The following is a 257,832-nucleotide window of genomic DNA, read 5'->3' as shown; positions in this document are numbered from 1 at the left end:
ATGGACACAAACAGTCAGTATCCTGCTGGATGTCTCTACTGTTGTATACTTTGATAGTTCACTCCTTGAAACTAGAAACTAGATATTACAGTGATTGTTTCTTCTTTGGAAGAGGGGATTAAAAACCACATTGGAAATCTGATAAAAGCTATCTACCTACACACAAATTTTGCGTATGATTTCAAGGACTGATTAATCCTTTGAAGCCCATGAATAGGCCTCAAAGGAATCCATGGATCCCAAACTAAGACTCTCCTCAGCAGGGCACGGTGGCTCACACCTATAATCCCAGCATTTTGGGAGGCCGAGGCAAGCAGATCACTTGAGCTCAAGAGTTCAAGACTAGCCTGGGCAATGTGGCGAAACCCTGTCTCTAAAAAAATACAAAAATTAGCCAGGCGTGGTGGTAGGTGCCTGTAGTCCCAGTTACTCAGGACGTTGAGTTGGAAGAATCTCTTGAGCAGGGGAGACAGAGGTTGCAGTGAGCTGAGATCTCAACACTGCACTCCAACCTGGGCAATAGAGTGAGACCCTGTTTCAAAACAGAAAAAAGGGCCAGGCGTGGTGGCTCATGCCTGTAATCCGAGTACTTTGGGAGGCTGAGGCGGGTGGATCACAAGGTCAAGAAATTGAGACCATCCTGGCGAACAGGGTGAAGCCCCGTCTCTAATAAAAATACAAAAATTAGCTGGGCTTGGTGCTGTGTGCCTATAATCACAGCTACTTGGGAGGCTAAGGCAGGAGAATCATTTGAACCTGGGAGGCGGAGGTTGCAGTGAGCCGAGATCGTGCCATGCACTCCAGCCTGGTGACACAACTAGACTACGTCTCAAAAAAAAAAAAATTAGCTGGGTGGGGTGTGGTGGCACATGCCTGTAAAAACAGCTACTCAAGAGGCTAAGGCAGAAATTGCTTGAACCTGGGAGGCAGAGGCTACAGTGAGCCGAGATCGTGCCGCTTCACTCCAGCCTGGGGGACGCAGCAAGACTCCATCTGAAAATGAATACATAAATAAAGCCCTCACTTTTCCATTAGTTGGTGAGAAAAGGAAAAATAGGCCAGGCGCGGTGGCTGATGCCTGTAATCCCAACACTTTGGGAGGCTGAGGCGGACGGATCACCAGGTCAGGAGTTCAAGACCAGCTTGGCCAATATGGTGAAACCTCGTCTCTACTAAAAATACAAAAATTAGCCAGGCGTGGTGGTGCGTGCCTATAGTCCCAACTACTTGGGAGGGTGAGCCAGGAGAATTGCTTGAACCTAGGAGGTGGAGGTTGCAGTGAGCCCGGATATCACCACTACACTCCAGCCTGGGCTACAGAGTGAGACTCTATCTCAAAAAATAAAATAAAATAAAATAAAACAATGTGTAGCCAATCAATAACTTATTTTATTTTAATGTAAATTATTATTGGTAAACAACTTAGGAACTACCTCTTCTTTTTTCCTTTAAAAACCCACTTGTAGAGGCTGGGTACAGTGGCTCACGCCTGTAATCCCAGCACTTTGGAAGGCCGAGGTGGGCAGATCATGCGGTCAGGAGTTTGAGACCAGCTTGACCAACATGGTGAAATCCCGTCTTTACTAAAAATACAAAAATTAGCCAAGTGTGGTGGCATGCACTTGTAATCCCAGCTACTTGGGAGGCTGAGGCAGGAGAATTGCTGGTACCTGGGAGGCGGAGGTTGCAGCGAGCTGAGATTACACCACTGCACTTCAGCCGCCTGGGCAACAGAGCGAGACTCTGTCTCATAAATAAATAAATAAATAAAACAAAAACAACCCATTTGCAGGCTGTGCGTTGTGGCTCATGCCTTTACTCCCAGCACTTTGGGAGGCAGAGGTGGGTGGATCACTTGAGGTCAGGAGTTCAAGACCAGCCTGGCCAGCATGGTGAAACTCCATCTGTACTAAAAAAAAAAATACAAAAAATTGCCGGGCATCGTGGCACGCACGTTTAGTCCCAGCTACTGGGGAGGCTGAGGCAAGAGAATTGCTTGAACCTGGGAGGCAGATGTTGCAGTGACCTGAGCTGAGATCAAGCCACTGCACTCCAGCCTGGGCAAAAAAGCAAGACTCTGTCTCTAAAAAATAAAATACAATAAAAAGTTTAAAAAGCACTGACTTAAGAATTGCACAGGGAGGCCAATTTGAGCTGGCCTCCTGTCTCTTTGTTGGCCGACTCACAATAAAGCTTTTTTTTTTTTCTTCTCAAAAACCTAGTGCCGTAGGATTTGACTTCTGTACCACCAGGCAGTGAGCTCCTTTTGCTTGGTAACAGTCACTGGTATCTTTAACTCTTGGGGGGCATGATTTCATAAATATCCATGAGCCCATTCAATCCAGAATATATTTAAGAACCCTCAAAACTGAATAATAAGAAAAAGAAAACCCCAATAGAAAAATGGACAAAAAGATTTGAGTCAAGGCCAGGAATAGTGGCTCATGCATGTAATCCCAGCACTTTGTGAGGCCAAGGCGGGTGGATCACTTGAGCCAGGAGGTTGAGACCAGCCTGGCCAACGTAGTGAAACCCATCTCTACTAAAAATACAAAAATTAGCTGGGTGTGGTGGCGTGGACCTGTAATCCCAGCTACTCAGGAGGCTGAGGTGGGAGGATTGCTTGAACCCAGGAGGCGGAGGCTGCAGTGAGCTGAGATCACACCACTGCAATCCAGCTGGGGCAACAGAGCCAGACCTTGTCTCAAAAAAAATTTTTTTGACTCAAAATTTCACCAAAAGGCCAGGCACGGTGGCTCATGCCTGTAATCTCCACACTTCAGGAGGTTCACTTGAGCCCGGGAGTTGGAGACCAGCCTGGGCAACATAGAGACCCCTTCTCTAGAAAAAAAATATATATTTTTTATATTTTTATATTTTATATTTTTATATTATAAAAATATATATTTATATATATTCTCTACAAAAAATATATATAAATATATATATTCTCTACAAAAAATATATATAAATATATATATTCTCTACAAAAAAATAAAAAATATATAATAGATTGTAATATATTATATATGATATATAATATGATATATAATATATATGATATATAATATATATTATGTATTATATAATTATACATGATACATTATATTACATATAGTATATATACATATAATATATATGATACATTATATAATATATCATATCATATGATATATTATATGATATATTATATATCATATAATATATCATATTATATGATATATTATATATCATATCATATGATATATTATATATCATATAATATGATATATTATATATCTTGGGCACATCTCTTGAGGCACTCACCTCATGGCGCTTTGGCCCCTGCTCCTCAAGTTCCCACTGATCTTCCCTGTCTCTTCCTGGGCACGCTACTCCTCCTGTCACCGCATCTCCTCCGCTGGGTCCACCCACTTCTTGGCCCACGTGGCAACTTTCAGAGCCCTCAAGTACAAGTCGCTGCACCTGCACATTGAAGCCACGCTCAGGTGTTTCTTGAACCCACCTGGGGCGGAGGCAGCACGTGCTCAGATCCTGCCAGCGGCCGGCCAAAGCAGCCTGTAACCACCGGACCCCAGTTAGCGGGGCACAGCTGCAGCTTCAAAAAGCCCCACAGGGTGGGGCACAGGGGCTCACGTCTGTAATCCCAGCACTTTGTGAAGCCAAGGCAGGTGGATTACCTGAGGTCAGGAGTTCGAGACCAGCCTGGCCAACATGATGAAACCCGGTCTCTACTAACAAAAGTTAGTTGGGCGTGGTGGCTCACGCCTATAATCCCAGCACTTTGGGAGGCTGAGGCAGGTGGATCACCTGAGGTCAGGAGTTCAAGACCAGCCTGACCAACATGGTGAAATGCCATCTCTACTAAAAATACAAAAATTAGCCAGGCTTGGTGGCAGGCACCTGTAATCCTAGCTACTCTGGAGGCTGAGGCAGGAGAATGGCTTGAACCTGGGAGGCAGAGGTTGCAGAGAGCAGAGATTGCACCATTGCGCTCCAGCCTGGGCAACAAGAGCGAACATTCATCTCAATAATAATAATAATAATAATAATAATAAATTAGTTGGGCATGGTGGCACGTGCCTGTAATCCCAGATACTTATGAGGCTGAGGCAGGAGAATCACTTGAACCCAGGAAGCGGAGGTTGAGCCCAGAGTGCCACTGCACTCCAGCCTGGCAACAGAGTGACTCCGTCTCAAAAAAATAAATAAATAAATAAATAAAAATAAAATGGAACAAATAAAATAAGTAAATAAATAAATGCATGCCAGACAGATCAAACAGGAGCTGGCTGAGGAGTATGAGACCCCCAGAGGCCAGCGCTCCCAGCTTGCAGCCCTCGCCCCCTCCTAAATTGGTAGTGATGCCCAACCATACCAGTCAGTAGGCCACGTGGGCAGGTATGAGTGGGTGGTCCTGGAAGGGACGTTACAAAGGGTCGACAGAGAGTAGAAGAGGAGGGGCCTTCCAGATTGTCACCAATCTGGAAGCTGCTAAGAGCCTGTGTGTCACCGACAGAGAAAGAGCAGACCCTGTGCAGGCTACAAAGTCCTTGAGTTGTAGGAAAGCCTAGGTATCAACAGCCTTCAGGCCTGGAGCAGGAAGGCTTTGGTGTGCAAGATAAGGCAGGGTGAGGGGCCCTGGCATTATGACATTTTGAAGAAGTTTTTTCCAGAGGAAATTAAAACAACCAGGCATCTGTTTATAAATCCCTTTCACTGAAACAGCATTAGCAGTTAAAAAACACCACGTAGGGCCGGGCACGGTGGCTCACACCTGTAATCCCAGCACTTTCGGAGGCTGAGGTGGGCGGATCACGAGGTCAGGAGATCGAGACCATCCTGGCTAACATGGTGAAACCCCGTCTCTACTAAAAACACAAAAATTAGCTGGGCGTGGTAGTGGGTGCCTGTAGTCCCAGCTACTCAGGAGGCTGAGGCAGGAAAATGGCATGAACCCGGGAGGCGGAGCTTGCAGTGAGCCGAGATCATGCCACTGCACTCCAACCTGGGCGACAGAGCGAGACTCCTTCCCAAAAAAAAAAAAAGAAAAGAAAAAGAAACACCACATAGGCCAGCAGTTGTGGCTTATGCCTGTAATCCCAGCACTTTGGGAGGCCAAGGCAGGTGGATCACTGGGGGCCAGGAGTTCAAGACCATCTGGGCAACATGGAGAAACTTAATCTCTACAAAAAATAGAAATAAAAAAATTAGCCAGTTGCTCCTGCATGTGCCTGTCATCCCAGCTCCAGGCACGTAGGCTGAGGTGGGAGGATTGCTTGAGCCCAGGGGTTCACGGTTGCAGTGAGCCATGATCACACCACTGCTCTCCAGCCTGGGTGACAGAGCAAGACCCTGTCTCAATAAAAAATAAGATAAAAAACACCACATAGGCTGGGCATGGTGGCTCACGCCTGTAATCCCAGCACTTTGGAGGCTGAGGTGGGTGGATCACCTGAGGTCGGGAGTTCAAGACCAGCCTGATCAACATGGAGAAACCCTGTCTCTACTAAAAATACAAAGTTAGCCAGGTGTGGTGGCACATGCCTGTAATCCTAGCTACTTGGGAGGCTGAGGCAGCAGAATCGCTTGAACCCAGGAGGCGGAGATTGCAGTGGGCCAAGATCGCGCCATTGCACTCCAGCCTGGGCAACAAGAGCGAAACCATCTCCAAAAAAAAAAAAAAAAAAAGCAACAACAAAAACCACCACATAAACAGAAGGCCCCTCTTGTGCCACTCTCTGTCGCCCCTTCATAACCCCCTTCCAGGCTCACCCTCCCGTACCCACTCACCTGGCTGACTGACTGGCATGGCTGGAAAGGACTACCACCTTAGGAGGAGGTGGGGGCTGCAGGCTGGGGGCACTGGACTCTTAGTGGTCTCATACTCCTCAGCAAGCTCCTGTTTGATCTGTCTGGTGCTTAGGGGTAACCCTGAGGCAGGGGCCACAGGTGGTGGTGGCAGAGATGACACCTGAGGGCTCACAAGTGGCAGGTCCCACAGTGGGCAAGACTGGTTTGACACGCTGGGGTCCCCTTCAGATGGAGAGAGGCACCCTGGCTTGTATCTGTGTGGCCTGTCTTCTAGTCCCTGGGGATGCAGCTTTCTCTCCCTATGGTGTGGGCCCAGGCGAGTAGGCTGTTTTGTAGTCTGCTGGTGAGGAAGCCACAATAGCAATGGCAGCGGAAAGGGCAGCCAAGGAGGTGGTGCCCGTAGGCACCAGCGGGAAGAGGTAGGGGCCCTGGGAGGTGTGTGAAAGTGGGTAGGACCCTTGAAAGGAGGAAAAAAAAAAGAAGAAGAGACCGTGGGAGGTAGAGGGCAATTGGGGCCTGCTTGGGTGTAGGACATCTGGCTGTGAGATGGGGCCAGGTATGCTGGCCCTGATGGGTAGAGCCAAAGAGACCCCAGGGAGGAACACATGGCATAAGAGTGTGCATTGGCCGGGCGCTGTGGCTCACACCTGCAATCCCAGCACTTTGGGAGGCCGAGGCGGGTGGATCACCTGAGGTCAGGAGTTCATGACCAGCCTGGCCAACATGGTGAAACCCTGTCTTTTCTAAAAATACAAAAATTAGCCACTTGTGGTGGTCAGCGCCTGTAATTCCAGGAACTTGGGAGGCTGAGGCAGAAGAATCACTTGAACCTAGGAGGCGGAGGTTGCAGTGAGCCAAGATAGTACCACTACTGCACTCCAACCTGGGTGACAAAAGTGAAACTCCGTCTCAAAAAAAAAAAAAAAAAAAAGAGTGTGCATGGTATGGGGCTATGTGGCTACAGCTCTCCAGGTGATGGGGAAATGCTCCAGGTGGAGGGGGCCTGGAGCTTCCACAATGTTGCTGCTGGTGGTGATGGTGATGTGTTGGGGGTGATGTGGGCAGTGGATTGGCCTCCAGGAGAAGGAGGAAGCCTAAGAGGCCGCCATAGGAGGTTGTGGGGGACCCTGGCTCCACACAGCCTGGGCTGGAAGAGAAGATTGAGTATACTTGGGGGGCTGATTGGGGACAGAGAGGCTTGTTGCAAGAGGGAAGGAGTGGGGATACCTGGGCAATGCCTGGGAAGCAGGGTACTGGGAGGCAGAGGAGGAAGAGGAAGAACTGGAAGAGGAGGCTGCCGCAGAGCTGCTACTAGAGCATGAGTAAAGAAACCTCAGTGGGGCAGAAGAAGAGGAAGCAGGGAGCAGGGGCAGAGGGTGGGCTGAGGGAGCCAAAGTCAAGTCGTTCTCTGGGCCAGGAGGAAACCCTCCCATTCCCTGCCCCATGGCACAGGGAGAGGACAGATGCTCTCTCCCTGTGCCACAGGGCAGGGGCCCCGGGCCTGGAGGAGAAGCTAATGTGCTGGGGTTTTTGTTTGTTTTGCTTTCTGTGAGACAGATTCTAGATTTGTATCTCAGGCTGGAGTGCGGTGGCACTATCTTGGCTCACTGCAGCCTCTGCCTCCTGAGTTCAAGTGATTCTCCTGCCTCAGCCTCCTGAGTAGCTGGGGCTACGAATGCGCACCACCACGCCTGGCTATTTTTATATTTTTAGTAGAGACGGGGTTTCACCATGTTGGCCAGGCTGGTCTCGAACTGCTGACCTCAAGTGATCCTCCTGTGTTGTCCTCCCAAAGTGCTGGGACTACACTCGTGAGCCACCATGCCCAGCTGCTGATGCATTGTTGAGGGGGCTTGGGCAGATGGGGGAGGCAGGTTTGGTGCCACATGGGGGAAGGTGGTTGGTGGTGAAGCAGAGGATAGGTTCCCATCACCCATTGGAGTGTTAGACATCTTTGTAGGGGGAGCACCACCAACCCGAGCTTGATACTGAAATGGGGGTAGTGCATGCGGGGTGCTGCTTATTCCTACCAGGGGCCCCAGTGGATGAGGCAGCCCCTAACCCCTTGGGACCCACTGGGGGTCCAGAAACAACTCCCCCACCAGCCACCTCACCAGAGTAGAGCTGTGAGTGAGGGTGAGGGACCCCAGGAAGGGTCAAGGCTGGTCTTGAACTTTTGGGCTCAAGCGATCCTCCCGCTTCGGCCTCCCAAAGTGTTAGGATTACAGGCATGAGCCACCGTACCCGGCCAGTAATTTTACTTTTGATAAACCCCAAACAGGAAACAATTCAAATGGCTATCAAAAGATGAATGAATAAATTGTGATATATTCATAAATGGAATTCTCCTCCACAATAAAAGGGAGTGAATGGAGGATCTATGCAACAACATGTATGAATCTCAAAATAATTCTGCTAAGTATAAAAAAAAAAACAAATAGCCGGGTGTGGTGGCTCACACCTGTAATTCTAGCACTTTGGGAGGCCCAGGCAGGCCGATCACTTGAGGTCAGGAGTTCCAGACCAGCCTGGCCAGTATGGTGAAACCCCATCTCTAATAAAAATACAAAAATCAGCTGGGCATGGTGGCTCTCGCCTGTAGTCCCAGCTACTCGGGAGGCTGGGGCAGGAGAATCCCTTGAACCCAGGAGGTGGAGGTTGCAGTGAGCCAAGACTGCACCATTGTACTCCAGCCTGGGCATCACAGCGAGACTCTGTCTCAAAAAAAAAAAAAAAAATGCAAAACACTGAGAGGTTATTTTGGATGGGTTGTGAAACTGAAAGGGGTGAATGGGATGACTCTAAATAATGGTTCAGGACCCATCCCCTCCGTGTTAGGCTGTTCTTGTGTTGCTATAAAGAAATACTTGGCCAGGCATGGTGGCTCACGCCTGTCATCCCAGCACTTTGAGAGGCTGAGGCAGGCTGATCACCTGAGGTCAGGAGTTCGACACCAGCCTGGCTAACATGGCGAAACCCCGTCTCTACTAAAAATACAAAAATTAGCCGGGCATGGTGGCGCACATGTGTAGTCCCAGCTACCTGAGAGGCTGAGGCAGGAGAATGGCTTGAACCAGGGAGGTGGAGGTTGCAGTGAGCCGAGATCATGCCACTCACTCCAGCCTAGGTGACTGAGCAAGACTTCATCTCAAAAAAATAAAAAACAAAAATAAACAAATAAATACTTGAGGCTGGGTAATTTCTAAAGAAAAGATATTTAATTTGTTTACGGTTCTGGACAGTACAAGAAGCGTGGTGCTGGCATATCCTTCTGGTGAGGCCCTCAGCAAGCTTACAATTGTAGTGGAGGGCGAAGGGGGAGCAGGTGTGTCACATGGCAAAAGCCAGAGCAAGAGAAAGCTAGTGGGGAGGTGCCACATACTTTTAAATAACTGGATCTCCCATGAACTGAGGGAGAACTAACTTATCACCAAGAGGATGGTGTCAAACTATTAATGAGTTTAATATGATAGAATCACCCCTATGATAGAATCACCTCCCACACTAGGCTCTACCTTCAACACTGGAGATTACATTTCAACATGAGATTTAGAGGGAAAAAATATCCAAACCCTATCACCCTTCATTTTTGCATCTAACGTCTGGAAGCTGTGGCTTCCTCCACCTTATCTCAGCTCCCCCCAAAATTTTCTGAACTCTTACCCGTTTGCTGTAACTTCCTTGATCATAAATACAAGAGTCCAATCCAATACAACCGAAACCTCTTCTGAATTTTTTTTTTTTTTTTTTTCAGATGGAGTCTCACTTTGTCACCCAGGCTGGAGTGAAGTGGCATGATCTCGGCTCACTGCAACCTCCACCTCCCGGGTTCAAGCAATTCAACTCCTCAGCTTCCCGTGTAGCTCGGATTACAGGCACGCACCAGCACACCCAACTAATTTTTGTATTTTTAGTAGAGATGAGATTTCGCCATGTTGGCCAGGCTGGTTTTGAACTCCTGACAGGTGATCTACCTGCCTCAGCCTCCCCAAGTGGTGGGATTACAGGCGTGAGCCACCACGCCCGGCCTTTTTTTTTTTTTTTTTTTTTTTTGAGACAGGGTCTCATTCCATTGCCCAGGCTGTAGTGAAGTGGCATGATCTTAGTTCACTGCAACCTCTGCCTCCCAGGTTCAAGCCATTCTCCAGCTTCAGCCTCCCTAGTAGCTGGGACTATGGGCATGTTCCACCATGCCTAATTTTTTTTTTTTTTTGGTAGAGACGGGATTTCACCATGTTGCCCAGTCTGGTCTCGAACTCCTGAGCTCAAAGTGATCGCTAGCCTGGGCCTCCCAAAGGGCTGGGATTGCAGGTGTGAGCCATCTCACCCAGCCTTCCGCATTCTATTGTTTTATCTTTTTGTATTGTGCATTAGATCTACAGAGTACTCTGCAGGCAGTTAAGTTATAAAATGGTGAGGAAATAGCTCCAATCTCCATATCTCTTTCTTTGGCATGACTGAAGTCAGAGTTGGGGTGGGGTTAGACTGGACTCATCCCCATCAATTTCAGCATATTTTCATCCAATGTACAGGCAGCTGCCCCTACCTTTTGAAACCCTCTTCCTTGCCAATGCCAAAATGAAACAAAACAAAACAATACCCACTTGAGACAGACTTTAAGGTGGCCCCATGACCCCTGCCTCCGGGTATTCAGCCCCGTATAATCCCCTAATCCCCTTCCCTTGAGTGTGGGCAGGGTCTGTGACTTGCTTTTAACCAATAGACAATGATAAAAATAATGGGATGTCATTCCTATGATTACATTTTTATAAGACTGTCTTGTTAGCTGCCTGACACTAGAGCCTGCCTCTCTCTCTGTGTGGGTCTCTGTCTTTCTTCCTGGCTTCGAGGAAGCAATCTACTGTGAATCCTACAGCTGAAAGCAAATGAATTCTACCAAGCCGAGGGAGCCTGAAATTGGATCCTTCCCTGCTAGAGCCTCTGAGGAGAACCCAGACCTGGCTGACACCTGGATTGCAGCCTGTGACTCTGAAGCAGAGAACCCAATTCTGCCTCTCTCTTCCATTTTGAAGGGCAGTCTTGCAGTCTCTGCATTTTAGTCTCTCTTCTTCTTCTTCTTCTTTTCTTTTTGTGACAGGCAAGAGTGCAGTGGCACAATTTTGGCTCACTGCAACCTCGGCTTCCCAGGTTCCAGCGATTCTCCCGCCTCAGCCTCCCTAGTAGCTGGGATTACAGGTGTGCACCGCCACGCCTGGCTACTTCTTGCATTTTTAGTAGAGGTTTTGCCATGTTGGCCAGGCTGGTTTCGAACTCCTGACCTCAAGCGATCTGCCTGCCTAAGCCTCTCAAAGTGCTGGTTTTACAAGCATAAGCCACCACGCCTGGCCAAGAAATTTCCTGAAATTTCTTATTCACTAACATGGGTCATAATTAGCCCTTCCCATTCTCAATTATGTTTTGCTGTATTAACCTTTTTATTCTTTTACTTTCCTTTTAGTGTTCTCTGAAAAGGGAGAAAAAAATAACACACGCTCAGTCCAGCATCCTGAAGAGAATGTATATTCTTCCTCTACCTCCATCTTGCAAGACTAGCAGAAAATTTGATTTCAGTCAGTTTTGGGTCCTCTTTAATTCTCATAGTTACATCAGCTTCTAGGAGATTTTAGAGGTGGCCAGGGGCATCTCATCTTTGGGTCATAGAAGCCATTGGCAGGTTTATTTATTTAATTATTTATTTTTGAGACAGTCTCGCTCTGCTGCCCAGGCAGGAGTGCAGTGGTACGATATTGGCTCACTGCAACCTTCACCTCCTGGGTTCAAGCCATTCTTGTGCCTCAGCCTCCTGAATAGCTGGGATTACAGGTGTGTGCCACCACACTTGGCTAACTTTTTTTTTTTTTTTTTTGAGATGGAGTCTCGCTCAGTAGCCCAGGCTGGGGTGCAGTGGCTTGATCTTGGCTCACTGTAACCTCCACCTCCTGGGTTCAAGCAATTCCCCTGCCTCAGCCTCCCAAATAGCTGGGACTACAGGCATGCACCACAACACCTGACTAATTTTTGTATTTTTAGTAGAGGTGGGGTTTCACCATGTTGGCCAGGCTGGTCTCGAACTCCTGACCTCAAGTGGTTCACCCACCTCAGCCTCTCAAAGTGCTAGAATTACAGGCATGAGCTACTGTGCCCAGCCCCTGGCTAACTTTTGTATTTTTAGTAGAGACAGGGTTTTACCATGTCACCATGTTGGCCAGGCTAGTCTTGAACTCTTTTTTTGTCTGTTTTTTCATTAATTAATTAATTAATTAATTTATTTATTTATCATTATTATTATTTTTTGGTCTCAAACTCCTGACCTCAGGTGATCTACCTGCCTCGGCCTCCCAAAATGCTGGGATTACAAGTGTGAGCCAGCAGATCCAACCTTTTTTTTTTTTTTTTTTTTTTTTTCTGGAGCCAGTGTCTTGCCCTGTTGCCCAGGCTGGAATGCAGTGTTGTAATTTTGGCTCACTGCAACCTCAACCTCCTGGGCTCAAGCAATCTTCCCACCTCAGCCTCCCGAGTAGCTGGGACTACAGGCACTTGCCATCACGCTTGGCTAATTTTTAAATTTTTTTTGTAGAGACAAGGTCTCACTATATTGCCCAGGGTGGTCTCCATCTCCTGACCTCAAGCAATCTTCCCGCTTTGGCCTTCAAGTAGCTGGGACCACAGGTATGCATCATTATGCCTGGCTTTTATTTATTTATTTAGAGACAAGGTCTCACTATGTTGCCCAGTCTGGTCTTGAACTCCTGGGCTCAAGCTATCCTTCCCTCTTTGGCATCCCAAAGTGCTGGAATTACCAGCATGGGAGCCATCTTGCCTAGCCAAAGCTGTTTCAAAAAAAAGAAAACCTGGGCACAGTGGCTCACGCCTGTAATCCCAGCACTTTCAGAGGCTGAGGCGGGTGGATCACCTGAGGTCAGGAGTTCGAGACCAGCCTGATCAACATGGAGAAACCCTGTCTCTACTAAAAATACAAAAAATTAGCTGGGCATGGTGGCACATGCCTGTAATCCCAGCTACTCAGGAGTCTGAGGCAGGAGAATTGCTTGAACCCGGGAGGCGGTGGTTGTGGTGAGCTGAGATCGGGCCATTGCAATCCAGCCTGGGCAACAAGAGCGAAACTCCATTTCAAAAAAGAAAAGAAAAAAATACTCCTATACGTGGCATGCCAGGATCAGTGCTGAGGCCCCTTCTTTTCTTTCTTACACAATATCTCTAGGTAACCTATCCAATCCTGGGCTTAAGTGATCACCAATGATCCACAAATCTAACTTCAGCCTTGCTTGAATCTCCCCTGAATCTAGCCTGTGCATGCAGTGACATTTCCTCCTGGATGCTTGATAGGAAGCTCTAATTTCCCCCTAATACCTACCCCTTCCCTGTCTTCCTAAGTCTGATTTATGATTTATCACCATCTACTCAGTTTCTTATAAAAAATCTAAAGACCATCCTTGACTCCTCTTTCCATTAACTCTACATCCTATCCACCAGTAATTCATATAAACTCCACTTTCTAAATAATCCCCAATTCAACTACTTCATACCATGTTCTCTGCTACCATCATCTCTCATTGGACACTCAAACACCCTCCTAATTGGTTTCCTTACCTCCTCTTCTGACTCTCTGTAGTCCATCATCCACTCAGATGCCAGGATGATCTTTTATAAAGGTAATTCAGATCTAGTTACTCCCCTTCTTTTTTCTTTTCTTTTCTCTCTTCTTTCTTTTTTTTTTTTTTTTGACAGAGTCTTGCTCTGTCACCCAGGCTGGAGTACAATGGCGCAATCTTAGCTCACTGCAATTTCCGCCTACTGGGTTCAAGCAATTCTCCTGCCTCAGCCTCCCGAGTAGCTGGGATTACAAGCACACGCCACCACACCTGGCTAATTTTTTGTATTTTTAGTAGAGACAGGGTTTCACCATGTTAGCCAGGCTGGTCTCGAACTCCTGACCTCATGATCCGCCTGCCTCAGCCTCCCAAAGTGCTGGAATTACAGGTGTGAGCCACTGCGCCTGGCTCCCCTTCTTCTTTCTTTTTTTCTTTTTTGAGATGGAGTTTCACTCTTATTGCCCAGGCTGGAGTGCAATGGCGCAATCTTCCCTCACTGCAACCTCTGCCTCCTGGGTTCAAGTGATTCTCCTGCCTCAGCCTCCCAAGTTTGTGGGATTACAGGCATGTGCTACCATGGCCAGCTAATTTTGTATTTTTAGTAGGGATGAAGTTTCACTATGTTGGTCATGCTGGTCTCGAACTCATGACCTCAGGTGTCGAACTCATGACCTCAGGTGGTCCACCCACCTTGGCCTCCCAAAGTGCTGGGATTACAGGCGTGAGCCACGGCACCTGGCCTTACTCATTTTCTTAAAACCATCCATCGGCTTCAAGTTGCAGTTAGTTTTAAAACCTAAAGTCTGGCTGGACGCAGTGGCTCATGCCTGTAATCCCAGCACTTCGGGAGGCCGAGGGAGGTGGATCACCTGGGGTCAGGAGTTTGAGACCAGCCTAGCCAATATAGTGAAACCCCGTCTCTACTAAAAATATAAAAAGTAGCCGGGTGTGGTGGCAGGTGCCTGTAATCCCAGCTACTTGGGAGGCTGAGGCAGGAGAATCGCTTGAACCCGGGAGGCAGAGGTTGCAGTGAGCCGAGATCGCGCCACTGCACTTCAGCCTGGGGCACAAGAGCGAGACTTCATCTCAAAAAACAAACAAACAAAAAAAAAACCAACCTGAAGTCCTTTCTACGATTTACAAATTCCTACACAATCTAATAACTATGTTGCTTTGTACATATTGGCACCATTCTTTCCCACCTTATGACCTTTGTTGGCTATTCCTTTGGTTTCAATTGTTCTTTACTAGGATTGTGGTACAGCTACTTTCTTATCATTCAGAGCTCAGCTTAAATGCTACTCCCTCAGAGGTCTTCCACGGATACCCAATGTAAGTAGCCACTCTTGAAATTATCTGCTTAGCATTTATTGTTGGTTTTCTCATTTACTGGTGCCTTTATTTTTTAAATTTCAATATTTGAATAGATGACATGTTCACATGCTTCCAAAGAATGAAAAGTAATAAATAGGTATACAGTGAGAAGTCTCTCTTGCTCCTCCCACCTCCTAGTCCTCTGTCTCCCAGGTCCTACCCCTAGATATTTTGTGCAAATATTTTTTTTTTTTTTTTTTGAGACGGAATCTTCCTCTGTCTCCCAGGCTAGAGTGCAGTGGCACATTCTCGGCTCACTGCAACCTCTGCTTCCCGGGTTCAAGCAATTCTCCTCCCTCAGCCTCCTGAGTAGCTGGGATTACAGGTGTTAGCCATCACGCCTGGCTAATTTTTGTATTTTTAGTAGAGACAGGGTTTCACCATATTGGTCAGGCTGGTCTTGAACTCCTGACCTCGTGATCTGCCCACCTTGGCCTCCCAAAGTGCTGGGATTACAGGCGTGAGCCACCATGCCTGGCTTTTTCCTTCCTTCCTTCCTTCTCTCTCTTTTTTTTTTTGTTTGTTTTGGTTTTTTTTTTTGAGACAGTGTCTTGGTCTGTTTCTCAGGCTGGAGTGCAGTGGTGCAATCTTGGCTCACTGCAACCTCTGCCTCCCGGGTTCAAGCAATTCTGCTGCCTCAGCCTCCCAAGTAGCTGGGACTACAGGCACGCACCACCACGCCCGGCTTTTTTTTGTATTTTTAGTAGAGATGGGGTTTCACCATGTTGGCCAGGCTGGTCTCAAACTCCTGACCTGGTGATTTGCCCACCTTGGCCTCCCAAAGTGCTGGGATTACAGGCGTGAGCCACCGCGCCCGGCTCTCTTACTCATTTTCTATCTGGGTGAAGGGGATTGGTTTGTTTCTTTTCGTTACATTGTTATTTATTATAGACATTTTGATTTGGAGAGGTCTTCAGCAAGAAATTACAACTTTAAGTTAGAGATACAGCAAATTTAATGAGTGGCTAGGGAAACATGTCAGACATATTATGAATACAGGCATGAATGTGAGAACTTGTAGGATATCTTTTTTTTTTTTTTTTTTTGAGACAGAGTCTCGCTCCGTTGCCCAGGCTGGAGTACAGTGGCGCCATCTTGGCTCACTGCAACCTCCACCTCCTGGGTTCAAGGGATTCTCCTGCCTCAGTCTCCTGAGTAGCTGGGACTACAGGCATGCGCCACCACACTTGGCTAATTATTGTATCTTTAGTAGAGATGGGGTTTCGCCATGTTGGCCATGGTGGTCTTGAACTCCTGACTTCAAGGGATTCACCTGACAGGGACATGCAGGAGCAACTGGCTATTTTTTTAATGTCTATTTTTTGTGGAGATGAGGTTTCTTCATGTTGCCTAGGTTGGTCTTGAACTCCTGGCCTCCAGCGATCTTTCTGCCTCAGCCTCCCAAAATGCTGGGATTACAGGCTTGAGCCACTGCACCCGGCTGGATGTCTTTAGTTAAGAATGAATAGATAGGGTTAAGCGAAGTAAACGCTATTAAGGAATGACGGGAGATAAGACGGGAAGCAGATTATAGAGAGCTTTGACAGTGAAGCTAAGGTGTTTGTCCTATAAAGGATTTTTGAACAGAGGTATTCAACATAAAAAGCAGTAATATTAATCTGGCAGTTGTGTGCAAGATGGGCTGAAAGAACAGATCCAGTAAGTCAGGAAACATTAATTGTCCATATATGCTATGACATTCCAAGCCAGCTGGGAATTACTGGTGTGATCTTTGGTTTGTTGCAGCAGTCACTAGCTAAATAATATATTCCTATTGGAGCCATGATGTGACACAGGAAACTGCATCAAATTCTTCCAACTTCCTCATTAAATTGATACTCATAGGTGACTTTCAGTCTCAATAAATTGAGAACTTCTCCCAATATTAATGACATTCTCACGGTGCTGGATCCTCTCTTGCCTTCCTCTGAACTATCAGAATTTATATTCAGATTTTTTCTTAATCGTTATAATACTGTCTTAAATTGTATATATTTTATCTTTAGTGCTAACTCATTTATACAATGCTACAATTTTATTTTAATTTATTTTAATTATTTTATTTGTTTTATTTTAATTTATTTATTTATTTTACTTTTTTTTTTTTAAGCAGAGTCTTGCTTTGTCGCCCACGCTGCAGTGCAGTGGCGCCATCTTGGCTCACTGCACGCTTTGCCTCCCGGGTTCACGCCATTCTCCTGCCTCAGCCTCCCAAGTAGCTGGGACTACAAGCGCCCACCACCACGCCCAGCTAATTTTTTGTATTTTTAGTAGAGACGGGGTTTCACCGTGTTAGACAGGATGGTCCCGATCTCCTGACCTCATGATCCGCCCGCCTCGGCCTCCCAAAGTGCTGGGGTTACAAGCGTGAGCCACCGCGCCCAGCCCATTATCAGCCTTTTCATAGAAGACTTCAGTGAGGGTGTTTCCGGGGGGAAAAGTGAGATATTCTTTACAGCAGCGTTTAGGAAAAAAAGAGATTTGTGGTCTTTGGGCCAGCTAGCTAAAAGAAACTGGCTTGGAACTGCCCAGATAGTACAGTTAGAAAGCGTATGGATAAAAATTCCTGGAAGCAAGTCTTTTTTATTGACGGAATAAACACAACATTGATGGTAGTAGGATGGAGTTGGTGGCAATGTCCTGTCACTGCAATTATGACATTCAAATCAGACCTACATAACTGTGGCTGCTTTTGATTCTTTCAACTTTGAATTTTGATTATCTGTACAGAGGGGCTTCTAAATGAAAACGAATTCACTTGCACCACCCCTACTCACCTATTTACTGTTTCTGGAGAATAACAAATTTTTTAAAAGGTGGTAAGGCTAAAAGACAAAAAAAAGATTAACTAAAATAAGCTATGAGGTCCAATCAAGAATGGCTTAACATTATTCATTTTCTTCTTTGAACATCTTACTTAAGTGTTTTACTAGGGCTACTAGCTCAGGGTTCCCACCACGTGCATCAATCTGTTTATAGGCTTTAGCTTCAAGCTCTTTAAGGGTATTACGAGTGTATTCAAAAGAACCTACATCCTCAAGATAATGTACACAGTATTTTTTTATATCTATGTTTTCTGTTCTCTGGCGCAAGATATTCTGCACCTGGGTGCTTTCAGGCCTCGACCAAATAGCATGAATAGTAGGAAATGAGAACTTTCCCTCTGTCAGATCTTCACAAAAACTTTTGTTTTCACTATATTCTTTGGAGTGTAGATTAGCATAATCATCCCTAATTTGGAAAAAGAGCCCAAGTGTATTAAGTAGCGGTTTTAAATCTTCTTTGTAATCAGAGAACAACTGCATGAGACCTACTGCTAATCCAAACAGTCCACCTGTTTTCTGCAGCACCATAGCTTTATATTCTTCTTCAGTGGGACAAGTGTAATTATCCCTCCAGTAAATATCTAGGCCTTGTCCCTGATGGAGTTCCAAAAGCTGGCGGGTAAAAAGCTTCACTGCATCTGGGTGATCAAGGGTTAAGACTTTCTCTAAGCCAAGGAAATACACGTAATTGGCAGAATTGATGACAGATGGGATTCCATAGATGCTGTGGGCCACTGGAAAGCCACGTCGGAGTTTTGAGTTGTCTTCAATATCATCGATGAGTAAACTGGCATTATGCAACATTTCTGTCACTTCAATAATCATCTAATAAAAAAGAATTGAAAATTTCACTTATTTGAACTATTCAAAACTTACTCAGTTTAATTAACAGATTATGAAAGTCTCAGGTGTGTTAATTTTCACAACTAATAAATATTTAGCAACCTCAATATAAAATAATATCTTGCATGAGGACTAAATTCAATCAAGAACTAGGAATATTTTTATGTGACAGCTATTAATTTCCTGGGGATTAATGAAATTAGAGTTGCCTAATACCTGTAGCTTGTCCTCTGGAACTTTCAGCCAATGATTAAATGCCTGTGAAAGTTTGGTTCTCACTTGTTTACCTGCAATTTAAAAATAAAATGTGACAATGTGATAAGTGTTTTAATTATGAGTATTTTAACTACAAAAAACACATTCAGAAACTTCCTTTAAATTGATCAGACTTGCTAAATCCAGCCTCATCAATCCATTACCTACTGCAGAGCTTGCCTTGCACTGCTCAATAACTCATTCTCAACCACTCCGAAATCTGGATCATAAAGTGCACAACCTTCTAAAATTAGGGCAGGCACGGGAGACTCTAAAGCACTTCAGTTGCCTACTAGTCCACTCTTTTCATCTGAACTTGAATAAACAATTTTAAAGTAGGATGGGCTTTTAGGACTTAGGACCTAATTTATTTCTTTTCTTGAAAAGGAAGCTAGTTTATTTATTAATTATTTGAGACAGAGTTTTGCTCTGTTGCCCAGGCTGGAGCGCAGTGGCGTGATCTCGGCTCACTACAAACTCCACCTCCTGGGTTCACATGATTCTCGTGCCTCAGCCTCCTGAGTATCTGGGACTACAGGCACACACCATGCCTGGCTAATTTTTGTATATTTTGTAGAAAGGGGGTTTTAATATGTTGCCCAGGCTGGCCTTGAATTCCTGAGCCCAAGCGATACACCCGCATCGGCCTCCCAAAGTGTTTGGATTACAGGCATGAGCCACTGCGCCAGGCCAAGAAGCTAGTTTAGTGTCAGTTAATTGGCACTACCTATTTTACATAACTATAGGTACTGTTAATAAAATACATTTTACTATTACGTCATAAAAATACCTCTTGAAATTATCTATTTCTCCTTTGAATTAAGGTTTTAGAGATGGGGAAGCTCTGCTTCTTTCCTTTCAAAAATGAGATCATTATGCACTGAAGTATTCCCTTTTAATATCCTGAGTTTAGTCAAAAGCTAATCTCATTATTTTGACTAGGGACATCCATTTTTCAGTATCTTCTTTTTTTCTTTCTTGCTTTTTTTTTTGAGACAGGGTCTCACTCTGTCACCCAGGTTGGAGTGCAGTGGTGTGTTCACAGCTCACTGCAGCCTCCACCTCTTGGGCTCAAGTGATCCTTCCACCTCAGCCTCCCGAGTAGCTGGCACTATAGGTGCAAGCGACCACGCCCGGTTAATTTTTGTTTTTGTAGAGACAGTGTCTTCCCATGTTGCCCAAGCTGGTCTCAAACTCCTGGGCTCAAGCAATCCGGCCGCTACAGCCTCCCAAATTGCTGAAATTACAGACGTTGAGTCACCTCGCCCAACAGTATCATCTTTTTCTTACACGGAAAGCTCAAGATAGGTCTTTTTGTTTTTTGTTTTTGAGACGGAGTCTCATTCTGTTGCCCAGGCTGGATTGCAGCAGCGTGATCTCGGCTCACTTGCAACCTCCGCCTCCCAAGATCAAGCTATTCTCCTGCCTCAGCCTCCTGAGTAGCTGGGATTACACGCATGTGCCACCATGCCTGGCTAATTTAAGATAGGTCTTTGGATAGAAGTTACCACTAGAAGTCATTGTAGTCATATACAAAGGAATGATAGATAAAAACCATGGCCAGTTCACTTAGTAAAAATGTTCTATAAGTTTTCTGCTAAATGAATGCATGGTAATAACATCCTAATTTTAGATAAGGTTTCAGGAAAATGGTTACATAAAAAGTTAAAACTAAAATACTGTTTTTTTTTTTTTGGAGATGGAATTTCGCTCTTGTCACCCAGGCTAGAGGGCAATGGCGTGATCTCGGCTCACTGCAACCTCCGCCCCCTGGGTTCAAGCGATACTCCTGCCTCAGCCTACCAAGTAGCTGGGATTACAGGTGCCTGCCACCACACCTGGCTAATTTTTGTATTTTTTAGTAGAGACAGGGTTTCACTATGTTGGCCAGGCTGGTGTCAAACTCCTGACCTCAGGTAATTCACCCGTGTTGGCCTCCCAAAATGCTGGGATTATGGGTTTTTTTGTTTGTTTGTTTGTGGAGATGAAGTCTTGCTCTGTCACCTAGGCTGGAAAGCAATGGCACGATCTCGGCTCGGCTCACCACAACCTTCGCCTCCTGGGTTCAAGGGATTCTCCTGTCTCAGCCTCCCGAGTAGCTGGGATTACAGGTGTGCGCCACTACGCCTAGCTAATTTTTTGTATTTTTTTTCTGAGATCGAGTTTTGCTCTTGTTGCCCAGGCTGGGGTACAGTGTCACGATCTTGGCTCACTGCAACCTCCACCTCCTAGGTTCAAGCGATTCTCCTGCCTCAGCCTCCTGAGTAGCTGGGATTACAGTCGTGTGCCACTAAATCCAGCTAATTTTTTGTATTTTTAGTAGAGACAGGGTTTCATCATGTTGGCCAGACTGGTCTTGAATTCCTGACCTCAGGTGATCCACCCACCTCAGCCTCCCAAAGTGTAGGAATTACATGGGTGAGCTACCGCGCCCGGCCAATTTTTTGTATTTTTAATAGAGACAGGGTTTCCCCATGTTGGCCAGGCTGGTCTCGAACTCCTGACCTCAAGTTGTCCACATGCTTCGGCCTCTCGAAGTGCTGGGATTACAGGTGTGACCCACCACGCCCGGCCTATTATTATTATTTTTGAGACAGGGTCTCGCTCTGTCACCCAGGCTGGAGTGCAGTGGCACAATCACGGCTTACTGCAGCCTTGACCTCCTAGGCTCAAGTCCCCTGAGTAGCTGGGACTACAAGAACAAGCCACCATGCCTGGCTAATTTTATTTTTATTTATTTATTTTTTGTAGAGGCAGGGTTTCGCCCTGTTGCCCAGGCTGGTCTCAAACCCCTGGGCTCAAAAGCAATCTGTCCCACTTGGCCTCCCAAAGTGCTGGGATAATAAGTCAGCTACTGCACCTGGCCTATATCACTTAAACACATTTTTTTGAAGATGAAAAACAGAGTCTCAATGTGAAATTTCATTTTTCATTTTACTTTCGAATGTTATATAGAAAACAGTACAATATATGGCTTATTTTTGAGGTACTACAGTTTTAGTATTTTTTTCCCCTCTGATGACATGCTAGTGTTTAGCCTGATGCTTTTAAGTTCCCCCCCTTTTTTTTTTTGTGAGACGGGGTCTCCCTTAATCACCCAGGCTGGGGTGCAGTGGTGTGATCTTGACTTACTGCAGCCTCGACCTCCCAGGCTCCGGTAATCATCCCACCTCAGTCCCCCAGGTAAGCTGGGACTACAAGGGCGTATCATCAGATGCCTGGCTAATTTTTTGTTATTTTTAGTAGAGACAGGGTTTTGCCATGTTGCCCAGGCTGGTCTTGAACTCCTGGGCTTAAGCCATCTGCCCACTTCGGTCTCCCAAAGTGCTGGGAGTACAGATGTGAGCCACCGCGCCTGGCTAAGTTCCAAAATAATTTCTAATACTGAGGCTAATCACACAGATCTCTCAAAATTAAAAGATTACTGCTTCCTCTTTAAGATCTAAACATTACTGTCTCTCTTTTTGGAGCCCTTCTTCCTCCACTGCCAGCTTCATCTCTCCCTAATCCCACCCTTCACCTCATCTAGGGCCCCACACTAAGGCAAATAAACAAACATAAACATAAGATGACAGCAAGTATGAGAAATTTAAAAATAAAAATAATTTTCTTTACTAATTTCAGAAAATCCTTTTTTTTTTTTTTTTGAGACAGTGTCTCACTCTGTTGCCCAGGCTGGAGTGCAGTGGCGTGATCTCGGCTCACTGCAACCTCTGCCTCCTAGGCTCCTGTGACTCCCGTGCCTCAGCTGGGACTACAGGCATGCGCTACCATACTTGGCTAATATTTGTATTTTTAGTAGATACAGGGTTTCACCATGTTGGCCAGGTTGACTTCAGAAAATCCTGATAGCATTATTATTATTTATTAGCAAGAGTAATATTACAACAGTATAAATGACCTGGCACACCTCTAAGTTACTTTAGTAACTCTGAAGCTCTCTGTAAAAAAATAAGTGTGTTATGTGCATAGTGCAATGTCATATTTCTTTAGTAGTATCTTTTGAGGTTGTATTCCATCATGGATCAAGAACGTACTTGAATAAAAAGGTGAGGTACCTAATGATAATTTTAAATATGTTATCTAATGTCTTAAAGCATTATTTCCAAGTAATGAGAATTAAAAAAAAAGAAGTCATAGAAGGTGGTCACAGCATAAGTAAGCATTATGGTTAAAATGTAACTGTAGGCAGTCCTTGCTTTGTAAGTAGCAGAGTAAGAGACATTCAAGCGATGCTTGTTAGACTTTTGTCAGCACTGATAACTGGCTTGCTATTAACGCCAGCCCAGTTCCAGCTAGTGTTTGTGAGCATGTTCTAAAGGATGTCTGGCAGTAAGAGTTGGGTAGAGTGAAAGTGAAACTGTGCCATGTTTCTCACTGGGAGATACTGAAATAAGTTACTAACTGCTGGATAAATGTCACTGAAAAGCAGTCTCTTGGCTTTTTCTTAAACAGTGGGCAACCTTCCCTTTGAATTCTCCATTTCTGTCATTCCCTCATTCTTCTCATGCATTGACATTAGCAGGCGAGTCTCTATTAGGGTCGGCCAAAATAAAAATGACACTAATTATGGTTTCCAAGGTGTAGCACAGGAGCAAGCATTCTTTTGGCTTTTATCCTTCCCAGGCTCATGAAGAACAGAAATACACATATTACCACAGAGAAGTGCTCATAAAGAAAGGTGTGTACTTTAGCACGGAAATTTAAGTGTCTATTGAGACTGAATTGAGAGCATCATTAGAGTTTAGTCACAGTATGGCTAAACAGGTTTTTATGCTTGTCAAATAATTTACCAACTTTTATATTATTTCTTCTTTTTTAAAAAATGTTTAAAACAGAGAGGGGGACTTGTTATGTTGCCCAAGGTGGTCTCAAACTTTTGGTCTCAAGCAATCCTGCCTTGGCTTCCCAAAGTGCTAGGAATACAGGTGTGGGCCACCACACCTGGCATATATTATGTCTATGAGAAAGAATATTCTAATACAAATGATTTTTTATTACAATAACCCGTTTATTATATTCATGAGTTTTTGCTTATTATCATTTCCAGACAAGTTCTTCTTTTTTTTTTTTTGAGTCGGAGTCTCATTCTGTTGCCAGGCTGGAGTGCAGTGATGCAATCTCAGCTCACTGCAACCTCTGCCTCCCAGGTTCAGGTGATTCTCCTGCCTCAGCCTCCCGAGTAGCTGGGACTACAGGCATGCACCACCATGCCCAGCTAATTTTTGTGTTTTTAGTAGAGACGGGGTTTTACCATGTTGGCCAGGCTGGTCTCAACCTCTTGACCTCATGATCCGCCCGCCTTGGCCTCAAAAAGTGCTGGGATTACAGGTGTGAGCCACCACGCCCAGCCTCCAGACAAGTTTTTAAAGAAGCAAAATAAAACAAAAACACACACGTACACGTGAGGTAGGAAGCCATGTCCAGGTGGCATACCCTTATACAGGAATAAAGTGGGCTATGTTTCCAAATACTGTGATTTTAGATACATTATTATTTGGCTCTCAAAGGAACTAGTAGTATATGAAATGCAGTGTATGTGTGAGATACTGGAAAATACAGACATAGAAGGTAAACTTGAACATGGATGGTAAATAAAGTGTTCTACTGTTAAACAAATCTGCGTAACTTCCCCTAATATCTAAACAGTGGGGAATCTGAATGTGTAATATCCGTAAAGAATACAACCTCCAATGAGATACCAAAATGTTTTAAGTATTTTTATTTTTCAAGATATGTTAAATAATTGGATATGTTTTAAAGGGTGCCTTCAAAAATTACGTTTCTTTTTAAGAGACGGGGTCTTACTATGTTGCCCAAGCTGGAGTGTAGTGGCTATTCACAGGTGTGATCATTGTGCACTACAGCCTTAAACTCCTGGGCTCAAGCCATCCTCCTGCCTCAGCCTCCCAAGTAGGTGGGACAACAGGTATGTATCACTGCACCTGGCAAAAATTACCTTTTAATAAAGAAAAAATTATAATGTTCTATTTATCATTTTTCTCATATGCATCACCTTAAATAGAAAATCTCAACGACTAGCAAGTCTAACCTTTTCTATTTGCTAACATTTGAACGACCACTACTGCATGAAAATGACCCTATATGGACTGTAAGTGAAGTATTACCTGGTAACTGAAGTAAGTATTTATAGGGTTCTAGAAGAATTCTTTGGACTGTTTCTTGAGTCTTCTCCATTGGATTTAAACTTCAAAGCTAATCTGTCAAAAAGGAGAAACATAAAGATCACATGAAACTAATCATCTTTCAGTGTCAAACTGCAAAGGAATTTGTATTTCAGGGTGTTTGTGAAAAGACACCTAGTCTGGTTTAAAAAGAAGATTCTGTTGCTGGGCACGGTAGTTCACGCCTGTAATCCCAGCACTTTGGGAGGCTGAGGTGGGCGGATGGCTTAAGCCCAGGAGTTCGAGACCAGCCTGGGCAACATGGCAAAACCTTGTCTCTACTAAAAATACGAAAAATTAGCTGAGGTGGGTAGATCACGAGGTCAGGAGTTTGAGACCAGCCTTCACACCATCTCTACTAAAACTACAAAAATTAGCCGAGCATGGTGGTGTGTGCCTGTAGTTCTGGCTACCTGGGAGGCTGAGGCAGGAGAATTGCTTGAACCCGGGAGGCAGAGGTTGCAGTGAGCTCAGATCACACCACTGCACTCCAGCCTGGGCGAAAGAGTGAGACTCCAGTCTCAAAAAAACAAAGAAAGATTCTACATCTATGAAGCCTTGAAAACATGTTAAGTGAAAGAAGCCAATCTCAAGAGACTACATATTGTATGATTCCATTTATACGAAATGTTCAGAATAAGCCAATCTACAGAGACAGAAAGTAGATTAGTGGTTAGGAACAGGGACTAATTGCTAATGAGTACAGGGTTTCTTTTCGCAGGGATCAAAATGTTATAAAATTAAATTGTGATGGTTGCACAGCCCTGTGAAAACATTAAAAACTGCTGAAATGTACACTTTAAACGGGTGGTATGTAAATTATATCTCAATTAGAAAATTCTTCATTCAAGTGATTATATTGGTCAAAGTGTTGTCTTGGTTTTTAAGTTGTTTTCTTAGTCACATAACTTATATTAAGCTTTTCCTATTTTAATCAACCACAAAAGGCTTAATTTGTTGACGGCAAATGTCAAAACAAATCCAAAGAATTGGAAAGATACCTCTGTATTTAACTGATTACACTAATTAGTAAACATATCCTTTTTTAAATGAGCACTAAGATGAGTATGTTTTATGTATTTAAAATTTAAAGGGATTCTCCTCGTCCCCCTAGTAGTTTCTCTACAATCAATCCATTTCAGAGATTTCTGATTTAAGATACGCATTAACTCAAATGCATATATTTATTAAACATATTCCCCTTTATACTGAAATCTGTCTTATTTCAGTATTTCCTAGAATAACACTCATGGTCTTCCTAGGGTCTCCCTGTACTGTTGAATCTCTACTTTATTTCTTTGTATCTGTTTCTATTATTACTTGTCCTCATATTAGGAATCTAACTGCTCTAGCATCTTTGGCACATTTTGGGAAGTTTATTACTTTTATCCTCTTTCTTTTGCTTCTTGGGACTATGATTTAGTCTTTAGAATCCTGAGCCCACTTCTAACCAACTTTTCTATAACAAAAAGGCTAAATGTAATATGGCATCTAATGGCAGTTTGTGGTTAGGGCTGTTCAATGAGTTGCACATCATTGGATTTTGGAATTGGAAACCACTTTAGAAAGTTATCTCAGTATGCCAGAAGATAAAGCACAAGAATATATTTGCTTGAGTGAGGGCCACTTTCTTTTGAATGAAGAAAATGAAGTTGAGTTCATGTACTTTGTGTTATTCTGATTGCTCAAAGGTCCTTTTGTTTTTTTTTTGAGATGGAGTTTTGCTCTTGTTGCCCAGGCTGGAGTGCAGTGGCGCGATCTTGGCTCACTGCAACCTCCACCTCCCGGGTTCAAGTGATTCTCCTGCCTCAGCCTCCCGAATAGCAGGGATTACAGGTTCTTGCCACCACGCCCAACTAATTTTTTGAATTTTTAGTAGAGATGGGGTTTCACTATGTTGGCCAGGCTGGTCTCAAAACTCCTGACCTCAGGCGATCCACCTGCCTCAGCCTCCCAAAGTGTCGGAATTGCAGGTGTTAGCTACTGTGCCCGGCCTGATCCTTTTTTTCTAAGTCTGGGTCAGAGACTTAGAAATCTTCAATTTAAATATGCATCTTGTATGATTCTGATACAGCTGCTTGAGAATGTTAGGGGAACTGGAAATAGGTTGCTTACATGGTATTACACCACATCATAACTAAGGGGGTGTGGGCTACTGTTATTTATTATAACAGTGAGGATGTGTTCCTTTTTTTTCTTTTTTTTTTTTTTGAGACGGAGTCTCACTCTGTCACCCAGGCTGGAGTGCAGTGGCGCGATCTTGGCTCACTGCAACCTCTGCCTCCTGGGCTCAAGCAATTCTCCTGACTCAGCCTTCTGAGTAGCTGGGACTACAGGTGCCCACCACCACGCCCAGCTAATTTTTGTATTTTAGTAGAGACGGGGTTTCACCAGTGTTCCTCGATTTCTAAATCAGCCCTAGTAACTTCATAATGTTAAGTAATAAAAGTCATCTTTTATAGCCCAGTCACCTGACACTATGATCTCGTCATTGATACTCTCAGGGGTAAGGCAATTCTAGTACTGTAACTTCTTGCTGGCATTAAATTTAAAAATGTAAAATATACTTAGGAGCAGAATCTGACTTTTGTGGATTTATATTATAAATTAATCCACCAAAGACAAGACTTTTGCACATATCTCAGTAAATAAACACACTGATTCATATACATGCAGCCAAGCAAATCCAAAGATCCTGAGTAAATACCAACAACGTGCCACAAAAGTAAAATTTCCAAAATCTTGAACTATGTGTTTATTACAGCACTATTCACAATAGTAAAGATATGGAATCAACCTAAGTGTCCATCAGCAGATGACTGAATAAAGAAAATGTGGAATATATACAACGAATGATTACTCAGCCATTAAAACAAAATGAAATCATGTCATTTGCAGCAAAATGGATGGATAGCCCTTACCTTAAGTGTAACAAGTCAGACATAAAAGACAAATAGTACATCTTCTCAATTATAAATGGGAGCTAGATAATGTGTATACATGGACATGGAGTGTGGAATGATAGACAATGGAGATTCCAAAGGGTGAGAAGGTGGGAAGGAGGTGGATGATGAAAGATTACTTAATGGGTACAACGTGATTATATGGGTGATGGACACCCTAAAAGTCCTGACTTCACTACAATGCAATCTATGCATGTGATAAAACTACACTTGCACCCCATAAATTTATACAAGAATAAACAAATAAAAAACCCTCCAAACCAAAATCTAATTATTAGTGCTAGCATTCCACTTTTCCAGCACAATTACGAGTGTAGAAGTGCTGAGACTACCCAATTTGGTGACAATCAGGTATTTAATGTTCCTGTTTTGTAGCAGTCAATGAATACAAGGGTAAAATGGTTTGAACCACATTGTCTCTGTCATGCAGTTGTTTTTCTGCTGTGAAATGAGACGTGTAATATGGCAACAGGAGAAAAGAATAAAACTTCTACATATGTATGCACTGTTAGGCAGTTGGTAGGCACATGATAATGGGTGGCTGAAATAATAACACACACATATAACCATCAACTGTGCAAGTGCTTTGATGCTTCCCCATACTGTAAACCATCTCATGGGTCACAGAAACCTTTTGAGAATATGATGAAAGCTATGAATCTTCTAAAAAAAAAAAAAAAAAAGCCCGGTGTATGTGTTAATAAGTTGCAACACAAATGTATACACTGCCACAAAGACTTACAACATACAAATTCTCAGAGATCATATAGTCCCTGAATGTTTACACGTACCTCAGATTAAGATCCCCAGCTATGGAATATCTTTACCCTTTAATGCCAAGCAGACAAATATTCATGTTTGTGTTATAACAAGCTAAGACATAAATTCCACTAGCTTAACTAATTTTATTGAAGGCAGATTACAAATGAAAATTAAAGCACAAAACTAGTGTATAGTTCAGGTTACTCTTCAGGATTGAAAGGCATATTTTTTTGTAGTCTGTTCTTATCTATATGAAACAATCATAAAAAAGATCAGCACTCCACCAAAAGAAATCATTTTAACAACACGAATTCAAAGAGAAACATCCCATATGGAAAATTTCTACATCCATCTTGACTAACAATTAATACCAAAGACGTCGCAAGGAAAAAAAAGCTCATAAAGAATCAAGTAAGCGAAATAATCAACATACCTATTAGGCAAAAACCTATTTAGGTAACCTATTACGCAAATACCTATTTAGGTAACCTATTACCTATACTATTTGATCTCTGACACGTTACCTTATTATCAGGGATTGAAGTAAGAAAAGAAGATGCAAAACAGGAAGAATAATGGCTTAGCTAAAAGATTATTAGTGAACATCATTAAAAGTAGAATTAAAAAAGCATCTCATCTACTTCTCTATTTAAATGTTAGTACCTATCTTTTCTCAACTACAGGTTGGGAGCAAGAATCACGTTTGTATATTTTCTCACAGCCTCCAAAACACATTTGACCGAACTTAAAAATCAATGAGATGCACTTTCAGAATTCCCTTTTGTGTCAGGACCTGTAACAGGTGTACCCTGTTGCATAGAAATCAGAGCTAATCTTTGTTTCAATTCGTAGAGCTTTGTGGTTGATGTTATTTTTCAACTTAAAACACTAATTATGCTTTAAAAAAATATTTCCTTTGCTCACTTAGAGATGTTTAAGGATACTCAATTAACAAGTCAATTTCCTGTCCCAGAGGATATTTACATACAAGCATTTTCAGTGGTGTGAAAACATAAGAACTTCAATTTTTCTAGGTATCGACAACCAACTTGCCTTGTGTCTTTTTTTTGAAACAGAGTCTCACTCTGTCGCCCAGGCTGGAGTGCAGTGGCGTGATCTCGTCTCACTGCAAACTCCGCCTCCCGGGTTCACGCCATTCTCCTGCCTCAGCCTCCCGAGTAGCTGGGACTACAGGCGCCCGCCACCTTGCCCGGCTATTTTTTTTGTATTTTTAGTAGAGACGGGCTTTCACCGTGTTAGCCAGGATGGTCTCGATCTCCTGACCTCGTGATCCGCCCGCCTCGGCCTCCCAAAGTGCTGGGATTACAAGCGTGAGCCACCACGCCCAGCCGCCTTGTGTCTTCTTAAGAGTCTAAAGGATTCTACACACCGTGGCATATACTCTCACCCTCACCCGCCTTTGTTTTTCTTTTAAATCAAAGGATTTCCCAATTTATCACAGCTGGAAATTTCAGCTATCACGTACTAAGGTTAAATGTAAAGAGGCGTTAGTGTGTGTTACATGAACTCTACTAGTTTCCTTTTAGAGTGAAAAAACTACAGAATACCTCAGTGAGAGTCTGAAACTTCTCACTTTCAAAACTAAAAAGCTGCCAGAAATTTGTTCAAAGAGTGAATCCATAATCATTAATACAAACGCTCCATTCTTTTCACCATGTGAACTACTACGGCAATAGCCTCCTCGTCGGGTTCCCTGCATTTGCCTCTTTAACTCTTCTTTTTTTCGCTTCCTCTACTCTTCAGCCAGGGATGACATTCCAATCGGAGCCATCTCTCCCTTCTGATTGAGATTCCTTGGAAGATATCCCATTGCTATTAGGACAAAACCAAAACTCCTTTACAAAGCCTAAAAGGTTCGATACTCCCCCTCATCCCATCTCTCCAGGCTCAGTTCTTCATATTGGAAAAGCTCCCTTCCGCCACAGGGCTTTCCGACAAGTTAGTCTTTTTGTTTGGAATGTCCTTTCCTTTTCTCTTTCCTTAGTTAACTCCTGCTAGCCCTTCAGCTCTCAGCTCGATCCTCACTTGCTCAGAAACCCTTCCTTTCCCTCCCTAAAGAAGCCAAATTCCCTCACATTCTCCTATCACCGTGGAACTCTCCTCTGGGGCACTGCCACTGCGGTAATTTCACATTGTTTTGTTCAGCATCTGTCCGTCTCACCAGGCGCAGGTCTACGAAGGCAGAGGCCACCCCAGTGGTCGGCGCTCAACACCCATGAAGAAATGAAAGCGCCTTCTAACGCGTTAGACGATGAAACCAGGGCACACAACCTTGTGTCTAAGAAGTGAACATCCCATGCAAACGACTTTTCAAAGGAAAGGGCCTGGTTTGAGAATGGCCAAACAGAGACATACAAATGTGAAGCGCATACTGAATCCTTCCATTCATACTCCGGGAGAAAGACGATGGATCTGAAAGAAGCCGCCTGATATATACAGGGAATTTCAATCACTTCGAGGCCAATTTCCCACAGCGGCTGGGCAGAGAACTGCAAACGTCTACAGTGCTAGCACAGAGTCCGGAGGGGAAGAAACGGTGAGGTTTCTGCTTCCTCCTCGCTCAGATGCGCCCTTCCGCCCCACTTGGCCAACCCTTCCTCTCCCTCCTCGCTTAAAGCTAGGGGATGGAAAATTCATACACAATCCGGTTCAGCATCCGGGTCCTCACTCTCCTTTCTTTCTTTCCTCTGCCCCGCCTCCCAACCTCCCCCGCCCTTCTTCCCATCCGGGTTCCCCCCAGCCGCCGCCACTGCCGCTCACAGTTCAACGATGATATCACGACTTTCACGCCGCCGGTCCGGGAGTAACTGTACCCCGCATCAACTTCCTATTTTATAGTGTGGACTTAGGCTCTTCCCGATGCCTACATGAATCCCTCCCACTATTTCACCACAGAACTCTCCGCCCTCCTCAGCCGCCAGCGACACCGCATTAGTTGGTGCAAGAAAATGCGCCATCCCGGTCACACTGCGCAGGCGTCGTTGCCGCCTCCCTACTGCTTTGTTGCCCCGCCCCTTTCACCTCCCCCCCGCCCCCGCCCCGGTCCACGCAGGCGCAGGGCATTGCGGGCCTTGCAGTTCTCGCGGACGAGGATTTGCGCGTTGGCCCCAGAGGCTGGACTTTATTTCCCAGAAAGCCTTGAGGCGTAACTTTCTGTTTCCATAGAACTGGTGGGAAAATGGCGTCGTTGTTTGTATCCAGGGACCAATAGGAACAGTGTATAGGCGGGTTCTAAAGAACTTTAACCAATCCAAGGTCGTCTAAGAGGCCATCCGGGAAAGAGGTAGGGGAGGGGGAAAAAATCTAGGGGAGGGGAGAAAGGGGGGGGAACCTAGAGTCGGTGGGGGGGAAGCGATGTTTGCCCGTCAGTCGAGTCCGGAGTGAGGAGCTCGGTCGCCGAAGCGGAGGGAGACTCTTGAGCTTCATCTTGCCGCCGCCACGGCCACCGCCTGGACCTTTGCCCGGAGGGAGCTGCAGAGGGTCCATCGCCGCCGTCCTCTGGAGGGCAGCGCGATTGGGGGCCCGGACCTCCAGTCCGGGGGGATTTTTCGTCGTCCCCCTCCCCCCAACCAGGGAGCCCGAGCGGCCGCCAAACAAAGGTACCAGTCGCCGCCGCGGGAGGAGGAGGAGCCGGAGCCTCTGCCTCAGCAGCCGCTGGACCCGCCGCCCTTCTTCCCCATCTCTCCCCCGGGCCTGCTGGTTTTGGGGGGGAGAAGGAGAGAGGGGACTCTGGACGTGCCAGGGTCAGATCTCGCCTCCGAGGAAGGTAGGGATATTTTCTGGGGCTTTCGTGGTCTCCTAAGGGGGTTCTTTTGGGAGTCGCTGGGCCCGGCCAAGGAGCAGAGGAAGATCGCGGTGGTGGTCCCTGCGGCGCCCGAATTCGGGGCCTCGGCCTCCCGGGAACCTCCACCCCCCGCAGCCGCTGTGTCCGAGCCGCCCCCTGGCTGGGCGGCCGCACACTCAGCGGTTTAGCGGCCGCGGTCGGGGGCCCGGGCAGGGTGGGGGCCGTTCCGCCTCCGGGGCCCTCGGCCCTCACGTTGTCTCCGCGGCGGGGCCAGATGTTGATCTCGCTCCCACTTGTCGGGTCTGAGCCCGGAACGGGACGTGGGCAGGGGCTCTGTGGCGGGCCGGTCCTGCCCGCGGCCCACAGGCCTTCCTGGCCCCTCGGTGGCCCCCGGCCGGCCTCTCGCTCGGACGCGGCGCGTGGGGGCGCGGACTCGCTCGGCCGGGCGCCGAGGCCCGAGGGGAGAGCGGCCGGCCCCGCGCCGGACGCCGGGCTTGTGAGTTTCTTCTCTGACAGAAATGGCGTCATTGTCGTAGACGGGAAACTCCGTCGGGTCTCGACAATGGGGACGGGAAGCTGCCGAGCTGTGTAGGTGGTTGGGTTTGCGGGGATGGCGGGGCCGGAGGGAGCCCCGAGTCGGCGTGTGATGGTTCGGGGGCTGGCGCCTGGTGCGGCTCTTTCTTCGGGGTTCGGGCGTCGCTCGCTTCTTTCCCTCCGCCTCCGCCAGTGCAGAGGGGTTCCTGTGGTGTTGACTGGGTGTCTTTTGTTTCCCCTCCAGGTGCAGCTGAACCTGGTGTTTTAGAGGATACCTTGGTCCCAGAGTCATCATGAAGGTAAGATTGCCTGCGGAAAACGAATCTCTGGGGTTATCGAATTCAGGATGTAGGAGGTTTGGACGAGGTCGTCGTGTGGGGCTTCCGAGTTTTGCAGAGGAAGGTGTGTTTGGTGAGTTGGTGACCGAGCCCTTCCCCAGAGAGACCGGGGTCAGCTGGCGGGCTTTGCTGTGGAGTTGGAGGCAGTTATAGGATATCTCAACTGAAGATGATTCTCCCATATTGAACATCTCTTTTTGTAGGGAATGAGAGGAATAACGGCATGAATTAAAGTGTTTTAAAAGGTAAAATAAAAAGCAGGTCAGGTAATCTGACCCTAGAAACTGAACTGTATTGTGGTTCTATCAGTTACACTGATGAAAGAGAATCTTATTTATTGTGTGAACAGTACTGTAAAATTTTAGTAGAAAACTCTTTGACTCGTCACAAAAATAATTTAATTGAAAGATTTAAAAAGAATTTTTGTGATTTTTTACACAATTCAGAGATACCAGATGTTTCTTGTATTTCCAGGGACTTGGGGTTATATGGTTTATTTTTCTTTATTGATCTGGTTGGTCTGTAAATAAGTCAGAGGCTCTGTTGCATTATGATGTGTGGAAAACTGATGGCCAGGTTCCTCTTAGATGTCACTATGTTAACTGAGTGGAGAATAGGGTCAAAAAATTTGCTTAATTGTTGGAAGAAATGATAACGATAAAAATACAGGCATTTTTGTTACTTGAGAGAATATGTATATGAATGCTCTTTTTTTTTTTTTTTTTAAACACATGCTAGAATAAAACCTTAGATTTTTGAAAAGTCTGGATTCAACTGGTGGAACTTAGACACTAGCTTGTATTTTTTCATCCATTACAAATTCAGAAGTGCTTGAAAAGGGTAGAGTGTTCACAAGTGTAGAAATGCAACAGATAGCATGTTAGAATATCAACGTTGTCTACTTTTGACAGTTCCTTTGAACTATTTAAAAAAATATTTCACTTGTCCTCAGAATCAAGACTGCTTTGACAATTCTGCATCCAAATTAAAATTTGTAATACTTGTGTTTGTAGAAGGTAAAAGCTGTGGCTACTTAAATCTTGGTCTACTATACAGAGTAATTAAGTGTAGTCTAATTTTTTTAAGGTTTTCTCTTTGAGTTTGGGATGCTGTGAACTACCTGAAACAGTTTATTCCTATCTCATTTCATGAAGCATAGACATGTTTCAGGAGTGAATCCCTTTTGTTAGTCACAAATCCTAGCTATAACTCTCATGACCTGTGTAAAACAGTGGTGAAAGTGCATTTATTAGGTAACTCGTATATGTACCTTGACGTTGGGTGAGAATTTCTTAAGAAAAATTTTGGTTTGAGTAAGAAATAATAAGTTCAGAAGCCGAATAAATAAAAGGTTTAGTTTGGAGTAAATGTAATCTGTCACAGTTCCCAGTGTTGTAGTGCTTGTCACTTCTTAGGTGCTCTATAAATGTTTGGTTAAAAGAAATGTAGTTAAGTTGAAAGTCTGAGATTAAAATGTTTTTTTTCTTCCTTTCGTTTCCTTTTTTTTTTAAGTAGTCTGTTTAAAAAAATGAAAATATGTTGGAAACTTTAGCCTTAAAAGTTTCTTGGTAATACTAGCCAAATGCAAATTTTTTGGTATCTTTTTAGAAATACTAATTTTAAGTGCTCAGCATTACATTCTACTGCATTTTTAAAAAAGGTACTTTTAACGTTAAAAGGAAAAAGTTACTAAAATAAATTTCTAACTTCATACAAGAACTTCCTGTTATTATAAGTATAGCAGATCTCAGAGAATCTGCTAGTAATTATTAGTACTAAAAACTTAGCTTATTTCTTACAACTTTATTTCTTATGTGATGAAAGATGAGAAGCTTCTTGTAATTTGTATTTTGCTTTAGCAAAAATTGCAATTCAGAATCTATTTAATGTTGAGTGTATTAGGCCTAAATTTTGTTTCTTTTTCTGTGTGTTCCCAATTTCTTTCTTTCTTTTTTATTTTTCTTTTTGATATAGAGTCTCACTATTTCACCCTGGCTGGCACGATCTGTAACTGCTGCCTCCTGGGCTCAAATAATCCTCCCACCTCAGCCTCCTGAGTAGCTGGGACTACAGGCACACCTGGCTAATTTTTGTAGTTTTTGTAGAGATGAGGTTTTGCCATGTTGCCCAGGCTGGTCTCGAACTTCTGGGCTCAAGTGATTCTCCCGCCTCAGCCTCCCAAAGTGCTGGGATTACAGGCGAGAGTCACCGTGCCTGGTGTAATTTCTGTATTACGATGATCATTGAGCTACAGAAGGTTTTATGCCATTTATTGGATCTTACCAAACATATTTGTACTCGGGAGCAAGCTTTTAAGTTTGAATTGTCTGTTGTATTAACGACAACAAATCTTTAAATTTTATTAAGTGACAGTTTATTGAGGTGATTGAAAGTTAGATTATGTAGTAATACTTTTTAGGTGTTGTTTTAAAGTTTAAGTGTTGTATGTTTTAGCAGTTTTCCCATGTACTACCTTTAAGAATTTATGTAAATAAATACATTCCCATTACTGACTAATATATGCTATGTTACTTTTTTCACAGTATGTTTTTGAGGAATATGATTCGTAATACATAAGGAATTTGTGCTGTAACATAGATCGTGATGTTGGTGTTATGTTGAATTTATTTTTCATGCTCTTGATAGACTTTTAAAAATCAGTGGTACCGGCTGGGCATGCTGGCTCACGCCTGTAATCACAGCACTTTGGGAGTCCGAGGTAGGAGGATTACCTAAGGTCAGGAGTTTGAGACCAGCCTGGCCAGCGTGGTAAAACCCTGTCTCTTCTAAAAATACAAAATTAGCTGGGCATGGTGGCACACACCTGTAATCCCAGCTATTCGGAAGGCTGAGGCAGGAGAACTGCTTGAACCCAGGAGGTGGAGGTTGCAGTGAGCTGAGGTTGCGCCACTGAACTCCAGCCTCTGCGAAAAAAGTGAAACTCACTCTCTCAAAAAAAAATAAAATAAAATAAAATAAAAATCAGCAGTACCACATTATAAGGAGGTGGTAGATTATTAAAGTTTGTAAATAATTCCAAGACTTACTTTTATTATGTCAGGTTGATTTTTACTTTTTTTTTTTAAGATGGAGTTTTGCTCTTGTTGCCCAGGCTGGAGTGCAGTGGTGCGATCTCGGCTCACTGCAACCTCCGCCTCCCAGGTTCAAGCAATTCTCCTGCCTCAGCCTCCCGAGTAACTGGCATTACAGGCATGCGCCATCATGCCGGGCTAATTTTGTGCTTTTAGTAGAGACGAGGTTTCTCCATATCGGTCAGGCTGGTCTCGAACTCCTGACCTCAGGTGATCTGCCCGCCTCGGCCTCCCAAAGTGCTGGGATTACAGGCATGAGCCACTGCGCCCGGCCGATTTTTACTTTTTTTTAACTCAAACTTTTTTTTCCTGTATCTATATTGTACATGTTATTAACGTCTTTTATTATGTAGCAGTAAATTTTCAATTAAAATGGGCTGGTTGGGCTGGATATACCAGAATCTTTAGAGGATGAATGATTTAGATGATTATACTTTGGCGGGCATGGTGGCTCATGCTTGTAATCCCAGTACTTTGGGAGGCTGAGGTGGGTGGATTACTTGACGTTGGGAGTTCAAGACCAGCCTGGCCAAAGTGGTGAAAACCCCGTCTCTACTAAAAGTATAAAAAAATTAGCTGGGCATAGTGGCGCATGCCTGTATTCCCAGCTACTTAGGAGACTGAGGTAGGAGGATCGCTTGAACCTAGGAGGTGGAGGTTGCAGTGAGTCAAGATGGCACCACTGCACTCCAGCTTGGGTGACAGGGAGACCCCATTTCAGGAAAAAAAAAAAAAAGATGGTTATATTTAGAATCCATGTAGATTGAATTTTCCAGATGTACTTTTCTTTCTTCAACAATGATTGGCTTAGGCCACATGAAAAAATAATGGATTGATTACAGATTCCCTTTTTTAATGCCCTGTGTGTGTGTACATGTTCTCTCTCTCTCTCCCCCTACTTCTGCCTTTGTTTCTCTCCCTATCCACTCTGTCACTTCCTTCCCCCCCCTTCTTTTCCTTCCCTCTATTGTTTTTTCCTTCCCCCTCTTCCTTCTGTCTCACCCCTTTCATAAGTCATTCATTTAACAACAACCCGTTTCATATATCAGGTAATATAGAATGAAGGTGGGTGAGGCATCTGACCTGCTTTCAGGGAGCCCACAGTGTAGCAGAAGATGCAGATAAATAAAGCAAAACTCTATTTATATCTATCTATTTATGAGTATTCCAACATAAAATAATTGTAGGAAATGCTATGAGAGGACAGAAGAGGACAGCTAAATCAGAGAGCTATGGAAAGTTTTCTGGTGGAGTTGACATCTAAGCTGAGTGTGAAGGCTTTTGCTAGGCAAAGAAGGGAAGAAAAGTTTTTCAGATAGAGGATAATGTACTGGAAAATGAACAAAACAAGGTGAAGTATCTGGAAACTGTAAGTAATTTGGTGTGACTGAATTAAAGCATGATATGTTTGGATAGGAATAGAAGGGCAGTGGTGGGAGATGAAGCTGAGTGAGGGAGTCGAAAATTTTCTTGGCCAGGCATGGTGGCTCACACCTGTAATCCCAGCACTTTGGGAGGTTGAGGCAGGTGGATCACCTGAGTTCTATACCAGCCTGGCCAACATGGTGAAACGCTGTTTCTACTAAAAATACAAAATTAGCAGGGCATGGTGGCGTGAGCCTGTAATGCCAGCTATTAGGGAGGCTGAGGCAGAAGAATAGCTTGAACACGGGAGGTGGAGGTTACAGTGAGCCGAGATCATGCCATTGCACTCCAGCCTGGGTGACAAGAGCAATACTCTGTCTTAAAAAAAAAAAATTTTTTTTCTTGAAAACTACATAGAACCATTGAAAGTTGTTGAGAATTGCTTGAACCCAGGAGCTGGAGGTTGCGGTGAGCTGAGATCAGGCCACTGCAAAAACAAGGGGAGAGCTGAATGTAAGGATGGAAATTCCAGGTAAGAAGTCCAAGTGGAAAATGAATAAGGGCCTGAACTAATGCATTGGAAGTGGAGCAGAGAGGATAGATCTGAGCCTTTTTGAAGTAGAATTCAGGGCCGGGCACAGTGGCTCACACCTGTAATCCCAGCACTTTGGGAGGCCGAGGTGGGTGGATCACGAGGTCAGGAGATCGAGACCATCCTGGCTAACACGGTGAAACCCCGTCTCTACTAAAAAAATACAAAAAATAGAAATTAGCCAGGCTTGGTAGCGGGTGCCTGTAGGACGCTGAGGCAGGAGAATGGCGTGAACCTGGGAGGCGGAGCTTGCAGTGAGCTGAGATCACGCCACTGCACTCCAGCCTGGGCGACAGAGCAAAAATCTGTCTTAAAAGAAGTAGAATTCAGGACCTAGTAACTCATCCTGGGGTAGGAAGAAGATGGAGGTTTTTTTCTTAGGAAATTAGATAGATGTTACTGTCATTTGAAGCATGCTGTCATTGGACGTGCTAGTTAAGATGTAAGAGTAAGTAGGTAGGATGAAGTCAGAGGCTTGGTTAATCTGGTGTGAATGTTAACCTCATACCTATGATATTTGAAGGGATTTAAGATCCATAACATGGCAAATTTTGTGCTATAAATTTGTGGTCCTTTAGATGAATAGGTAATCTTGTAAAATACTAACATGTTTTCTGTCCAAATTGCTAAATCTTTGTTTATTGTAATTAAAAAAAAAACTAGGTGAGTACCTATGTCACTGAAGAATGTTTTTGCCAAGTCAGCCAGTGAATTCAGTCATTGAACACATTGTGTACTTTCCTTGTACCAGACATTGTTCTGGGTTTTGAGGATGCAGCAGTGAATAGAACAAGAGTTCTTACCCTCATGGAGTTTACTTTCTACTATGGTGGACACACATTAAGAAAAATAACAGTGGTAAGTGCTTTGAAGAGAAATGATACCGAATCAGAATAAGAGGTTAGAGTGACAGAGGGTGGGTTACTTTAGATTAGGTGATAATGGAGGGCCTTTTCGAGATGACATTTAAGTGTTCTGTGAAACAAGTGATAGAGTGAGCCATTCAGGTTTCTGGGGGAGGAGCATTCCCTGCAGAAAACAAGTGCAAATACCCTGAGATGGAGTGTGCTTGGCATGTTTGAGTGTGATATATTTAAGGAACATTAAGGCCATTAAGGGCTGGAGTGGTAGGAGAGGAGGTCAGAGAGGGTCACAAAGGGCCAGTACAATTGTAGGGCCTTATAGGACATGGTAAGGACTTGAGTAAAATCTGAATGTGTTAGGAACCCTTTGAAGGGTGTTGAGTGAAGTGATGTGATAAACATTTTCAAAAATGTTTGACTGCTGGGTAGTGAACACATCATGGGAACAGATCATGGGAACACAAGAGTGGAAGTAGGGAGATCAGTCCGAAGGCTGTCAAGCTAGTCCTGGGGAGAGATGGTGGTGAGGAGAAATAGTAGTATTGGGAATATATTTGAAGATGGGGATGATTGGATTTCAATGGATTGGGTGTGAAGGGAAAATTCTACTTACTGCAACTTGCACATGTATGTCCTCCCGCAAGTGCCCTCCCTCCTTTTGTTTTGAGACGGAGCCTCGCTCTGTTGCCTAGGCTGGAGTGCAGTGATGCGATCTCGGCTCACTGCAGCCTCTGTCTCCCGAGTTTAAGCAATTCTCTTGCCTCAGACTCCCCTGTAGCTGGGATTACAGGCACCTGCCACCACTCCTGGCTAATTTTTTTTGTATTTTTTGTTTTTTTTTTAAAATAGAGTTTCGCTCATTACCCAGGCTGGAGTGCAATGGCACGATCTCGGCTCACTGCAACCTCTGCCTCCCAGGTTCAAGCGATTCTCCTGCCTCAGCCTCCCAAGTAGCTGGGACTACAGGGATGTGCCATCATGCCCGGCTAATTTTTGTATTTTTAGTAGAGACGGGGTTTCACCATCTTGGCCAGGCTGGTCTCAAACGCCTGACCTTGTTATCCACCTGCCTCGGCCTCCCAAAGTGCTGGGATTACAGGTGTGAGTCACCTCGCCCGGCCTTTTTTTTTGTATTTTTAGTAGCAATGGGGTTTCACCATGTTGGCGAGGATGGTTTTGAACTCCTGACCTTAAGTGATCCGCCCGCCTTGGCCTCCCAAAGAGTTAGGATTACAGGCGTGAGCCACTGCACCTGGCCGCCCTCCCTTTTTTAAAAAAAGTCTTTTTGCTGTGATTAGTTGGTAGATGGGATTCTTGGAACTGAGTATGACCATGAAGGCATTGTCAAATCTTAGCCTTCTCAGTGAGCAGTGAACATTGAATTGAGCAATCCTTTCACTTGTTTTTTTAATTAAAAAAAATGAGATATAATTCACATACCATAAAATTCACCCTTTTATTTTATTTTTTTTGAGACATGGCCACAGTCTGTTGCCCAGGCAGGAGTGTAGTGGCGCAATCACAGCTCACTGCAGCCTTGATCTTCAGTGGGCTCATGTGATCCTGCTTCAACCTCCCAGGTAGCTGGGACCAGAGGTGCACGGCACCATGTCCAGCTAACTTTTAAATTTTCTATGGAGGTCTCACTGTGTTGCCCAGGCTGGTCTTGAACTCCTGGGCTCAAATGATCCTCCCATCTTGGCCTACCAAAGTGTTGGGATTACAGGCATGAGCCACTGCGCCTCACCAAATTCACCTTTTTAAAGTGTTCATAAATTTCTAGTATTTTCACAAGTTTGTGCATCCATCACTACTATCTTTTGAAAACTTTTTTATTAATTTCTTTTGTTTGTTTTTTTAGAGATGAGGTCTTGCTGTGTTACCTAGGCTGGCCTTGAACTCTTATGGTCAAGTGATCTTTCCCCCTCAACTTCCTGAGTAGCTGAGACTTCAGGCACATGTTACTTATCCCTAGCTATCTGTCACTGCTGTTTAACTCCAGAACATTTCCAAATTCCCAACAAGAAACTTCTTATCCATTAGCAGTCATTCACTGTTCTCCCTTTCTTTTATCCCTCCAGTAACTAATCTAAATTTTTTTTTTGAGAGGAGTTTTGATTCTGTCACCCAGGCTGGAGTGCAGTGGCTCGACCATGGCTCACTGCAGCATCGACCTCCTGGGTTCAAGCGATCTTCCTGCCTCCAGCTCCCAAGTAGATGGGATTACAGGTGTGTGCCACCATGCCCAGCAAATTTTGGAATTTTTTGTAGTAGTGAAGTCTCACTATGTTCCCTAGCCTGGTCCGGAACTCCTGAGCTCAAGTGATCCTCTTGCATTGGCCCCCAAAGTGCTGGGATTACAAGCTTCAGACACTAAGCTTAGCATTTACTTTCCGTCTATAAGGATTTGCGTATTCTGGGCATTTTCTGTTAACGGAATCCTGTAATACATATGTGGCCTTTTGGTGTCTGATTTCTTTTACTTCCCATAAGTGAAAGAAGTAGCAAGTGTTGACCAGGCGCGGTGGCTCACGCCTGTAATCCCAGCACTTTGGGAAGCCGATGTGGGTGGATCACGATGTCAGGAGTTCAAGACCAGCCTGGCCAAGATGGTGAAACCCTATCTGTACTAAAAATAAAAAAATTAGCTGGGCGTGGTGGTGGGCGCCTGTAATCCCAGCTACTCAGGAGGCTGAGGCAGAGAATTGCTTGAACCTGGGAGGCAAAGGTTGCAGTGAGCTGAGATCGCGCCACTGCACTCCAGCCTAGGTGTCAGATCAAGACTCCTTCTCAAAAAAAAAAAAAAAAAAAAAAAATAGCAAGTGTTAATACTATGCTCTTTTTTATTGCTGAATAATACTCCATCTTATGAAGATATGACATTTTGTCAGTCTACTGATTTGGAGGACATGTGGGTTATTTCTGCTTTTTTGCTTATTGTGAGTAATGCTGCTATGAGCATTTGTATGTAAGTTTCTGTGCGAACATGTATTTTTAATTCTCTTGGGTCCTGGGAGTGGACCTTTCAGTTCTTAGGGTACTAATATTACCTGTGTGATAACCTGGGGAGTGCTGAGTATTTAACTTCATGTATTTTGTGTTGTGGCAAGTGGCCACCAAGGAGTTGGACATTTAAAAAATTAATTCAATATTTATTGAATACTTATTATGCATTGGTCTCTGTTCTAGTCAGTTGGAATATGTCAGGGAACAAAACAGGTAGAAATTCCTGGCTCTTTGGATCTCTTAGGAGTACAGGAAACTCTGGTATTCAAGGTTTCCGTAGAAAATAATGTGCTTTTAGAAATCATAATTTTCTTTCTAAAATTGGAGACAGCATTCAGGTTTGGGGAAGAAAAAAATGAGTTTATGGAAGTATATAAACAGTTTACTAGAAAATAAAAAGCAGGTCTACTAAGGTCAGCATAGACAAACTATCTTCATGTTCGCCTTACCATAGTGGCTGTTATTTTAGGCTGGTTAATAGAAGCAAGGGACATAATGAAAGAGTCAAAAAGGGAAAAGTTTTAAAACAATACTTGCCTTACTCTGAGCATAGTTTCCCCTTTCCTTAATTAATGCTTGCTCATATATTACTCAGAAAGTCCAAGTGTAGGCTTCAGAGGAGAGGAGCCATAGATAGCTTTCATCAGATTCTTGATGGAACCCACAATACAAATGTTAAGAAACACAGCTCTGTGGTATCATCTGTTGGCTGATCTGCTGCTAATCTATTTAATAGGAAGAGTTGTTTCTATATCCTTCGACTTTTACCATTAAAGAAAAAGTAATCAACTAGTCACTATTCATTTTATTTTCAAATTTATTTTTGCTTAGATCATTGCAGAATCAGAAAAAAATTTTTATTATATTGTTTCTGAAATGTTAACATTTAGGTGAAATGCTTAATCAGGTTGAGTATCACTTACCTGAAATGCTTGGGACCAGAAATATTTGGGATTTTTTCAGATTTTGGAATATTTGCATTTATGTGCTTAGTATTTGAACATCCCAAATCTGAAAATCCAAAATGTTCCAGTGAGCATTTCCCTTTGGTGTAACATGAGCACTGAAAAAGTTTCAGTTTTTGTAGCATTTCTGATTTTTTGTGTTTTACATATGTATATGTATATCTGTATCTTGTTTTTTTGTTTGGTTGAGACAGAATCTTGCTCTGTCACCCAGGCTGGAGTGCAGTGGCACGATCTCGGCTCACTGCAACATCCGGCTCCCGGATTCAAACGATTATTCTCCCTCAGCCTCCCAAGTAGCTGGGATTACGGGCGCCTGCCACCACACCTGGCTAATTTTTGTATTTTTAGTACAGACGAGGTTTCACCATGTTGGCCAGGCTGGTCTCTCGAACTCCAGACCTCAGGTGATCCTCCTGCCTCAGCCTCCCAAAGTGCTGGAATTATAGGCATCAGCCACCGTGCCCAGCCTTATATATATATATTATTATTATTTTGAGACGAAGTCTTGCTGTGTTGCCCAGTCTGGAGTGCAGTAGTGCGATCTTGGCTTACTGCAGCCTCTGGCTCCTGGGTTCAAGTGATTCTCCTGCCTCAGCTTCCAGAGTAGTTGGGATTACAGGCGTGTGCCACAACACCTGGCTAATTTTTTGTATTTTTAGTGGAGACGAGGCTTCAGCATGTTGGCGAGGCTGGTCTCGAACTCCTGACCTCAAGTGATCCGCCTGCCTCAGCCTTCCAAAGTGCTGGAATTACAGGTGTGAGCCACTGCACCCCACTTATTTTTGAGTTAGGGATACTTAATGTGAATTGCTTGAAATGTTTACCTTGTTGAATTCCTAAGAAGAATTTGAATTTTTTAAATTTATAACTAGCCTTTGATCCATGGAAACATTTTATAAAATAATTTCCAAAATAATTTCCTGGAAATCTGGAATTGTAGTCTGTAGCAAATTGGGATTATTTATTAATTTAATTTAATTTAATTTATGAGATCAGAGTCTTGGTATGTTGCGTTGGCTGGTCTCGAAATCCTAGGTTTGAGTGATCCTTCTGCCTCAGCCTCTCTAGTGGCTGGAACTGTAAGTGCACGCCACCATGGCACATTGGATATTATTTATGAAACTGTTTATTACAAATGTTAATATATGCTTACATTTACCTTTTGCATATTCAATTATTTACTCTAATTGGGTTATCTAAGGCAAGAATAGTATCTAACTGTGAATAACCAGATATGCTTAGCTTTAGGATACAGTTAGACTAAGTATAGAATTCAACATCCCTGTAACTAATGTCTTTCCAGATTAATGTTAGTGTTGATAGTAAGGTGGTAGAACGGGCTAATTCTCTGGGCCATTATTGCTGATTTATAAGGTAGAAAATAGGGTGTATCACTTTAAAGTTACAAATTTACATTTATAAGGAAAAAAATAGGTTATATCACTTTTAAGTTACAAATTTACCTGTCATCAATTAAGAGAATAATAATTCAGCAGTAGGTTTATACCATTAAAATGTGTGAGATTACTTACACTATATCTTGGACAGTGGGACAGATAATTTATTTTTTTGGAGACATAGCCTTGTTCTGCGGCCCAGGTTGGAGTGTGGTGGCGCAATCATAGCTCACTGCAGCCTCCAACTCCTGGGCTCAAGTGATCTTCCTACCTCAGTCACCCAAGTAGCTGAGACTACAAATAATGCACACCACCATGCCTCGCTAAATTTTTTTGTATTTTTGGTAGAGACGGGGTCTCCCTATCTTGCCCAGGCTAGTCTTGAACTCTTGAGCTCAGGTGATCCTCCCACCTTGGCCTCCCAAAATGTTGGGATTACAGATGTGAGCCACCAAGCCTGGCCTGGACAATGGGACAGATACTTTATATGTAGACTTTTCTCATTTAAGCCATTTTTCTCTATAGATAAATTTTTGGCAATGTGACTTAACTAGAATATCTGACTTAACCTACTTAAATAGAACTATATAAAAGTTCTATTAATGCTATCTGCTAATTGATAACCTTTTGATTTCAGGGCATAATTGCTTATGAGAACATAGTCATTGATAACTTTAGTAAGTTTCATTGAACATCATTTTTTAACAATGCACTTACTTCAATAGCAAATGAAGATTATAAACTAAAACCTTTGAGCAAGTGGTATTTAAAGAAAGGATTTATTTTATATTGATAGCCAAAATAATGTATATACCGAAATATATATAAATATGTATTTATAAACATATTTTACTGATAGTAAAATGTTATATATATTAAGTTATATATATCATTTGAGATAATTTATATGTAAATTAAATATAAACCAGATTTCTTTATTCCAGGAACCTTGCTGTTGTTTCTAACCTTTCTTTTCCTGCTACTTAGTGATGCAGAAGCTTTTCTTGGTAAATCTACTTGTCCCCTCTCTTAATTTACTGCTTGAATATGACTGTGAAAACTGTCTTTGTTTAAAGTGCCCAGTAAACATTGTAGCTTCATGATTAAGAGCATGTGGCTTGGAAAGTCAGTGGTCTTATTTCCAGTCCTTTTTATGTCCTTTACTTGGCTGCTGAGGTTTGGGTAAAGTTACTGTTTTTGAAATGAAAGTAAACATCAGTTTCAATTTTTGTAAAATAAGAATAATAACAGCTACCTTGTAAAGTTGTGTAAATATGAAATGAAATACCATATTTAAAATGCTTTACACTGTGCTTGGCATAGTTCTGAGCAGTTAGTACGTGGCAGTTGTATTATTAGAGGAAGCATGTCTTGTTTTTTTTTTAAATAAGCTGATAGAGTGAGGATTCTTTTAATCAAGACTGTTTGGGATTGAATTGCCACTCCTGCTTACCAGAGTGTAGGCAGTTTTTCTTAAACTTTCCAAGAAGACTGGTGTCCTCATCTAAAATACGAAATGCTTACAGTAATTGCCTCATGGGGTTGTTTGGGGTGACTAAATGTAATAGGATTTACTACATAGTAAGTTCTCAATACATTGTAGCTATTATTATTAGTTCGGTAGAAAGAATGTGCAGATTCTTGTGAGTTTAAGTAGGCTTTCGGGGAGATAGATTGACTCTGGTCTTTTAAAAGTTAATTTTGAAGTTGCAGTTTTGTGATTAAGCCTTAAATCTGTTATTCTTTCCTTCTGAAATCCTTAAAAACAGAATGTTTAGTAGAAGGTGATAACCAGATTTCTTTATTCCAAGAACTCTTTGCTCTCATGTCTAACCTTTATTTTCCTGGTACTTATTGATGCAGAAGCTTCTCTTAGTAAATATAATACATCTCCTCTCTCCTAGTTTGCTCCCGTCTTTCCTTTTAAGGGAAAAGTAAATTTTACTTCCAAGCCTAGAGGGTTATTTATGGATTAGGTGAACTACTGAAGATACTTATTTTCTGGATAAGCATCCATCTGTATAGCCTTGCTTATGTATGGCAAAAATTGTTTTCATTTCTTGATCAGAATACTGTTCTGATGTGGTATAGTCAGCCACCTGAAGCTGATCTAGCATGGGCAGCCTAGGCAGGTAGGGCGAATGACTGTAGGAGCCCTGCTAAACCCGAGTCTGTACTCCAGAGAGGAGTAAAAAAAGCTGAACAAGCCTGAACACAGAGGAGCCACTATTGCTGTCAAAGTTAAGTGAAGCAGCTTGGCTTATGTCTATTTCAGAATTAAAAAAAAAATTCAACTTAGGCATGCATGGTGGGTCACGCCCGTAATCCTAGCACTTTGGGCGTTTGAGGCTGGCAGATTACTTGAGGTCAGGAGTTTGAGACCAGCCTGGCCAACATGGTGAAACCTTGTCTCTACTGAAAATATAAAAATTAGCCAGGCATGGTGGTATGCCTGTTTGGGAGGCTGATGCAGGAGAATCTCTTGAACCCGGGAAGTGGAAATTGCAGTGAGCTGAGATCGCACCAGTGCACTCCAGTCTAGGTGATAGAATGAGACTGCATCTCAAAAATTCAACTTTTCACATTTTCAGTTTTATCTTGATAAGGATACCTCATCAAAGAACCCATTTCTTTTCTTTTCTTTTCTTTTTTTTTTCTTGAAGCAGAATCTTGCTGTGCATCCCAGGCTGGAGTGCAGTGGTGCAATCTTGGCTCAGTGCAACCTCCGCCTCCTAGGTTCAAACGATTCTTGTGCCTCAGCCTCCTGAGTAGCTAGGACTACAGGCATGCGCCACCATGCTTGGCCAATTTTTTGTATTTTAGTAGAGATGGGGTTTTGTAATGTTGCCTAGGGTGGTCTCAAACTCCCGAGCTCAGGTGATTGCCTGCCTTGGCTTCTCAAAGTGCTAGGATTACAGTGGGAGCCACCACGCCCAGCCCCATTTCTGTTTTTTTAATCTGAATATTCTTTGCTAAAGTGTTGTTGTTTTTTTAAAGGCAAGCCAGAGAGCTTTTGGCATTTAGTAAGTCACCTATTCGTGCTTTGCTCTAACTTGGAGAAATATTTTTCTAAACTAGTTCTTCTAGCAAAATTAAATAAATTTTTATTATGAAAGCAATAAAGATTTTCTGTAAACATTAAAAATTACATAGTAGTATTCAGTGAACAGTAGAAGTCTTACTTCCTGGTAACTTGATTCAACAGTTTTTGGGTGTATTCTTCCACACCTTTTTCTTTGCACATATGAATCAAACATGAGTATTTATTTTGTTATGTTTGACTGTATTGAAATGGGCTTATACTATGCATATTGTTCGTAATTTTCTTTTCTTTTCTTTCTTTTCTTTGAGACGGACTGTCGCTCTGTCACCAGACTAGAGTGCGGTGGCACGATCTTGGCTAACTGCAACCTCTGCCTCCCGGGTTCAAGCAATTCTCCTGCCTCAGCCTCCTGAGTAGCTGGAACTACAGGTGCGCGCCACCACGCCCAGCTAATTTTTGTATTTTTAGTAGACAGGGTTTCACCATGTTGGCCAGGCTGGTCTTGATCTCTTGAGCTCGTGATTTGCCTGCCTCGGCCTCCCAAAGTGCTGGGATTACAGGCGTGAGCCACCATGCCTGGCCCATAATTTTCTTTTACATTCTTCTATATCAGTACATATTACACAAGTCTGTGTCATTCTTCTTGATGGCTTTAGTAAGATTTTATTTGCATTCAACATGTTATTTTTTCTACAACCAAATAATTTATATAGGGCACCGGTATGTTTCTTTACGTTTTGCAGGTATGTAGCAGTGTTTAGTACTCAGTAGGTACTGTTTTTGTTTGTTTGTTTGTTTTGTTTTTTGTTTTTGAGACAGGGTCTTGCTCTATTGCCCAGGCTGGAGTGCAGTGGCACAGTCTTGGCTCACTGCAACCTCTGCCTCCCGGGTTCAAGAGATTCTCATGTTTCTGCCTCCCAAGTAGCTGGGACTACAGTCCCGTGCCATCACACCCAGCTAATTTTTGTATTTTTAGTAGAGACAGGGTTTTGCCACGTTGGCCAGGCTGGTCTCAAACTCCTGACCTCAAGTGATCTGCCTGCCTCGACTTCCCAAAGTACAGGTTTGAGCCACTGTGCCTGGCCTTCAGTAAGTATTGTTAACTTATTTGGATGCCTAGTACTAGTAGGTGGCAAATAGTCCCAGTACCTATTGTATATACAAAGCTTCTTATAGTCCTATGAATTATTATTATTACTATTATTGTTTTGAGACAGAGTCTTGCTCTGTCACCCAGGCTGGAGTGCGCAGTACAATCACGGCTCACTGTAGCCTTGACCTTCTGGGCTCAAGCGATCCTCCCACCTCAGCCTCTCGAGTAGTTGGGACTACAGGTGTGGGTCACCATAGGTTGATTTTTTATATTTTCTAGAGATGGGGTCTCACTATGTTGCCTAGGCTGGTCTTGAACTCTTGCCCTGTGAATTATTGCAGCCACCAACTGTTAAATATCATTGCATGAGATTGTTACTAAAAGGTAATCTATGAGGATTAGTGAGGGAGCATCCCTGTGCTATATGGCTGGTTCTAAAAAAGCTTATGCTGTTCTTTGGGATCCCTATTAGCATTGATTAGACAGGTTAATTTTGGGGGCCGGGTGCGGTGGCTTATACCTGTAATCCCAGCAGTTTGGTAGGCTGATATGGGTGGATTACTTGAACCCAGGAGTTTGAGACCAGCATGGACAATGTGGCAAAACCCTGCTTCTACAAAAAAGTTTTAAAATAGCCAGGAGTGGTGGCCTGTGACTGTATTTCCAGCTACTCAGGAAGTTGAGGCTGGGAGGATTGCTTGAACCCAGGATGTCAAGTCTGCAGTGGAGCTGTGATTGCAGCCACTGTACTCCAGCCTAGGTGACAGAGCAAGACCCTGTTTTAAAAACAAAATCAAAAACACGTTAATTTTGGAATGGATCTCTATAGGAAGTGTCCCCAGCATATGCTCAAAGTCAGAATATATAGTTTATAAGAAATTCTTTAACCGTAGAGTTATATGGCACATTACGTTTTTAAAGTCCCATAATCATTAGTTATATCTAATAACATCCGTTTGAGGCAGGTCAGCAACATTTTTCCCTTTTTATGGTCGAAGAAGCAGGTGTAAAGATGTTGAGTGATTTGCCCACAGGCACACATTAAACTGATCACAGAGCCTGTTCTTTTGTTAGTAAACTGAACCATGCTGCCTCTCTACTAGTTATTATAAATAAATAATAAAGTTGTTGTCATTTAGTGACTTTTTGATGGCTTTATTGAATAGTAAGTGTCGTTTACAAACCTTTTGCCTACTTTGTTGAAAAAAGTTTTAAATTTAGAATTTACTTGTATCATGGTATGAAACATTTTTATGTAAATTTCCCTGTTTCTTAAAAATTAGAAAAAATCAGGCCGGGAGCGGTGGCTCACGCCTGTAATCCCAGCACTTTGGGAGGCCAAGGTGGGCGAATCACTTGAAGTCAGGAGTTCATGACCAGCCTGGCCAACACAGCGAAACCCTGTCTCTACTAAAAATACAAAAATTAGCTGTGCATGGTAGCATGTGCTTCTGGTCCCAGCTACTCAGGAGCTGAGACAGGAGAAGTGCCTGAACCTGGGAGGTGGAGGTTGCAGTGAGCCGAGATCAGGTCACTGCACTCTAGCCTGGGCGACAGAGCAAGATGCAAGACTCTGTCCCCCTCCAAAAAAAAAATAAAATAAAATAAAATAAAATTAGAAGAAATCATATGAAAAAACATAAAAATGAACGACAGTGGACTTAGTTCTTCTGGGAGAACCTTTGCTAGCTTAAAAATTAGTGTCAAGCTGGACAGGTGGCATGTGCCTGTAATTCCAGCTACTTGGGAGGCTGAGACAGGAGGAGCTTGAGCCCAGGAGCCCAAGGCTGCAGTGAGCCTTGATTGTACCACTAGATTCCAGCCTGGGCGACAGAGCGAGACTCTATCTCTAAAAGAAAGGAAAATTAGTATTATAAATTAGAAAATTAGAGGCTTTGTACAAAGCTTTGAAGAGTTAATATTTTAAAGTAGGAGAAAAATGAATCCTCTGGTTATATTGCCACAAGTAATTTTGCGTTGAAACACTGTGGCCCATATAGCCTGAGGAGACTTTGAAAGGTCATTTGAGCCCTTGAGTTCAGAACCTATCTCTTCTGCCAAGTGATGACACAGAATATGATCTAGCTCAGAAAAGTTTTACAATCTGGGTGGTTTGTCTCTCTTTTTCTCTCTCTCTTTTTCTTTGGCTGAAGAATCTTTAGAACAGTCAACCTTCTTTTAAATTGCAAGTTTCCTTTGGCCATTTGAAACATTTTCTTTTTTTCTTTTCTTTTTCTTTTTTCTTTTTTTGTAAAGAGACAGGGCCTAGCTCTGTCACTTAGACTGGAATTTAGCGGTGTGATCATAATTCACTGTAGCCGTGAACTCCTGGATTCAAGGGATCTTCCCATCTCAGTCTCTTGAGTAGCTGGGAATAGAGGCATGCGCCACCACATTCAGCTAAGTTTTTTATTTTTTTGTAGTTCTGTGGCCTCACTGTGTTTCCCAGGTTGGTCTTGAACTCCTGGCCTCAAGTGACCTTCCTTTGTTGGCCTCCCAAAGCACTGGGATTACAGACATCAGCCACTGCACCCAGCCAGCCATTTTCTATTTACTTGTATGGACTTAATTCTGTCTATCCCATTCCCCCTTCCCCCATTATAATTTTTTTCTCTGTAATTTGTATGTACAAGTTCTTTCTCTCACAGTTGAAAAGCTTTCCAATTGTAGTCTTTCTGCGTTGATGGAGGTAGTGAAGGGGAGGTTCAGGTAATTTACAACTATTGTAAACAGTTTTTATTTGGCATGGTACAGTGTCTAATGCCTGTAATCCCAGCACTTTGGGAGGCTGAGGTGGAGAAAATTGCAAGTTTACTTTGAGTTTGAGACTAGCCTGGCCAACGTCGCGAAACCCTGTCTCTACCAAAAATACAAAAAAATTAGCCAGGTGTGGTGGTGCACACCTGAAATCCCAGCTGTTCTGGAAGCTGAGGCGTGAGAATTGCTTGAATCCGGGAAGTGAAAGTTGTAGTGAGCTGAGGTCACACCACTGCACTCCAGCCTGGGCAACAGAGGGACAGACTCTGTCTTTAAAAAAGAGATTTTATTTAAGGGATCATACAGAGCCCTAAAATTATATATTCACATTTGGAATGTTAAGCAGATGCTTTGACATGATATATTATAAATCTGTAATAATAAATAATAGTTAATCCTCATATACTTTAGTAATTAGCACAGTCCAATTTTTTTTTTTTTTTTTGAGATGGAGTCTCACTCTGTTGCCCAGGCTGGAGTGCAGTGGTATGATCTCGGCTCACTGCAGCCTCCGCCTTCCATGTTCAAGTGATTCTCCTGGCTCAGCCTCCCGAGTAACTGGGACTACAGGTGTGTGCCACCATGCCTGGCTAATTTTTTGTATTTTTAGTAGAGACGGGGTTTCACTGTCTTAGCCAGGATGGTCTCGATCTTCTGACCTTGTGATCTGCCTGTCTCAGCCTCCCAAAGTGAGCCACCGTGCCCAGCCAGCACAATCCTATTTTTTAGTAGGCATGTAATTTCTAAATTTGTCTTTATTGCTAAAGTAACATCCCATTTATCTCAAACTAACTGTCATCAGTCTTGTCTTGTTCTGAAATAGCATTAAAATATTTATCACACCAGCCTCTTTCCTGGTCATCATGTTCTTTATACTGTAATTATTGTTTTTGTTATTATCGTGTGATAATTTTGCCACTGCTTATTCAGTGCTTAATATATGTCAGTCTTTTCTTACATTATATGTAGTTTTTTCTTATTTGAAGACAGAGTTTCTTGCTCTGTTGCCTGGGCAGGAATATAGTAGCGTGATCATGGCTGACTGTAACCTTGACCTCTTGGGCCCAGGTGATCCTCCCACCTTAGCCTCCTGAGTAGCTGGGAGTACAGGTGTCCACCACCATGCCTGGCTAATTTTTAACTTTTTTCATAGAGATAGGGTCTCACTATGTTGCCTAGCCTGATCTTGAACTCCCCGGTTCAAGTGATCCCCCTGCCTCTGCCTCCCAAAGTGCTGGGATTATAGGTGTGAGCCCCCGTGCCTGGCCCATTTAAAATTTTAATTCTCAAAATACCCTGAGAGGTACATATATATATTCTTATTTTACAGATGAAAAACTCAGGGCCGAGAGAGATTATGTAATTTACCTAACTAAGGTCATGCCACTAGTAAGTGGCATAGTGGGGATTTAAACCTAAACTACTTCAAACCAGAGCTCCTACTAATATTAATGCTGTTTCTGCCTCTTTAATATATATCTTTACTTGGATATCTAGTTTTCTTAGTACACAGAACATTTAGAAGTGCCAAATACTGTGTGAGTTGTTAGTTGTAAGTGTATGTGTGTTTTTATGTGTGTATCGAGAGGGAGGAGTTTTGAACAAATCCAGAAGTCAGAGGTCTGACGTGGGTCTCACTGGGCATTTCTTCTGCAGGCTCTAGGGGAGAATTGGTTTCCTTGCCTCTTTTCCAGCTTCTAGAGGCTGTATTTCCTCCTTTGCCTCTGGTCTCTCCTATTTTCAAAGCCAGCAGCCTGGTGTCTTCAAATCTGTCTCTGACACTATCTCTCCTGCCTGCCTCTTTCACTTATAAGTATCCTTGTGTTTATATTAAATAGGGCTCACCCAGATAATACAAGCTAATCTCCCCCTTTCAAGGTCAACTAATTAGCAACTCTGATTCCATCTCAGCTTTAAATTTCCCCTTGATAGATAACATTTTCACATGTTTTGGAGATTCGGATGTGGTCATTTTAGGGGGAGGGGGAGTGCATTCTGCCTACCAGAGTTTCCTTAGTGTGGCAAAATGATTTAGCCTCTTAGGCCTCACTATAAAATGAGATTAGTATTTACTATTTACCACAAAGGAATTTTATGAAGATGGAAATTGTGTGCTAATACAGACAGGCCATGCATAGAATACACTTAATTAGCAGATGCTTTCTGCCTGATCTTATCTGCTAGGTATATGTTTGTGGTGATGGGTAGTCTCCAAGGTAACCACTGGGTTTGATAAACTCCAGTTTGAGTGCCTGACTCTTCTAAAGGCAGATGTTTGTTTTAGAATTCAGCCTTTCCAGACCTTTGCATGATGAGGATAGTGATGATTTATAGCACAATGGTGGAAAAACAGATGAGTGCCCCTTAACTCTTAATTTGTTTTATGATTTGAATCTGTCTTAATCTCTAAGATACAGTTCACTTTTTAAGTAGGCAGCTTTTCTGTTTAACATGATTTTCCAAAGGATTGCTATAGAAGATAATGAAAAGGGACCTTGAGTAATTGCACTTTTAAATCACACGAGATTGTTTTGTATGTGCTCAGATGGTATTTTTTGAAGTTAATGTTGTCATTTCTTTTCTTTTTTTTTATTTTTGGGACAGGGTCTTCCTCTGTTGCCCAGGCTGGAGTGCTGTGGTGTGATCTCGGCTCACTGCAGCCTCCACCTCCCGGGCTCAAGTGATCCACCCACCTCAGCCTCCCAAGTAGCTGAGACTACAGGTGTATGCCACCATGCCTGGCGAGTTTTTTGTAGAGGCAGGGTTTCACCATGTTGCCACGCTGGTCTCAAACTCCTGGACTCAAGATATCTGTCCACCACAGCCTTCCAAAGTGCTGTGATAATAGGCATGAGCCACCGTGCCTGGCCTAGGCAATTTACTTCTTTGAGTTTTATTTTCAGTATGTGAGAAATGTGGCTAATAACATTTACTTCATTGCTTGCTTTGTTATTAAATATGATGATGCATGTAAAATACTTATGTTTGGTTTATATGTGCCAAAAAAAAATACCTGTAATATATTGTAGAGTCAGGGATGAACCACTTTACTAAATGTCTCCAAATAACCAATTTCTAATAATTTAGAATATGTATTTAGTATAGCTAGTGTGCATTGCATTATGATAAAAGAGTGCTTATTACCTGTGCACCTAATTTTTGGAAGTCAGATTCATATAGCTTTGGTTAATCTTTGTTCTTTTTACATTTTATTATATTTTAGACAGGGTCTCGCTGTGTTCTGCAGGCTGCAGTGCAATGGCATGATCATAGCTCACTGCAGCCTTGAACCCCTGGGCTCAAGTGATCCTTCCCACTTTAGTGTCCCAAGTATTAAATAGCTGGCATTACAGACATGTGCCACCATGCCTGGCTGTTTCTCGTTTTTTGTAGAGATGGGATCTCACTATGTTGCCAAGGCTGGTCTCGAACTTCTGGCCTCAAATGATCCTCTTGCCTTGGCCTCCCAAAGTGCTGGATTACAGGAGTGAGCTACTGTGTCCAGCCTAATCTTCGTTCTTGGAGTCAAGTTGTGTAGGCTTTGTTTTTTGCTTTGCTTTTTTTTTTTTCCCCCACCCCTAGCTTTTAATTTAAAAAAGGACTGGCTTTTAGAACCACTGGAAAATATTTGTTTTGGGGGCAGTGTCTTTAGATAATGTAAAATTCAGGAATACAAATTTTGGGTGGAAGATAGTACAGCCTCATTGGTTAAGAATATAAACTCTCTGGCCGGGTGTGGTGGCTCACACCTGTAATCCTAGCACTCTGGGAGGCCGAGGCAGGTGGATCACGAAGTCAGGAGATTGAGACCATCGTGGCTAACACGGTGAAACCCTGTCTCTACTAAAAATACAAAAAATTAGCCGGGTGTGGTGGCGGGCGCCTGTAGTCTCAGCTAGTCGAGAGGCTGAGGCAGGAGAATGGCGTGAACCCGGGAGGCGGAGCTTGCATTGAGCCGATCGCGCCACTGCACTCCAGCCTAGGCGACAGAGTGAGACTCCGTCTCAAAAAAAAAGAAAAAAAGAAGAATATAAACTCTCAAACTGAATTCTAATCCTGGCACTATTATTTACTGCCTTGTGATGTTAGGCAAATAATGTAACCTTCTGTGATGCTTAAATTTTAATCTTGTCTGAAATGAGGACAATGATAAAATGTACCTCCTACTTTGGAAGGATTGAATGAGGTAATCCATGTAAAGCATTTAGCATGGCCTCTATTAAGTGACCCACAGCAGTTATTAGTAATGACAAATAAGAGAAAGGAGAAGCAGTGGGCAGGTATTCAAGTGCTAACGTGTATTGTTTAGAGCAGTGTTATCAATAGGAGTATAATGCAAGCCATGTGTAATTTTAAGTTTTATAATAGCTGTATTAAGTAAATAAAAAGAAACAGGTGTTGAAATTCATTATGATAATGTTTAACCCAGCATATCCAAAACATTGTTATTTCAACATGTAATGATGTCAAGATTATTGAGATATTTTACATTTTTTAATACTATATCTTTGAAATCTGGTGTATATTTATACCTATGGCATGTCTCAATTTGGATACTAAATTCTTTCTGTCTTTCTGTCCCCACTCCTTTCCCTCCCCTCCCCTCCCCTCCTTTCCCCTCCTTCTCTTCCACTTCCCTTTCCCTTTTTCCTTCCTTCCTTCCTTCCTTCCTTCCTTCCTTCCTTCCTTCCTTCCTTCCCTCCCTCCCTCCCTTTACACTTCCTCCTCCCCATCTCTTTCCCCTTCCCCTTTCCCTTCCTTTTGCTTGTTTCTTTGTTTTTTTTGTTGTTGTTTGTTTTTGTTTTTGTTTTTTTTTTCCGTTTTTTGAGACAGAGTCAGCCAGGCACGGTGGCTTATACTTGTAATACCAGCAGTTTGGGAAGCCGAGGTGGGTGGATCACTTGAGCCTAGGAGTTTGAGACCAGGTTGGGCAACATGGCGAAACCCTGTTTCCACTAAAAATATAAAAGAGTTAGTTGGCTGGGCACGGTGGCCCATGCCTGTAATCCTAGCACTTTGGGAGGCTGAGGTGGGCGGATCACCTGAGGTCAGGAGTTTTGAAACCCCCTCTCTACTAAAAATACAAAAATTAGCTGGGTGTGGTAGCAGGCACCTGTAATCCCACTTACTTGGGAGGGTGAGGCAGGAGAATCACTTGAACTTGGGAGGCAGAGGTTGCAGTGAGCTGAGATCAGGCCACTGCACTCCAGCCTGGGTGATAAGAGCGAGACTGCATCTCAAAAAAAAAAAAGAATTAGTTAGGCATGGCGGTGGGCACCTGTGGTCCCAGCTACTCCGGTAGCTGAGGTGGGAGGATTGCTTGAGCCTGGGAGGTGGAGGGAGGTTGCAGTGAGCTGAGATTGCACCACTGCACCCTAGCCTGGGCCAGGGCAAGGCCACCCTGTCTCAAAAGGAGGAAAAAAAAAAAAAGAAATAGGGTCTCACTCTCACCGGCTGGAGTACAGTGGTGTGATCACAGCTCCCTGCAACCTTGACTTTCTAGGCTGTAGCGATCCTCCCACCTCAGTCTCCCAAGTAATTAGGACTACAAGTGTGTGCCAGCACGCTTGGCTAATTTTTTGTATTTTTTGTAAAGACAAGGTTTCACCATGTTGCCCAGGCTGGTCTCAAACTCCTGGGCTCAAGCGATTCTCCCACCTTGGCCTCCCAAAGTGCTCAGATAACAGGCGTGAGCCACCACACTAGGCACTAAATTTTCAGCAGAGATGCTTGTTCTGTATTTAGATTTAATAAAATTTACAGTAGAAAAAGTAGATTCGCCTGGGTGTGGTGGCTCACGCCTATAATCCCAGCGCTCTGGGAGGCTGAGGCAGGCGGATCATGAGGTCAAGAGATTGAGACCATCGTGGCCAATATAGTGAAACCCCGCCTCTACTAAAAATATACACACACAAAATTAGCTGGACGTGGTGGCATGCACCTGTAGCCCCAGCTACTCGGGAGGCTGGGGCAGGAGCGGAGGTTGCAGTGAGCTGAGATCGTGCCACTGCACTTCAGCCTGGCTACAGAGCGAGACTCTGTCTCACAAAAAATAAAAAAAAAAGTATTCTTGTAGTTCCTTTTTTCTCCTTGCAAGGCATCTTTAATGTAGAATAAGCTAAATATAGTAATAATAATAATAATAATTAAAAATGATAAAGTTTATTGAGTACTGCTTTGTATGTGTTATGTTGTCTTCTAAGCACAGATATCTCATTTAATCTTCATGATAGCACTATGAGAATACTTTAATTTTCCCTGTTTACAGATAGGGAAAATGGGGACCAGAGAAAGTTATAGAGCATAGAGCATAGAGTTGAACTCAATTCTGACCTCCAGAGTCTGTTTTTCTTTTTTTTTTTTTATGAGACGGAGTCTCATTCTGTCGCCCAGGCTGGAGTGCAGTGGCATGATCTCGGCTCACTGCAACCTCCACCTCCTGGGTTCAAGTGATTCTTGTGCCTCAGCCTCCCGAGTAGCTGGGATTACAGACACCCGCCACCCCACCTGGCTAAATTTTGTATTTTTTGGTAGAGATGGGGTTTTGCCATGTTGGCCAGGGTGGTCTTGAACTCCTGACCTCAAGCGGTTTGCCCGCCTCAGCCTCCCAAAGTGCTGGGATTACAGGTATGAGCCACTGTGCCTGGCCCAGAGCCTGTTTTTCTGACAGTCACACTGCTTATTGGTTGCTGGATAGAATGAAAAAGCAAATGGAAGTACCTCTCCCCACCAGTAGTTTTTCTGGGTTTCTTTTATGGGGGAGCGAGGGTAGAGTAACATGTGGGTAGAGGGACAGTGTTTTAGGAACCCATTTGGATATTTAAGAACAGGACTAAATACTTAAATTACTTCTGTGACAATAAAAAGATACCAGGAAGCTACACTCTTTTTTAGTTCTATATTTTTTGCATCATACGTTTAAACATTGGTTGCTCCTAAATGAAGCTTTAGAATCCTTTGCAAGATAGTACTACTGCTTCAAGCAGCTAACCACCAATGAACAAGAATTATGAATTCAAACTCTGGCATAGACCAACCCCCCAACTTGGATCTCCTAACTCATAATCCAGAGTTCTTTTCCAGAGAACTGCTCCGCTTTTAAAAACCAGTGCCAGGATTCAGATCTCAAATGATACCATTAAACACTGATAGGCAAGAAGCATTTGTTTCTATGAGTAAATAACTCTCTCATGTATTAGAGGCTGGTGTTAATTTTTGACTAGGCTGAACTCTTAGCGTTTGTTATTTCTTCAGGTATTAAACCTTCAGATAATTTCAAAAACACAGTTTAGGCTGGGCACAGTGGCTCACGCCTTTAATCTGAGTACTTTGGGAGGCCGAGGTGGGTGGATCACGAGGTCAGGAGTTCAAGAAACCCCGTCTCTACTAAAAATACAAAAAATAGCTGGGCGTGGTGGTGGGCTCCTGTAATCCCAGCTACTCGGGCGGCTGAGGCAGGAGAATCGTTTGAACCCTGGAGGCGGAGGTTGCAGTGAGCCAAGATCACGCCATTGCACTCCAGCCTGGGTGACAGGGCAAGACTCTGTCTCAATAAAAAACAAAACCAAACCACAGTTTATCCCTTAGGAAAACACCAAAAAGCTTCTTATGTACATGAACTTGTATTAGGGTCACACTTTAAGGTGGCTCTAGGAAGTACAATGAGAGACTTACAGTAAGACTGCCTTTTTTTTGACGTGGCATCTCACTTTGTTGTCTAGGCTGGCTTGGAACTCCTGGGTTCAAGCCATCCTCTTGCCTCTGCCTCCCGAGTAGCTTTACAGGAGGATTACAGGTGTATGCCACTGTGCTGGGCTGAGACTGCAGTTTTTAATGAATGAAATGCCTCTGTGCATGGATTGAAGCCAGCTTTTATGGCAAACATTAACAGTATGGTTTGGTTCCCCATCTCTGTGCCCCTTGAGTTATAACTTAAATTGTTCTGATTGTAGTATTAACTGTGATTAGGTGTTGATGAAAGAGATACGGAGTTCTAATTAAGTAAAATGAAGATCTCAAATAAAATTGAAGTAGAATGAAACGCTATATGTAAATACAATTCTGCTAAACAAATATTTAACTCTGGATAGGCACAGTGACTTTATAATGCAGATAGTCATTTTCATATATATGGATATATATAAATATACATTATATTCATATATATGGATATATATAATGTAATACAGTAATTGATTTTTAGACTAAATATATAAGTTGAAACATAACATTTTTTAATTTTTGGAAAATTTAGTGGTGTTAATTCTGGAGACTAGTAAAAATAAATGATTAGAGACGAATACACTTCATGGTAACAAACATGCTGGTGATGATACAGCTTTAAAACTTTATGGAAATTTATAACATACAAAAATAAAGTTCACTGATATTTTACATATTCATGGCCTAGCCTCACCAGTTGCCAATATTTTGCCATCTTGGTATTATCTGTTTCACTCTGCTGCCCCTCTTCTCTCCTTTCTCCCTCACCATGTAGCATTTTAAAGCAAATTCCAGATATCATTTCACCCATATGTATTTCAGTATGTATCTCTGACACACTTGAACTTTCCTTTCACAGTACAACTGTCATACCATTGTCACAATGAATAACATTAACATTAATTCCTTAATGGCATCTGGTAGCAAGAACATGTTCAGATTAGCCTGACTGTCTCTAAAATGTCTTTGCAATTTGTTCGTTTACATTAGGACCCAAATAAAGTCTTCATATTGCAGTTGGAAAATACGGTTCTAAATGGTCTCTTAAATCTCCACCCTTTTCATGCCCTTTATTTGATGAAGAAACTGTTATTTAACCTGTAGAATTTCCCACATTCTGTTTGGCTGATTACATCTTTGTGGTTTGGTTTAACCCCTGTAATTTCCTGTAAACTGATCATTCGTTCTAGAGGGTATTTTTTTTTTGGTGAGCATTCTTTATAAGAGGTGCTGTATTCTTTCTATTACTTACCATCATGAGGTTGGTTCACTTTCAGTATTGCTAGGATTGGTCAGTGGTTTTAGATTATGTTGGCTTGATCTATCCTTTATAAAGTTCTTATCAACTTTCACACAAAGGTTTTCGCAGCATCTGAGGATTGTTGACTAGATCCATTATATAAGGATTGCAAAACGGTGATTTTGGAATTATATCACTCCTACATTTATTAGTTGAAATTCTTTTGTAAAGAAAACTTTTATTTCATGTATTTACTGTCTTTAAAATCTAGAAGTGCAGGCTATAAAAATTTAATTCCTCTCCCACCTCGTTTTGCCAGTTTTTATAATAATGAGTTGGTGTCCTAGGAACCCACTAAAATGACCAGTAAATTTTTCTTCTTTCTTTTATTATTTTTAGTGTTAGGGATTTTTATGTATGTGATGTGTTTTAATCCATTGTAGTTGCTGTTTTTCATGTTTCAATTGTCTCATCTTTGGCCAGTTGGAACCCCTTCAGATGGGTTCCTGTGTTCTTTTGAATATTGTCCCATCAGTTTTCAATAACTTACTCTCTTTCTGGCACAAGGGATATCAGGTTTACTTTGTACATTTCCTGCTCCGCATCTGGAATCAGCTATTTGTTTAAGGAACCGTGGTTGCTGAGACATTAATGACATCATATATATATATAAAAAGAAAAGAACAAGGAGCCCTGGTTTTCTCAAGTGGGAAATGGTTTTTAGAGATCACAATCAGGGTGTTAAGGGTGCTCATTGCTGCTGGGTTGGTCATGACTTCTATGGTTTTTTAGTATTTAGATACAGGAAGTACTCTCTCCCTTCCTTCCCTCCCTCCTCTCCCTCCCTCCCTCCCTCCCTCTTTCTCTCCCTTCCTCCCTTCCTCCCTTCCTTCCTTCCTTCCTTCCTCCTTTTTTTTTTTTTAATTAGAGTAAATTATGGCTGGGTGAGGTGGCTCACTCCTGTAACCTCAGCACTCTGGGAGGCTGAGGTGGGTGGATCACTTGAGCCCAGGAGTTCGAGACTAGCCTGGGCAACATGGCAAAACCCTGTCTCTACAAAAAGCTCAAAAAAATTAGCCAGGCATGGTGGTGTGTGCCTATAGTCCCAACTACTTGGGAAGATCACCCAAGCCTGGAGGTCAAGGCTGCAGTGAGTTGAGATTGTGCCACTGCACCCTAGCCTGGGTGATAGAGTGAGACCCTGTCTCAAAAAAAAGAGAAGAATAAATTTTCAATTCATACTGATATTTCCAGTTTTCATGAAAAATTACAGGGGTTTTGTTTAACTTATTTTATGATTTATTTATTTATTTTATGGTGAAAAATATGTCTATTTAGTGTTAGACAGCTGGGCTCACTTTAGATGATCCCAGTTTTGTTGGCAACGTCATCATAGTCAGGAACCGGTAGAACATGGGCCTTCTTTCCATCAGGCCTGATCAGGGTGTTGATATTGGCCATGTCAGTGCCACAGAGCTTTTTCTTAGCCTGTTTGATCTGGTGTTTGTTGGCCTTGACATCCACAGTGAACACAAGAATGTTGTTGACTTTCTGTTCTTTTCATGGCTGACTCAGTGGTCAGGGGAAACTTGATAGCATAGTGGTCAAGCTTGTTTCTCCTGGACTGGACCAGTCTTCCAAGGATATTTGGGCTGCCTCCAGAACAGCAGCAGTGTCTTGGGCTGTCCTTAGGTGGGTGACGTGAAGATCTTCTCTTTTTTGTGTGGCTGTGGATACGGATACCTTTCAGCACTGCTGTTTTGGCCTTTAGAGCCTTTGGTTTGGCTTTGACGTTGGGAGAGCAGGGGCTTCCCTCTTTGCCTGTGATGGCTTCTTGATGAGTACAGCCATGTAACTTCTTTTATAGTTGTGTCTTTTTTTTTTTTTGGGACGTAGTCTCGCTCTGTTGCCCAGGCTGGAGTGCAGTGGCGCGATCTTGGCTCACCGCAACCTCCACCTCCCAGGTTCAAGCGATTCCCCTGCCTCAGCCTCCCGAGTAGCTGGGATTATAGGCACCCTCCACCATGCCTGGCTAATTTTTGTATTTTTAGTAGAGTCAGGGTTTCACTATATTGGCCAGGCTGATCTCGAACTCCTGACCTCCGGATCCACCTGCTTTGGCCTCCCAAAGTGCTGGGATTACAGGCGTGAGCCACCGTGCCTGGCCTTTTTTTTTTTTTTTAAATTGAGATGGAGTCTTGCTTTGTCCCCCCCAAGGCTAGAGTGCAGTGGCATGATCTCGGCTCACTACAACCTCTGCCTCCCAGGTTCAAGCAATTCTCCTGCCTTAGCATCCCAAGTAGCTGGAATTACAGGCACGTGCCACCATGCCTGGCTAATTTTTGTATTATTATTAGAGACCAGGTTTTGCCATGTTGGCCAGGCCGGTCTCGAACCCTGGACCTGAAGTGATCTACCTGCCTCCCAAAGTGGTGGGATTACAGGCGTGAGCCACTATGCCCGGCCTATATAATTTTTTATCTTATGCTAAAAATTTTGGTTCCTAACAACATTAACATTATATTATACATATAACACATATTAGCTTTGAGATAACAATACCATAATGTAGTTTGAGATTCCTTTGTCTGTCTATTTATGTCCTTAGGCTGTATTCCAGTAGGGATGTAAGCTCAGAATACTTTTTAAATGAAAATAAAATTTTATAAATTTTACTAAAAAATAATATTTTAAATAAATATTAATATTTAAGATACTTGAAATAATAATTCTCTGTGTATTTATGTCAGCAGTTGAAAATAGAACATTTACTTCAGTTTGGTTTTGGTTTCTAAGGAGTGCTGTTTTTCCTTTTCAATTTTTTTGATGTAAAATATTTACATGGTTTCAAAATGTTGAGCATATTTTTAAAAAGATATAGCTGGGCACAGTGGCTTGCGCCTGTAACCCCAGCAATTTGGGAGGCTGAGGCGGGCGGATAACTTGAGGTCAGGAGTTCAAGACCAGCCTGGCCAACATGGTGAAACCCCGTCTCTACTAAAAATACAAAAAATCAGCCGGGTGTGGTAGCAAGCACCTGTAATCCCAGCTGCTCAGGAGGCTTGAACCCCTGGGTTCAAGCGGGAGAATTGCTTGAACCCGGGAGGCAGAGGTTGCAGTGAGCCGAGATCACACCTCTGCGCTCCAGCCTGGGTGACAGAGTTAGACTCTGTCTCAAAAAAAAAAAAAAAAAAAAAAAAAAAAAAATGCTGCTGGTTTGCATATCATTATTCTGCCCATATCCTATCAGTAACGAAAGAGGTATTATTTTACTGTATATTTTTACTTAAAATTTAATTTATGCTTACATTAAGTTTTAAAGGTTCAGATTTGAAAGTCCAGTGTAAATTTTCCAGGTGGCCAGGTGGTACTAGATGTCAGTAAATAGTTCTTGTTTATATATTGCATTTTATAATTTTAAATATTTTACTGGGTTTTGGACATATTGTATGTCATTAGAAGGCAACTGGAACTCTAATTTTAGAAACTAAGATTATGATATTTGCAGATGATCAGTTTTACTCCTTGTAGTCCACCCCCTCCAATTACTTAATAACTATTTTAAGATGTTTTACAGTCTAATATACTGAAATTTCTGACATAAAGTCAGACTTCCAGATTACATTGCTTAAATTTGCCAAACTATGCATTTTTCTGGTGGAGGAGAAAGGAATCTTTTCCTAAAAGTCTGGTATGTATATATTTTTTGCTTAATGCCTAGTTACCATGGAAATAGATGTTAGGATCAGCTCTTAAGTAGGTAGGTAGTGACAAACTGGCTGTATTGCTGAATTGGGTTGCTAGACTGTATTTGGCCCTTTCCTGCTTTCATCTTTCCACCTTCTCTTTCATCATTTTTTTTTTTTTGGTTTATGTGCTTTTTAGAGTATTCTATATAGTTAAATCCAAACTTGACTTAACCTAGGTTTGAGCAACAGTTTGCTTTTGCTTACAATTTATACTATCTATAGGTAGACATTTTACCTCATATTTACATATGTATAGTATAAGTAGATAATTGTGCTGACTTGGCACATCAGCTGTTAATGCTTTTAAGAAAAGGTCTGGAAAGACCTGTAACAAGTTAATAGTGATGGTCTCTAGCTGGTGACAGTATAGAAAATGTTCAATGTCTACTTTGTGAAGTTACAGTGTTTGGTTTTTAAAATGAGCATGTACTACTTCATTATATAAAATTTTTTTACTTGTAGAAGTTTGTGTTAATGATCAGTATTTAAAATATAGTAAAAAATAAGAGAGGAAAAGTGGAAATCCTCTAGTAGCATATATTTTTTTGGCCTTAACTTTGACGTTTGTGTGATGTTGATCTTTAGTTACTGTGCTTCGGTACTGAGGATAGCAGCACCTATGTCATAGTGTTGCTGAGATTAAATGAGATTACTAAAGCATAATGCTTGGCACAAGGGGAGCAGTTAATAAAATAGGAGCTCTAGTTTTTGTGGATCTTAGATCTGCTGCCCTGTAGGTTTTGGGAAGGAGTAGTATAGCTCTACAGGAATGAGGAATGTATTGTGGAGTCTTAGAAGAGCTATCTATGTATTCATTTGAATCCACAACCTTCCCTCGGAGCTTTCTTCTTGACTATGTAGTTCTACTTTAGCTTTTCTCTTCTGTCAGTATATTTCTAGTCATTTCCAGTTTTCTGCTCAGCAGAGACTTTGGGGTCCATGTTGTACCTATTCTGTTACTGTTACATAAAAGTAGATCTGTAAATTTATCTTGTTAGTAATCAAAAAAGTTAAAGTTCAAGTTTTATGCATATTCTGGATGAGTTTTACCTTACCCAACCTTTAATTTGGTCATGTGATTGAAAAAAAGATTTTTTAGGGGTACCTTTTCCTATCACTGTAGATGGAAAATTTGGAATTTTTTTTTTTTTTTTTTTTTTTTTGAGACACAGTCTCACCCTGTCCCTCAGGCTGGAGTGCAGTGGCGTGCTCTCAACTCACTGCAGCCTCTGTCTCCCGGGTTCAAGCGTTCCTCCTGCCTCAGCCTCCCAAGTAGCTGGGATTACAGGCATGAGCCACCACAACTGGCTACTTTTGTTGTATTTTTAGTAGAGATGGGGTTTCACCATGTTGGACAGGCTGTTCTTGAACACCTGACCTCAAATGATCCACCTGCCTTGGCCTCCCAAAGTGCTGGGATTACAGGCGTGAGCCATTGCACCCAGCCAAAACTTGGAATTTCTAAGAGCCTTTATTAATTTGTAAATCAGTAACATTGGAATTGAATATTTGAAACTGGAACTGTTCCCAGAATATTGAGGATGCAAAGTTTCTGTAGGCACAGTTCTTCACAAAGGCAGACTCTTGGGGACAATCAGGATGATTGCAAAATTATATGAAATATAATATGTAACGAAATGAAGAAGCAAACAACTTACATTATAAGTTATATCTGTATTATTAAAGTCCAAATATCCTAGTTTAATTTTTTGAATATTCAAACATATGGCTGAAAAGTTTTAAAAAATACTTATAAAAGAATATAGTAAAAACCCTTTCATCCTACCTTTTACCTCCAATTGTTAAATTTCCCTTCTTTCTGTACAGTCATTGTTTTTGTGTATTGTTTCCACACGTAGAAAGGCAAACACAAGTTTGCCATCTTACTTCCCTATCTTTCCTACCCTTTACTTTCAGCTTGTAAATTACACACACTGTTCTGCACTTTTAAATTTTGTCACTTAACACATCTGGGAGATGTTTGTGTTATTATTACATAGAGATCCCCTCATTTGTGGGTGTTTTTTTGTTTGTTTTGTTTTTGTTTTTTTAAGACAGTCTTGCTATGTCACCCAGGCTATTTTTTACTATTTTTTGTATTTTTTAGTAGAGACGGGGTTTGGCCACGTTGGCCAGGCTAGTCTCAAACTCCTGGCCTCAAGTGATCTGCCCACCTCGGCCTCCCAAAGTGCTGGAATTAACAGGTATGAGCCACGATGCCTAGCCTTGTGTGTTCTTATTAACAACTTTTATTGAGGTATAACTTGCACACCAAAAAAATTAAACCATTCTAAGTGTAAAAATCAAGGAATTTTAGATTCATTTTTAATTAAAAATTTATTTTATTTATTTATTTATTTTATTATTATTATTTTTTTGAGACAGAGTCTTGCTCTGTTGCCCAGGCTGGAGTGCAGTGGTGCGATCTCGGCTCACTGCAACCTCTGCCTCCCAAGTTCACGCCATTCTCCTGCCTCATCCTTCTGAGGTAGCTGGGACTACAGGCACCTGCCACCATGCCCAGCTAATTTATTTTTTATTTTTTTTATTTTTAGTAGAGACGGGGTTTCAACGTGTTAGCCAGGGTGGTCTTGATCTCCTGACCTGGTGATCTGCCCACCTCGGCATCCCAAAGTGCTGGGATTATAGGCGGGAGCCACCACGCCTGGCCTATTTTCTTCTTTTAGAAACAAATTGTTACTCTGTCGCACAGGCAGGAGTGCAGTAGCACTATCATAGTTCAGTGTTAACCTCAAACTCCTGGGCTCAAGCAATCTTCCAACCTCAGCCTCCTGAACAGTTGGGACTGCAGGTGTGTGCTACCGTGCCCAGCTAATTAAAAAAAATTTGTATGTACAGACACAGTAGCACTATGTTGCCTAGGCTGTTCTTGAACACCTCCTCTCAAGAGATACTGCCACTTGGCCTCCTGAAGCTCTGGGATTACAGGCGTAAGCCTCCACAGCTGGCTGTTATGGAATTTTTGTAAATGTCTAGGGTTGTTCACCCATCACCACAGTCCAGTTTAAGAATGTTTCTGTAATCCTTAAAAAGTTGTCTCCCCGTCTCTGGTCTTTCATGCCCATGTCCAGCTGCAAACAACCAGTTTCCTCAATTGTTTTTGCAATTCTATATAGGACAGATGTATAAGATTTACGATGTAACATAATTTATTTAGCCACACCCATATTTTTGGACATTTAGGTTGTTTTTGACCTTTTGCTTTTACAAACAGGTCTGAGATGAGGTAACTTTGTACATATATTATTTCATACATCTGTGAGAGTATCTGTAGGATTAATTCCTAAGAGTAGGGTTACTGATTAAAGCACATGTGCTTTTTTTTGGTGATGGAATCTCATTCTGTTGCCCAGGTTGGCGTCATCTTGGCTCACTGCAACCTCTGCCTCCCTGGTTCAAGCAGTTCTCCTGTCTCAGCCTCTGGAGTAGCTGGGATTACAGGCACGCACCACCATGCCCCGCTAATTTTTGTATTTTTAGTGGAGACAGGTGTCACCATGTTGGCCAAGTTGGTCTTGAACTCCTGACCTCAAGTGATCTGCCCAGCCTGCATTTTTTATTTCTATAATCGTTTCCCGTTCAGGTTATACAGATTTACATTTTCAGCAGCAATATGAGGGCTAACATTTTCCCATACCTTACCTGCCGTGTACATTACTAGACTTCTGAATTTCTGAATTTTTGCCAATCTGATAGTGAAAAATGGTGTGGGTTTTTTTTTTTTAGAGATAGAGTCTCACTATATCGTCCAGGCTGGAGGGAGTGTAGTGGCATGATAGGGGCACACTGCAACCTCTATCTCCCAGGTTCAAGCAGTTCTTCTGCCTCAGCCTCCCAAGTAGTTGAAACTATGGATGCGTGCGAAAAATGGTGTTTTGAATTGTTTTTATTTAGTAGGTTTTACATCGAATTTGTGAATGAGTATGAGCATCTTTTCAAGTGTTAAGAGTCCATTGTAATGCTTTTTATATGAAATATCCTTTTATGTCATATGCCCATTTTTCTGTTGAATGGTTGGCTTTTTTTTTTTTTTTTTTTTGAGGCAGAATCTCCTTCCTGTCCCCCAGGCTGGAGTGCAGTGGTCCAATAACGGCTTACTGCAGCCTTGAACCTCCCAGGCTCAAGTGATCCTCCCACCTCAACCTCCTGAGTACCTGGGGCTACAGGCACATGCTACCATGCTGGCTAATTTTTAAATTTTTTTATAGAGATAAGGCCTCACTATGTTGCTCAGGCTGGTCTCGAACTCCTGGGCTCAAGCACCTCACCTACCTCGGCCTCCCAGTGTTGGGACTATAGGAGTGAACCACTTTGCCTGGCCTGAATGGTTGGTCTTTAAAAAAAGTTACTGATTTTAGATGTTCTTTATGTATGAGAGTCAAGCTCTTTAGTGATGTGAATTATAAATAACTTTTTGTAGAGTTTGTCATTTATATTTTGATTTATTTGCTTTGTGTATTTTTTTTGCCATTGAGCAATTTTTTAATGGTTAAATTTATCAATATTTTATAGCTCCCAAACTTTGAGTTAATTTACTGTTTGAAGTAAGTCATACATTGAATTCCCTTCCAGGATCATAATTTATTATGTCACTTTGAATTTAGCTGGACTTTTGGCCAGACCTACTGACTTGCATCTGTGATGAATAACTTTGAATATATGTTATCTCACACATGTGCAAGTATAGCTATTGGATGAATTTGGCAGTTTATTCCTGGGGCCAGGGTTGTGTGTTTTTAATTTTGGTAATTATTGTTGAATAAATGGATCTTTCAAGACTGTTAAGATATTGCATTGCTAATAACTGGTGCAGAAATTAATGGTGATTTCTGTTCAAGATGCCAGATTGTTAAACTCCTCTAGGATTAGAAAAGTTTTGGTTGAAAATAGAACACTTAACTGTAACTAAGAGTCTTCTTTTTTCATTATGTGTTGGCCTTTAAGGCACCAGAATTATACTTCAGAAATTCCTTGGGAGAATTTGGGTTATGTCTTTAAAAATGTTCATGTTCTTTGTGCTCCCTTTTGATACCTACCCAGAAGCAGCCCATGTACAGGTGCACAAGGAAGCTGGCATGAATATGTTTGTGGCTGCCCTCTTTAATAGGGAAAAACAGAAAACCACTTAATATCACCAGTAGAGGACAAGCTAAATAACCATGGCAAATTCCTGCAATGGTTATAGCACAAAATTAATTCGACAGTTTGTGTTTACTGATGTAGAAAGATCTCTAAAACATTTTTTGAATGAAAGAAAAGTTGAAAGACAGTATATTAAATGTAGTACCAGTTATGTAAAAATAGATTCACAGAAATGTTATTAAATATGGATACATGTACATGTATGTAAGTGAAGGTCTGGAAAAAACGTGGAAGAACATATGCCAAAATGAGAATAGTGATTATTAATGGGAATTGGGTGTCGTAATTTAGGACTTACTTTTTTTTTTTTTTTGAAGTGGAGTCTCACTCTGTTTTTCAGGCTGGAGTGCAGTGGTGCAATCTCAGCTTACTGCAATCTCCATCTCCTGAGTTCAAGCAGTTCTGCCTCAGCCTCCTGAGTAGCTGTGACTACAGGTGCCCACCACCACGCCTGGCTAATTTTTATATTTCTTTAATAGAGAAGGGGTTTCGCCATGTTGGCCAGCCTGGTCTTGAGAAATTCCTGACTTCAGGTGATCCACCCGCCTTGGCCTCCCAAAGTGCTGGGATTACAGGCATGAGCCACTGCGCCTGGCCACATTAATGTTTTATTATTTTTACAAGGATAATATGCTCATAGACTGTACAACTAAAGGCCAATTTAAAATTTATTTGGAAAAAATACGTTGTTTTGTACATAGGTCCCTGTAAAGGCAGAGTAAGACTGGAAAAATACCCTAAATAAGGAGACAGTAGTTATGTCCACGAGGGATGTGGGAACAGAGAAGATAAAAGGAGACATTTGCTTTTTGTATACTTCTGTATTTTTATAGTTTTATAAAGCAAATGAATTCATGCATTAATTTGTATGCTGAAGAAAGGACTAAATTCTTTAGGACCAGGAATTCATGTAAGAGTATCTCATTTTGTCAAGCTTATTTAACAGTACTTAGTGAAAATAGTAGCTGCCGGTTGAATTACTGGGTAGAGAATAAAGGTGTCAACAGAAATAATTTACTAATTTGCTGATAATTAGGCATTAATTTGCTTGATGTGATGCATGTTTATTACTTTAGGGCAAGTAGAAAAATAAAAATAAGTAGATTCTTTCTCATATACCATCATGAACACTGGTAGTTTCTGGTACATTCAAGACAGAACACACAATGAGACTGTTCTTGCCCTGTAGCCTCACCTGGAATTTCCTTTTGTCTTCTGCTTTGTTACTACAACCTCCCCTGCAGTTTGGGTGTCTCTGTAGTTCTCTTTTCTTTGTTTACTAGTCTGGGATCAGATCTGCTCTTCTGAAATAGAAGTCAGCAGTGAGGAGAAAAAAGGTAAAAAAAAAAAAAAAAATTATTTTTTCTGAGACAGAGTCTTACTCTGTCGTCCAGGCTGGAGTGCAGTGGCACGATCTCGGCTCACTCCAGCCTCCGCCTCTTGGGTTCAAGCAATTCTCCTGCCTCAGCCTCCTGAGTGGCTGAGACTACAGGCACCTGCCACCACGCCCGGCTAATTTTGTATTTTTAGTAGAGACAGGGTTTCACCGTGTTAGCCAGGCTGGTCTCTAACTCCTGACCTCAAATGATTCACCCACCTCACCCTCCCAAAGTGCTGGGATTACAGGCGTGAGCCACAGTGCCTGGCCAAAAGGTAAAATTTTTAATCTCTTTATTCAGTTAGTCACTAAATGTGAGAATGTCTTTACCCAGTTCTTCTCTCTCCATCCCAGCATTAGTGCAAGCCGTTGTATCTCATTCTAGATTATGGTAGCAGATTCCTAACTGATCTGTCTGATTCAGCCTTGTATTTGTACATTGGTGTATCTGTTTTTCACATTGCAGCCACAGTGATCTAAGACATCAGATAATGTAACTCTTGCTCATAAAACTTTGTAGTAGTTCTTCTCCTGTTGCTATCAGGCCTTGCTTCTCCAGAACTCTGGCTATGGTCATTAATAATTGTAGCTTTCTATATTGTCTACTTTCCTCATGCACTATAGCTCTTCTCCACAATCTATATTGTTTCTCATTTCAACCCATCGGAATTCTTTTCCTAGATTACCAGTCATCCTTCAGGTATCCTTCTCTGAGATCCTAAGATAGATTTACGTCCTTCTTCGTGCTCCTCTTGTGCAGAACCTGACCATAGTAGTTAACTTCATATAGTAACTTAACTGTTTAACTGATTCCTCCACTACACTCCATGAAAACAAAGACTGAGTTTTAAATCAAGTCTCTGGTTCCTAACCAGCACCTGATACATTATAGGCTTTAGTTTAAATGTATGAATAAGGCTGGGTGCGATGGCTCATGCCTGTAATCCCAGCACTTTGGGAGGCCAAGGTGGGAGGATCACTTGAGTCCAGGAGTTTGAGACCAGCCTGGGTAACATAGTGAGACCCTGTCTCTACAAATTATCAAAAATTAGCTGGGCATTGTGGTACATGCCTGTAGTTCTAGCTACTTGGGAGGCTGAAACAGGCTAATTGCTTGAGCCCAGGAAGTCAAGGCTGCAGTGAGCCACAGAGCTCAGCTTGAATAACAGAGGGAGACCCTATCTCAAAAAAAAAAAACAAAACAAAACCCAAAAGCCAGAAACAAATGTGTGAATGAGTGTTAACTCAGTCATTTTTTCTCTCATACCATTTTTTTTCTCTTGTTCTTTCCCTACTTAGTAATTAATAGGTTGTGGCTCAGTTTGAAAAACACTTGTATAAGGAATCCTGATTTACTAGTTAGAACTCTCAGAATGAGAACTCTCTGCCAGATCTCTAAATATTTAGTAATTTTTTATTCTGTTGTTAATGGTATTTTAAAAATTCAATTTCTGATTGTTGCTAATGTATAGGAATCCTATTGAATTCTCTATGTTGTGTATCCTGTGATCTTGCTAAAACCACCTGTTGGTTACAGTAGGATTTTTGTAGATTCCTTTGGATTTCCTTGGTAGCGGATCATGTTGTCAGTAAAGGCAGCTATTATTCTTCATGTCCAATTCAAATATCTTTTCTTTCTTGATTGCATTGGCTCTCCAAAACAATGCAGAATAGAAGTGGTGAGGTGGATATCCCTGTCTTGTTCTTAATTGTAGGGAAAAGCATTCAGTCTTTCACCGTTAAGTATAATGTTAGTTGCAGATTTTTCATGGATGCCTTTTGTCCGATTGAGGAAGTTTCATTCTGTTCCTAGTTTGCTGAGAGATTACATCAGGAGTGGCTTATGGATTTTGTATTAATAAAATGCATTTTCTGGATATATTGAGGTAATCTTTTTTTAAAGTTTGTTGATAGGTTAATTACACTGATTGACTTCTGAATTTTAGAACAATCCTCCATTTCTACAATAAACTGCACTTGGTCATGATATATTACCTTTTAGAACATATTGTTGGATTCTACATGCTAGAATTTTATTTAGAATTTTTGGGCTGGGCGTGGTGGCTCACACCTCTAATCCCAGCACTTTGGGTTGGCTTAAGTCCAGGAGTCTAAGACTAGCCTAGGCAACGTGACAAAACCCTGTCTCTGCAGAAAATAAATTTTAAAAAAAGTCAGCTGGGTTTGGTGGTCTGCACCTGTAGGTCCCAGCTACTTTGGAGGCTTGGGAGGCTGAGGTGGGAGGATCATTTGACTTCAGGAGTTGGAGGTTGCAGTGAGCCAAGATGGCACCACTGAACTGCAGCCTGGGTGATAGAACAAGACCCTGTCTCCAAAAAAAAAAAAAAAAAAAATGTTTGCATTTTTGCTCATGAGGGATATTGGTCTGTAGAGATGTGGTTTTGCTATGTTGCCCAGGCTGGTCTTGAGCTCCTGGCCTCAGGCAGTCCTCTCCTCTCAGCCTCCCAAAGTGCTGGGATTATAGGCATGAGCCACCATGTCCAGCCTCTAGTTTTATTTTCTCATAATGTCATTATATATCAGAATAATGCTGGCTTTGTAGAATGAGTTGGGAATAATTCCAAATTTTAATTTTAGAGATGGTATCTTGTTATGTTGCATAGGCTGTTCTGGAACTCATGGGCCCAAGGGATCCTCTCACGTTAGCCTTCCAAGTAGCTGGGATTATAGCCATGAGCCACTGTGCCCAGCAATTTTTATTTGAAATACTAGGTCATAATCACATTATGGTTTTAAAGATCACTTGTAATAGAAAAAGCTAGTGAAGTATATGTAATTAAATTTCTCTGATCAATTCATCACATTGCATCATCAATTTTATAGGATACTTGGAGAGCAGATAATTTAGGCTTTGAAGAATTTTTTTTTCCCCCAGAGACGGAGTCTCGCTCTGTCGCTGAGGCTGGAGTGCAGTGGCATAATCTTGGCTCACTGCATCATCTGCCTCCCAGGTTCAAGCGATTCCTCTGCCTCAGCCTCCCGAATAGCTGAGATTACAGGTGCCTGCCACCACACCCAACTAATTTTAGTATGTTTAGTAGAGATGGGGTTTCACATGTTGGCCAGGCTGGTGTTGAACTCCGACCTTCAGTGATCCGCCTGTCTAGGCCTTCCAAAGTGGTGGGATTACAGTTGTGAGCCACTGTGCCGGCCTGGCCTTGAAGAATTAATGTTGATTTGTTTTAAATGTAGAATGAGGCTGGGCGTGGTGGTTCAGACCTGTAATCCTAACACTTTGGGAGGCCGAGGCAGGCGGATCACTTGAGGCCGGGAGTTGGAGACCAGTCTGGCCAACATATCGAAACCCCGTCTCTACTGAAATAAAAAAAAAAATTAGCAGGGTGTGGTGGCGCATGTCTGTAATCCCAGCTACTCGGGAGGCTGAGGCATGAGAATCGCTTGAACTGGGAGGCGGAGGTTGCAGTGAGCCGCGATTGCACCATTGCACTCCAGCTGGAGCAAGACTGTCTTGGAGAGCGAGACTGTCTCAATAAATAAGTAAATAAAGGATTGATTTCATTTTCTTTAGGGTCTAAGTTAACTTTTTCTTAAAAGTGTCAGCAAGAAATCTTAAAATTGACTGTCTTAAGTAAATGTTAAATAATAGTACTTAATATTAATAATTTTATAATTTAATAATGAACATAAAGCATTTTATTTGATTTTAACATTTTCTGGTTATTAAAAAACTCATGGTAGAAAGTATGGAAAATCCAGAAAATCAGGTAGGAAAAAGATCACTCATAATTCAGACGTTACAGAGGTAACTACTATTAACATTTTAGTATATACTTTCAAATCTTTACCTGTGTATTTCTTAAAACATAGTTTGTAATCATGTTTTTTCAACATTTTAAACATTAGCTTCTGAATTAGTAGGTAAGTTTATGTTGGTTAAAGATAGGTTTTTTTTAGAGGGTGTTAAGTTGTTACTGCCTGATAAGGCAGTTATGGTATGACATCTGGATTTAAGCTCTTTTTCCTGCCTCTAGTGAATTATGTCCTTAAAATCACTTAAAGCTCCACCTCTCTTTGCTCTTTTATACCAGTGGGTAATAATACTTTTTTATTTATCTACATAATTGTTTTTGTGATGAAAATGAATGTGTTTTAAAAGATACATAAAACTTCTTATTTTGTTATAAAATGAAGTAGTATCGGCCAGGTGCGGTGGCTCACACCTGTAATCCCAGCAATTTGGGAGGCCAAGGCAGGTGGATCACAATAGTAGTCGAGACCATCCTGGCTAACGCGGTGAAACCCCGTCTCTACTAAAAATACAAAAAATTAGCCAGGCGTGGTGGCAGGCGCCTCTAGTCCCAACTACTCGGGAGGCTGAGGCAGGAGAATGGCGTGAACCCGGTAGGCGGAGGTTGCAGTGAGCTGAGATCGTGCCACTGCACTCCAGCCTGGGTGACAGAGTGAGACTCCGTCTCAAAAAAATAAATAAATAAATACATAAAATTAAGTAGTATCTAATGTAAATATTTCCATGTCTGGTTAAATTTGGTTGTCTTTAAGTATTCCTGTTTTCTCTTTCTCCCACTTTAATTAGATAATTTTTCTGAAAAATCAGGGTACAATAGGAGTTCTTAAACTTTTTTGGGTCTGTCGAAAGTACAGGCTTTATTGTGTAGATATATCACCTCTGAAAATTCTTGTAGGGTCTTCAGAAATCCACAGAAACAGTGTTATGGTTTCCAGGTTAAAATTTTCCATATTTATAATAGTTTTCACCCATTGTCCCTGGCACCTTGGTTTACCTACTTGTGCTTCCAAAAGTTTGACACACTCATAACAACTAATTTTCGCATTCACTAAATTTGCATTGACTGTTATCCCAAAGCCTACCAAAAAGAAGGTTGCTTTGCGTTGATTATATCCTGTGAAGTAGCCTTGAGCAGCAAATATTACTTTTTGTAAGTTAGAGACAGCGCTGAGGAATAAAATCAATGCATTTCTCAAGTAGATCTTGGGTTTCTGAGACCATGTAAAAACTTTGAATCCTGAGGATATAATTAAACAAAACTGTAAACAGTTTTCATACAGTATCACAGGGCTAAGGGATGAGCAAGTGATACTAGGTTAACCAGGACTCCCTGAAGACATTGTTAGATTATATGCTTTAGGAGTGATTGTGTTTTTGATGATTTTCAATTCCTTCAAATATGCCACTATATTCTAGTATTTCATTGTTTTTATTTCATAGCAGAGTCCCCTTCTGAATCATGGTGTATATTCATGATGTATGTTCCTAGGCTAGTATTTTACCCAAAATAGGAAAGTTTTAGAGATCATTTTGTATCTGAAAAGTATTCCCTTATTTATAATGTTGATATCTAATATAAGTAATGTGATAATTTCTTTTAATTTTTGTATTTCTGATTTTTTCAGCATTTCTTATTGGTGTTTTGAATTGTATAAAGAACAGGTTTTTAAAAATACATTCACCAGCCTCCCTAAGAATTGCATGAGAGTATCTCTTACCACTGTTAAATAAATAACTCCTGCTCCCTTTGTTTTTTGTTTTTGTTTTTGTTTTTCTGAGGCAGGCTGTTGGTCTGTCACTCAGGCTGGAGTGCAGAGGCATGATAACAACTCACTGCAGGCTTGATCTCCTGGGCTCAAATGATCCTTCCACCTCAGTCTCCACCACGAGTAGCTGGGGCCACAGGCATGGGCTACCATGCTCAGCTGTTTTTTGAGACGCAATGTCGCTCTATTGCCCAGGCTGGAGTGCAGTGGCATGATCTTGGCTCACTGCAACCTCTGCCTCTTGGGTTCAATCGATTCTTGTGCCTCAGCCTCCCGTGTAGCTGGGACTACAAGCATGCACCACCACGCCCAGCTGATTTTTGCATTTTTAGTAGAGACAGGGTTTCACCACGTTGGCCAGGCTAGTCTTGAACTCCTTACCTCAGGTGAGCCACCCGCCTCAGCCTCCCAAAGTGCTGGGATTACAGGTATGAGCCACTGTGCCCGGCCTTTATTTTTGTTTTTAACAGAGGCAGTTTCCCTATGTCGCCCAGGCTGGTTTTGAACTGGGCTCAAGTGATCCACCCGCCTTGGCCTCCCAAAGTGCTGAGATTATAGGCTGAGCCATCGCACCTAACCCTCCTGCTCACTTTAAAGCATGCTGTATAGAGTTGTCCTGGTGAGAAGCCACCTTGATGGCAAGCTTGTAAGCTGTAGAGTCGGTGAGTTTTTACTTAGGACTCACATTTGAAACTGCTTTTTTTTCTGTTTTCTTTTAATATGTAAAATAATAATCAGAAGTTCCTCAGGACTCTTTTTTTTTTTTTTTTAGTTTTTATACATATGATTTAATTTTTGAACTGAGAATTAGCACTCACCCGATATTAAGAACTTCTTTCAAAAAATGTGCTCGGGTCAACACAAGGCCTCTCTGTACATTATCCTTCCGAAACCATGGTTTCTTTGCTTGCACCTTTATCCCCACTGCCTTGCCAGTCCTTCCCGCCAGCAGGACTGGAAGCCTGGCGACTCCCTAGGTCACAGGGTCTCCCTTGCCATAACCAAGTGGGCTCTGTGCGTGGCTGATGGCAGCCCCACCCTGCGCCCCTGCTGTTAGGCACCAAGCAAGGAGGGGCCCCTGGCTGTTCTTCGCCTGGGCACTGGTGTGCTTTTGGCGATCCTGGCCACCTGCCCACCTGAAGCTGCCATCTTGGGTTCTGGCAGAAGCCGTTTGCGCGGCGAGGAGCGGAGAGGCAGGAACCCAGTGAGCTGCTCAGGACCTGAGTTGTGGGAGATCATGACTATTTCTTTGTGATGCTTCCCCAATATTCTTTAAGTCAATTTTGTTTGTCAAATAGCCTGATTTTAGTGATCGTCTCTTGTTAGAGCCTGCCCAGTATGTATTCCACCTTGTTTGTTAACAACATACCAATTTCCCTTGGATTGTCAGTGAAGGTGTCCTGTTCTTTACTGTACAAGAACTAAGCATGTGATTCAAATAAGGTTACTGGATATGTTAAAAAGAATAAGACAATGGAAATAAAATAATATTAAAATGTTTTATTAATGGGTGGAATAAGAGTAATACAAATGTTTTAGACTTGAAGTTACTGTCAGTGTTTTTATCATTATATGACTGTCAAAGAGCTCATAATAGAATTAAGAGAATGTGTTGGATATTTACAGCACCATTGTTAGATTTGGTAATTCACAAGGTGCGCTCACAGGACTCAGTGTATTGTATTAGTCATGTTTACGGCTGTGATTTATTACAAGAGGATAGGAAGCATTATCAGCAAAAGGAAAAGATACATTGGGTAAAGTCTGGAGGAAACCAGGTGCAAATTTCTCCCGGTAGAGTTACACAAGACACACATAATTCCCCTAACCAAGAATTGTGACAACATGAAATGTTACAACCGGGGAAGCTCCTTAAAACTCAGCATCCAGGGTTTTTAGTGGGAGCTGGTCACATAGGTACTGCATGTCTGGCATATATCAAATTCTAGACTCTGATAATGAAAGCTTAAGCCATATTGTTTTAGACACAACCACCCACTCTTACCAGTTGGTGGTAGGAACCCTCCCTAAATCCAGGTTCCTGTGAGTTCTCAGCCAAGGGCCAACTTTGCAAGCAGCCCTTTCTAAGGAAAGCCATCTCAGGTCTGCTGTTAACTTTTTTCTGCATAGAAGATTAGCTTTTTATTTACTAATTCTTTAGTTGTTTGCATTGATTATTTTATCTCAATTGCTGATTTCTTTGCTAGAGTCTTCTCAATTTTTAAATAATGTATTATTTTAAATTGGTCTGCCTTTATGGCCGTATTTTATTTTGTGTGTATGTTACATTGTTTTCATTATCACCATCCTGATATCTTTCAGGTCTTTAATGACTTCTGAAATTTCCAAAATGGCTTTCAGTTTTTGATTCCTACCAGAATACCTCATACTACGTGGTTCAGGAAACCAAATGGAGATTCTGTTAGTTGCTGAGCATATCTATTACAAATATCTACTTAAGACCTAGAGGAATAACCTCTAGGTCAATGTTTCTCAGTCTTGCAGGGGGTGGGGGGGTGCATCAGAGTGTCCTGGAGGGCTTGTTAAGACACAAAATGCTGTTTCCCTCCCGGAGAGTTTCTAATTCGGAATGTCTGGAGCGGTGCCTGGGAATTTGCATTTCTAACAAATTCCCAGGTGTTGGCTGGGCGCTGTATGCACTTTGCTGTAATCCCAGCACTTTGGGAGGCTGAGGTGGGTGGACCAGTTCAGCCTGGGAGGTGGAGGCTGCAGCGAGTTAGGATTTCCAGCCTGGGTGACAGAGTGAGTGAGACCCTGTCTCAAAAAAACAAATTTTCAGATGTTGCTGATGGTGTTGGTCCTGGGAGCATACTTTGGGAACCACTTTTCTAGTTTATAATACAATCCACAAACTTATGTAAACAAGAAAAATGTAATCTGTAAAATTCCCATGTACAGGAATACCAAATACAGTGTGCCAAAAGTGGTAGGACAATTGAAGACTTCATTGTCAACCCTGCTGTGTTGTGCAGCTGCCACTTTTCCCTCAGGATGTGTGTGTTCACAAGGTGTGTCGCTTTTGTAGATCAACATAAGAAATACTTACTAGTAAAGTTTATTTCTTATCTGTTTTTAAGATAAGTAAATTAACAGTTCACTATTTTTTGTGTGTGCTCAGTTAATCTTCTTCATATCACCTGGAATTTATCATCTCCCTTGGGTAATCACAGTCTAGTAGATTCTCTCTTCACCATTTTCCCTAAGAAAATGGATTGGCAAGGGAAATGCTAGACTATTTTAAGGGATTTATTGGCTTTTCTGTCCCACTGGGAGTGCTTATAGGAGGGGATGCCATGAAATGTTTTTCATGATCTCAGTGGGGATCAGAAAATTCCAGCAGAACGGAGGCTAGGTGGGCATGGTTAACACATTTAGGTAGGAGGGCATGTTTGATAATGAAATTCTGAAAATGTTTGCATGTGCATTGAGATCCCTAGGTAGATAAGTAACCTAGTAACTTATTTGATTGGTATAGTTTTTTAAAACTCCAGGTCTGATGATAATCTAATATAAACTATTCTATTGAATGCTTTGAAATTGAGTCTGTTTAGTTCTGAGAGGCCATTGAAAGAAGGCAAGACCAAGTATCCTGGAAGGCCTGTTAAATACCCCTGTATGTAGCATGGCCCTTCCTACTTGCCTTTGCTAATGATACTTTGTGTGTGTACATTTACTTAAATAGCTGTGCAGTGGGATAGGGGAATAATGATTAGGTCTTAAAATCTGATATTGGCTCTGACTTAACCATTAATTACTGGTGACTCAAAAGAATACCACTGTGACCTACCAGTAAGAGTAGGTGCATATAGAGAGTCAGGAAATAGCATTTTGATAGAGTTTTGACTTAAATATGTTTCCTTACACTCATCTTGAAATTGTTTCTTATGGTCCTAAGTGAATAGTTGGAATAGATATCCTCAGCAACTAATAGAATCTCCATTTAGTGTGAGGTAGTGTGGAAGGAATGGCCAAGAAAAGCCATTTAGTGCCACCATTAAAATCCTGAAAGATGCTGGGAAAGGTCATCAGGAGAAAAATGTAAAACAAAACAAAACCAATGAAACACACACACACACACACACACACAAGGCATTAAAAATGGTCTCATTTACATTATTTTTAATATCACTTTATCTTGTCATAGGCTAGTAACCTATGATATAAAAAGTGGATTATTTTTATGTGATGTATCAGAAGGTTCTTTACAGTTTTAGCAATAGAACTGTAATACAAATTGAGACGGCATAGGCGGCAAGGACGATGTATTATTGCAAGTGATTTCATTCTTCAAAATTACTGTTGCAGGCATCTGACTTTGTATGATAGTGAAACACACACACACACACACACACACGCTCCACATGGTTAACTAGTATTTAAGTAAATTGTTTAGCTTATAAATTCAGTTTAGTGAAAAAAGAATAGTAGATTAATAGATTAATGTACAAAGTTGAAATTTTATTTCTACAATCTTTTTTTTTTTTGAGATGGAGTTTCACTCTTGTTGCCTATGCTGGAGTGCAGTGGCGTGACCTCCGCCTCCCGGGTTCAAGTGATTCTTCTGCCTCAGCCTCCTGAGTAGCTGGGATTACAGGCGTGCGCCACCATGCCCGGCTAATTTTGTATTTTTAGTAGAGACTGGGTTTCACTATGTTGGTCAGGCTGGTCTTGAACTTCTGACCTCAGGTGATCTGCCCTTCTCAGCCTCCCATAGTGCTGGGATTACACTGCACCCAGCCTCTAAAATCTTTTTTAAATTTTAGAGACAGAGTCTCTCTCTGCCACCCAAGCTGGAGTGCAGTGGCACGATCATGGCTTGTTGCACCTTTGGCCTCCTGAGCTCAAGTGATCTTCTCACCTCAGCCCCCTGAATGGTTGGGACCATAGGCGTGTGCCACTGCGCCCAGATAATTTTTTTATTTTTTATAGAGACATGTCTTCCTTTGTTGCTCAGGGTTTTTCTTGGCAAAAGCATATTGCCAGAACATATCTTTTTTTTTTTTTCGGAGATGGTGTTTTGCTCCATCACCCAGGCTTGATTGCAGTGCGCAATCTCGACTCACTGCAATCTCCACCTCCCGGGTTCAAGCGATTCTCCTGCCTCAGCCTCCCGAGTAGCTGGGATTACAGGCACCCGCTACCACTCCCAGCTAATTTTTTGTATTTTTAGTAGAGATGAGGTTTCACCATGTTGGCCAGGCTGGTCTCAAACTCCAGACTTCAGGTGATCCCCCCTGCTTCGGCCTCCCAAAGTGCTGGGATTATAGGCATGAGCCACCGCACCTGGCCAACATCTCTTTTTTAAGAGAAATAACTTGTAATTTCTTTCTTTCCTTTTTTAAAGAGACAGGGTCTTGCTGTGTCTCCCAGACTGGAGTGCAGTGGTGTGATCATAGCTCAATACAGCCTTGAACTTCTGGGCTCAAGCAATCCTACTGCCTCAGCCTCACAAGTAGCTAGGACTACAGATGTGCACCACCATGACAATTAGTATTCTTGCTTTATTTTTTCTTTTTATTTGATAAGAAGTTTATAACTTTGAAAAATATGAGTAGAAATGTAAGGGTCTGTTGAAGATGTAAACTATTGTTTTTTAAAAAGTATAAATATATTTTTAATAAGATTGTAGGGCCAGACGCATCTGGTAAGGGCTTAAAAGCTGATTTTTAAAAATTGATAGCCAGAGGTTATATCTTACTAATGTTTGCTAATGCTACTAATTAGCGTTAGTTTGCTAATGCTACTAATGTTATAATAATGATCTGATGACCTCAAATAGCTTTTTAAAAAAAATCTGTTTTTTTTTTTTTTTTTGCTTCCTGTGTTCACATTTCATTATTTCTTACTGGTCAAGATTTTTTTTCTTTTTTTGAAAGTTTCTGTCTGTCACCTAGGCTGGAGTGCAATGGTGTGATCACAGCTTGCTGCAGCCTCTACTGCCCAGGCTCAAGTGATCCTTCTGCCTCAGCCCCCTCACTAGCTAGGAGCCACAGGTGTGTGCTACCACGCCTGGCTAAGTTTTTGATATTTTGTAGAGATGAGGTTTTGCCGTGTTGTCCCGGCTGGTCTTGAACTCCTGGGCTCAAGCAGTCCTCCCACCTTGGCCTTCCAGCGTGTTGGGATTACAGGCGTGAGCCACTGTGCCCAGCCCAGGATTTTTGTATATTTTGACAGTTTAGCTTAAAAATGTAAACTGGAATTGGTTTAATATTTGTCTAGATGTGATCTAAGTTCTGAATATCCCAGGACATTGTGGGTGCTCAATTAATGTTTGTGGAATTGTAACTGTATTTGATATTATTTCTGTTTTGATAATAGGCATCTGATGGGTTTAATGAAAGCTATTTTGGTTATGGGTAATAGAACCCATTTCAGGTGATGAAAATCAGAAAAGAGAATCTATTATAAGGGTACAGAGCATCTCGTGGTACCCAAAGAGGGGAAGTCCAGTTTGGCTTGAGGAGGCAGTTGGAAAGCTAGCAGGAACTAAGGCTAGCTATTCTCTCAGTCACTCAGAGAACCCACAGTTTCTTATGTGCACTTTTTTCCCCTCTGCATCTGTTTTATTTCTTACTTCCTCTCAGCAGACTGGTTTTCTCTACTTCTCCCTGTGCATGCCAGAAAATGGCTACCATAGGCTGCATCACATCCTTTCTCTACCGGCTAATTGGTTAACCTGGCTTTAACTTCATAGTAGAGTAAAACCGATCGGCCCAGTTTGGATCAGGTGGCTAGCAGTCTAATGAATTACTTGTTGGCAAAGCATATTGCCAGAACATATCTCTTTGTTAAGAGAAATAACTTGTAATTGATACTTGTCATGTTAGTGACTTAGTCTTTGTAAAGCTGTGTGGGCTTCTTTGTCGTAAAAATTTGGTCATCTGTAAGATAGTTTGTCCTTATTTTACTTATTAAAATATGATTTGTTGGGTCCCTCATATGTGCGTAGTCATTGAATAGGCAGAGCGGTCTGCACGCGCATGCGCGCGTGCACACACACACACACACACACACACACACACACACACACACACAAATTAGGCCTGGTGTTGGGTTTTCCTACTCTTACCATTGTGCCTGTTTTTAGTATGCATTTGATTTAGCACATGATAATCATAATTCAAAGATAAGTCTGCAACAGACTTAACATTTATATATAAAGTGTTTTTAAGGCAGAAGGTATTATTTACCCTCTTTTTAGAAATGGAGAAACTGAGAATCAGGGAGTAAAAAATCAGTCAACTAATAGGTTGCAGATCGTAGCCATAGCTGAGCTGAGATATTCTTTACACAAATTATGGCCTTACGCTTCGATATCCTTTTACCTCTGTGTGAGTGTATATCAAACTGGACTTCTCCGAAATTCTCTTTGGCCTAGTTTGCAAGTTCTCTGTGTAGAATAAAAAATTACATTTTTTAATTGATTATTTTTATCAAGTAATACATGCAAATGACACTAAATTCAAAAGGTATATACTTTATTATTGTTTTATCTTGAGTTTCTTCCATTTCATTTCATACAGAGAGCTAAAAAGATTTAATATAAACACTTTCTGGGTCATTTGTACATCTGGATAGCAGAGAACTATTAGGTTGGTGCAAAAGTAATTGTGGTTTTGCAATTACTTTTATTTTTATTTATTTATTTATTATTTTTGAGTCGGAGTCTCACTGTCACCTAGGCTGGAGTGCAGTGGTGTAATCTCAGCTCACTGCAACCTCCACCTCCCGGGCTCAAGTGATTCTCTCTGCCTCAGCCTCCCAAGTAGCCTCCCAAGCCACCACCACGCCCAGCTATTTTTTTTTTTTTTTTTTTTGTATTTTAGTAGCTTTTTTGTATTTCACCATGTTGCCCAGAGTGGTCTTGAACTCTTGAGCTCAGGTGATCCACCTGCCTTGGCCTCCCAAAGTGCTGGGATTACAGGTGTGAGCCACTGTGCCTGGCATGCAATTACTTTTAATGGCAAAGACCACAATTAGTTTTGCACCAAACTAGTATAATTTCAGTTTCTGCAATTACTTTTTATGTTTTACAACCAGCGTTCATAGTGAGTAGTATTACTTCACTTGTTGCAGGTTTAATTATAAAACAACGGAGATGGAGTTCACAGTAAGTGATATGTTCCTACCTCATGAGGCAACATTGATCTCTCCAGCAAAGGTTTTGTACTAGTTTACATAGGGAAAAGTGGTGGGAGAATTGATTCATTACACTGTGCTCAATATTAAAAGCATGCTAGTCCAAAGTAGTCTGTGCCATATTTGTGTTTTGAGTGTGTAGTTGTAGCAGAATATCATCCATCATATTGAATTAATGTTCTTACTTGAATTTCATTGATTTTGTTGGTTTGTGGAATTTAGTTTGCAGATTTGGTTTTATACTTGCACAGTTCCGTAAGAATAAATAATTCTTAGCTACTATATGACTACATTTTATCAGGTACAAGTATACATTTTCTACATTTTAACATTTCTGAAATCAGGATGCATTTAGCAGTCAATTGATGGTATATTGTAGTTTAATTGGCAGCTTTTTTCTTTTTTAGTGGTAGGTGTGGTTTACAATTAGTGACTTAAATTAGGTGAAATATGGTAACTTTATGTTTGTATGAATTTCAGTAACATAAAAATAAACCATCATCTCTGTAAGGGAGAGAGAATTTCCTTTTTTTAAGTTTAAGAACAGCTGTGTAGGCTGAGTGCGGTGGCTCATGCTTGTAATCCTAGCACTTTGGGAGGCCAAGGCTGGCGGATCATCTGAGGTCAGGAGTTCGAGACCAGCCTGGCCAACATGGTGAAAACTCGTCTCTATAAAAATACACACACACGAAATTAGCTGGGTGGGGTGGTGCACGCCTGTAGTCCCAGCTACTTGGAAGGCTGAGGCAGGAGAATCACTTGAACCTGGGAGGCAGAGGTTGCAGTGAGCCAAGATTGCGCCACTGCACTCCAGCCTGTAAATATAACTGCCAGGAACTTGAGATTTCAGAAAACATTTCTCCAGAGTATCTGGAAAATCACCTGGCTTACCCAAACAAAATTGCCACTTGTGGATATTTGCTACCAATGCCCCTATCATTCTTCTCTGTAGTCCTGTACTTATAAGCTTAGCTGCTTAGCTGCTCATACCTATTCTTGAACTGCTTCTGTCACTAATTTCTACGTGATCTGATTGTTAAGTACAAAATCTTCTTTAAAAAGAATGGTAATAATAACAAATTAATATAGACATTTATTTATATTGAGTGCTTATTACATGTGATTTTATGTGTAACAGGCCACATTGGTATTGTATGTATTTAATATGTAATTTATATTTAATTATAATATGTAATAAATGTATAATATAAAAGTGAACATATGTTTTATTAGTATGATAAACTACACTTTACAAATGTGAAGCTGTGCTCAGATAAGTTAAATAATTTTTCCCAAGGATGATGGAGCTAGTAAGTTATGAACCTAAAGTTTGATCTCAGATATTGATTCCATAGCTCATGCTTTTTCACCTCTTTATATAAGATGCTTCTGAATATAAGGTATTTTTGAAATATAAATAATATTCAACTTAAGAGGAATCTCATTTAGCAGGGCTTAACTAATGTCTAATCTTTTTTGTGTTAACAATTATCTCATGAATTTCTTCTATATGTAGGTGCTATTCTAGGACCAGGGCATTCATAGGTGAATACGACACTATTTCTATCTTAAGTAGCTCAGTCTAGAGGACAGATAGGAATCATTAAAATATGGTATAAAATGGTCACTTTTGCAAAATGTTGGTATATTTGGGAAAAGGAAAGTCAGTATATAGTGTTACATCAATGAGTATTTAGCATAAGTTACCAAAGGGCTTACTACAGTAATATTCTGAATCTAGAATGAATTTTGTGACTTAGTGTTTAATACATGTTGTGTGGGTCCGTTTCTTTTGGTCACTAGACAAGTAATTGATAGGTTTTCAAGTGATTAAAGATTGATGTTTCTTGTTGATGACTTCTTTCAAAATCATATTCTTTTTTTTTTTTTTTTTTTTTTTTTGAGACGGAGTCTCGCTCTGTCACCCAGGCTGGAGTGCAGTGGCGCGATCTCGGCTCACTGCAAGCTCCGCCTCCTGGGTTCACGCCATTCTCCTGCCTCAGCCTCCCGAGTAGCTGGGACTACAGGCGCCCGCCACCACGCCCGGCTAATTTTTAGTATTTTTAGTAGAGACGGGGTTTCACCTTGTTGGCCAGGATGGTCTCGATCTCCTGACCTCGTGATCCACCCGCCTCGGCCTCCCAAAGTGCTGGGATTACAGGCGTGAGCCACTGCGCCCGGCCCAAAATCATATTCTTGAGGATATAAAACACGATTAAAAACTTGGTTGGTGGGGATTATTATTATTATTATTATTTATTATTATTATTACTTTTTGAGATGGAGTCTTGCTCTGTTGCCCAGGTTGGAGTGCAGTGGCGTGATCTCGGCTCACTGCAACCTCCACCTCCCGGGTTTAAGTGATTCTTGTGACTCAACCCCCGAGTAGCTGGCATTACAGGTGCCTGCCACCACGGCCAGCTAATTTTTTTTATTTTTGTTAGAGACAGGGTTTCACTATGTTGGTCAGGCTGGTCTCAAACTCCTTACCTCAGGTGATCTGCCCACCTTGGCCTCCCAAAGTGCTGGGATTACAGGTGTGAGCCACCGTGCCCGGCTGGATTATTATTATTATTTATTTTATTTTATTTTTTGAAACAGAGTTTCACTTTTGTTGCCCAGGCTGGAGTGCAGTGGTGCAAACTTGGCTCACTGCAATCTCCGCCTCCCGAGTCCAAGTGATACTGCTGCCTCAGCCTCCCCAAGTAGCTGGGATTACAGGTGCCTACCACCATGCCTGGCTAATTTTTGTATTTTTAGTAGAGACTGGGTTTCACCATGTTGGCCAGGCTGGACTCGAACTCCTGACTGCAGATGATCCGCCTGTCTCAGCCTCCCAAAGTGTTGTGATTACAGGTGTGAGCCACGGCATCCGACCTATTGTTTTTTTAGCTTGGTCATCCAGGCTGGAGTGTAGTGATGTAGTCACTGCAGCCACAACCTCCTGGGCTCAAGCAGTTCTCCCACCTCAGCCTCCTTAGTAGCTGGGACCATAAGTGTTCACCACCTCTTCTGGCTTATTTTTCAAAATTATTTGTAGAGATGAAGTCTCGCTATGTTGCCCAGGCTCGTCTCAAACTCCTGGGCTCAAGTGATCCTCCTGCCTTGGTCTCCCAAAGTGCTGGGATTACAGGACTGGCCCAGTAGGGATTTTAAGGATTTTTTTTTTTTTTAAATCAAACTCTTTTAAATGTTCTCCAGATGCTGTCTTTAGTGACTTGTTATACTAAAAAATGTTCTACTTATTGCCTTCTAATCCATGCCAGTAGTTATTACTAACATGCCCAGATACATTAAACCATAACAATGCCAGTTTCTGTTTCTGTTTGTATTCTGAATTTTGAGCTGCCTGAATCCTCCACTAGGCTCCTCTAAATTCCAGATCATGAAAGTTTATGTTCTGAGAGTGCTGTTACTCCAAAGAAGATTCATTTGCATTTGAATATGATTGTGACCTCACTAGCAAGATGACAAATAACCTCTTCTCAAGGCAAAGTAGATTGGCTGTGTTACATGAGAAAGCTCCTTTGCTTTTTTGATACTTAGAACAGTGCCTTAAATATAGTTGGCTTTCAATAATGTCTCTCCCAATTTCTCTCTCGCCTGTTTGCCGAGGCAGAAAATTCTAGTTAGAATATTTCTTTGGAGTTACTTAAATTTCCAGGAATATGCAGATACTCTTTGTTAATATTTGTGACTATGCAGATATCCCTCTGGTTTATGAGATGTGGATCTAAAATTTACTTATAAGCAACTTGTGGTTTTGTCTCCTAAAGTAGCTTAAATTTTAAGAAGATACACAGTGGGGCCATGTAAAAAACCAAAAATAAACTTTAAAAAATTGTAAGAAGAATATTAAGAAATATAGATAACAGCCAAAGATTTTCGTGTTTTGGGAAGGGGTTGAGTTTTTTTGTTTTGTTTTGTTTTTTTGAGACGGAGTCTCTCTCTGTCGCCTGGGCTGGAGTCCAGTGGCATGATCTCGGCTCACTGCAAGCACCACCTCCTGGGTTCACACCATTCTCCTGCCTCAGCCTCCTGAGTGGCTGGGACTACAGGCGCCTGTCACGACGCCTGGCTAATTTTTTGTATGTTTAGTAGAGACGGGGTTTCACCGTGTTAGCCAAGATGGTCTCGATCTCCTGACCTTGTGATCTGTCTGCCTCAGCCTCCCAAAATGCTTGGATTACAGGCGTGAGGCACCGCGCCTGGCTGGCGTTGAGTTTTAAAATATGCAGTAACTCTTACAATCCAGCAAAAAAATAGACAAACAAAAAACAAAAACAAAAATGAGCAATTCAGAAAGATGGGTAAGTAATATAAATAATTAATAGAAAAATATGCAAATGCCCAATAAATATATATTACTTTACAAAATAATTTATTTTCAAATAATTCCAAATTTGCTGTATAAATAGTTCATGTAATCTCCTTCACCAGACTGGCCAGTTGTTAACATTTGATGTCATTTGCTCTATATCTAATTTATCTTTTTCTGTCTGTGTGTGTATACACAGAGAGAGATATATACACAGATTTGTATGTGTATATATATATGTGTGTATATATACACATATATATTGTATACATATATGTGTACATATGTATGTACTCATTATCATTATCTTCAAACTTTTTAAGAGCAAGCTTAAAACACAATGTTCTGTCACCCATTGTACTCCAGTGTGTAATTCCTGATGAATAGAACAGAATAACTTCAACTTCGGTCTGTCTACTTTTTCTCATTTCCAGTTACTCTTGGCAGATATACCACAGAAAGTTGCTCTTTTGATACTACAGTGCAAAACGTTACACAATTACACCACTAAAAATAATTCAGTAGTATTCAAAGATGATGTGAATATTCTGTTCATCAAACCACCTGTCAGCTTAGCATCTTTTGATAGCTCTCTGAATCAGCCACCTTTATGATGTTTGCCAAACGTTGATTCTCTGTCAGTTCTGTTACAGTTATTAACATTTTAGTATAAGGAAAAGCTTTATCTTTTGTACATTTTAAAACATTCATTCATTCATTCTTGTCAATATGGACTCATGGATTTCATTTTTACTGAATGCATTGTAATTTGTTACCAACTTTTTAAAGTGAGATATAATTAATTTACTGTGGAATACACAGATCTTAAGTTGATCAGTTTGACATACATATATATCCCTAAGGAGATAATAGCACAAATAATATTTATTTTAATGCTCAAACTTTCCCCCATTTGACCAGTAAGAGGAAAACCCCTTCAAGATGCTTCCTGTGTCCGTTTGAAATGTCCCTATCATTAATCGCACCATTTCTTTACTTTCTGACACAAGATGTTTCAGATTCTTCTTGTGCTTTTCTCTGTCCAACCTTGAAATCAACCATTTTTCTAAGGATCCTAATTCCTTATAGTGGAGAGAGTTATTTAGAAATCAAGACGTGGGCCGAGGCGGGTGGATCACGAGGTCGGGAGTTCGAGACCACCCTGACCAACATGGTGAACTCCCGTCTCTACTAATTAGCTGGACGTGGTGGCGAGCGCCTGTAATCCCAGCTACTTGGGAGGCTGGGGCAGGAGAATTGCTTGAACCTGGGAGGCAGAGGTTACAGTGAGCCGATATCACACCATTGCACTCCAGCCTGGGCGACACAGCAAGACTCCATCTCAATTAAATAAATAAATAAATAAATCAAGATGTAGGCTGTTGCTGTTTGTTGTTGTTGTTACTGGGCTGTCTGTTGGTTGCTCTTAGTACTTTCTTTTTGGACAGAGCTAGGAAAATACAGGGACACACACGCACACCTATAAGTACTTGTTTATTTTTCTGTGTGTGTGAGTGTGTGTGTGTATATATATATACAGATATATATATTATACAATCATGAATTCAAACCAAATTTCCAATTCCAGTCCAATATTTAGACTTCTCTGTAGTCTGCTCCCTTCCTTCCATTTTAACTTCTTTGGAGTGAAAAACATGGCCCCCACTATATTCAGTGTATTTACTTATTTGATTAGTCCATTTACTTATTTGGTCCGGGTAATGGATCTTCCAGCCTTGCAGCTTATCTCCTCTGTCCCTATTCAGCTCTCACCCATGTCCTCAGCCACAGGACTGTACCTCCATGTGGTTCCCCCAGGCCTCCTCTTCACTGCCTTGTATATTCAGCTTCTGTCCTTGTGCCTATTCAACCCCTTACCCCTTCACAAATCCATGTCCTTAGTGCCACATGAAAAGGGAGAGAAGAAATGGCCCCAGAGAATATTTTGAAGTTATATTGCATGGTTTTCTTTTTTTTTCTTTTTTTTTGAGACGGAGTCTCACGTCGCCCAGGCTGGAGTGCAGTGACTCGATCTCGGCTCACTGCAAGCTCCGCCTCCCAGGTTCATGCCATTCTCCTGCCTCAGCCTCCCGAATAGCTGGGCCTACAGGCGCCCGCCACCATGCCCGGCTACTTTTTTGTATTTTTAGTAGAGATGGGGTTTCACCTTGTTAGCCTACAGGCAGCCGCCACCACACCCGGCTAATTTTTTATATTTTTAGTAGAGACGGGGTTTCACGGGTTAGCCAGGATGGTCTCCATCTCCTGACCTCGTGATCCACCCGCCTCGGCCCCCCAAAGTGCTGGGATTACAGGCGTGAGCCACCGCACCTGGCCATGGTTTTCTTCATTTCCTTGATGTATTCATTTTTTTTATATTCCCACCCACCAAATTGTGCATTTTAAGCTTGGTTTTTAAATGGTACACTGTTTGGTATATAAATGCGAGTATATTTTGTTCATTCATCTTTTGGAATTATCTCCATTATTTTAATAGTTCATTGGGATTGTTATATATAAAATAGGCTGTTTTCATAGATTTATTGTCACGTGGTTTGTGTTTAAGTACATTTATTAATGATGGTTTTTTGTTTTGTTTTGTTTTGTTTTTTGACAGAGCCTTGCTCTATCAACCCGGCTGGAGTGCCGTGTTGCAGTCATGGCTCACTGCAGCCTCCATTTCCTGAGCTCTAGTGATCCTCCCGCCTCAGCCTCCTTAGTAGTTGGGACCATACATGCATGCCACTATGCCTGGCTAATTTTTGTATTTCTGGTAGAGACGGGATTTCACCCTGTTACCCAAGCTGGTCTTGAACTCCTGAGCTCAAACAATCCACACGCCTTGGGCTCCCAAAGTGCTGGGATTGTAGGTGTGAGCCATTGCACCCAGCCTACTGATGGTTTTTATGATTAAATTTAATACTCTTGTTTTCTGATTCTTCTGGCTACATTGGCACTGTAACCAATTTGAATCCCTCACTTTTTAAAATAAACTACCTCAATAAAATGTCATCTAGCATGTTTTGCTTTTTAAAAAACATCTCGAATAATTGAATATTTCCTAGTCAGTGTCCGTGTTAGCCAGCCATTTGAAGATTTGATTTAACTATTGTCTTTCTAAAACTTAATTTATGTATTTGATGTGCTGCAGCCCAGAGACACATTAGAGATTACTGTTGATTCATTTGTGCACTTCTGTGCTTCCTTGGCATTTTGGCATCTTGAAGGATTATTATCCACTAATAGCTAATTTTAAAATTGCTTATGCTTTTTAGTGTTCCCATGGAATTCAGTGGTTTTTAGGTGCCAGTTAGGACATTTCGTAGACTGGCTAGGAAAATAATTATTTAAGCAATGCTGGAAAACTGTGAGGTAGCTGTTGCCTTGACAACCAGAAAACTGTTCTGTTTGCTCAACAAAGGGATGGTAATTTAGTAGTTTAATTTCCTTTTTGGCATGGAGGTGCTACATAAAAACATCTTATTTTAGCCTCTGAGATGATCCATACTATTGATCAGAATTAGAGAAGCAGAGCAAAAAGAAAAGGCAAGAGTTTTTTTTTCTGGCTACGTATAGATAGACATGCATATTTATCAGGGTTGGTGTTGGTCAAAAGAATCTTAGTTAACCTGCCGACATAATCTTTTGTATGTCTCTAAATTGGACCCAAGTAAATTAACCTCAAAATACTGGTGCAATCTTGGTACACTAAGGGGTCATGATACACTTTTATTATGGAGCATCCCCACAAAGATTTAAGATTCTCTTGCTGCTGGAATTCAACATGATTACTTCATGTCTGGATTGAATAAGGGAGAAAATATTTTAAAGGAACCCCTCTTCCCCACGTATATACACAATTACATTGGCATCTGCTCTATTTATGTGGGAATTTTTTTTATGACTTAACCCATTTGTATATAGACTTAAACATTTTTTTTTTAAAAACAATTGCCTCCCAGGTTGTAAAGTAAAAATCATAGCCTTTATTTGGCAATGCGTGCTGGGCCCTCTTCTAAGCATTTTATGTGTACCGTCTTACTCCTCATCCTTGTGACAGAACTGTTACTGTATGCTGAGGCACTTAGCTAAGTGGCTTAGCCCAAGGTCACCTCACTACTAAGGGATAGATTTGAAGCTAGGCATCTAGTTTAGGAACATATACCCTTTTTTTTCTTTTCTTTTTGTTTGAGGCAAGGTCTCAGTGTCGCCCAGGCTAGAGTGCGGTGGCGCGATCTCTGCTGACTGCAACCTCAGTCTCTCGGGCTGAAGTGGTCCTCCCACCTTAGCCTCCCTCATAGCCAGGACTACAAGCAGGTGCCACCATGCTTGGCTAATTTTTGTAGAAACAGGGTTTTGCATGTTGCCCAGTCTGGTTTTGAACTCCTGGGCTCAAGCAGTCCGCCCACTTAGGCTTCCTAAAGTGCTGGGATTACAGGTGTGAGCCACTGTGCTTGGCTTGGGAACCTATACTCTTAATTACTGTATTATACTGACTTTTTTTTTTTTGAAATGGAGTCTCACACTGTTGCCTGGGCTGGAGTGCAATGGCACAATCTTGACTCACTGCAACCTCTACCTCCCAGGTTCAAGTGATTCTCCTGCTTTAGCCTCCGGAGTAGCTGGGATTACACGCGCCCGCCACCACACCTGGCTAATGTTTCGTATTTTTAGTAGAGAGGGGGTTTTCACCATGTTGGCCAGGCTGGTCTCGAATGCCTGACCTCGTGATCCACCTGCCTCAGCCTCCCAAAGTGCTGGGATTATAGGCATGAGCCACCGTGCCCAGCCGAAAACTTTTTTTTTTTTTGAGACGAAGTTTCACTCTTGTTGCCCAGGCTGGAGTGCAACGGCATGATCTCGGCTCACTGCAACCTCCGCCTCCTGAGATCAAGCAATTCTCCTGCCTCAGCCTCCCGTGTAGCTGGGATTACAGGCGCCCGCCACCACGCCCGGCTAATTTTTTATATTTTAAGTAGAGATGGGGTTTCACCATGTTGGCCAGGCTTGTCTTGAACTCCTGACCTTCAGGTAGTCCACCCGCCTTGGCCTCCCAAAGTGCTGGGATTACAGGCATGAGCCACCTTGCCCAGCCAAAATGTGGTTTTGCCCCTCGAATATTAAGAAGAAATAAGGAAGGGAACCAAATCTGAATTTCTATTGATAAAATGACTTGTTTGTCCACATCAAGTGTTCATAATATTAATTATAACTTCCTAGCTGACTACCTCAGACATCACAATGGAGTGGTTTCTAATATTGACCCTGTTTTTTTGATGTGGCAGCTGACGCTTAGAGAGGTTCAGTAGCCTACAAAAACTCATCTAGTTGGTGTAAGGAGTAGAGCTTGTATTAGGACCTTGCCTTTCTGCTTTCAAAGCCTGTGCTATTAATCAGTCTGCTCCATTACCTCATGTTAAACTAATGATAGAGTGATACCTTATGCCCAGCTAAAATTACATACTCAAATCTGACCACCTCAGTTATGGATTTGATTTGGGTTTCTGTGTAAAGTCTCATTCATATTTTGGTTGGCATTTGAAAATAGTTTGACAGTTTCATTCTAGATGATTATATATGTCTCAAAACTTGCCATTCTGACCACCTTTGTAATGCCAGTGCTTTGATATAGGCTTGCTAAACAATTATGTGTAAGATTCAAATTATTGTGCTGAATGAGAATTTAGGAACAGAAAAGTAACTTACCTGAGATAATGTATAATAAATAGAGGTGGCAGCAGTAAGATCAGAACACAGATCACTGCTTTTTCTGTGCTCTTTCTAATGAATTAACACTGCTCTGATAATGTGTTTCAGTTTTAGCAGCTTTTATTAGACTTTGGTTTCCTTCTGCAAGTCTTTTTTTTTTGAGATGGAGTCTCGCTCTGTCACCCAGGCTGGAGTGCAGTGGCACGATCTTGGCTCACTGCAAGCTCCGCCTCCCAGGTTCACGCCATTCTCCTGCCTCAGCCTCCTGAGTAGCTGGGACTACAGGTGCGCGCCACCACGCCCAGCTATTTTTTTGTATTTTTTTTTTTTAGTAGAGACGGGGTTTCACCGTGTTAGCCAGGATGGTTTTGATCTCCTGACCTCGTGATCCGCCCGCCTCAGCCTCCCAAAGTGGTGGGATTACAGGTGGTGAGTCCCGCGCCCAACCCTCCCTCTGCGAGTCTTTCTAAAGGCATTTTCTTTATATGCCTTGTAATTCCTTTTCATATGTTCTAGCATGAAGGAAAGAAAATATTGCCCTTCAAAAGAATAATTTGCCCTACAATAATTTGAAGTAATTAATACCCTTCTCCCGTCAACACGGATTTTTATATTGTTGAAGATGTGGGATGGGCTTAATTTGGGGGCGGAGGGAGTCCCCTTTCTCAAATTCAGCTTTAATAAATATGCCCAATAAGCAAATCTGCAGTTTGCTGTAGTTGAAATGTTGCTAGTGTCTGTGAATGTTAATGAAAAGAATACGCAAATGGGTTTCTGAATACTAATAGTCTAAAGATGTTACTATTCTATACCCTATTTTTGTTAAGAATTATCTATTAAAAATTTAAAAGTGTATCAATTCCTAAATTTTTATATGTTCCTCAGTAGGTACAAATATGCAACTTTTAGTTGATTTATTGTTCTCTTCTATGTTTCATAATTTTAGTTTCGTCATCAGTTTTAATTTATTTTTAACTATACTGTTTGTCTCTGAAAATAAAATTTTACTGGCTAGTCTGGCAGAATGTGTTAATAGAGGAGGTTGCAAATTGTGGAAGGTTATGAGCCTGTGGTCATGAAGACTGCCCTGCCATTTGGGTTTTTATAGCAGTAATACCCAGTACCAGTTGAACCACAAAGTGAAGTGAAATTTCCTTAAATTGTTTCTCTCTCTATAAAACATTTAAAAAAATTTAATTGATGAGTAAAGCTTGAATATATTCAGTATGTGCAACATGATGAATTGATGTACATTTTATGATTACCACAGTTAAATTAACAAACACATTCATTATCACTTGTGCTGTACATTATATTCCCATCCTTATGATACATTTTTTTTTTTTTAAATAATTGAGATAGGATCTTGCTGTGTAGCTTGGGCTGATCTTGAACTCCTGAGCTCAAGCAGTCCTGCTTTGGCCTCCCAAATTGCTGCGATTACAGGTGTGAGCCACAATGCGTGGCCATTTTTATGATTTTGGAGCAAAGTGGTGTGAGTCCCTTTTCATATTATTGCTTAATTAAAGCCACTAGTATGCCTGGAATGTAACCATAATTTTGGCCAGGGAAAATGATATTTTAAGAGACCTAAGACAGGTAGGTAAAGTAGAAATGCATTTATTCACTAGGTACAACAGCAATGTAAAGTTATCAAGTTGTAGTTAATAATATAAAAAAATTAGAAAGTATTAGTGCAGAAATGATTATCTTTCTGTAAGGGCATATTCCCATTATGGTATAAATGAACTGATGAATAGGCATTTTCCTAAGTTGATTTTAAAAATTGTATAACTGATATGTTTTGAGTTTACTTTTTATGAAATACATGGAATGTGAAGCAGGTGGCCATTATGGAGGTCTGATATAATTGTGGGCACTCCTGTTATAGCACTAGAATATTGTTTTTTTCCCTTTTTTCTTTGGGAAATAGATTACTCTGTATGATAGCTACAAGTTTTAGGGGAGAATTTATTTTAAAATCTAAATGAAATTATTCTTTCATTATTTATTACTCGTAACAGCATTTCTCACTTTATATTCTATGGGATTTCTGTAGGATGTTAATAGATGTCAATAGAAAAGAAAGGGTTCTTTGGACAAATAGATTGGGAAATGTTGAGTTAAAATGTAATCATTTTCTCTATTATAGGGTTTCTCAGATCTTTTAGCTTACATTTATGAATCTCCAAAGTTGAGGCAGAGAAGTAATTCATTCAATATAGTGAATTTCTCCCAACTCCTGCCTCCTTTGCTTTTGGTGGAACGTCCTGGGATGTTAGTACTTTTTATAAAGCATAAAGCACTTTGGAAAAAGCTACTTACATGATTTTCCTTTGGCAATGGAATTACTATAAGCAGAAGAACTCCTTAGAAATAAAAATGTAGAAATGTACCTGAATGTAAAACATAAGAGCAGCTATTAAAAACTAAATCACAACTGAGGAAACATAAATATTAGTTAAGGTAGAAGAGTAAATATCCAGCGAATCCCTCCTATTAAAGCATTTAAGATATTTTGGCTTCAAAGTTTTGAGACTTTCCAGATGACTTTCTTCATATAGTTTTCACTAGTAGTTTAAATATACTAACTTTTCTCCCTTATATGCTATACTACATTCTTTTTTGTTTGCTTTTTTGAGACAGGGTCTCACTCTTTAGAGTTCAGTGGCATGATCACTTTTCACTCCAGTCTCGACCTCTTGGGCTCAAGCAGTCCTCCCACTTCAGTCTCCCAAGTAGCTAGGAGTACAGGCGCATGGCACCATAGCCAGCCAGTTTTAATTTTTTTATTTTGTAGAGTTGAGTTTTCCCTATGTTGCTTGGGGTGGTCTCAAACTCCTAGGCTCAAGTGATCCTCCAGCCTTGGCCTTCCAGAGTTCTGGGATTATAGGCAGGAGCCACCACACCAGGCACTACACTAAACTACCTTAGACTTTTCTAGATAGAGATATAACAGAGCTGTTCTGAATCTGGGTGACTGCCAAGATACAGCCTAAATATTAGAAGATTTCCCCCCCACCCCAGAATTTGAGCTTTAAAGATCTGCCTTCTGGCCAGTGGACCCTTTTCTTGTAAGTGGTCATAGAAGAAATAAATATTTGAATGAATGAGTGGCTAGAGGGGTATACTTGTGAGTAAGCTAATTCATATCATGGACCATATGTATTTAATGGAAATAAGATACCTTTATATTTTGTGTGATGTACATTTAAATAGTCTTTATGATAAACATTTTACTTGTTTTTTAATTTATAGTATTTTATAGGTTGGTCTTGTTAACATACATTTCATATTTATAACTGTTGTAGCTTAACAAGATTAGGCTCACTATTCTGAGGTCTGATTATGGGAAAGAATTAGAGAGTTTAAATCTAATTATATTTCTTTGCATTTTTAGGCCCTTGATGAGCCTCCCTATTTGACAGTGGGCACTGATGTGAGTGCTAAATACAGAGGAGCCTTTTGTGAAGCCAAGATCAAGACAGCAAAAAGACTTGTCAAAGTCAAGGTACAGTATTTATAGATTTTATAAATTATATGTTCAGCATTTGATATGTAAACTTTTATTTGGTGAGTGTATTTAAGATTTTTCTGCAAAATAAGTTTCTAGGAGTGAAGGTTGTAAAAATACCTCAAAACAAAGCATTTTTTGTTATTTTAAAAGTATTATAATTGGAAAGAAATTAGATTATCACAGTTGGTATTTTGAATGCCATTTCACTAATAGACGTCTTATTGTTTGTATAGTGTTTTAGAGCTGGAAAGGAACTTAGAAGTCATCTAGTTTAATTGCTTCATTTTATTACAAGAAAAATGAGGCTCGGAGAGGGTTAGTGATTTCTCCAAGACCATTATGCCAAATTCATGGCAGAATTGGAACTACCATAATTCATCAATTTTAAGGCATCACCCCCTCTATTTCAGCCATAAAATTAGAATGTGACTTGTAATTGATGGTGCCTTAGATAACAGTGAAAAAAGGTACATCTAGTTGTTGACTCCTTATGCTCTGCCTTTCTTGAAACATCTTTCTAAAGTACTTGAGTTTTGTCTTAATATAGAAAAAGGAATGTAATTGCTTCCATTTTAATAAATGATCAGCATTGAAAAATACCAGACAAGTGAACTTGAATATAGACATTTATTCATTTGTCAATAATTTATTGAGTGACAAACCTTTTGCAGGGAACTTTTAGGTGGGAAGGAGGATGGGGATATTAGGATGAGATTGACCTGATCTGTCCTCAAGGAATTTATAATCTAGATTAGCAGATACCTTTTAAACCATTGGTTTTTATTTCACCAATTAAATAGACTGTAGAGGTGTTGTGCTTCTGTGGAGGGTATCAGTCTCTTCTGGAGCTTTTACTGTTCCTATATTCCTTATGCATGGATGTGTTGAAAAAGCTACCTGGGTGATTCTAATTTACACTCGGGGTTAGGAACCATTGTGATAAGTCCTTTAAATTAACTACAAACTGGTAGGGGGCTAGGCTAGTCTTGGCCCCACCCTACCTTCAGTTTCCACATGCTTGGTGGTTGGTACTTTTATAGGGTGCATTTCCTGTTCTGGCTTCACACACTGGTATTCCCCAAGCACTGTTTTTTGCCAGTACTATCCTGTAGAGGAAGAGAAAGCCTTTTATCAATGTTGGTGCTTTTTCAGGACTACTGGTAGCACATGTATCACCTTTGTGTGAAATAGACAAAAGCCCTCTCTCCTGGTGGAAAGCCTTCTTAGCAGCGCTTGGCATGCAGATAGCAAGTTTGTGCCAGTTGGAAAAGACATTCTCTTTGGACAGGAGCTCTGTCACTCCAGGACCCATGCTTTGGCCCACAAAGCAAAGGCTGGATTTAAGCCCCATCTTGCATCCTTAGCTGCACATTTCCTGTGTAATGAATGAACTAGGAAAATGACATGTAGCAGTCCTGCCATTTCTTGCTGTAAATGAAAGGAACAAAACTCTTACTGGACTCTACTGCCTCTATTGATAGCACAGAGTACCTTGTGCCTTATAAGTAATGAATATCTAAAGCTTATTTTTAATTTTTTCGGCTGCCCTAAAAATTTGTTTCTGTGGAGGTGATGTCCATTAAAACACATACACAAGGAAAAAGAAAGTGTATTTAATTCAGTGATTTTGTCAGTAGATATAGGGATATATTTTTTAACATGTTTAATTTGTTTATGATTCGAAGTTAATATATTTTTAACAAATTTGTTGATATGTTTTCGCTACCTGTTTTCATTTGTTGAACATTTACTAGGTGCTAAGCTCTATCTAAAGGTGAAACTCTAGTGTTAAGACCTAGTCTCCATCTGTAAGTAGCTTATAGTTTAAGTGAAGGGCACAGATATCTAAACATGTGATTTAAATAAAAAGTGTGATGATGCTTTTGTATGACACAGAAATGCCTGGGATGCTGTGGGTATAAGGCATCTCCTTTCATAGCTGGTTTTTGAGTGGGCCTGCATGTTACCTAAAATAATTATCACATATACCTGATAAAGACCATGTTAATGATTCAATCCCTATAAGAACTCTTTTCCCTTGTTAGAGAAAACAATTGTTTTCTATACTAAGTAGTGGAAGCTATCTTGTTTTTCACCAGCTAATTAAATATTTAAATTTGAACTCATTATTTTAACTTACTCTTTTCACCTCTGGTTTCCCATTCTCTGATTTCTGTAATGATATAGAGCACAGTAAAGTTCTGGAACTAGACTGCCTACATTTAAATATCAGCTCCACCATGTCTAGCTCTGTAAACTTGGACCAGGTACTTACACTTTCTGTTTTTTGTTTTGTTTTGTTTTGCTTTTGAGACGGAGTCTTGCTCTGTCCCCCAGGCTGGAGTGCAGTGACGCAGTCTCGGCTCACTGCAACCTCCACCTCCCTGGTTCAAGTGATTCTCCTGCCTAAGCCTCCGGAGTAGCTGGGATTAACAGGCATGCGCCACCATGCCTGGGTAATTTTTGTATTTTTAATAGAGGTGGGGCTTCACCATGTTAACCAGGCTGGTCCCATCTCCTGATCTCAGGTGATCCACCTGCTTCGGCCTTCCAAAGTGCTGGGATTACAGGGATGAGCCACCGCACCTGGCCTGTTTCTCAGTTTTCTTATCAACAAAATGGGAACAGTCATACCTACCTAATAGGGTTGTTGTGAAGATTAAATGTTTGGTACTAGAGACTGATGCTCAGATCTCAGTTAAGTGTTTGCTGCTACTGTTTATTATTAAGGTAGGCCTTCACAAAATGATATAATACCTAATAGCCTAAAATCCCCATATCTTTCTTTCTCATTTTTTAGGAAAAGCAATTTTACAACTAAATTCATAACTGATAGTATTGAAATAAAGGATGATATGTGGGACCAGGCGTGGTGACTCACACCTGTAATCCCAGCACTCTGGTAGGTCAAGGCGGGCGGATCACTTGAGGTTGGGAGTTTGAGACCAGCCTGGCCAATGTGGTGAAACCCCGTCTCTATTAGAAATACAAAAATTAGTTGGCCTGGTGGTAGGTGCCTGTAATCCTAACTACATGAAAGGCTGAGGCAGGAGAATCACTTGAACCCTGAGGTGGAGGTTGCAGTGAGCCAAGATTGCGCTACTGCACTCCAACCTGGGCGACAGAGTGAGACTGTGTATCAAAAAAGAAAAAAGTTAAAAAAAAAAAAAAAAGAATGACATGTGGAACATCTAGTAATTTAGATGTGCTATCGTTGATTACTTTTATTTTTGGAAACTGAGATACGGTCTGGGCAGTTGTCTGTAAATAATTTTTTAGTTAATCTACTTAGGGATTGGGATGTTGTATAAACTAGGCAGCTATTATTTTATATTTCTTTTACTACAAATGAATAATTGGTGCATTGATGAGCTTGTGTTGCTTGGTTTATTTTTGGTGGCTAATTAAACTTATAATCTCTAGGTGACATTTAGACATGATTCTTCAACAGTGGAAGTTCAGGATGACCACATAAAGGGCCCACTAAAGGTAATTCATGTATTCATTGTTAATTCTAATGGTTGTTTGGGAAAAAAAATCATACTTGGTATTAATTCATTGGCTCTTTTGTTATTGAGTTGATAAACTCAATATGTAATTTTCTCTAAAAAGACTAATAGAAAAAATAGACTTAATCTCAGTGAGTAAGGAGGCTGAGGCAGGAGGATAGCTTGAGGCCAGGAGTTCAAGGTTGCAATAAGTTATGATTGTGCACACTGCACTTGGGGACAGCATGAGATGCTGTCTTTTAAAAAAAAGATTTAATATTAAATAATACTTGATATGGTAGTAAAACCAAACAGTTTATTCAGAAATAAAATGAGTATCAAAGAAGCATTGACTACATTTATTTACTTAATCCACCATATTTCCATTACTAAAATGATGGATTTTCCAAAATTAATAGATGATGAACTAGGGATTAGTGATGTCGGTTCCACGATGATCTGAAAAGTGAGAAAGTTAGAAAACCAAAAAAATCAGAGCTCTTACTTCTTTGGAGCCACTACTGGCAAATGAAATCTTTTAAGGGTCATCAGCCTTTACACTAACAGTTGGAGAGTTTTATTTCTTTACATTCATTTTTCCTCATTGGCAAGTGAAATAAATGCTGCTTTGCTTTTTGCCAGTGAGCAAGCTAAAAGAGAATGTGTGGGTAAACCACTGTGTGCTCTTTGGCTGGTTTAGGGCCAAAAGGAAACCCCAGAGCAATTTTTAAATGGTCCCTATCCTTCCTGAGGTTCCTTGAAAGAAGAGTGGAAATATGGGGCAAGGACAGTCAGTTTCACAGATGGTGGTACTCATGGTGTAATCTACTGACCCTGGGGGTTCCCAGGACTCTTTTGGCGGGGGTTGTAAGGGTAAAACTTTATAATAGTACTTAGGTATTATTTGCCTTTTTTACTACGTTAACATTTTCACTGATGGTACAAAAATATTGATTGGTAAAACTGCTGGCACTTTTTTTTTTTTTGAGGCAGAGTCTTGCTCTGTCACCCAGGCTGGAGTGCAGTGGCGCGATCTCGGCTCACTGCAACCTCCACCTCCCAGGCTCAAGCAATTCTCCTGGCTCAGCCTCCCGAGTAGCTGGGATTACAGGCGCCTGCCACCACGCCTGCCCAATTTTTGTACTTTTTGTAGAGACGGGGTTTCACCATGTTGGCCAGGCTGGTCTCGAACTCCTGACCTCAAGTGATCCACCTGCCTCAGCCCCCCAAAGTGCTGGGATTGCAGGCGTGAGCCACTGAGCTCACGCCAACTGCTGGTACTTTTAAATGAAGTCAATAATCATTTTATTCTTCACCATCATGCACTCAGTTAAAAGAAAACAAACCCAGGTTTTGGTTTGCTCATTTACCTTTTAAAAGTTTTTCTAACATGTTTAAAAATACTTTAGGTAGGAGCTATTGTGGAAGTGAAGAATCTTGATGGTGCGTATCAGGAAGCTGTTATCAATAAACTAACAGATGCGAGTTGGTACACTGTAGGTAAGAAAATAAATTTTCTTTTAAAAATGTGTTTTTAGTTACACAAAGAAAACTTAATACAAATAAAATGAAATTTCCTGGATTCACTTCTTAATACCCTAGATATTATTACTGTTACTGGATTTTATCTTTCCACATCTTTTAAAAATTTATTTCCAAAGTATATGTATGTGTATGTAACAAAAATTGAAATTATTTAATGTGTATATTATGCAATTGGAATTCTAGCTTTTTTTACTTCAAAGTATATCTTAGGTAAATTTCTTTTTTTTCCCCATCTTACCTATTTTTAAGTTTATAGTTCAGTAATGTTAAGGATATTCATGTTGTTTTATAATAGAAATTTCTTTTAACTGTGTATATATATATATATATATATATATATATATATATGTGGCTCCCAGCAGGAAACAAAGCAGTAGTGTATTTTATAATAGTTGATGTGCTAGTTTATTTTTTCTTACTGATGAGGTTTCCAGTTTTCTTACTATTACAATAAATGCTGGATTGAATGTCTTTTGTACCTAATTAGGTACTTAATTAGGATACCTACTGTATCTTAGTATTTCTTTAGTGTACATACTGAGAAATAGAGGTTGAAGAAAAATATACTCCAAAAACTTTAGTAGTTAATGAAAACTGCCTTCCTAAAAGACACTGTCTGTTTTCTCAATCCTTGTCAGATTTTATGTCATTTAAAAAAATTTTTTGCTAATTTGGATATAAAGTAGTATCTCAGTTTTGTTTCAGTATGCCCTTCCCATGATTACTAGTGAGATTGAACATCTTTTCATATGTTTATTGAAAGGAACATAATTTAATTTGTGTTTTCTCTGTTTTGAGTTGCTGGCTCTTTTATTCTTTCCCTTTTTCTCTTGAGATGTTTTATCTTTTTCTTATTAGTTTTGGTATATGTGTTCTTTGTATATTTTGGATATTAACTGTTTACTACTTCAGTTATAAATATGTGTCTCCTGTTGCTTTATTCTTGTCTCTGCTTTTAATTTTCATGTAGTCAGTTTTTGTATGGTCACCTTTTATTTTGTAATTTTAGTTTTGAATCTTAAAGCCTTCCATCAGTGTTATAAATCTATTTTCTAATGTATTCTTCAAATTTTTTATACTTTTATTTTTTATTTTATTTTTATTTTTGTTCTACAAATAGATTTTTATTTCACCTACAGTAGTACATATTTTTTCCAACATTCTAAAATAATGATTAAAAAGTATTTGTCATAGATTGGTAGCCATTTATTCCAATTATTTATTAAAGGTAACAATTCTTACCATTTAATGACCTCAGAGATGAAAGTAAACACCTAGTAAAATGTCTTTGGTGATTTCAGAGTTTGATAGAACTTTCAGATAGAATAGGTGAGTTTTGTTTATACTTCTTTGGTGTGAGAATAAAACCTGGTGAAAATAGAGGGAAAATTATTTGATTTTGAGACATAAGGAAATATTTGACTTTATGTAAGTGAGAAGACTGTGAGCAATTCTATGTAGGAAGTCTAGATGGTGATTGGTTGTAATAGTCTACTAAATGTGACACTTATGTTGTATATTTTAGTTACATCATTTAAAGATGTACTGAAAATTATTTATCCAGTTTCACATAATGTAACTTGTTATGTAACGTATAAGAATCTAATTTTAGTTCAGCCAGTAAGGAAAGGGTATTGGCTTTCTTTTAACCATTAATCATTTCTCAATAAACGTGAGATCCTGTTGAGCATCAGAAAAAGAAAAGGAAAGAAGAGAATCTAATTTTAGTAGGTAGGCAGAAAATGTAATTTCTAAAATAGAGATCTGGTAACATTATTTAAAACAGAGTTACTGTCTTCCCATGATTTCTAAGGAATGTAGCATATCCCTAAATTATTTATGTATATCACAAATTTATGCATATAATACAAATAGTCATACATTCCATATCTGTTAACTTATGGTGGTTTTGCTGGGGTGCTTTAAGTACTTTATTTTTATTAAAATTTTCCCCCTACTTTATTGAGATATAATTGACAAAATCATATAAATGTATATGTAACATGATGATTTGATAGGCAAATATATCGTGAAGTAATTACTGCAACCAAGTTGCTTAACACTTCCATCACCTTTTAGTAGACATTTTAGTATTTTAAGTCACTAGTTTTCAACTGGGATGAATTTACCCCCAGGGAACATTTGGCAATGCCTGGAGCTGGAGACATTTTAGATTGTCACAGCTGGGAAGGGGGTGCTACTGACATCTAGTGGGTAGAGGTCAGGAGTGCTGCTAAATATCCTGCAGTGCACAGGACAAGACTGCCACAACAGAGAATTTTCTGGTGCAGTATGTCACTAGTGACAGTGCTAAGGGTGAGAAACCCTACTTTAAATAATGAAAATACAGTTTTTTTTTAAAGGGGCAGTCTGATTGCATATACCTGTAATCTTTCTTAGGTAAATCTGTCAATATCTGTCAGTAGGAAAACTTGGCATTTCTTTACCATTTTGAGAAGAGTTAATTAGCATTTAAATGTTTTCCTCTTGAAATACCAACTTCTTATTTTTATTTGGTATATCCTGTTTTATACAAGATGTTTTCATTTCATATATGTTGTTTTTTTTCACTAGAAATTGGAAAAGTTAACTTTAATAACTATATTTGAAGTTACTAGAAAACATAAAATGTGAATTGAATTCCAGATATAGTCTTAAATAGTAGATCTATTTGCACTCAGAAAATTATAATACATATCATCTCTTTGATCTTTGAAAAAATCCTTCAGTAGCTTCCATTTTTACCCCCTCTCATAGTTTTTGATGACGGAGATGAGAAGACACTGAGACGATCTTCACTGTGCCTGAAAGGAGAGAGGCATTTTGCTGAAAGTGAAGTAAGTCATCATTTAACAAATGAACATGTCTTAATATTTTTTATTGGGAGGAATAAATTTTTGCTTTCTCAACTCAGTAAACGTACTTCCTAATCAGGAAAGTTCATTAATACACAATACCCTTATGATGTAATCTGTGAAGCCTGTTTAAGGCCCTGTGTTTGAGCACCAGGTTCTGTCTTCTTTTTTGTCTATGTAAAGTGTTTCAGTATTTGTCCACAGAGAAAATACAATGGGCTTTAATTATTATCTTTAGGCAGTTTTTAAATGGACTTAAAATTTGTAAATAACTAGAAAACAGATTTCTGATTTGTAATCAACTTGATCCTTGTCGTAGTTAAAGGATGTGTAGATACAACAGTCTTTAACTACTGCTACTGCTATTAGCTGATATTATTATGCCCTTTCCTCTTGCCTGACTGCCCTTTCTAAAATTGTCCCTTCCATTCCTTATCATCCTTTCAGATTGATTTAGGTCTTATTCCCTAACATCAAAATATGAGTACATAGTTATTTATTGTCTGCCTTCCTCACTAGAATGTGTCACACGGTCAGAGACTTTGTATATCTTCTTCATGGCTTTGTTCCTAGTTGCTGTAACAGTGCCTGATGCAGAGTATGAACTTCATAAGTGTTAGTTGGATGAATAGATGAGGTGCTTATAATTGCCAGGGACTGCTAAGTGCTTTACATACATTATTGTATTTGCAACATTATGAGGTAGTTACTATTATTATCCCCAACTTTCAGATTAGGAAATGGATAGCTAGAGCTGGTTTTCTAACCAGCACTTTCTAGCACCAAAGCCATATCTTTAAATTGAAAGATGTTACTAAGAGCAGAGGGTTCACAAAGTTTTGTAACTAACTCGCTTGCAATTCAGAATTTAAAAGGTAGATGTTGCTCTAAATGGTGTTATGTTCTCTAATCCAGTCTACAGATATTCATTGATACACAGTGTGGCCGAGCTATTTCTTTTCTCTACTATTTGGAATAGTGTTTCTTTGGGGATATTTTAATATTACTTATTAATATTACTTATTTATTATTATTACTTTAATATTACTTATTTAGTAGTGTTATTACTTAAACACTATTTGGAATAGTGTTTCTTTGGGGATATTTTAATATTACTTATTAACCTATTAGACTTTATGTTTTTGTTTTGAAAAATTTTTGCTTCTCTTAATGATTGAATTCCCACTTAAATTTAGAATTTGGGACAGGTTCTCTGTATTATAATTCCAGCCTATTCCTTTAGTCTCATATTCAACCACTTCCCTGTACTTCTGCCTTATTAGACTGCTTGGTATTTTCAGACTATGGTCCATACTTTCCTTTATTGACTCCTTTCCTCTTGTTGGAATCTCACTTATGTTGAAGGCCATTATAAATGCTTCCTCCTCTATGATGTCTTTCGTGAGCTCTCTACCCAAATTGGATCTCTTTATCCTTTGGTCGTTTTGCACTTCTCTTGCTTATTCTTGTTTTAGGACCTTTTTTTTTTTTTCTTTAACTTTTCTCATTTTTGCTGTAAGATTTTAAGCTGTTTTAGGGGAATATCCTTTCTTTCCTCACTTGATAGGCCCCCCTTTTCCTAGCAATTTCTACACAAAAGCCTTCAATAAATATGTGTGGAATAAACTGAAGGTTTACATACAATAAATACAGACAGCTTTGGGGCAAGTATAGTGATAAAGTACAGAATTCTCCCTGAGTTTGTGGAATTATTTTAATTTCATTTCCGTACAGTCAGTGAGTATGAGGACTTGAAGACATGGTTTTTCTCCTGTTAAGTGAAGGTCTGCGTTTTATTTTTTTAGTCTAGAGAAATAGCCAAAATATTATTTTTTTTAACCAGGAGAATTTTCAGTTGGAATGGTTCATAAGACAGTTGTAAGTTAAATGCTGAAGGTAATATGAACAAGTGGCTATGTATCCTTCATATCTTCAAGGAGGTTCAGTTTTAGTGTGTCTGTGCAGGTGTGTACTTCTAATTTATGTTTTGCTAGAAGGAAATTAGAATACTGGTGTGTGATTCTTCAGTTCCTTTCCCACGTGCCCGAAGCTGTGTAGTGCTAGGTACCGGGACAAAGGTTAAGCCAACCCATGTAAACATGGAACTTATCTTTGGGTACTTACTCCCTGTTGGAGGAGAAAAAGCATTAATCAAACAATCAAACCAAGCCATGTAAACATGGAACTTATCCTTGGATACTTACTCTCCGTTGGAGGAGAAAAAGCATTAATCAAACAATCAAACATATTTTAAAATTTGAGTATTTTAAGCCGTGTGAAGATGTGGTCCAGAGTGTACCCAATAGGGGAATTTAATCTACCATCTGTATGTTCTTTTCTCTTTATTTGGTATTTTTCATATTGTTTTAAAAGTTTTAATGTTTTTGAAAGACCATTCAGAGTATTAGTAGTAGTAGTAGTCCATAACATTGTCCTTTAAGAGGAAAGTGGCTTCATACTGGCAGTATTTTGGGTCACTAATCCCATTTAATAAACTACTGAAATTAATCCCATTTCATAAACACTGAAATTCAGGATTTTCATGGAAAGAGATCACATTTGCACTTCAGTCAGTTTATTTTTTTATTTTATTTTATTATTATTATTATTTTTTGAGATGGAGTCTTGCTCTGTTGCCCAGGCTGGAGTGCAGTGGTGCGATCTCGGCTCACTGCAAGCTCCGCCTCCCAGGTTCACGCCATTCTGCTGCCTCAACCTCCCGAGTAGCTGGAACTACAGGTGCCTGCCCCCACGCCTGGCTAATTTTTTTTTTTTTTGAGATGGAGTCTCTCTCTGTCGCTAGGCTGGACTGCAGTGGCACGATCTTGGCTTACTGCAACCTCTGCCTCCCGTGTTCAAGTGATTCTCCTGCCTCAGCCTCCTGAGTAGCTGGGACTACAGTCGTGTGCCACCACGCCCAGCTAATTTTTGTGTTTTTAGTAGAGACGGGGTTTCACCATGTTGGCCAGGCTGACCTCGATCTCTTGACCTCGTGATACGCCCGCCTCAGCCTCCCAAAGTGCTGGGATTACAGGTGTGAGCCACCGTGCCCGGCCACGCCCAGCTAATTTTTAAATATTTGTTAGTAGAGACAGGGTTTTACTGTGTTAGCCAGGGTGGTCTCGATCTCCTGACCTCATGATCCGCCTGCCTTGGCCTCCCAAAGTGCTGAGATTACAGGCTTGAGCCACCACGCCCAGCCTCAGTCAGTTTAAATTCCAACACTGAAGCCACTGGCTTTAGCCATAACCAGCTTAATGAGTATGTTACCTGCTGCCTAACTAAATACCTAGGACAGTTTAGGTATTTCTAAAGACCATTCATACTTTGAGTATTATACAAAAGTAGATTCATCATCTGGTATTTATTTATTTATTTATTTATTTATTTGAGACAGAGTCTTGCTCTGTCGCCCAGACTGGAGTACAGTGGCATGATCTTGGCTTACTGTAACCTCTGCCTCCCGGGTTCAAGCGATTCTCGTGCCTCAGCCTCTTGAGTATCTGGGACTACAGGCGTGCAGCACCACGCCTGACTAATGTTTGTATTTTTAGTAGAGATGGGGTTTCGCCATGTTGGCCAGGCTGGTCTTGAACTCCTAGCCTCAAGTGATCCGCCCACCTTGGCCTCCCAAAGTGCTGGGATTACAGGCGTGAGCCACTGCGCCCAGCCAATTATCTGGTATTCTTTCTTTGTATTTACTATGTGCAATTGAAAACTCTAGAGAAGTTTAGGTAAAATCCCAGTTCCGTATTTTCTGCAGCCCATTTTAGGTAACAGGGCCATAGACATTTTCCCTCTAGGCCTACGGAGTTTTCTATGTGCCTTTAATACAGCTTTCAGGAGCCTCTGGTTTTTGCTCTTTAGGTCTAAGATGGGACAAATTCTACCCTACCCCCAGGTCTTTTTAGTCCCTTGAAACAAACATGCCCCTACTTTCCTGGACATTGAGGTAGCGACAGAGATATTGCTTATGTTTCTTCTTGTTATGTACTAGGGAGAGACTGTGGTCTCTTATTTGAAAATTACTATGTGTGATTCTTAACTCTTTAGAAATTTTCTTTCCTGTAGCAAGTGAAATGACTAACACATACTTAAAATAGAAATCACACTGTGTGATATAAATCTCTCTCTTTTATTTTTCTGCTTTAAAGAGAGCAACCTTAATTTTCGGTGGGGAGAGCATACATTTAATCCATCTGTTTGCTTGACAGAAAGTGAATCCGGATTAATTTGTTTTCCCTGTTTACCAAGTAAAGTCATTTAGTAATACTCTATAGTGATACAGTATTACCAAAATAATATTTCAGATTACATAGAAATTTTCACCATAGGAGTTAATGACAGGCAATGTCTAGATTTTCTGGGTGGGTGTGGTGGCTCATGCCTGTAATCCCAGCAGTTTGGGAGGCCGAGTTGGGCAGATGGCTTGAGCCCAGGAGTTTGAGACCAGCCTGGACAACATGGCAAAACCCCATCTCTACAAAAAACAAAAATTAGCTGGGTGTGATAGTGCACACCTGTGGTCCCAGCTACTTGGGAGGCTGAGGTTGGAGGATCACTTGAGCCCAGGAGGTTGAGGCTGCGGTGAGCAATGATCACGCCGCCACTGCACTCCAGCCTGAATGATAGGGTGGCACTCTGTCTCAATAAAAATAGTTTCTGTTTGGTATATACTGAGTTTAGGACAGTTTTTGCCTCCAAATAATTTTTATTTTTATTTTTTGAGATGGAATTTCGCTCTTGTTGCACAGGCTAGAGTGCAATGGTGCAATCTTGGCTCACCGCAACCTCTGCCTGCCGGGTTCAAGCGATTCTCCTGCCTCAGCCTCCCGAGTAGCTGGGATTACAGGCACCCACCACCATGGCAGGCTAATTTTGTATTTTTAGTAGAGACGGGGTTTCTCCATGTTGGTCAGGCTGGTCTCCAACTCCCGATCTCAGGTGTTCCACCTGCCTCGGCCTCCCAAAGTGCTGGGATTATAGGCGTGAGTCACTGCACCCGGCCCAGATAGTATTTTTTAAATGCCTGATTTAAGGTTCATTAGGACAGGGTTAGGTTCTGTACAAACTAAATTTGAAAGATTAGATTTTTTGCCCTGTGAGAGTTGTGAAAGCTATGATTTTTGTCAGTCTTTTGAAGGAATCAATCTTTAGTTAATCCTTTATGGCTAGTACCTTTTTTCTTGATCATATTGTTCATTGTTAGATACATACATCTATGTACCTTAAACACATTTACATATATTCTAATGAATTATGTAAAAAAGAGTGTTAATATGGTTCATCTTTTCACAGTTTTGTTCATTGTAGTTATAACAAAATTGTCTCAATTTTAAAAAAGTTATATAACATTTCTTTTTACATATTACATTAGTTAGTTTAGATGCCTGCTCCTTAATTCTAAGTTCATGGATACTCTTTCTTATACCACCCTGGTTTGTAACTTTAAGAAGTCTCTGTCTTAAATAGTTCCTCACTTTTATTTTCATCTGGGCAGTTTTCTTGGAAATCTCTAGCTGCTCTGATGTTTGTGAAATTATTTATAACAGGAAAGATTCTTCTTAGGATGAGGAAAGGAACAGAAACTGTGGAAAATCTTAAGAAAATGTAGGAAAGGAAAAAAATCAAATGTAGAAATTAAATGTAATTTAAAAAATTAAATTAATGTTACATTTTATTAAAAAAGGTTTATTGCAGAAAATGTTTGCAGAGTAGTAATATAACTTACTCTGAGGCTTTTTGTTCATGCGATTGATGCTTTATCTTCATAATTAATTTTGTTTCTTATTAATAATTTTATTTTATGGATTATGATTCGCCATGTACAAATTAATATTGGAGCTGCAGTTGGCCCTAACCTTACAAATAGATTTCTTAATTCTCACATTTGTCTTTCCACTGAGCTGTGTTTGTTTTGTATTTTAATCATTCTTAGATGCCTATCAACCTTCACATAGGTAATGAATCATCTAGAGAGAGCAGCCAAATTTCTTTTCACTTTTTTTTTCCAGTAATGAGCTCATTCATCTTTATTCTAATATCTTTGAAACTAGAATTTTCTATCTTTAGGAAAGCTGTGTTTTAGCTTCCCTGGGGGGAGAGTTTAATCTCAAAATCTGAGCATATTCTTAAATTGATTTGGTTTAAAACAAAGAAGGCACTTGCAAAGTGTTAATTTTTTGATGGGTTTATGTTCTTACCCACAGACATTAGACCAGCTCCCACTCACCAACCCTGAGCATTTTGGCACTCCAGTCATAGGAAAGAAAACAAATAGAGGAAGAAGATCTAATCATATGTAAGTCCATTTTCATGACTGTTAGTTGAACCTGAATTCATTTCTCCTTCTAGTATTGTTTATAGTTATTTTAAAATTGTAATTTGCAAAATGCTAACCAGATCTAATAGTAATTTCAGATCTAATAGTAATTTCAGACTCCTCAGCATGGGTGATTGAGGTTCTCCATGCTCAGCCAACCTTACTTAACAGCTGTATCTGCCTTCAATTTCTCCCTGCATGTTATCTTGATGCTTTAGTCAAAATGAAACCAGTCAATAATTCCTGAATACATCGCTTGTTTTCTAATATCATGCTTTTATTCATGCTATTATTTTTGGTCTCCATGCCTCCCTTCCCGGTAACTGTCTTGTCCATGCCTTAATTCTCAACAAAAATGCTTAAACCTTTATGTGAACCATTTTGTGTCTCCCCACACTTTCCTTGAAACCAGACATGTTTCTCTCCCCTGTAAACCCGATTCTCTGGCATAGTGTGAACTGTGGAGCCAGTTGGTCTGGGTTTGAATCCTGGCTCTGCCACTTCCTTACTGTGTGATCTTGGGATGGTTACTTAATCTTTTCATACCTCACTTCCTATCTATAAAATTGGGATAATAATATTACCTATCTCTTAGTGTTGTTGTGAAAATTAAGTGAATTCATATCCTTTAAGTGTTTATAGAGTAAATGTTACGTAAGTACTAGATAATCAACATCATATACTGACATGAAAAATTTCATGATGAAATACCAGTATGTAACAGTTTCATTTTTATATGAAAGTGTGTTTACATGTATATATAAAAATTCTGCTTCCTGGTGTTTATGTCTGACAATTAGGGCTGGTTCTTGCTGAATTATTCGAACTTTAAAAAATTTCTACCTTTTTATATATATTATAGGAAAAATAGTCTCTTATTTGTCAATAAGTTTTTTTAATTTTTAGAAGATTGCATCTAGTATTTAGACATATTTTTATGATTTTATACACATCATCCTAAAGTGGAAAAATAAATTTAAAAATGAATTTATTGTGCAATATCACGTAATATTGACCTGCAAATGTGACTAAAAATTATGATCTATTAAAAAGTCAGTTATTTTTTATTTCCTCTTCTGTCATTCCCCAACTGTTAGATGTTTCTTAGTTGAGGTGTCCGTTTTGTGAATATGAGAATAAAGCACGCATTTGTTGCTGAATAAGTTGATCTTTGCTTTCTAAAGACTCCAGCAAACATTCTAAGTTAGTGATTTTCCTGTTGAGAATCTCTATGTGTAATGAGAGATTTGCTGTTGAGATTGTGTTATACATGTGTAAAGTATGAATGCAGACAAAAGGTTGAGGATTACTAGTGTAGGAATGAAGACCTGCTCCATCTGTAATCTTGTTTTGCTTGCTCTTCTTGCCCTTCTCTACCACGGTTGGTCATTCTCACTGCCAAGGAACCTGACAATGTTACTCTTGCTTGGCGTTTTAAGCCTTGGTGTGTAAGCATTACAGGCAAGTACTACAGTTTGAAATGCCCATCTCCTTGATTACATTTCCTCAAAGTTCTTTCTCCCCTTTCTTCAAAGTGATTTTCTGCAACAAAGTCTTAAACCTAGATCTTAAGGGCATTCATCTGACCTTCATTTCCTCTTCCATTACTCCATTGAAAAAAGTCTTTGCTGTGGTCTCAGATTGCCATTTAAAATGTATTTTTGTACAAAGATATGTAAAGTTATCTCTTCTTAGGATTCCCAGGACTTCGTTGTTGGAGTGATGTATCACCAAATTTGTTTTCTTTTAGCAGCTGTTATTCCACGTATCAGTTAATCTACCCCTAGTTATTCCAAAATTGATTACTTTTAACATCTTCCATTAAGTTAAGTTTCAGTATATTCTACCTTTAATCCTAGTAAGTTCAAGTATTTTCTTTTTTTAATGATTATCATCCTCTAGCTAAATTTTTTTAAAGCAAGTTATTGATTCTTTTAATCAATGTATTACTGGATTGAATTTTCTCCTTATAACTTACCCATTGTTTGCAGCGATTGTGTTTAAGTCATCCAGAAGAATAGAATACCTGAAATTATGGAAATACTTGTTTGTCCCTCTCTTCTTGAGGTTGTTTTCCCATAATCTGGCAAAAGTTTATGTGCAACTGCTACAATAGGAAAGCAGTCTATTTGCTGTTATATTTTTCCCCTTCAGAAAAAAGATAAAGCATAAGGTTTACAATGAATCTTGTTAACAAGGGATTATTTATGAGTATGGATTTTACCCAGTAACAGTGCTAAGATTTACCCAATACCTGGTTGATACTTGCTATTTAAATACAGGCCTGCAGATCTGAACACATTTTTAAATTAGTGTATAATTCATGTATCATAAAATTTACTCATATATTTTAATCTGTAGATTTGTATCCAATACTTCACCCTTTTAAAGTGTACAGTTTAGTGGTTTTTAGTATATTCATAAAATTGTGTAACTATCATCACTAATTCCAGAAGATCTTTTTATTTTGCAGCTTTATTTTAATATGAGAATTTGATTCATTTCCTCCTTGATAAAAATTGAGAAAAAAATTAAAACCCTTTTATAGTTAAGCGTACATAGGTTCTGTGTGTTTCTAAGAAGGTGTGTATACGTTGTCAGTCTTCCAGATACTAATAGAACATTTCAATTTACAAAGTTTGAAACTGAGTAAACTGATTTGCCTAAAATAAAAAATAATCAGAATTGCATGTCAAAGGTTGAGCCTCTTGTTTCTAGCTCAATTTGTATCATTATTTGGTATTCCTTGGCCCATATCTTGTCTAAAGTTCGTCTTTCTTGATTTACAACTAATTAGAGTTAATAGTGAAGTGTGATCAGCTTTAAGTGATTGGCTGTTAGAGTATTATGGTAAAAATTTCCATGTAATTAGCTTTCTTTCTAGTGACATCAGATTTTATTTCATAGAGACAGTGCATTATTTTGTTGTGGCTCTACAAATACCTTGTCACCAAAGAAATAATAATGTCAGAAATGAATAAAAATCAAGCAGGCTCTCTGCTTGCTCTGTCTTTGCTCCTGTAAAATATTTTGGGTGCTCATTAATTTTAGTTCATTAGTTTATTGACTACCTGTGTAAACAGTTTTCTGGCTAAGCTCCTCTAAAAGGAAAAGTTAAGGAGATTCATGTGTAATAGTATGGTTTACACTGATGTATACATTTTGTGATTTTAGAATAAAAATCAGAAATACCATAATAAAAAAATAAATGCATCTTTTTTATTTTATGAACAAGTATTTATTTAGCATCTATACTGTGCCAAGCAATGTTCAGGTACCTGAGATATATCAATAAACAAAAAAAATTACTTAAAAAATCTTCAACTTGAGAGCTTACATTCTCTCAGGGGAGGAGATAGCGAATTAAACATTGGATTCACATACTTGGTGTGAAAAAAAAGAATAAACATAAGAAATAAGTAAATTACATAGTATGATAAAAGTGAATGCTGTGGAAATGAAGAGCAAAATGAAAAGAGGTAGATGGGCAGGGACTGTAAATTTGAATAAGGTGGAACAAAGTCTTGAGTAGGTGAGGGGGAAGGGGCATCTAGTCTAAAAATGGAGATGATTTTAGACAGGAACCTTGCAATTTTATATGTAAGGTGGATAGATGTTTCAGCTAGCTGAACAAAGGTGTTTTTTTTTCTTTTTGATATACTGTGAAATCTGAAGTCTTAACACTTGTTAAGTCTTAAGAAAAGTTACAATTTTTACAATGATGCAGATAATTTTGTTAGTCAAATAAAGCCCAATTTTCTCTATGTTGTACAGATTTTGATATATGTTATCTCTGACATTGTAGCTTTCTAGCTGCTACTGATAATAGAGTGTTCATAAACCCCTAGCTGAATGAGTCTTCTGTGGCTACTTTGAGAAAGCAGTAATTATGATTTTAAGCTTGGTTGTATCCTGTAGTCATTAGACAGTAAAAAAAGTCACTACTCTTAAGCTCTTGTAAATCAAGTAGAAATCAGACTTGTGAGGACTGTCATTACTGTCCCAAGCTGTGTGTCTATGTGTAGGGTCTTATTCTCCACTAATGTAAAGGTAGTTGAGTTTTCTTATTGTTACCTACTTTCTAAGTAGAGATTGAACTTCTTTAAGTGCCATTGAAGTACAATACATCTTTTTTTTTTTTTTTTTGAGACGGAGTCTCACTCTGTCGCCCAGGCTGGAGTGCAGTGGCGCGATATTGGCTCACTGCAACCTCCCCCTCCCGGGTTCAGGCAATTCTCCTGCCTCAGCCTCCAGAGTAGCTGGGATTACAGGCACCCGCCACCATGCCTGGCTAATTTTTGTATTTTTAGTAGAGACGAGGTTTCACCATTTTGGCCAGGCTGGTCTCGAACTCCTGACCTCAGGTGATCCACCTGCCTTGGCCTCCCAAAGTGCTGGGAGTACAATACTCCCAGCCAAAGTACAGTACTTCTATTCAATAGCAAGCTTTGAAGATTTGCTTTGTTTCTGCCAGGGAACAATTTTTAAGTTATTTGACTGATCATTGAAATCAAGGGGGTGGTATTCCCCATGTCACTTAAAAAGCTTAATATTATTATAATAGTTTTTACTTTTTTGGCCAGGTGGGGTGGCTCACGCCTATAATCCCAGCACTTTGGGAGGCGAGGTGGGCGGATCACGAGGTCAGGAGATCGAGACTATCCTGGCTAACATGGTGAAACCCCTTCTCTACCAAAAATACAAAAATTAGCCGGGCGTGGTGGCAGGCACCTGTAATCCCAGCTACTCAGGAGGCTGAGGCAGGAGAATTGCTTGAACCCAGGAGGCGGAGCTTGCAGTGAGCCAAGGTGGTGCCACTGCACTCCAGCCTGGCGACAGAGCTAGACTCCGTCTCAAAAAAGAAAAAAAAATAGTTTTCACTTTGTTTACATTTATATTGGAATATATAAATATAAAGGCATGACAGTTACTTTGTCATACTTTTGGAAAGGCATCAAAGACAAATTCAGAGTATACTAGATAGTATACTAAATAGGTAAATCATGTTTAAAGTTTTTTAGTAGTTTAATCTGTCAGTTTTCCTTTTTTGGGCAGTGAAACTGATCATTACAAACTATCTGAAAAACACTTTTATCTTTGTAGGTATTCAATAATAGCCATTCTAAAAAGGACATATGTTGTTGTCCATCAAACATTTCCTAGTCTTTACTCATTCTGGGCATTTTCTTTGGTGCTGATTCTTTATTAGAATCAGATTCAAATTGGAATAGCTTTTTGTTTTGTTTTCCTTTTTACTACACTTTCCTCAAACATCAAGTTGATGGTTTCAGATACTTCCTTTTTCTTCTGACAGTTATCTTTCTAATTTTCTAGTCCAATATTTAATGTTACTGAAAGGATTTTCTGTTTTTCTTTTAATTTTGAAAGTTTTTAACATCATACAAAAGAGGCTTATTGGACGTTTTATGAATACCTAATTCGTGTGTATTTGTTGTTATGGATAGCAGTGGTGATCTCTTTTCAGATTGCCTCCTCTTCCCAACCTAACCTCAGTTAATAAAGGTCTGCTCTCCTACCTTTTAAAATTAACTTTGTACTGGAGATATAGAATTACTGTCTCCAGAATTCCTTTAATTTGAGATTGGGATTGTGTATATTTTAGTGTAATACTGGGATGTTTAATATGGGGCCTTCATCTTTTTGAGGATTTGGGAACCAGTTATTTGTCCTGATCTTCCTCCTCAATTTTTTACAGTAGCACTAAATAAACCAGAAATATTTTTGGGAAAATGATGTGCTTTCCTCTCATGATAAACTCTTGCTGTTATTTTTTAGAAATTTAGAAAATGATTTAAGATTTAAATTAGCCATTTTACAGGTCTTAGGAAATGTAGTAAGAGTTTGGGAATACCTATATTCATCATTGGCATGCTTATTCTTTATGAGGATAAATGGAAATATTTTATTTTTTTCTCTCCCTAGACCAGAGGAAGAGTCTTCATCATCCTCCAGTGATGAAGATGAGGATGATAGGAAACAGATTGATGAGCTACTAGGCAAAGTTGTATGTGTAGATTACATTAGTTTGGATAAAAAGAAAGCACTGTGGTTTCCTGCATTGGTGAGTAGCTTCAGTATATAAGAGTTTAATTTCAAACTATATAAGTTTATGAAGAAAACAATTTTCTTACTAATGTTTTTCATAGGTACAAAATGAGGAAATGTTTTTAGCATTATTTAGTTCACACTAAGCTTACTTTCAACGTTGTCTTTGAATACAAAGAACTCTTGATGTCATTCAGGAAAGGCAAAATCTTGATAATCTTAGAGGTTTAGCTATGTGGAAGTTGAATTCTCTCTCTCTCGGTAGAAAATTCATGATGCAGACTTTTAAAGCTCCTAAGTCCATGTAGGTCTAGATTGCAAAAGAACAACAGAATCTTTCTTGGTTGACAAGGATAACTAGACCTTTTCCTCATACTTAGTGAATCAGGGTGTTTCCATCCTTGATCTTAATCTTGCCTTTTAGGTACTCCCTATATAATCATGACTGCAATTATACATTACCCCACTCTTCAATTTTCTCTACAGTAGATTGTTAATTCTACCTACTTTTTAATGTTTTTCTCTCCAAAAGATTGCAATTCCTTAGATTCCAGGTTGAATATTTTGCATTTTTTCCTTGTTTTCTCACGTTGCCTTTTTGTGATTCTGAGGGAGGTACTCAAGATTTGTTATCAGGAGTATCCTCATGATTGTCCCAAGTTCTTGTATTTCAAACTGTTAAGACATGACAGAAAGCCTTTTGAGCTTTTTATTTCTCTGTTTTTCGTAACCACTAGCTTCTTTAGCAAGTTGAAAGGGCCATGTATAGAACATTTTCTTTGACTTTTACAAAGGGAACATATACTAATATCTTTCACGGACATAACTAGGCTGCTTTTCAAGTAATCTTTTGGTAGACAAAATAATTTGTAGCTCTTAAAGCAAATAGAGGTTCAACTAATAATTAGCTATATATGATACTTTAATGAAGATTTAACTCTGTGGCAATAAGAATGCATTTTTTTCTGGACAGCATATAATTGGATAAATCACTTAAGGTTTTAAATTTCAAGTAGGAGACTGAAGTTAATAATCAGTGTCTCTTAAGAATTATCTTGGCTGGGGTGTGGTGGCTCACACCTGTAATCCTAGCACTCTGGGAGGCCGAGGTGGGCAAATCCCCTGAGGTCAGGAGTTCGAGACCAGCCTGGCCAACAGGGCAAAACCCCGTCTCTACTAAAAATACAAAAAAATTAGCTGGCCGTGGTGGCACATGCCTGTAATCCCAGCTAGGCAGGAGAATAGCTTGAACCCAGGAGGCGGAGGTTGCAGTGAGCCAAGATCGCGCCACTGCACTCCAGTGTGGGCGACAGAGCAAGATTCCCTCTCAAAAAAAAAAAAAGAAAAAAAAAAGAATTATCTTGAACTCTTTAAAATTTTGATATGTCTGAATTGTCCTATGATGATTTTACCTGAAGACCATTGAGTCATTTGCATCAAACAGTGAGATCCACTTTTTTTTTTTTTTCCTGGAAACAGAGGCTTACGCCGTTACCCAGGTTAGAGTGCAGTGGTGTGATCCTGACTCGCTGCAGCCTTGACCTCCTGGGCTCAACAATTCTCACACCTCAGCCTCCTGAGTAGCTCACACTACAGGTGGAGACCACCACATCTGGCTAATTTTTAAATACTTTGTAAATACGAGGTCTCCCTATGCTGCCCAGGCTAGTCTTGAACTCCTGGATTCAAGTGACCTTCCCACCTTGGCTTCCCAGAGTGCTGGGATTACAGGTGGGGGCTACTGAGCCCAGCCCACATCTTTTACAAATATGTCCTCCCCTCACTTCATATTTAATAAGCTATAAACTGAAGATCCGCTGATAAACAAAAGACACTTTGAAAGTACTATTCTCATGTTTGACAACTAATTTGTTCTCAAATATCGAGAGACAGAATGGGTCAAAATTATTCTCTGTCTCTGTTTTGTATGTTCTCACTCCCTTACTAAAAATAATTAGCCAAATTCTCCTCTAATGCTTTTTTTCCCTTATGTTAATGACATTCAATAAAATTTTTGTGTTCTCAAGACTAACACATATTTGTTAGGTATGCATTTATCATATACCAAGTTCTGTTCAAAATATTTAACAGGGATAGACTCATTTAGTGGTGTAGAGGTTTTTTGTTCTCATGATTAATAAACTTTCCTTTTTTCTTTTCTTTTCTTTTCTTTTTTTTGAGATGGAGTTTCGCCGTTGTTGCCCACGCTGGAGTGCAATGGTGCGATCTCGGCTCACTGCAACTCCGCCTCCCAGGTTCAAGTGATCCTCCTGCCTCAGCCTCCCGAGTAGCTGGTATTACAAGCCACCATGCCCGGCTAATTTTGTATTTTTAGTAGAGACAGGGTTTCTCCATGTCGGTCAGGCTGGTCTCCAACTCCTGACCTCAGGTGATCTGCCCGCCTCAGCCTCCCAAAATGTTGGGATTACAGGCATGAGCCACCACACCCGGTGATGGTTAATAAACTTTTCTCTACAATTTGTGGTTGAGAATCTGCTAACTCTTTATTCTCATTCTCTCATTTTCCTGCTCATTGACTAACAATTGCAGAGACTTAGAAATGGGATTAAAACACTGTCCTTTGTTTATATGTATTTGTATGAAAACTTATGTCCATAATATATATAAACTCTTTTGTATATTTGTGGTTTTTGTGCTAAACTAGGTAACCATGGTCTCAAATGAAAAAGAAACAATAGAACTATCTTTGTTTTTACTGTGTTCTACTTGTGATGTCCATTTACCCTTTTTAGTCAACATGTTTTATTTCTTTATCTCCACTGCTTAGTTCAGTGTTTGGCACAAATTAAGTATGCAGTAAATGTCAGCTCTTGTAATGATAGTGAAAAATGAGGACAATTATTTGTTTTAATAAATATAAATATTTTATAATACCTTTGTACCTTGCTGTGTATCCAACATTTAGTGGATACCTATATGTACAAGGAGGGTGCTAACACCTATTATGAGATAGGTATTATTATTTATCCCGATGTAGAGATAAGGAAACTGAGTATTAGCAGGGTTAAGTTAGTTGCCACACTTTGGGTTAATTATTAAGCTGAAAAAAAGCATCAGTGTATGCGATTCTTTCTTTCTTTCTAAAGCACTAGGAGTCTTTGTGAGTTTCTTTTGAAAGTATGTTTTAAGGCCAGCTGCAGTGGCTCACACCTGCAGTCCCAGCACTTTGGGAGGCCGAGGCAGGCGGATCACCTGAGGTCAGGAGTTCAAGACCAGCCTGGCCAACATAGTGAAACCCCTTCTCTACTAAAAATGAAAAAATTTGCAGGACATGGTGGTGCGTGCTTGTAGTCCCAGCTACTTGGGAGGCTGAGGCAAGAGAATCGCTTGAACCTGGGAGGTGGAGGCTGCAGTGATCTGAGATCACACCACTGCATTCCAGCCTGGGTGACAGAGCAAGACTTTATCTCAAAAAAAAAAAAAATATATATATATATATATATATTTTATAAAACCGTTTTGTGGGCCAGGCACGGTGGCTCACGCCTGTAATCCCAGCACTTTGGGAGGCCGAGGTGGGCAGATCACTTGAGGTCAGGAGTTCAAGACCAGCCTGGCCAACATGGTGAAACCCTATCTTTACTAAAATACAAAAATTAGCCGAGCATGGTGGCGGGTGCCTATAATCCCAGCTACTTGGGAGGCTGAGGCAGGAGAATTGATTGAACACGGGAGGTGGAGGTTGCAGTGAGCTGAGACCATGCCACAGCACTCCAGCCTGAGTGACAGAGCAAGACCCCATCTCACACACACACACACACACAACTGTTTTGTAAGTCTTTTTCTCAATAGGAACATTAAATTTTTTAATATTAGTGTTTTGAGTTATTAATTTAAGCTTCTCACACCATAATCACTAAAAAGTTTCTTTGATGAAAATGAAAAATCTAAGGATTTTTAATATTGACAGGTTAGTAATCTGTTTAGTCAGCCATTTCACTCTTGTTTTTAAATTCTTAGAATTATTGGTGTATGTTATCTCCTCCCAAAATTGAGATCCATTGGACGGTGATGGATAGTTTTTGGTAACTAGAGTGAAAAATTATGTTCTAAATCGACCAATCTTGATATAATCACACAAGTATTTGTGTTTCTAATTTGTTATTTTTATAAATCGAGTAAATTCAAAGTGTTTTAGTAACATCATAAGAAAACAGTTAACTGGGTCTGGGTGGCCTGTGCCTGTAGTCCCAGCTACTTGGGAGACTGAGGTGGGAGGATCGATTGAACCCTGGGAGGTTGAGGCTGCATTGAGTTGTGATCACGCCACTGCACAGAGTGAGACCTTGTCTCAAAAAAAAAAAAAAAAAGAAAAGAAAAAGAAAAAGGAAACAACTACATAGTCCCAGGAACTATAAATAACTACCATGCACTGAGTATTTACCCTGACTAGGACTGTGCTGAGCTTATTAATATAAGTAGTATTGTTTAATCCTAATTGAGACTTACTCTCAGTCTCAATTTTTTATCTTATTTTCCAATTTCATTTTAAGAGGGGGAAATCGTAGACTCCATGGCTCATGCAGTTCTCCTTTTCAGTTTTTTTCACCAAGTTCTCCTCTTCTAATCACCCTTTCAAGCTGTAATTCAGGATTCAGAATGTATTGCTGTATTTTCTTTACGGTGATCTCATCCCCTTTTAAAGCTTCGCCTTGCAGAGATAGCAAAGAGATAAAGTGACCAAGAAAATAACATACATGGGTGAATGGGATAAAATGCATATTGTCGTTCTGTGGCAGAACTGGACAGTGAGCCCACTTACTCATACACCAGTGTCATCACTGGCCAAAGCTATCACGTGCAGTTTTCGAAATCCTTCGCTTATCAGGGAAAAGTAATGAGTGGATTTGGCTCACAAGCCCCAAGTTTTAGACCCCTAATATTTAGGCTGTGGGCTCTCAAATTTATATCCTTGAGTCCAGACCTCTACGCTTTGCTCCAGACCTGATTTTTCTGTTCACTGTCTTCATTTGGATGTCTTTTAGCCACCTAAAACTTAGTAGTCCCAAAACTCCTCTTATTATCCCTTCCCTCATGCACAAACTTGGCCCTTTTTTGTTGTTTTTCTTTCACAGGGAATAACTCTGTCATCTGCCTATGTGTACAAGGCAGAAAACTAAGCATCCTCTTATTGTTCATCTTTCTACTTCCCTAATTATCTTGGATATTTCTCATTCCTTTAATTTGCCATTGCCACCACTTTACATCCAAGCCACCACCTCTCACTCAGGTGATCGCAATAGCTTAGTTTCTTTGAACAGTTGCCTTTGCGTGGTCCATTTTCTTCATAGCAGCCAAAGTAGATTTTTAAAAGGAAAATCTATTATGACATTCTTTGGTTTCAGATTCTTTCAACAAAGATGTTAGATTTTATCGTAAGAATATGGCCTACAAGGCTCTGGAAATTCTGGACCCTTGTTTTTCTCTTAGCCATGATGTATCCCTTCAGTTAAGGATCTAACTCTACCTTTTTTCTGTTTCTGACTAGAACTTCGTCCACAGCTTCATCCTAGTCATAGCTGTGCTTCTGCTTTCAATGCCTTGCCTATGCCAAAAAAAATCTAGATTATCCAGGCAGCTGGAAGGATGTAGGATACCAATTTAAAATTACTTGTGTGTGCTCACACATGTGTGTGTACCTGTTTACCCTCAAACTAAAATTAGTTTTTAAATTTCAAGCTTACACTTTTTAAAAGGATTTAAATGGTGGGTACTTACCTATGTATGAGTTCTTTTAGTTATAATAGCTTCACCCTTTTTCTTAAAAGGTGGTTTGTCCTGATTGTAGTGATGAGATTGCTGTAAAAAAGGACAATATTCTTGTTCGATCTTTCAAAGATGGAAAATTGTAAGTATAATTTACTTGGTTTGAAAAACCAGTTTATAAATATATGCTGTTATTTTGAATTAGGATGTTAAATGATTAGTTATTTCCAATTACCTTAGGCTTTTATTTTTCATTATACAGAATGTTTCAAAGAGTCACTGTTTTTCATATTATCTTAATGTGCTGTAGTCTTATAGTATGTTTTTCCTTACTAATTTTGGTAATCTTTTCCAAACTAGACACTCAGTACTGTCTAATTTGTCAACATTTGTCCACATAATAGCTGGTTATTTGAGGCAAATTTGCCATATCTAATGTATTTAATACTGTATTGATTTTTTTGTTTTTTTGAGACGGAGTCTCACTCTGTCACCCAGGCTGGAGTGCAGTGGTGCAATTTCGGCTCACTGCAACCTCTGCCTTCTGGGTTCAAGCTATTCTCCTGCCTCAGCCTCCTAAGTAGCTGGGACTATAGGCACATGCCACCGCACCCAGCTAATTTTTATATTTTTAATAGAGACGGGGATTCACTGTGTTGTCCAGGCTGGTCTCGAACTCCTGATCTCGTGATCTGCCCGCCTCAACCCCTAAAGTGCTGGGATTATAGGCGTGAGCTGTCGCGCCCGGCCTATTGATGTATTTATTGACATTATTTCCTTAGGGTTTGTTCTTGATGGTCTAATTAGGAATTTCCGATACTTCTACTAGTTATGTCTAATGGTTATAGTGATACCTGTTGGATAATACTCAACTTTTGCAGTAGTCTGAGGATTAAAATGGGTTACTTGTATATGGATGGTAAGTGTTAAGAAAATGATTTGTTAATTTTTCTTTAAGAATTATATGACTAGAGAAGCCAGATATTTTATACAGAATTGTATTGGGTATAAATACCTTAAAAAGGTCATCATGTTTTAAGATTTGATGTTTGAATTTTCAAGTTCAGGAAAGGTATTTTTACTTTTAATTATTTTATTTTACTTTATTTCATTTTTTTGGTGAGGGTCTCACTCTTTCACCCAGGCTGGAGTGCAGTGACATGATCACGGCTCACTGCAGCCATGACCCTTTGGGCTCAGGTTATCCTTTCACCTCAACTTCTCTTGAGTAGCTGGGACTGCACCTGGCTATTTTTGTATTTTTTGTAGTGATAAGGTTTCACCGTGTTGGCCAGGCTGGTCTCGAACTCCTCAGCTCAAGCGATCCAAATGCCCTGGCCTCCCAAAATGCTTTGATTACAGGCGTGAGCCTCTGCACCCAGTCTGAAAAGTTAGCTTCAAAAACAATATGTAGGCTGGGCGCGGTGGCTCACGCCTGTAATCCCAGCACTTTGGGAGGCCTAGGCAGGTGGGATCATGAGGTCAGGAGTGGAAGACCAGCCTGGCTAACATGGCAAAACTCCGTCTCTACTAAAAATACAAGAATTAGCCAGGCATGGTGGTGGGCGCCTGTAATTCCAGCTACTAGGGAGGCTGAGGCAGGAGAATCGCTTGAACCTGGGAGATGGAGGGTGCTGTGAGCAGAAATAAGGCCATTGCACTCCAGCCTGGGTGACAAGAACAAGATTCCATCTCAAAACAAAACAAAACAAAACAAAAAAATATTTAGAACCAACTTTAACAAAATTGGGATAATTAGAGGAATTTGAGCACAGAAATTGAATATTGACTTAATATTAAATTATTGGGGGGTAAGGAAAATGGGAAAACGTTAGTAAAACGGCACAAACTTTTATTGGTAAGATGAATAAAATGTACAGGATCTGATGTACAGTGTGGCAACTGTAGTATTGTGGCAGCCTCCCAAGTAGCTAGAACTACAGGTGTGTGCCACCACGCTCGGCAAATTTTTGTAGAGTTTTTTTTGCCATGTTGCCCAGGCTGGTCTTGAACTCCTGAGTTCAAGTGATCTGCCCACTTTGGCCCCCAAAGTGTTGGGATTACAGTTGTGAGCCACTGTGTCCAACCTTTATTTATTTATTTATTTTATTTTATTTACTTTTTTTTGAGATGGAGTTTCACTCTTGTTGCCCAGGCTGGAGTGCAATGGCGCAATCTCAGCTCACTGCAACCTCCGCCTCCCAGGTTCAAGCGATTCTCCTGCCTCAGCCTCTCGAGTAGCTGGGACTACAGGCATGCACCACCACGCCGAGCTAATTTTTGTATTTTTAATAGAGATGGGGTTTCACCATGTTGGTCAGGCTGGTCTTGAACTCCTGACCCCAGGTGATCCACTCGCCTCAGCTTCCCAAAGTGCTGGGATTACAGTTGTGAACCACTGCACTCAGCTCAACCTTTATTTTTTAAGAGATGGGATCTTGCTCTGTTGCCTACGCTAGAGTGCAGTGGCACGATCATAGCTCACTGTAACCCTGCCCTGGATTTCCAGTCAGCTCCCTGCCTCAGCCTCCCAAGTAGCTGGGACTACAGGCACATGCCACCACTCCTGGCTAATTCTTTGCTTACTTTTTTAGTTTGTCTGTGGAGACTGGGTCTCGCTATATTACCCATCCTGGTCTTGAACTTTGGCGTGAAGCAGTCCTCCCACCTTGACCTCCCAAAGTGTTGGGATTACAGGCATGAATCACCATGCCTGGCTCCAAACATTTTATCATTATATTGCCATAAATCGTTTTTGGCCGGGTGTGGTGGCTCATGCCTATAATCCCAGCACTTTGGGAGACTGAGGTGGGTGGATCAGTTGAGGTCAGGAGTTCAAGACCAGCCTGTCCAACATGGTGAAACCCTGTCTCTACTAAAAATACAAAAATTAGCCGGGTGGTAGTGGCATGTGCCTGTAATCCCAGCTACTCGGGAGGTTGAGGCAGGAGAATCGCTTGAGCCTGGGAGGTGGAGGTTGTGGTGAGCCAAGATTGTGCCACTGCACTCCAGTCTGGATGACAGAGTGAGGCCCTGTCTCAAAAACAAAACAAAACAAAACAAAAAAAGTTTTCAGTGTTGCATTTGAGCAGGGGACTCTGGTATTTGGGAACACGTTGGTGTTTATAAAATAGCTCTTATGGTAGGATCCTTCTGTAGATGATTACGTATTTTAACATCCTGTCTTGTATGTTATTTCTGACTTGCTACTCTGTGTGCAATCACTTTTATCGTAAACGTCAACATTCCCATATTTTCAGTATCTTTCTGTGATATGTAATCATCTGGATTCTTAATTAATCTCAGTCATATTTTGGGGTTTTTTTCTTCTCTTATAATTAAAAAAAAATATAGTACTTCAGTTCCAAGAAAAGATGTCCATGAAATTACTAGTGACACTGCACCAAAGCCTGATGCTGTTTTAAAGCAAGGTAAGGATAATCTTGGAATAAATTACAAGTACTGTAAAAACTGCTGAAGTGTTTTTGAAGATTAAATTTTTCTTTGCTCTTTAAAAATTTTCTTTAAATTATGTTTTTATGGTTATATTTGGTTCCTTGTGACCTTTATTTTTATAAAGCCATGTGTCTTCTGTGTTATAAGTTTCCTTTTCTTTTTTTTTTTTTGGAGACAGAGTCTTGCTCTGTCGCCCAGGCTGGAGTGGCGCAATCTCGGCTCACTGCAACCTCTGCCTCCTGGGTTCAAGCAATTCTCTTGCCTCAGCCTCCCGAGTAACTGGGACTACAGGCACACGCTGCCATGCCCGGCTAATTTTTTGTTATTTTAATAGAGTTGGGGTTTCACTGTGTTGCCCAGGCTGATCTCGAACTCCTGAGCTCAGGCAGTCCACCTGCCTCAGCCTCCCAAAGTGCTAGGATTACAGGCGTGAGCCACTGCGCCCAACCATAGGTTTCCTTTTTTTTTCTGTTTTTTTTTTTTTAGCTTATAGTCAGGCATAATAATCTAGAATAATGGGAGAGAACTGTGTAGTCAGCTGTTACTATAATCTAGCTTTTGCCTGGTAAATAAAATATTAGTTTCTGGGAATGGTAGAAGAAAGGAATCAAAGTAACTTTGTGTTGTTGTTTTTTTTGTTTTGTTTTGTTTTGTTTTGTTTTTTTGAGATGGAGTCTTGCACTGTCGCCCAGGTTGCAGTGCAGTGGTACAATCTCGGTGCACCCTCCACCTCCCGGGTTCACGCGATTGTCCTGCCTCAGTTTCCCAAGTAGCTGGGACTATAGGGGCCCACCACTATGCCCGGCTAATTTTTGTGTTTTTAGTAGAGACAGAGTTTCACCATTGATCAGGCTGGTATCGAACTCCTGAGCTCAGGCAGTCCACCCGCCTTGGCCTCCCAAGTGCTGGGATTACAGGCATAAGCCATCACACCTGACTGAGGAATCAAAGTAATTTTGGTTTGGTATTTCTCACTAATGAATGTGCATCCTTAACCATAAGGCTCCAGTAGTTTTATTTGAGGAATATGTGGTAATTGCATCTGTCACTTGGTTTTTGGCACTGTAAATAGTTGTCTTCTCTTTGCCCTTATTCCTTGAGTTCAGTAATATGCCATGTAGATTGGTTAAAATCATCAAGATTTTTTGGTATATAATTTATTCCCATATATTATAAAATGAGAATAATTGTGTCTAGCTAATTTTAGTTGAAGGTAATTGTTATCATAGTTTTAATTGAAGTTCAACTGAAAATGTAAAAATCATGTGTGGTCAGTTTTCAGGTATTGTATATTTATTTTAATGGCTCTGTGCCTGGTATTAATACTGTTTGATAATTGTTTGTTGCATAAGATATTACATGATTTCCTGTATTAAAGGTTTTTACTAGCGAAGCTTAATCTTTGTTTAAAAGAATAAAACTGCTCTTCTTTTATTTATTTAAACTTAAGTAATCTTCCAATGGTGGCAGTTTTGCCATCTATAAAATGACTACCTAATGCATAGGATGGATAGGATTAAATATATTGCTACATTTAAAAGCACTTAACACAGTTTCTGGTACATAGCAAACAATAAATGTCAGTGGTATTAGCACAGTAGTTTTTATTTCTTTATCGTGTTTAATACTTTTTGAGAAAACAATTGTCTTAATTTCTTCAGTTCACGTACCTTGTGGTCTGTTTCCAGCCTTTGAACAGGCACTTGAATTTCACAAAAGTAGAACTATTCCTGCTAACTGGAAGACTGAATTGAAAGAAGATAGCTCTAGCAGTGAAGCAGAGGAAGAAGAGGAGGAGGAAGATGATGAAAAAGAAAAGGAGGATAATAGCAGTGAAGAAGAGGTGAGTGAAAACAGTTGATACCTTTTAAAATTATAAATAATAGTTGGGTTTCCCTTGTGGGTTAGGATTTGGCATTAAGTCATTACTCATATAAGTATTTTTAGTATGAGAAATATTTCATAATCTTGTATTTGAGATCCTCATAATCAGATAGTTTACATGGTTACTTTAGATGTGTGATCTTGTGAAATTGAAAATATTAAGTCTGATTTTCCTAATAACCTCAAAAACATGTCTTAGTCTTCCTATGCTTTTTTTTATGAGGTGATTAAGAAAGTATCCACCAGGCTGGGCGTGGTGGCTCAGGCCTGTAATCCCAGCACTTTGGGAGGCCGAGGCAGGCGGATCACGAGGTCAGGAGATCGAGACCATCCCGGCTAACACGGTGAAAGCCCGTCTTTACTAAAAATACAAAAAATTAGCTGGGGGTGGTGGTGGGCGCCTGTAGTCCCAGCTACTCGGGAGGCTGAGGCAGGAGAATGGCATGAAACCGGGAGATGGAGCTTGCAGTGAGCCAAGATCGCGCCACTGCACTCCAGCCTGGGCGACAGAGCGAGACTCCGTCTCAAAAAAAAAAAACAAAACAAAAAAAAAAAAAAAACTTTCCATCTAGGCCAGGCACGGTGACTCACGACCATAATCGTAGCACTTTGGGAGGGCAAGGCAGGTGGCTTACTTGAACTCAGGAGTTCGAGACCAGACTGGGCAACATGGTGAAACCCCATCTCAACAAAAATAAAAATAAAAATAATTAGCAGGGCATGTCAGTGCACTCCTGTAGCCCCAGCTACTGAGGAGGCTGTGTTAGGAGGACGGCCTGAGCCCTGGAGGTGGAGGTTGCAATGAGCCGTGAATTTACCACTGCCCTACATCCTGGGTGACAGAGTGAGACCCTGTCTTATTAAAAAAAAAAGATCCTACCTACCTAATTCTTTAAAATGCTTTTCATTACCATGTTGACAGCTGTCACCTCATGAAATGCTTACATCTCCATATTTTATTGATTTACCCAGAAAAGTATAAAATACATCTTTCATTTAATATTTAAAAGAAAAATCAGGCCGGGTGCTGTGGCTCATGCTGGGATGACTAATCCTAGCACTCTGTGAGGCCGAGGCGGGCAGATCATGAGATCAGGAGTTCGAGGCCAGCTTGGCCAACATGGTGAAACCCCGTCTCTTACTAAAAATACAAAATAATTAGCCAGGTGTGGTGGTGGACACCTGTAATCCCAGCTACTTGGGAGGCTGAGGCAGTAGAATTGCTTGAACCCGGGAGGCGGAGCTTGCAGTGAGCTGAGATTGCGCCATTGCTCTCCAGCCCGGGTGACAGTAGGAGACCCCGTCTCAAAAAAAAAAAAAAGAAAAGTAAAGGTCAATATCTCTTTGATTCAGAGAATCTTGAATCATTTTATCTAAGACAAATGGGTAGATAGTTCTGATTAGATCATAAATAAGACATCTGGTTGTATATGGCTGAAAGAGCTCAAATTTTGGATTTTATTTTACCTGGAGCTTTAGGTCTGGCAGTGACAAGGTACTCTTTAATGGTTTGCTGAACAGCCTCGTAAAAGTTAATGAGTGGTGCAGATAGTGAAGGCTACTATATTTGACTATGAAATGAAATGTATTTAATGTGTTTAGTAAATTAATTGGTCAGTATGTAATATTTTAGGTAAGTTATGAAATTCTGCCTTTTAACTGTAGTAAAGTATTAATGAAATGAGATTGTTTTGGAGGTTATATTTTAGGGTGTAGTGATCTGTAATGACAGTGTGTAATGTAGAAATTTCCCTGCTTCAGTCTTCTCCCTGACTGCTTTCTATTTAAATTGCTAAAATGAGCAATCATTCCCTTGCTGCTAAAAACCTCCTAAGTAGCTTTTTGTCACTGTAAAAGTTAAGCTTTCATATAGAATCTCCTTTATAGTCCAATTCCTGCCTCAATTTTTTCTCATCATTTCCCTTTCTGTGTCCTCCCCCTTGAACTTTATGCTATAGCAATGTCAAATTACATATGTTGCTGCTACTCACGTTTGCATATGCTAGTACCTCTGTAGGCACCACCTTTTCCTCCCCTCCTTCCTTAGTCAGCATGGTACATTCCTGTTCAGTTTTCAGAACCCTACTTAGGTGCCATCTCTCTAAAGAGAAACCTGTGAACCATCACCTCTCTCACCTCAGGAAAGCACCAGTTCATTTGCTAGTCTAAACTACTACTGCTCCTGGCAGGCACGGTGGGTCATGCCTGTAATCCCAGCACTTTGGGAGGCTGACGCGAGCAGATCACCTGAGGTCTGGAGTTTGAGACCAGTCTGGCCAACATGGTGAAACCCCGTCTGTACTGAAAATACAAAAATTAGCTGGGTGTGGTTGGGCGCGGTGGCTCACGCCTGTAATCCCAGCACTTTGGGAGGCCAAGGCAGGCAGATCACCTGAAGTCAGGAGATCGAGACCATCCTGGCTAACACGGTGAAACCCTGTCTCTACTAAAAACACCAAAAAATTAGCCGGGCATGGTGGTGGACGCCTGTAGTCCCAGCTACTCAGGAGGCTGAGGCAGGAGAATGGTGTCAACCCGGGAGGCGGAGCTTGCAGTGAGCCGAGATCACGCCACTGCACTCCAGCCTGGGTGACAGAGCCAGACTCCGTCTAAAAAAAAAAAAAATCAGCTGGGCGTGGTGGCAGGTGCCTGTTATCCCAGCTACTAGGGAGGCTGAAGCAGCAGGATTGCTTGAACCCAGGAAGGGGAGGTTGCAGTGAGCCGAGATGACACCACTGCACTCCAGCCTGGGTGACAGAGCAAGATTCTGTCTCAAAAACAAAACAAAACAAAAAAAGAACTACTACTGCTCCTTATACATATTTTTATCATTTATATTTATTGTCTATTTTTTCTTCCCCATGAATTTGTAAGTTCCTTAAAGTTAGGAATGCTGTCTTACTCGTATTCATACTTAAAGTGTCTGTCATAGTGTGTAAAATAGACGATAAATAGCTACCAAACCTTTTGGTGCTTAGTGTTTTCACAAGTGTTTTTGTAAAAGCGAATCTGTAGTGTAGTGTAAACATTTTCTTGAGTTAAAAGCTTACCTTAAATGTTTTTGGAATAGGAATAAATTGGGCTGTTTATTAAAGTTAAATATTGTACCATGGGAACATTTAAGATAACATCTAGAAAATAGATGTCCTTAGATTTGTATTTGATCACCTTACCAAAACCTGAATGTATGGAGTGTGTTTAAATTGAGAAATACAGATTCATCATTAGCAAATTAATGGTTGTCATTTATTTTTCTCTGCCCAATTAGAAAACCTAATAGTTTATCAACATGGGCTTTAAAAAAGAAATTACCTTTCTTTGTTGTACTAGCTTTTAAATTAAAAAGACAATCTCGCTAAAGCAGTGGCATTAGGCACATGATTTTCCAAATTGAAAAATACTATGTTTTTATTTATTTAGATTACCAGTTGAATATCCTAACTTTTACTGTTACAAATCTGTATATTTAAGCCAGAATAACTGTAAAGCCTAGCTGTATATTTGGAATCATTTTCTCTGCAGTTACTCCTAATCATGTTCTGTAACGGTAGGCTCCATAGCCTATTTTTTCTTTTATTTGATTCAGCACCTGGCATAGTGCCTACACTTACAGGTGCTCAGGTGTTTGTTGAATGGATGAAAGTCATTGAATTGGTGAGTTCCTCAATCTTAACCTACTACTCTGCTCCTTGCAGATTGCTTCAGGACCAGCTCCCTGCTGCCACAGCCCTTGGCCACAGCAGCAAGAAGCTAGTCCTTCCCTTGTAATTGATAAATTGGGGAACTATTTTATTACTTGAAGATTTCCCTAAGTCTGAATCTTCAGGTATTGTAGATCAAATTTGTTCCCCACTTTACTGATTATGTAAGCTTGAAGTATATACAGTGGGGCTGCATAAAATGAAGGATACTTGCAGTCAGCTAATGGGACCCATACTTTTATAGTACCTTGAGGAGCAATAATAGAATTAGTTTTGATGTTTAACTCTGACCCAGTTTCACATAAGTTGAGAGTAGGTATTCTTGAACCTGTGATTCTGATTTGAAAAATAGCTCTCTCATATGGTAAAAAAACAAAACAAAAAAAAACCACGAACAATCTTGCTAGTCCCTTTTCTCATATGGGAATTTTTACTGTGGGGATTCTAACTATTGGGATACTTTTTAAGGCATATTCCTCTATAAAACATAAAATGTCTAGACTTACCTGGTTTTGAACAGCTTAGTGTTAAAAGAGTAACTTTGATTAGGTAAAAAGCCTTTGAAGTATTTTAATGAACACTAGTCTTTGCTGTTGGTAAGAAATCTGCTTGTTTTATTAAAATGCTTAATTGAAGAAAATAATATTCTTCTGTGATTAAAATTAGGAAGAAATAGAACCATTTCCAGAAGAAAGGGAGAACTTTCTTCAGCAATTGTACAAATTTATGGAAGATAGAGGTGAGTATTTTTTATTTATCATTAACGTGGTAAGTTTTGGACAGATAATTAGTATCTTAAAAATAAGAATAGAATTTTGTTTACTGAACTTTATGTCATCAGTAATTATGGCTGTCTTTTTGCCTCTGATATCACCAGCACCTAGCATAGCGCCTGTCACCTAACAAGTAGAATGAGGAATTTGATAGCATTTTGACAGATATTGTGGCTATGGACACATAAATGCACTTATTACCCTGTCCTGCCAATCCCTTTACCTATCCATGGGTCCCTAAAGAACAGTAGCATAATGGGAATTAAGCCAGAAATAGAGAAAGAAGTGTGACAAAGTCTCAAAGTGAGCCTTGGCTTATTTAATCTGCCAGAAGCTGCTAAGGCCACGGAAGGATTGAAGGAAGAAGAATAACTTAGGGTAATGAACTAATCCTTCCGTAACCTCAACACTGTTACTCTCTAGCTTATCTTCTTGGTCAGAGTCTACTTTCTTCTTTTCTGGGAAGATGCTTGTAAGGGAGTAAGGAGAGGCTTTCTAGCTGGAAGGGAAGGGCAAAATGAATGATTAGTGTTTGGAAACACCACAATACTCTGGGAATTGAACGTTTTCTAAATCCCTGATTGTAATGCTGATGAGTAGAAACTGACTCTGTCATGGTTAGTTTTCATAAACGATAACAACGCCTAACACAATATATTTTCTTTTTCAATATAAAATGTCTTTGATTTTTGTATTATTTCTTTACATGAATGGAGGGTTGGCCTAAGAAGTATGCTGTTTCATAGGCTCTTGTATAAGATAAATGAAAAAGCAAAGAAAATGAATAAAATCTAATACTAGAGAAGAGTGAAAAAATATGATTAAGCCAGTCATATATTTTGTAGAAATGGCCATATGAGGCATTGTACCCCTACCCTGTTACCTCCTCTACCACTTTCTCATGGTTTGTTTGATTTAGCATCCTTGCCTTGCGTTTTCTTGTGTTAGAATGAAAAAAAAAAATGTAGCTTTACTATAGAATCATTATTTAGAGTAGTAGTAAATTGGTAAAATACAAAGAAAATGCCATAAAAGCAACTCTTATTGGGAAGCAGTTATCTAGTATTTCTTCCCTCAGCAGAGGGAAGAAAGTAGAATGAAAATAAAAGGTTTCAAAAATCTGGTTATGGTTTTTAAAATTTAAAAAATTTTAAAGTGGTCATGGGCTTATGTGTAGATACCATGTCTTTGATTAACAAGATAATTTCTCATATATATATACATATATATGTATATATACACACACACATATATACACGTGTATATATATAAAATACTATAAATACTCGTATTATTTGAATCTTTTGAAATTTTAAATTAAAAATGTAGTGTGGATCTAATATAGTTTGTGTTTTCTGTAACAGGTACACCTATTAACAAACGACCTGTACTTGGATATCGAAATTTGAATCTCTTTAAGTTATTCAGACTTGTACACAAACTTGGAGGATTTGATAATGTGAGTGTTGTAGTCAAACTGAAACATCTTTTTCATGTAACATGTTTTCTCAGGTATCTGTCATCTCTGAAATTGTTTTTCTAAACAACAAAACAAAGTTTTTCAGTAAAAACCTAAGAAGAAGATAAAGTGGAAAGTACAGCTAGCCTCCTCAGACAAAATTTAAATTTTAAAGATTTTTTAGGCCAGGCATGGTGGCTCATGGCTGCAACCCCAACACTTTGGGAGGCTGAGGTGGGTAGATCACTTTAGGCCAGGAGTTCGAGAACAGCCTGGCCAACATAGCAAAACCCCATCTCTACAAAGAATACAAAAATCAGCCAGACGTGGTGACGCACGCTTGTAATCCCAGCTACATGGCAGGCTGAGACACGAGAATCGCTTGAACCCAGGAGACAGATTACAGTGAACCAAGATTGCACCGCTGGACTGCATTCCAGCCTGCGTGACAGAATAAGACTCTGTCTCAAAAAAAAAAAAAAAAAAAAATTTTTTTTTCATATCAGCTTTCTGATTACTGTTAAATTGGTCAAACTTTCATAAACCTCCTTTTTTTATCTGAGTCACAGCACAGCCATATTGGTGGAAATCCTTCCTGTGTCTCTTTTTCATTAGACAGTATGCTCCTTAACAGCAGGGATCTGTCTTAATATTCTTTATATTCTTAATCCCTTTAAGAATACAAAGGGATTAAAGCAGGAAATGTTTGTTGAACTGATCTGAAGAAATTATTTTAAGGTTGACGTGATGTACAATACTTATCCAATTGAGAATATTCTATGGAATAAAATACTTTACAAATTTCTGCAGAACTGCTTTCATTTATTAGCCTCTATATTTTATGCGAAATAATAAATCCTTTAAAAATGTTTGTCTCCTTTTCTTTGTTAAAAATTTTGATTTAAGAGCCTGAATATTTTTCCATTTTCCATAACTGGGTTTATTTAAAAGTCAAATGGGGCCAGTTATGGTGACTCATGCCTGTAATCTCAGCACTTTGGGAAGCTAAGGCCAGGGGATTGCTGGAGCCCAGGAATTTGAGACCCGCCTGGGCAACATGGTGAGACTCCATCTCTACAAAAAAAATTTTTTAATTAGCCAGGTGTGGTGGTGTGCATCTGTAGTCCCAGCTACTTGGGTTGCTGAGGCAGGAAGATCCCTTGAGCCCAGAAGTTCAGGGCTGCAGTGAGCTGTGTTTATGCCAGTGTTGCTGCACTTTAGCCTAGGCAATAGAATAAGATCCTGTCTCCAAAAAAAAAAAAAAAATAGTCAAATGGCCTAATATTTCAACATTTATAATTTTCTGATATTTGTTAGAGTACTAAAACCTTTATTTTTAAACCAAATTTAGAATTTATCAAGTTTTTAAAAATTCTTTTGAGACTAGGACAATAAATATAAAAATGTACTCATATATACTGTGTCTATCAAAATGTTATTAACACCTTTTAATTTGAGAGTTTTTGTTTCACTTTGTCCATTAGATTGAAAGTGGAGCTGTTTGGAAACAAGTCTACCAAGATCTTGGAATCCCTGTCTTAAATTCAGCTGCAGGATACAATGTTAAATGTGCTTATAAAAAGTAAGTTAGTATAATTGATATGATTATCTTCAGTATTTTTACCTAGAAAGCAGGATGAAATTTACCTTGTAACTGAGGTTAATTATTTCTTTAAAGAAATCAGAACATTTTACTAGAGTAGTCATTCTATGATAGTATTTTCTAAAGTGTATTCTATGAATACTAGATCTATGAGAAATTCTGTGAAGAAAGTTTTTGTGGCTAAGTACATTTGTCAAGTATTTCATAGAGGTTAAAAAGCTAATATTCTGAAGTCAAGTAAATCCACATTTGAATCCTAGTTCTGCCAATTACTAGCTGTTTATGCCCTAGGGCCAGTTATTTATTCTCCTAAGCCTCAGTTTCTTCATTTGTAAAATGGAATGCTTGGCCAGGCACGGTGGCTAATGCCTGTAACTCCAGCACTTTGGGAGGCCGAGGCGGGCAGATCACTTGAGGTCAGGAGTTCAAGACCAGCCTGGCCGGCATGGCGAAACCTTGTCTCCGCTAAAAATACAAAAATTACCTGAGCATAGTGGCTAACGCCTGTAGTCCCAGCTACTCAGGAGGCTGAGGCAGGAGAATTGCTTGAACCCAGGAGGCGGAGGTTATAGTGAGCTGAGATTGTGCCACTGCACTTCAGCCTGGGCAACAGAGTAAGACTGTCTCAAAAAAACAAAGAAAAACAAAAAAAGGATGCTGCTGCATGCCCCAGGATTACTGTAGTGACTAAATGAGATTTACTAAGGAGTCCAGCCTCACACATAAGAAATGTGCAAAAAATAGATGCTATTACTAATACTTTTAATAGCTGTTATTGTTATGACTCTGAGCACAGTGTTTTAAATGAATTTTTTGACAAAATTTTTTTTTTGCATTGAAAAGATTAGAAAGAACTAGAATAAATTAGAATGTTAATATGGCTCAATATCTGAGAGTTTAGACAAAAGAAATGAATACACATTAAAAATAACTCTATAGTTATATTTTGAAATGTTTTCACCAAATGTAATTTCTCTTCATGTTTCCAGATACTTATATGGTTTTGAGGAGTACTGTAGATCAGCCAACATTGAATTTCAGATGGCATTGCCAGAGAAAGTTGTTAACAAGCAATGTAAGGAGTGTGAAAATGTAAAAGAAATAAAAGTTAAGGAGGAAAATGAAACAGAGATCAAAGAAATAAAGATGGAGGAGGAGAGGAATATAATACCAAAAGAAGAAAAGCCTATTGAGGATGAAATTGAAAGAAAAGAAAATATTAAGCCCTCTCTGGTAAATCAGATATTGTTAATTGTCTTTTGCTTTCTTTGGTATATTTTCCATATCCTCTATAAAGTTCCAAAATCAATATATTGTATAATATTATTCTTTATTATTTATTTATTTTCTTCATTAAGTGCTACTTTTGTATAATTTTTATCATAATAACTTCAAAATAGCTGTTAGCTATTTTTTTCTAGAGCTTTAAGGTAGCAGGAGTTTCTTAAAAGTAATTTATAACTTTTAATATTAGAATTGGTTGATACCTCCTGTTGCTAAGAGATAAACCATGGATATAGGTTGAAAATTTTTACTTTTGTTGGTTTCTTTCCTCTGATCTTTTTCTAGGGAAGTAAAAAGAATTTATTAGAATCTATACCTACACATTCTGATCAGGAAAAAGAAGTTAACATTAAAAAACCAGAAGAAAATGAAAATCTGGACGACAAAGATGATGACACAACTAGGGTAGATGAATCCCTCAACATAAAGGTAGAAGCTGAGGAAGAAAAAGCAAAATCTGGGTAAGAAAATTGTTTTTGGTTACGATGCATTTCAGCTTGATGGATTCTTATCATTTGCTCTTTGTATGTGTTTATGTATGAATCTAAATTAATTGACAAAATATTAAATAATAGAGTGATTGGCATTTATTAATTAAATAGCATTCACTTCTTTCAGAGACCGTACTGATAGAAATTTGTAGAGAAAGATCATACTTTGATCCACCCTTCTTGCTCTCATCATGGAAATTGATAAAATTTTTAGCTAGAGCAAAGTACTTTTTAGGTCTGCTGAATTACTTGATAATATAAACTTGGGGCTATGTCCATGTTTTATAGACTGTATGTTGGCTATAGATTCTGAGAGTTGTATTTATTTCTTAAGCAAAAGCAAGAGTGGAAAAATACTAAAGTTTTAAAAGACCAAAAATTGTATGTTCTGTTTTATGTGATAGTAGCATTTGTTTGTTTTAGTCACTTGGAATGATGAATTATTTGACAATGTAATTTATGCACTGCTAGTGGACCCCTGGATTTTATAGATAATCTTTGGCATTGAATCTTTTTTCTGAGGCTTAAAAAACATAAACATATCTGTTAGTGTCTCATTTAAATAAGTACAACGAATTAAAAAAAAAAATCATTTAGCAGGCCAGGTGCGGTGGTTCACGCCTGTAATCCCAGCACTTTGGGAGACCGGGGCGGGCAGATCACTTGATGTCGGGATTTCAAGACCAGCCTGGCCAACATACCGAAACCCTGTCTCTTCTAAAAATACAAAGAAGTCAGGCGTGGTGACATGTGCCCGTAATCCCAGCTACTCAGGAGGGTGAGGCAGGAGAATCTCTTGAACCCGGGAGGCAGAGGTTGCAGTGAGCTGAGATCGTACTACTGTAGGCCAGCTTGGGGGATGGAGTGAGACTGTCTCAAAAAAAAAAAAAAAAAAATCATTTAGCGTACTGACATTTGGCCACAGTATGCAGACGAACAGGGAAGGGGAAAATAAAAAATGGGGCTTATATGAATATAGTAAAAAGTGTTTATTATACTTTGTTGTATTTTTGTGTATAAAAATATATATTTGAAGTATGCCTTACTGCTGTTGGAGACTATTTCAAGTATTAAGAAACAGTAAAGATTTCAGCTTTTTGCCTAAAATCTTTTGATTGATCAGAGTTCTGAAATTTTGATGGCACCATACGGACAAACATGGAAGAAAAACATCCTGGGTTTAGAAGAATGTAGTAAAAGTGTTTGTTGATTATACTTTGTTATATTTCTTTGTGTAGAAGTGTATGTTTAAAGTACTGCTAAAGGAGATAATTTTGATAAGAATCTTAATAAAGATTCAGCTTTTTACCAAAAAATCTGATTTTTAAATCTGCAGATGTTTCTGGAACATCTGCTGTTTGCAAGGCACTGTGATAAATCTGTATTTTTTTCTTTGCTAATTTTTTAAGTTGGTGCTTCTGCTTATTTTATAGAATAAACTGTATTTTGTAGGTTTTTAATAACCCCTTTAACTCTATAATTATATGGATTTTTATGTGCTACAGATATTTATTAGTATATGCGTACCTCAAACTAAAATTTTCCTGATGTGACTGCCCTAGTTTGGTAGATATTTTTTAGAAGCATTGCAGTTGGGACTGTTTATATAGTACTCCCTGCTTTTCCACAGTTTCAGTTACCTGTGGTCAACTGTGGTCTGAAAACAGGTGAGTACAGTGCAATAAAATATTTTGAGAGAGTGAGACAAGACCATATTCACATAACTGTTATTATAGCATATTATAATTGCTTTATGTTCTTAGTCATTGCTTATCTCATGCTGTGCCTTATTAATAAATTAAACTTTATCAGAGGTATGTATGTATAGGAAAAAACACAGTATATATAAGGTTTGGTACTATCCACGGTTTCAGGCATCCCTGGGGATCTTGGAATGTATCCCTTGCAGATAAGAGGGGCTTACTGTAATTGATTTTTGAGTTTTATTAGATAATTGCTGTGGAAAATTTTACAGTGATAATTAATATATAGGTATTTTTCTGGCATATAAACTTTCTCTAAGTAATAGGCTAATACCAAGAATGTTCAGTGTCCTTCTTCCATTGTCCAGATGTGGGAGATTGAAGAAGTTGATATATGTAAAATGTCTAGTTCAGTGCCTTGGCCATAGTACGTACTTAATACACTATCTTTTTTAAAATTTTTGTTTCATTGTAAAGAGTGTAACATCAAGTAGGGAAGATTTGATATTTCTTTGTGAATTCAGATGAAAATCCTTGCTGATACATTTCGTTTCCCAAGATATTCTTCTCTAAAATATGACTAGCTTAAATGCGTATGTGTGTGTATGTATGTAATGTATGTATGTATGTATGTGAGTGTATGTATGTATATGAGTGCATGTATGTAGTGTATGCATCAACTTAATTTTTTTTAACCTGTATGTTGGTTGCATTTTATACTTTCAGAGGCTCTCTTTCTTGGCATTCTGTGTTCCATCTGGTTTAGCACATTAGTCTTGAATTTGCCACTGAAGTCTTAGAGAGTAGAATAGTTGTCTTTGGTTGATTGCCAGTAATTATGTTGTTTTTTTCTTTATACTTCAGTGTATTATTAAAGTGAATTTCATTTGGTTTGTGTCTGAGGGTGATATTAAATGTATATTTTTAATTTTTGATTGCTTGATTTCATTAATAAAAGAGTGTTGGGTTTTTGTTGTAGATTGAATGAAAATTTGCCTGGGCTACTTAAAGTATGATTGTGCTTGCTGTTGGCATTTAGAATTGTTTGTATTCATCAACTCAGTGTATTCTATGATGTAAGATACAGCTTGGAGTTTGTCGTCATTTCAAAAAATTTAGAATTTTGATTCTATATCTCATTTTTATATGATGCTTCTGAGGTGCATGATAAATCTCTTTTATTGTGGCCACAATAAAATATGCTTCTTTTCCCCACTATGCAAAGATAGAGTCTTATGACTTAGGCAAGTATTCTTTCAAAAAAAATTGTTTTAATTTACTATATAAAATAAAATTCCTCATAATAATTTATCATTGATAATCCCATTTCTGTTAATTTTTTTTGATATTTTAGCCTTAATAAAATTACTTTTTCATAATAGAAATATTAAAGTATTTTCAATAACATTGTTAATATTTTAATCTCAGGCTGGGTGCGGTGGCTCATGCCTGTAATCCCTGCACTTTGGGAGGCCCAGGCAGGCGGATCACCTGAGGTCAGGAGTTCGAGACCAGCCTGGCCAACATGGTGAAACCCCATCTCTACTAAAAATACAAAAAATCAGCTGAGCGTAGTGGCATGTAGTCCCAGCTACTTGGGAAGCTGAAGCAGGAGAATTGGTTGAACCTGGGAGATGGAGGTTGCAGTGAGCTGAGATCATGCCACTGTACTCCAGCCTGGGCAACAGAGCGAGACTCTGTCTCAAAAAAAAAAGTATATATATATATACACGTGTATATATATATGTGTGTGTGTGTGTGTGTGTATACATATATATGTATATCTCAGATTATAGCTGGTTTCATGAAGGTTTTAGTTTTTTAAATACTTATATATTTGACTGTAACTGAGTCTTTAAAATAGGAATACATCTTGAGAATTTTTGAGGAATTTGTGTTATAGTTCAGACAAAATTGATATATTTGATACTTTCGTGAACACGGACTTACTTCCACCGGTCCATTAAACATCCTCCCGACACTCCTGCCCCACTATACAAAAGGAAAAGGAGAATAAAAAAGCATTATAGTGCTGCTTATATCACTATTTATATATTAATTTTGTTGCCTGTATAATTACATAATTAGGAATGATAAAGTATATTATCCCTAAAAAGGTTGCATATAGGAATATAAAGCTGAAATTTTCAGTGGAGGAAGTTTTTTTTTTAATATAAATATTATATTCATCAGGCGGGCACAGTGGCTAACACCTATAATCCCAGCACTTTGGAAGGCCAAGGTATGAAGATTGCTTGAGCCCAGGAGTTCAAGACCAGCCTAAACAACATAGTGAGACCCCTGTCTCTACAAAAATAAAAAATAAAAAATTATCTGGGTGTGGTGGTGTGTGCCTGTAGTCCCAGCTACTTGGGATGCTGAGGTGGGAGGATCATTTGAGCACAGGAAGTCAAGACCACAGTGAGCAGTGATCAGGCCACTTCACTCCAACCTGGATGACACAGTGAGACCATGTCTCCAAGGGGGGGGGAAAAAATATATATATATATATATACACACACACACACATATATATGTGTGTGCATGGGGTAATATATGTATATATATAATCATTACTCTTAATATATAATATAGCATATATTTTAATATATCATATGTATTTTACATATTATTAATTTTTAAAGCTTAAATACTAAACTATCTGGTTGTTCTGCCTTATGATGTTTAGTCATTTGTGAGCCCTAAAGTGATGGAGTCTTTAAGTACAGACATACAGGACAGCAAATAAAACCAGACTAAATGTAGCCTTGGATTTCATATTGAAATTTTTAAAAAAATAAATCTAGTGTTTGGAAAGATTTATGATTGAAGATTTTCTCCAGCTTGTTGAATACAGATTGGTGGTCAATATAAAAAGGATATGAATGCTCAGTTTTAGAAAGTACATGGTACTAAGAAGATAAAAATGGATGTAAGGCCAGGTGTGGTGGCTCACGGCTGTAATCCCAGCACTTTGGGAGGCCAAGGTGGGTGGATCACCTGAGGTCAGGAGTTTGAGACCAGCCTGACCAACATGGTGAAACCCTGTCATTACTAAAAATACAAAAAAATTAGCTGGGTGTGGTGGTGGGTGCCTGTAATCCCAGCTACTTGGGAGGCTGAGGCAGGAGAATCGCTTGAACCTGGGAGGCGGAGGTTGCAGTGAGCCGAGATTGCGCCATTGCACTCCAGCCTGGGCGACAGGAGTGAAAATCTTATCAAAAAAAAAAAAAGGATGTAATACTCTTTCTAGAATAGTTTGACTTTTAGTTTCATATACTTGTAATTGGCCTCTCATCTGTCTATTTCTTTGGAACATCAAAGTTGAGAAGATTTGTAGAAGATGTTAATAAATCTGTGGTAATGAGAGTAGAAATTGTGTTGAAGTTTAAAGGAAAGAACAAACCTGATAAGATATTGGTAGTACATTATTAGAATATTTCTGTTTAAATTAAAATAGTATTTCAGTTATTATAACATTTGAAAATTCGGTTGGAGAATGTTTTAAAGTTATTAAGACTGCCATCTTCTAGTAAAAATTATTGTTTCAAACTTCCTGAGGCCTCCAGCTTGAGTGACAGAGCAAGACTCTGTCTTTAAAAAAATGAAACAAACATCTTGAGGCTGGAAATATTTGAATGAAAAATAATTTTTAGTTGTAAAATGGCAATGAAGTATAATGAATTTTTTTGTCAATTGAGATGTAAAACACTTTTATTAATAAAACATGAAAAAATTATTAGAGTTGACCATACTTGCTTCTTGCTGTTCGGCACAAATTCTGTTCTTCTGACTTTTGGAAATTTTCTTTTACTGCACTTATTTTTGAATCTTCATTTTCTCTAAATGTGTCTTTCTGTAACCTTGGTTGTCTTACAGTTTTAGTTTTTAATAGTAAAATGAAACTGAGAATTTCATACACGTGGAACCTGCTTTTCCTGGAACAATCACAGCCACAACTTTTATCAATATATGTGGTTTGGAACTGAAAAACTTATGAAGTGTCTTTTATTAACTCTGCAATTTTTTAAACCTTTCAAGAGATGAAACGAATAAAGAAGAAGATGAAGATGATGAAGAAGCAGAAGAGGAGGAGGAGGAAGAAGAAGAAGAGGATGAAGATGATGATGACAACAATGAGGAAGAGGAGTTTGAATGCTATCCACCAGGCATGAAAGTCCAAGTGCGGTATGGACGAGGGAAAAATCAAAAAATGTATGAAGCTAGTATTAAAGATTCTGATGTCGAAGGTGGAGAGGTCCTTTACTTGGTGCATTACTGCGGATGGAATGTGAGGTAACTTGAGTTTTAGCTAGTGATTATTACCTAAAAACAATTATAAAATACTTTTCTATTTAAAAACTTAAGTAATGGATTACAGATTTATTAGTATTCTAATTGAGGTCATAGTACCTTATAAAAAATACATAGTTTTTAGCATGTAAATACCTCACTTAGTGACTTAACAATTAATGTTTTCAGTACTTAGAAGATATCCCTAATGTCTAGAAAACCGAGGTCTACACACTTGATTTTTATGTACTACATGTAGATCAGTAGACAAAACATTGTTGAAATGACCAGAACTTCTGGACATCTACAAACCAATTATCAGGCTGCTTGCTGTCTTGCATTTTAAACTACATTGCCACAGTAACCTCTTTTTTGTATTCTGAAGTCATTTCTTTCCTTCTGTAGTCAGGGATTTAAAATCCTAGGAAACATTAGCTATTTTAAGAAAGCCTTATCTCCTTATTAACAGCTATTGCATTACAGCCTTATTCAGAAGTCTCAGAAATTTATTAGTATCTTTGAAAAAATCTGGTTGAACATGTAAGCAGACCTGCTTCACTAAAATAGAATGCACTTTTTGACTGCTCCTAACCTAGGGAACTGAAAGGCAAGAGTGAAATTTGGTTTTAAGTCGTGTTCAATGACTTAAGCATTTTTCTTAGATAAATTTTCTTTGGCTTTCCAAAGAAATTTTGTATTTTGGTTTTATCCAAAATTGGCAAGCCAGTTTTGGGATCTATTCATTCAGTTATCTTTTAAGAATCATTTATTTTAGAATATTTGATACTATATTTGAAATGTAGCCTATAAGACAGTTAGATACCTGGAAAGATTAACCATAGAAGTTTAAGTTGTGGTTTCATGGTGTACCTAGTGTCTTCAAGGAGGAATACAGTTCTCATGCTTTATACTTAAATTATATCTGTGGTTTGGGAAGTTAATAGGAAGGCATCATCTCAAATTCTGTGTTTGAGTGTTGGAAATGAAATTTTGATTCTCTTTAATCACTTCCCACAATGCCCTTTCTCTAAAGAAAATCACTTCTGAGAGTTTTGAGGCTGTCCTTACTAACTTTTCATTCTACTTTCACATACATATAAATGTACTCATAGAAAATATATAGTATTCTTACATGCATGTGTTTTAAATAAATTATACTATACAAAATTCTGTTTCTTAAATTTTTTGTTGTCCTGTTGTATAATAGGAAGCTCATGATCTAATCTGATTACCTTTCTTATTTTGAGAAAAGTACCAGTCCAATCCATTCTGATGCTTGGAAGAAAATAGCAAATAGCAAATAGCAACTTAAGTCATGAGGAAATGTTCAGAAGTTTTGTTTTGGGCTCATTCTTTATTATGTCTAATCAGGATACAGTTTTAGATTTTAAGAATACCTATCGTCAGAGCTTAGATGTGATAGTTATCCAGAAACATAAGCTTTTCCAGATACCACTTTAACACACTGCACAATTTATCCTTTCACCTGTTGGTTCTTTTTTTGTTTTTTGTTTTTGTTTTTGTTTTTGTCTTTTTTTGGAGACAGAGTCTAGCTCTGTTGCCCAGGCTGGAGTGTAGTGGCACGATCTCTACTCACTGCAACTTCCACCTCCCAGGCTTAAGCGGTTCTTGTGCTGCAGCCTCCTGAGTAGCTAGGATTATAGGCGCCCACCATTGTGCCTGGCTAATTTTCGTATTTTTAGTAGAGATGGGGTTTTGCCATGTTTGTCTTGAACTCCTGACCTCAGGTGATCCGCCTTGGCCTCCCAAAGTGCTGGGATTACAGGTGTCAGCTGTTGGTTCTTATGCTGCCTTTCTGGTATGTGATTTTCCTCACCTGAAGGCCTGGCTATTAATGAATATATTCCAAAGAAGGTACTTGAGATCTCAGATATAGCTACCAAAAGAATATTTTGCCCAATTTTTCACTTCTAGTCATTTTGATCTTACTAAATTATCTTACTGAATATAAATGTAGAGGGAGTTCTACTTCTGCCTAGGATATAAATGTAAATGTAGAATATGTTAGTTTAAAATTAGGAAGAAAAAAGCTGGGTGTGGTGTTGCATGCCTGTAGTCCCAGCTACTGAGGTGGGAGGATCACTTGAACCCAGGAATTCGAGGCTGCAGTGAACTATGATCATGCCACTGTACTCCAGCCTGAGTGCCAGAATGAGACCTCATCTCTTAAATTAAGAAATACTTGGATTAGCAAAAACGAATAATTACTGCATAATGCCCATGAGATAGAGTCACAACACCTTTTGCCTCTCTTTTTAGTTTTTCTGATTATTTTGCTAGTTTACATGTAGAGGCAGTTTTTCCTCTTGGCCTTTATGAAGTATTTGAAATTCTATGAAAAAGGGATAGAATTTAGGTGTTCTCCAACTTTCACTGTATATAATCAGGGCTCATTTCCTTCCTTTCCTCCTTTCTTCCTTCCCTCCTTCCCTCCTTCCTTCCACGGAGTTTCACTCTTAATGCCCAGCCTGGAGTGCAGTGGCTGGATCTTGGCTCACCGCAGCCTCCGCCTCCCGGGTTCAAGTGATTCTCCTGCCTCAGTCTCCTGAGTAGCTGAGATTACAGGCACGCACCACCACGCCCAGCTAATTTTTGTATTTTTAGTAGAGATGGGGTTTCTCCATGTTTGTTAGGCTGGTCTCAAACTCCCGACCTCAGGTGATCCACCTGCCTCAGCCTCCCAAAGTGCTGGGACTACAGGCATGAGCCACCGTGCCTGGCCAAGGCTTATTTTCTATTAATTGGCTCTTTAAACAAAAAAGGCTTAGTAGATATAAGAACTGAGTCATTCATGAAACTGTTTTACAATTAAGATATAGCTTTGTTTTGTTAAGAAAAGATTGACTAAAAGAAAGAGAATTCCAGGAGTATTTTGATTTTAGACGGTAGAAAGAATCTCTAGTAATTTAGTTTTTAAATAGCGGGAAGGAAAAGGAAAGAATTTAAATTGAGGCATTCAAGTTTTTAATAATATAGGAAGGAAAATGCGACCTAGTTCAACAAGACATGCTTGTGTTACTGTGAAGGTTGCCATCTATTTCTGAGAACTCAAGTGCTTGTATGCTATGAACTTTCAAAAGAAGAAAACTTAACATCTTGATGAAGACCTGTAGGATGGATCTCTATACACTCCAACATCATGGAGAAAACAAATGTACTTCAGTAGATTAAGCAGTTAATCTTCTTAGAGTTAACATAACTATTTTATTTCTCTCTGCAATAATCAGTCTGTCTTATTGATAAATAAGCAATAATTTTTATTTTTGCGGCTCCTCCAGTTCTGAAGCTAATTTAATAAGGACTGCAACAAATCCTCATCAGCTCTATGACAATTTTTCTTTTATTTTTAGGGTCTTCAGGTTGATCTCTAAATTTATACTTAACAGATGTGAAATTGGAAATGAAGATTTATGCGTGGAGGTTCATGCAAATAGTTTTATCTTCAGTGGTAGTCATTCATGACAAGCAGTTTGGGAGATTTGTGTGCACCTATTTCCATGGTTTTTTTAATCTGAAACATGTATTTCAGATAAAAAAAAAAAGAGAGAGAGAGAGACAGACAGGACCTTGTTCTGTCATCCAGGCTGGAGTGCAGTGGTGCAATCATGGCTCTCCAGCCTCGACTTCTTGGGCTCGAGTGATCCTCCCACCTCAGCCTTTGGAATAGGTGGGACTCTAGGTGTGCATCACCACACCTGGCTAATTTTTTATCTTTTGTAGAGATGGGGTCTCACTATGTTGCCCAAGCTGGTTTCAAACTCCTGGGCTCAAGCAGTCCTCCTGCCTTGGCTTCCAAAAGTGCTGGGATTATAGACATGAACCAATGCTCCTGGCCATGAAACATGTTTTTCCGGTAAAGAGATTTTCTCAAATAATGTAAGAGTGTCTGTCTTTTTGTTTAAAAATACTGTTTTTAGGCCAGGCACGGGTAGCTCATGCCCGTAATCCCAGCACTTTGGGAGGCCGAGGCGGACAGATCACCTGAGGTCAGGAGTTCGAAACCAGCCTGGCCAACATGGCGAAACCTCGTCTCTACTAAAAATACAAAAATTAGCCAGACATGGTGGCAGGTGCCTGTAATCCGATCTACTTGGGAGGCTGAGGCATGAGAATGACTTGATCCAGGGGTACAGAGGTTGCAGTGAACCAAGATCACGCCATTGCACTCCAGCCTGGGTGACAGAGCAAGACTCCATCTCAAAAAACAAACAAACAAACAAAAAAACAAAAAAATCCATTTTCTTGTTAATTTTTACATTTTTCTTTTTTTTCTAACTAAAATGCTGTTTGTTTGTTTGTTTTTGAGATGAGGTTTTGCTCTTGTTGTCTAGGCTGGAGTGCAGCGCCGTGATATCATCTCACTGCCACCTCCGCCTCCCATGTTCAAAAGATTCCCCTGTCTCAGCCTCCCAAGTAGCTGGGATTGTAGGCACATGCCACCATGCCCAGCAAATTTTTGTATTTTTAGTAGAGATGGGGTTTCACCGTGTTGACCAGACTGGTCTCAAACGCCTGACCTCAGGTGATCCGCCCACCTCTGCCTCCGTAAGTGGTGGGATTATAGGCGTGAGCCACTGCGCCCGACCTGTATAAATCTTTAATATAATTTTCGTGTATGTCCCTATTTCACAGCTGAAAATGTTGATTTTTGTTATACAAAGGTTAACATTTGGGCAAGTTTGTTTTCTACTGTTGTGATGAAAAAAAGTCATGTTTTAACATGTTCACACCACATTTACTGGAAAGGGCTTGAACTCTTTAACCACAGATAGTATAATACTTTTACAGAATTTTTCTGATGCAGTGACAGTATCTAAAACTATTGTCTAGCACTATATTACTTACTATGTCACCAAGCACTAGGCATGTTTGGAGTATGCTCATAAATTATTTTTTAAACTCTTCTAAAAATAACAATTTAGAAAAATGAGAAAAATACATAAAAGTAGAAAGATAAAATTATTGCTGGCCGGGCACGGTGGCTCACGCCTGTAATCCCAGCACTTTGGGAGGCCGAGGTGGGCGGATCACCTGAGGTTGGGAGTTCGAGACCAGTTCGAGACCAGCCTGACCAACATGAAGAAACCCCATCTCTACTAAAAAAACACAAAATTAGCCAGGCATGGAGGCACATGCCTATAATCCCAGCTACTAGGGAGGGTGAGGCAGGAGAATCGCTCGAACCTGGGAGACGGAGGTTGTGGTGAGCCGAGATTGTGCCATTGCACTCCAGCCTGGGCAACAAGAGTGAAACTCCATCTCAAAAAAAATAGAAAATAAATAAATAAATAAAATTACTAATATGATAGTGTGTTCTCTTTTAGTCTTTTAAAATGTCTCCCTACATTTAAAAAAAATTTAGTTCTGCTTAAGTGGTTTTTAATAGTAGGCTCTCTGTTATATTTAACTTTTCTTAGTGATGTTAATATTTTATAGAGAATCTTAGCATAATTATCTAATTGATCCCTTTCACTCTCAAGTTTCTAAGTCGTGTCGTAAATATGGGATTGATTTTTGAAAGTAAGGGTACACATTGAAATTAACATGCCGTAAACTAGTTGAGTGTGTTGGATTTCTTTGTTTGGTAACAACTGAGTGAAACTATCTAGACTAATTGGCATGGAATTTAAAATACATCAATATTTTGTAATAGTGTATCAATACTGATTGAATTTTCTCGCTCATTTCCAACTTGGCTTTCTGTAATCAAAGAGTTGCAAATTTAGTTAGAGAATAATTTTTTGTATGTTGAAGATCACCAGCTGCATTAATGGGAACCCAAAAGTAAAAGAGACACTGTAAAACTTCAGTTGTAAAACTCTTAAATAAGCCACAACAGTTCTAGTTCATGTTAACAGTTACAGAGAACTGAAAATAAGCTAAATTATGCTAAATATATTATTTGAAATTAAAAATGTGTTACATTTAAAAAATATTTTCGCCAAACAAATTAAATCCTCTTAGGAGGGAATGAGTTAGGGGATGAAAAAACCTGGTAAAAGGCTTTCACAAATGAGTAGGCTCAATCCTATTTTTTGCCATCATTCAGTTGCTTTTTATCACACTTTATTCCTTTATTTTCCAAACATAAGTTGAATACCCACTATGTGCCAAATACTGTGCTTGTCACCAAAGATGCCAAGAAGTGGTCCTTATTAAGGAATTCATAATAATAATAAATTCTTTATTAAGGTATTGATCCTACCACCCCTTACTTCTTCACCCCAGTTAATGCACTCAGTCTTCCCTTGATATTGCTTACATTCCCTGGCATTTATTATTATAATCACTTCTTTTGACTCGAGCTGTTCTTTTTCTCTCCTTTTGCTTTATAGTACTCATCTGACAACACCACAAGAACCTTGATTAAATCTAACCCTCCAGCTCCTTGCCTGCACCTGTGCAGCCGATCGTGGTTGGAGTAAAGCAAGCAACCACAATGACTGTTCTTATTTTAAATTCATAACTGTGAACCTCAAGTGGGTCCTTAATTCTCTATGTCCTTCTTCCATTCACTCTCCTACTTTCTTAGAAGACTATTTCATACTGCTGCTTATGTCTTCACATCCCCAACATCTCTTCCCTATCCTCATTTTCAGCTGGTGACCTTGCTTTGTACCTGAGAGATAGAAACAAGAAAAACATTTCTACACACTTCATAAGGTCTGCCCACCTAACTGCGTTTGCTGCCACATTCTCTGTGTTTTCATCTTTAGCCATAGATATAGTCATGCTACTGTCTGAAGCCAGTCTTCATAACCATCCCTTCTTGACTGATCAAAGACATGGCCCATTTTCTTGCTCTGTTCTGAGTCATTCCCACTACTTACAGATCTGTGGTTATTTGTCACATCTCAAGGAAAATCTTTTCTGGAGCCTGACTTCTCCTACTGTGACATTTGTTCGCTCCATTTTCATTCAGCAGAACTGTTTGAAAGTTACCTGCATTTGTTATTCAGTTTCTCTCCTTTTTCTGTGTAAATCCCCTCTCATCAGCCTTTTGTTCACTGTGTCTCGACAACTGTGCTTACCAGGAACACTAGTGACCCTTTGTAGATAAATTCCTCCTGCTTTTCTTGCACTCTTACGTGCCTTATCAGTGGCTTTACAGTCAGTTGATCACTCCTTCCGTGATATGCTTTGCTTGGGCTCCAGCTGCTCCAGCTACAACCATTTTTCTTGTTTATTTTCCTTTTCTTCCTTTCTCAAAATTAAGAAACCACTCCTCAATTATCTTTTCTGTCTTCCTCATCTTTATGTGTTTTCTCCCTTCTAATTTTCCCCGTATTTCTTTCTGATACCCATTTAACATTTTTTTGGTTTCTGTTCCTGTTTTTCCAATCCTAACTTGAGTCACAATTCTGATATTGAATTTTTCTAAATTATTTTTCCGAGCCAAAGGAATTTGATCTGGAATATAACTTTCACCTAGGACTCTGGGTAAATTCTTTCCCTTCAACTCTCCTCCCCCTCCTTTTCTTTTTTTCTTCATCGTTCAAGCTTTCTACATCAGGACTACGTTATGTATTATTACAAAAGTGAACTTAATTTTAAAATATGAAAAAAATTTCTGTTTCATATCTATTCTCCTAATATCCCTTACCACATCTAGAAAAGTATTCATTTGGCATATGATAAGTACTAAATGAATGTTGAACTAAATTGGACCTCCTGACAACAAAATGGAAGTAGAGCAGAAGGTAAAATCCAAATAAAAGCCACTGGTTTTTTAAAGCGATACCTATAATAGGGGATTGGGACAGATATGGCTTGACCCTCTCACTGGAGCTGCTTCTCACCTCATTTATATATAACTCTGTGTTTCACTTTCTGAGGAACTGTCAAACTTTTCCACAGAGATGACACCGTTTTACATTCTCACCAGCAATGTGTTAGGGTTCCAGGTTCTCTGCAGCCTTGCCAACACTTGTTATTCTCTGTTTATCTCATTGTGCTTTTGATTTGCATTTTCCTAATGCAACATTTTTTCATGTACTTGAAATGTAGAGTTGAACATTTTTTCATGTACTTATTAGCCATTTGTATATCTTCTTTAGAGGAACGTCCCTTCAAGTTTTTGCCATTTTTGAATTGGTCAGTTGTTTTGTTGTTGTTGAATTATAGTTCTTCATATATTCTAGATGTTATTCCCTTATCAGATACATGATTTGCAAATGTTTCTTTTGTTGCCTCTGCTTTTGATGTTATTTCCAAAGAAACATTGCCAAATCCAGTGTTCTGAAAATTTTCCTTTATGTTTTCTTCTAAGAACTTTATAGTTTTAGCTGTAATGTTTACGTTGTTGATCTAATCTGAGTTCATATTTTTATATGATACATGTGACCTCTTTGGGTTACATAAAGAGCTCATCTCTTAGCAAACAAAATGGAGTCGAGACTGAGAGACTGGAATGAATTTGATTGGAAATATTAATTTTCTGTGACTTTTTAGCTATTCTTAGTCTCCTTTTGTCCTTAAAAAATTTTTAAGTCACTTTTCAGCTTAATTTCTTTGTTCTTTCCTGCTCTAAAATGTTTTGTGTCCTTCGTTTTTTTTCTTTCTTATTTCCATGTAATCTGATCCCTGCTATACTTGAGTTGTGTATGCCATTGGATTTAGGAATATTGAAATAGAGTACAAAGTTGTTCTACTCATTTTCTTTGAAATAATTGTCCTGGTAATGATAGAAAGCAAGGTACCCTGGGAAGTTGTCTGCCTTGTTTCTATAGTACAGAAGTCAGAGGCCTATGAAATGACCATTTGACAGTGGTTTCCATTATCTGTAAGTTTGTATTAAAAGAGAGTGGCTTTTGAGTTAACCATAGTTTTTGAGTACAAATGAACATAAACATTTCCTTCATGAAAAAAAGATGATAATTCAGTTATGTGTTGTACTCAAATGGGCTTTAATTTTTCTTTGTGTATTCATCTTAGCGTGTTTACTAAACTTGGACCTGTTTCATTCAGTAGTTTCGTAGATTGGCAGGTACATTGGTATTTTTGTCTAAGTATGCACAAATAACTAATTCCATACATTTATCAGATATTAACAAAGTACACTTTTGGGGAATTTAAAAAACTTAGCATCTGCATTACAATATGCAATTAATGGCACAGTTAACCATTTGCAGTTGTCTTTGTACGCTTTGGTAAAATGCTGTATTAGTGTTCTTATTATTACATATTACCTCTGCCTAAGGACCTATACTTCCGTTTCATTTCATAGCATTATATTGCTTAGGAAAACCTATTGATATAATTACTATACCATTCCGTTGAGCTGTTTATGTCAACTCTTAAATATGACTATGCTATAGTATTTGTGGTTCTGTCATTCTGCTGTTATATTCTTAAGTGTGAGGAATACCATCGCTGTCTCTCTGATGTAGATTTAAGTGTTATATGAAGTAGAAATATGAAATGTTTATATCATACTTAGGAATTTTATTTTATTTTATTTTATTTTATTTTGAAGTGGAGTTTCGCTCCGTCACCCAGGCTAGAGTGCAGTGGCACGATCTTGGCTCACTGCAACCTCCGCCTTCTGGGTTCAAGCAATTCTCCTGCCTCAGCCTCCCGAGTAGCTGGGACTACAGGCGTGTGCCACCATGCCCGGCTAATTTTTGTATTTTTAGGAGAGATGAGGTTTCACCATGCTGGCCAGGCTGGTCTTGAAATCCTGACCTCATGATCCGCCTGCCTTGGCCTCCCAAAATGTTAGTCTTACAGACGTGAGCCACTGCACCCGGCAGGAATTTTATTTTTGAATAATATACTACTTTTTTGTTTCATTTTATTGTAGATACATGATTAAAAGTATTAATTGTGATCAGTTGTTATTTTCATATATCTTGTTTTAGATAGATTAAAATACATATAAATTGAGATTATATAAAATTCATAAAGTAGGTAAATATTGATAAAATTGCTTATGAAGTTTATAATTAATAATGATTAACACTGCTTTTTATCTTGACTTGGTGTTTTTTTCTATTATTTTGTCATACTTTTATTTAATTCAGGTGGGGAAATCCCTTTCCTTACTAAGACAGTACAAATTTCCACTTTAGATGTGAGGTTCTTAAAAACTAAGTAAGTTAATTATATGACATACATTAACTGTTTTGGTTATAGAGAGGCAAGATATAAAATACATATTGTGCAACAATTATTAAATGAATCTATTCATTATAAAAAACAAAATATAGATGATTTTAACATTTACTTAATGATTGGTTATTAGATTTTTATCTTATGTATACATATTTCAAAGAGTGAGGTTTTAAGTTTATATTAATTTGATTTTACTTACGAAGTTATTTTTAAGATACCTTTATTCTGCATGCTGTTTATTTTTAAATCTCTTAAGACTGTGCTTTTTAGGTATATATTAACTATATGCTGATAATATTTCTTTTAAAATTGGGTTTAAGAAGAACCAAAAGCTGAATTGATGTGGGCATATTAACCATTTTGGTAGTATATCTGGTCGACTAATGTTCTTTTCCGTTTTTATTATTACAAAATGATTTCTTACATAATTTGCCAGTGCATCTGTACAAAAGCCATAAAGGTTTCTTTTTAGAAATCCAATTTTTCTGTGGTGAGAGCAAGTATGCTATGGTCTCTGAATGGTATCTTTTAGCCTTGTATGAATATTTTTAAACATTTGAAAAATCAAATATTTGTGTGGTGGCTTCTTTCAGAAAGTTTCACGTTTGTATTCACAATTTGTCATTACTGTTTAGTATTGTCTTCTTTTGTTGAATTGTAAGCTCCTCGCAGGCAAGGGCTGTGTTTGTTGATTCATTGCTGAGTAACCAGTGCCTAGCAGACTCTGTTATTACATAATAGATACCTAAGAGGTGTTTGTCAAATGAATACGTCCACATGTGTACTTATGGTCTTGGAGTCTCATATAATTTTTCATTCTACGGCCAGGTGCGGTGGCTCATGCCTGTAATCCCAGCACTTTAGGAGGCTGAGGCAGGCAAATCACCTAAGGTCAGGAGTTCAAGACAAGTCTGGCCAACATGGCAAAACCCAGTCTCTACTAAAAATACAAAAATTAGCTGGACATGGTGGCACACAACTGTAATCCCAGCTACTCAGGAGGCTGAGGCAGGAGAATCACTTGAACCTGAGAGGCGGAGGAGGTTGCAGTGAGCTGAGATCGCACCATTGCACTCCAGCCAGGGCAACAGAGCAAGACTCCGTCTCAAAAAAAAAAAAATTTTTTTTCATTGTACTTCATTTTATGTAGGTCAGGGAACATGCTAGATCTTCAGAAGTTAAATGAGTTTATCATGCATATGTTCTTTTATGTTTTGTTAGTTGAATGTTAAGTGATCTCAATAGAAATATTATCAGACAAGTCATATATATACCTTGGAAATATTTTCCTTAGTACTTTAGATAAATATTCAATAAGATACTTGTTTAGATTCCATCTGTAGAATTAATTACATTGACTGTATTGATAACTGAATTGAAAAAGTATAGGCTAATCACTGTCTTAATTTTCTAACTCAATATTTGTTTTTAATATTTGTTTCAATACTTTTTGTTTATTTCAGTATTTCTTTTTAAATGGAAGCATTTAGTAATGCTGTTTCCCTTGTGCCCTGCAAAATTAATTTATTTCCTGTTATTATGAAAAGGCCAATTATGATTTGTAATCATAATTCCTAAAGGTTAAGACCAGTTAAAGCCAGGATAGATAAACTATCCTGGATTGTATATATATATGTATATATTGTGTATATATATGTATATATTATATACACATATATATAAAATACAACCCAGTCTATCTGAATTTTCACATTTTCAGAAAACTGTATTGCTTGAATCTAAAATTGCAAGACAATTTATTTTATTTTATTTTATTTTACATATTTTTTTGAGACAGAGTCTTGCTCTGTTGCCCAGGCTGGAGTGCAGTAGTGCAGTCTTGGCTCACTGCAACCTCTGCCTTCTGGGATCAAGTGATTCTCCTGCCTCAGCTTCCTGAGTAGCTGGGATTATAGGCATGCGCCACCGTGCCCAGCTGATTTTTGTATTTTTAGTAGAGATGGGGTTTCGCCATGTTAGCCAGGCTGGTCTGGAAGCATTTTAAAACCAAAAGGTTTGTATTTAACTTACTTACTAAGATTATTGTATTCCGCCATACGCAGTGGCTCACACCTATAATCCCAGCACTTCGGGAGGCCAAGGTGGGTGAATCACTAGAGCCCAGGAGTTTGAGACCAGCCTAAGAAACATAGTGACACCCTCTCTCTACAAAATATAAAAAAATTATCCAGGTGTGGTGGTGAATGCCTGGAGTCCCAACTGTTCAGGAGTCTGAGGTGGGACAATTGATACTGGGAGGTCAAGGCTGCAGTGAGCCAGGATGGCGCTACTGCACTCCAGTCTGAGCAACAGAGACTGTATGAAGAAGAAAAAAAAAAAAGAAGATTCTCGTATTCCTTAAGAATGTACTTTCGGGGATGAATAGATATCTTACTTGACGTGGTACCCCAAGGAGAAATTGAGAAATATTTTATGGCCTTCTATTTCTTTTCTTTTTTTTTTTTTTTTGAGACAGAGTTTAGCTCTTGTTGCCCAGGCTGGAGTGCAATGGCATGATCTTGGCTCACCGCAACCTCTGCCTCCCAGGTTCAAGCAATTCTCCTGCCTCAGCCTCCCGAGTAGCTGGGATTACAGGCATGCACCTCCATGCCTGGCTAATTTTCTGTTTTTAGTAGAGACGGGGTTTCTCCATGTTGAGGCTGGTCTCGAACTCCTGACCTCCAGGTGATCCGCCTGCCTTGGCCTCCCAAAGTGCTGGGATTACAGGCGTGAGCCACCGCGCCCGGCCTATGGCCTTCTATTTCTTAGCTGCAGTTTCACTCCTTGCCACTTCCTTTCCAGTTATTTTGTTTTACTTTATTTTTATTTATTTAATTTTTTTGGAGACAGAGTCTCGCTGTGTCACCCAGGCTGGAGCGCAGTGGTGCGATCTTGGCTCACTGCCACCTCTGCCTCCCGGGTTCAAGTGATTCTCCTACCCCAGCCTCCCAAGTATCTGGGACTACAGGTGCCCGCCGCCACAGCCGGCTAATTTTTTTTGTATTTTTATTAGAGATGGGGTTTCACTATGTTGGCCAGGCTGGTGTTGAACACCTGATCTTGTGATCCGCCCTCCTCGGCCTCCCAAAGTGCTAGGATTACAGGCATAAGCCACCGGGCCTGGCCTATTTTAATTTTTTATGAAATTCAAGATATGTGAACTTGAGCTAAAATTTCCCATTTTCTATCTGCATTGACTATTTTCTTATCTATTATGTCTAAGGTAAATTTGGTGTTGTCTCTTTTTAATATATACTAAATGTACTGTATTTTTAAAAGTCTAAATTTATAAAGAAGAAGTAGGATTAACTGTAGCTTTTTGTTGTAGTTCTGAAGTAAATTCTTCTTTGAAGCCTGTGCTTCTTTGGTAAGGAATGAGAAATCTTGACCCACTAATATTGCTTTCTTAAATTAATTGGCACCAGTAATTATGCCAGTCTAAGACGTTCTTTCTTATATAATTTTAATGTCTGTAGGAAATGTGGGGTTTTCATGTAGAGTTTTTCCCCACATGAATTTTATTTTTTTGAGATGAGTCTTGCTCTGTCACCCAGGCTAGGGTACCGTGGCATGCGATATCGGCTCACTGCAACCTCCGCCTCTCGGGTTCAAGCTCTTCTCCTGCCTCAGCATCCCAAGTAGCTAGGACTACAGGCGCCCGCTACCACGGCCTGGCTGATTTTTGTATTTTCAGTAGAGACATGGTTTCACCATGTTGGCCAGGCTGGTCTCGAACTCCTGACTTCATGATCTGCCCACCTCTGCCTCGGCCTCCCAAAGTGCTGGGATTACAGGCATGAGCCACTGCGCCCGGCCGAATTTTTATCTTTTTGTTAGAGATGGAGTTTCACCACGTTGGCCAGGCTGGTCTCGAACTCCTGGCCTCGGGTGATCTGCCTGTCTGGGCCTCCCATAGTTCTGGGATTACAGGTGTGAGCCACCGTGCCCGGCCTCCCCACATGAATTTGCGTTTTTTTTTTCCCCCTATTCTTTGAAAATATCCTGTAGAGAAAATAGAAGGAACACTTGGGTAATATTGTAATGGGTAATTACATATACGGAAGGAACATTTCTTATTTTTAAAAACAATGATCAGTTATAGTTATTTAATCTTCTGACCTTCTTTATTTTTCTTGTAAGATCTATCAGACAGCTAAAGTGCTATTTAACATCTCATTAGGTTTTGAAATACTTGTCTGCCAATATGTTTGTGTCAGTGATCTCAGCTTGTATTTGGTAAGGACATTTGTAATTCGAAAAAGCTTCCTCAACCAAAATTCTCACATGTTATTTTCACCTTTTCTTCCTCTTCACGCCACTGGTCTCTCACTCTTCACTAAGCTTACTCTGAATAGGGCCTGGAATGCCACCTACCGTTATTTTCGTGTTAGAATCTTTTCCCGGGCAGTCCATTTCCTTCTCTTCTCTAATTCTCCACAGGAGTGCTTTTTGGCAAGCACTGTCTTTCACTTTCATTGTTGGAATTTCTTAACTTGTGAAATAAAGGCCCTGATAAATTTTTAAGATATGCTCTAGTTCTAAAAGTTATTAGTTTTGATAACAGTAACAATATTGTGTAACTGTATTTTATACAAAGAGCATAACTGGCAAGGTAAAAAAAATGCAAAAACTTAGTGTCAAAACAAGGGCCTGAATTAAACAAATAAAAGCACTGAGAAAGTAGAATAGAAAGAAGCCAAATAACAGAAGAGTCATAATATTAGCTAATATTTATAGATCTGTAAGTTAGATCTATAAATATAATGTAATATTATACATTATGTTTGCTGTTAGATTACATTATTACTCTATAGTAAGTTTTCAGGGAATTTCTTAAAACCATACAGAGTATTCCATGAGAATTTTTTTTGTTTTGTTTTTTGAGATGGAGTCTTGTTCTGTCACCCAGGCTGGAGTGCAATGGCGCGATCTTGGCTCACTGCAACCTCCGCCTCCCGGGTTGAAGCGATTCTCCAGCCTCAGCCTCCCGAGTAGCTAGGATTACAGGCATGCGCCATCATGCCTGGCTAATTTTTGTGTTTTTGTAGAGACAGGGTTTCACCATATTGGCCAGGCTGGTCTCGAACTCCTGACCTCAGGTGATCTGTCCACCTCAGCCTTCCAAAGTGCTGGGATTACAGGCGTTAGCCACTGCGCCCGGCCCCATGAGAATTTTAAAACAAAAATTTTCCAGAATAGTAAGGCCATACTGTTAATTACAACTATATATGTAGTTTGTTTCATCTAATTTAAGAATTTATTTTTGTGTGTGTGTCCTGCCTGCTCCAACACACTTTTGACATCTAAACTCAACTACTTAACATTTTTCTGACATCCAGTCCTCTTGTACCATCCTTCTTTTATAATTGAGTAGAAGAGAACATGATTACCATATAGGATTTACAGAGCTTAGGCAGTGGGCCCCAGCCTGTACCATACCAAGCATCCATCATTTTATTATTTATGTGTATGTTCTTGCCACCTTGTTCTTAAGAGAATTTAAACAACATACATTATATCTGAGTAATAAAGGAATCTTCCTTTATCACAGTGGCCTTACCCATGAGGCAGTAACTGTTTTTCCTTGTTTGATGTGTTTGGTGTTGCATGTAAAATATACAAATGTGCAATATCATGCATGTATTCTTAAATTGAAAACTACTATTTTACCCTACTTCAAAATATAATTGATAATAAAACCCAGGTTGAATTGAGTTGGTTTTTTATTGATAGTAAAACATGTCTGGTATAAAACTAGCTACAGAACAGATAGCCTTTGGTTAAGAAAGGTAAAACATGATTATAATTTTGTTTAGCTCACATTAATGTTATGTGCAGCCATCATGAACTGACTTCAGTTTCTCTCATAAAAAATTAGAAAGCTTGTTTTGTTTTCTTTTAAAAACAAAGTTGATATCTTGACTTCTTCTTTCTGTAACTCTTTTAATAGAGCAACTTCTAGGAGTTCATACTGAAATCTACAGAGGATGGAGGTGTTTTCTTTTCATTTCCCACCATGCCCCCAATTTTGGAAGGAAGTAAATTGCTTTCCTAAGCATTATACAATTTTTGATATTAATAGGAAAGGTAAAAGTACTGCTGCAAATATATGGATAGATGCTACAGTGCCAGGTAGAAGTACCAAAAGGAGTGTGTTTAGTAGAAGAATACTTACTTTAAAGCTTTTCAAAGTACTTACCATATATTTGTACTTACACCGGTACTTACCATATATTTCTACAAAAAAACCCCATATATGGTATGTACCATTATTTTTTATTTTGTTTTTAAATTGTAGTCTTATTTTATACAGAAATAAACTAAGCCTTAGATTGAGAATGAGTTGATCAGGACCACATAACTAGGAAGCAGGGATTAGGTTAAGTCTGTCCTAAAGCTCATTCCATTCCCTCTTATTCTTATTACGGCCCTCAGCATCTTCCAGCATATAAACAGAACCCCTTGCATGGGGATGAATCCTCAGCTTTTCTGGCTTTTACTGGCTACAAGCCAGTAGTTTGTACCAGCAGAGTAACTGCCCAGGAGTTTGCTACAGATACTTTCCAGGCCTATGCTAGAGTAAGAATATAATTTATTAGTCAAGTAATGACTCAAGTCATTTACTTCTTGATTTGGGGACTTTGTTACTTCCTTTTAATACCTCTAACAATGAGGACATTTTAATTTAAAAGCTCGTTTTCAGGTGTCCATGTTCTAGAGTTTTGTGTTTTCTGTGAGTAATGTATATAACTTTGAACACAAAAAGAGAATGTCAATTAGTTTTTAATGTTTACTTCTTCTAGCTGTCATAATTCTTGAATGAATGAAGAACGAATAAACTGTTATTCTTTTTTTTTTGCTTTAAACAAATAGTTTTATTGCAGTTAATAGTAACTTGCACCGTATGAAATTGTGAAGACCATCAGCATTGAATCAAGAGGCCATCACAGCTGTTGACTCAGCTGTCTGTACATGTAGGGAGCATTTCAGAATACTGAAAAACTTTGCAGAGTAATGTTTTTCTGGTATTTTATGAGCAAGCATTTTTTTTTCTAGTTGATTTTGCATTATCCATACGTTACAATATGGTGCTTTTCTTTTCTTATTTCTTTCTTTTTTGTGTGTGTGTGAAACAGAGTCTCACTCTGTCGCCCAGGCTGGAGTGCAGTGGCGCAATCTCAGCTCACTGCAAGCTCCGCTCCTGGGTTCACATGATTCTTCTGCCTCAGCCTCCTGAGTAGCTGGGGCTACAGGCGCCCACCACCACGTCTGGCTAATTTTTTGTATTTTTAGTAGAGATGGGGTTTCACTGTGTTAGCGATGATGGTCTTGATCTCCTGACTTCGTGATCTGCCCACCTTGGTCTCCCAAAAGTGCTGGGATTACAGGTGTGAGCCACTGTGCCTGGCTGTAATACGGTGCTTTTCTATTACACAATGCCATTTAAAACTGAAGCTATTACCTTAGCTCTCTGATGTGTCTAGAGAAAAATTGCCTACCTACTGCTTAAGAACGAAACAAAGTAAAACAAAATGTAGAAAATACTGTGATTTATCTTAATACTGTACAGATTCAGTTTCTCTTTGTTGTAGCCGAGTAAGCAGTGCTAGTTGAGGAATCATGAGATCATGCTCTCTAGTCTTGGCTCGGCCAGTAGCTAACTTTAAGTCCATGGGCAAGTTATTACCTCCCTCTCTTTGTGCCTTGGTAGCTTGCTCTTCAAACCAGGAAGCTGAGATGAATTCCAAGGTCCTTTCCCTTCTAAAATGTCAAGATTCTATATGAGTTTCTCTTTAATATGGCATAGGTTATTTCTGTGGTATATATTGTACATATTTATATTAATTTCCTTTAATTTTAGATACGATGAATGGATTAAAGCAGATAAAATAGTAAGACCTGCTGATAAAAATGTGCCAAAGATAAAACATCGGAAGAAAATAAAGGTAAGTGCTTGTTTTTACTACACACTATTAGCTCTTAAAAAGAAGTTTTCCTCCAAATGATGCAATCAAATATGTGTTAGTGTTACAATTTATTGAAATAGCACATTTTTCAAATGCTAGATTTGTATGTAATTAATTTTGTCAGGTTAGGGAAAGCATTTTAGAAACAGTACTGGATGATCTTTGAGACTTTTTCAGTCCCAACATTATATAAAGCCATTCAACCAGATTTTATTTATCCATTTCTGCCATTTCCTTCCCCTCTAGTTCCCAACCAGGAGCCATAAGGCAGTGTGACTTGGAGAGACATAGGTTATTATTGTAGCTGTAAACCATTCCAAGGAAGAAAAGGCTATCTGGCAACTCCTTTTTCTCTTCTTCTTTATCTGAGTATAGTCAGTGGCTTAGAATATATTCACAAGATTTTTTTTTTTTTTTTGGAGACAGTCTCGCTCTGTTGCCCAGGGTGGAGTACAGTGGTGCAACCTCGGCTCACTGCAACCTCCACTTCCCAGTTCAAGCGATTCTCATGCCTCAGCCTCCCGAGTAGCTGGGATTACAGGCACACACCACCACACCTGGCTAATTTTTGTATTTTTAGTAGAGATGGGGTTTCATTCACCATGTTGGCCAGGCTGGTCCCGAACTTGTGACCTCAGGTGATCCGCCTGCCTTGGCCTCCCAAAATGCCGGGATTATAGGTGTGAGCCACCATGCCCAGCCCCACAGGATCCTATTAACCACGAAAATGCCATGAGGATTTACTTAGGAGCTCATATGGAAAATTAACGTTACTTTTATGTATGATAGAATTATTCATTCTAAGACTAAATTTTCCTAAATGTTTGATTAGCATCTTTCTGCATCTGGAATGATACTAGATATGTACCATCCTTAGGAGAATTACTCTCACTCAAAATTTATAGTGCTTACTGCTAACTCATGCTTCAGAGAGCTTATTTTTCCTATAAATCAACAAAATTTTTAAGAGTAGTTTCCAGGAAATATATTGGCCTCTGCTTATCTATTTGTAAACAAATAATTTGAGAAAATTTCTCATCTTTTCTCAAAACATTAATATATCACTGAGGTAGGAAGGTTGCCCCTGACTTGACTTTACAAAAGTACCTGGAATTTTGTCATTCCCAACCCGCATATAATGAGATTTTAAAATGACCACGTTGCAATCGTTTCTTTTTTTTTTCTTTTTTCTTTCTTTCTTTCTTTTTTTTTTTGAGACGGAGTTTCACTCTTGTTGCCCAGGCTGGAGTGCAATGGCGCGATCTTGGCTCACTGCAACCTCCATCTCCCAGGTTCAAGCGATTCTCCTGCCTCAGCCTCCCAAGTAGCTGGGATTACAGGCATGTGCCACCACCCCGGCTACTTTTGTATTTTTAGTAGAGACAGGGTTTCTCCATGTTGGTCAGGCTGGTCTTGACCTCCTCACCTCAGGTGATCCACCTGCCTCGGCCTCCCAAATTGCTGGGATTACAGGTGTGAGCCACCTCACCTGGCCTCTTTTTTTAGTTAGTGTTTAATTTAAACATATTGTGATTTTAATTCTGAAGAGCAAGTTGTAGGTTTGCTAGTCCTAATCACCTATCTGATTGCTAATTTGATTCCCGTTATTAAAGTATAAATACAAAACCTTTTGCTCATCCTGTGTAGTATTTTGTTAAGTAGCTTTAAAAATCTGGCTGTTTTGAGGGGCTTCTTACGTTCTTTCTTTTTATGTTAAATATTTAACAACATATTCTGTAATAGTTAAAAGTGGACATCAACATTGTTTCTGATAAATGCCTTATGATAAATTACAACATACTTTTTTTCTTAACCTAGAATAAATTAGACAAAGAAAAAGACAAAGATGAAAAATACTCTCCAAAAAACTGTAAACTTCGGCGCTTGTCCAAACCACCATTTCAGACAAATCCATCTCCTGAAATGGTATCCAAACTGGATCTCACTGATGCCAAAAACTCTGATACTGCTCATATTAAGTCCATAGAAATTACTTCGATCCTTAATGGACTTCAAGGTAAACATAACAATCGGTCTGTTGCATGCAAGTATTTGATTTTAATTTATGAGTCAAGTTCTATAAAGGTAATTCAGTGACATTACCAACTACTGTTTTTTCTACCAGAGTTTTGTTTGCTCTCTTATTACAGGTTGAATATCTCTTAACTGAAATTCTTGGAACCAGAAATGTTTTGGATTTCAGATTTTTTTTTGATTTTGGAATATTTGCATTCCACAAGCCAAATCCGAAAATTCTAAATCTGAAATGCTCCAGTGAGCGTTACCTTTCAGAATCATGTCAGCACTCAAAAAGTGTGTGATTTTGGAGTCTTTTCAGATTTTGGATTTGGGATGTTCAACCTGTACTTGAAATAAAATCAGCCATTGATTGAGGCCTCAAATTTTTTATTACTAGTAGATCCAAGGGCACCATAAAATTTTGGTTAACATTTAATATTCAACTTTTAGCATTGTTATTTTAGTTTTTTAATCTTTTCTGTGCCATCCTTTCTGTTGCAATGTAATGCATAGTTTGTGTTATACAACATCAGACCATAAAAGTATACTGACAAGTTGTTGTAAAGAACACCAAACTTTGTTTGTCCTGATTATGACTATTATGATCTCTCTTTCTTTGAGACAGGGTCTCACTCTGTAGCTTAGGTTGGAGTACAGTGGTGCAATCTCAGCTCACTTCAGCCTCAACCTCCCAGACTCTAAAGATCCTCACACCTCAGCCTCCCAAGGAGCTAGAGCTGCAGGCGCATGCCACCATGCCCGGCTAATATTTATATTGTTTCTAGAGACGGGGTTTTGCCCTGTTGACCAGGCTCATCTCAAGCTTCTAGGCTCAAGCAATTGGCCTGTCTTAGCCTCCCGAGTGCTAGGATTACAGGCAGGAGCAACTGCACCTGGACTGACTTCTTTTTTTTTTTTTTTTTTTTTTTTTTGAGACAGAGTCTTGCTCTGTCACCCAGGCTGGAGTGCAGTGGCGCGATCTCAGCTCACTGCAAGCTCCACCTCCCGGGTTCACACTGTTCTCCTGTCTCAGCTTCCCGAGTAGCTGGGACTACAGGCGCCTGCCACTGCGCCTGGCTAATTTTTTGTATTTTTAGTACAGATGGGGTTTCACCGTGTGTGGATCTCCTGACCTTGTGATCCGCCCACCTCGGCCTCCCAAAGTGCTGGGATTACAGGCGTGAGCCACCGCGCCTGGCCTGACATCACCTCTTTTATGATGGGATTATTGCTTAGTATTTAAGGCAAAATGAAGTATAGGTAATAAAAGCAATGAGGATTGGAGCTGAGATTTATTAAATCTGACTGGCAGGGAAGGGGACGTATCTATGAGATAAAAGAATGGATCTCCATAAAAATATCTTAACATTTCTCATAACTTAAAAGAGGTTTCATTTTTACTTATTTTGAATGTAATAGAAGCTAGTTTTTGTTTCTTATTGTAGATGTGTGTTTATATTAACTCATTTTATAAACCAAATGCTGTACTATATTTTTGTTTACTCACCACTATACTAATTAGGGCAATATTTTTAAATTGATTTTTAAAAAATTTTCCCATGTATCTTACATGCGAATAGTGCATGGAAAATACATGTATAGTTTAAAGAACAGTAATAATATGGATACTAGTATGTCTCCACAGTAGCAATCAAATACTGTTTACTTAAAACATGTAGTATGTCTCCTCCCAGAAGTAATTATAGTCTGGACTTTGTGTAATCCTTGCTTTACTTTTCTTCAGAATTGAATTATCTATATTTATATTCCTAAGTAATTTTTATTTTACTTCATTTTTTTAGGGTGTTTTTTTGTTTTGTTTTTGTTTTTGAGGCAGAGTCTCACTCTGTCACCCAGGCTGGAGTGCAGTGGTGCTATCACGACTCAAGTGACCTCCTGGGCTCAAGTGACCTTTCCATCTCAGCCTCCTAAGTAGCTGGAACTACAGGTGTGTGCCACCATGCCAGGCTAATTTTTGTAGTTTTTGTAGAGATGGGGTTTCACCATGTTGCCCAGGCTTGTCTCAAACTCCTGGACTCAAGCAATCCAATCCATCTGCCTCAGCCTTCCAAAGTGTTAGGATTATAGGCATGAGCCACTGCACCCAGCCTGTTTTTTAGTTTTTTAAAAACTGAGTAACAAGCATAAGCCTAGTTTTATAAGAAGGCTCAGATGAAGGCTTTCTGAGAATGTTACCTGAATAGAGATTCTAAGTCATACTCTGATTTCAGATTTAGCTTCTCTGAGAGTTTACAAAAGCCCCTCTAGAGAATTCAGTTGGACAGGTCATAAGCCAGTTCTGATAAACCTGGGGGTCCACTACAGTTAGAATATCTGACACATTTGGCTGGGCATAGTAGCTCACTCCTGTAATCCCAGCAGTTTTGGAGGCCAAGGCAGGCAGATTACCTGAGGTCAGGAGTTTGAGACCAGCCTGGCCAACATGGTGAAACCCTGTCTCGACTAAAAAAAAAAAAAAAAAAAAAAATACAAAAACTTTGCCGGGTGTGGTGGTGGGTGCCTGTAATCCCAGCTACTTGGGAGGCTGAGGCAGGAGAATCGCTTGAACCCAGGAGGCAGAGGTTGCAGTGAGTCAAGATCACACCATTGGCCGGGCGTGGTGGCTCACACCTGTAATCCCAGCACTTTGGGAGGCCGAGATGGGTGGATCACGAGGTCAGGAGATCGAGACCATCCTGGCTAACACAGTGAAACCCTGCCTCTACTAAAAATACAAAAAATTAGCCGGGCATGGTGGGCGGGTGCCTGTAGTCCCAGCTACTCGGGAGGCTGAGGCAGGAGAATGGCATGAACCCAGGAGGCAGAGCTTGCAGTGAGCCGAGATCATGCCACTGAACTCCAGCCTGGGCGACAGAGCGAGACTCCATCTCAAAAAAAAAAAAAAAGATCACACCATTGCACTCTAGCCTGGGTAGCAACAGCGAAACTCCATCTTAAAAAAAAAAGAATATCTGACACATTTGCAGTGGATGTTATGTGGGAGTGTGCTCAGTCATAGTAGCAGACTACTCTATATATATTCTCATTCTAGGCTTATGGTGATTTACCCCTATTTTTCACAAGTAGGTCAGAATGTTTCTGCTGGATAAAATGATGTCATTAGCTGATCTAGGTAGTGGCACATAAGACATGGAAGGGAGAGCTGGAATTTCATTGACACATAGTTGAAACAAGATAAATACAGATTTTAAAATCCAGTCTGGGTCACTCAGGCATTCAAAGACTACAGAGAGGCGGCAGTAGGTAGCTTAATGATAATAGTCTGCAGTATGACTTTCTTTGGAAATAACACTGCTGTAGTCTGGACTGGTTTCCCTCTATATCTGTTGCACAGCTGTTTTCCTAGGGAGATCCCATTCTAGGGATCTCCTTTAATGTAGTTCTTGGATTTCTTTGTTTTTGGCGTCTCAGGTTCCTCCCCACCCCCATACTTTCATTTTGGTGGAGCACATTTTCTAGTAGCTTCTAAAGAACAAGTGCATGAGATGGAATTTTTAGAGATCGGCTGCATTTAAATATCTGTATTTATTTTTGCAAATATCTTTATTCTATTCATAGTTTGGCTGGATTGGAAGTTTTTCCTTCAGTATTTTATTGGCAGTGTTGAATTTTTTTTTGCGTCCAGTATTGCTTTTGTGAAGTCCAGAGCTCTTCCAATTCCTGATTCTTTGTATGTGACTTGTTTTATTCTTTGTATGTGACTTGTTTTATTCTTTATTTTTTGCTTTTCTCTCTCTGGAATCTTTTTTTTTTCTTTTCTTTTTTTGAGATGGAGTCTCACTCTGTTGGCCAAGCTGGAGTGCAGTGGCACAATTTTGGCTTACTGCAGCCTCTGCCTCCTGGGTTCAAGTGTTTCTCCTGCCTCAGCCTCCCGAGTAGGTGGGATTGCAGCCTGCCACCACACCTGGCTAGTTTTTCTATTTTTAGTAGAGATGGGGTTTTGCCATTTTGGCCAGGCTGGTCTCGAACTGCTGACCTCAAGTGATCCACTCACCTCAGCCTCCCAAAGTGCTGGGATTACTGGCATGAGCCACCATGCCCTGCTAGGAATCTTGAATCTTTGTTTTTCGTATCCAAAAATTTAACTCTGAAATATATCTACACAAGGCCAAAGGAAGAGAACAGATATATCCACAGTACACTTGGCTGTTCTCTTTCTTTAGCCTTGTGTAGATATATTTTCATCCCCTGTGATGCCTACTTGCTAGACTCTTTCATTCTAGCAACTTCTGTCTTTCTGTTCTAGGCAGTTTTTTTGAATGATTTTCTTGATGATTTCCTCTCCTGCATTTTACTGTTCTCTCCTTTTTAATTTTTGTTCATTGTTATTATTTTTGAGATGAGGTGTTACTATATTGCCCAGGCTGGTCTCAAACTTCTGAGCTCAAGCGATCTTCCTGTCTCAGCCTCCCAAAGTGCTAGGATTACAGGCATGAGCTACTGTCCCGGCCCTGCCAATTTTTTTTTTTTTTTTTTTTTTTTTTTAATTGAGACTGTGTTTCGCTGTGTTCAGCCCAGGCTGTTCTCACACTTCTGGGCTCAAGCAGTCCTCCTGCCTCAGCCTCCCAAGTAGTTGGGTAGCTGGGGTATAGGTGCATGACACTGCACTTGGCTGTTATCTTTCTTTGGCCAGCAATTATTTGATATTATACCTTCTGTAATATACTCTAATATGCTCACCTTTTAATTTCTTGCTTTTTATTAATTTTTTTTGTCTTTTTATTTCTTTGAAATTTTATCTGCTTTGTCTTTTAATCCTTTTGTTGACTTTTTGCTGTAATGTTTAAGTTTTCAATGATTTTTTTTTTGAGACTGAGTCTCTGTTGCCTAGGCTGGAGTGCAGTGGCATGATCTCGGCTCACTGCACTCTCTGCCCTCCAAGTTCAAGTGATTCTCCTGCCTCAGCCTCCCGAGTAGCTGGTATTACAGGCGCCTGCCACCGCACCCAGCTAATTTTTTGTATTTTTAGGAGAGATGGGGTTTCACCATCTTGGCCAGGCTGGTCTTGAACTCCTGACCTTGTGATCCACCTGCCTCAGCCTCCCAAAGTGCTGGGATTATAGGCGTGAGCCACTGCGCCCAGCCTTTCAATGAATATTTTTAAATTAAACTAGTTTAATTTTTCAAGAGCTCTGTTTTCTGTGTGTTTTGTACCACTCTGTTCTTATAGATGTATGCAATACCTTACCTTTCTGATTTTGATCTTTCAAAGGATTTTATAATTTTTGGTTTTTTTGTTTTTTTTTTTTGCCTGGTCAGTTACCTCTAATTTGCTTTTTTCTGTTTTGTTGTTTTGAGCTCTTCCCTATTAAGAATTTTTTTTCCTGGCTGTCTTATGATTATGAAGGAAAGACTAAACTGATTTGGAAATTGCAAGCATATGGTTGGCACTTGTTGACCTTGAGTTTCACTATCGGGTGATCTGGTTGGCCATGTCCTAGGGAATTCATAGTATGAAGTCTTTAGGTCTTTTTCTCTTAGACTAGTTGGCTTCCAGAGAAAAGAGTTCCAATCTCTTGACTGGAGGGTGGTAAGAGAATGGTTTCCAGTGTTCTAGGATCTAGTTGAAGAACAGAGAGTGGGGTGGAGGATTCTTAGTGGTTAGATATGTTCATGAATCCCCCTAATTTCAGCATCGCATCTGTACCTGTGCCTTCAACAGTTGTTAGCATCTCCCAGGCTAGGAGCCCTCTCCTACTGTCTTCAGAGAATAAAGCTCTAGAAGGGCAGTCACCTTCCAACCTGAAGTGAGGTGGGGATCTAGGCATCTAAGTAATTTTTAGTCTTCACCCAGTGCTCCTTGTATGAGGCTCCCCGCTGCCCTTTTTTATTTTCATAGGCACTAGGGCAGTCAGTAATTATTGAGGGTTCTGTGGTAAACTGAGTTGGTTTTTGGCTTTCCTCACTGCTGGTATGAGGTTTAGCCTTCTTTGGTGCCCGTCATTCATTTATCTGCTTTCTGACTTGCAAATTGTGTTGCTTTTCTCTCGTATTTTCCCCCATTTTTATAGGTTTATATTATTTCAGAAATTGCATTTATATACCACATATATGACATATGAGTATATATACACACACACATACATATAACATATATACAATGCCCCAAAACCCCCCCCCCACACACATATTTATTCTATATGTGTAATAGACACTTACATGTGTGCAATCTTTTTACAGATGGGATCATTAACATATTACAAACTCTTTTTTCCCCCTACTTAGTGGTATAACTTATAAATCTTTCCAAATCAGCACATCCACATCTACTGAATAGATATATCGTAATTTATTTAATTAGTTTCTAAAAAAAGACATTTTGGTCCTTTCCCATATTTTTCCTGTTAGACAGTTCAACAATGAGTATCATATTTGCATACTTTTAACATTTTAAGTATTCTCTTCATATTTTCTTTTTTCAGTGAATTTTATTTTATCTTTGGCCACAGATCAAATTGAAGACATTTCAAATATTTCCAGTTAATTAATGATCATCATATGAATGCATATGTGTATGTATATGTATACATAAAAATTTGATGCCCCTTGTGAGTAGAGAACACAGACAGCGAAGATTCTATCCTCTTGTCCTGAGATGGGTTGGGAATAAAACTAGAGGTACAGTGGTAGTTGGAGTTCTGTGGAGAAATTGAATGTCTCTGGAGAATAATCTTCTACATTCTGGCAGTGGAAATCCCCTAGAGTAAACTAGATCCGGGATGAATCACGTAAAGCCTATCAGTTAATAAATCCTACTAACAGTAGTGTCAATCAAGTTTTAATAGGGCATTCTTAATCATCTCTTGTTAATCTCAGAGAACCTACAGTATCTATAAAACAAGAATAAGCTGGGCACGGTGGCTCACACCTGTAATCCCAGCATTTTGGGAGGCCAAGGTGGGCGGATCACCTGAGGTCGGGAGTTCAAGACCAGCCTGACCAACAGGGAGAAACCTCGTCTCTACTGAAAATAGAAAACAGTTAGCCGGGCGTGGTGGCACATGCCTGTAGTTCCAGCTGCTTGGGAGGCTGAGGAAGGAGAATCGCTTGAACCCACGAGGCAGAGGTTGCGGTGAGCTGAGATCACGCCATTGCGCTCCAGCCTGGGTAACAGGAGTGAAACTCCGTCTACAAAAAAAAAAAAAAGAATAAGATGCAGTGAAAAAGAAAAGAATAAGATGCAGTGAAAAAGAAAAGAACAAGAAAGACTTGGAGATAAAAATCTAAAGGCCAGGCACAGTGGCCCATGCCTGTAATCCCACCACTTTGGGAGGCCAAGGTGGGCAGATCATTTGATGTCGGGAGTTCGAGACCAGCCTAACCAACATGGTGAAACCGTGTCTCTAATAAAAATACTAAAATTAGCCGAACGTGGTGGTTGGTGCCTATAATCCCCGCTGCTCAGGAGGCAGAAGCATGAGAATTGATTGAACCTGCACCACTGCACTCCAGTCTGGGCAACAGAGAGAGACCCTGTCTCAAAAAAAACAAAAACAAAAAATCTAAATTAAAATTCAGTAGAGCTGGGCACAGTGGCTCACACCTGTAATCCCAGCACTTTGGGAGGCTGAGGCAGGTGGATCACCTGAGGTCAGGAGTTTGAGACCAGCCTGACCAATAGGGTGAAACCCCATCTCTGCTAAAAATACAAAAATTAGCTTGGTGCGTGCCTGTAGTCCCAGCTATTGGGGAGGCTGAGACAGGAGAATTGCCTGAACCCGGGAGGTGGAGGTTGCAGTGAACTGAGATCTTGCCAGCGCACTCCAGCCTGGGCAACAGAGTGAGACTCTGTCTCTTAAAAAAAAAAATAATAAATAAGCAAATTCAGTAGAGCATTAAGAATTTTAAATGGAGGAAATCTTCAGAAAGTTTAAAAAAGCAGTGATGGAAATTTTAGAGAAAAGATAGGTTACATAGTGTATTAATCTAGGAAGGGGGAACTATGAAAACAGAGGAGAGAGGCCAGGCGCGGTGGCTTACGCCTATAATCCCTGCACTTTGGGAGGCTGAGGTGGGCGGATCACGAGGTCAGGAAATCAAGACCATCCTGGCCAACACGGTGAAACCCTGTCTCTACTAAAATACAAAAATTAGCTGGGTGTGGTGGCATGCACCTGTAGTCCCAGCTACTCAGGAGGCTGAGGCAGGGGAATCACTTGAACCTGGGAGGTGGAGGTTGCAGTGAACTGAGATTGCACCGCTGCACTCCAACCTGATGACAGAGCAAGACTCAGTCTTAAAAAAAAAAAAAAAAAAAAAAAAAAAAGCAAATAACTAAAGAAAAATTCCAGAACTGACAGACACAAATCTTTACATTGAAATTGCTCACTAGGTACCTAATAAATTAATAGAGTCATACCGTAGTACATCATTATGAAATTATAAAATATCAAGAATGAAAAAATCACCACAAAGGAATGAGAAACCAAAGGAAAGTTATGGCTTATAACCCCTTAAGCAAAGAAGCAGTACATTCAGAAGGATTCAGAACTCTGAAGGAAACAATTTTTAACCTAGAATTCTGTACCTCGTGAAACTCTGAATCAATGAAGTTTGAGGGTAAGGATGTATTCAGATAAGTAAGGACGATGAATATTTATATCCCATGTACCTTTTTAAGGAAACTACTCGATGAGCTCTAGTACAGATGAGATAACCAAGGAAGAAGAAGATGTGAGATTCAGTTAACAGTGGACCTAGCTCAAGAGAAAGCAGCGAGGAGGATTGCCCGGATGACAGCTGTTAGAGCAGACCCAGAGAGATACCACCCAGATGCTACTGCAGAAAATAGCTCTCTAGGGTGCAGAGATAGGATGAATAAGGGGAAATTGGATACAATGCTTAATTTAATGAAATAAAATAATGTAAAAGAGATACAAAGGAAGATATAACATGCAGAAAAGTAGTTGGAAACTCTTGGAAAAATAAAATGCTGTATAAGAAAGGAAGTTTATCAAATGTACTACTTATTTCTGCAGGGAACCACATTTACATATGTTATAAATACTATATTGTAAAAATGAAAGATAACTATATATAGAAAGGATGGTAGAGGGGAGATATGGGTGTTGATAAGTAAGAATCCCCATTGCTTATAGAGGATAAACTTTATAAATAAGTCAGCAGGCCAGGGACGTTGGCTCATGCCTATAATCCCAGTGCTTTGGGAGGCTGAGATGAGCAGATCACTTGGGGTCAAGAGTTCGAGATCAGCCTGTCTAAAATGATGAAACTTCATCTCTACTAAAAATACAAAAATTAGCTGGGCATGGTGGCATGTGCCTGTAGTCCCAGCTGCTTGGGAGGCCGAGGCAGGAGAATTGCTTGAACCCAGGAAGAGGAGGTTGCAGTGAACTGAGATCACACCACTGTACTCCAGCCTGGGTGACAGAGTGAGATTCCGTCACACACACACAAAAATAAATAAAACAAATAGTATATTATGAATAGTAAGAGATGACTATAACTATCAGATGTTAACACTTTGGAGGTGGAAAAAGAGATTTTTATCCTCTTTTTGGTTTTTCATTATGAGTCTAGATTTGTTTTTAATGATGTATATGTATTGTTTTGATAATTTAAAAAATGTGGCCATGCAGACACACATTGTAAAGGTGAAATGGTTTAATAATCTTAGTTATGTCAGTTATGTTTTACATTTAATGAATTTAGCTAAAGAACATGCATGGATTTCTCAGTAGAGAGCTATAGTTAAGGTTGTAAGTTCTGGAGTTAAATGACTTAGATTTAACTACTTTGGGGGGTAGATTAACCTCTAAACCCCAGTCCCTTTTTTTTGCTTTGTTTTGTTGTGTTGCTTTTTGTTTGTTTGTTTTTCTTATTTATTTAAAACCCTAGTCTCTTGAACTATAAAGTGGGGCTGATAACAACATGTATCTCGTAGCGTTGTTCTGAGGATTGAATGAGATGGTCTGTTCAAAGTGTATCAAAAGTAACCAGCATGTAGTAAGTTCTCAGGAAATGTTATCTTCAAATAACAATAAAATGATTTACCAGAATGAACACACTGAAGCAGTAAGTTCCATAATTAATTTTACATAAGTTATCAGTAACTAAAATTAATTATATCTGTTCTTTAAAACATCATGGAAATCATTGATTACAAAATTATTGGATATTCATTATTACATTGAAAAATGAAGCTGGCCAGGTGTGGTGGCTCATGCCTTTAATCTTAGCACTTTGGAAGGCTGAGGTAGGCAGGTTGCTAGAGCTCAGGAGTTCAAGACCAGCCTTGGCAACATGACGAGACCCTGTCTCTACAAAAAATACAAAAATTCGCTGGATGTGGCACACCTGTAGTCCCAGCTACTTGGGTGGCTGAGGTGGGAGGATCATTTGAGCCCAGGAGGTTGAGGCTGCAGTGAGCCATGATAGTGCCTGGAGAACAGAGTAAGACCCTGTCTCAGAAAAAAAAATAGAGAGAGAGAGAGAGAAATAAAGAAAGAGAAAGAAAAGAAAGAGAAAGGAAGGGAGGCTGGGAGGGAAGGAAAATAAAACAAAACAAAACAAAGGAAAGAAAAATGAGAGGCCAGGTGCAGTAGCTTGCTCCTGTGATCCCAGCTACTCAGGAATCTGAGGTGGGAGGATCTCTTGAGCCTAGGAGTTTGAGGCTGAAGTGCACTGTGATTGTGCCACTGCACTCCAGCTTGGATGAGAGAGTGAGACCGTCTCTGATGAAAAGAAAAACGAAGACTATAGTTTCATAAGAGTATAAACTTGGGGCCAGGCGTGGTGGCTCATGCCTGTAATCCCAGCACTTTGGGAGGCCGAGGAGGGCGGGTCACGAGGTCAGGAGATCAAGACCATCCTGGCTAACACAGTGAAACCCCGTCTCTACTAAAAATACAAAAAATTAGCCGGGCGTGGTGGCGGGCGCCTGTAGTCCCAGCTGCTCAGGAGGCTGAGGCAGGAGAATGGCGTGAACCCGGGAAGCAGAGCTTGCAGTGAGCCGACATCGCGCCACTTACACTTTTAGCTTGGACGACAAAGTGAGACTCAAAAAAAAAAAGAAGAAGAAGAAGAATATTAACTTGGAGGTAGCACAATCTGGGATTATATCCTGACTCCACTATTTTCTCAGATATATTATGATAAAAATATTATACTTATATAAACTTGGAGAAACTTTTTTCTTTTTTATTTCAGCTTTATTAAGGTACAGTTTACATAAAAGTGGTGACTTTTATGTTTAAAATGTGATGGGTTTTGACAAAAGTATACAGTGTTAACAACCATCACCGTGATCGTAATAGAACATTTCCATCATTGGAAGAGCCTCTTAAGGCCTCTTTGAAACCCAGTTTCTTTGCATGTAACATAGAGATAAAAGCCAGCAACCTCGGGTGGCTGTATACACAGGACCTAATATATACAGTCCCTGGCACATAGAAGACATTGCTAGTGTTCTTATCATACTCAATCATTTTTTTTTCTGTTATTTTCTAGCTTCTGAAAGTTCTGCTGAAGACAGTGAGCAGGAAGATGAGAGAGGTGCTCAAGACATGGATAATAATGGCAAAGAGGAATCTAAGATTGATCATTTGACCAACAACAGAAATGATCTTATTTCAAAGGAGGAACAGAACAGTTCATCTTTGCTAGAAGAAAACAAAGTTCATGCAGATTTGGTAATATCCAAACCAGTGTCAAAATCTCCAGAAAGATTAAGGAAAGATATAGAAGTATTATCTGAAGATACTGATTATGAAGAAGATGAAGTCACAAAAAAGAGAAAGGATGTCAAGAAGGACACAACAGATAAATCTTCAAAACCACAAATAAAACGTGGTAAAAGAAGGTATTGCAATACAGAAGAGTGTCTAAAAACTGGATCACCTGGCAAAAAGGAAGAGAAGGCCAAGAACAAAGAATCACTTTGCATGGAAAACAGTAGCAACAGCTCTTCAGATGAAGATGAAGAAGAAAAATCAAAAGCAAAGATGACACCAACTAAGAAATACAATGGTTTGGAGGAAAAAAGAAAATCTCTACGGACAACTGGTTTCTATTCAGGATTTTCAGAAGTGGCAGAAAAAAGGATTAAACTTTTAAATAACTCTGATGAAAGACTTCAAAACAGCAGGGCCAAAGATCGAAAAGATGTCTGGTCAAGTATTCAGGGACAGTGGCCTAAAAAAACGCTGAAAGAGCTTTTTTCAGACTCTGATACTGAGGCTGCAGCTTCCCCACCGCATCCTGCCCCAGAGGAGGGGGTGGCAGAGGAGTCACTGCAGACTGTGGCTGAAGAGGAGAGTTGTTCACCCAGTGTAGAACTAGAAAAACCACCTCCAGTCAATGTCGATAGTAAACCCATTGAAGAAAAAACAGTAGAGGTCAATGACAGAAAAGCAGAATTTCCAAGTAGTGGCAGTAATTCAGTGCTAAATACCCCTCCTACTACACCTGAATCGCCTTCATCAGTCACTGTAACAGAAGGCAGCCGGCAGCAGTCTTCTGTAACAGTATCAGAACCACTGGCTCCAAACCAAGAAGAGGTTCGAAGTATCAAGAGTGAAACTGATAGCACAATTGAGGTGGATAGTGTTGCTGGGGAGCTCCAAGACCTCCAGTCTGAAGGGAATAGCTCGCCAGCAGGTTTTGATGCCAGTGTGAGCTCAAGCAGTAGTAATCAGCCAGAACCAGAACATCCTGAAAAAGGTGAGAAGGAAAATGTGTATGTTGACTTATTTTAGGGTTTCCCCTCTTAAAGTTTCAATGATTTCACAGTATCTCTTGTCATAACGTGAGGCGATTAAGTGTCATATTTGTGTGAACATGGTAAAAATGGAAATTTTAAAGGTAATTTGAAAATGAATAGTGGAATGCATTTAAAAGCTTGAGAAGGCTTTAATGTGCTTTGCTTGAGCCATCCATGACATTTTATTGTGGACCAGAACACATGCTAGAAATTGCACCCAGGCCCAAATCCAAACCTGTTTGAGAATTCATTATATGCAGTGGTTGACTATATGGCATGAGCAGCTTAAATCTATTTCTGTAACATTGTTTTTGCAATTGTAATGTGCAGTTTCTCACGAACATTTTGATTTATTGACAGACCCCTCCACCCTTAACCAAATACTGTATGTAGGGGTTTGGAGCAACCAACTGTCCAGGCACTGCTTTCCTCAGACAACCGTGTCAAACTGATTTTCAAGCCTGACTAACTTGTGTGAGTTTGTAAAGGAATTTGATGCTTTCTTAGATGCATAGCTTCCAAATTGAAGGACCAATGTGTACGTTAATAACCTACAGTAATACTTTTTTGATTTTCCGTGAAATTGTTAAAAGTGGAAATTCAAATCGGTACCTTCCCAAAGTATTAGTGCCTTTCAATGGTGCCATAGCCATACTTCTGTCATCATTTTTCTTATAAACCACTTCATTGAGGTATCTTTAAATCAGTATACTCTAGGCTGACACCTGGCTTTGGAACACACTTTTCCATCGTAAAGACAGAGCACTGGAGTATGTTTTTTATATACCATAAAAGATTTTAGAATGCTAGCTTTAGGTTTTCAGCAAAGCTTAAAGAGATATGGTCTAGATCAAATTAGTTAATTCTATGTTTTCTCAGGAATCTTGACTTAAAACATTTCTGTTTTAAAATAAATTAAAAAAATACTTGCAATTAAATTGAAATGTTCTTTGCTTTTTTTCACATTTACAAGTATAACTACTATGATTTTATCTGTGCCATACTATCTCATGCAACTGAACTATCCAGGCATGACTAATCTTCAAAATGAAAGAATCCTTTATTTCAGAATATTAGGCTTTCAACAATAAGATTTTACTGGCCAGGTGTGGTCACTCACACCTGTAATCCCAGCAATTTGGGAGGTCTGGGAGGTCAAGGCGGTGGATCGCTTGAGTCCAGGAGTTCAAGACCAGCCTGGACAACATGGCAAAACCCCATCTCTACCAAAAATACAAACGTCAGCCAGCTGTGGTGGCGCATGCCTGTAGTCCCAGCTACCTTGGGGGCTGATGGGGGAGAATCACTTGATCCCGGAAAGGCTGCAGTGAGCCAAGATCACGCCACTGCACTCCAGGCTGGGTGATAAAACAAGACCCTGTCTCAAAAAAAAAAAAAAAAAGAAAAAATAAGAAAAGAAAGAAAAAACCAGGTTTTATTGTTATAGGTTTTCTTGGGGGTTTTTTTTTGAGATGGAGTCTCGCTCTGTCGCCCAGGCTGGAGTGCAGTGGTGTGATCTGGGCTCACTGCAACCTCCGTCTCCTGGGTTCAAGTGATTCCCCTGCCTCAGCCTGCTGAGTAGCTGGGACTACAGGCGTGTGCCACCATGCCCAGCTAATTTTTTGTATTTTTAGTAGAGATGGCGTTTCGCCATGTTAGCCAGGGTGGTCTCTATCTCCTGACCTCATGATCTGCCTGCCTTGGCCTCCCAAAGTGCTAGGATTACAGGCATGAGCCACCGTGCCTAGCCTATTGTTGTAGTTTTTAAGAGGTTGTATCCTTACCGTGTTCGTAATATCTTACAAAAGATTAAAATTAACAAAAAAAAAAAGAGGATATCTTGTCTGCTAATAGACTAAGTCAACACTGCCCTTTTGAATCTTAATCTTAACTAGGTTAATAATTGTGGAATTTGAAAGCTACTCCTAAATTTAGGGTAATTTATATCTCTTTAGAAATGGTGTTTTTTTTTTGTTGGTTTTTTTTTTTTTTTTTTTTTTTGAGACATAGAGTTTTGCTCTTGTTGCCCAGGCTGGAGTGCAGTGGTGCAATCTTGGTTCACTGCAACCTCCACCTCTCAGGTTCAAGAGATTCTCCTGCCTCAGCCTGCTGAGTATCTGGGATTAACGCCCGGCTAATTTTTGTATTTTGTTTAGTAGAGATGGGGTTTCGCCATGTTGGCCAGGCTGGTCTCGAACTCCTGACCTCAGGTAATCCACCTACCTTGGCCTCCCAAAGTGCTGGAATTACAGGCGTGAGCCACCGCGCCCAGCCGGAAATAGGTTCTTAAGCACCTGTTTCACATGGCCACATTTTAATAAATTTACTTACTATGAATATTGGAGAGTCCCCACTATATCACAAGTTAAAATTTAAGTTTTACTATTTAGATGTAGTTTTTTCCTCTTAATTTACTCTACATTGAAGGTTTTTATTTCTTAGTATCTGAACACTTTAGAATTAAACTCTCTTGGAGAGAAACCTGACAATTATGATTCTGTGCTTCAGTATGGTCAATATCTACGTCTCCTTTATGTTTCACTTAAATTGTTACATTAAAATGACATTAGGTGGGTTCACATACTTGGTGTAAAAAATAAAAAAGAAATATTAAAAATTTAAAAAGGTATTAGGAAAAGTTGTAAGTAAGATTATATGACCCATTTAAAAAAAAGCTAGGAAGTTGCAGACAGTTAATTACTTGTCCTGTTTTTGATCAAGGAAGTTAGGTTTTATACACAGAAGGTTGATTTAGTGTCTGACATTGGAACTGAATGGAGATAGTACTTTATTAGTCTCTGGAGAAAAAATCTTATTTTATATAGTCTGAGAGATAACATATATGAATTAGACAGAAATATAGATGTTAAGGACCAAATGAGTAGTATAGAAAAATGCTACAGTTCAGAGTAGTGATTCATCAGTGAAGCCTGGAACATCTTAGTGAAGATGTAGGACTTGGGCTAGTCCTTGAAGAAAAGGGAGACATTTATTTGTAATGTTTTGCAATAATTTCCCACCAAGAAGATGAGACGTTTTTTAGAACTACTATGTTGGATTTGTAAATGGTATGCATGTTAACCAAACAGTGCCCTGGGAGCTTAGTTATTCTTGACATAAATTGGTAAAAAAGAACCAAGTATGAATTACTGCTAAAATTTACCTCATTAATATCATATCATTTAAAAATTATATTAATATGATTATAAGACATCATGTCATTAACATTTTAACATGTGATTAAGTCTTAATATTTTGGTTTTATTGAATCTTAACAAATTTCAGTTTTTATTTTCAGCATATACTTTTAATTACTAGGCTTATAAACTCCCAGTACTATATTAAGGACTATTTTCAGTTTATATCTGATTTTTTTAAAGAAGGATGTGCATACTTTGTTTGCCTTTTTAAAAACCCTGACTTTTATTATGTATAAGAATTGAGCTTCCATTAATGACAGTTTATTTAAAAATTGTAAGTTCTGTGACAACTTATAAATGTCATAAAGAACATGTAGTTTTGGATTGTTCTATGTTTCTAAAATGTGGAATTAATTTATACCTAGGGAATGTTGGATTTTATTTTGTGTTACTTAATTCCTTTCCCTTCATAGCCTGTACAGGTCAGAAAAGAGTGAAAGATGCTCAGGGAGGAGGAAGTTCATCAAAAAAGCAGAAAAGAAGCCATAAAGCAACAGTGGTAAACAACAAAAAGAAGGGAAAAGGCAGTAAGTGTGAAATCTCTAATTTTTAAAATATAAAAATAATAGCTGATAATTTTACCCCCAGTAAGAAAATGGTATTCAGGGTACGGGATAGTACACTATTTTGATTTTGTCTGTACACTCAAAAAAAGTCACACAAATTCTGTAAGGCTACTTGCTTTAAAAAAAAAAAAAAAAAAAAACATGCACTAGGAGAAATACCTAATGTAAATGATGAGTTGATGGGTGCAGCAAACCAACATGGCACATGTATACCTATGTAACAAACCTGCACATTGTGCACATGTACCCTAGAACTTAAAGTATAATAATAAAAAGAAAAAAGAATATCTGCAAAAACAAACAAAACAAAACAAAAAAAACACAGGTTTTCTAATCTTAGGTAAATTCTAGTTTTAAGCAAGTTGGTGTTATTCAGCGGTGGTATTGATTGCTGATGAAAAATCAAGTAATCTGTTTTTGAAATAGTAGCCAATATATTATAAACATCAACATATTTGTTACCTTTGTATTCCACAGTTCTTTTCACTTGCTATAAAATGTATCACACATTGTGAAATATTTCAACTATATGTTATTTTTATTACAGTGAAATTGATTGCTTAGTAATTCTTCAAGGCAAAATCAGCATAGAAGTATAACAATCAAGATAACTTTAGAACTATAATTCCAACAACTCCAGTCTACAACATTTGTCTTTGGTACTCTATATTATGTGACCTGAGAGTAACTACAAACAATACTTTTTGCTAAGTATGCTCCAACTTTAGCAACGACTCCGTGCATCAATCCACAGAAAATATATATACTGTATTTCTTCTGAGGGCTGCACATTTTATCTCTCTTTTGTAGACAAAGTAAGAAGCAGAAAATATGTAAAGAATTTTTTTTCAGGTGCCCCACACTGACCTCCTGCTGCTCTTCCAGGAGACTCCTGCCACCTCCACTGCCTGACCTTTGCTAGCAGCCGGCTTGGCTGCACTTCAGTGCAGAAAAGGGTTATTCGGCCAGCTCCCCGAGGTTCTGCTGAGCCCATATGACTTCCAGGCGGTGAATATGGCGTCCCTGGGGCCCCGGGCGGCTGTGCTCAGCAAGGCCATGAAAGCCAGGCTGAGACAGTCCACTGCATAGAGTGGGGCCAAGCCTTGGGTGGCTTAGCTAGGAGTTGCCAGGGGTTCCAGAGCAGCAGTGGGGGAGCTGGGAGGGAATTTGTGTATATGTGTCAACCAGTGGTGGAGTTTCTTTATTCCCAAAATTTCACAGTGGGAGGAGTTGCTGCTATGTACCTTTACTATTTGGAATAATTTCTGGCTTTGAGAGTTTAACTCCTTTTTTTTTTTTTTTTTGGTGATGTTGTTAAGTGAAAAATCAGTAAATATATGCCAAATCAGTCAGTCATCAATTGTTTGGTGTAACTGGTAGGATATTTAAAGTGTTTTTTCTTTCACTGTGGTGTTTTTGTCTTCAAGAGTTTACTATTTAAATGACATTTCCTAAGAGAGCGCATCTTCAATGAGTTATTTAGTATATTCATATAATACAGAGATATAGTGTTCTCCCATTTTACTTATTGGGATTCTGCCATGGTAAATCAGAATGAGTTAACCATTCAAGAGAATAATTTAGTAACATGAATTAATTCTGATGGAATCTAAACTAATACTTTGTATCCAGAAAGAGGTTATCTATGGAAATACTAATCCCATCACCTACCTGTTCACATGGTAAGCTGTCAAGGTCAAGTATTTCCATTTTAGTGCTGAAGTTTAATTAGCAATAGCAGTTGTAACATAATTGTTACACAGACTTCTGAATTGTTCATAAAATACTGAATATTTTATTAGGGTGAAACTGATTATTTTAGTCAACCCACAGCATAGGAGTTATTTAAGAGTAATTTCATTATACATGTCAAACTTCAGAGTTTATTCCCAAGGAGTTCTTTATTGAATATGATGATTGTGCATCATTATTTGTTTGTGGCCAGAGGAGCAGGAAAATGTTGCATATACCCAATGTTACATATTCATTGTAGAGGTTTCTACAGTTAATCATTTTAAAAGATGATATATTTTATGTATTAACATAATAGAGTAAAAAGCCATTCAGATGATTACTGTATATTTGACAGTCTACCAAGCATAATGATAGATTAGTGTGAGTGATTTTAAAAGTATATGTATTATTGGCAGTTCAGGTAAGAAGAGTTTTTTGTTTTTGCTTTTCCTAAGATGCTGCTGCATTTGTATATGATTTTCCAGGTTTCTAGGCAGGTTGTTTTCTGTAGGACTAAATTCAAATGGCTAATTTTAAATTACCTACTAAAATCTGTGACAAATTTATTGTTACATTTTTGTTTATTAAATCTTTTCTTTCTCTTTCAGCAAATAGTAGTGATAGTGAAGAACTTTCAGCTGGTGAAAGTATAACTAAGAGTCAGCCAGTCAAATCAGTTTCCACTGGAATGAAGTCTCATAGTACCAAATCTCCCGCAAGGACGCAGTCTCCAGGAAAATGTGGAAAGAATGGTGATAAGGATCCTGATCTCAAGGAACCCAGTAATCGATTACCCAAAGTTTACAAATGGAGTTTTCAGATGTGTAAGTGACATGTTAAATTGACAAGCATACAAACTTCATCCTAGTAACTCATTTGTTTTGTTTTGTTTTTGTTTTTAGAGACAGAGTCTCGCTCTGTCACCAGGCTGGAGTGCGGTGGTGTGATCTTGGCTCACTGTAATCTTCAGCCTCCTGGGTTCAAGCCATCCTCCTGCCTCAGCCTCCCGAGTAGCTGGGATTACAGGCGTGCGCCACCACACCCAGCTAATTTTTTTGTGTGTTTAGTAGAGACAGGGTTTCACCATGTTGGCCAGGATGGTCTCCATCTCCTGACCTCATGATCCGCCCGCCTCGGCCTCCCAAAGTGCTGGGATTACAGGCATGAGCCACTGCGCCTGGCCTTTTTTTTTTGAGATAGAGTCTCTCTGTCGCCCAGGCTAGAGTGCAATGCAGTGGCATAGTCTCTGCTCACTGCAACCTCCATCTCCCTGGTTCAAATGATTCTCCTGCCTCAACCTCCCGAGTAGTTGGGATTACAGACGCCCACCACCACACCTGGCTAATTTTTTTTTTGTTGTTGTATTTTTAGTAGACATGGGGTTTCACCATGTTGGCCAGGCTGGTCTCGAACTCCTGACCTCAGGTGATCCATCCGCCTCTGCCTCGCAAAGTGCTGGGATTTCGGGCATGAGCCACCATGCGCAGCCCCAATCCTAGTAACTCTTCATGCCAATACTCTGAAAAAGAGGCTTTACCAAACTTAATAGATGTACTAATGAATTGCAATGTATAGACCTTATTTGGATCCCGATTTGAATAAATAAATTGGTTAAAGAAAAATTTTAAGGCAGTCGAGGCAAATGCCAACACTGACTAGATATTTCTGATATGGCTGGGCGCAGTGGCTCATGCCTGTAATCCCAGCACTTTGGGAGGCTGAGGTGGGTGAATCACGAGGTCAGGAGTTTGAGACCAGCCTGACCAGCATGGTGAAACCCCGTCTCTACTAATAAAACAAAAAATTAGCTGCGCGTGGTGGCACGCGCTTGTAGTCCCAGCTACTCAGGAGGCTGAGGCAGGAGAATTGCTTGCACCTGGCAGGTGGAGGTTGCAGTGAGCCGAGGTCGCGCCACTGCACTCCAGCCTGGGCGACAGAGTGAGACCCCATCTCAGAAAAAAAAAAAAAGATATTTCTGATATGATGTCGGTAATTTGATTTAAAAGTATCTGGTGTTGGGGTGAGGAATGGATAGGGGTGCAGATGATACAGGTTTTGCCATAAATTGATGATTACTGAAGCTGGATAATGAGTACATGGGGTTCACTATCCTTCTCTCTATACTTTTGTATATGTGAGAAATCTTCATAAATCTTCATTTAAAAAAAGGTATATGTGTATATATATATATGTTTTAGGTATACATATATATATATATATTTTTTAAATAGAGACGAGGTCTCATTATGTTGCCCAGGCTAATCTTGAACTCCTGAGCTCAAGACTGAGCTGATCCTTCCACCTCTGCTTCCCAAAGTGCTAGGATTACAGGTGTGAGCCACCACACCCAGCCAATATGTATATATTTTTAATACTACTCTAGAGTTTTTCACACAAGGAAATGCCTTAAGTATTCTTAGGAGATTGAAGATTGCTTTAGAGCTTTTTAAAATTGCCTTCTAATTTAAATTTTTACACACTCTTTAAAAAAACCTAAAAATTAACAGAGAACGGAAGAGAAAAATTTATCCACAGTCTTGTTACTCAAAAAGTGTGTACAATTTAGCATTTTGGTGTCTTTCCAGGTTTTTTGTTTTGTTTTTGTGTTTTTGTTATTTTTAGACAGAGTCTCACTCTGTTGCCCAGGCTAGCGTGCAGTGGCACAATCTTGGCTCACTCCAACCTCCACCTTCCAGATTCAAGCGATTATCCTGCCCCAGCCTCCCGAGTAGCTGGGATTACAGGCACCCGCCACCATGCCCGGCTAATTTTTGTAGTTTTAGTAGAGACAGGGTTTCACCGTCTTGGCCAGGCTGGTATCGAACTCCTGACCTCGTGATCCGCCCGCCTCGGCCTCCCAAAGTGCTAGGATTACAGGTGTGAGCCACCATGCCTAGCCCCAGTTTTATTTTTAAGTGTGATTTTTTACTGTGGTAATACTGTATATGGATGTGGATATATGTAGATCTTAAGGTGTTTAATGCTGTACATATTCATTCAACAAATATTGTGCATTTATTATGTGCCAGGCATTGTTCTAGGCTAGATAAAAAATTTGGAAAACAAATATTTCAGAAGCCTTAGTTTTTTAGTTCATCTGCCTCAACCTTATTCAGCAGCCATGCTCGATGTTCTCTCCTTTATATGTTAAAATTTTCTTAAAAAATGTCTGTTAATGAAAGCTTTAAATTTATAGCGGACCTGGAAAATATGACAAGTGCCGAACGCATCACAATTCTTCAAGAAAAACTTCAAGAAATCAGAAAACATTATCTGTCATTAAAATCTGAAGTAGCTTCCATTGATCGGAGAAGAAAGCGTTTAAAGAAGAAAGAGAGAGAAAGTAAGTATTTTTACTTTATTTTTATTTATTTATTTATTTTGAGACAGAGTTTCGCTCTTGTCGCCAGGCTGGAGTGCAATGGCGCAATCTCGGCTCACTGCAACCTCCACCTCCTGGGTTCAAACAGTTCTCCTACTTCAGCTTCCTAAGTAGCTGGAATTACAGGCATGCACCACCAAGCCCGGCTAATTTTGTATTTTTTAGGTAGAGACAGGGTTTCGCCATGTCAATCAGGCTGGTCTTTAACTCCTGACCTCAGGTGATCTACCTGTCTTGGCCTCCCAAAGTGCTAGGATTACAGGCGTGAGCCAAGAGTGCCCTGCCGGTATTTTTACTTTATTTAAACATAAACCAGAATTTCTCACTCTGCAGTTAGACTGTCATGACTTTGTCTATTTTCAGGCAAATTCTTTAATTTCTTTGTCTTATTTTCCTCATCTCTAAAGTGAAATTATCTCAAATAAAAAAATTATTTCAGATCATAATATTCACTTTCATAGAGTTTATACTCTACCAAAAACATCCTAATAAGATAATTTCAGATATTGAAAGCACTATGAAGAAAATGATGTTAAGGTAGTGATTGGATGGGTTACTTTAGATTACAAATGGTCAGTATATTTTTGTTGATACCTGAATGACATGAGGAAGTGAGATAAATTAAAATCTGGGAGGAGGCCGGGCACAGTGGCCCATGCCTGTAATCCCAGCACTTTGGGAGGCCGAGGTGGGTGGATTGCCTGAGGTCAGGAGGTCGAGACCAGCTTGGCCAACATAGTGAAACCCCATCTCTACTAAAAAATACAAAAAATTAGCTGTGCATGGTGGCGGGCGCCTGTAATCCCAGCTACTTGGGAGGCCGAGGCAGGAGAATTGCTTAAACCCAGGAGGCAGATGTTGCAGTGAACGGAGATCATGCCATTGCACTCCAGCCTGGGCAACAAGAGCTAAACTCTGTCTCAAAAAAAGAAAAAGACATCTATCCAGAAACTCCTTCTAAACAATGTTTTGTAAATATAGTCACCACAAATTCTTTATAATGAATGATTTTGCTAAATAGAGCCTGTCTACTGGGTTAGCATTAAAAGTCAGTTCCTAAATACTATTTTAAGAAAAATCCATAGGAAAATGCTTATCCTGGTTACCAAAGAAATGCAAATCAAATAAGGTATCATTCTTTTTTTGGAGATGGGGTTTTGCTCTGTCGCCCAGGCTGGAGTGCAGTGGCGTGATCTCAGCTCACTACAACCTCCGCCTCCTGAGTTCAAGCGATTATCCTGCCTCAGCCTCCCGAGTGGCTGGGATTACAAGCGTGCTGCCACGCCCAGCTAATTTTTTATTTTTAGTAGAGATGGGGTTTCACCATGTTGGCCAGGATGCAGGATGGCTCGATCTCTTGACTTCGTGATCCGCCTGCTTCAGTCTCCCAAAGTGCTGGGATTACAGGCATGAGCCACTGCCACTGGCCCAAATAAGGTATCATTCTTACCAAAAAAATTAAAACTAAAACCAATGCAGGAACAGTGTAGTGAAATATATAAGTTATCAGTTGTAATACAGAATACTACTCAACTTTGAAAAGAAAAGGATCTGTATGTACTGATATGGAACAATCTCTTAAAATATATTGTTTTAAAAAAGTCAGACACTGAACTATGCTTCCACTTGTGTGTGTGTTTTTTTTTTTTTTTTTTTTTTTTTTTGAGATGGAGTCTCGGTCAGTCACCAGGCTGGAGTGCAGTGGTGCGATCTTGGCTCACTGCAACCTCTGCCTTCCGGTTCAGGTGATTCTCCTGCCTCAGCCTCCCGGGTAGCTAGGACTACAGGTGCGTGCCACCATGCCCAGCTAATTTTTGTAATATTACTATTAATTTTTGAGACAGTCTCTCTCTCTGTCATCCAGGCTGGAGTGTAGTGGTGCAATCTTGGCTCACTGCAAGCTCCGCCTCCCGGGTTCACGCCATTCTCCTGCCTCAGCCTCTGTAGTAGCTGGGACTACAGGCGCCCACCACCACATCTGGCTAATTTTTTGTATTTTTAGTAGAGACTGAGTTTCATTGTGTTAGCCAGGATGGTCTCGATCTCCTGACCTTGTGATCCGCGCACCTAGTCCTCCCAAAGTGCTGGGATTACAGGCGTGAGCCACCGTGCCTGGCCTCCACTTATGTTTTTAAAGGTGTTGCTATATCTACATATTTTAAATTTGCATATCATATCTCTAGATTCTAGAGATAAAATTCCTGTAGAACAGGGGTTGCAAACATTTTCTGTAAAGAGACAATAAATATGTTAGGCTTTGTGGGCCATGTGGTCTCTGTAGAAACTACTTATCTCTGCCATGGTAAGTGTGAAATCTCCCATAGGCAATATGTAAACAAATAGGCATGGCTGTGTTCCAGTACAATTTTTCTTTCCAAAGACAAGTAAGCCGGATTTGCCCCTGGGGTAGTTTTTTTGCCAGCCTTTTTTCTAGAGTTGTAATGAATATGAATCAACTGGTAGCAATGGGGAAGGGAATTTGGGTGATTAGGAGGTTCCTGGATGAGAGTGAGATTTGCTTTTCTATCCTATTACCCCTGTACTGAATGAATTTTTTAAATCTATGCATGTATTTAAAAATATTAATTTATGAACACTAATTTATAACAGTGAGAGAGGCCGGGCGCGATTGCTCACGCCTGTAATTCCAGCACTTAGGGAAGCCAAGGCAGGCAGATCACCTGAGGTCAGGAGTTCGAGACCAGTCTGGCCAACATGACGAAACCCCATCTCTACTAAAAATACAAACATTAGCCGGACATGGTGGCGCATGCCTGTAATCCCAGATACTCAGGAGGCTGAGACAGGAAAATTGCTTGAACCCAGGAGGCAAAGGTTGCAGTGAGCTGAGATCGCACTGCTGCAGTCCAGCCTGGGCAACAGAGCAAGACTCCCATCTCAAAGGAAAAAAAAAAAAAAAGGAGGCTGAGGCAGGAGAATGGCGTGAACCGGGAAGGGGGAGCTTGCAGTGAGCCGAGATCGCACCACTGCACTCCAGCCTGGGCGACAGAGCGAGACTCCGTCTCAAAAAAACAAACAGGCTGGGCGTGGTGGCTCACACCTGTAATCCCGGCATTTTGGGAGGCTGAGATGGGCGGATCATGAGGTCAGGAGATCGAGACCATCCTGGCTAACATGGTGAAACCCCATCTCTACTGAAAATACAAAAAAATTAGCCGGGCGTGGTGGCGGGCGCTTGTAGTCCCAGCTACTGGGGGGGCTGAGGCAGGAGAATGGCGTGAACTCAGGAGGCAGAACTTTTAGTGAGCCAAGATCAAGCCACTGCACTCCAGCCTGGGCGACAGACAGAGCGAGACTTTGTCTCAAAAAACAAACAAAAAAACGAAAAAAGGAAACAATGAGAGACTTCCTCTGATGAAAATAACTAATGTGTTATTTGCTTTGTAAACCTAGTGGAGGAGAATGCAACAGTTGAGCTATGCACTGTTTTGATCCAACTTGAAGAAGCAATTAAGCCTCCCACTCTTGTCACCATTTACATGTACAAGAAAACTCCTAAGTACAGAAAGATGGAGGGATTAGGAGGGGACAAATGATTTTTGGATGGATTGCAGATTTTTCCTGTTTTGATACTTGTTTCGCTGTTACAAAAAGTGTATTCTGTATTTTATTTCTGTGTCTTGTAGACTAGGCACAGTTCTTTCCCTCTTTGACCCATGCAGGAGCAGGAGCCTTCCCTGGTCTGTCCTTTTCATTACTTCTGTAGTTGGGCACTGTCTAGCTTCTTGAGCTGCACTAGCTTTTCCTTTCTTCACATCGTAGTACTGTGAGAATTGACCACTGTTGTTGTAAGCTAAATGATTTTGGACAATACAGCGGAATTTTAGTTCAGAGGACTAGTATTTTCTGTCTATTGTTAGACATAAATTTTTATTAAGCTCTTGGTTTGGTCTCCCTTTTCCTTAGGTGCTGCTACATCCTCATCCTCCTCTTCACCTTCATCCAGTTCCATAACAGCTGCTGTTATGTTAACTTTAGCTGAACCATCAATGTCCAGCACATCACAAAATGGAATGTCAGTTGAGTGCAGGTGACAGCAGGACTTGCTAAAGCACTTTGCACTTAATGGCTGTTGAGGGCCACTTTTTTTTTATACTGCACAGTGGCACAAAAAAATATCAGACAAGCACTATTTTATATTTAAAAATTGTTTCTTGACAAGCTGACTTGGCACTTAAGTGCACTTTTTTATGAAGAAAAAGTACAATGAACTGCTTTTCCTCAAGCAATAATTGTTTCCAACTTGTCTGGGAATTGTGTGTCTGGTAACTTGAAGGCCTTCCACTGTGGCAAATGGAGGCTTTTCACTGCCTGTAGAGACAATACAGTAAGCATAGTTAAGGGGTGGGTCAGAACATGTTAAGATAACTTACTGTATATGTATTCCCTTGTATTTTGTTAAAGCTGGAACATTTGATATTTTTCCATTTATTTATGAAAAAATATGAACCTATTTTCATTTGTACAAGGTAATTGTTTTTTAAAGCAAGTCACCTTAGGGTGGCTTTAATTGTATAAGTCAAGCACATGTAATAAATTCAAAACCTGCAGTTAACAGGATATTAGACATCAATCCTGGTAACCAAATATTAAAGATTCTCTTTAAAAAAGACTGAACATGTTTACAGGTTTGAATTAGGCTAAAAGGTCTTGCAGTGGCTTTTCATGGCCCTTCAAATTGGAATGGAACTACTGTACTTTGCCATTTTTCTATAAATCAGTATTTTTTTTTAATTTTGATATACATTGTGTGAAAAAAGAAAATGGCTAATAAACTGTATTAAATCTTAAACAATGTATAAAGATTGTACTTAGCCAGTTCAAAGTGTATATTTATTCATAATGAATTATAACAGTTATATTTTTGTGTTTTCTTGTAAATGTTTCTTTTCCCTTAAATACAGATAATTCATTTGTATTGCTTATTTTATTATGAGCTACAACAAAAGGACTTCAGGAACAAGTAATGTATTAGTATGGTTCAAGATTGTTGATAGGAACTGTCTCAAAAGGATGGTGGTTATTTTAAATATAAATAGCTAATGGGGGTGGTAGGCCTATAAAATTAAATGCCTTGTATAAAATCCAAAATGAATGCAAAATTGTTTTCACTTGTATTGACTTTATGTTGTATGATTCCAATCTCTGTTCTGTTTGGCACTTGTATTTAATTCTTCACCTTTGTAAGACATTTGTATATTGCGGATGTGTTCATTCAAGCTATTTAATATCTGGCACTGTTAATACACAGTACTTTATTGTACAGACTGTTTTACTGTTTTAATTGTAGTTCTGTGTACTTTTTTTGGATGGGGCTGGCATGTTTTCTTTGTTTTCTGGCAATACGACGTGGGAATTTCAATGCGTTTTGTTGTAGATGCTAACGTGTCAGAATCCTTTACATTCAACTTTTCTAAGAAAAGCATTTTCAGTCTTGTAGTGTGTGCTTACAGTAACTAATTTTGTTGAAAATGGTTTCAAGTTATTCAAATTTGTACAGGACTGTAAAGATTTGTTGACAGCAAAATGTTGAAGAAAAAAGCTTATAGAATAAAAGCTATAAAGTATATATTAGGATCTGCAAACAATGAAGAATTATGTAATATATTGTACAAATGTAAGCAAAGGCTCTGAAATAAAATGCCATAGTTTGTGAATCCTTGATTTTTGTTTCTAAAAGATTTAGTAATTTTAGTTCATTTCTGTATGTGGTGACTGACTGGAACATACATATCCAGCATGTATTATCACAGGGGATTAATTGATACATAAAAGAGGGAAGATTCTACCTATGAAAATTAAAAGTCCATTAATCAGATAAGGAATGTATTAGGCATTCTTTTTTTTTTTTTTTTGGACACGGAGTCTTGCTCTGTCACCCAGGCTAGAGTGCAGTGGCGCAATCTCAGCTCACTGCAACCTCTACCTCCCGGGTTCAAGCAATTCTCCAGCTTCAGCCTTCCGAGTAGCTGGGATTATAGGCATCTGCCATCACTCCTGGCTAATTTTTGTATTTTTAGCAGAGACGGGATTTCACCGTACTGGTCAGGCTGGTCTCAAACTCCTGACCTCATGTGATCCACCCACCTTGGCCTCCCAATGTGCTGGGATTACAGGTGGGAGCCAACACACCCAGCCTAGGCATTCTTTTATCTTTGCACACACTATTTTGCTTGAGTCTGAGTTTAAATATTTTTCTTATCACTTGGAGAATTGTCCAAATTGAAAATTAAGTTTTTTTTTTTTAATTTATTTAACACTTGAAACTATTACCAGCGGCTTTTTAAAATTTTTAATTTAGTTAGACCCTTCCGGGTCTTTTATACTTCAGTGTGCCTTCTATTGCACATTGCAATCATCTGGACATTGTTAAAAGTATATTCAGTACTCACACCCCACTCCCAAGGAGTTATATTTAATTGGTTGGGGGTAGTACCTGGATGTTGATCTTTAATTTTTAAAGGTCTCTAGTGATATTAATATGCATCTGGGTTCAGAAACACTGCTTTGCCGCAAACTTTAAAAAATCTATAATCTAGTTTTTTGGCCCCACTTATTGGACTTTCTACCAACAGAAAACCTTTCTTGGCTAGGCGCAGTGGCTCACGCCTGTAATCCTAGCACTTTGGGAGGCCGAGGCAGGCGGATCACGAGGTCAAGAGATCGAGACCATCCTGGCCAACATGGGGAAACCCTATCTCTACTAAATATACAAAAAAAAAAAATTAGCCGAGCGTGGTAGTGGGCGCCTGTAGTCCCAGCTACTCGAGAGGTTGAGGCAGGAGAATGACATGAACCTGGGAGGTGGAGCTTGCAGTAAGCCGAGATCGCGCCACTGCACTCCAGCCTGGGCAACAGAGCGAGACTCCACCTCAAAAAAAAAAGAAAACCTTTGTTTAATACAAAGAGAGGCCGGGCGTGGTGGTTTAATGCCTGTAATCCCAGCACTTCGGGAGGTGCTGGAGTGCAAATGGCGCAGTCGCTGATCTGAAACTCCTGAGCTTGCATTCCTTCCGTCTTGGTCTCCCAAAGTGCTGGGATTATAGGCGTGAGCCACCTTGTCCCACCATGTCCTCATATTTTAAAAAACTCTCAAAGCGGTAAGTGATCTCTAAATGGTTAAAAACAGCACTGAACGGCGATGAAGATAATTTTAAAACTATCTGCAACCACAGCTGCTTTCACAGTCTGTTTTCTTCTATATGTATCTGCTACCTAGTTGGGCACGGTGGGTCATACCTGTAATCCCAGCACGTTGGGAGGTCAAGGCGAGCGGATCACCTGAGGTCAGGAGTTCGAGACCAGCCCGACCAACATGGAGAAACCCTGTCTCTATTAAAAATATAAAATTAGCCAGGCATGGTGGTGCATGCCTGTAATCCCAACTACTCGGGAGGCTGAGGCAGGAGAATCGCTTGAACCTGGGAGGCGGAGGTTGCAATGAGCCAAGATCGTGCCACTGCACTCCAGCCTGGGCAACAAGAGCAAAACTCCGTCTCAAAAAATACACAGAATAGAATTCTATAATTCTAGAAATATAGAATATAATTTCTTCACTGGACTGGAGAGAACAGATTTTTGAGTTGTATCGCATGCATGTATGGATAAGCTTTCTTCATCTTTGTGAAATACCAGAAGATCAAGATTATGGGAAACCGAAATAAGGGGTCCAGTAATCAAAACCCAGGGCCGAGCAGTTGAATATTGTGGACTTTTTTCATAAATTTCTCTGAAGGGGGAAGTAAAAGTCACATATATTCCCAGTCAACTTGGTCGAGTAGCTTTCAAAAAGCTAGGCTGTCCCCAAAAGACTCAAAGTCAAATCCTGGCTCGATGCAGTGGCTCACGCCTGTAATTCCAACCCTTTGGGAGGCCAAGGCAGGAGGACTGCTCAAGCTCAGGAGTTCAAGACCAGCCTGGCTAACATGGTGAAACCCGGTCTCTACTAAAAAGATACAAAAATTAGCTGGGTATGGTGGCATGCACCTGTAATCCCAGCTACTCGGGAGGCTGAGGCAGGAGACTCACTTGAACCCGGGAGGCGGAGGTTGCAGTGAGCTGAGATGGCGCCACTGCAGTCCAGCCTGGGCGACAGAGCGAGACTGTGTCTCCAAAAAAAAAAAATTTAGCTGGGCATGGTGCTGCTGCCTGCAGTTCCAGCTACTCCGTGGTGGGAGGATGGCTTGAGCCCAGGAAGTCAAGGCTGCAGTGAGCCGTGATCTCACCACTACACTCCAGTCTGGGTGACAGAGCAACATCTTGTCTCAAAGAAAATAACAACAAAGTCAAATCCTATTTTGCCACTCAAACTATTGAATGATTTAACTAGTAATCTTTTATTACCCTGAGAGTCAATTTAACAAATATTCACTATGTACAGCTAATGGAGACACAGCATACATGATGAATAAAACATAATCCTTACTGTCTTGCCTTTACATCTAAAGAGAGTGTAACTAACACTAAAGCAGATCAAAAATGATTATAGTAAGTAACATAGGGGCTTGGGAAAAGATAATATCCCTATTGTAAACAGCAAAGAATTTTTTTTTTTTTTTTTTTTTTTTGAGACAGGGTCTGCCGCTTAGGCTGGAGTGTAGTGATGCAATCACAGCTCACTGCAGCCTCGACCTTCCAGGGCTCAAGGGATCCTCTTGCCCGAGCCTCTCAAAGTGCTGGGACTACAGGCGCCGAGCGCGAAGGTGCCCGTCTAATTTCTTTTCTGCAGAGAATAAGTCTCGCTAGATCGACCAGGCTGGTTCAAACTCCTAGTCCTCACGCAATCCTCCCGCTTCGGCCTCCAAATGTGTTAGGATTACAGGCGAGTCACCGCACCTGGCTGCAAATAAATACTAAGTTAGGCAGTATCTGAGGTAGGCCTTGAAGGATGGGCATTATTTTGCAGAAGGGGAAAGAGGAGGGCAATTACAGCAGAGGGGACAGGAATAACAACTGTAGAGGCAGTGGAGAAAGCAGGCTTGAATGTCAGGGGCTGGAGGGAGATGAGTCTGGGAAGACGGGCTGAGAACACCTTGAAGCGTTTTGAATGCCAAGTATCTACTTTTCCAGGTAGAATAGCATGTCCGCATTACAATCTTTCGAATTGTATGTTGACGTGACTCGTTAGAGTTGTGGTCTTTATTTTGGAATAATGTCATGTTTCAGAAAAGTTGCAAGAAGAGTACAAAGAATTCCTTTGTACTCTTCACAGCGATTAGCAAATTGTAAACACCCCAGTGCGTTCACCCCTAACCGCATTTCTTGCCAAACCTCCCTCCCTCCTTTTCAACAAGTCAGTATTCTACGTGTTTCTCTCTCGGCTTGGGTGGACACCCCGCTCCTAGCCTGGCTGATTCTTCACACTGCAGGCTTCAACCACTCCCAGAAGACGTCCTTCACTCCCAAAACAAGGCTTTTCTGAAACGGCGAGGACCACCAACCGACGGCGACAAACCCGCTCCCTCACCCAGCGCCTCCCTTCACCGCCGCCCGGCGGCCGACTGCCGGGAGGGGAGGGGGCGTGGCCAGAGAGCGGAAGTGCCCGGAACCCGGAAGTGCGAGCTGGTGCGCAGCTGCAGTCTGGGAGTCTTTGGAGTAAGAATGGCCTTGGAAGGGATGAGCAAACGGAAGAGAAAGAGAAGTGTCCAGGAGGGGTGAGTGGCGCGCGGCACGAGGACCTGGGGAGGGATGTTGTACGTTCCCTCGTGCTGGCAAATTGGTGGTGCGTGGCGTGGCTGAGTTTCTGGCGTCCGTTTCTAGAGAGAATCCTGACGACGGCGTTCGCGGGATTCCGCCGGAAGACTACAGGGTTGGACAGGTCGCCAGTAGCTTATTTCGCGGCGAGCACCATTCCAGAGGTGGCACCGGTCGGCTGGCGTCCCTCTTCAGTTCTCTGGAGCCCCAGATTCAACCCGTGTACGTGCCTGTGCCTAAAGTAAGTCACTGGGCTTTCTTCCCGAATAGCTCGTTAGAACCACTTACATACAAAACAATCTTCTTACCTACCGCGTGAAGCGTGATTTCTAAAGGGGGCAGACAGGATTCATTTGAAGTAACCTTTCATGACTCTTACATACCAGTGAGAGAGAAGAGATGCTTATTTAGAAAGACCGAATTATGGCTTAGGGTCAGAATTCTAAAAGTATGGGGTCTCAAATATAACTTCAAACTTTTAAAAAGGAAACCATCAAAAAAACGAAACGGAATGAGGAGGAAGAAAGTACATCCCAGATTGAAAGACCACTTTCGCAAGAACCTGCAAAAAAAGTGAAAGCGAAGAAGAAACACACTAACGCAGAAAAAAAGTTGGCAGACAGGTTGGTAAAATTCTCTTATTTGATGTTAAAGAAATTATATGGTAAATTAACATTCCTATACTTGGAATATTCGTCAGTTTTATTTCATATTTCTACTTTCTTTCAAAACTTTTATTATGGAAAATCCAGTACATATAGAAAAGTTGAAAAGGCCAAGAAACCCCGTGTACTCAGCATCAGCAATTACTAATATTTGGCTAACCTTTTTGTATTTTTACCCCACTCATATACCCCCTCATTATTTGTTTTTGTTTGTTTTGAGATGGAGTCTTGATGCCACGCCCAGGCTGCAGTAGAGTGCAGTGATCTCAGCTCACTGCAACCTCCGCTTCCCAGGTTCAAGCGATTCTCCTGCCTCGGCCCTGAGTAGGTGGGACTACAGGCCTGCGTCACCATGCCCAGCTAATTTTTGTATTTTTAGTGAAGACAGAGTTTCACCATGTTGGACAGGCAGGTCTGAAACTCCTGACCTCAAGCGATCTGCCCACCTCGGCCTCCAAAAGTGTTGAGATTACAGGTGTGAGCCACCTCGCCCAGCCACCACCTCATTATTTGGAAGCAAAATGAAAATTTATGTTTCATCTATAAATATTTCAGCATGTATATAAAAGAATTTGGTTTGCGTTTTTTTTTTTTTTTTTTTTTGAGACGGAGTTTTGCTCTTTTTGTCCAGACTGGAGTGCAGTGGCCTGATCTCAGCTCACTGCTCACTGCAATCTCCACCTCCCGGGTTCAAGTGATATTTCCTGCCTCAGGCCTCCCGTGGAGCTGAGATTACAGGCGCCACTATGCCCGGTTAATTTTTTGTATTTTTAGTAGAGACAGAGTTTCATCATGTTGGCCAGGTTGGTCTCGAACTCCTGACCTCAGGTGATCCACCCACCTCAGCCTCCTAAAGTGCAGGGATTATAGGCATGAGCCACTGCACCTGGCCTGGTTTGCTTTTAAAAAAAAAATTTTTTTTTTTTTTTTTGAGATGGAGTCTCACTCTGTCGCCGAGGCTGGAGTGCAGTGGCGCAATCTCGACTCACTGCAACCTCCACCTCCTGGGTTCAAGTGATTCTTCTGCCTCAGCCTACTGAGCAGCTGGGACTATGGGCGCGCGCCATCACACCCAGCTGATTTTTGTATTCTTAGTAGAGACGGGGTGTCACCATATTGACCAGTCTGGTCTCGAACTCTTGACCTCATGATCCACCTGCCTCCGCCTCCCAAGGTGCTGGGATTACATACGTGAGCCATCACACCTGGCTGAGTTTGGTGTTCTTAAATTTTTTCAATTCCCTCATTAACTTTTTTTTTTTTTTTTTTTTGAGACAAGGTCTGGCTCTGTCACCCAGGTTGGAGTGCAGTGGTGCGATTGTGGCTCACTGCAATCTTTGCTTCCCAGACTCAATCCAGCCGCCCACCTCAGCCTCCTGAGTTGCTTAGACTATAGGCATGCACCACCATGCCCAGCTAATTTTTGTATGTTTTGTAGAGGCGGGATTTTGCCATGTTGCCCAGGCTGGTCTCAAACTGCTGGACTCAAGTGATCCAGTCAGCATTTTTTTTTTTTTAATAAAAAAATAGAAACAGGGTCTTGCTATGTTGCCCAGGCTAGTCCTGAACTCCTGGGCTCAAACCATCCTCCTACCTCCGTCTCCCAAAGTGCTAGGATTACAGGCATGACCCACCATGCTCGGCCAGCATAATGTTGTTTAACAGTGTATTTGAATCAAGATGCAAATAGTGATCCCATCACATGTACCTAGCTAACAGTCTTCATTCCTCTCTTCTTTGCCACTCTCCTCAAGCCCCTTATTTCCTTTTCCCTTTTCTCCTTTCAACTGAAGACCTTTGTACCAGTTCTGGAGCTGTTAATCACTAACAGTTGGGAACTGCTACTTTTTGTCCTATTTAAACTTAATGCATCTGTACACAGCCTTATTTCTTCCCCTCTTTGTTAGAGAAGAGTGTCTTCCCTCTTGTCCAAGATTAACTCAACCACCTGGGTGCTGTGTGTACCACATATGTTCTTCTGCCTTTTTAGGGACTGTGCCGTCAGATCCATCCACGTTCGCCTCTTTCCCTTATCCCTCGTTTTTTGTTTGTTTGTTTTGTTTTGAGATGGCGTTTCACTGTTGTCGCCCAGGCTGGAGAGCAACAGTGCAATTTTTGCTCACTGCAACCTCCGCCTCCGGGTTCAAGCGATTCTCCTGCCTCAGCCTCCTGAGTAGCTGGGATTATAGGCGCCCACCACCACGCCCAGCTAATTTTTGTATTTTTTTGGTAGAGATGGGGTTTCACCATGTTGGCCAGGCTGGCCTCGAACTCCTGACCTCAGGTGATCCACCCGCCTTGGCCTCCCAAAGTGCTGGGATTACAGGCGTGAGCCACCGTGCCTGGCCCTTATCCCTCTTTCTGCTATATAGTTGTGCTCACGATTCTAATCTTTAAAAAGGACATTCCCCCTAACCGCCAAAAAAAAAACCCATGTAATTGCATGTCTCTGTTTGCTACCATTCCCACAGTCCTTCCCTTCAGTCTAGCTTTTAGGAAAAGTAGTCTGTTCTTGTACTTTCTCCCTTCTCTTGATCTGTTCACCCTTCCACGCACTTGCATTCTGGTGGTGGTGGGTTTTATTCTCCGTCCTGACTGTGCCACTGAAGCAGTGCCCACTGAGGCCACCCTGACCTCTCATATGTAATGGGCAGTGCAGCTTTTGTCTTATGAGTCCTCTGTTACCTTTCACGTGGCTGCTTTTCTTGTTGAAGCTACTGGATTCTCTGAGAGAAATCTCTTCTGATTGTCCTCTTGCCAATTCTTTCTTAGTGTTACTGTGGTATCTTTTCCTCTGACTACTCTTTAAATGTGCATTTCCCTCAGGGGTCTCATTCTTGGTCATGTTCTTGTGACCCTTTGTCACCCTTTGTTGGGGGCAGTATCTCTTGTGCCCACCGTGATCTCTCTCCTGATCTCCAGACATGTATGTTTGTTTGCCTCCTGGCATTTGCACCTCTTTATTCCATATGTACCACCAGGTAAGAATGCTCCACTGGGAGCTCATCATTCTCATCAGACCTGTTCCTTGGCATGAGCGCTACCACTAGCCTTCTAGTTGCCTTAGTGGCCCGAGAGTCATCCTGTCTTCTTTCCTCTTCTTGCTTAGCTAATCAGTTGCCGAGTCCTGATGATGCTGTTTTTTAATTATCTCTTTAATCTGCCTTTTCGTCTTCACTTCCTTCCCTGCTCTGGTCAGTCTGGTCAGTCTTCTCAGGTACACACTGTTGTAACCATCTCCTTACTGGTCTCCCTTCTCCAACCTTATCCCCTTTCTAATTATCTTCCACTCTTCTGCCCAGATGATCTTTTTTGGATGCTCTCAAAGTCTTCAGTGTCTCCTCATCTTCAGTAGGATAAAATCTAAGCACTTTCGTGTAACACTGAAGGTCTCTCCTGACCTGGTTCCCACCTTACTGTACTGTCTCGTTTCCTTTCACACCTGCTAGGCACTTTATATACTGTAATGAGCAAAACACTAGACATGGACCCTGTCCTCAGGGGAGGAGTAATAACAGTCAGCTTTTATTGGACTATGTGCCAGACACTGATTTCCTCCTCTGAGAAGCCTTTGTCGTTTATGTTTGCATACCATGTATTATAGCTGTTACCATTTTATTGTGAACTTGGTCTGTCTCTTCACTACACTATTGGAGGCCTTTGATTGTTTCTTTATCTTTGTATCCTCAGAGCCTAGAACTGAGTAGGAACCCGGTAAGTATTTGCTGATGAGTGAGTCATTTTTATGATTCTTATTAGCTCTTCTCTTCCCTCACTCCTTAATATCCTTTAGTTCTCCTTTCAGATTGATGCTCAGACCTTGCTTATCCATATCCAGCAATACTTTATGTTGTATTTACCGTTTCACAATTTACTTTTGGTAAGAGTCCTTTAAATATTACAGAAGTATTAGAAGTAGGGAATCTGGTTTTTCCTATCAGCCATATTGCTTGTACAGAGTAAGTACTCTGCTGCCATATTAACCTTTTTAGACTCTCAGGGAGTGTGATAGTGCCCCTAAAGGTCTAGAGTAGAAAATGAAATCAGGCATTGATAGAGTGTAAACTAAATCTCCAAGAGCTTTAAGTGAATCAGCTTTTGTATAGATGAACTTGCTGCTGCTGTTGCATGGCGGATTTAACGTGTTCAAAAATTGAGCTTCACTTATTCTTGGCAGGTGCAGTGGTTCACGCCTGTAACCCTAGCACTTTGGGAGGCTGAGGTGGGTGAATGGCTTGAGCTTAGGAGTTCAAGACCAGCCTGGGCAACATAGCAAAACCCTGTCTCTACAAAAAAATATAAAAGGAGACTGGGCGCGGGCTCATGCCTGTAATCACAACACTTTGGGAGGCTGAGGCGGGCGGAGGAAGAGGTCAGGAGTTCGAGACCAGCCTGGCCAACACAGTGAAACCTCATCTCTGCTAAAAAAAAAAAAATTAGCTGGGCATGGTGGCAGGCGCCTGTAATCCCAGCTACTTGGGAGGCTGAGGCAAAAGAATCGTTGTGAACCAGAGAGGCGGAGGTTGCAGTGAGCCAAGATTGCGCCACTATACTCCAGTCTGGGAGACAGAGCTAGACTCTGTCTCAAAAAAAAAAAAAGTGTATATATATATGTATAAAAGACTGGACACGGTAGCTCACACCTTTAGTCCCAGCACTTTGGGAGGCCAAGGTGGGCAGATAACTTGAGGTCAGGAGTTCAAGACCAGCCTGGCCAACATGATGAAACCCCGTCTTTACTAAAAATACAAAAATTAGCCTGGCATGATGGCAGCCACCTGTAATCCCAGCTACTTGGGAGGCTGCGGCAGGAAAATCACTTGAACCCGAGAGGCAGAAGTTGCAGTGAGCCGAAATTGCACTATTGCACTCCAGCTTGGGTGACAGAGCAAAACTCCGTCTCAAAAAAAAAAAAAAAAAAAAAGCCACGTGTAGGGGCATGCGCCTGTGGTCCCAGTTACTTGGGAGGCTGAGGTGGGAGGATTGCCTGAGCCTGGGAGGTTGAGGCTGCAGTGAGCTGTGATTACGCTGCTACACTCCAGCCTGGGTGACAGAGCAAGACCCTGTCTCAAAGAAAAAAAAAAGAGCTTAACTTTTTCTAACTCTTGAGTTAAATCTTTTTTTTTCTAAAGATACTAGTCAGTTTCTACATAGCGCTGCTCTAAAAATTTTGGTATATTTGTGAGTAGTAAATCTAGGAAAATTCAGAAGACATTGGGAAATATTTCTAGTTGGGAGGGTAGGGCTGTGCTTTGTCAAATACTGGACCTAACTGGCATGACTCTTACTGCTTATTTTATTTTTTGCCTTAAAAAGGGAAAGCGCTCTAGCGAGTGCTGATCTAGAAGAAGAAATTCACCAGAAACAAGGGCAGAAAAGGAAAAATTCTCAACCTGGTGTTAAAGTAGCAGATAGAAAAATACTTGATGATACAGAAGACACAGTTGTCAGTCAAAGAAAGAAAATTCAAATCAACCAAGAAGAAGAGAGATTAAAGAATGAGAGAACTGTGTTTGTTGGGAATTTGCCTGTTACATGTAATAAGAAGGTGAGTTTGTATATGGTAAAAGTTCAGAGAAGTTAATAACTTTGTTCTTCTTGTGTTGAATAAGCATTCAATAATAAGTCATGGATATAACTTCATTGTAAATTATTACATAAATCATCCTAATATGAATGGATTCCAATATCCACCCCCTTCTTTTCATTCCTGTAGTCCCTGCCAATTCAGGCTTTTGCAGATTATATTTGAATATTGCAGTGACCTCCTGCCTGGTTTCTTTCTTTCAGCCTTATCTCCTGTTATATGCCACTAGAAAGTAAGCTCCATATGTTTAAAGATGTCTTTCCTTTTTCTTTTCTTTTTCAGGACAGGTTCTCACTGTCACCTAGGCTGGAGTGTAGTGGCATGATCATTGCTCACTGCAGCCTCAAACTCCTGGACTCAAGTGATCTTACTGCCTCAGCCTCCTGAGTAGCTGGGACTACAGGCGCACGCCACCATGCCTGGCTAATTTTTGTGTTTTTTTGTAGAGACTGTGTTGCCCAGTCTGGTCTCAAACTCCTGGGCTCAAGTGATCTGCCCTCCTTAGCCTCCCAAGGTGCTGGGACTTCAAGCATGAGCCACTGGGCCTGATCCTCTTTTTTCATCATTCTGTCTCTCTCTTTTTTTTTTTTTTTTGAGACAGAGTCTCGCTCTGTTGCCCAGTCTGGAGTGCAGTGGCGTGATCTCTGTTCACTGCAAGCTCCGCCTCCTGGGTTCACACCCTTCTCCTGCCTTAGCCTCCCGAGTAGCTGGGACTACAAGCGCCCGCCACCACGCCCAGCTAATTTTTTGTATTTTTAGTAGAGACGGGGTTTCACTGTGCTAGCCAGGATGGTCTTGATTTCCTGACCTTGTGATCCGTCCGCCTCTGCCTCCCAAAGTGCTGGGATTACAGGCATGAGCAACCGCACCCGGCCTCGTTCTGTCTCTTGACACCTGAAATGGTGCCTTGTGCATAGTAAATATGTGTTGTTTAAAGAATGAAGATGTCCTGAGTTTCTTCCGTTGTGTGACGATCACTGAAGCAAAACCTGCCCTTTGCTTCTGCATGTTCATGTGATAGTAACTGTTGCAATCCTTAGCTCGGTATCCTGCTCATATTTTGAAGGACAATTTAAACTCTACTTGATTAAAAACAGTAGAAAAACCTTTTTGAGGCCAGGCGTGGTGGCCCACACCTGTAATCCCAGCACTCTGGAAGGCCAAGGCGGGCGGATCCCCTGAGGTCGGGAGTTCGAGACCAGCTTGGCCAACATGGTGAAACCGCTTCTCTACTAAAAGTCCCAAAAATTAGCTGGGTGTGGTGACACATGCCTGTAATCCCAGCTACTTTGAAGGCTAAGGCAGGAGAATTGCTTGAACCCAGGAGGGGGAGGTTGCAGAAGCCAAGATTGTGCCACCGCACTCCAGCCTGGGTGACAGTGAGACTCTGTCTCAAAAAAAAAAAAAAAGTTTATTCCTGGTTTAAACCAATGTGAAAACATGAGAGAATCTATGGAAGTTATAAGTCTATCCTTAATTTACATGTGATAAAGGTTATAAAAGATTGAAAGAAAAGCATACATCCGATGGATACTAATAGGAGCTTGAATTGTGTTTTCTTTTTTTTTTTTTTGAGACAGAGTCTTACAAGTTTCAGTAAAATTTTTTTGTTCATCCAACTGAATAGTCACCTACTTTCCTGAAATGTTCTTAAAAACTGGCAGTAGGCCGGGTGCGGTTGGCTCATGCCTGTAATCCCAGCACTTCAAGAGGCTGATGTGGTTGCATCACCTGAGGTCAGGAGTTCGAGACCAGACTGGTGCCAACATGGCGAAACCCCGTCTCTACCAAAAATACGAAAATTAGCTGAGCATGGTGGCGGGCGCCTGTAATCCCAGCTACTTGGGAGGCTGAGGTATGAGAATCACTTGAAGCCGTGGGGACGGAGGTTGCAGTGAGCTGAGATCACACCACTGCACTCCAGCCTGGGCGAAAGTGCAAGACTCTGTCTCAAAAAAAAAAAAACCTGGCAGTAAAGGATTATCAGACAATTTTTCTTAATTCCTTTTTGTAGCACTTATTTGATGTTCTGAAGGTCAGCTAATGTGTATTTTTTTTTTTAATTTTAGAAGCTGAAGTCGTTTTTTAAAGAGTATGGACAAATAGAATCTGTACGATTTCGTTCTCTGGTATGTTTCATTCCCCCGTAAAATTACATAATATTAAAATTTATTGCATTTAAATCAGATTAACTTATTGCTGTTAGTGAGATGGTGAAGCACTTTAACCTTTTGAATCAATAGGTTCAAATTTAACCCAAGAAAAGAGTTGCTCTTACTATCTACTGCTGACTGTTGAACTTTTTAAATAATGTATTGAGTTTACTTAATAAAATGATACTCTTGCTATGAAAGCCTGCAATGTACTTTGGAGGGTGGATGGGTGACTTATTTACTGTGTCAGCAGAATAGACTGAAAAGTTAATACTGATTATCATTGCTGGAATCCTAGGCATTCTCTTCCTATGTCCCATCATATGCATTAGTATGGGAGGTGGGTATGATTGCTGCAAACAGTCTTTGTTCTCTGAGCACAGACAGATAAAGTATTTATGTCAATTTAATATTAAAACTTTATAGAAGTGAGTTGGATTTTACCAGCTCAGCACTCTGAACCAGTTATAGCCACATTCTTTGGAGCAGGAAATAAGTATCATTTATATTTGGTTTTCCCATACATGATTTTTTTTTTTAACTGCATAGGCATAGTTAGTTGACGTACCATAGTGTACATTTTTGGACACTATTACATAATTAATGTATATTAGAATATAGGAAATGTTTATTCTATTTTTTTTTTGAGACAGAGTCTTGCTGTGTCTCACCCAGGCTGGAGTGCAGTGGTGCGATCTCGGCTCACTGCACCCTTCGCCTCCTGGGTTCAAGAAATTCTCATGCCTCAGCCTCCCAAGTAGCTGGGATTACAGGTGTGCGCTACCATGCCCGGCTAATTTTTGTATTTTTAGTCCGGACAGGGTTTCACCATGTTATCCAGACTGGTCTCAAACTCGTGACCTCAGGTGATTCGCCTGCCTCAGCCTCCCAAAGTGCTGGGATTACAGGTGTGAGTCACTGCACTTAGCCTTTTTCATGTTTCTAATTGCTCTTTCTCATGTGATTCTCTGGAATAGAGTTTCTCAACCTCCATACAGTTGACATTTTGGGCTGGATAATTCTTTGTTGTTGGAGGCTGCCCTTTGTATTATAGGATGTTTAGTAACATCCATGGTCTTTACCCACTAGATGCTGGTAGCACCTCCTGCACCTCAGTTTTAACAATGGAAAATATCTTCAGGAATTGCCAAATGTTAGAGGAGGCACAACTGCCCACTTCTATAGAAGTAGACGTTACCCAAAGCTTTGACAGTGCCCATAATTTCTGTCAGGGTATTTATTTCCCACTCTTATCACATATCTTTTGTCTGCCCTTCTGAGTTCCATTTCCCTGTGTTAGACCTTTGGCTGATGCATTAGTGTGGGTGTCTTGCCAGACCCTGATTTCAATATATCTGCTTACTTCCATCCATTCTCACCCCAACCCTATGCTGCCTGCTGATTTTTCTGTGGTATTTAGTGGCACCCAGGCTGCAGGTTTTGTGGTTGCCTTTGACTCTTCATTGGCTCACCCATGCTAGTGTTTGCCACTCCTGTCCGTTTTTCAACTGTGATTTCTTCCTAATATGAGTCATTCTTTTCTTTTTTCCTTGTCCTACCTAAGTTCTCATTACCTCCTGTCAGAATAGTCGCAGAGGCCTATTGTAGTTCCTTACCCTCAGTCTTCCTCTAATTTGTCCAAGAAAACACTGTCAACTCAGTCTTCCTGAAGCTCTTCTTCCCGGAACCCTTACCTCTTTCCCTGCCTTGCATTAATGAAACGCCCTTCCCCCCAGCCGCCACACACACACCCCTCATGGGGCCTGCTATTGCCTTCTCCCCTTTGGGGAGCCTGCCTTGATTCTCCCCAGTCTCTAGGCTACCAGTGTGTCCCTGCTATGCATTTGACAGCACCCATCCCTCATTACAGTACTTAGTACACTCTACTGGAATTGTTGTTTGCCTCCTCCACCAGACTGTAAGCTGTGGTTACAAATACTCTGTCTTACTTCTTCTTGGGTTACCAGCACCTGTACATTGTGTTAATTATTCTGTCAGTGAAATACATCCTTAATTCTTAGCTTGGCAGTTCTCCAATGTGGCCCTGCCTGTCCTGTGTTCCTCTACACATGGGTTTTCTCACCTTTGTCCCTTTGCCAGTCCATTTGTTTTGCCTGGAATCCTTCCTTAAAGTACCATTTTTGCCTATGAAAGTATTTTTCAGTATGTGGCTAAAATGTCCCTTCTTCAAAGCTTTTCCGATACTTTATATCATTAAATGATATTTTTTCCTCTGCATTATTCCTGTACTTTATTGCCTTATGTTGTACTTATGTATTAATATCTTTAATGACAGGATGTAGGCCGGGTGCAGTGGTTGATGCCTGTAACCCAGTACTTTGGGAGGCCAAGGCGGATCACTTGAGTTCAGAAGTTCGAGACCAGCCTGGCCAACATGGCAAATCCACGTTTCTACTAAAAATACAAAAACTAGCTGGGCATGGTGGCGGGGGCCTGTAATCCCAGCTACTCAGGAGGCTGAGGTGGGAGAATCGCTTGAACCTGAGAGGCGGAAGTTGCAGTAGCCGAGATTGTGCCACTGCACTCCAGCCTGGGCGACAAAGCGAGATTCTGTCTCAAAAACAAACAAAATAAAACAAAACCAAACAAATAACGGGATGTAGACCCTGTACAGAAGGCACCCAATAAATGTGTTTTGATGATGTCATTCACATGTTGATTATTCATTTAGACATTTCTATGTCTTGTACTGTTTTTTTGAGGTTTGAGAGTTTGACTATGTTAGCAATTTTAGCAAGATAAACTGCAAACAGAAGAAATAGTTAAAATTTCATAGTTTTACTATGTAAACTATCAGGTTACTGAGAAAGAAAATAGGTTTTCCAGAAAAGATTTATAATAACTGCCCTACATGGCATTTATGTTCTAGATTGTGAACTTGCAGGGTTGGTATCTTTTCACCTTGATCTTCTCAGTACCTGGTTGCATTTGGCGTGTTGTCGACAGCTGTAGTTGTTGACATGTATTTCTGCCTCTTCCATAAAGTTTTCCCTACCTGCCCCATCCACTCTTAAAGGAGGCTATATATGACTGAAAATAAAGTGAACCTGAATATAAAGGGGATTCCCATACCTGCATAATGGACACCATGCATTTTTTTGGCTAATATATAAACTCTTAGAGATACAGGTGATATGTCTTTTTATATTATCAGTTCAGTTAGACATATTTAAAAATTGTATTAGAATACACGATAAAATGTTAATTTATAAACATTTCTTTTTCCTTAACATTTTTCTTTTTTTTTTTTTTTTTTTTTTTTTGAGACGGAGTCTCGTTCTGTCGCCCAGGCTAGAGTGCAGTGGTGCCATCTGGGCTCACTGCAAGCTCTGCCTCCCGGGTTCACGCCATTCTCCTGCCTCAGCCTCCTGAGTAGCTGGGACTACAGGCGCCTGCCACCACGTCTGGCTAATTTTTTTGTATTTCTAGTAGAGACGGGGTTTCACCGTGTTATCCAGGATGGTCTCAACCTCCTGACCTCGCGATCCGCCCTCCTTGGCCTCCCAAAGTGCTGGGATTATAGGTGTGAGCCACCGCGCCCGGCCTTTTCCTTACATTTTTCATGTGTCTTTCATCGTCGGTGTCTCTTCCTGGCGTCCTCCCTGTAGGAGTCATCTGATGCAATTTGAGAGCCCGGTATCTTAACTTGTGTCTGGGTTTTTGGGTTTTTCAGTCCCTGCCTGTTAAATCTGAGCATGATGGTTTCATTGGAAAAACTTATCCTAAGCCATGAGCTTCGTTTCATATAGCATTAAGATGATTGGCCAGCCGTGGTGGCTCATGTTTGTAATCCCAGCACTTTGGGAGGCCAAGGTGGGCGGATCACGAGGTCAGGAGATCGAGACCATCCTGGCTAACCTGATGAAACCCCATCTCTACTAAAAATACAAAAAATTATCCGGGCGTGGTGGTGGGCACCTGTAGTCCCAGCTACTCAGGAGGCTGAGGCAGGAGAATGTTGTGAACCCGGCAGGTGGAGCTTGCAATGAGTCGACATCATGCCACTGCACTCCAGCCTGGGTGACAGTGTGAGACTCCATCTCAACAGGAAAAAAAAAAAAAAAATTAGGACAGTTGTTTCTGATTTATTTCCCTAGAATGTTTTTGATCACAGTGTACTGGAGTTAGATACTTAGACTTCACTTAAAATATTAATTTGAGGTAATATTTCAAATACTGTCTTTAATACTTTTTTTTCTCTTGAAAGATTCCAGCAGAGGGAACGTTATCCAAAAAGTTGGCAGCAATAAAGTAAGTCTATAATTAGAGGAAGGGAGTCACCTTAACTTTCTTCCTTTTTGGCTAAAAAGTGAGACCATTTCTTAACAATTGCATAGATTTTATTAATATATTTGGATAATAGAGCATGATTGACTGCTTCTGTATTTGAGAGCCTTTAGATTTGTCACGTTTTTCTTTAAGCCATAATATAAATTACAGAGTCGTAGAAAATATTACTGGAAAATGAGCCATGAGAAATTTTAAGAATGTTTTTAGTGTTTGGAAGAGAGTGTAAAGCTTCATGCCTAAATTTTCTCATACAGATTACAAATGCCATATTTCCTGTGTTTTTCCAGAGAGAATTCATGTTTGCTTGTGCTGGTCACCTGGGTATACTGCCAGCCTGTGACCACTTGGCGTTCTCTGTTTGAGGGTTTTGGACCACACTGGTGGTGGCTTGTTTCCAGTGCTCAGGGGATTTTTTTTGTTTCCCACTCAGTGTCAAGAATGAAACCTACGAGTCTCCTTGTTCGCCCTTCCATATGGAAGGCTTATTTTTCATTTACCTTCAGCTTTATGCCGGTTTCCTATTAGTCTCATATCTTGGGTGTTTTTCTCTCTTAATGGTATATGAAATGATGAAGTTTATAAGCAGATATTTCTTTATATTAGATAAAATATAATAATGTACTTTAGAAACATTTCTGGGAATCCTGTTCTATCAAGCTTTTGTATGACAACAGTCCCTTTGGACATCTTGGTGACTTCATTTCAATATTCAGTCTTCATTTGGAGTTATTTGGCCGACCAGGTCTTTACTGGTTTTTCCTCATAACCGTCACAGTGCCAGGTGTATAGTTAAGAGTTAATAAATATATAGATTCCCACAGTGTTTGCTGAGGTAACCAAAGACGCAGATCCTCCTAGATACCAGGCATTGTTCAGTGCTGTGGAGACTAGAAACCTTAGTAAGATACAACCCTTCTTTTTGAGTCATACTTTTATTTCTGTATGAGGTTGAAACCCAGGAGCCTAAATTTGAACAGAAACAAGAGGTTCTGACAGGTGTATGTACAAGTACTACTGAGGAGTTTAGTGGGATATGTTAGAAAATTGGAATTTTCACACCATACCGTCAGCTTCTCCTCCAGCCCCATCTCATTGTTTTTTTGTTTCTTTGTTTTGTTTTGTGTTTTTAACATACAAGCTCTTGCTCTGTCACCCAGGCTGGAGTGCAGTGGCAAGATCTTGGCTCACTGTAGCCTTAAACTTTAGGGCTCAAGTGATGCTTCCATCTCAGTGTCCCCAGTAGCTGGGACTACAGGTGTGCACACCACCCTGGCTAATTTATTTTATTTTATTGTAGACATAGAGTCTCACTATGTTTTTCAGGCTGGTCTTGAACCCCGGGCTTCAAGCAGTCCTTCTGCCTCAGCCTTCTAAAGCAGTGGGATTACGAGCATGAGCCACTGCCTTTTTGTTGTTGTTTTTAATTTAAAATTTAATGATGGCTGGGTGTGGTGGCTCACACCTGTAATCCCAGCACTTTGGGAGGCCGAGGTAGGTGGATCACTTCAGGCCAGGAGTTTGAGACCAGCCTGGCCAACATGGCAAAACACTGTCCCTACTAAAAATAGAAAAAATTAGCAGGGTGTGGTGGCACATGCCTGTAGTCCCAGCTACTTGGGAGGCTGAGGCAAGAGAATCACTTGAACCCAGGAGATGAAGGTTGCAGTGAGCCCAGACCACGCCATTGCACTCCAGCCTTGGCGACAGAGCTAGACTCTGTCTCAAAATAAATAAATAAAAAAAATTTAATTATACACCTTTTCTCTAGTCAGCCAGTTCCCTACCCTAGGCAAGTGTTTTTAGTTTCTTATGTAAGCTTCTAGAGACATCTTAGCATTTAAAAACTGATACGCATAGATGTTCTTCTTCCCACATAAAACAGTTTAACTCACTGGTATTTAATATATGCACTACTCCACACCTTCCCTTTTTCTACTTAGTACAACTTGGAGATCTGTTTATATTGGTGTGAAAGTGATTATTTTTATAGCATTTTAAAAAAATGACCTTTTTCTTAGAGTATTCTCTAGGTGTGCCTTAATTTATTTTATCAAATCTCCCACTGATGGACATAAAGTTTTTTCCCAGTCTCATGACCATTACAAATAATGCTAAAGGCCGGGTGCAGTGGCTCACGCCTGTAATCTCAGCACCATTAGAGGCCAAGGTGGGCAGATCGCTTGAGCCCAGGACCTCCCTGGGCAAAATGGCAAAACCCCATCTCTACAAAAAATTAGCTGGGCATGATGCCGTGCACTGTAGTCCCAGCTGCTTGGGAATCAGACGAAGGAGCACCTGAGCTCAGGAAGTGGAGTTGTGATTGCACCCCTGGCACTCCAGCCCGGGTGATAGAGTGAGACCCTGTCTTCCAAAAAAAAAAAAAAAAAAAGAAAAACCTGCTGTAATATTTTAGCTGGTCATGGAGGCACGTGTCTGTAGTCCCAGCTACTTGGGAAGCTGACGTGAGATGATCACTTGAGCCCAGGAGCTTGAGGCTGCAGTGAACTGTGATCACACCACTGCACTGTAGCCTGAGCGACAAGCAAGACCCGCTCTCTCAAAACAAAACAAATAATGTTGGAGTAAATGAGTGACCTTGTACTTAGGTAATTTTGTACATAAGCTAAACTTATCTGTAGGATAAACTTCTAGCAGTGGCATTGCTCAGTCAGAAGGGTATTTGCATTCACAATTTTGACTGCTGTCTCGTAGAGATTGCAACCTATTTATGTTCCCACATCTTTACCAACAGTAAAGTCTTTTACTTTACAAAAACAGTATGTTGGCCAGGGAAGATGGCTCATGCCTGCAATCCCAGCACTTTGGGATGCTGAGGTGGGTGGATTGCATGAGCCTAGGAGTTCGAGACCAGCCTGGGCAGCATGGCGAGACCCCATCTCTACAAAGAAACACAAAAATTAGCTGGGCAAGGTGGTGCACGCCTGTAGTCCAGCTACTCTGGGGGCTGAGGTGGGAGGATCACTTGAGCCCAGAGAATGGAGGCTGCAGTGAACCATGATTGCACCACTACGCTCCAGCCTGGATGACAGTGAGACCCTATCTCAAAAAAAAAAAAAAGTATGTTTTTGAGCTTTGTGGTTGTTGGAAACCTGAGTGTGGTATTTCTAATTTGAATTTCTCTTATGAGTGAGCATCTTGTCATGTAATTTAAGAGTCATTTGTGCTTTCTTTTATTTGAATTATTAGTCTTATTGATCTGTGGGATGTTCATTAAATCAGTCTTTTGTGACATGAATTATGAATATTTTTCTCTATTTGTCATTTGCTATTTATTTATTTATTTAATTTATTTTTTGAGACGGAGTTTTGCTCTTGTTGCCCAGGCTGGAGTGCAGTGGCGTGATCTCAGCTCACCGTAATCTCCGCCTCCCTGGTTCAAGTGATTCTCCTGCCTCAGCCTACTGAGTAGCTGGGATTACAGGCATGTGCAGTACACCTGGCTAATTTTGTATTTTTAGTAGAGACGGGGTTTCCCCATGTTGGTCAGGCTGGTCTCGAACTCATGACCTCAGGTGATCTGCCCCACCCTCGGCCTCCCAAAGTGCTGGGATTACAGGCATGAGCCACCGTGCTGGGCCTTATTTTATTTTTAAGAGATAGAGTGTTGCTTTGTTCTCTAGCAGAAGTGCAGTGACTCAATCATAGTCCACTATAGCCTGGAATTCCTAGGCTCAAGTAATCATTCTGCCTCAGCCTCCCAGGTAGCTGGAACTACAGGTGCACACCACCACACCCTAGCTTGTTGGCTTTTTGACTTGGCTTATGGGAAATTTTGCCATGTAAAACTTTTTTCCTTTTTCTTATAGCCAAAATGTTTAAAACCTTTTTTTTTTTTTTAGTTTATTAAGGCTACTTCCAGTAAACTGCACATATTTGACATGTACAGTTTTATGATTTTAACATATGTAGGCAATCTTGAAACCACTGCCATAGTCCACATACCAAACACTTGATCATCTCGAGTTTCTTCTAACCCTCTGCAATATGTCCCTCCACCTCTGTCCTCAGGCAGCCATTTATTTGCTTTCTGTCTCTATGTGTTAGTTTGCTTTTTCCAGAATTTTATATAAGTAGAGTCATCATACAGGATGTACTCTTGTCTAATTTGCTCAGCATAATGATTTTGAGGTTTGTTTTTTTGTGGCGGAGGGTTGGTGGAGGGGAACAGTGTCTTGTGCTGTTGCCCAGGCTGGAGTCCAGTGGCACGATAATGGCTCACGGCAGCCTTATCACCTGGGCTCAAGCAGTTCTTCTGCCTCAGCCTCCGCCTCCTAAATACCTGGGACTACAGGTGCTCGCCACCACACCCGGCTGATTTTTAAGTTTTTAGTAGAGCCAAGGTGTCACTAATGCCCAGACTGGTCCTGAACTCCTGAGCTCAAGTAGCCCTCCTGCCTTTGCCTCCCAAAGTGTTGCAATTACAGGCTTGAGCCACCGTGCCTGTCTGAGATTTGTTCTTATTATTGCAATGCATCGGTAATTAATTCGTTTTTATTGCTCAGTAGTATTCGATTGTATGACAGTATCATTTGTTTATCCATTCACCTGTTTATTGTGTTGTGTTGTATTTATTGTGATGTATTGTACTGTATTGTATTGTGATGGAGTCTTGCTCTGTCGCTCAGGCTGGAGTGCAGTGGTACCATCTCGGCTAACTGCAACCTCTACCTCCTGGGTTCAAGTGATTTTCATGCCTCAGCCTCCCAAGCAGCTGGGATTACAGACACATACCACCATGCCCAGCTAATTTTTTCATACTTTTAGTAGAGATGGGGCTTTGCCATGTTGGCCAGGCTGGTCTAAAACTCCTGACCTCAGGTGATCCGCCCGCCTCAGACTGCCGAAGTGCTGGGATTATAGGCGTGAGCCATCGCACCCGGCCCCATTCACCAGTTTATGAACATTCAGGTTATTCAGCCTTTGGCTATTATACATAAAACTGCTAAAAAAAATTTGGGTACGGATCATTTCTTTTGAGAAACTGCCTGGTCGGATTGCCAGATCTTACGGTATATTGTAACTTTCTAAGAAGCTGCAAAATTGTTTTCCAAAGTGTTTGTACCATTTTACATTCCTACCAGCTATTGATGAGAATGTCAGTTGCTTCACATCCTCACCAGCACTTGGCATTGTCATTTAATTTTAGACATTCTGAAGGTTTGTCAACCACAGTGACTAAAGATGTTAAGCATCTTATGTGCTTACTACTTGTATCTATTCTTTGGTGAAATGTTGGTACAAAAATTTTGCCCATTTTTTAGTGACTGTTAAATTATTTTTATACAGTTGTAAGGAGTTATTTATATATTCTAGATATAACACCTTTTCCTGCTATGTGTGTTTCAGATATTCTGCTCCAGTTTGTGGCTGGCTTTTTTAGAGGTGTCTCTTTTTTTTTTTTTTTTGAGATGGATCCTTGCTCTGTCACCAGGCTGGAGTGCAGTGGTGCGATCCCAGCTCACTGCAACCTCCGCCTCCCGGGTTCAAGTGATTCTCCTGCCTCAGCCTCTCAGGTAGCTGGGATTACAAGCGTGCACCACCACACTCGGGTCATTTTTGTATTTTTAGTAGAGACGGGGTTTCACCATGTTGGCCAGGCTGGTTTCGAACTCCTGACCTCAGATGATCCACCCACCTCAGCCTCCCAAAGTGCTAGGGTTACAAGCATGAGCCACCGCACACGCCCAGAGGTGTCTATTAAAGATTGAAAGTTTTAAGTTTTATTGAAGATCTCATTTAGAGAGTGCTGTTGTTGGCCAGGCACAGTGGCTCACGCCTATAATCAATTACTTTGGGAGGTCAAGGTGGGGGGATCACCTGGGGTCAGGATTTTAAGACCAGCCTGGCCAACGTGGTGAAACCCTGTCTCTACTAAAAATACAAAAATTAGCCAGGAGTGATGGCGCGCGCCTGTAATCCCAGCTATTCGGGAGGCTGAAGCAGGAGAATCACTTGAACCTGGGAGTTAGAGGTTGCAGTGAGCCGAGATCATGCCATTGCACTCCAGCCTGGACTGCAAGAGCGAAACTCCGTCTCAAAATAAAAAGAGTGCTATTGCTTGTCAGTTGGCTTGGTAGTCTGGTGGGAGTGGGCGCAGCAGGGTCTCTGCTGTCTTGTCTTAGTGTTTCCGTGTCTCAGGAGTGCACCTGATCAGGGCTTTTTTCCCGGGGCAGCCAAGCTGTGCCAAATGCCTGGTACCTTTAGTGGTGATTATGCAGAGGATGTTTCCCACCTCTCCCCCGGTAGCTGGACTCCTCCCTTCCTCCGGCTGTAGGGGTCTTCTCTGTGCCCTGGAGTGACAGGGTTTGCTATCCCTCCCCTAGCAGCTTAGCCTTCTCCTCCATCAAGAGAATGTGTCCGGAATTGGTGGGTTCTTGGTCTCACTGACTTCAAGAATGAAGCTGCGGACCCTCGCGGTGAGTGTTACAGCTCTTAAGGTGGTGCGTCGGGAGTCTGTTCCTTCTGATGTTCGGATTTGTTCGGAGTTTCTTCCTTCTGGTGGGTTCGTGGTCTCACTGGCTCAGGAGTGAAGCTGCAGACCTTTGCAGTGAGTGTTACAGCTCTTAAGGCAGCGTGTCTGGAGTTGTTCGTTCCTCTCGGTGGCCTCATGGTCTCGCTGGCTTCAGGAGTGAAGCTGCAGATTTTTGCGGTGAGTGTTACAGCTCATAAAAGCAGCGTGGACCCAAAGAGTGAGAGTAGCAAGATTTATTGCAAAGAGTGAAAGAACAAAGCTTCCACAGTGTGGAAGGGGACCCGAGCGGGTTGCCACTGCTGGCTCGGGCAGCCTGCTTTTATTCTCTTATCTGGCCCCACCCACATCCTGCTGATTGGTAGAGCCGAGTGGTCTGTTTTGACAGGGTGCTGATTGGTGCATTTACAATCCCTGAGCTAGATACAAAGGTTCTCCATGTCCCCATCAGATTAGTTAGATACAGAGTATCGACACAAAGGTTCTCCAAGGCCCCACCAGAGCAGCTAGATACAGAGTATCGATTGGTGTATTCACAAACCCTGAGCTAAACACAGGGTGCTGATTGGTGTGTTTATAGACCTTGAGCTAGATACAGAGTGCCGATTGGTGTATTTACAATCCCTGAGCTAGACATAAAGGTTCTCCAAGGCCCCACCAGAGCAGCTAGATACAGAGTGTCGATTGGTGCACTCACAAACCTTGAGCTGAGCACAGGGTGCCGATTGGTGTGTTTACAAACCTTGAGCTAGATACAGAGTGCCGATTGGTGTATTTACAATCCCTGAGCTAGACATAAAAGTTCTCCAAGGTCCCACCAGAGTAGCTAGATATAGAGTGTCGATTGGTGCATTCACAGACCCTGAGCTAGACACAGGGTGCTGATTGGTGTATTTACAATCCCTAAGCTAGACATAAAGGTTGTCCACATCCCCACCAGACTCAGGAGCCCAGCTGGCTTCACCCAGTGGCTCCTGCACCGGGGCTGCAGGTGGAGCTGCCTGCCAATCCCGCGCCATGCGCCTGCACTCCTCAGCCCTTGGGTGGTCGATGGGACTGGGCGTCGTGGAGCAGGGGGTGGCGCTCCTCGGGGAGGCTCGGGCCGCACAGGAGCCCATGGAGGGGGTGGGAGGCTCAGGCATAGCGGGCTGCAGGTCCCGAACCCTGCCCTGCAGGAAGGCAGCTAAGGCCCGGTGAGAAATCGAGCGTAGCGCCAGTGGGTCGGCACTGCTGGGGGACCCAGTACATCCTCCGCAGCCACTGGCCCGGGTGCTAAGCCCCTCACTCGGCTGCTCCGAGTGGGGGCCCGCCAAGCCCACGCCCACCTGGAACTCCAGCTGGCCCGCAAGCGCCGCGCAGCCCCGGTTCCCGCTCGCACCTCTCCCTCCACACCTCCCTGCAAGCTGAGGGAGCTGGCTCCGGCCCTGGCCAGCCCAGAAAGGGGCTCCCACAGTGCAGCGGTGGGCTGAAGGGCTCCTCAAGTGCCGTCAAAGTGGGAGCCCAGGCAGAGGAGGTGCGGAGAGCAAGCGAGGGCTCTGAGGACTGCCAGCACGCTGTCACCTCTCAAGAAGAATCCAGGTGGGGCTTTGTGCCTTTCCCACACTTTGGCCATTCCGTCCTCCAGGCCTGCAGCACCCATGGCTGCGATCTCAGCCTTTCCCACGGAGTGGAGGTCAGTGGGGCAGATCCTGAGGATGGGTGCACACTCCTGCCTCAGCAGCTTCCAGGACTTCTGTTTCAGGCCCAGCCCACGCTGAGCTCTAGTGTTTTAGTGAGATCATGGCTGGAATCTTTCCTGCTTGTCTGGTGCCCAGCATTTTGCCCCTGTGCTCAGCCATCATAGAGCCAGTGCTTCCTCTGTCTCTCATTGGAGGAAGCAGGCCTGTCCTTAGCTTCTAGCTGCTGGCTTTCCCCAAGACTTCAGCTCTGTGATGGCTGCAACAAAAGTTATGATGCTGTGGGTTATCTGGTTTCTTCTTAACTGGTAAGAGCAGGAGTGATGCACTTTCTGGCTTTTTACATTCTAGGTGGAAGCGGAACTCCAGCATTTGTTCCTGGGGGTGCACTAGGATGTGTTGGATTTGGATGTTGTCGGCAGCTGTGTGTTGTGTGAAGAGCAGGGCTCTAGAGTCAGCTAGACTTGGTTTCAGTCCTAGGCCAGCCACTTGTTGCCATTTCATCGCAGTCACGTACCTCTTTCAGTCTCAGCTTCCTTATTCATAAAATCAGAAAAAAAACACCGTGTTGGAGATGTGAGATTAAATGAAATACATAAAATGTCTAGCTGAGTGTCTGGTATATATTAGGCATTCAGTAAATCACAGCTGGTTTAATCAATACAAAAGCATTAGTATAGTGTATTATTACAGAATGCCATCAGTCATGTCAGGCACTATTTTCCAGTTCCCTTCTTAATGATACTCATTTGTGTAGTAGCATTTTTGTTACTTCAAAACAGTAGGTTGATGTCTTCAGGGAAAGATCTGTGTTCATTACTAGGTCCTTTTTGCTAACTCCTCACATCCAAATTATATCACCATTTTGCACACCTAGTGACTTAATGAGTTTAGGCATTTAGTAGCAGCAGCTGCAGTCATTGACAAAAGGGTAAAAACCAGTCATAACATGACTCCCTGGAAAGAACACAACACCCACCAGCAGTCGCGACAAAGGGGTCATGTCTGAGTCTGATCCATCCTTTTGATGCAGCTGCCAGTTTACAAGAAATATAGAGGACAAAGGTTTGTGTTAAACTACTTGATGAGCTTGCAGTCGCAAAATCCAGGCTGTGGGGAATTCTGCAGGCCAAATAGTGAGAGATAAAGAGATACAGAGAAAACTCTGTAAATTAAACAAGATTCAAAAGACATATCAGGTCAAAAGAATAGACAAGACCAAAGTATGATGTCTAAGAATAGACACTTGGTTGATAAAACCACAAAGATGTGCAGGGAAGTAGTTCCTATAAAAATGGGAATGGTGGTTGCCTTTGGAGGGAAGGAGGGGCTGCAACGGGAAAGGGCCACAGAGAGGCTTCTGAGTGGGCTACAAGGCACGTTGAGCTGTTGTTAATTTGCTCAGCTATACGTAGTTTGTGCACTCTTCTATATGGGTGTTTTACAGTAAAGAGGAAAACTCACGTCTTTCACAACTGTTTATATGTGTGTTAGATATGGACTGCAGCTAAGATGTCAGTTTTTAGTTCTTGTATGGTTCTCAGGGATTCATATACATGGTTCATCTGTTTTCTCATGGTTATGATTCCTAAGAAAGTATGGGTTGTGTCTCCACTAATATCTTTATAAGTTGTGTGTTATTTTTTGAGTTATTACTAAATATTTATTCAAAGAGATGAAAAGTCCACCCAGGAATTCTTGTCATGTGTGTTTAGAGTTGAAAACAGCTAGATTTTTTTCTAGTGACTTTGAGGCTAAGAAATTTACCTTGTCTCACTTTTCTTTTTTTTTTTTTTTTTTTTTGGTGTAGACGTAAAATTCATCCTGATCAGAAAAATATTAATGCCTATGTTGTGTTTAAGGAGGAGAGTGCTGCCATGCAAGCATTGAAAAGGTAATTTTATCCCTTAGGTTTGAACAGAATAATTGTCCTATAAGTATGTATGAGTACTTTTTTTATTCTTTGGTTTCACTTGAGCATAGATGTTTTAGTAATCGAGTGCTCATTTTTAACAACCATTTTCCCTTTGTATTTATAATACAGAAATGGGGCCCACATTGCAGATGGATTTCGTATTAGAGTTGATCGAGCATCTGAGACCTCATCTGTAAGTAGTACTTGATTTGTTTAAAGAACGAGAGCTTTGTAGAGAGAAATCTTTCCTTCCAGGCTTTTCCTGGAAGGGGACTGGAATCAGCAATGTGAGGGCAGTGCAGAAGGAAACAGCCTATGTCCTCTGTGGTTACAGAGTTGATGGCAAGAGAGGCACAAGGACCGAGGTCAACATTCCCTTCAAAAACGTAGTCCTGGCTGGGCACAATGGCTCATGCCTGTAATCCTAACATTTTGGGAGGCCAAGGCGGGAGGATCACTTGAGCCCAGGAGTTAAGAGCAGCCTGAGCAATGTAGCAAGACCCTGCCTTTACAAAAAAAAAAAAAAAAATTAGTCAAGTGTGTGATGCATGCCGACAGTCCCTGCTACTCAGAAGGCTGAGGTGGGAGCACCACCTGAGCCCAGGAGTTTGAGGCTGCAGTGAGCTGTAGTCGTGCCACTGCATTCTAGCCTGGGCAACAGAGGGCGACCCTGTTTCTTAAAAAGAAACAAAAACATAGTCCTCTTCAAATAATCATAATTAGGTCAGAAGGTACATTAGACATCATCTGGTCTAACACATTGTAGACCGAGGTCTAGAAAGTTCAGTTATTCATTAGACAGTTTTTAGTACACACTCTGTCAGAGATACAGTTCTAAGACATAGTCTCAACTTCCTAGGAGCTGACAGTATATGTTAGGGTCGGAGTGACAGGTCATGTCACTGTTGTATAAGTACTATCATCAATGCACAGGATGATTTGTCAGCTCAGCATTGGGACACTTGACTTGGGGATATGCCAGGAAGAAGGGACAAGGCAAGTTTCCAGGGGAATAAATTTCATAATAGTCTTGAAAGATGAGGAGATAGACCTTACCCTGTGGAGAAGCGGGGGGAAAAAAGAAAGAAGAGAAGGCTTATGTAGACCAAAAGTGTTGTAAAGGCCGAGGGCCATGTCTGGGAGGAAAAACAGTATAAATGGTGAGGACAGAAACTAATTCACTCAGGAGATGGCAAGAGCTTGATACAATTATTAGGTGGGTGAGGTATGTAAGAGTTGCTGTTGGACAAATAGGCAGAGGCCAAATCATGAAGACCTTGTCTACTGTGCTTCACACAGAGGAGTCTGGATTTTGTTCAGGAGCTATTCTAAAAATTTAAACTAAGAGTGACATGACCAGATTTGGACTTGACAAAGGTGCCTAGAAATGAATGAAGGACAGTTATAACAGTTCACCCACAGAAACATAGAGTGCATTTCTGTCGATATCAAAGCAACTTAGTGGAGAAATGACAACGACCTGGATGAAAGCCCTGGCTTGACTTGGGGACCCAGTACAGGGTCAACAAACTATGGTAGAGAGCCAAATCTACGTGCTGCTTTTTTTTTATTAATGAAGTTTTCTTTTGACACACAGCCACATCCATTCATTTGTGTATTATCCATGGGCTGTTCTCAAGGTATAATGGCAGAGTTGAGTAGTTGCAACAGATTCCATATGGTCTGCCAAGCCTATAATATTTGCTATCTGGCCCTTTATAGAAAAAGTTTGCATGCCCCCAATATAGCAGTCCGTTCCTGATCCCTACCGTGTGTCAGTGCCAGCTGTGAACAAAAGGTCACTCCCTTCCTCTGGTACCCACACACAGTCCAGCAGGGAAGACAGAAGAAAAAAAACATGATGTGTGGTTAAATTAGAAGACGGGTGACCTGTCAGATATGGGGGGAAGGAGGGATAGGGAGGATTTTTGATGACTTCCATTTTCTGGTCTAGTGAGTGATTTTTATTAACTGTGTTTTTGTTTCAGAGAGACAAGAGATCGGTTTTTGTGGGGAATCTCCCTTATAGTAAGTTTGTTTAAACAAAGTGCAGTTAATATTACTAAATAAATAACAAGGAAATAAGAACTGAGTAGTAACTTAATGTTTTGATTTAAGACTAATTTTAAAGCATGCAATGTGTTTGCCGTGGCAGCACATGTACTAAAAAGTGTGCAATATAATGGCTTATTTTCATGGGACCATGCTTAACTAGCTGTATTATTAAACATCTCCATGTTTCTGAGGGGCTCCCAACTCTTTACTTCCATTTTGGTTGAATTTGTTTTCAGAAGTTGAAGAATCTGCCATTGAGAAGCACTTTCTGGACTGTGGAAGTATCATGGCCGTGAGGATTGTGAGAGACAAAATGACAGGCATCGGCAAAGGGTTTGGCTATGTGCTCTTTGAGGTATGGGAGACTAATGCATTGTCACTGTCCTTCGAAGTGCCCTGGGAGGCATTGACACTGTTGCATGTCATCATTGAGACATAACTTTCACTTCCATTCTCAAATTCCATCTTAAGAAAACTGGGCTAGGTGCAGTGACTCATGCTTGTAATCCCAGCACTTTGGGAGGCCGAGACGGGTGAATCTCTTGAGCTCAGGAGTTCGAGACCAGCCTGGCCCACATGGTAAAACCTCGTCTCTACTAAAAGTCCAAAAATTATCCAGGTGTGGTGGGGGGTGCCTATAATCCCAGCTACTCAGGAGGCTGAGGCAGGAGAATCACTTGAACCCGGGAGGTGGAGGTTGCAGTGAGCCGAGATTGTGCCACTGCACTCCAGCCTGGGCCACAGAGCAAGACTCCATCTCAAGGGGGAAAAAAAAAAATACAAAAAATTTAAAAATTAGCCAGATGTGGTGGCTCATACCTGTGATCCCAGCTACTTGGGAGGCCGAGGCAGGAGAATTACTTGAACCTGGGACGCAGAGGTTTCATTGAGCCGAGATCACACCACTGCACTCCAGCCTGGGTGACAGAGCAAGACTCCGTTTAAAAAAAAAAAAAAAAAAACTGGCCAGATGCAGGTGTGGTGGCTTATGCCTGTAATCCCAGCACTTTGGGAGGCCGAGGCGGGTGGATCACCTGAAGTCGGGAATTCGAGACCAGCCTGACCAACATGGAGAAACCCCATCTCTACTAAAAATACAAAATTAGCTGGGCATGGTGGCACATGCCTGTAATCCCAGCTACTTGGGAGGCTGAGGCAGGAGAATCGCTTGAACCCGGGAGGCAGAGGTTGCAGTGAGCCGAGATTGCTCCATTGCACTCCAGCCTGGGCAACAAGAGCAAAACTCTGTCTCAAAAAAAAAAAAAAAAACCCGAAAACAAGAGAACTGAATTTATAACCTGCCATAATATATTGCTACAACTGCACCTATCCAAAAGATGTCCCAGTTCTTTCTTCATACTAATTAAATGTTTTTGATCCTGGATATTAGAAGTACTAAATCACTGAATCTTCTCTACCTTCTGTATGATAGAGTAAATAATTGACATTAAGGTATAAGAAAGTTTTATTCTTTGTACAAAATTAGTTATATTTAGTTCGCTAATTTTTAACCAGTGTTTCATGCCTGACAATATTAAGGAGTAAAAGAATATACAGGCCGGCATGTTGACTCGTGACTGTAATCCCAGCACTTTGGAGGGCTGAGGCGAGAGGATTGATTAACGTGAGGACTTCAAGTCCAGCTTGGGCAACATAGGTAGACACCGACTCTACAAAAAAATATACAAGTAAGGCTGGGTGCGGTGGCTCACGCCTGTAATCCCACCACTTTAGGAGGCCAAGGCAGGTGGATCACTTGAGCCCAGGAGTTCAAGACTAGCCTGGGCAACATGGCGAAATCCCACCTCTACAAAAAAATACAAAAATCAGCTGGGCGTGGTGGTGCATGCCTGTAGTACCATTTACTTGAGGGGCTGAGGTAGGAGGATCACCTGAACCTTGGGAGGTCGAGGCTGCAGTGAGCCACCCAACCTGGATGGCAGAGTGAGACCCTGTTTTAAAATAAGAAAGAAAAATTAAAAAATAAAAATCTAGCTGGTCATGGTGGCCAGCGCCTGTTGTCCTATCAGGAGGCTGAGGCTGGAGGATTGCTTAAGTACGGGAGGTCAAGGCTGTAGTGAGCCATGATTGCACCACTACACTCCAGCCGAAGTGACAGAGTGAGACCCTATCTCAAAACAAAAAATAATCTATTGTCATCCCTTGATATCCACGGTGTATTGGTTCCGGGATCCCTCTCACATAGCAAACAGTATATATATCTGCAGATGCTGAAGTCCCTTATATAAAATGGCACATTTGCATGAATGTATATTGTTATATATAATAAATTTTTTAATTGTCATATTATTTGTTGTTTTCAAGTATTTTCTATCTGCAGTTGATTGAATCCTCTGATACTGAACTCACGGATTTGGGGAGCTGACTGTACATACTATGTGATGTCATAAATTTTTCTTCTCTCAGTAACAACCCATTACTACATTTCCTTTCAGTTTTTCCTTGTGCTGCCATTTTTATAGTTGAACTTGTCTCTGTGAACTTAAATTGTATTTACATCCTATTTTATGTTGTTTTCTGTTATGTAAGCATGTTCCATTGAGTGATATAACAGAGTTTATACTGTCATTTCTTTCATATTGGACCTTGGTAGAGTTCTCTGTTTTTCCCTGTAATAATGAAATTGCAGTGGTTATGTGTTTTTTGTTTTTGAGACAGAGTCTCACTCTGTTGCTCAGGCTGGAGTGCTTTGGCACGATCTCAGCTCACTGCAGCCTCTGCCTCCCAGGCTCTAGCGATCCTCCCATCTCAGCTTCCTGAGTAGCTGGGACTATAGGTGTGTACCACCATGTCTGGCTAATTCTTGTATTTTTTTGTAGAGACAGGATTCACCATGTTTCTCAGGCTGGTCTCCAACTTCTGAGCTCAAGTGATCTATCCGCCTTGGCCTCCCAGAGTGCTAGGATTATAGGTGTGAGCCACCCCGCCTGGCCTGGTTATGTTTTTTTCCCCAAAAGTTTGGATTGTAGATTACTTAAGATAGATCCCCATTAGGATATTACTAGGTTAATATGTGTTACCATTTTGAAGACTCTTGATGAGAATTGCCTGGTAGCTTTTTTAGAAAGATTGTCACAGCGTTTGTTGCCATTGTTACTGTATTGTAGTTACCTTTCTGCTTGTCTGCTCCCTGTCTTCTATTACTTGATAAGCTTCTAAAGTCCTTTAACAAACATCTCATGGATATTCAGGGTTGTTAGCATTAATGGCTCTATATTGGAACAGAAGTATAACAGAATTTTGGATCTAAATGGAACCCTAGAGGGTGTCTAGTCCAACATCTCGTAATGGAGAGTTCCCTGCCCTCTGGTCAGCTAATACAATGGGGCTTTGACAGAAAGATGGCTATACGAAGGAGGTTTATTGGTTTAAAATATTGCATATGGGGGCCAGGCGCGGTGGCTCATGCCTGTAATCCCAGCACTTTGGGAGGGCAAGGTGGGCAGATTACAAGGTCAAGAGATCGAGACCATTCTGGCTAACGTGGTGAAACCCTGTCTCTACTAAAAATACAAAAATTAGCTGGGTATGTTGGCCTGCGCCTGTAATCCCAGCTACTTGAGAGGTTGAGGCAAGAGAATCGCTTGAACTCAGGAGGTAGAGGTCACAGTGAGCCGAGATCGTGCCACTGCACTCCAGCCTGGCAACAGAGCGAGATTCCGTCTCAAAAAAAGAAAAAAAAAAAGCCAATATTGCATATTACTAATCTAGTCTAGAACCTCATTTTACAATGAAAAAAAAAAAAACACGAAGCCTGTAGCATTGTGACTTAGCTGAACATTTCACAAGGCAGCTTGAGTACTTTCTGAGGAAACACTGATGAGGAGGAGCATGGTGATAAGGAGACTTCGAGCGCGGCAGCTGATACACCTGGGATTGGATGGGGCTTATCTGTGCAAGCTTGAAAGTCGTTCTCATCTGTTAAAGTGACACTTTCACTAGTTTCTTTGCAGATGGGTTTCTGGTAGCAATTAATGTATTGTGTTTTCTTTTGCAGAATACAGATTCTGTTCATCTTGCTCTGAAATTAAATAATTCTGAACTCATGGGGAGAAAACTCAGAGTCATGCGTTCTGTTAATAAAGAAAAATTAAAACAACAAAATTCAAATCCACGATTGAAGAATGTCAGTAAACCTAAGCAGGGACTTAATTTTACTTCCAAAACTGCAGAAGGACATTCTAAAAGCTTATTTATTGGAGAAAAAGCTGTTCTCCTTAAAACGAAGAAGAAAGGACAGAAGAAAAGTGGACGCCCCAAGAAACAGAGAAAACAGAAATAACAACCAGGAACTGCTTTTTCTTTTCCTGCTGAGGACTGCTAATAAAAGTGCTATTATCTGCTGATAGCATCGTCTGCTATTCATGTGTTGAGTTTTATACTTCTTTATGGATGGTGTATGTGAAATGTGGAGACTTCCACATTCTCAGTTTATTCACATTGTGATACTATCTTTGAAGGTTTTTTTGTTTTTGTTTTGTTTTTTGAGATGGAGTTTGGCTGTTGTCTCCCAGGCTGGAGTGCAGTGGCGTGATCTTGGCTCACTGCAACCTCTGCCTTCTGGGTTCAAGCGCTTCTCCTGCCTCAGCCTCCCGAGTAGCTGGGATTACAGGCGTCTGCCACCACGCCTGGCTAATTTTTTGTATTTTTAGTAGAGACGGGGTTTCACCATGTTGGCCAGGCTGGTCTCGAACTCCTGACCTCAGGTGATCCACCCGCCTTGGCCTCTCAAAGTGCTGGGATTACAGGCGTGAGTCACCGCACCCAAGCCTCCTTTCTCTTTTGCCTATTAAACCTCTGCTCTTAACCTTACTCCGTGTGTGCTCAAGTTCTTGATTTCCTTGGCATGAAGCAATGAACCTTGGGTATTACCCCAAACGATGTCGCTTCAGTATCTCACTTTGTTGCCCAGGCTGCTCTCAAACTGCTGGACTCAAGTGATCCTCCCACCTTGGCCTCCCAAAGTGCTAGGATTACAGGAGTGAATCACTCATCAATTCCAAGGGGCTAGAACTCCCAGGAACTGGGGACAAAGGCCAGCCAAATTCTTTATTATGCAACCTGGTGTTACTGGAAAAGGATCCAGATCCAGACCCCAACAAAGGGTTCTTGGATCTTGCCTAAGAAAGAATTTGGGGCCAGTCCACAGAGTAAAGTGAAAACAAGTTTATTAAGAAAATAAAGAAGATCACTCGCGGTGGCTCATGCCTGTAATCCCAGCACTTTGGGAGGCCGAGGTGGGTGGATCACCAGATGTCAGGAGTTTGAGACTAGCCTGGCCAACATGGTGAAACCCCATCTCTACTAAAAATACAAAAATTTGCTGGGTGTGGTGGCACATGCCTGTAATCCCAGCTACTGGGGAGGCTGAGGCAGGAGAATCGCTTGAACCCAGGAGGTGGAGGTTATAGTGAGCCAAGATCATGCCACTGCACTCCAGCCTGGGTGACAGCAAGACTCAGTCTCAAAAAAAAAAAAAAAAAAAAAAAGTGAAAGAGTAGTTTGTAGAATGGTGCATACCCTAAAGCCAAGAGAAGGAACATGTCCACCTTAGGTACAAGGCTTGTTTGTATTGAACAGCAAAAAAATAATGAGGAAGATGAGCTCTACTCCAAGAGCTTGTGACAAAGGATTTTTTTTGTGTTTGTTTTGAGACAAGGTCTTACCCTGTCACCCAGTTTGGACTGCAGTGGTACAATCATAACTCAACTGCAGCCTCAACCTCCTGGGATTAAGGGATCCTCCCGCGTCATTCCCCATGTAGTTGGGACCACAGGTGTGTGCCACCATGCCTGGCTAAGTTTTTAATTTTTTTGTGGAGATGGGGTCTCAGTATGTTGCCCAGGCTGGTGTTGAACTCTTGGGCTCAAGCTATCCGCCCATCTGGGCCTCCCAAAGTGCTGGGGTTACAGGTGTGAGACACTGCCTGGTCTTTGTCAAAGGACTGTTAATCCTGTGTAACTACTGTCTTCTGCAAGGATCAATATTATCTTTAAAGGGAAAATTAAACTAAGAATGCTTTTGTTCTTAAGATATCAGGACATCAGGACATTTCCTGGGTCTGTTAGGTAAACATTATTAACTTGTTCCCTTCCCTGTAAATATCCTGTGACCAAGAATGCCAAACTTCCTGGGAATGTGCCCCAATAGGTCTCAGCCTCATTTTACCCAGCCTCTATTCAAGGTAAGGTAGCTCTGGTTCCAATATCTCTTGACACTGATGCTTGACTTCGATACCCCTCAACTTACAGTGTTTAATGCCTGCTTTCTGCCCACGATTTTCCTTGTCAGAATATCTTAACTTAGATCATATATATATATATTTTATTTTTTTGAGACGGACTCCTGATCTGTCACTCAGGCTGGAGTGCAGTGGCTTGATCTTGGCTCACTGCAACCTCTGCCTCCTGGTTCAAGCAATTCTCCCGCCTCAGCCTCCAGAGTAGCTGGGATTACAGGCCCCGGCCACCATGGCCAGCTAATTTTTGTATTTTTAGTAGAGACAGGGTTTCACCATGTTGGCCAGGCTGGTCTGAAACTCCTGGCCTTAAGTGATCCGCCTGCCTCGGCCTCCCAAAGTGCTGAGATTACAGGCGTGAGCCACCGCGCCTGGCCTGATCATGTGTATGTTTTCATGTGGCTATAAAACAATTCACGTTTTCTATTTTTTCTTCAATTGTGTATATTTTTCAAGAAATTACTCCATTTAATTTTATTCCAGTTATCATAAAATGAGGCTATCCTGTAACATTCTTTTGAAATGGAACCACTACGCACAATGGATTGTGGCAACCTGAAAAGAAAGTACGGTTTAATTCAAACAAGTCACAGGCTGCCTGTGTTAGACAAGATGAAGCATTCGCAGTCTGGGACCCAGCATCTTTGTCTGCCACAAACAAGGCTGTCAGCTAGTCTTCTGAGTACGTGCACGCCAGCAACGCGTACGCCTCGTTACAGCATGGTCGGCGGATATGAAAAAAAGTCCGTGGTCACGTGCAAATTCCCGACTCCAGTGCGTACACCCAGCGGCGCACGGGAAACGCCGGCGTGGCCCACTGCGCAGGCGCAGGAGCCGCGCTCTGGGCCTCTGCTCAGGCTCTGCCGCGGACGACCTCGAGGCCCTTAGTTGACTGGGACCGGAAGTGGCGTGTGCTCGGCCTTTCCGTGTTCCTGGCCCGCGGCGGTCGGGTGTGAGCTGCGCCGACCGCTCTGAGGGTTCGTGGCCCACCGCTCCTTCGCGGTCCCTGCCGCCACCGTCCACGCTCAGCGTTGTAGAGAAGATGGTGGGTCGGAACAGCGCCATCGCCGCCGGTGTATGCGGGGCCCTTTTCATTGGGTACTGCATCTACTTCGACCGCAAAAGACGAAGTGACCCCAACTTCAAGAACAGGCTTCGAGAACGTGAGTGGGTCCTCTCTCCCCTGGCCAGGCTTGCTGCCTTCGGCCGCCGCCCTTCACAGGAGGGGTCATTGCCTCCCCCCAGCCTGTGGGCCGCGCAGGGCGACCGCGTGGTGCGGCCCTCAATAGGCGATGGCGCTGGCTGCGCCGCTCAGGGGGCTCTAGTGCCCCGTAGGAATTCCATTTTGGAGGAAGGATTTTTCCCGTTTTGTTTTCCCCAGACACTTCAGCCGTGCAAATGCACTCTTGATTTCTGTTACAATCTCCGGTGTGTGTGGCCTGGGGAAGAGGTTGTCTCTTTTTTTGTCGTTCATCTTTTTAAACCTCTACTCCTAACTAAAAAGTCGTGCATTTTTGTCGCAAATTTTAGTCTGAGGCTAAATCCGCATGCTCAGTGCAGTATCATTGTTGCATTCTTTTTTTTTGAGACGGAATCTCACTCTGTCGCCCAGGCTGTAGTGCAGTGGCGCGATCTCGGCTCACTGCAACCTCCGCCTCCCGAGTTCAAGCGCTTCTCCTGCCTCAGTCTCCCCAGTAGCTGGGATTACAGTCGGGCGTCACCACGCCCGGTGATTTTTTGTGTTTAGTAGAGACGGGGTTTCACCATGTTGGTCAGGCTAGTCTCGAACTCCTGACCTTAGATGATCCGCCTGGCTCATTGCTGCATTCTTAAACCCTCTTGGTAGCTTCGTTCTAAGTGCTTCCAAGATATGAGTGAATGCTATAGAAATTGCCGGGGAGTCCAAAGGGCTGCGCTTCTCCCGTGGCTCAGTCTTATTTCATACCTGCGACATCTTTTAAGAGAGGTCTACCAGAGGGGAATCGTGTCATGAAAACCGTTGTGATCCACCTTGAATTTTCGGAGAATCTTCATTCGCATCACTGAAGAGCAAATTTGTTGCAATAAGAAATATTTTTTGGCTTATCTTGGTTGTTCAGCCAAATTAGTTTTTGGAATTAAAATGGATACATAAGTTACTAAAGCCCAAGGTGTACAAAGAAGGGATTATTGTTTACTTAAGTAACAGTGGTTACGGTTTAATTCAGCTATACTAAGTCATTTCAAGTGTTCAGTAGCCATGTGTGAGCAGTGACTGCAGCGCTGATCTTACTAGCACTAAGAATCAGACATCTAGTTCCAGCTTTCTTATGTTTTAGGAGGGAAGGGATATAGACATAATTTGATTTATGACTAGGCAGACTAATAGAATACTGTTTTAGATTCAGACCCTGAATTTCTAGGGCCAGGTTAGCGGCATAATTTGGGGTTTCTGAATCCTAATTTCTGTAGTTGTAAAATCAGGTAATGCCACCTACCTCTTGTTGGTCTTGTGAAGGTTGAGATGTTTGAATTGCCTTCCACGTTTTCTGACATAGGAAATCCTCCTCCATAAATGCTGGTAGTCATTCTGCCTTCGGGTTATTGTCCTGTAGTTGCCAAAATGGGTGACAGCTGGGGGTTTTGGTACAAATGCAGAGTTATAAAGAATGGATTAACCCTATCTTCCGTTGGAAACCCTGAAGTCCTGTTGCAGAAACAAGAGCTATCATTTTAGACAAATGGAGGAATGTTATTTCAAAATAACTTCTCCATCATTTTCAATCTAAAATTGTTTTTTCTGGACTTAGCGGCAACCTAATGATTACAGTGAATTACTTAGCTGCAGCAGTAACTTTAGGCAAGTAACTTCAAGCTTTAGTTTTCCCTTTTTGTAAAATGGTATAGTGTAGAGTTTTAGTCCTGTTCCTCACACATGGTAATTGATGACTGCTAGAGATTTTTTGTTGTTGTTGTTTGTTTGTTTGAGTCTCGCTCTGTCGCCAGGCCAGTGCAGTGGGGTGATCTCGGATCATTGCAACCTCCGCCTCCCGGGTTCAAGCAATTCTGCCTCAGCCTCCTGAGTAGCTGGGATTACGGGCGCACACCACCATGCCAGGCTAATTTTTGTATTTTTAGTAGAGACAGGGTTTCACCATATTGGCTAGGTTGGTCTCGAAGTCCTGACTTCATGATCTGCCCGTCTCAGCCTCCCAAAGTGCTGGGATTACAGGCGTGAGCCACCGCGTCCGGATGAGATATTTTTATGAGTAGAAATATTTTGTTGTTTGATGTTTTTGTAAAATTTATTTAGAATAATCTTGCAGTCTGTTTAAAGGTAATTGCGGCTGGGTGTGGTGGCTCAACGCTAGTAATCTCAGCACTTTGGGAGGCCGAGGTGGGCGGATCACCTCATGTCAGGAGTTCAAGCAGCCTGGCCAGCATGGTGAAACCCCCACTCTGCTAAAAATACAAAAATTAGCCAGGTGTGGTGGTGCACGCCGGTAGTCCCAGCTGCTTGGGAGGCTGAGGCAGAATTGCTGGAATGTGGAAGGTGGAGGTTGCAGTGAGCAGAGACTGCACCACTGCACTCCATCCTGGGGGGACAGAGCAAGACTCTGTCTCCAAAATATACGTGTGTGTGTGTGTGTGTGTGTGTGTGTGTGTGTGTCTGTCTGTCTCTATATATATTTATATCTATATTTATATCTATCTATCTATCTATATATATATGTAGGCCAGGCGCAGTGACTCACGCCTGTAATCCCAGCACCTTGGGAGGCCAAGGTGGGAAGATCATGAGGTCAGGAGATTGAGACCAGCCTGGTCAGCATGGTGAAACCCCATCTCTACTAAAAATACAAAAAAAAAATTAGCTGGGCGTGGTGGCACGCACCTGTAGTCCCAGCTACTTGGGAGACTGAGGTAGGAAGATCGCTTGAACCTGGGAGGCTGAGGTTGCAGTGAGCCGAGATGGCGCCACTGCACTCCAGCCTGGGGACAGAGCGAGACTCGGTCTCAAAAAAAAAAAAAAAAGTGCAATTGCGTGACTGGCTGATTTTAAAAAGTTTAGGGGTATTTTGCCTTTGTGGAATGAAATTCTGTTCAGTTAATTTTGAGTTTTTAAAATTAATTTTTTTTAAATTTTGGGTTTTTCTAGTCTTATTTCCAATAGAATATTTACATCTGCAATAAAAGAGCAGTTTCTCACATAAGGCATGTAGCTCATTGGCTTTCTTTTTCGTTAAGAAGAGAGACTTAGGCGGCCGGGCCTGGTGGCTCATGCCTGTAAACCCAGCACTTTGGGAGGCCGAGGCAGGCGGATCACAAGGTCAGGAGATCGAGACCATCCTGGCTAACATGGTGAAACCCCGTCTTTACTAAAAAATAGAAAAACTTAGCCGGGCGTGGTGTCGGGTGCCTGTAGTCCCACCTGCTGGGGAGGCTGAGGCAGGAGAATGGCGTGAACTCGGGAGGCGGAGCTTACAGTGAGCCGAGATGACGCCACTGCACTCCCGCCTGGGCGACAGAGCGAGACTCCGTCTCAAAAAGAAAAAAAATAAAAAATAAAAGAAGAGAGCCTTATATTGTTTAAAATGAGGCTTGAGGTTAAATTTGGGATCCTAATTTATTTAGACTTTTTGTCACCTGTTAGCAAAAGCAGAGTATCAGGATCCTTGAAGCGTAGTTTTTATCATTCTAAATTATGAGTAAATGAAATGTAATTTGCCAAATTACAATGCCAGCTGCAGGTGCATTTCACTTATATGGGACGGATAAAATGACACATTAAAAATATATTAAGCATCTTATTTAAATGAATAAATCTTGGAAACATTGAGTCAAGGCTTGATTTTGCTCATTGTTAAATTTCTTCATGGTTTTTCAGTTGATTACCATCTGTCCCTTTATCACAGAGATACTGCATTATACTATATCTGAAAATATGTTAATGTAATAAGTTAATTGTATCATGAAACTAAAGCCAGAATTTTAATCTTATTGCTAAAAATGTAAAGCAACTAAGTGATCTTAAAATTTGGTAGCTGTATCAGTTAAATGTATTCAGTGGCAATCACACACTCCTCCCCACCTTATTAAAAAAACTTATGACTCAGTTTCACTTTCCTGGGTTTCATTATCAGTTTTGTCATTTTCCCTAAATTCTGGTTTAGCAAATTGTATGTCTCACATACAGTTGATCCCACAAACTTGGCACATTCATTTCTGAGGTACCTTTTGTTTTGATGGTAATAACATCTTTACTTCTCCACACTATTAACTATAGAGGCAGAAGAGAGTCATGTTTCAAGTCCAAAAGCCTGGGTTTGAGTTGCCATTCCACCAGTAAGTAATTGTGACCTTGGTACATTTTCTCATCTGGAAAATGGGGATGACAATAGTACCTGGATTTTGTTTTTTGTTTTTGTTTGAGACGGAGTCTCACTCTGTGGCCCAGGCTGGAGCGCAGTGGTGCTATCTCAGCTTACTGCAACCTCAAACTCCCAGGTTCAAGTGATCCTCTTGCTACAGCCTCTCGAGTAGCTAGGACTACAGGCGCCTGCCACCATACCTGGCTAATTTTTTGTATTTTAGTAGAGACGGGGTTTCACCGTATCAACCAGGGTGGTCTCGAACTCCTGACCTCCAGTGATCCTCCCGCCTTGGCCTCCCAAAGTGCTGGGATTACAGGCGTGAGCCACTGTGCCCAGCTGTAACTCTTTTAATGTTGTTGTGAGGATTAAATAAGCTAATAAACATTTAGAACAGTGTCTCGCATGTAGCATCTAAAACTTAGTGCTCACATCCAAGCTTTCCTTGTCTTCATGTCCAGATCCTTTGAAGTCTTCCATTTCTTTTCTTTACTACGCTTCCTCCAGTACAGGTTCCAGTGTAGACCACGATATTTAGCAATTGGATATTGTTGTCTGTTATCACTCGTTATTTTCTGCCTTAAGAGAACAAAAACCCATAAGCAAATGGAGGGTTGAATTATGTTCTTTGTCCTTTTTCCCCACAGTTAGTTGTGCAGTGATGAACACTTAAGTAAGGTACTTAGAAAAATTAGCAGCCTTCAGATTAATACATAAGATCAACTTTAATGCATACTTTTTCTGTTGAAATGGCTAGAATTGTATTTAAGCCTTACAGTGGTAGCACTCTATGGGAGACGAGTGGGTATCTGATGCTGGTGTGATGAAATCCAGTTTATGAGGGTTGACTAAGAAAAGGTACCTTGACCATAGTAAATGAACCTTCTGTCTGCAGGTAGGGAGACCTCTTTTTTGAGACAGAGTGTCGCTCTGTTGCCCAGGCTGAAGTGCAGTGGCACAGTCTCTGCTCACTGCAACCTCCACCTCCTGGGTTCAAGCAATTCTCCTGCCTCAGCCTCCTGAGTAGCTGGGACTACAGGCGCCCGCCACCATGCCCGGCTAATTTTTGTATTTTTAGTAGAGATGGGGTTTCACTATGTTGGCCAGGCTGGTCTCGAACTCCTGACCTTGTGATCTGCCTGGCTCAGCCTCCTAAAGTGCTGGGATTAAACATGAGCCACTGGGCCCGGCCCTCAGACCTCTTTAGTCATACATTGAAGCTTGGATTTGTAGAGTGCTTTAGGGTTTTCAGAGGACATTTGCTTGTTTCATGGCTTTTGTTTCTCACTGTAGTCCTCTAAGGTTAGACCTTATCTTGGGCGAGTGAGAGATTTGCCTAAGATCACCCAGCTAATAAGTATTAGCTAATAATAAGTATTGGAGCCTTACATTTTCTTAACTATGTCAGTAGTTACTCTCTATGTCGTTGGTAGTTTTTAGTGATTATCACTTCAGGTGTAGTCCTGCATCAGTATCCTTGAGTGATTGGTTCCAGGCCTCCCCTGGATACCAAATTCTGATGATGCTCAGGTACCTTTAAGTGGTATAGTATTTTCATGTAACCATCATATGCCTCCTGTACACTTTAGATTTTTTCTTTCATTTAAGAATGCCAGTTTGCAACATTGAGTAAAGATATAATCTGGCATATTTCAGTAATAAAACTCCCTAATACTAGTGGCCTAATTCTTGCCCCTGTTACATATCCTTTGTTGGTTGGAAGGGGGGACTCGATCTGCTTATTGTAATTACTTTAGAAGTCCAGCTGTTGGAGCTATCTCCATCTTGCAAATTGCTAGATCTTCTGCCCTAAAGGGAAGGAGAACGCTCCAGTACAGTGTCACATTTCCTACAGCTCATTGACCAGAACATGTCATATGCTCTTGACAGATCACAGGGAGGGATAGATTCCTAGAGTTAGAAATGTTTTGCAAATGGAATTAATGACTGCCACAGCAGTTAGAATTCTTTTGATTCCCATTTTTATAATGACAAAATGTAAATATAACTTTGCATTTCTTGCAGGAAGAAAGAAACAGAAGCTTGCCAAGGAGAGAGCTGGGCTTTCCAAGGTAATATTCTGGTTTCTGTTTAAATTATATATTTTGTAGAAATATTATTTTAAAATCTGTAATTGGAAATGTAATTAAAATGTAATTGGAAAAAGCTAGTTTGATACTGGACATTGCTTTTTTATTTTAAAATACAGCTTATTTTTAGGAGTAGGTGAATAACGTAGTTCCACTGACAGTTATCAAGTCCTTCATTATTTCTTTTGCTGGCCATAACAACAAACAGCTTACTGTATGAACAATAATTAAGGAGCAAGATGAGGGCCTCAAGACATTTGCACCAGAAGATGAAAAGTTCCTAATCAGCTGCTTCAAAATGATACAATATTACACTTAAGATTTAATTTCTTTACTCCAACTTCCTGTAAAAGAACCATGGGTTATTATTTCAAAAATTATTCAAGATTATTCAAGCCCACTGATCCAGAATCCCACTGCCCTGACAAATTTTTGCCTTGTTGCAGTACACAGTTCTGGATATAAAACTTGTAATTTATTTTTTCTTTTCATAGATCCTGAGTTCTTGATTATTTTTAATGACTATGTAGGTTTATCTACTTGGTAAAAAATGTTCTGTGGCGTGTGTAAGTAAATTAAGTAAATGTTAATCATTGTGCTTGCAGCTTTTCCTTTTTATTGAGATGAGTTCTGTTGTTTGGGTTCTTAGGACTTGGATTACTGGATCATTAGTGGTTCTTTTTAAAGCAAGTTGAGACAAGGAAAAATTAAGTTAACCAGTGTATTTTGTTATTTTGAAACAGTTGTGTAAACACAGCTAGTTGACTGGACATGGTAATAGTGAAGTGAAAATGGGAGGGAACTACTTTGTTCTAGTAGGATCAGACTACCTTTCTGAAGTATGTAATATGTTTATTATGCTTTTGGTAACTTATATTTCTAAGGGCATAGGAAAACAGATTGAGACATGCACCAGTATGTATTTTTAGATTCAAGAATAGAATTAAATTATTGCTACATGCTGGGGTAGTGCGTGAAAGATGTCTCCACTTTCAGAAATTTAAATTGTTTCACTTATGTTGGCTAGGTTAATAAGAATATGTACAGTGTAATTCAAGGACCAAAAACTTGCACTAATGGAAGTTTAGGTTTTCTCTTTTTTTTTTTTTTGAGATGGAGTCTCACTCTGTCACCAGGCTGTAGTGCAGTGGTGTGATCTTGGCTCACTGCAACCTCTGCCTCCCAGGTTCAAGCAATTCTCCTGCCTCAGCCTCCCGAGCAGCTGGGACTACAGGTGCGTGTCACCACGCCCAGCTAATTTTTGTATTTTAGTAGAGATGGGGTTTCACCGTGTTGGCCAGCATGGCCTCGATCTCTTGACCTTGTGATCGGCCCGCCTTGGCCTCCCAATGTGCTGGGATTACAGGCATGAGCCACCGCACCCAGCTACTGAAGTTTAGGTTTTCAAATAAAAATGGCCTCTTTTTTTTTTTTTTTGAGACAGGGTCTCACCCTGTCACCCAGGCTGGGGTGCAGTAGCGGTGCAGTCACAGCTCACTGCAGCCTTGACCTCGTGTGTTCAAGCAATCCTGCCTTAGCCTCCCTAGTAGCTGGACTATAGGCATGCACCACCATGCCTAGCTAATCTTTTATTTTTTTTTATAGAGAGAGGCTGAGGTAGGAGGATCACCTGATCCTGAGAGGTGAAGGCACTGAGCTGTGATCACACTACTGCACTACAGCCTGGGCGACAGAGTGAGACCCTGTCTCAAAAAACAGTCTTTTAGATGCATGTAAAATGTAGGCTGGGTGCGGTGGCTCATACCTGTAATCCTAGCACTTTGGGAGGCCGAGGCGGGTGGATCATCTGAGGTCAGGAGTTTGAGACCAGCCTGGCCAACATTGCGAAACCCTATCTCTACTAAAAATACAAAAATTAGCTGGGCATGGTGGCGGGCACCCAGCTACTCGGGAGGCTGAGGCAGGAGAATCGCTTGAATCCGGGAGGTGGGAGTTGCAGTGAGCTGGGATTGTGCCACTGCACTCCAGCCTGGGTGACAGAATGAGACTCTGTCTCAAAAAACAAAAAAACAAAAACAAAAACAACAAAATCTGTATAAAATAATGTTGAATCATAAGGACAAATTGCTTACAGTTGTATAAAAATCTACAATAATGGCATCCGAAAATATTGTAACGTGCGTAGACGGTATAGATTTTGCACTCTTTTCTCTTTACATTCGAGTTGAGCTTTCTAAGAATTATTCAACTACAAACTCAAGTTTTTTCTTTTATTCATTTGAATGTAGATGAACTCTTAATTCCTGCAAGTGTTGTTCAGGAGTAAAGTTCTTCTATCAGATTTTTTTAGAATGAGTGATTTGGTTTTTTGTTGTTTTATTTTTATTGATATCTGTGTATTGGTTATATCCCCTGGCATAATTGTGGTGTCATTTATTAAATATTTTATTTCCAGTTACCTGACCTTAAAGATGCTGAAGCTGTTCAGAAGTTCTTCCTTGAAGAAATACAGCTTGGTGAAGAGTTACTAGCTCAAGGTAATAGTCATTGAAAAGCTAAGGAAATGGGTAGAATTTTTCTCACTGATAGAAATTTATAATGATGAGGGGCTTTGTTTGTGTAATTTGGCTATTAGAAAAGGTACTCCAAGTATCTCAAGACAAGTTTTTAGGCACTTAATAATTGGAAGATTATTTTGTGTAAGACTGGCTCTAGAAAGAAATATTCCTTGTGGGATATTGTTGTCCATAATATATTTTAAGTGAGTTTTAGGTTTTCTTGCTATAGCATATGATGTAGAAGATAGTAACTTTTTACAAATGAGGTTCTTTTACTCTGAAGTAGTTTCTAATGTATAGCCATAGTGCGATATGTAAATAGTAACTGAAGGAATGTGAGCTAGGAATATACTCCTCAACTCCTTCATCTAATCTTCAGATCTTTTCCAGTATTTATAGGAAGGAATGGCTAATGTAAGGTCCCAGAGAAGGTTAATTTACCTAATCAAGGTCACACGGTGAGTTCATGACCCCTTATTTCAGAACCAACTTGTTATCTGATCCAGAATTTAGCCTTTTCATTACATTGTACTTCATTTATTTCATCAACAGTGCTAAGAAGTTTCTAAAAAATATTCTATCTTTAAAGTTCAGCAATGAAATTGAAATTATCAAATTGACAAACGTGAGAACCATAATTTACTCAGTAATCTCAAAAGTAGATTTGAAGTAGTTGCTATCATTATTAAAACTGCTATCAAATATTTTAAAATTCTGATTGCTGTATCAATAGATTTAGATAGAATTGAACTACATGATGTGGGGCATTTGTGTGTGAATGAGTTTGTTTTGTTGTTTCTTTTATGGGGAGAGTTTAATTCATTTAAAATGGTGGTAACTAACTTTATCATGTCTCCCCTTTGCCAAGAAATACTTTTTTGATATGAATAGAATTGCTCAATTAATTTGACCTAAAGAGTCACAGTACTCAAATTGCCAACAGACTGGGAAGGGGTAAAAATCAGTGAGTAGGGACAGGCATGGTGGCTCATGCCTGTATTCCCAGCACTTTGGGGAACTGAGGCAGGAGGATTGCTGGAAGCCAGGAGTTCGAGACCAGCATCGATAACAAAGTGAGACCCTTATCTCTACAGTAAATGAGAAAATAAACCAGGTGCAGTAGTATGCACCTGTAGCCAGCTACTCGGAGACTGAAGTAGGAGGATACCTTGAACCCAGAAGTTTGAGGCTCTAGTGAGCTGTGATGGTGCCACTGCATTTCAGTCTGGGCAACAGAATGATATGCTGTCTCTTAAAAACTGTATACATAAAATCTGTAACTGCAGAGGAGTACAAGATAGGCACCAGTCAGGAAACATTTCCAAGTCTCCTACAGGCATCACACTGCAATTTCTCCATCAATCTGAGAGAGAGGACCCAGGCATTGGGGAAAGGGAAAGCATTCCCCCTCAGTGCTAAAGCAGTGCTGCATGCTGAGTTGCTCTGCTCCTTGCATCGCATAACACTGGGTTTGATCTTCCTATGCTGATAGATAGATTTTATGATATTCTCCATGCTGTTGTATTAACAAAAGATACCACTTACGATCTGGCTATCCAGTCAGCAAAAGTTGTAGCAACATCCACTTTGCACAAGAAGGGAGCTCAAAATGACAAGATCACTGCAACTGAGGTTGTGTCAGTGTATCTTCTTCAGCATTGTTGCTAAATCTGCAGATACGGTAATCAACAGTGCTAGTTCAGAAGAGATTTAATTATAGTATGTATTCAGAAGCAGGAACTGACTTAGCCAATCTTTTGATTACTGTAATTCTAAACTGACCATCAATGGATCAGTGTGCAGCCCTGGGTCGGATCCCTTGTGATGGGTATCACTACATCATCATTTCAATACCTGGGAAAGGAATTGGCCAAGATGGTGCCTGCGAACCCAGATGACAATGACCTACACAATTGGAGTATCCTGAAACATTGTGTAGATGGGACAATCATAGTCCTCACATTGGCAGTGGAGATTCACCTGTTTCTGATGATGGTCAAGAGGTTAAGAAAGCTCTTGGAAACTTTTACTTATACTCAGGTGCCATCAGATACCCCGCAGTACTCAAAATTTTACCCAAAATGTTTCTCAGTCTTTCCACAGCAGCCAATTGGTAGCACAGAAAACATATACCAGATTTAAGAGCCTGAACACCAGTGACTATCCTGATACCCAGGCTTGCCGTCAGCTGACAGGGTCAAGTGCATCGGGTATGATGGTAGAGATATTCCCTAAGACATACTTAATATCCTCAGCTTGCTGGGTAAAAATTAGTAAGATTGATCTGAAACTGTTTTCTCCTTTTTTTTTTTTTTTTTTTTGAAGTGGAGTTTTACTCTGTCACCCAGAGTGCAGTGGGTGGAGTGCAGTGGCGTGATCTCGGCTCACTGCAACCTCCGACTCCCGGGTTCAAGCGATTCTCCTGCCTCAGCCTCATGAGTAGCTGGGATTATAGGCATGCACCACCAAGCCCGGCTAATTTTTTCCTATTTTTGGTAGAGGGGGGGTTTCACCATGTTGGTCAGGCTAGTCTCAAACTCCGACTTCAAGTGATCCGCCTGCCTTGGCTTCCCAAAGTGCTGGGATTACGGGTGTGAGCCACTGCACCTGGTCTATTCTTACTCTTTTTTTTTTTTTTTTTTTTTTTTTTTGAGATGGAGTGTTGCTCTGTCGCCCAGGCTGGAGTGCAGTGGTGTGATCTCCGCTCACTGCAAGCTCTGCCTCCCTGGTTCATGTCATCCTCCTGCCTCAGCCTCCCGAGTAGCTGGGACTACGGGCGCCCACCACCACGCCCGGCTAGTTTTTTGTATTTTTAGTAGAGACGGGGTTTCACCGTGTTAGCCAGGTTGGTCTCAATATCCTGACCTTGTGATCCACCCGCCTTGGCCTCCCAAAGTGCTGGGATTACAGGCTTGAGCCACCGTGCCCAGCCCCATTCTTACTCTTTAAGATCAGTTTCCTGTGAATTTATATCATGGAAAATTGTTTGGTAAATAAAAAGAATCTAGTAAAAAATGATCTTAATGGTATTAAGAACTGGAAAAGGTCTGAGGTGTTTTGTTTTGTTTTGTTTTTGAGACGGCGTCTCATTCTATTGCCCAGGCTGGAGTGCAATGGTGCAATCTCAGCTCACTGCAACTTCCACCTCCCGGGTTCAAGCGAGGGTTCAAGCAATTCTTGTGCCTCAGCCTCCCAAGTAGCTGGGATTACAGGCGTGTGCCACCAGGCCCAGCTAATTTTTTTTTTTTTTGAGATGGAGTCTCACTCTTTCACCAGGCTGGAGTGCAGTGGCATGATCTTGGCTCACTGCAACTTCCATCTTCCAGGTTCAAGCGATTCTCTTGCCTCAGCCTCCTGAGTAGCTGGGACTACAGGCACGTGCTACCATGCTCAGCTAATTTTTGTATTTTTAGTAGAGACCGGGTTTCACCATGTTGGCCAGAATGGTCTCGATATCTTGACCTCGTGATCCACCCACCTCAGCCTCCCAAAGTGCTGGGATTACAGGCGTGAACCACCACACCCCGGCCTAATTTTTGTATTTTTAGTAGAGACGGAGTTTCACCATGTTGGCCAGGCTGGTCTTGAACTGACCGCAGGTGATCCACCCATCTCGGCCTCCCTAAGTGCTGGGATTACAGGTGTGAGCCGCTGCTCCCGTTCATTTCTGAGATTTACCTTACTTGCATGCTAACATGTTAGTTTGCCCCAATTTCATGGATGCTGGCAAAAGACATGAGACCACTGGGCTAGAGACAAAGGACAGCTCGTTATTCACTGCAATAATAGTAACAAGGGTATTGGCATTTGCACTGGTTTCCCGAGCCACAGTTCCTATGGCAATGCAGAAGGGGGACACATGTACATGTAGTGGGTTGCGTATAGGAGAGGAGCCCTGAATTTAAGGATCCTGAATTTTTTATAATGGGCAGTAAACATGTGTGTGCTTTTCCCTACACATAGGTAATGTTGCAAACCTGCCTTTGCTCCAGAGGGAGGCAGTTTATATTCTGAGGTTGTTTACTGTACAAACATCCTTGAAAAGACAGTTTGGAGCGAAGGCAGTAAATATCTGCTCAGAAGTACAGAAATGTGACAGACTTGAGAATTGTTCCTCTACTTGTATTGTTATTATTTTTTTATTTTTATTTATTTCTTTTTGAGACAGAGTCTCGCTCTGTCGCCCAGGCTGGAGTGCAGTGGTGCGATCTTGGCTCACTGCAAGCTTCGCCTCCCAGGTTCAAGCAATTCTCCTGCCTTGGCCTCCCAAGTAGCTGGGATTACAGGTGTGCGCCACCGCACCCTGCTAATTTTTGTATTTTTAGTAGCAGTAGGGTTTCACCATGTCGGTCAGGCTGGTCTGAACTCCTGACCTTGTGATCCACCCACCTTGGCCTCCCAAAGTGCTAGGATTACAGGCATGAGCCACTGCTCCTGGCCGTATTATTTTTAAAAAATATATCTAATGGAGTTACTTTTATGTAAGGCACATTAAAATATTTTAATGGGAACCTCCTATACAGAACAGTGCTTAATTTAAAATATTTAATAGCATAGTTTTGCTCAAATATTTTGGGACAGTTTTGGAGTTTGATTTAGAGTGGGATTAGGGCCGAGTGCAGTGGCTCATGCCTGTAATCTCAGCACATTGGGAGGCGGAGGCAGGAGGATTACTTGAGTCCAGGAGTCTGAGACCAGGCTGAGCAACATAGTGAGACCCCGTTTCTACAAAAAAAAAAATTAGCAAAATTAGCCCGGTGTGGTGGTGCACACCTATGGTCCTAGCTACTTGGGAGGTTGAGGTGGGAGGATTGCTTGAGCCCAGGAGGTTGAGGCTGCAGTCAGCCAAGATTGTACCATTGTACTCCAGCCTGGGTGGCAGGGGGAGATTGTGTCTCAAAAAATAAATAAAATGGAGTTAACTAAGGACAAGGAGCACATAGCAGATACTTATTATTTATTGAATTAAGTGAACTTTGAAAAACTGTAAGTCTTAAGTATTTTTTTCAAACATAATGTGTCTATTGAAGGATATTTATAGATAAAATAGGCCGGGCGCGATGGCTAACGCCTGTAATCCCAACACTTTGGGAGGCCGAGGCGGGCGGATCATGAGGTCAGGAGATGGAGACCATCCTGGCTAACACGGTGAAACCTCGTCTCTACTAAAAATACAAAAAATTAGCCGGGCATGGTGGTGGGCGCCTGTTGTCCCAGCTGCGCGGGAGGCTGAGGCAGGAGAATGGCTTGAACCCCGGGGAGCGGAGCCTGCAGTGAGCCGAGATCGTGCCACTGCACTCCAGCCTGGGTGACAGCGAGACTCTGTCTCAAAAAAAAAAAAAAGAAAAAGAAAATAAGCCCTCCCACTCAGAGTTAATCATGGCTTTATTTCTCCTGTCATATTTCATTAGTATGACCATTTTTCCTGCTAGTATCACTTAAAAATTTTTTTTTCTTCCCATGTGATACCATTCAAATAGTACAAAGATTTGGCCTAATGTGAAATTGGGTCTTCTTTCTACCCCAGTCCCCAGTCTTTTAGTTCTGTGTTACAGAAAAGTACTATGCGATTGTTAGCAATTGTCCAATGTAGTCTTTCAGAAATATTCCAAGTATATAAATAGTAATATACTTTGACATTTTTATACATTGATTTCCCCCTTACGTATGTTTGAAACACTTCCATATCAGTACATGTAATCTGACTCATTCTTGTTAGTAGCTTCATAATAGTTATATGAATGCATTATAGGTCATTTCCGGTATTTTACTTGCTTAGTGTTTTTGGTCAGCATCATTTGGAGATAGTGTGTAAAGTTAATTTTGACAAAGGCCAAGGCTTTTCAGGTTACATGTAATTTTATGTAAATCTTACAGGTGAATATGAGAAGGGCGTAGACCATCTGACAAATGCAATTGCTGTGTGTGGACAGCCACAGCAGTTACTGCAGGTCTTACAGCAAACTCTTCCACCACCAGTGTTCCAGATGCTTCTGACTAAGCTCCCAACAATTAGTCAGGTAAGGAATTAGAATGTTATGACATAAAAGTGAGTGGGATTTAGAATCGAATGATTAGGGACATTTTAAAATGAGCCTAGTGAACATGATGAAATAAACTTAACTGTATAATGAAAACAATACGGGAGATATCAGCGCTTGACATTTTCCTCTCTGGTGGGAAACATCCAGATGACTGCCCAGATCTAGTGATTGTGCCCTGGAGGTGGATCAGGAAGTGTGTGTCTTAGTGATAAGTCTCAGGTCTTAGTAGTCAACTGTCCAAATTCAGGTCACTCTTGGCTACTTTCTACAAGTAGCTTTCTGCCTACTCTTCCAGGAGACCATGCCTTCAGTTAGGTGATCTGACAGAGGAGCCTAGATAGCTATAGCCTAGACATTCGGGCCTAAACATCGGGCCTAGACGTTCAGGAGCATGGATTCCCTCTGACTTACTTGTGTAAAGGCTCATGCCTCTGCTGCTGCTGAGGTGCACTTTGAGTTTGGAGCTATTTGACGACATCCCCAAATCCCTACTCAAAAATGCAAAATAGCATTAATATACTGTAAAAGATTAACTTATGTGTAAATTAGGAGTTAATGAAAATGCTTTCTCTTCGTTTTGAGTTCTTTTCAAGGAGCCCAAATGAATCTTGCTTTTTGGAATAGCGTGTCTGTTACATGTGTTGATTTCCCAAGTTGGTGTGATTAAAACAGTGAATGATGATAGGAAGTATTTACAGAACTTTATAGTTAGTAACTGACTGGTTAATTTTTCAAACTGATTTTTACTCAACTGAATTAGAAAAGGACTGGAAAGAAAGTAAAGGTCCCAACGACTTGAGGGAACGAGTTGGACAACCAAGGACTTTGTCTAAATTGTTTTTATTTAGACTAATGTGGTTCTAGTTCTAGAGGATTCATACTGGAATCATCGGTTTAATATTACGCTATTTGAAAGGCAGCATAGTATAGTACTTTTGGAAAATTGGTCTGAGGGTGATGTCTTTTGGAATATTTGTGAATTCACTATGAAGCCTAATTCCTTAAAAATGACCTCCTTCACTCAATTATCAGTGTTCCTGGTTTGCCTGGGAGTGAAAAGAGATCTTAAAATCTTTTTGTTTTTAGTTACATAATTGACTGATGTAATATTATGTAATGATGGCTGTACACAGTGTCTCATGCCCTATAATCCTAGCACTCACTTGAGCTCAGGAGTTCAAGGCCAGCCTGGGCAACATGGTAAAACCCTGTCTCCACCAAAAATGAAAAAAAAATTAGCCGGGCATGGTGGCATGAGTCTGTGGTTCCAGCTACTCAGGAGGCTGAGGTGGGGGAGGATCGCTTGAGCCCAGGAGTCAGAGGTTGCAGTGAGCTGAGATTGTGCTACTGTACTCCAGCCTGGGTTACAGAGACCCCATCTGAATTAAAAATATATATAATGTAATGATCTGCCTCCTTTGTTAACTTGACTTTTGAAATGGGACTGTCAGTAGTATGATCATTGTTTTCTTGGATGCCAACAGTGTGTGAAGTGTTACATTTTGAATTAAATGTCAGAATGGGTGAACTTTACTAAGATTCAGTTCTTTGAATACAAAGAGCATTTCATGTTGAAGTTAGAATCCTAATTAAATGCTTATGACACTTTAAAAAATTATTTTTTTTTCTTTCAGAGAATTGTAAGTGCTCAGAGCTTGGCTGAAGATGATGTGGAATGAGAAACAAATGTCAACATAATAAAATCTCAGTTAAAAATATTTTAAAAATTCTTGGTAGTTGAGCAGCTCTGGGGGAATAAGGGCAAATATGCTTGTTATGAACTACACTGAAATCTACCAAAGTTAATGTTTACTTTGTGTAGATCTATTTGTCTATTTTATTTATTTTTCCCAGTGAGAAGTGTATTTTGATAGAGAACTTTTCATTCTATAAATACACTATGAGTTACTAAAATATCATGGATTTTGTTTATTCCTGAAACATAGTTACATAGTTAAACTGTACATATGACATGGCTTATGTTAAAAATACCCAGTGCTCAGTTTTGAAAGATAGGCAAAAAAAAAAAAAGTATAGGAGAAACTGAAGAATGTACACTTTTTTAGAGGGCACATTTTGCTGTAAATCTGGAAATTTGATAGACTTGACTGTGTTTGTGAAAACTGAGCACTAAAGGTTTTGATTGATCCTTGCTTTCCATTTAATCTCTGAGACGTAAATAAGTGAGGTGTGCTGCTGTGCTGGGTTAACAGCTTCCTTCCCTTTCTGTGTATCAGTCTTGAAATGTTCTGTTTAAATCAGTAGGCTTAATGTGTTCTGGGTATTTATCTCCTTGTATTTTAAATATATGTAGTTGCAAATAGCACCAGGGATTAGATTTCTGTACACCCCTAATCTAGCCTTGTGAGCTTCGCCAGTTAATGTGTGCTCACTTTCCCTCCATTTGTTACATGAGAGAATGCGTCTGCTGATCACTGAAATGTCCCTTTTAGCTTCTGATTCATTGGGTTCTGTTGGGCATCTTTAAATCCACCTTAACCTGAGGAATGTATGTGGGCAACCAGGCCCTGCATTTTTTTATATTCTGAATTTTGCATGCTTGCCTGACTTAGTATTTCTGAATTGATCTTTTTTTTAATGGTATAACTATCTTGATTTTCACTGAAATTATATGGTTCTGTCACTACTCTGTAAATTAATCCGAAACTTTTAAGGTAACTGGTATGATCTGCTTGTAAAAATGTTTGTTGCCTTTTGCTTTTATCTTCAGTGTACCTCCTTAATCCTACTTCAACTTGATTATCTTGTTAAACGATGAGAGTAAGTTGCAACCTTGTGACTGAAGACTTGAAAAGAATGGAGCAGGTGGGACCTCTTATTCTCAAATAGTGACATATTCTGCGTAGTCACAGTTTCAGAACTGAGTAAGGATCCTTGGTACTTGGTGGCATCTGTTGAACTGAGGATCAGTTCTCATTGTAAAGATTGCCTTTGTTCTGTCTAAAAGTCTGGAGAAATCCCAAAGACTTTTCCTATGTACTAGGCATTTTATTTTGATTGACTTACAAACTCTTCTTAATCATTATTAATCTCGGTTTTTTTGTGGTGTAGTGGAAGGAGAAATAGGTCTAGTTTCTGCCTCTGATTAGCCGCACAGCCTTGAACAAGTCACATTTCATCTTTGAACTTACCTCTACTGTTAGACTAAGCGACTCACATTTGAGGACTTTTCTCGGGTATCTTGAGGGTTTGTGATCCTGAACCCTTAAACAGTGCTTTTTTGTTACACAGGAGGGCTTTTTTGGGGGATGACCAGTACAGACATGCCAGTTAGTTTTACTAGTGGGATCCCAAATCCAAAGCAGTGTAGTGGTGATTGGTCAGTGACTAACCAGGCAGCTAAGAAGTCTTAGGCAGCAGCCCAGACATGTATAGAGGGGCAGTTAGAGGGAGAACAGGGGTGGGAAAGGGAGCAAGGGGCAGATAGCTCAGCAAGGAAAGAATGGGCTCAGACAAAGGAGGGCTGGCTGGAGGAGTGAGGGGCAGCTTAAGTTTGGGGAGGGTAGAAACGCCATTTCCTTGGGAACTGGAGTGCAGTATGAGCTGGGTGTCACTTGGCTCTGAACATATTGGCTTTGCTGTAATGCTTGAAAAGGCAGTGGTATCTTCATTTTACAGTTCATTAACCCAAGTACGTTTTCTTATTTAAATGACAACTTTGGTGCTTTAAAATGAGGTACCACTTTTTAAAGCTAGCTGTGTCGAGTTAAAGAAAAAAATCAGCAGTTTTTTCTCCCAGAAATGTAATTGCCAAACACTATTCATCCCCATCTTAAGTTTTACAAGGTGATGTAATCAGCTCGTTGTAGTGATGCTGGCCAAATGGTGCTCAGCAGGTGAGAACGAAAAAGCCCCAGATTTCAGTGAACTAACACACAGCTTGGGCGTTTCCATGTGCTAATGTGGTACACTTACTAAAAACAAAAACTTTGGAAATGGAAAATAATGTATTAGTGCAACAGTTGACGTGCTTCTTTGGGCAAAGATATAGTTCTGTTCCACAATTCGTACTTAAAAGCGAAAGAACATTGAAAACATAGACTTACTGGCCGTAGCAATGCTGGCCTGTTAACTGATAACTAGAACTTAGGTTCACGTTTATGTAAAGTGTGTAAAACCTAGTAGAGCGTGCATAGTCGGCACTCAGTAAATGTTTGGTTCCTTTTGCCCCTTGGTAAGTTTATTTTACCATCCTCCCACCTGCCATTCTGACTTTATTAAGTCAACATGTGGACCAGAGTGTTAATGAGATGTTATTGCAGAAGAGATTGAGAAAATTGGTATATCATGCAGATAACATACAAAATCTTTTTGTAACGTAAAAAATGCAGTTTTATTATTGCTTGTGCCTCAACTGTTTAAGTGAATATTAAAGGGCTTGGAGAAAACTTTGGCTTGGCGTATGTTTGGAGAAGTGAACTCTGCTGAATTTATTGAGTCTAAAAGCTGTGGGTTTTTTGTTGTTAACGTCTTTGAGGATGTCTAGGGCCGCAGGCTTCTCTGCCAGGAGAATGCACATTTGCTTCAGATTCCAGGTGAAGAAAATCCCTGTGGTAGTGTCAGCGCCCGAGGGTTTCCAGGTGGTGGTGGGCCCAGCGTCAGGAGATAGCAGTCACCTGGGAGGCCCGTTACAACAGGTTCGTGAGAGGAGCTCAGTGGTGGTGGTGCTGATGTGCGAAACATGAAGGCTTGTTAGAGAAACCAGCTGTGTTAAGGTGACAGAATATGTACGTTAGCACTGTAAAAAGCGGCTAATTGGTAGCAGAACGTGCTGGCTGAGAATACGTTGTATTCTACGTCACTGATGATGATCTGAAGTGTACAAGTCATCAGTATCAGATCTATGAGAGTTTTTGTAATTTTGCTCTAACATAAAATTCTCTTTGCCACCTCCAAAGTTATTATATTAATAGTAAAAGTAATGCTTTGGAGAGGGTGGAAGGGGGTATGCCCTAGCCTCTACAGCTCCTGCCACAAACTGCCCAGGTAAGCAGGACCTGAGTGTGTTGAAAGGCTGAGTTGAAGAGCAGATTGACACAGGAGGGCTGGAATGAACGTTGGCTAGAGCAGGTGTGTCCAATCTTTTGGTTTCCCTGGGCCACATTGGAAGAAGAAATTGTCTTCAGCCACACATAAAATACACTAACACTAACAATAGCTGATGAGCTAAAAAAAAAAAAAAAAAAAAATTCGCAGAAAAATCTCATGGTGTTTTAAGAAAGCTTATAAGTTTGTATTGGGCCACATTCAAAGCTGCCCTGGACCACAGGTTGGACAAGCTTGGGCTAGAGCCAGAGGCCATGGGAGACAGGACGCAGGGCAGGGAGTAGGGCCTCTGCCAGAACTCCTTAAACCAGGTGCCATGCTCACCTGTAATCCCAGCACTTTGGGTAGGCCAAGGGGTGGGAGGATCACCTGAGGCTAGGAGTTTCAGAACTTGTCTGTTTTGTTAGTCTCTATTGCCCAGGCTGGAATGCCTCTCAGGTTCAAGCGATTCTCATGCCTCAGCCTCCCAAGCAGCTGTGGTTACAGGCATGCGCCACCACACCCAGCTAATCTTTGTATTTTTCATAGAGACGGGTTTCGCCATGTTGGCCAGGCTGGTCTCGAACTCCTGGCCTCAAGTAGTCCACCCTCCTCGGCCTTTTAAAGTGTTGGGATTACAGGCGTGAGCCACCCTGCCTGGTCAGAAGACCCCGTCTCAACAAAAATGTGAAAAAATTGGCTGGATGTAGAGCACACCTGTAGTCATAGCTACTCACGAGGCTGAGGTGGGAGGATCGCTTGGGCCCAGGACTTCGAGGCTGCAGTGAGGCGTGATGGCACTGCTATACTCTAGCCTGGGCAACAGAGTGAGACCCTGTCTCAGAAAAGACAAACTTGCTCCTCTTTTAGCTCAGCCAAAAGATGCTGTTTTATCTAGAAGCTTCCCCTGGTGTCTCCATTCTTCCTGGGTGATTTCTCCCTCTCTGCCTTCAGCAGCCACCTGTAGCTGATGACTTCCTCCTGTCCCACTTCTTTCCAGCCTCACTGCCACTATTTTAGGTAACCCAGAGTTATTGCAGGTCTCATCACCAATCCACACAGCTGCCTGAGGAATTGATCTGAAACATCATGTCCCTCATATGGCATCCGAGGCCCTCATAATCTGGCCTGATTAACTCCGATCTCACCTCATGTGCCATCCTTCCCCCAAATGTGCCTTCCTCTTCAGCTGTCCTCCTGCGGGGCTCCCTATGCCTTGGGCAACTGTGCTTACCACCCCAGATAGCTGGATAAACAAAATAGTCCCTGATTTTACCATCTCATTGAGAGAGTCTTAATGTAGCCGGCCCAGGTCCAGGGTTCTGTGCCCCATGTTGATGATGCTGGTATCTCCATTCCTGGGATATTCCTATGGCATTTACCAATGTCTACTGTCACTTCCTGGTGACTTGTCCATCTTTCCCACCAGACAGCTCCCAAGGCATGTCTTACTGACCATCGGATTCCCCAGCATAGAGCATAGTTAAATGCCTAGTAAATAATGAATGGAAATCGAAATGAACAGATACGGGATTTTTTCACCACAAAATTTAAAAGATTCTTTGGGATTACACATGCCAGGTAAGTGGAAGGAAAGAAAGATTGTGAGGAGTAATCTATTTTAAAACCCACTTAACTCACTTGGTTATTAGAAATAGTGTAAGTTTGAGAACAGGAGAAGGAAAGGGATCTATTTAGCTTTCTGCGTATTTCTTGATAGCCTCCTAACCTAACAACAAAATGCCAAAAAAAAAGCAAACCTGGCAGCCATTGAAGAGCATTCATAAAGGTTTTTGTTTTGTTTTTTAGAGACAGTCTGCTCTGTCGCCCAGGCTGGAGTGCAGTGGCACAACCTTGGCTCACTGCAGCCTCCTCCTCCCGGGTTCAAGCGATTCTCCTGCTTCAGCCTCCCGAGTAGCTGGGATTACAGGTGTGCACCTCCATGCCTGGTTAATTTTTTGTGTGTTTTTAGTAGAGATGAGGTTTCACCATGTTGGACAGGCTGCTCTCAAACTAAAAAAAAAAAAACATTCTGAGATGGCCTTTTAGAAAAAACCCAAAAACATAATTTAGAGTCATTTTGAACCACCCTTTCATGGAAACTTGCCAAATACAGGGATGACTTAGGTGTCATTATAGTTCAACATTTAAGGGTGCTCTGTGGCCCCGTCTATACCCTGCTTTTCCCAAACCTTTTTAAAAGACAGGATTGTTTTGTTTCTTAGCTTTCCCTTGAGCTAGATGAACTACAGATCAGCAGTCCAGGTAGGCAGCTTATTCAGAACTTTGACGACTTGGAATTTAGTCTACTTTCACAGGTGACAGATTTTTAAAATTCACTTATATTCAGAAAAAGAGGCCAGGCACAGTGGCTTATGCCTTTAATCCCAGCACTTTGGGAGGCTAAAGTGGGCGGATCACCTGACGTCAGGAGTTCGAGACCAGCCTGTCCAACATGGTGAAACCCCGTCTCTACTAATAATACAAAAATTAGCTAGGCGTGGTGGTACATGCCTGTAATCCCAGTTACTTGGGAAGCTGAGGCAGGAGAATTGTTTGAACCTGGGAGGTGGAGGTTACAGTGAGCCATTGCACTCCAGCCTGGGCGACAAGAGTGAAACCCTCTCCAAAAACAAAACAATACCAAAAAAATAAATAAATAAAGGATGCTGGCTAAAATAACCATGTCTTTACCAAATGTTGGATGGCAGAAGACAAGACTTTCCAAATCTTTAGCTTCTCAGATACTGTTAGACATTCTTAGCTCAATTTAAACACTGTCACTAAATAAAAAAATTTAGGAGTGACTGTAGTGTGAATAATAGCTATTGTGGCTTGAATTCTGATTCATTTGCTGACTGACTGTGGGTAATTAATTACTTGGTTATTTGATTACTTAGAGCTTTTTTATTTGGAGAGGGAGTTTTGCCCTGTCGCCCAGTCTGGAGTGCAGTGGTGCGATCTTGGCTCACTGCAACATCAGCCTCCCAGCTTCAAGCAATTCTCCTGTCTCAGCCTCCCGAGTGGCTACGACTACAGGCATGTGCCACCATGTACAAATACATTTTTGTATTTTTAGTAGAGACAGGGTTTCACAATGTTGGTAAGGCTGGCTTCGAACTCACAACCTCAAGTGATCGGCCCTTCTTGGCCTCCCAAAGTGCTAGGATTACAGGCATGAGCCACTGCGCCTGGCTTTTTTTTTAAACTGTTTTTGTTCACTGCTGTATCCTCAGCACACAGAATGGTTTGTAACACGAGACAGACACCTCAGTAAAAGCCAGATGAGGGCTGGTATTAGTAAAACCTGTCAGACTGTTGCATTTGAAAACGAAACAAAAACGTTGGTTCCAGGGCACTAACCAACATGAAATACAGTAAGTGTACATCTCGGTTATAGTTTACTCCCCACCCACAGCCTTCCTCTCCCACAGCGGAGAAACAATACTGAATTAGTTTCTTTCTCAGAGAGACTTGAGGTATGTGATAAAAGACAAGTCCAAGAAACAGTGAAGCCAGCTTTGCAGACATCAGCCCTAGAACCAACGGTATTATTTCCCAGTGCAAATGATAATTACTCCGACCTACTCATCAAGACAAGAAAAAGCATCTCTGATCAATTTTCAAAAGAGGCTGGGTTGGTGTAATTATAGTTAATAATACCCATCTACGGAGCTGTTGCCCTTGACACACACACCCTTGAGTTGTCAGCCTCAGACTTCCATTTCTAGCACCTGTAAGCTGGTCAAGTTGTGTGCACTGTAATGTGTCACCATGAAACGAAAGAGAAGTACCAGGTGAGCTCTCTCTCTCTCTCTGTGTATATACGTGTGTGTGTGTGTGTGTGTGTGTGTGTGTGTGTAAGCCTTGCCTGAAAATGATTTAAAGCTACTAACCGGGCCCCATGGAAATTCAGTCTCATTGCATAGAGCTCCAGGCAACTGAGTTACTGGACACTACACCAGGTTTTGGGTTTTTTGAGATCAAAAATCAGCAAAGTATGTGTAAAGTAACATTTCTTACAAAAATAGATTCCTCTCTTCTCTCAACATGGCATCAGTTTTTTCAATATGTTGGCAAAGTGGATCCATCCACGGTTCTGGGTCCTGGCTGTGCGTCCGATCGCCTTTGTTAGCTGGGGGAAGATTCAGGGTGACTTGAGCCAGGAGGACCGCGGAGTGGACAGCCGGTACCGCGCGCTCCCCTTTTCCTGTTCTAAACTGGGCTGGAGAAGTTCATAGGATTTGCTCCGTCTGTACCGCGTGCGCTGTGAGCGTTTTCATCAGGGCAGCAGCAGGCGCGAAGGAGCGCGCTGGCGCCCTCTGGCGGCGATCCTAGGGGGCGTCCGCGCCGTGCCTACCCCCCGGCCTCCGGGAGCCTCGAGCCCCAGCGCAACTGTGATTCTGCCAGTTACAGCGATCATCATAGCGAAATGAAAATGCTCCGATTATTTGTCTATAAATAAAACCGTTCCTCCTGGAAAATGTGCCAGGATGACATTTTGTGAAGTCCTCTTTCCAGTCTTCGTGAATTAAAATTCTAGATGGGAAACTACCAGACAGAAGATAATTGAAAATGATAGTTGAAAGGACTTCTGACTTGTCCAAGAAGAGACGCAATTCCAGGTTAATCTTCAGAGTGAGTCAAAGCAACGTAAGTATGATCTTTTTCTACGAAAGGCAAAGAATAAAATGTGGCAGAGGGTTTCTTCAACTCCTTACCTTCCCAGTTCTGTAGAATCACCTTACAAAAATAGAGGGGCAGCTGTGGGGTGGCGGAACGAACACGGTTTTTAGAAGCAGGGGCTTGGGTTTGAGTTCTAAATGTGCAGCGTACTGGGGCACTTAACTTCTCTGAGGCTTAGGTGCCTCATTTCCAAAGGGCATGATAATATCTTCTTCTTTTTTTTTTTTTTTTCCTTTTTTTGAGACGGAATCTCGCTCTGTTGCCCAGGCTGGAGTGCAGTGGCACGATCTCGGCTCACTGCAAGCTCCGCCTCCCGGGCTCCCGCCATTCTCCTGCCTCAGCCTCCCGAGTAGCTGGGACTACAGGCGCCCGCCACCACGCCCGGCTGATTTTTTGTATTTTTAGTAGAGACGGGGTTTCACCGTGTTAGCCAGGATGGTCTCGATCTCCTGACCTCGTGATCCACCTGCCTCTGCCTCCCAAAGTGCTGGGATTACAGGCGTGAGCCACCGCGCCCGCCCTAGAATATCTTTTTATAAAGGGAGTTCAGGCTGGGCTCCTGGGCTCAAGCCTGTAATCCCAGCACTTTGGGAGGCAGAGGCGGGCGGATTGCTTGAGCCTAGGGGTTTGAGACCTGCCTGGGCAACGTAGGGAGACCCCATCTCTATGAAAAATTTAAAAAATTAGCTGAGCAAGGTGGGGAGCACCTGTAGTCCCAGCTACTCGGGACGCTGAGATGGGAAGATGGCTTTGATCCCAGGAGTCTGCAGTGAGCTATGATCTCACCACTGCAATCCAGCCTGGGCATCAGAGTGAGACCTTGTCTCAACAGAAAAAAAAAAAAAAAAAAAAGAGTTCAAACTTCAACCACAACTACCATGGACTGTATCTGTGCGCCATTGCCTTTCCCCGTTACCATGGATGACCTGTATGACCTGATCGCACTTCCCAGCCAGCTCCTGGGGTCCCATTCCATCTGGGCCATCGCGGATATTGCTCCAGCAATTCTTCCTCTCTCTTCCGCATCATCAATTTCACCTCTATAACTAGATATTTCCATTAGCACACAGACATGGTAGGATTTTTCTTATCTCAAAAAAAGCCTCTTGGCCCCACCTCCCCTGCAGGCAGCACTGATTTCTCTCTTCACTTAGGTAGCAAAACGCCTCTACTGTCCATGCTCGCTGTCTCCACTTCTCCCATTCTCCCGTGACCAACTTCATTCAACTTGGGTTCCACCCGTTCACTGGGGCTGCTTTTCCCAAAGAAGCCAATGGCCTCTACGGTGCTGAATTCAGGGATTGGTTCCCAAAGTACTGGGATTACAGACGTGGAGTCTCTGTGCCCAGCCTATTTGGGAAAATTTGAATGTGCCTGGGTATTAGACAATGTTGAAAATCGCATTAATTATATTATTTTTCATTGTGGTTCTATATGATTATGTTTCGATTGTGATTATGTATTAAAATAACCATTTTAGCCAGGCGCGGTGGCTCACTCCTGTAATCCCAGCACTTTGGGAGGCCAAGGTGGGTGGATCATGAGGTCAAGAGATCAAGACTATCCTGGCCAACATGGTGAAACCCCGTCTCTACTAAAAAAACAAAAATTAGCTGGGCATGGTGGCGCACGACTGTAGTCCCAGCTACTCGGGAGGCTGAGGCAGGAGAATCACTTGAACCCAGGAGGCAGAGGTTGCAGTGAGCTGAGATCGTGCCACTGCACTCCAGCCTGGGTGACAGCGAGACTCTGTCTCAAAAAAACAAAAACAAACCCATTTTATTGTATATAATTTTTTAATATACAGATACTGTATATAAAATTAACTTTAGAGGTAAATATCATAATGTCTACAGTTTATTTTAAAATAATTCAGCACAGGCTGGGCACAGTGGCTCATGCCTATAATCCCAGCATTTTGGGAGGCCGAGGTGGGTGGATCACTTGAGGTCAGGAGTTCGAGACCAGCCTGGCCAACAGGGTGAAACCCCATTTCTACTACAAATACAAAAATTAGCCGGGCGTGGTGGTGGGTGCCTGTAATCCCAGCTACTTGGGAGGCTGAGGCAGGAGAATCGCTTGAACCTGGGAGGTGGAGATTGCAGTGAGCTGAGATCCTGCCACTACAGCCCCGCCTGGGTGCCAGAGCGAGACTCTGTCTCAAAAACAAAAAACAAAAAACAAAAAACTTCAGGACAGAAAGAAATACATTTTCATGCTGTTCCCTAAAAAAAAAAAATACATGAAGCGAAACTGGCAATACATTAACAATTATAAAATTGGGTGATGCATATACGGGTGTTTGTTATACTACTCTACTTTTCTGTATGTTTGAATATCGTAGTAATTTACAAGTATCTGGAAGTGCGCTCTGAGCTTTGGTGGAAAACCATTTGCAGGAGACTTTTTTTTTTTTTTGAGATAGTCTCACTCGTTGCCCAGGCTGGAGTGCTCTGGCGTGATCTCGGCTCACTGCAGTCTTAACCTCCCAGGCCCAAGTGATCCTCCTGCCTCATCCTCCTGAGTAGCTGGGATCACAGGCACATGCCACCATGCCTGGCTAATTTTTGTATTTTTTGTAGAGACGCGGTTTTGCCATGTTGCTCAGGCTGGTCTCGAACTCCTGAGCTCAAGTGATCTGCCCGCCTGGGCTTCCATAAGTGCTGGGATTACAGGCGTGAGTCACCGCCTGGCCTGCAGCAGCTCCTTAAAGTGCTGTTGATTGGAAGCAACCTGCTCCACCCATGGCTGCCCACCCAGTGGGAGCCCCGGGGACTGCTGGCAGGTCAGGTCCCTACGGCTCACGTGGACTTAGTCACTCCCAGGCTCCATGCAAGGAAGCATCACCAACAGCCTGGTGAGAACTGTGCTGCCTCCACGCGGCTCTTGCGGTGGCTTCTGAAAGATAAAGGGCACACCTGGTGTGGGGGGAGGGGGGAAGGATAGCATTAGGAGATATACCTAATGTAAATGATGAGTTAATGGGTGCAGCACACCAACACGGCACATGTATACATATGTAACAAACCTGCACGTTGTGCACATGTACCCTAGAACTTAAAGTATAATTAAAAAAAAAAAAAAGGCACACCTGAAATGCCAGCTGCTCCCCTGAGACAGGCGGCTCCCTCAGCCAGCTCAGCTGTTCTAGCAAAAAGGCGTTTGATTCTGGGCCAAGCCCAGAATAGGGAGTGTCTCCTCATACTATGCCTCTGGCTTCCTGGAGTACAGATTTATGGCTTCTGAATGTGGGAGGAGAAAAAAAAATCCTTAAATCTAAGTCAAAAGCCTGCTAGAACTACTCTCTACAGCTAAACACAAATGAGCTACAAACTCCTGTCGTGCGGCTTAAATGGAGAAACTTGTGAAGGGATCTGGTTTTGGGTTACTGACATGCTCGAAGGTGCTCAGGAGTGGTGGTTTTCCTGTCTTCAAAGTAAATTTTAGGAACAATAAGTTCACTTTGATCATTATCTCTAGGTTATGGGGTTATGGATGGATTTTTTTTTTTTTTTTTTTTTGAGATGGAGTCTCACCCTGTCGCCCAGGCTGGAGTGCAGTGGCGTGATCTCAGCTCACTGCAACCTCTGCCTCCCAGGTTCAAGTGATTCTCCTGCCTCAGCCTCCCCAGTAGCTGGGACTACAGGTGCCTGCCACCACGCCTGGCTAATTTTTGTATTTAGTAGAGACGAGGTTTCACCATATTGGCCAGGCTGGTCTCAAACTCCTGACCTCAGGTGATCCGCCCATCTCAGCCTACCAAAGTGCTGGGATTACAGGCATGAGCCACAGCCCCCAGCCAATTTTTGTATTTTTAGTAGAGACGGGGTTTCACCATATTGCCCAGGCTGGTCTCGAATTCCTGACCTTGTGATCTGCCTGCCTTGGCCTCCCAAAGTGCTGGGATTACAGGCATGAACCACTGCTCCCGGCCGGATTTTTCTTACTTATACTTTCCTGTATTTTTTACATATTTGGCCATAACCACGTACCCTTCATAGAGTAAGAGAAAGCAAAGTAAGGTGTTTTGTCCATGCTTATAGACCCAGGCAAACTGAAGCAGAAGGGGACTTTGTTGTTTGACAGCAGGGTGGGCTTCAGGTACAGCTGGACCTGGGGGTCCCAGTGATGAGCATGGATCTGGTTTCTTTCTCTCTCTTCATCCTTCAGGTCTCACCTCTTGATTGGGCTGTAGTTTTGGGCAGATGCTTCCCTCCTGGTCCCAATACAGCTGTGGTAGCTTCAGACTCACATCCTTCCAATTTCAAGTCTAGTGGCAACAATTTCTATCCTGTGATTCCTGACAAACTGTTCTTTGCATCTCTTTGGCTCCAATTGGCTCATAGATCTGCCTAAAATTGAAGCACTGTGGCAAGGCAGCTGGCAGAACTGCTTGACTCACACCCGTCTCACATGTGTCACTCCTGAGATGGAGTTGGAACCCTCTGTCCCAAGCACATGGGCTAAGAGTAGGAGAAGGATAGTTTCCTGGAGGGAATTTGGTGTCCAGCTGTCAAAACAGGGGGAATAGGTAGGTAGCAAGAAAATCACAAATGCTGTCTTCCTACCTACTTCCAGAAAGGATTTGCAGTAATGCAGGGAGAAGAAAACTGAGGCTAAGGAAAACTGCTGTAATTAACCCAGAGTTTAGCGCTGAGCTTCCTGGTAGCCAAGGCAAAAGGGAAAGACTTGTTCACAAAATGCTAACCCACCAGGATTAAACAGGAAGAATCAACACCTCTGATAAAAAATTTCCTGTGAGTCCAAGGCTCAGGGCTGTTTTCTACTTCTGCTTTGTTCTTTCCTTCTCAATCTTTCTTTCCTTCTCAATCTTTCTTTCCTTTTTTTCTTTCCTTTCCTCCCTTCCCTCCCTCCCTC

General features: G+C 40.8%; 4 protein-coding genes and 1 non-coding gene across 18 annotated transcripts; 4 read left to right on the top strand and 1 right to left on the bottom strand.

Annotated features, from left to right (window-relative positions):
- Positions 1 to 17,364: 17,364 nt before the first annotated feature.
- GGPS1 (geranylgeranyl diphosphate synthase 1) lies at positions 17,365 to 32,812 on the bottom strand. Of its 6 annotated transcripts, none has more exons than XM_004028627.3 (4): positions 32,692 to 32,812; positions 24,853 to 24,945; positions 18,686 to 18,756; positions 17,365 to 18,451 (listed from the first exon to the last, which is right to left on the bottom strand). In XM_004028627.3, exons 2-4 carry the CDS (start codon positions 24,920 to 24,922, stop codon positions 17,690 to 17,692), a joined length of 903 nt encoding a protein of 300 aa, XP_004028676.1. In that variant the 5' UTR covers positions 24,923 to 24,945; positions 32,692 to 32,812; the 3' UTR covers positions 17,365 to 17,689. The 6 variants fall into 6 exon arrangements, with proteins under 6 accessions (XP_004028676.1, XP_004028673.1, XP_055228673.1 ...); XM_004028624.4 differs by lacking the exon at positions 32,692 to 32,812 and adding an exon at positions 31,416 to 31,665; XM_055372698.2 differs by lacking the exon at positions 32,692 to 32,812 and adding an exon at positions 30,731 to 31,344.
- ARID4B (AT-rich interaction domain 4B) lies at positions 31,116 to 195,888 on the top strand. Of its 9 annotated transcripts, none has more exons than XM_063707935.1 (24): positions 31,116 to 31,191; positions 33,218 to 33,272; positions 97,883 to 97,993; positions 101,423 to 101,488; positions 102,897 to 102,987; positions 105,790 to 105,869; positions 112,097 to 112,188; positions 118,153 to 118,291; positions 124,065 to 124,144; positions 127,357 to 127,433; positions 129,147 to 129,301; positions 133,710 to 133,782; positions 135,181 to 135,275; positions 136,760 to 136,857; positions 137,868 to 138,111; positions 138,448 to 138,623; positions 144,398 to 144,652; positions 162,645 to 162,729; positions 164,569 to 164,767; positions 176,260 to 177,471; positions 181,125 to 181,238; positions 183,620 to 183,835; positions 186,208 to 186,354; positions 190,321 to 192,071. In XM_063707935.1, exons 2-24 carry the CDS (start codon positions 33,267 to 33,269, stop codon positions 190,446 to 190,448), a joined length of 3,939 nt encoding a protein of 1,312 aa, XP_063564005.1. In that variant the 5' UTR covers positions 31,116 to 31,191; positions 33,218 to 33,266; the 3' UTR covers positions 190,449 to 192,071. The 9 variants fall into 9 exon arrangements, 8 of the variants coding, with proteins under 8 accessions (XP_063564005.1, XP_063564014.1, XP_055228605.1 ...); XM_055372630.2 differs by lacking the exons at positions 31,116 to 31,191; positions 190,321 to 192,071 and adding exons at positions 31,983 to 32,421; positions 195,783 to 195,888; XM_055372633.2 differs by lacking the exon at positions 31,116 to 31,191 and adding an exon at positions 31,983 to 32,421 and having other exon boundaries at positions 144,398 to 144,544.
- Positions 195,889 to 195,939: 51 nt separating this feature from the next.
- Positions 195,940 to 225,341, top strand: RBM34 (RNA binding motif protein 34). Its single transcript, XM_055372666.2, has 11 exons — positions 195,940 to 196,067; positions 196,174 to 196,348; positions 196,594 to 196,730; positions 202,089 to 202,320; positions 204,429 to 204,488; positions 208,741 to 208,784; positions 218,800 to 218,883; positions 219,034 to 219,097; positions 220,893 to 220,932; positions 221,196 to 221,314; positions 224,978 to 225,341. Exons 1-11 carry the CDS (start codon positions 196,015 to 196,017, stop codon positions 225,260 to 225,262), a joined length of 1,293 nt encoding a protein of 430 aa, XP_055228641.1. The 5' UTR covers positions 195,940 to 196,014; the 3' UTR covers positions 225,263 to 225,341.
- A 2,586-nt stretch (positions 225,342 to 227,927) lies between these two features.
- On the top strand, positions 227,928 to 247,631 carry TOMM20 (translocase of outer mitochondrial membrane 20). The gene is made up of 5 exons (XM_063707931.1): positions 227,928 to 228,381; positions 234,595 to 234,641; positions 237,076 to 237,157; positions 243,056 to 243,198; positions 244,857 to 247,631. Exons 1-5 carry the CDS (start codon positions 228,261 to 228,263, stop codon positions 244,899 to 244,901), a joined length of 438 nt encoding a protein of 145 aa, XP_063564001.1. The 5' UTR covers positions 227,928 to 228,260; the 3' UTR covers positions 244,902 to 247,631.
- Positions 229,040 to 229,174, top strand: LOC115932347 (small nucleolar RNA SNORA14). Its single transcript, XR_004068636.1, has one exon. It is a non-coding gene; the product is annotated as a small nucleolar RNA SNORA14 (small nucleolar RNA).
- Positions 247,632 to 257,832: the final 10,201 nt, after the last annotated feature.

The sequence above is a fragment of the Gorilla gorilla genome, chromosome 1 (assembly GCF_029281585.2).
Source record: "Gorilla gorilla gorilla isolate KB3781 chromosome 1, NHGRI_mGorGor1-v2.1_pri, whole genome shotgun sequence".
Classification (NCBI taxonomy): domain Eukaryota; kingdom Metazoa; phylum Chordata; class Mammalia; order Primates; family Hominidae; genus Gorilla; species Gorilla gorilla.
This window is presented reverse-complemented; position numbering and strand designations above follow the sequence as displayed.

Coding starts and splice junctions, on each gene's coding strand:
- RBM34 (XM_055372666.2), top strand. CDS start 196,015: ATGGCCTTGGAAGGGATGAGCAAACGGAAGAGAAAGAGAAGTGTCCAG. Junction 196,731..202,088: donor GAAAAAAAGTTGGCAGACAG/GTTGGTAAAATT, acceptor TGCCTTAAAAAG/GGAAAGCGCTCTAGCGAGTG. Junction 221,315..224,977: donor TTGGCTATGTGCTCTTTGAG/GTATGGGAGACT, acceptor TTTCTTTTGCAG/AATACAGATTCTGTTCATCT.
- ARID4B (XM_063707935.1), top strand. Junction 101,489..102,896: donor ACATAAAGGGCCCACTAAAG/GTAATTCATGTA, acceptor AAAATACTTTAG/GTAGGAGCTATTGTGGAAGT. Junction 186,355..190,320: donor AAAGAAGAAAGAGAGAGAAA/GTAAGTATTTTT, acceptor CCTTTTCCTTAG/GTGCTGCTACATCCTCATCC.
- GGPS1 (XM_004028627.3), bottom strand. CDS start 24,922: ATGGAGAAGACTCAAGAAACAGTCCAAAGAATTCTTCTAGAACCCTAT. Junction 18,757..24,852: donor ATACTTACTTCAGTTACCAG/GTAATACTTCAC, acceptor TTTAAATTGCAG/GTAAACAAGTGAGAACCAAA. Junction 18,452..18,685: donor TTCCAGAGGACAAGCTACAG/GTATTAGGCAAC, acceptor CTTTTTTATTAG/ATGATTATTGAAGTGACAGA.
- TOMM20 (XM_063707931.1), top strand. CDS start 228,261: ATGGTGGGTCGGAACAGCGCCATCGCCGCCGGTGTATGCGGGGCCCTT. Junction 228,382..234,594: donor CAAGAACAGGCTTCGAGAAC/GTGAGTGGGTCC, acceptor CATTTCTTGCAG/GAAGAAAGAAACAGAAGCTT. Junction 234,642..237,075: donor AGAGAGCTGGGCTTTCCAAG/GTAATATTCTGG, acceptor TTTTATTTCCAG/TTACCTGACCTTAAAGATGC.